General features: G+C 37.0%; 4 protein-coding genes across 4 annotated transcripts; 3 read left to right on the plus strand and 1 right to left on the minus strand.

Annotated features, from left to right (window-relative positions):
* Nucleotides 1–12457: 12457 nt before the first annotated feature.
* Plek (pleckstrin) lies at nt 12458–41021 on the plus strand. Its single transcript, XM_026387214.2, has 9 exons — nt 12458–12556; nt 24997–25152; nt 25360–25541; nt 27727–27818; nt 30971–31155; nt 32734–32841; nt 38059–38142; nt 38963–39032; nt 40627–41021. Exons 1-9 carry the CDS (start codon nt 12515–12517, stop codon nt 40761–40763), a joined length of 1056 nt encoding a protein of 351 aa, XP_026242999.2. The 5' UTR covers nt 12458–12514; the 3' UTR covers nt 40764–41021.
* Nucleotides 41022–81548: 40527 nt separating this feature from the next.
* On the minus strand, nt 81549–82474 carry Fbxo48 (F-box protein 48). The gene is made up of 2 exons (XM_026387160.1): nt 82169–82474; nt 81549–81710 (listed from the first exon to the last, which is right to left on the minus strand). The coding sequence occupies exons 1-2, from the start codon at nt 82472–82474 to the stop codon at nt 81549–81551; spliced, it is 468 nt and encodes a 155-aa protein (XP_026242945.1).
* A 2149-nt stretch (nt 82475–84623) lies between these two features.
* Aplf (aprataxin and PNKP like factor) lies at nt 84624–192384 on the plus strand. The gene is made up of 10 exons (XM_026387229.2): nt 84624–84865; nt 100788–100859; nt 116060–116232; nt 119635–119782; nt 120100–120232; nt 130170–130351; nt 136895–137250; nt 149413–149538; nt 178978–179024; nt 191942–192384. The coding sequence occupies exons 1-10, from the start codon at nt 84770–84772 to the stop codon at nt 192130–192132; spliced, it is 1524 nt and encodes a 507-aa protein (XP_026243014.2). The 5' UTR covers nt 84624–84769; the 3' UTR covers nt 192133–192384.
* A 44706-nt stretch (nt 192385–237090) lies between these two features.
* On the plus strand, nt 237091–244395 carry Prokr1 (prokineticin receptor 1). The gene is made up of 2 exons (XM_026387248.2): nt 237091–237575; nt 243699–244395. The coding sequence occupies exons 1-2, from the start codon at nt 237091–237093 to the stop codon at nt 244393–244395; spliced, it is 1182 nt and encodes a 393-aa protein (XP_026243033.1).
* Nucleotides 244396–276234: the final 31839 nt, after the last annotated feature.

Raw genomic sequence — 276234 nt, forward strand, 5'->3', positions numbered from 1 at the left:
GAAAGAGAGGGGAGAGGAAGAGGAAGGAAAGAAATACAATATACTTAGGAATGTCCCTGATAAAGACATTGAAGTAACCAATTTTGCCAAATCTTTGTTCTTCAGTACAGTCTTTTTAATATTCTGCAAGGAAAAAATATTTGTATGATTCTTGGAGTTGTGAGCTGAACTAGTCGCCTTTTTGAGGAAACATAATTTTTACTTGAAAGACAGATTGGCAAGCTATTTATTCAGATATGCATATTTGGCAGACATTTTCTTGTAGAATGATCACAACGACCCTGTCACTTCAGAGAAAGTGATATTTGTTGCCTATGACATAATCCAAAACTTTCAAGTGAAAATTGCAAAAAACTTGTAGCTGTGACTATTATCTTGACAGTTTCTCAACACTTTAGGACTATTTTGATGAGTTCAGTGACAGCATTTTAAAAATGCAATTTAAACGTGTTTTAGGATAAACTGTCACACTTGAAAAATCTGAATGTCTTGGTGAACCAATATTTTCCAAATCACCAATGCATTATGCTGTCAAATTGTGCAGGAGTAAAAAAGTCTACTCAAAATGCAAGTTAGACCAATAATTTCAATGTAATAGAGTATCAAAAGTTTATTGATATGGGGACTGGGGCTGTAGCTCAGTGGCAGAGTACTTGCCTAGCATGTGTGAGGCACTGGGTTCTATCCTTAGCACCACATAAAAATAAACAAATAAAATAAAGGCATGCTGTCCATACACAAGTACAAAAAGAATTTTTTAAAAGTTTATTGATATGACTTTAAATTTTACATTAAAACTAACTTTGAAGAAACTATGAGTTTTGGTGTTGTAAGAAAAATATATACAATTTTCTAAAAATACTCTTAAGACTGATCCTTTTTCCATATCTATGTGAAGTTGTATTTTCTTCAACTAAGTAATGTATCACAACAGTTTAAACACAGAAGCAGCATGAGAATATAATGCTGATTTTTTTTGCGGGGGGCGGGGTACTGGGGATTGAACTCAGGGATACTGGACCACTGGGCCACATCCCCAGCCCTATTTTGTATTTTATTTAGAGACAGGGTCTCACTGAGTTGCTTGATGCCTCACTTTTGCTGAGTCTGGCTTTGAACTTGAGATCCTCCTGCCTCAGCCTTCTGAGCTGCTGGGATTAGAGGTGTGAGCCATGGTGCCCGGCTTGGGATGCTGTTTTAATAAACTAGGTATTGAAGAGCTTGGAAAAAATATAAAATAGTATTTCTTATCATGGATTTTATTTTATTTTTATCAGTACTGAGGATTGAACCCAGGGCCTTGTGCATGTCAGGTACTGAGCCACACCTCCATCCCTGATGTTTGTCTTGGAAAACAAAACAGTTTTTATAGTTTAGTCTTGTAGCTCATTTGATAAAGATCACATATGAGGTAGAGTAGCTCCAAGATTAACAAATATTTTCTTAGGTCAGGCAATGGAAGAGTGCAGAAAAGATGTGTATCTACAACCTGAGATGTATTAGAGATGATGGCAAGAATTCTTAACCCAATGCCACTAATAAATACAAAATTAATATTTATCCATCACATATTATGTACCAGGCAGTATGAGCACATCATCTATATTATTTGCAAAACATTTTTCATTAAGAAATGTTATTTGTTAAGCCAATCCCCCCAAATCAAAGGCCGAATGTTTTTTTCTGATAAGCAGATTTTGATCCCTAGTGGGGGGCGGTAGGGAAGAATGGAGGAATTTGGATTGTTCAGAGGGTAGTGATGGGAGAGCTGGGGCTGTGGGGATGGGAAGGATGGTAGAATGAGACCGACATTATTACCCTACATACATGCATAATTACGCTACTGGTATGACTCTACACCATGTACAGCCAGAGGAATGAGAAGTTGTGCTCCATTTGTGTACAATGTGTCAAAATGCATTCTATTGTAATATATAACTAATTAGAACAAATTTTAAAAAAAGAAAAAAACAAAACAAAACAGAAGAGAGACCAGTAGAATGGAAGAAGGAGATCAGGGGGAGGGACAGGAGAGAAAGGGGAGGTACTGGGAAATGAAATTGATCAAATCATACTGATTTATTATGTGCACATTATGAATATATTATAACAAATCCAATTGTTTTATGTATAATTATAATGTGCCAATAAAAGGGAAAAAAGATGTTACTTGTGCTATCATATGATGGGGTTATTATTGTTATTTTTAATGAAATGAATAACTTTGATTTCTGTTTTTAATTTTCAGTTGGTAAATGTCAATATAGAGAACCCACATAAAACAAAGCTCTTTGGGGTCCTTGGTAACTTTTTTTTAGTTATGGATGGATACAATATCTTTATTTATTTATTTTTATATGGTTCTGAGGATCGAACCCAGTGCCTCACCCATGTGAGGCAAGTGCTCTACTACTGAGCCACAACCTCAGTCCCCTTAGTAACTTTTGAAGGTACAAAGGTGTGCTAAGACTAAAAGTATGTGAGAACCATTGCTCTCTGAAGTCAGCCTCTCAATCTCTACATGGTGGCAGTGAGGCAGTTACTGGGCTGTGCTGGCTGGGAGGGAGTGGGGCTGTACCTCGTCCATAAATACATTTATTTTTGGCTGCAGTCCACATTCTGGGTTTCAGGAAACAGGCTTCTCACTGACTTTACGTTCTACAACTAATTAGTTACTTTGATAAATTTTTTGGTAATAACATATATGTCAAGTCTCTCTCTCTCTCTCTCTCTCTCTCTCTCTCTCTCATGGGTATTTGCTTGCCAAATCCTCAAACACTTGAAAATGTCTTTTTGAATCTTCGAATATATATGATGAATTGACTGTGAGTCGGGGAAAATTTTTGTAGCTAGTTTTCTGATTCATCAATATGGCTTTCCACAACTTCCATCCATTCTTTTTTTGAACTATTATTGAACTTGTACATGTTAAATTGGATCTTGTAAATTTGCCAGAGGTTCCAAAGCCAGAAGGATCCCACTGGTGTCAAAAACTTATACATTCTGAGGAAGATTCTAGACCAGGGCCAGTACACATTTTCTGTAAAAGAAATGAGAATAAATATTTTAGGCTTTGTGAGTCATATGATCTCTGTCAAGACTACTTAATTCTTCCATTCTGGTGTGAAAATGGTCATAGACAATATGGCAATGAATGAGTGTGGCTGTCCTCCAAGAAAATTTTATTTATGGCACGAAAGTGTGAATTTCATGTAATTTTTGTGTGTCAAAATTTTTTTCCAAATTTTTGATTTGGAAAACCATTTCAAAAGACAGAACCATTCTTTAGTCATGGACCCTACCAAGACAGGTGAGGAGGGATATGTGACCTACAGTTTGGTGACCCCTGTGAGATCATCCACCATTCCCATAGGACTTGCATAACGAGGAAGCAGGTTCTACCAGCTTCAGTCAATCATAGGGCTCCTGCTGCATGCTGAAGTTGGGAAGGTAGGAAGAGGATTTCTTTGGAATCTGGTCCTTGTGTTTTCAACCCTCTACCTCTGCATGGCAGGGGGGGTGGGAGCACATGATGCACTCTCCTCACACCAAGTGAGACAGTTGTCAGGGAAAATTTTTAAGTGTTCCCAAACTGAAAGGTTTAAAGAAGGAAGACCTTGGACAGAGCTGTCCTCACTAGGACAGAATAATAATTTTAAAAATTACTGGAATAAATCCGCTCTTCCACTGCTGGAGGCTGAAAGCTTGGGTCTGGGACTGCATGCAGACCCTTTGAGGGAAGTCTGCCAGGGTAGGTTTTAAAAAAATCCTGTGCAAGCTGGGCATGGTGGTGCACACCTGTAAACCCAGGGACTTGGGAGGCTGAGGCAGGCGGATCATGAGTTCGAGGCCAGAGCCTTGACAACTTAGCAAGGCTCTCAGCAACTTTAGTGAGACCTTGCCTCACATTAAAAAAAAAAAAGGCTGGAAATGTAGCACATGGTAAAGCACTTCTGTGTTCATTTCCTAGTACCATTTTTTTTTTCTAAAAATAAAGGATCCTATCTAACAGGAGGGACTAACAGGAGGGATGAAGAACCCCTGACAGACAACTTGACTGCCAGAATGCACTCCAGAGGCTGAGGGTTAGAGACAGAAGGCTACCTTTCTACATCATGGGAATTGTTGTCCTCAGTGTGTGAGGGCAGCATGGAAGGAGCTGGCTATGGTCCATGTGCCATGCACAGGTGCAGAACCAGCCAGGCAAGACTTAATCTAGAGCTGGTCCAATGAACATAGGCATGGGGCAACTGAACAAGCAGAGCTACTCATGACAAGGTCACTTCAAAGGTGTCTGTGCTCTAGGGGATTATTTATGGCCCTTAGGTTATCATGAAATGAAGAATTTCCTGATGTATAGAAATGAAGAGTTAAGGCACAAAACCTAATAGATGCTCCTCTCTGCAGTCACTGGAACTGAAGCAGCTGTCCCAGATGTTATGCCCCAGAGACAGTCCTGATGGTGTGTCTTTCATCATATCCATCATCTTCCTGATACTCTGGACAGATCACCAAAAGGACCTAACAAGTGGGGCTGGAAAAGGAGCCAGGCTAGGGTGATGAAACCAATTGCAACCTCTGCCTCTCTACTTCAGGTTGCAAATGGGCGCAAGGAAATACTGAAATTAAAAAAAAAACAGTTTGCAATATTTTACATTATTATGGACTAGAACTATAAGATTATTATTTTAATTTGGATTTTTTAAAAGCTAAGTGATATTAAGAAATCTATGAGTCCTGCCCAAGATTCCATCCAAGGGGCAAAGGAAAAAAAAAAACTGTCAGTCTAGAGGGGTTAGGGGATTGAGAATAGGGGATTATTGATCACATTAGATAGGAGGAATAAGTTCTTGTGATTGTAAAATTTTTAAATAGTGAATCTTCTGTGACATGAATTATAATCCAATAAAAATATTGTAAATAAAAAACCTGTCGAAGTAAGAAGTGCTGAGGGAAGAAAAGTAGTTGCCCTCTGTGCTTGTGCTTTCCTGAATATGCTACATTCAGGGCTATTAAATCTTTTGGTGTCTGTTGATTTTGTTTGTTTGTTTGTTGTTCTTTAGGAAGGGGAATCTGTGTATTTTGGTGATAGAGTTATCATACGTTTTGTCCCTGTTCATGACATTCAATCCGAAACAAAACAAACAAAAAAAAGTAAGCAAAATTTTAGTCTCATTGTATCTGGGCAGGAGTGCTTCACTGAATGAGGGTCCTGTTGCATAAAAGGAAAAGATACCCCTTCTCCAGTGCCAGGTTCAACTTGTGCTGAAGGGCAGGGCTGGGGGGCCTCAGAGTGGATCTTGGCCTCCAGTTGCCCCCAGAGCTGGCCACCGTTGTGCAGTCAACAGAACTGCATAAGGGTTCTGTATTCCTGCAGCTCCCCCTAGCATAGCTTTCTTTAGAAAGATTGCCTTCAGTTCCAGGCAGAAGAGCCACTCTCCTCCTTCAGATGGCATGCAGATGGCATGCTCTCTGTGCCAGGTGTGAACTGGCAGGCATTTCCCAGAGGCACATCCTGTGCACTCCGTGTGCTGCACTCCTCCAAATATTCTAGCAGAACTGACCTTCAGCATGGAACCTCAGCAGTCCACACCTCCAGCAGGCACTGCTTTCCCACTTGTCTGTGTTAATGGAATTCTTCTAGAGGATCCATCCTCTTAGTTTTTGGTCGTTGTTGGTATCAAATCTTTATTTAATAATACTTTTAAAAAATCTGAACTCTGAATACAGTTGTCTGGATGGACTCCAGAAACCCAGAGAGTTATACTCTCCATTTAAATCTTGAACTTAACCAAGGCACCCCCTTTAACGGGCAATTGTCTATACATTGATAACTCTCAGGGGGAGAGGAAGAATGGACTAACATTCCCATTGAAAAATCTACTTTTACTTAAGTTACAGTCTTGCTGAACAAAGAGTTATGAACATAATAATATGGATTATGTTGTAATCATATCACAATCCTCAGTTTTATATGATAAAGCTTAAGAAGTTGAAGATGAATCAGAAATGCTCTCTTCTTATTAAAACAACTTTTTATTTTAGAATAGTTTATTTATTTATTTTCTTAGAATAGTTATATATTTGAGGGTAAATTAAAATAGCACAAAGTTCTCATGTACCTCATACCTTATAAGTAAAGAAAGTCTCTTTTTTTATATTTGCATAATAAACAATTGCCTTCAAAGATATAGCATCTCCTTCCAGAGAAAAGAGCAGATTCATTTACTCTTTAGTGTAATAAATATAACTTGTCCCTAAAAGACAGCAGTTGGGGGCAAGAGAACCAATACAAACATTTAACTTATCCTATTTACTGTGCTGGGAGTAACTAAATCCTTTGTCTCATTAACAATCCACAAGTCCCTGGGCATGGTGTGCACTCCTGTAATCCCAGTGGCTGAGAAGCTAAGGCAGGAAGTTCAAGAACTGAAATCCAACCTCAGCAATTTAGCAAGGCCCTAAGCAATTTAGTGAGACCCTGTGTCAAAACAAAAAAAAATAATAATTAACAAAGGAGCTGGGAGCATGTGATGAAGATTTTCTCCCATTCTGTAGTCTCTGCCTTCACATTATTGATTGTTTCCTCTGCTGAGAAGAAGCTTTTTAGTTTGAATCCATCCCATTTATTGATTCTTTTTTTTTTTTTTTTTTTTTTTTTAAAGAGAGTGAGAGAGGAGAGAGAGAGAGAATTTTTAATATTTATTTTTTTTTAGTTCTCGGCGGACACAACATCTTTGTTGGTATGTGGTGCTGAGGATCGAACCCGGGCCGCACGCATGCCAGGCGAGCGCGCTACCGCTGAGCCACATCTCCAGCCCCATTTATTGATTCTTGATTTTACTTCTTGAGCTTTAGGAGTCTTGTTAAGGAAATTAGTTCCTAAACTGACGCGATGAAGATTTGGGCCTACTTTTTCTTCTATTAGGTACAGGGTCTCTATTTGAGTGCCTAAGTCTTTGATGCACTTTGAGTTGAGTTTTGTGCATGGTGAGAAATAGGGGTTTAATTTCATTTTGCTACATATGGATTTCCAGTTTTCCAGCACCATTTGTTGAAGAGGCTATCTTTTCTCCAATGTATGTTTTTGATGCCTTTCTCTAGTATGAGATAATTGTATTTATGTGTGTTTGTCTCTGTGTCAGATAGAGTATTAATCTCCAGGGTATATAAAGAACTCAAACCCAACACCAAAAACAAACAAACCCACAAATAACCCAATCAATAAATGGGATAAGGAAATGAACAGACACTTCATGGAAGAAGATATACAATCAATTAACAAATATATGAAAAAATGGTCAACATCTCTAGCAATTAGAGAAATTCAAAATTACTCTAAGATTACATCTCACTCCAGTTAGAATGGCAATTATTAAGAATACAAGCAACAATAAGTGTTGGTGAAGATGTGGGGGAAAAGGTACACTCATACATTGCTGGCGACACTGTAAATTGGTGCAATAACTATGGAAAGTGGTATGGAGATTACTCAGAAAACTTGGAATGGAACCACCATTTGACCCAGCTCTCCCACTCCTCGGCTTATACCCAAAGGACTTAAAATCAGCATGCTATAATGACACAGCCACATCAATGTTTATAGCAGCTCAATTCACAATAGCTAAAATATGGAACCAACCTAGGTCCCTTTCAACAGAGAAATGTATAAAGAAAATGTGGTATATATACACAATGGAGCATTACCAGCCATAAAGAAGAATGAAATTATGGCATTTGCCAGTAAATGGATGGAGCTAGAGAATATCATACTAAGTAAAATAAGCCAATCCAAAGAATAAAGCTCAAATGTTTTGTCTGATATGCAGATGATAATTCACAATAAGTTGGGGGCGTGGCTAGGGAAGAAGAGAGTTACTTTGTATTAGACAGAGGAAGGGATATGAGAAGGGAAAGAGTATGGGGCTAAGAAGGATAGTAAAATGAATCAGACATTATGACCCTATGTGCATATATGATTACATGACTGTTATAATTCTACATGGTGTATGAAGAATGAGAAGTTATACTCCATTTATCTATAATGTGTCAAAATGCATTCTACTGTCATTTGTAACTATTTGGAATAAGTAAAAAAAATTAAAAAGGGGGGCTGGGATGTGGCTTAGTGGATAAGCACCCCTGGGTTCAATCCCCTGTACAAAACAATATCTACATCTATATCTGTATTTGTATCTATATCTTCACTTGTTTTGACAAAACTGGCAGGCTGACTTGTTAGCTTGCAGTTAGGTAAAATATCAGACTCTTCACAGGTTTGGACATCTTTCCCTTAATTTAGGATCAGTACTAGCACTGATATTTCTCAGCTAAATTTAAGGTCTTTTTTTGAGTTGCCAATGCTAAAGAATAAATTTTAAGAAGAGATACAACTGTGACTCTTACATATGAAAAATCAAAATTGATTGAAGTGTTAACTCCTGCATGGGATAAGGAACCAGCCAGATGTTACAACTCATTGAAAAGAGAGATCAAAGACAAATTTATATGGAGTAAAGAAATGTTGAAGTGAAATTCTAATTAGACACAAAACTGACTTTTTCCATGGGAGGGTACTGGGATGAGGAAAAGGGTAGAGGTGGTCTAGGGAAATGGAGTTTTCATTCTTGCAAGAATTATTTGCATTGCTGTCAGTTATCTGCAATTTAGAGTTGCAAAATGATTCCAAGACAAGGAAAATTACAAACACCATAGAATCAACCTTATGAAGGCTTACTGTAAATAACACAGAATTTTACATTGGAAACACATAGTAATCTTTTTTTTTTTCCAAAGTCTTACTTTTTCCTTACACCCATAAAATGTGCTACAAGAATGTTTCCAAGGTTATGGATCAAATGTGGGAGAATCAAAAGAATGACAGGATGAGGTTTAATAAAGTAAACCTGTCCAGGTACAGAGGAAAGATATTGGAAGAAGTTCTAATGACCAGGGCATGAGGTCTGACAAAAAAGAACACTTGCTGGAACTTACTCAAGTCCCAAATCCTATCGATTCAGGCAGTTCTCTCTACTGACCACAAGGTGTTGCTAAGCAGGCATGATGACCCAGGGCAGGAGGGGAAGGAGCCCAGTGGCAACATCTAATCCACCAGTTGTTCCATTGCTTCACACATTTGGGGAGTCCCAAGACGTTTATTCCTACATCTATTCCAAGGCCTCGCACATAGTAAAGTCTTATTCATGAATAAGACTCAGTCCAAGTTTCTTGAAATGAATTATTCAGAACACAGGGAGTACTTTTATACTGTAGGCATTTAAAAAAAAAAGTTTAAATAGCATGACATTTCTGTGTAAAGAACTTAAAAACCTAACGTTATGGTTTGTATCTTAAGTGTACACCAGAGGTCTCTGTGTTAAAGGCCTGGGTCCCAGCTGATAAAGTTATAGTTACCATTGAAACTTTAAGAGGTGAGGTGTGGTGCAAGGGAGTGAGGTCACTGGAGGTGTGCTCCTGGAGGGGATATCTGGAGCTCTGCCCCTTCTCTTTCTGCTCCCTGGCTGCCACAAGGTGAGCAGTGTTGTCTAGCACATGTTCCCTTGCCAAGGTGTTCTGCCTTGCCCCTGTTCCATAGTGATGAGACCAAGTGACCATGGATTGAAGCCCAGACAATCCTCTCTTCTTTTTAAGTTTTTCATCTCAGGCATTTTGTCAGAGCAATGGAAAACTGACTGATACATCTTCTGATCATGCTAGGACAAAGGTAGAAAGGATTCCAAATTAGAAATCAGTTGGTCAATGAAAAGAAGACAAATGTAGCCATGAATAAGACTTAGTTAAAGTATTGATGGTGGTTTCCATTGCCGGTACAGATACAGCAAAATACTTTTTTGAATGTAAACACAGCAAATCATTCCTTTAATTTTTTTGTTTTGCTCAGGTGTCATCAAATGTTAATTCCTCTACTTCTAACTCCAATGCTCTCTAATAATTTCTAATTAACTCTGGTGCAATGAGAAACGGATGGCAAGTTATCTACAATTTTATGTAATCTATATTAATAGGAAAAAATTGAAAAATAGAGGAATCATGACTGCTGATTAGAAACATAGTTGGAAAGAAGGAAGAGAATGAATCAGGAAGTTCTCAGAGAATCTCGAGCACTGAACTTCTTCCTTCCCCTAATGTTCCTGGCTCCTGGGACCTTCAAGGACATCTGTTGGTTTTCCCCGTCTAGGGACCTCTCACTCTTCTCCTACTTCTGCATCTTCCTTTTATTTTGGGGGAAAACCCCTGCCCCCATGGCGCATGGCCTACTAGGGCCATCAGTCCACATGCTACCCCTTGAGATTCCTGAGAGGGAAGCTTCAAGTTGAACTAGGTCACTCAGCGCCCTGATACCTGGAGATTGCCACAGGCCACAAAAACCACCAGAATACTTTCACCTTGATGCCCCAAAGAGATGGGCTGTTGGTTTTTACTTTCTGGAATCCTGCAGTGCCCTGGTTCTTGTCCCTCCAGAGACCCAAGTCTTCACTTTTCCTTCATGTCTGTGAGCCATCCTATTCTCCTCCAGTAAATTCCTATGTGCTTATAGTAGCCAACATTGGTTTTTGTCAATTACAGTCAAAGAACACTGACTGGTATAATAAGGAAAGGGAACTAGTTAGAAATCTAGTCCCATGATTACTTCTATGATCTCTGTTGAACTAATTATTGAAAAGGGCCAATTCTGGGATAAATGGAAACTTGCCTTGAAAATGAGGGATAACTAACATTTATGGATATTTACTGTGTTCCCAGACACTTCTGAAATTATGGGTATTGTTTCATTTAATCTTCAGAATGACCCCATTGGATAGGTGCTATTCATCCTTATTTTATAGAGGAGAAGACTGAGGCACAGAGTGATTAAATAACTTGCCCATCTTCAATGTTAGCTTTTCAAAGGTGCATTTGTTTTCTAGGGCCGCCATAACAAATCATCACATAGTGGGTGGTTGAAAACAGCATCATGTATTGTCTCAGAGTTCTGGAGGTTTTCAATTCAGCAGAGCAATGTTCTCCATGACACTCAAAGAGAGAACCCTTGCTTGCCTCTTCTAGCTTCTGGGGCTGCTGGCAATCCTTGGCATTGCTTGAGTTTTAAATTCATCACTGTAACCCTGCCTCTATCATCACATGACTGTTTTCTCTCTGTGTGGCTCTTTTTTTTTCCTTTTCTTATAAAGAGAACAGTCATATTGGATTAAGGGCCCCTCTGCTCCAGCATGACCTCATTTCAACTTAACTATTTACATCTATAGCCACCCTATTCCAAAAATGTCGCTTTCTGAAGTTCTTGAGGTTATGACTTCTTTTTTTGGGGGGGGGGAGACATAATTCAATCCATAACCAAATTGTCTATAGGAATAGTTCGAAAAAGATTTCTGTAGTCAAGCAAGTTTGGGAAGCTGTTATGGCAATCATTATGTGGTACTTGATGTTTAATTGGTTAATCTGTAAGCTCATTCACCAAGTTGGAACTATAAAAAACAGTTTCTCAAACATGTTTGATCGCAGACTTCTTTTTATAGGCCTGTTGTGGGGTGAGTGTCCACTGTGGGCACTGCTGTCATACCTCGTGGGAGGCAGGGGCACCCTGGTGTGGTTCCTCCCTTCTGTTCTTGTTTCACCTCTCACCTGCTGAGTCATCTTGAGAAAACCGCTTTCTTTATTCAAGCCTGAGTTTCCTTATTTCTAAGATAGGGGCAGCAATATACTTCCCCTCTGGGATTCTTTTTTTGTGGAGGGGGGTATTGGGGATTGAACTCAGGGACACTTGACCACCGAGCTGCATCCCCAGCCCTATTTTGTATTTTATTTAGAAACAGGGTCTCACTGATTGTCCTAGTACCTTTTGCTGAGGCTGGCTTTGAACTCACGATCCTCCTGCCTGCCTCCTGAGCCACTGGGATTACAGGTGTGCACCACCCTGCCTGGCTCCTATAGGGCTCCTAAGAAGACCAAATTAAATAAGGTAGGCTGACAAACACCTGGTACAGGGCCTGGGAGAGACGTAGATGTTCACTTAACAGCAGGTACCTCAGTTATGCTAATCAGATGGCTCTGGATTTCTTGGTATTGTTATTAAACATTTTCAGGGTCTCAAGAACAATTCCTAAGCAGGATGGTTTCTACCAATAAAGTTTTCTTGTTCATCTGCCTTTTCTTTTTATTGTTTTTTTTTTCTCTCTAGGAAAAAACTTTAAAAAGATAATGCTTTTCTTTATGGTAATAAAATTTTATCTTGGCAAATATTGCACCCAATTGTATTTTTAATGTTTCCAGTATGAGCAAAGCCTGGGCTGTTTGGCCCTACAGTTCCTTATTCTGCTCTTCCAGCCCACTGAGGGGAAGAGGATGTGATCATGCGATCACCAGCAGAAGGGAAATTGTGAAAGAGACCTCACTGTGAAAAAGACAGCCCACAACCGCCTGGGGTCTCAGAGGAAGGTGAGCTTCTGAGAGGACTTGTCTGAGAAGGGAACCGTCTGTCCTTCTGTCCATCGGCATGGAACCGAAGCAGATCAGGGAGGGCTACCTTGTGAAAAAGGTAAGTAGAAGAACCACTTACAAGGCTGTCACTCAAGACAGCGAGGGGAAGACTGGTGTCTAGCTTCGAACTCGACCCAGTTCCTTTCAGGAACGCATTCTGCTGCACCTGTTGGGATGCAAACAGGAGCTCACTGCAGCACTGGGGAAGGTTGGGGTGGAGGACTCAATATGTATTCTACTGCCTTCTGTCTCTTAAAGGGAAATTGATCCAGCTCAGACTTTAGCACAGTTTAATCTTGGGGACCTGAGAATTCCGAGCAGCAGGATCTGGAAGGAGGAGCCTAGATTAACTCCCTCACAATTTAGAATAAACTTTTTAAGAGTCACTCATGTGCGTCTGCCGAAAGAGCCAACTCTTCTACTGCAGAAGTTACTCGGAGAGACTGTTTCTTTTTAAATTTAAATCTACCCTCAGGGTTGTTTATTTGTGTTTTTTTTTTTGGGGGGGGGTGATTAAAAATAAGTTGAAAAATGATATAGTAATTATAGTTTATTTCTTGGGCCATCTTCCTAAAATTGATGTCTAAAAAACCCATTATCTTTTAAAAATTGTACTGAAATCTCTTCACTCACAACTCTTAATGAATTTGTTTAATAGGCCATCAAGGTGGCAAAAGCACAATTTTAAAGAGTAGGATATACAGAACTGAGTATACTTAAAAAATGCCTTGTCTCACTCGTTTGGTATCCGGAACACTAAATCTTGTTAAGGCCGTTCATCTTTCTTCTGATTCTGGCTGTGTGTTTTCTGAGTTGATGTGAAAAGCCCCCATGGTGAATTCACACATAGGGCTTATTGGCATCCTGTGGGCAACACCTATACACACAAGCATGCTCACACTAACCCACGTGAAACCAGAGATTCAGAAGTGAACGGAATTTTAGTACATCCCTTCCGCTGCCATTCTGCTGAACGAACACCTAACATGACCCTGTTTTAGGCTTTGTTTTACATGTTGGCCTAAAATGTTCTACTTCTAAGGGGACTGAACAGCATATATTGCTGCCTGCTCCCATTCTGAATTCAGTCTGAAATGGACCTGTAATCAGCTGGCCTCATCTCCTCATTTGCACAAGAGGAGATTGAGATCCATGGTCACATGGGTGTGACAGAGTTGGGACCAGAAACATACTCTGACTCCTGGCACTGACTCATGGCACTGAGCTCTGTTCAGAAACCCAGGATCTTGCAAAGCAAATTTAATCTAAGTGTTTGCAATGTATTTGTGTTGGGGAGTTATGAGTTGGTGCTGGAGGATAAATGTGCCTCTAGCTGGTACTGTCTCTGGCTAATCTGAATCATCCTTTGGAAGAGACACAGATTTGCACACAGAAGTGAATGTAGTGTTCTTGTGATAGGAACTGGTGCTTCCTCTGAAAACCAATAATAATCAATGTTGACCGATTTGCCTAATCCATTTGGGCTTCTTGAGAAAAGCAGGTGAATGGAAACATTTTCTGCCTGGTTTGTTTTCTGTTTGTTTGGTGTTTAGACAATGGAAAACATCTTGCAATGAAACTTGCTGTTATAAAGTTTGCATGCTTGTATTTAAACATCTCTCAACTACCAAATATGTATTCAATCTATAATAACTGAGATTGTTTCATTAGGAAAGGAGGATAATAGAGTCAGGGTTATGAAACATATGAACTTAAATTAGTAAATAACTTCTAATTAGTGAGAATCATTCTCTCAGATTATGGTCTGTAGATGCCCATTTAGAAAAGTGCCTAGAACCTAGTAAAATTTCATACTGATATTTTCACAATTTGTATCTTTAAAATTTTTGTTTTCAATTTACATCTTCCCTATGTTTTGCATTTTTATGTGGGGGGCCACTTGAATACTCTCCATATAAATTTTCTAATTTGGCATTTTGTTTTTATTTAAAAATCTTATTTCAGGGCCTCATGCTCTACCAGCAAGCTATGTCCTCTAACTTGACTTTTTTTTGGGTGGGATGCTTTAACACTGAGCCACAATCCCTGCCTCACCCTTTTTTTTTTTTTTTTGTGGTACCAAGGGGGTACTTAACTACTAAGCAATATCCCCAGCCCTTTTTAAAAAAAAATATTTTTTTTGAGACATGACCTTGATAAGTTACTGAGCCTGGTCTTGAACTTTCGATCCTCCTGACTCAAGCCTCCTGCATATCTGGGATTACAGATATGCACCACCATTTCTGGCTAATTTGACATTTTAAAGAAAAGTTTGGTTCATAAATATTCTCTTTGTCAGTTGTGAAACTAAACCTGGAGCCAGGGTTTCCCATAAGGTGTAAACGTTCCTAATTTTTTTAGATATTAAGTTTTTTTTCAGTCACTGGGTTGATGGCCAAGTTAATAATGAAGAAAGAGCCATGAAAATCTTTCTCTGATGAGACTATTAGGAGCCTTGACCGTGACTATTTGTGTTAAAACATGACAAGTAACATGAATCTCTCTCCATTCATCTTTTTCTCTTATGCACTTGGATAGTAATAAAGGACAACTTTCTCTTTCGTCTTGTTTTATAAATGCTTTTATTGGAATATTTTGGGTGGAAGAAATATGATATTCCTGTTCACAGAGGAATTTTGTCATTAGAAATCTTGGTCTTGACAGCCAATGGGCTAGTAACTACAAAATGTTTCTGTTTTTCTTCTGTTGAGAGATAATATTTCACAATTTATGTTTCCTCTTTGGCCTCCTAAGATCTTAAATACATAATTATCTTAAACTTATAATTATCTTAAACACATAATTCTGTCATTTTCCAACCTTTTCATTCCAAACACCCAGATCTCCTTGCCTCAAAGTCTTGTCACTTTTTAAATTTTTTTTTTTCCAAGAAGCATTTAGACTCAACTAGGTAGCAGCTGGCTGGTATACAAATGTGACCTCATTCAGTCTTTACCACTTTGTGATTCTCATCTTAGAGTTGAGAAAAATGAGGCTCAGGGAAAATAAGTGACTTGTTCCCTATCAAGCATTTGGTAAGAGGCTAACCTGGGATTCAGACCATCATCTCATGATGCCAGGCAGTGTTCTGAAAGGCAGGCTATGCAAGCCGGCAAAAGGGAGGTCAGATGAACTCAGCAGAAGCAGTGTGGGGTCTGGACAAATTGTATTGTGGGCAAGACTGGGTTTAGTAACCTCAGCCTCCTTTGCTCTCTGATTAGGTGTTTATTTTGCATGTGTTTGAATACATACTGCTGAAGGGAATATGTTCATATGCATGGCTTTAAAAAAGAGAAAGGAACAAATGAATATAATAAATAGACTACACTCCTCCAAGTCATTTCCCTCATTCCTAGAGGTTTATGGAGCAGACCATGGTTTCCACGACAACCCTCCCAGCAACCAGTAGGTACAACAGGACTGATTCAGCGGCTTTGGGACTTGGATGTCCTGTGAGACTGGGAGAAAGCACAGGAATTAGGGTGTTGGGAAATAGAAGGATATGGGGCTGAGGCAGGAAAGAAAAGGGCTGCAGAAAACTGTGGCAGAAAGGGAGAGTCTAGGACAAAAGAGAGAGCAGAGAATCTTGGGTCCTCGCCCAGGAACGCTTTCCTACAGCTGGCTTGTCTTCTGGACAGGATGAAATATCCCAGAGATTTGCAGCCATTGATTCGTCATCACGGTAATGACTAACACATGCAGTGTCTGCCAGGCAGCAGGGACAGTTCTAAGCATCACATGCATCAGTCCCTTCATGTGACATACTTAGAACAACCCTACACAATAGGTACAATTATCCTGACTTTATAGATAAGGAAAGGCAGAGCCTCACCCAAGATCCTCCAGATAAAAGTGGCACATCTGGTTTGGAACCCGGTAGTGTGGCCTCAGCTTTGCATAGAGCTGAGCTTAACCACTTTCTATCTGGCCATCTTGGGTTCATATTGCAGTGACTTTCTGTTCCAAAAGTACTCTTTGCTGTAGTAGGAGGGACTCAGAAGAACCTCAAGCCAGAATAACTCCACCCTTGCCTATACCACTGTACTTGTTTCCCTCACCTCCCAGTACTGGGGATTGAACCTGGGTTCTATCACTGAGTCATATCCCCTGTCCTTTACACTTTTTAAAATAGGGTCTTGACAAGTTGCAGAGGCTGGCCTCAATTTTTTTTAAACATTTATTTTTTTTTAGAAGTAGTTGGACACAATACCTTTATTTTATTTATTTATTTTTATGTGGTGCTGAGGATCAAACCCACGTGCTAGACGAGCACTCTATCACTGAGCCACAATCCCAGCCCCTGTCCGCAAATTTGTGATCCTCCCACCTGAGCCTCCTGAGTCTCAGGGTCTGTAGGCATATATGATGGTGCCTGGATACATATTTTTCAAACCCCTGCTCCCAGTTAGTTGCTTTGCTAAGCCCTTTATCATCTCCTTTAACCTTTACAATGAGAAGTAGGTAATTTGTTATCTTTATTTTATACATAAACACAAAAGTCCAATTGCCCCAACTGTCAGCCATGGGTTGTAGCTTTTTTTTTTTCTTCAGTTGCTGGGGATCAAACTTAGGGGTTATTACCTGCCAGGTTAAAACTCTACCATTGAGTTCCAGTTCCATCCCTTATTTTATTTAGAGACAGGGTTTTGCTTAGTTGTCCAGGCTGGCCTTGAACTTGTGACTTTCCTGCCTCAGTCTCCTGAGTAGCTGGAGTCACAGGCATACAACACCCCTCAGCTGAGCTGTGGCTTCTTTCAGTGGAGCTGGACATACACAGGAAGGCATGTTCTAATTTGTGCATTCATCACAATTAATTAGATGTTACTCTCTTCCCTGTTAAATTATAAACTGAGAGCAGAGACTGGATCTTGTTCATTTGTTACACCCAATACCAGGTTGTGTCTGAAGCAGACTCTTTTATCATTAGTTGGATGAACTTGAAAGAAATTTGCCTAAAATAGACTCACAGAGACCAAGGAATCAGGGTTCCATATTATAGCAACTTTTTAAGTATTTAAAAAAAATAATTTTAAACAGGATGTTCATTTTTAGATGACATGTAAAATGTGCTCCTAAGACTTATTGTTACTTTTTGCCTTGCTGATGAGGCCCAAAGATTAGAAATAGGAATTATAGAAATAAAAAGATAAAAGGAAATAAGGACAGCAGGCTCTTTGGGACAAATGCATAGAATCCCAGGGTAGAAAAGGATGTTAAATGTCCAATTGAACTTCTTCTCTGTAGCCTGCATTTCTTTTATTTTTCTATTAACAAGCATCTTGAATATTTCTTTTGTTAAGGAACTCACTAATTTAATTGTTTTCCTTTGAGTTGTGCATAAAACTGTATTTTGAAACCTCCATCTAGTGGGACTCCAGAATAATCCAAGTGTTTCACACCTTTAAAGACAATTCTCATCTGCTCTGCCTGTTCATAGACAGTTCCTTCAGCAATCTCCCAGGAGAGAAGGTGCCATCTTTGTATTCTGTTTTGAACTGGCTCCAATTTGATCTGAACCCAGCATAGTTCTCCAGGCACCTGATAAATATGGAATTAGAGGGAATAGGTAGTATTTAAAGAGTGCTCACTGTGTGCCAGATATTGATTTCAGCAATTTATGTGGATTGCTTCATTTAACCTCCCAACAACCCTGAGACATAGGGATTATTACTATCCTCATTTGCCAGATGTAGAAATTTGCTTAAAAGTCACACTGCTAGAAAGTGCTGGGGTTGGGATTTGAGCAGGAATTATCCAGTTCCAGGGCCCCTGGTCACTTCCTGGCTATGCCCATTTAAAGTTAGAATATTGCTTTCCTCTTTTAGATCCTATTCTATTTATACAACCCACAATGAGTGTAGTTTTTTTTTTTTTTTGACAGCCACATTAAACTGTTGAGTCATAGAGCTCTTCCCCTCCCAAATGCCCTTTCCCCAAATCTTGGCCCATACATTTTACTTTAAAATATTTTAAAAAATCTTATTAAATAAAAGGACTGTGTCTTACTTAATTTCAATTTGCATTTTTCTGTTGCTGTTGAAGTCATCCATTTTTATTTTTGTTGGACCACAGTAATTCTTCTTTTGAGAATTGCCTGTTTATATTATTTGCCCATTTGAAAACTGAGAGCATTTGTATATTTCTTATTGATTCTAGAATGTTTTTTAAAATACCTTAAGGTTCTTTACCTTTAATCATTTAGTGATATATTGTAAATACCCATGCATTTGCTTTTGCTTCCAGTTATTGCTTTATTTTTTAATGTACAGAGTTCATTTTAAAAATATGATCAGATGTCTCATGTTTTTTTTTTTTTTTTTTATACCAGAGATTGAATTCAGGGGCACTTGACCATTGAGTCACATCCCCAACCCTATTTTGTATTTTATTTAGAGACAAGGTCTCACTGAGTTGTTTAGCGCTTGGCTTTTGCTGAGGCTGGCTTTGAACTTTCGATCCTCCTGCCTTAGCCTCCTGAGCCACTGGGATTACAGGCGTGTGCCACTGTGCCTGGCAGATGTCTTATCCTTTTATGATTTCTTCTTTTGGTGTCATGTAATGTCAAACTCTGATATATCAGTCCCATTATGATGAATATATATATTTACCAGGAAATTTTAAATCTGACTTAGCATCTAAAACCCACCATTGTGGGCCTGTAATTGAATAGATTTTTGTTTGTAATGGGAGAAAACAGACATATGCTACACACATACACACACACACACACACACACAAGCGTGCATGTGTACACATGCAAACCATGCATACACAAACAAAATTGAACACCTTAATTCAAAAATAAAAAATCTGAAATGCTCTAAAACCTGAATCTTTTGAGCACTGGCTTGACACCACAAGTGGACAATTCCACACCATTTAACATGCACAAAATTATTTAATATATAGTACAAAATTACCTTTGGCTTTTTGTTTTGTTATTGTTTTGTTTGGTACAAGGGATTGAACCCAGGGGTCCTCTACCACTGAGCTACATCCCACCTCTTTTCTTTTTTTAATTTGAGACAGGGTCTCACCAAATTACCCACACTGGCCTCGAATTTGCCATTCTCCTGCCTTATCCTCCAAAGTTGCTGGAATCACAGGCATGTGCCACCATGCCTGACTACCTTTCGATTATGTATGTGAGGTAAAAATGAAACATAAATTTCATGCTTGGACTGTGTTCCATCCCCAAGTTATATCATTATGTATATGCAGATATGCTAAAATCAGAAAAAAAATCAAAATCTGCAACACATCTGGTTCCAAGCATCATTTTGGATAAGAAATATTCAACCTATATCTATCATATATCTGTCTATGTGTTTCTCCATTAAAGTGCAGTAGTTGGCTAAGTGTTATAAAAAAGAGATTGATCCAGATTTTAGAATTAGTTATCTAAGAACCAAAATGAAGATACCACCTGAGAGGAAGTGAAAGTGCATAAAACTGGGAATCAAGAGAACTTGGTTTCACATTAACTAGGCAGGTGTACAAGGCCTAGTCACCTAACAGGGGCCTCGGCTTTATCTCTATGGTAAAAGTGTCGATAGATGGTCCTAAATTCTTCTCTAGCTTGGTCAGTCTATAATCACACTTCCAGGTTTGCTTTTAGGTGAGCACCAAGAAGGTTGAGGCCAGACAGGGAAAAATATAAGAATGGCCAATAAGATCTATTGTCAGGTTACCAGAGAATTCCATCATCCTAACCTAACTCACCACTATCAGGCCTGGAAGAGAGTGCAAGCTTTATAAGTGGCCAGATTTCTCTTGATTTTCCAAGTATTAGGTTCCTTAATTTGCATAATGACCCCAAATCCCAAATGACACATCCCTCTAGGAGTTTGCTGACAGCCCCTAAAGCTATATTTGAATAAGGAAAGCAAAATTATATTAGAAATTTTAATACATAGAATGTCAAATGTTGTAAATTTATTTACTAACTTTCCCTAATTGTTTAAAAATATTCAAACCTATAGAAATTCGGAAAACCACTTCCACTAACCATATACTTTTTACCTAGATTCATCCATTGGTAAGGAAAGGATGCATTTGCTTTTTTTTCCCTTCTCGATATTTCTCTACAAATATGCCCACATATAATTTTATGTCAAGAAATTTGAGAGTAATTTGCAAACATCATGCTAACTCACTCCACTACTTCAACATATATCTAGTAAGAACAAGGATATTCTCCTATATAATCTCCTATGTAATCTTGAATGCCATTATTGCATCCAAGAAATTTAACCCTGATACAATGCCATTGTAACTAACATAACTTTTTATATTCAACCAATTCCAAATGACTCAATAATATGTACAACTGCTTTTAAAAACTTCATTATTCAGTCAAGGGCCCTATGTTGCATGAATATGCTGTTTTTCCAGTGATCAAATGAGAAAGGTAACTAAACTAGAATAGTGCTCTTTGATAGGATCAACCTGGCCAGGTATGGAGGTGCTTGTCTATAACCCCAGTGACTCAGGAGGCTGAGGCAGGAAGATCACAAGTTAAAAGCCAGCCTGGGCAACTTAATGTTCATTTGTTACACTCAATACCAGGTTGTGTCTGAAGCATACTCTTTTTATCATTAGTTGGATGATAAATCAAAATTAAAAAAATTGAAAGTGCTGGGTATGAAGCTCAGTGTTATAGCTCCTGGGTTCAATCCCCAGCACCACATAAAAAGCAACCTGAACAGAGCCATATTACTATAATCATTGTGTATGCCTTTCATGGAATTAATTCTCAGGACCTGTATACAGCTAAACAGAACATTGCTTTTTAACTTGAAGGAAAACATATATACAAAAAAGCATGTAAGGTATGCCATAATTTTTACACACACACACACACACACACACACACATAATGTACATCATACACAGAACAAGATGAGACATTGACAGTATCCCATAAAAATCATTGCTCTCCTTCCAACTCTATACTCCCATCATAGGTTACCATTAGTGTAACCTCTCACCAGTTATGCCTGTTCTTGAACTTCACATAAATGAATTCATACTCTAAGTACATTTTTTGCCTGTTCTTTTTTCATTTGATATAACGTCTATGAAATTGATCTGTGGTGTTGTAAGTACCAGTAGTTCACTTTTTTAAATCATTAAGTTGTATTCTGTAATGTGAATTCACTGTATTAATAATTTATATGTTTTCACTGTACAGTTTACTTATCCATTCTCCTGTTGATGGGTATTTGAGTTATTCTCCATTTTTGGCTATTATGAATGACGTTGCATGGATGCTATGAATATTCTAGTATCTAACCTTTTTGGCAGTATACACTCATTTCTCTCAGATCTGTGACCAGGTGTGGAATTGCTGTGCAAAGGGCACGTGTCTGTGTTTAGCTTTAGGGTAAAATTTCCAAATAGGATATAACATTTTGCATTTCTGCCAGCTATGTATAGAAATTTCAGTTATTCTTCTTTGTTGAAAAATCTTGCTCTTCTCTATCTTTATAAATATTGGGTACTTTTGTGGATGTGTCAAGGTATCTCATTGTGGTTTGAATCCATGTTTCCCTGATAAACAATGAGGGTGAACACTTTTTCATATATCTTCTTTGATTTCATGCCTGTTTATCATTTTTTTGGCCCGTGTAAAAATCATATTGTTTCTACTTTTCTTATAGATTTTAAGGAGTTCTTTATGTACTGGATATGAATCTAAGATGTAAAATAGGAAGGAATTTGATTAAAATTATTTAATGTGTTGGCATAGTATCTGACCTTGTCCATTTTTTGAAAAGGGAAATAGTGTAGTGTTGCTTTGGATTAATTATTCTGCCTGGGCAAAAAAGTGATAGTGTATTTTAGTTGGGGGTGGGGGACAACTCTTTTAGGAGCCAATCAAAGGAAATGTTTGGACAAGAAAAAGTGATTATCTTCTTTGTATAGTCTTCCTTTGGGGCAACTAGACCTTTATATAGAAGCTCTTTGTATTTGAGATAAGCAGCAGGATCTGCTGGGAGCTGGATGATAATTTTAATTTGTGGTGGTCATGACAGGGTGGTATTGTGGGTCAAGGAAGAGAGGCAAAGGAATTTACTTTATTCCTTTTCCAAAGCCCTCTCCCAAATTAAACCAGAAAAAGAAATTTTCTCAGTCTAGTCAGAATGGTTAATTTGTTGCTAAAGGAGCAGTTGGCATTACTCCAAACTGAATCTTTGTAAGTATTAATTTTCCTGTGAGCCACATTGACTCTGATAGCATCACTCATATTGTAGACCAATTCGCAAGTGATTTTCATAGAGCCTAGCCATGCCTGCACACAGGCTCTTGTCTGAGTTTCTTCTTGACATCCATATTCAGATAAAATCTGATTGAACCAAGGGATGGAAGCACTGCAGCACTTTAGGATCTCTGTGAGCATGGACACAGCTGTTGATCAAGATGCTTTTCTAGTTTGCCCAGATTCAGGCATACACTCCTATTTAGTTTAAGCTGGCACTTGAGATAGAATCTATTTACCATCCTTGAGTTGAATTAAACACAATCAGCAGGCTTGGGAGCAGAAAGTAAACCACAGAAAGTCAGCCTGGAATGCGCATGAAGGAGAGTGGAGATCCAAATTGTACTCCCTTGGTCATGGCCCATTAGAGGCTGATTATAGGGGTGTGTGTGTGTGTGTGTGTGTGTGTGTGTGTGTGTGTATAGATCTTAATTAAAAAAATAGTTCTATCCAGGCACAGTGGTGCATGCCTGTAATCCCAGTGGCTCAGGGGGCTGAGACAGGAGGATCTTGAGTTCAAAGCAAGCCTCAGAAACAGTGAGGTGCCAAGTGACTCAGGGAGACTTTGTCTCTAAATAAAAAATATAAGAAAGGGCTGGGAATGTGGCTCAGTAGTTAAGTGGCCCTGAGTTCAATCCCCAGTATCCAGCCCCCACCCAGCCAAAAAAAAAAAAAAAAACAAACAATTCTAACAAAATGAAACTTCCCTTCTCCAATGAAGGCTGCTTTCCTGAGCAAGCTGATCATACAAATATGGATCACTTCCCTCTATATTGATCAAAGCTGTGCTATTTATTAAGTCCTGCATGTGTCTGTAGGATAATTTCAGAAAACATTGTTATAATTTGTTTCTACTCTAGTGTTAATCATGTCTTCATATCTTCCTCATTTAGTCTTAAATACTCATTATCACATAATGTGATTTTAAATTACAACCATTCATGCCACAAATTATTTATTGAAGACCTGGTAATGTCATTCAGTGGTAGGTTCTTGACCTCCTGAAATTAACAGAGTTTGTTGGCAATTTTTAGCTGACAATGTTTTATATACTTTATGTTTTAAATGCACATATGAATATATATATATATATATATATATATATATGTATGTATGCATAAATATACATTGTATAATTCCTATATATATGTAAGTATAGATGTATTGTTCACATACATACATATTTTATTCATTATGTAAACCTAATTAGTACTTGCTAATATGATGTAAGATAGAATTATTATCTTCTCTTTAAAAAAAAACTGTGGCTCAGAAATTAAACACATTCCCCCTAGGATATGTACAACTAATAAACAGCACAAGGGTCAAATGCAGGTTTGAGGTCATCCTGTACTTTCAAGCACCCTAAATACACACATGCCAAATGATGACCTAGGAGGCATGCAAGTCCAGGGATGACCCCAAACCTTAATCTACCAAAAAAGAAACCAAAAGAGAGGTGACTTGTTTGCTCACAAATACATCCACAAATGGACTTCAGCTTTCCCATTCATTATTCTACAGTGCACCTGGCTCAATGTTCCAGGGTCTTCCTCATTCACCAGATGATAGTGCTACCAGTTCATTACCACTGAGAGAGGATGAAAGAGTAGCTGTTTATTGTGCTAGAAACTCAAACAGGCATACAAACATGACCATCTTTTAAGATATTTAATAATACAACCTCCTGTTTATAACCACAGTTGAACTTTAAAAGTCCTGTCCACATTATTTCCATTAATATGTGCTAGAATCCTCCGAGGCAATCGTTGTCACCCCCATTTTAGTACTGGGAACTGAAGCTCAGAAAGGCTGCTCAAGTTTGAGTAGCAAGGACACAGCAGAGCTTGAACTGGGTCGTTTGATATTCAGCAATCACGGAAGCAAGGTCTGGCCTTACAAGTGAAGGCAGAATTGAGGTGGGACCAGATTTTATTTTCAGCCATCTTCAGTGAATCAGATCAGATGGTCTGAAGATCATATTTTGAAAAGCTCTAGGAAAATTGCTTTCTATATTTTGACTCTATAATTCTGATAAACACCCCCAGGAATTAAAATTTTCTAAAAATTAAAAACCTTTTGACAAAATACCAGTGGTTGTCATTTTTCTATTTTTTCTCTTCTCATAACAGGCAGTTAAGAACTGAAAAGTACATGAAGACAAAGAAATATGAGCTGTACTCAAAACTGTACCCAAGGAACCCCGCCCATCTCAGATCTTTCTGTTGTCATTCCAGGGGAGCGTGTTTAACACCTGGAAAGCCATGTGGGTCGTATTGTTAGAAGATGGAATTGAATTCTACAAGAAGAAAAGTGACAACAGCCCCAAAGGGATGATCCCCCTGAAAGGAAGCACTCTGATGAGCTCTTGTCAGGACTTTGCCAAGAGGATGGTGAGTGGACATCGTGAGCTACAAATCTGGGTCAGGCACTGACCTTTAAGTCTGTGCATGGCCTGAAGTATAAGCAGTACCCCCTGGACCAGCCTCATTCACTATCAACCACACTTCACCATGGCATTTGGGTCAACTGTTCTCTTTATGATGGGCCTCGGTGCCTTAAACATGGTCATTTCTAATGGGATGTGTTTTGATTTTCAGTTTGTGTTTAAGATTACTACCACCAAACAGCAGGACCACTTCTTCCAGGCAAGCTTCCTGGAGGAGAGAGATGCTTGGGTTAAGGACATCAAGAGAGCCATTAAATGCATTGAAGGAGGCCAGAAGTTTGCAAGGAAATCCACAAGGAGGTCCATTCGTCTGCCAGAAACCATCGATTTAGGGTGATTTTCTGGGATTGCCTCTCTCTACCCTTCCTTTTTTCTCTCTGCTTTCTGAGGGGAAGAGCTCAACAGATCCTGCTCCAAGGCTTGCTTGGCCACCTCTGAAGTCTGTATCCACTCTGCCAAGCTCCACTGGCACTTGGTGGACCTAGATGTTTAACTGGGTCTGAGGCAAGAAGCTAATGGAATAGGAATGTATAATTTCCCTCACTGGGTAGCTTTGTGTATGTGGTGTATATCTGTGGGGATGGGGTGGGGAGAATGGATGGCTCATCATTTCATTTATGAAGTAGCCATAATAAGTTATTAATCTGGAAAGAAAACATCAGGATCTCTAGGCAGCAAGGAGGAAGCAGGAATTAAGTATATAAGCAAGTGAGATTACAAGTTTGAATTCATGCTTTTATTCTCATAGTCAGGAAGGGCCAGCCAGGATGAACACCCATCCTGCATGAAAGCCATTTGTTCCCTGCCCAAGTTTAATAGGCTGCGATACTGGCTAGCTTGGCATTGCAAGTGATAGTTATCATCTAAAGGGGGTCAGAGACCAACAGGTAAATATAGCCTCTTGGCAGAGATTGTGAATGGAGTTCTTTCCTGCATGCTTCATATCTTCTATGAGCACAGGAATCTCTTTCTTTCTTTCTTTTTTTTTTTTTTTTTTTTTTTTTTTTGAGTACCAGGGATTGAACTCAGGGGCACTTGACCACAGAGCCACATCCCCAGCCCTATTTTGTATTTTGTTTAGAAACAGGGTCTCACTGAATTGCTTAGTACCTCACTTTTCCTGAGGCTGGCTTTCAACTTGTGTGATTCTCCTGCCTCAGTGTCCTGAGCTGCTGGGATTACAGGCATGTGCCACCTCACCTGGCAGGAATATCTTTCTTTCTGGTAGTTTTGCTTTTCAATTGAGCATACTCTGAAACAGGAACCCTGTTGGGGGGAATATAAGCTAGTTGCTTAAAATGTCTAATAAGAATTCTCTTCACAAGGAGTGGGTAAGAGATGGGGCACATCTAAGAGGAGACACAGCTGCATGATTAATACAAGACTCCTGTCACAGGAGTCATGTTTAGGCATTGAGCTTAGTAAGACTCAGCAGCTTCCCTCACCATAGGAGCTTTTTGATAAAGACCCAAGAGGAGATGACACCTGGCTTTGGCTGCAGCTGCTGGTTGGGGATGTCAGGTGATCACATTCCTCAGTGACGTCAGGGAGGAAATGATGCTCAAACTACATGGAGCCACAATATACAAGAAAGTGGCCTGTGTTGGGCCTTAGATTCTCTGATAAGGCTATTTTTGGTTTATTGTTCCAAGGACAAGAAAAGTGAGAACTTCTATTTTGCCTTATCTCATCATTTTTAGAATAAAAAATAAGCTTAGTGGAAATGTTTGGTTTCTTCAAGGCAATAGTCTACAACATGGTCTCTTGAAGATCTTTAAATAATTGGGGGGACTGTGTTAATCAGCTTTTCATTATTGTAACAGATACCTGAGATAATCAACTTACAAAGAGAAAAGGTTCATTTTGGCTCATAGATTTGGATGTTTCAGTCAATGGTCAGTTGGATACATTTTGCTTTTAGGCCTTTGGTAATAGTGGTACATCAGGCAGAAGTGCATGGTATAGTGAAAACATTCACCTCCTTTTGGGTTGTGAAAGAGAGAGAGTCTGGGGTACCACAGTTCCCTTTGAGGGCAGGTCCCCAATGACTGAAAGACCTCTCACAAGGCCCCACCTCCTTAGTGTCCTCCACCTCTCAATAGGACCAAGCTTCGAACTAAGTCTTTAACTCATGAGCCTTTTGGGGGGATATTCCAGGGATCTTAAAGATCTACAATGTGAGTGAAAAATTGGCCCTCAAAACCTTTAATCTTTGGAACCTAACTCAGGGCAATTTCCACCTCAGGCACCAGGATTTAAATTTAAAAAGAGCTTAATGAATTTTGGAAACATTATGTATTTTTCTAGTGCATTTTACTAAATGCTCTGCAGGCCACAGCATTATGTAAATATGAGTATTTCTCTTATGGTCTGGTGGAGAAATAGGTTCACTGGTTACTCAAAGTGGCAAGGGAAGCTTGTGCTCATGGCCAGCCTCTCCAGGGTGGCAACTCCCAGAGAGAACCCACTATTCTGAAATGTTCCCTACTCACCATCTTTTTTTTTTATCTCTTTGCAGTGCCTTATATTTGTCCATGAAAGACACTGAAAGAGGAATAAAAGAGCTGAATCTAGAAAAGGACAAGAAGGTTTTTAACCACTGTTTCACAGGTAAAAGGATGTGCATGCCTGAAATGGGGTGAGAAGGGAGGGAATCGGGAGTTCTCCTTTTGCTGTCCCTCAGCTCTATGTGTCTGGTGGGGGCCTGGAGCATGGGGAATGAACAGTGTCACTAAATGCAGAGTGATGAACATAAGAATTGACTTTTCCCCATGTAGAATCAGAAAGAAGGGTGGAAAAAACGTTTGTGTCCAAGATAACATTTCAGAAGTTCTAGCTGCATCAATTAAAGGATCTTTCTCCCCCAATAAATGACATTAAATAATTGTTAGCCATACATACTCAATTAAATAAGATGCATACCTTGTTATGATAAACAGGGGTGGAGACATATAATGTTAGAATTAAGTGATAATATTAGGATGTCAGAGGCTGCACGGGGTAGAGTTTTAGGTGTTATGAGCTTAGGTAGTATGATGTAGTGATTGAAACATGTTCATTGGAACCAGACTATCTTAGTTCAAATTCTCCTGGGTCTTTAACTTACTAACTATAAAAGCTCAGGCCAATAACTTAGCCTCTCTGTCCCTCACTTTCCTTATAAAATGTGGGTGTCATAGCCTATGTACTTTATAGGCTTGCTGTTCTGTGTGTGGAACATTGTCTGACACACAGCGGTGCTAGTGGAGCAAGCACTCAAGTGACTATTATGACTGAGGAAGTCACATGTCTGCCTAAGTGAGTTCAGAAAAGAGAAAGAGTTCAGAGGGTTGTTGGGGGTGAATAGGAGGTGGTACCTAACTTTGACCCTGAAATATGGGTATATCATTCATGAGGAGGATGTCTGATGAGGAGGCTTGGCATAGGACAGTGAGAACAAAGTTATTGGGCAGAGATGCACAATATGTATCTAAGAAAAAGAAATTGACCTGCCCGGTAGGGCAGATGGTTCATTAAGGGGAACAAAATGAGATGTATAGTTTTGGACAAGATTTATCAGTTACCAGGCATGGGTTACTTATGATGACAAGAGGCATCAAAGGAAGTAAATTCTGAGAAAATATGAGAGATATTGAATCTGAGGTATAAGATCAACAGATAATCTTTTTTTTTTTTTCCTTTGGTACTGGGGATTGAACCCAGGGGCACTTAAACACTGAGCCACATCCCCAGCCCTTTTTAAAAATAATTTATTTAGAGACAGGGTCTCACTAAGTTGCTTAGGGCCTTGCTAAATTGCTGAGGCTGCCTTTGAACTCGTGATCCTCCTGCCTCAGCCTCCCAAACCGCTGGGATTACATGCATGTGCCACTGTGCCCAGCTCAACAGATAATCTATGACAGTGGTCCAGGTCAGGGTCAGGAAGGAGAAGGGGAAGAATGTGAGCTGTAGTATCAGGGGAGTATTTCATAGGAATGAGTCTCAGGAAGTTCAGGCAGCAGCCCGTTAGCATCAGACAAGTAAAGGATGAGATTTGAGACCAAGATACCTAGCTGTGGTTGTTGGTGAGGGAAACTGACAAGAGCAAGACAGCGACCTAACTCTACAGGACTGTGGTCAGGTCTACAGAACAAAGGGCAAAGGCAACAGGAAGAGGTTCCAATGTAGATCTGGTCACAAGATCCAGCTGACACTCATTTCTTGTGTTTATGTGCTCCTGAGTCCCAGGGTATTGGGTTACTACTTCATATGTCTTTTCTATTGAAGGTCATGGTGGGTTCTAGAAATTTCCATGGGTAGAGGCTTCAGGGGAGTCAAGTAGTCTCAGCTGGGAGATGAAGACTGAGGCAGAGACTGGGACCCAGATGTGCTGATGTGTGATGAAGGACCTTGAATATCAGGTGACAGGGACACTAGAGTGAGCTTATCTTTCAGGCTTCAGCACGCCTAGCTGAACAAGCATAAAATGTGAAGGCCCAGCATTGGGCAACCTAGGCCTAAGGACACTTAAACTCTCTGAGTCTAAATTCTCCCATCCTTCAAATAAGGTCTGTAATTACTACCCTACCTCTTTTATAGGGTTGCTGCAGGGATTAAAAACAGAGATTCAGTATTAATTTATCCTTCTAGAAAAAGTGGACTAAACTTCTCATATATGAAATTCACAGAAGGCTCCCTTACCGAAAGCTCTCACTGCTGTTGCAAGGGCGGCACGCCCCACTGCCCTTGCTTGGATGACCCAGGCCTGGCAGGGTTACATGGGCTCTGTCATTGTCATCTAAAAAAAATGCACTGTTATGGATGCAGCTCTTTACTTTCACCTGTTAGTAATCTAACCCTTGGGTCAATTTCATTTTATTCCCCTTGTTATCCTTTCTTGAGGCAAAAGTTTGATTAAATGACTTCTTGAGGGACCTGCAAGATCCTGCAGAGGTGTGATGATAAACAAATAAGGTCATCAAATTTTAATTTAGGACACACATCCCATCATGATGATATTTGCTGCTTAAAAACTTGCAATGGCTCCTTAGTGCCAAATGACTTAACATGCCATCAAAGTTCTTCCCAGTTATCTTGCATCTTCCTTCTCCTCCTCTCCTTTTGCCTGGTCTCACCACTCCTCCTCCTGCCCCCGCCCCCACTGCTGGGGCAGCTGCAGCTTGTGTGAATCTTCGCACCCCTTGCTCCTCGGCCTGTGCTGAACCCTCTCAGCCCTGTCTTACATGTTTGCAAACACCTACTGCTTTTTTTAGGTCTCAGCCCAGTGTCAATTTCTCTATGAATATTTTCCCCGGACAGTGCATGGCAGTCCCCTCCTCCTTCCCCTGCCCCTTCCACACCTTCAGATGTGACTCAGTAGATCTGCAGTATTGACTTGCTGGGTTCTAATACTTCTCATGCATCTCTGTCTTTTAGATTCCCTAAGTGAATCTGCCCAATACCCATCAGAGTACCTATTAGGTGCTCGATCTACTAGATGCTCAATAAATGTTAATTAATGAAAGAAATGAGTGGGCTAGGAAAAATGATTTCTTTGATGCAGATGTTGCTTCTTACACAGCATGTAGACATTTAAAAAAACTTCTTACATGATTCTTTTTGTTTTCACGTCTCTATCCCACTAATTTTATTTTTTCCTTCTTGGAATAGCAGGGAGGATGAGACAAGTTGGACATGCAGGTGTTCTGGAGCCCGTGCAAGAGTGATGGCCAGTGGCTTGCTCTTTGAGGAGGATTAACATTCCCTCTATTGGTCCTCTCTAGGTAGCTGTGTCATCGACTGGTTGGTATCCAACAAATCTATTCGGAATCGCCAGGAAGGCCTCATGATTGCCTCATCACTGCTCAATGAAGGCTATCTGCAGCCTGCTGGAGACCTGTCCAAGAACGCAGCGGATGGGATTGCTGAGAACCCTTTCCTGGACAACCCGGATGCCTTCTACTACTTTGTAAGTGAGAAAAGCTACCGATCTATTCTTCCCATTGGGGGACAGCCCAGGGCAAAGTCTCTGTTGATTTCAGTTCTTAGCCACATATGCCAAAGAAAGTGCCCAGACCCACAGAGAACTGTTAGCTGAGGTGGGGGAAGGGTGAGATCAACCGGGGAGAAAAAGGAACTACTCCAAGCCCCCAAGCCATGCAGCCTTGAGGCCCACGAAGCTTCTATTATGCCAGCAAGACCCAGACTTGACAGCTGTTCACTCCACAGCGCTGTCCCATCCAAGCGAAACAGTTTAAAGGAAATGGTGGACTACTTGAATAGTTTTTTTTAAAAAACTGACTTTTTTAACTCTACTCTTTTCATTCTTATACTAAGCAATAATTTACTTATACAAATTTATTAGGCTCTCCTACATAGCAAGCCCTTTCCTAGACAAAGGAGATAGAGCAGAAAAGAAAATGCAGGCACAGATGTACAAAAAAATCACAGAGCTGGTTGTAATTTTATTTTCAAATATACATTAAAATAGGTGGCTCTTCATACACAGTGTGTCTATGCATGTCACATCCTACACGTTGTGTACTACCCACGTCTAGTCTGCTTATTGCAGATTGGGAAATGCTGTATTACACAATGGGGACCCAATCTTGGGCTGTGTGATAATTCTGGCAACTGTGGATTTCTGGGGGAATTTTTGCAGTTTTGTTTCTATTTTGGATCAGAATATAGAAGTTAGGAAACTACTTAAGAGAAACATCCTTATTTCAAAAATGAAGTGAACATCCCAAATAGAGTTTCATTTCACTTTAGAGGAAGTTTCTCTGTCACTATTTTTTTTCTTCAAACTTTTTATTATTTATAGCTATTTAAATAAATAGGATCCTAAAAATACCCATCACAGTGACTGCTCCTCTGTATGATTTATCACTGAGCAATTTGTTACCGATTCCCTCTTGTTGTGAGGGGTTGGTGCTGGACCCTTGCTCTTTAGTGTTCTTAAAGTTGGAGAAGGGGTTGAGTGGTAAAGGTCCTGAGGAAGATAGTGTTGTAAAGTGTTTTAATGTCAATCACCCTGGCTTCAAGAATGTGGCTCTGAGGTTCCAGGAAAAGGAGGCCTCAAAGGAAGAAATACACAAGGTGAGGAAGATGGAGATAGACTTAGAATATAGTTTTGGGGGGGGGGCTGGGGTTGTAGCTCAGTGGTAGATTGCTTGCCTCCCTCCCTCCCTGGGTTCAAACCTCAGCGCCACATTAAAAAAAAATAAAAATATTGTGTTCATCTACAACTAAAAAAATTTTTTTAAAAGAATATAGCTTATGGAATCTTAGAAAATGAAAGGATGTTGTCAAGATAACATTTAAGTGGAGCTGAGAAAGGAATGGCATGTAGAAGCAAGAAAAATGGAGGAGAGGAGACTAGCTAACCAAGAACAGCCTTTAAAGTTCAGATGGGGATATGCCCAGTAGCTGGAAGGAAGAGGAGGAACCTGTCTCACTAGCTGGAAGGGAGAGGGAGGTGGGCATGGTGCACAGAGCAATATGCCTAAAACTGGTGAAGTCACTTTGCTGATTGTTTTCCCAATAGCCAGACAGTGGGTTCTTCTGTGAAGAGAATTCCAGTGATGATGATGATGTGATTCTGAAAGAAGAATTCAGAGGGATGATTATCAAGCAGGGATGTTTACTGAAGCAGGTGAGTGGCCACCCCTATTTCCTCCTAGCCTTTCCCCTTAGCAATTTCCCCCAAAGTTTTCCCTAAATGACTCAATGGCATTTAGTTTATTTGACCAATACTGAACCAGAAAATGAAATCCAGAGAATAAAAGTGAGAGGATTAGCTAAGTCGATGATCAAAGATTATCTTCCCAAACATTAGATTGGGAAGACTGAGGCAGACAGGGCACAAGACGCCCCTACAATAGAAAAAGATCTCCTTTATCAACATCACAGGGAGAAAAAGTTTTAAGAAAATATTTCCCCTTTCATTCTGGAGGAAATAAATTGGCTAAGAGATGTCATCCAAAAGACAAAGATGTTTTATGCTGAAGTACTGCCATTTTGCCTCTCTTCCTCCTTTCAAAGTCACCAGGAGATAGGTAAAGGCCACACCCAGGTAAGAACATTAGGCACTTTGTGGGCAAGGAGTACCATTCTAGATTGTGTGTAAGCATGGTGAAACCAAAAACTAGAACAAGCCCAAGGCCAGCTCCCCATAGAAACTGCAGGCAAAGGTCAAATCTAGTCTGAGGGCATGGACATAGCCCTGGGGGAAGTTATATGCAGTTACCAGGTGTCTACAAATATAGGACATCATCAATCTGGGAGGAAAGGACTGGGGTGAGCTGAATATCTCTAGTCAGTTTTTAGGGGCCAAGGCACATGATGCTTCGAGGTAGGAGAATAGAAGGGCTGGGGGTGAACAAAGAAGCCAGAGCCAGCACTTAGCAGAGGGATAAGTAGCAGGAAGACGTGGGAATATTCAGGGTGAAATGAACTGATACTAGCATAGGGTGGCAAAGAAGCCCAGGCCACTTCAGAGGACCAAAGTCTTGTCTTTCTGGCTGTACTGTGAGCTGTATTAATAGCACCATCCAGTTTCTTTATCCATTCATCTATTGAAGGGCATCTAGGTTGGTTCCACAGTTTGGCCTTTGTGAACTGTGCTGCTATAAACATTGAGGTGGCTGTGTCACTCTAGTATGCTGTTTTTAAATCCTTTGGGTATCGACTAAGGAGTGGGATAGTCAAATGGTGGTTCCATTCCAAGTTTTCTAAGGAATCTCCATACTGTTTTCCAGATAGGCTGCACCAATTTGCAGTCCCACCAGCAATATGTGAGTGTAGTACATATACACAATGGAATATTACTCAGCATTAAGAGAGGATAAAATTATGGCATTTGTAGGTAAATGGGTGGAGTTAGAGAATATCATGCTAAGCAAAGTAAACCAATCTCCCAAAGACAAAGGCCGAATGTTTTCTAGGATAAGTGGATGCTAATCCATAATGGGGGGACATAGAATGAGTGAAGGAACTTTGGATGGGCCAAACTGGGGAGGGGCCTGGAGGTAGGAAAAATGGTGGAATGAAACAGACATCATTACCTTAGGTACTCGTATGATTGCACGAATGGTATGACCATACTTTATGTATGACCAGAGAACTGAAAAATTGTGCTTCATTTGTGTATAATGAATTGAAGAGCTATCTTGTATAACTAATGAGAATGAATGAATGAATAAATAAATAAATAAATAAATAAATGCAAGCACCACTCAGTATATAATGGAGAAAGCCTGGTTGATGTAAAGAAATTTCTGTGTACTACCTATAGGTTCCATGAGACTAAGAGATTTTACTTCATATTATAGTCCTTCATGTCAGTGGTTAATGGAATGAACAAGGAGAAAAGAACCAAAACAGAGCATATATTTTTATTTTAAAATATAAGTCTCATTGGCTTTGTTGAGATTAGGTAATAAGGAGGATTTTGAATTATCCTGGGGAAGTGAAACATTAGTATTGAAAACTTGTCTTAGCTCCAAGTTTTAAAAGAACCAGGTCCTAAGAAATATACAGCAAGGATTTAGAAAGAATTCATGTCCTATTCCAATATCTTTTATGACAAGGTAAACAACTTGACTAGATTAAAGGAAAGGCAGTGGGGACAGGGCCAATTTTACATAGGAAAGACTCAGAGTTTGCCCCTCATTGGATTCCTCATTGATTCTAGAAAACATTCTTAGGTTCTAGGTTCTTTGATTTCAGATGCTGGAAGATGACTGTTAAGACAGGAGTAACTTGGAGGGAATTTCCTTTTCGAACCAAGGGCTTCATGTATGCTAGGCAAGCTTTCTACCACTGAGCTACATGGCCAGCCCCAGGCCCTAATCTTGAGAGGAGTTCTTAGAAAGCTAAGCAAGAAGGTATATAAAACACCTGGGCTGGACTGGAGCCATATCTAGGTGGAGCACCCAGTAGGAGATGGATGAATAGTCAAAAATTGGTTAAGGAATAGGTACCTGAATGTGTTTTGAAGATGATAGGGACTATGAGGAAATGGTGTGGGGTGGCAACTGTAGTAAACTTATATGTGTGTTTTCTTTACCTTTCCTTACCTAACCTTTGTTAGGTACAATTTAGTTGTAGCTAGCCCAGTTGATAAACAAATTTGACAGCTGAAGAGCTATAAAAACTGTACCCCGGCTGATCAAACCAGTCTTTGGAATTTTGTGGCTTCTAAGTGATTCTGATGTGTAGCCAGTGCTGAGAACCAATGAGCTAGCCTTTTTAGTCTTAAAAGATAATTTATTCTATTTTTAAAATACAACTATTTAAAATGTCATTCTATAAACTTCCTTTCTTCTTAGAGAAAACAGGAATCTGTATGCATTCAGGGATTTGGTTCTTTTACACTATTCTTTCTTCCAAATTGTTTTTGGTGGGGCAGGGTAGGGAGAAAACCAAAGACCTCTTCTATTTGAATTGGCATTTTTCTTTAATGTTTCCAACCTCTTACTTAGCCTCAGTGGTTAGTAACTGTGGTTCATGTCAGAATCACTTGAGGGAATTAAAAAAAAAATTTTAGTTCCTCAAAAAGTAAAGTACTTTTATATCCCTTGCTGGGAGCTAGCCAAGGCTAACCTGCCCACCAAGATTGTCATGAAAAAGGAACTGTGCTCCACACTTCAGAGGTGGGAAATAGCTTTGTCCAACTGGAAGACTGTGTCCCACTTTCACCTCAGAGGAAATAATTCTACTTTGCCAATGGAGAAAGTTTGAGGGTAAATGGTTGTGGATTAGATTCAGTATAATCCCTTCTTTGTATAATTTCTTCTGTTAAAACAATGAATGAAATATGTAGTTGTTTAATTCCCAACCAGATGTTATACAGGCATCTTGTTTCTACTGTGAAGTTCAGTGTCCCTCTTGGTCCATGATTGGCAGTAAACACTTGTGAAGTGAATTCAATTGAATATAATTAGATGACTTTGACAAGTTTAGCAATAATCTTGGAAAGCTCAGGCCTGCGTACATTACTTAAAAATCCCCCAGGAAACACTCCTAAAATGAAAGATGACCAGACACCCCCAATTACAGCAAACTCTGCAGTATACCATCCTGATGTCAGTGAGGACTTCAAGGGAATGAGGTGACTAGTCAGGGAAGGCTGGTTTCACCTTCCTCTTTCCTGTTACCTTCCTCTTCCACCAGCTCATGATCTGGTGATCACTCAGTAATTTTGTAAGACAGCATGACATGAGGGTGTGCAGATGAAGAGGAAATGGTGCGGGGTGGCAACTGTAGTGTTTGTATCTCATGGATGACGTTAGTTAAGGGAAAGAGTAGGAATCCATACCATAGAAGCTGCTGCATTGCAAATGCCAATGATGATATAGCAGACAGAACTATTTCCTGCCCTTCCATGTGACTCTGTAGGGTTCCTGGCTCTATCCCTTCAGGCAAGTAAAAGATTCTTTGGAAATGAGGTGTTTTTTTTTTTTTTTCATTTTTACCAAATTCTTGGCCATAAAACTTAGACCCCTTCTTGAAAGTGCTCTTTAAATTCCTCTGACCTGATTTTATGAAGGAGGCTCTGCTAAAACCACACATTATTCATTGTTTTGTACATCAGCAAAATGAAAAATGTTGGAAAATCCATCTTTATATATGCCTGTTGATATGTGGCACTTTAGATTATTCTTCATTTTGGGTACAGAGTATGTTATCTTCTAATTTAATACCATTTTAAGCTTGTGGAGGTATTTAAATCCTTTGAATTTTCTGTGGAAAAAAAATCAAGAATCAGGTTGACTGTGGTCATTAAACCTGCTCTTTAATGGCCATTACAAAGAGAGATGGAGCAGTTTCCATGATCCAGACAATATGGTGAGCACTGGGGAACAAAGAGAAAGTTCCTGTTCTTAAAATTCACAGACTAGATGATGCCAAGGGTTTAATTCTACTGAGGAAGACCAAGTTTTAATCTATTTTTATTATGTCTATTATAGCCAAATTCATTTTCATGGCTATTGCTGCTACCTAAAGTTAGTTCCTAATAATTTTATGTCTGGATTATTGCAATCATTCCCTAATGACCTCATTTTTACATTATTATCTTCTCCCTGGCTTTCCTTTATTCCATCTAGCTGGTCCATTCTGTACTTTGTCACCATATTAATTTTCCCCAAATTGTAATCTTTTCCCTACTCAAAAGTCTTAGTAATTATCTCCCATCTTCCTTTTCAAAAGTCATTTTATTTTGACCAAGGTCTGTGACTTTTCCAGCTTTGCTTCTGCTACTCCTCATGCACAGTGCATCTTAGCCAGACTGGTCTCATTCATCAGCTTCTGCTCATGCCCTGTGCATTTCCACCCATTTTTTTTTGTGTTGTCAATAATATTTATATCCATCTAAATCCTGTGTGTCCCACACAGACAAGTCCAGGCCTTTATGAGGCTTTGATTGACATCCAAAGCCCATAATTACATATTCCTCACTTAATTCCTTTCAAATCCATTATCTATACAAATTATTTTATTTGGGCTTTGGTATTTTATATTTCCACATAGTTCATAAACTCTTTGAAGATCAGGCCCACATCTTAAACTGATAATATCCCTAACATGGCATATAGTACACAGCATCGCTTTACATGATAATGAAACTGCAAACCAAGCTTGGAAATAATCTAGTTCATCCATTTAATATAATAACAACAAGTTATTAATTGCCCTCAGTGCTATCCCCTGAGAATGTCCTGGGTCAGAGCCTTGTTCTCCTAAAGTTAATGTTTCATCTTCTTTTTTCTGTTATCCAATTCAGAAAAGACTTATGATCTAGGCACTGAACATATCGAGTGATGCTAGGAACTCATCATTTCTTTTCTTTTCTTGTTCCTGGATTTAGGGGCATAGGAGGAAAAACTGGAAAGTGAGAAAATTTGTTCTTCGAGAAGACCCTGCCTACCTGCACTACTATGACCCTGCTGGGGTGAGATTCTGTGGTCAATAAACCCATTCAAATGGAAACCTCCACTCCATTTATGGGCTGGGCTTCTTATTCTCTGTGTTGTTCATATTTCCATTTTCTTTTCACCCTCCCACTTTTTTTTCACCCATCTTCCTTTACTTTTTCCTACCTACTCACACTGCAATGATCTGAATCCCTATGCCTTTAAGGCCAGTATAAACTGAGGGATGGAATATAATATCACTGTATTTTAATTTATTTGGTTAGCTCAATGTAATTTTTTTGTTTGCCCTAATCTAATATTTTCAGGGAAACTCAATCAGTCCAACACTCTGTAAAACAGTGATAATTCCTCTTCCAGGCCAACCTGGATGAATGCATTATTTAATTCCTGCAATTCAGGCTGTTGATTGTTGAAGAGAGCTTTTTCCTCAATAAAATGAGCCAACTCTGGAGAGTAAAAACTCATGTTAGGGTTGAGTCCTTGGTCTTTGTTTATGGTGCAGGGCTCTTTGATCTGCTCCTGGAGGGTGATACTACTGTGTCAGGTGCAGTAAACATGCATCTTTTCTTTAGAGGGGCATGGGGACCTCAGCATCTCCACTTCTGCCACTTTCCTCCAGAGTTGAAGTCTAGCTTGACTTGCATATTCTCATGAAACCTCTCTGGCTCCACTGAAAGTGGAGAATGGAGGATCTGGAATGAATTTCCTTTAAGGTCCTTCTGCTATTATTTATTTTAATCTCTTAATACTTACCAGAGTGAGTCTATGAGACTCTTGCACCATTAGGATACCGTGTATCCATACAGTGTATGGATGAACAATTTTTCTCTCCTCTAGGGGGAAGATCCCTTGGGAGCAGTTCACTTGAGAGGCTGTGTGGTGACTTCAGTGGAGAGTAACACAGATGGTAAGAATAGATTTCTATGAGAGATGTGTCTGCTTAGACTCTGTTTGTACTCCTGCATATCTGGTGCCAACATAATCAATCAATTAGGCATAAGCATGCATGAGCTTGCTATCTGAAAACCTTGGAGATACCAAGAGCTATTCTCTTCCCTGAGCTGCCTCTGCTTTCCAGGCCTGGAGGAACTGGAGTGGCTTTGTGGATGTCTTAAGTCCTTGAGCAATGCTGAGAAAATCCATCATCCAAATTGGCTTAGATAGAGAGCTTATTAGCACCTGATACGATGACATTCCTTAAAGGAATTTTTTTTTACCTATCCAGACCAGGAAATTCCCCACAACAAAAGGAGCATTTGTGCAACAAGGATTGTGGTGAGTGGATGGAGCACCAGGTTACTATTAGGTCTGTGCTACTCATTCAGCCACATGACCCTCAGTGAACCACCCCACTATGGTGAATCTCAGTTCTTCCTCTCAAAACGAGGGGCTACACTGGATGACCTTGGTCTCTTCCAGTCTACAAGCTTATGCTGAACATATGGATAGTTATGTGACTGTGCATTGACTTCGGAGGTGCAGAGGACAAATGGAATCACTGGGCGATGTGGTTTGGACAGCCCAACCCTGGTTTTATTTTGCCACTTTGGGTGTATGGTATTATAAAGGTGATAGAAAACCATATCCACAAAAGCCCAGATTTTCACTACCCTAGGTCTGCCCTCCTCCCTCTGCCATCTAGAGCGATGCTTTAGTTTTGGAGAGGATCATGTAGCTTTTTAATTTGAGATGGATGTTTTAAGTGGCTCTAACATAACCCTTGACAAAAATCAGTTCAAACTGCATGTAAAGCACTGATGGTAGGATTGGTTTTGTTTTCATATGCATGTATAAACATATATGTATATACAAATATGTATGCATATATATATATATGTGTGTGTGTGTGTGTGTGTGTGTATATATATATATATATATATATATATATATATATATATATATAACCATCAGCTCTTGGTTTATATTATAAGCAGAAAAAAGTCAGTCATTAGATACCATTAGAAATTATTGCCAGGTGCAGTGGCACATTCCTGTAATCCCAGCAGTTTGAGGGGCTGAGACAGAAGGATCACAAGTTCAAAGCCGACCTCAGCAATGCTGAGGTGCTAAGTACTCAGTGAGACCCCGTCTCTAAATAAAATACAAAATACGTCTGAGGATATAGCTCAGTGGTTGAGTGCCCCTGAGTTCAATCCCTGGTCCCCGCCCTCCTTAAAAAAGAAATTATTTGTGAAATATTATTGGAATGCAAAGGTGAAAATTTTACTTACAAACTATGAAATAAAATGTTTCTCCTTGAGTATTTTACTTGTTTCTTACAAATATACACATACATATAGGATCATATTATGTACCCATCCATATGAACACAACATTTATACTTATGTATAAATATACATAATCATACAATGTTTATATTTTGAAAACCACATACTTTCCTCGGAATTTTTTTAAAAAGTGTTTCATGACCTGTGAGCAGGAGGGCAGGCCAGGTGACTTTCTGGTGCTCATGTGTGCTGCCATTTGCTCTCTCCTCACAGGCAGGAAGAGTGATGAAGAGAACCTTTTCGAGATCATCACGGCTGATGAAGTTCATTATTTCTTGCAAGCGGCCACCCCCAAGGAACGCACAGAGTGGATCAAAGCCATCCAGGTGGCCTCTCGGACTGGGAAATGAAGACATGTCTGCAAGTCCTCATGCCCTCCAGAGAGAAGCCCTTGTATAAGCTTGGTCCAGGACCTGTCCACTTCTGTGACATTTCTACTGGAAAGGGTCAGGGGTGGGAAGTTTTTGCCAGAATGTAGCTAGCCATGTGCTACATGATGTTCACCTGCACTGCCTCTCTCCCTGCAGCCTCTGTCCCACTCCATGTCCCCGAGTCATATGACAAGCTGTGTGTCCTGGGTAGACTGTTTAACCTTTCCAGGCTTCAGGGCCTCTTTGGAAAAATGATGGAGGTAAACTAAGGTGTCTGAAGTCCTCCCTAGCTTACAAAACAAAACAAAATAACAAAAACAAACAACACGCAATAACAACAAAAGCAATGCCCTGTGATTTTAATCCCCATGAGAGTGAGAGTACTGCTAGTTATCCTGCTGGTGTCCTTCCTGGGCTGAGTCTTGGCCTCCAGTGGTCTTGAGATGAGCCAGAACCCGACAGCCCTTCCCTTCGAAACTGTTGCCAATTTGTACTGAGAGGACTAGGCACGGACCTCTTCATTTTCTTTAGCTGTCTTCCACTTATTTTTGCCTGTGAGAGCATGTCACAGAATGAAGGAGAGCACGCTTCTTTCTTCCTTCCCTTCCCCAACACTTCCTGAGAGCAGTGGTGGATTTTAGGATTAAGTCTTAGATTGCTTTTTACCATTTGGGAGGTTTTATCTTCAGAGAGAAAGACCTGAGGTAGTCAGGAGTAGCTGAGGGTCCTTTCCAGGCCCTGAGGCCACACACAGCTCTATTCTACTCCCACTTCAGTCTGATCTGAAGGAGGTCTCCTAGTGTTCCTTTCTGGAGCATTTCTCTACTACTTATTGTAATTAGAGGGGCCCCAATTATATGAATCTCTTTTGAGAGTTAGTGGGGGGAAAAGGGCATGTGGGTTCCCTGTATAAGTGAGGCCTGAGCAGCAGCCGGGCTAATATGCTCCCATCTGTAGAGAGTGGAGGAGCTGGACCCCAGGCTAGCTGATTAGATGGTGGCATATAATTGTCATCTCTGAAAGGACTCGGACCCTCAGAGCTTGTGGTGGTGCCTGTCACCATTGTGTAGTGCCTTCAGTTCTCCAGTTCATGATTGCTGTGCTTGAGCCTTAAACACAAGCAGTAAGTAGCTGCTCTGATGGGCTCTGAGGGTTTCATGGCGCTGTCATTAGCCAGAGTGATCTGACCTAGGTCGAAATGGAAACCAGTTTAGTTTTTCATTCTGATCTCTACATAGTTCATCTTCTCCCAAATTGAGAAAGATAGCTCCTATACAACCAGGTATGTATGTGAAGGTGTAGTTTGTAGTTTTCTAACTCTAGGCTATTTTTAATTTTATGGCCCCAGGAAGAAAAGGCAAGTAGAAAATTCTTCATGATTTGATAAATTCCTCTTTTGCCCTCCTCAATTCCCCTGCCTTATCCATGTGATTGTGCACCTCTCCCAGATTGTTTTATCAGTGGCCTAGCGGTGAAGGGCTACCTTTTTCTCTAATTCTTAGCACCGTGTCTTCATAGAATATGCACAATAGTCTTTTCTACTTTCAGTGTTAAACATATTTATTATTATGGAGTCAGCATTATGTTTTGAAATAAATCTGACTTTTGGGTGTGATGACTCTGTTTTGCTTCTTATTAACCATTCTCCTTTTCTATAACTCATTTTCATTTACTGAGTAATAATAACCATCTTTTAGCTCTAAGATCATTTCCATGGTCTTATGGTTTTTAAACAAATTATCAGTCTCTTGTTTTGGCAAGAATAGACCAAAGGTGAAGATAGGACTTAGAGAACAGAAAATACATGGACAGACTCTATCACTGATTTTTAACATATACAACCTTGATTATAATGTTCAGGCAAGCAAATGGATCCTTCAAGTATTTGCAAAAAAATTTTCCTTAATGGAAAAAAAGTTTCCAACTGAAGGGCTGCTATGTATGGTTGAACTGGATGGTTTGGTCTAGGTGACTAATGCTCCCTAGGACTTGCATTACACAATTGTATATTTGTACACTGTGACCTGTGGGCATTCACAGCATCACTAAGTCTTCCTAACATAGGTATTGGTTCTTCCTGGTGGGAAGAAAGTGTCCCTTGACAAAGTGGACATATATAGAGAATAGATATAGATGATATGTCAGAACTTCTTTGATTTACAAAGCTCAGATCCTATTACATGCTACAGTGGGCTAATCCACAAGGGTCTAAGCCCTGGTGTGATAGATAGTACCTTCAGTGACGTGGAAAAAGGAATGTACAAACTGTCAATTTCATTTGAAGAACATCTAAAGCCAGAAAGAAAAGGTGTCCAGCTTTGACTTGGAATTCCAGTTTAGAATGATAAGAAAACAGATTGTTTAAGAATTTACTGTGGAAGGATTAAGAAAGGAGATTAAGACAGGTGTGGTGGCACATGCCTATTATTCTAGCAAATCCGGAGGCTGAGGAAGAAGGATTGCAAGTTCAAGGTTAGCCTGGGCAATTTAGTGAGACCCTGTTTTTTAAAAAAAAAAAAAAATGGAGTGGGAGTTAGAGATGTAGCTAAGGGGCAAAGTATCCTGAGTTCAAACCCCTGGGGTGGGGGAAGGAGAAAGAAAGAAAAAGAAAAAAAAAAAGGAGGTTAATATCTTCTTGCTTTGTGTGACTGAGACTAAGTCAGAAAACAAAGTATCCAATTGGAAAAAATTAACACCCTTCAGAAGAAAAGAAGGAGACATGTTAGGTAAGGATCTTACACATAGGTATAGAACATACTAGTGATTTAAGAACAGATGCTGAGTTTCTCTTGTAAACACACACACACACACACACACACACTCTCTCTCTCTCTCTCTCTCTCTCTCTCTCTCTCTCTCGTTTAAATTCTACCACAGAGAATGGCTTTCAAGAATAGAATGAGGAACTTGCTTAGATTAAGACAAACGGTTTTTTAGCCCTAGCTGGTAGCCATTAAAGAAAGTTAAACAGAGAATCAACATCATTTCCTCTGGGTTTTGTGTGAAGCCTGATGTAGATATCCCTCAAAACCTATAGGGTAAAAGGAAAATCACAAAAGTATTTTTTTATATTTTGGATTGTATGTTCTGAATAAAAAGCTTCAAAACTATGCCTGCATATTAAGAGATGTTGTGGAAGAAAGGATAGTGAGAAAAGAAAGTTCTGAGAAAGTTAATTTAGTCTTCTTTAAAAAATAAACAGTGTGAAATTATAGCCCTCAGTGGTTTTTGGCCCAGTTTCAGAGCAAAGAGAAAATAAAATTTAGTTGTCACTGGAGGTGAGAAAAGAGGATGGGAGGAAACAACTTTTATGATACCACATTTGCTACTTTATTTAAGTTGTGGTAAGTTTCAAGCGGAGAATGCTCACAGATGTTTTTGGGGAGGTCCTTTGATATGGTGGGGAATCTGGTAGTCCTGGAGCTTGGAACCTGGGTTCAAATCCCTGGTCTATGACTGACTACATTTGCAACATCTCTAAGTATCTCTTACTGTAGCAAATCCTTGAGATGATCAACTTATATAGAAAAAAGGTTTTGGCTCACAGTTTTAGACGTTTCAGTCTGTAATTAGTGGGCCCTGTTGCTTTGGGGCCTGTGGTGAGGGAGCATATAATAGCAGGGAGCACATGGCAGAACATAGCTATTCACCTCATGGCTGGGAAAGAAAAAAAGAGGGAAAGGAGCCGGCTCTTTCAAGGTCACACTCCAATGACCGGAAGACCTCCCACTAGACCCTACCTCTTAAAGTTTCCATCACCTCCTGATAGAGACATACTGAGGACAAAGCATTTATCACATGGACTTTTGGGGGACATTCCCATGACAGCCATATACCATGTTGGCTGTCATCATCAACCATGTTTTCTGTTTTAGAGGTGTGTTCTTTGGTCAAAAAGGTGTCCATGCTTTACAGTTTTTTTTTTTTTTTGGTCTTTCCTAACAACTAGTTCAATGCTTATGCATAGGAGGTGCTCTATAAATAGCTTTTAGAACAAAACAATTACTAGTTATAGTAAGCAGGTCTTAATATACCCACTGGAGCTTGGGAAGATTACTGCAGCTCTAATAGCAAACACTTTCTGTTTGCTATCACCATTCTAGATAGTTTGCAAATAAGAATTCAGTGTTCAAAACAATCCTATGATATACCACATTATCCCTATTGGAAAATTGGGGCACAAAGGAAATTGTGGCACCAAGAGGTGAAACGGCAATTTGAAATTCAAGTTCACACAGCTAGGAATTGTCAGAGTCAGTGTTTTAGCCAAGTCTGGCTGGTCTCAAATTCATAATTCATGCTCTTAACCTTCTTGTTGAACTTCCTCTTCATAATAACAGAGTTTAATTAGAGCTGACTACAAGTGCTGGGAACTTTGCTGCATACCACACGATTTTCTTACTTAATTTGTATAACAATCAATGAGGAAACTTTATCTGCATTTTGGAAATAAAGAAAACAAGGTTAATCAACTTTCCCAAGAACCCTGAGCCAGTAGTTGAAGGAAATTCAAAACCTGGTCTGCCTGGCTTCTGGGTGTTCATTTAAGCATTCTGCTCTGTCATGGATGTACTTGGTTCTTACCACCTTTTTGCTATCTTGTTGCCTTGAGAAGATGCAGCTTACTGTGTCCACGCCTCCTATCCTATCAGCTGCAACAACATTTCCTGTTACACCACAGTCCATCATGACACTGGGTTTTAAGCTTTTCTTTGCTTAAAGGGGAACCTCTAGCGTTAGATACAGCCAAGCAAGTAGTTCTGCCCTGCTGATATTGGTTTTGAGGTTTCTGGGGATTGTATTTTCTATGATTATGTAACAAAACATTTTTGGGGTATGTATATTTGTGCACTTGTATATATACTTAAAACTTTTTTAAAAAAAATCCAATTCCACTGATGATAAGCACAGAGTACATACACAGGAACAACCTATTGTATGATCAAAAGCCATATTTTGCCAAAAATGAAAAAAAAAACAAAGAACATAATTTAAAAGGGGGGGGACTTTACCAAAGATATATAGATGACAAATAAACACATGAAAAGATGCTCAAAAAGGGAAATGCAAATTAAAACTATAATGAGATTTCACCGCATATTTATTAGAATGTCCAAAATTATAAAGATTGACTGTGCCAATTATCAATAAAGGTATGGGGATATAGACACTCTCATATACTGTTGGTGGGAAAGTAAAATGGTACAACCACTTTGGAGAACAACTTGACAGTTACTTAAAAAGCCAGACATACACATGTACTCCACTTGCAGCTGTATGTCCAAGAGAAATGAAAGCATATGTCCATACAAGACTCATACATGAATGTTCGTCATAGCTTTATTTGTAATAGCCCAAACCAGGAAGTGACCCTAATATCCAACAAAAGGTCAGTAGAGAAACCAATTGTGTGTATTCATACAATAAAATATTAAGAAATAAAGTGAACCATTGTTATTTGCAATATGGTTGAATCTCAAAATAACTATACTAAGTGGAAAAAGCCAGATATTAAAGAGTACATACTAGTTAATTCTACTCATATAAAATTCTAAAAATTATGCACTAATCTATGGTGACAGAAAACAGATGAGTGGATGCCTTCGGATGGGGAGGAGAGCCAAGAGGAATGTGTGGAAAAAATTACAAAGGGAAGAGGAAAGTTTTGAGAAGCATGCATTGGTTCATTTATCTGGATTCTGGCAATGGTTTCACAGGGAAAGAGGTATGTCAAAACTTGCCACAGCATACACGAATATATGCAATTTATTGCATGTCAGTTACACTTTGCAAGTAGGAGGCTATGTATCTGGGGTTTGGCAGACCATAGTGCTTTGCAGTGTATCAGCCCTTGACTCTCTTTGCCAAGATCCCTGCTATGTTCTTGGGGAGCTGGTCCAGGAGTAGTCTGCAGGATTTAAAGCATCATCTCTAATGTCTAAGTGAGGTGAACTGCATCTGAGAGTAAAATCTGTATTATCCCAAGATGCTTTAGGAATGTTATGTTTAGGTTAACTGAGATTTCTCATTGTTTGAATATTAAGCAGACATGTTCCTAAGATAAAATCTTCAGTTTGACAATCTCCCTAAAGTCTTAAGGCCAGGTTCCTGCCTTCTAAAGACCTGTCCCTTTAAAATCCCAATGACATTTTTCGTAGAACTAGAAAAAGCAATCATGAAATTAATTTGGAAAAATAAGGGATGAAGAATAGCCAAAGCAATCTTAAGCAAAAAGAGTGAAGCAGGAGGCATCACAACACCAGACCTTAAACTATACTACAAAGGCATAGTATGACATAGTATGGCATGGTATTGGCACCAAAACAGACATGTAGACTAATGGTACAGAATAGAAGATACAGAGACAAATTCACATAAATACAGTTATCTTAAACTAGACAAAGTCTCCATAAACACTCATTGGAGGAAAAGATAGCCTCTTCAACAAATGGTGCTGGGAAAACTGGAAGTCTGTATATAGCAAAATGAAATTAAACCCCTATCTCTCACCATGCACAAAACTCAACTCAAATTGGATCAAAGACTTAGGCTCTAGAACAGAAACCCTGCACCTAACAGAAGAAAAAGGAGGCCCAAATCTTCACCATGTCGGCTTAGGATCTGACTTCCTTTACAAGACTCCTAAAGCTCAAGAAGTAAAATCAAGAATCAATAAATGGAACAGCAAAGGAAACAGTCAAGAACACAGAGAGCCCATGTAATGGGAGAAAATCTTTACCACAGGCACCTCAGATAGAGCATTAATCTCCAGGGTATAAAAAGAGCTCAAAAACCCAACGCCAAAAACCAAAACCAAAACCAAAAAAGCAAACACCCAAATAACCCAATCAATGAGTGGGTGAAGGAACTGAACAGATACTTCAAGGAAGAAGAAATACAATTGGTCAACAAATATATGAAAAAAACAAAGTCAACATTTCCAGCAATTAGAGAAATGCAAATCAAAACCACTCTAAGATTTTATCTTGCTCCAGTCAGAATGGCAATTATCAAGAATACAAGCAACAATAAATGTCGGTGAAGATGTGGGGGAAAGGGGGAAAAGGTACACTCATATATTTCTGGTGGCACTGTAAATTGGTGCAATAACTATGGAAAGTGGTATGGAGATTATTCAGGAAACTTGGAATGGAACCACCATTTGACCCAGCTCTCCTCCTCCTTGGCTTATACCCAAAGGACTTAAAATCAACATACTATAGTGAAACAGCCACATCAATGTTTATAGCAGCTCAATTCACAATAGCTAAAATATGGAACAAATCTAGAGTCCCTTCAACAGAGAAATGTATACAGAAAATGTATACACAACTGAGTATACTACTCAGCCTTAAAGAAGAATGAAATTATGGCAATTGCAGGTAAATGGATGGAGCTGGAGAATATAATGCTAAGTAAAATAAGCCAATCCCAAAGAACCAAAGGCCAAATGTTTTCTCTGATATGTGGATGCTAATTCACAATAAAGGGGTGGGGCTAGGAAAGAACAGAGATACTTTGGACTAGGCAAAGGGGAGTGAAGAGAGGGAAAGGAGGTATGGAGGTGGAAAAGACAGTAGAGTGAATGGAACATTATTATCCTATGTTTATATATGATTACACAACATGTGTGATTTTACATCATGTACAATCAGAAGAATGAGAAGCTACACTCCATTTTATATGATGTGTCAAAATGCATTCTATTGTCACATATAAATAGTTAAAACAGTATCAAAGAAGACATTCACTCTTTGTCAGTGTTTCCCCAAAGTTGTTGTTTTCTTCTTGATTTTACCTATGACATTTTGATACATTAAATTTTGATACATTTTTGAGTCTGAAAAAAAAAAGAGCCATATGAAGCTGTCTGAGATTCTCTTTATTGACTGAGGAGCTTGCTATCTGGGAGATGATCTTTCTAATGGTATAGGGAGAACAGAGGAAATGAGAGAATGTGGGAGCAAGTGGGCTGCATCAGGGCCAAGTCAAGATACCACGAGGAAGCTGTTTGCAACCTCAAGTCTCTCATGTTGGCCTGCATTGTTGTGGCTTGCCTCTTTATTTCAAAATCGGAATGTGGAAATAAATTCCTATTACTTTTTAGAGTTCTGATTAGTTGGGTTTTGTTTAGTCTGAAGTTTTTTATAATTGGAGAAGTCCCCTCTGAATGACACAGGAAATAGACTCTGTGAGGTATGTAAATCCAGGCAGCTGAACAAGTTTGCCAAGAAAGGCTAGAATGATGTGCCGCTGGTGTGGGAGCTGGTGAGCTCACATGAAGATGAAGGTGTCTATAGTTCCTAGGAACAAGGTATCTCTAACAGAAGACCAATTCCCTGAAATGAATAAGTCTAATGATTCTGTATTTTTCTACCCCTATTATGGAAGGGAGTTCATAGCTCATATAAGCAAATCAGTTGAATCTCTCTGAGCCTTGCACACACAACTATAATATAAAGATACTGACACCTACCTTGCACCAGTAACCTGAGATTAAATGAAATAATATAAGGAAGATGACAGACAACAGCATGGATGTTAAATGTATGGTAGTTCAACAAGGTAATAAAGTCAGATTATTTTTGTCTCTGATCTGCTGAAGCTCTCAAAAGGACCAAAAGTAGCTGTCCAGTACACCCACATTAAAGCAATGTGAAACATGCTAAGGGGTGGCCAAAAATGAGTTCTGAGGTTTCTAGCTCTTCCCCCCATCTGGAAGATCTAAAAAGGCTGAAGAACTCGAAAGACCAGTAGAAAATTAGGGGGAAATTCTTTGGGTAAAACAATCGAAGTGCAGTGGCTTTTTCCTTTCCCCTGCAAGGGCATGATGTGAGGGGTGCTTTCTTTTATCCCAGGTAGACCAGAAGGGGCTCTAAGAAGCTCTTAACCTGTGTCTCTAGAATCTGTGTAGCCCAGAGACTGGTGGCATGACATGACTGGAAATAGCCTAAAAGACGGAGGTTGTGGCTGACTGGTGTCCTGGAAGAGAGTTAGCTATTCTGGAATCAGCCTGTGTGCCTACATGGTCAGGGCAAAGGATGCAGGAGTGAGTTTGGCAGCATGGGCCACAAAGAAGCCTCTCTGAACAGCAGGAGTATGATCTCAACAAAGGGGATGACCAGGGATCCTCAGAGATTGAAGGATAAACCTCTAGTAAGGAAAACATAAAATTAAATTTATTACAAAGAAAAAAAAAAGAAAAGAAAATGTTGGGAAACCAGCCACAGAACACATATAACCTGACTCATGGGAACTATATCTTAATGTTCTTGGGGTGAGAGTGAGTGAACAATGACTTGAAAGATCCATGAAAGCACTCTGAAGAGGCAGCTTTGAACATTTGCAGGCCAAGAGGAGACCAGCACAGGGTTAGGTCCCCAGCAATTGGTACTTTCCTGCTCCTTGCCTCCCCTCAGCCCCCGTGGCATTTCCTTTCTGAAAGCACTAAAAAGAGGAATGGAGGCATGGGCAGGACACAGGAAGGCCCTTGCCACATCAGTCACCCCGACCACCACAGGCTTCTCAGGCCTTGCAGCCTAATGCATAGAAGACAGACTTCTCAACTCTAAATGAGGCTTGGAGCACTGTGGGAAAAGTTATATTTTAATTGTTGAGGTAAGATGGGTTTTTGACTTGAAGCAACTAGAGGGCATTTAATTATCTAAAGGAGACTGGAAACTATGATGAAATCTGCCTGAGAGTCCACGCTGGGGTAGGGAAAGGTTTAATAATAGAGAACTGATTTGAATGTGCTATGAGAAAAAAAAAAAAAAAACATTGAATGCTTATTCTAGCTGTCTGCTATGAGTCTGGCTTGGTCAACATAGTGGTTATAGTGGCTATTCTTAGAACAGGAGATATTACTCATGAAGGCAAATGTGGCAGCCCTGAGGGCTGTCACTGTGTATTCCCAGCTCTGTCTTCTGGGCACATGCTAGGGCTACACTTCTCAGCCCCTTGGATTTGGGTAATGTCCTGTGACCAGTTCTGGGATGAGCATTTCATTGCTGGTATAGGATTCTGGAACTCTGTTTTCTCTACCAATGACAAGATCCATCCTGTAGTCTGAGTAGCCCCACGTAGCCACTGAGCTCTCAATTTGGTTATTCCAAATTGAGATGTGCTATAAGCATAGACATATCAAATTTCAAAGACTTGGTACAAAAACAGCATCTAAAATCCCTCACAAATGATTTTGTATTTATTACTTGTTGAAAAATTATTTTGAATATAGTGGGTTATATAAAATATCTTATTAAAATTTATTTCCACTACTTCTTTTGACTGTTTTAAATATGGCTATTAGAAATTTTAGAGTTATACACATGGCTCTCATTTGTGGTTGGCCTTATGTTTTTATTGGACAATGTAGTTCCCAGTAGTTATTTCTTCCTTGGACTGGCAGGTTCCTAAAGTATGGATATGGAAAGTGTGGAGCAGATCCCACGGCCAATCAACAACGGATGCAGAATGTGAGCAAGAAATGAATGTTTTCTGTTTCATGTCATTGTGATTTGGGGTTGTTTGCTACTATTGTATCACTAATACCCTCACTATCCTGATTTGTTCAGCTTGGAGGAGGAATGGCAGCAGAAGTGAACTTTCTAGCATATTCTCTGAAATCTCTATGAATGTCCTCATCTTCATGTCTGACCACTAGAAATAGAAGAATCTTCTACGGTTTTCTTTGTTTTTCTTATTGGCTCTTTGTTTAGTAGTCATTCAGGAGGAGAATGGCAAATTCTGTATCACTCTGTGGATTTTTCTTTGATTATAAATTTCTCAATACACAAGGAAGATAACTTCTTGGTTGTCTTATCTGCAGGTTCCAAATAAGGTAACCTAAGACCAGAAGACTCTTGTTTCAGTTTGGTCATTGGCTTCCTGTCACAGTGAGTGATCTGGTTGGATAGGCAGTGTACTTTTTCTGTTGGCCTCCTTGTCTGATTAGCCTTTCAACATTGTAAGGTTAACAGCAAATGTTAAATGTTAACTCCATCTGGGGAGATTCTGAGTCAAGATCTTTCTATCCTAATATTATATTTGAATTGGCTCATGTTTTCTTTGAGAACATTCACAGCTTTCTCTTGACTCTTAAGCCAATAATGTTTCAAAAGGGCAACAAACCACATTTGAAAGATATGAGGAATAGCAGCACATGACCTTCACTTTGCTGCTTTGCTGCTTGAGGCATTTGTTATAAACAGTTTTATAATTTTCAGACTCTACTTGAAAAATCTCTGGTGGGACAGTTATAGATGGGATGGCTGGGTTGTAGTCTCTGGTTTCACTGAAAGCTTGGCGACAGGCAAGTAGTACATTCTCCTATCACCATTAACCAGCTGGGTGATCTTGAGCAAGTCTCTTGCTCTCTGGGCCTCTCCGTTATTTATTCACACTAGGGCTTTATAAGCTCACTTCACATTGTGGCAGTTGTTTGCAGCTGGGCACTCCTGAAAGAATAACAGTGGTCACTCTTGTTGTCATAACCCAAGTAAGAGATGGTAAGGCTTCAATCTCAGCCACAAAGGTGAGGCAAGTGGGAGTTAGGTTCAGTTGAAAGCTCCACAAATATTTAAAGAGGGTTCCTGAGATGTCAGCAACTGTGCTAAGATGGGAGATAAGTCAGCCTTACTCTATGCCCTCCAGGACCCCTCCTTCTTGGGGAGAGGAAAACTTCCAAGCTGAAGACTACAACATCCTGTGACTGTTGAGTGCTGTGATGCCTAGAAGAAGGGGAGATGGGCTGTACAGAGAAGAATTCTTCCTAGAATTGATGGATAAATAGGATATACCAGGCAAAAGAGCAGGAGACAGATCTGAAAGCTACTTAGGAGGAATGAACAAGACAGGAAAGGCACTAAGATGATTGCCAGTATATGACTTAGTGACCTGGAAGTTGTTCATTTCATAAATGAGTGTAAGAAATAATCTACATGCATCATTCTTTCCCAGTTGATGGAAAGAATGATGCATGTAGATTGGGAAATACTGAATTTAAAGTTCCAGTTGGGAATCGAGGAGTAAATACCTAATTACTATTAGGCAGCTAGGGATCTACAAGACTTGAGCAAAGGAGAGAGGCCAAAGCCAAGTTTTAAATTTGGGAGTTATGAGCATGTCTGTGGGTATTTGAAGATGTAAGAATGGATGAGAACATTCAGGATGACAGGAAGGCAGGAAGGATCCATGTATTTATTCACTGACACGTTCATTACTTACTGAGAGTACACTATGTGGTGATTGAAGGTGAGATCAACATGATAAAGTGTACATTTCAAAGATAAACAGGCATGTTGACTCTACTTTCAAGACACCTAATGGTTCAGAGAAAGAGATAAGTGGGAAATAACTAGATGAGAGAGGAAACAAAGAACACTTATTAAGGATGAGATAGAATTGCTGGAGTTGAAAACTTACTTGTATTTCATCTATATTTAAAAAATAAATTTTTTTGCCAATGAGAGAAAATAACAAAAATTTCAGTTGATTGTACCCATAATTTAATATTGTTCAAATTTATAGGAATTTCATCATATTTATTAATATAATAATTTGATTCTCCTCTCTATTATATAATTTTTCTATTCTACAAGTGATAAATAATTATGCTTCAAAAGAAATTGATACAAAAAACTTTAATTTTGAGTTAGGTGGTATTTATGTGCCCAAATGACCCAAACATATCCTCTAGAACTTATATCTGCGGAGAGAAATTAATGCCAGTGAATCATACAGATGAATACTGTAATGAGTTTATAGGTCACCTCAAGAAAATACTTTAAAAATAGAAAATGGCCAGGCATGGTGGCACACACCTTTAAACCTAGTGGCTTGGAGGCTGAGACAGAAGGATCACAAGTTCAAAGCCAATATCAGAAGCTTAGTGAGGCCTAAGCAATTTAGTGAGACTCTGTCTCAAAATGAAAAACAAAAAGGTCTGAGGATGTGGGTAAGTGGTTGAGTGTCCCTGGGTTCAATCCCTTGTACTAAAAACAAAAACAAACAAACAAACAAAAGACTTAAGGAAGAGAGTCTAGAGAACTGAACTGGCTTGGGGTTTTATTTATGCTAAGTAAATAAATAAAGATTTTGAGTTTTGCCCTTTCCTCTTATAGGCAAGGGAGAGCCATTTGTTAAAGTGAACAAGGTAGCTATCTTGGAGGAAGTTGGCTGAAGAGATGGGCAGATCAACTAGGGGACTATTGTGGTTCATCTGAATGGGAGGTAATACAAATGTCAACAGTAGAAATAAAGGTGAACAGTGAACTGTTTCATATGAAGAATCTACAGATTAAATAATATGGTGACTGAATAAGATGGTGAGAGTTAAGAAGTACTCTTGAACCATTGAGACAATAGAAAAAGCAAATCGGAATGAGATTGGGTTTGGAATATAAGTTTGAAAATAAGAAGAGAGTGAGGACACAGGATAGGCTTAGACTCATGAACAAGGAAGTAAGAGCTGAAGTCCTAGGAGATGTGTTCATCAAAAGAGAATATGTAGAACTAAAAATCTGGTACAGCTGTCTGTCAGGACAATTGGGAGGACCCATGGATGGAAATCAGGATCAGGGAGAGGAGCCAGCAAGGGGTTGGTTGGTAGAGATATAATCAGGAGAAGAGTCTTAGAACCTGGGAAGAAGAGAGATTCTGCAAGAAAAGGGAAATGGTCAACAGTGTCAAATGCATAGAAATGAAAGAGGCTGAGACTTCAAAAATGCTGTTGGGTTTGGTCGTGAAAGCATCATGGTGATCTTCAAGGCTTCAATTAAAGAAGATGGTAAGGGGAGAAGTCAGTGCACAGAAAATGAGGAAGGATGAGTAGGGAAGCAGAGGTTGTAGACTATTCATTCTCCATGTTTGTTATAGTGAATTATAGCATGAAGAATTGACTTGTGGCTTTCAGGAGTTGTAGGGTAACTCATTCATTTATTTGCTCAGTAGGCCCAGATTTATTAGAACCCACTGGTTACCTTTTCACTGCTTGGTAAATAAGGCAAGCAAGATCCCCACTACTATGAACCTTGAAATCTAATATAGGAGAGATGATTCTATAAACAGTGAAGTAATCTTAGATATTAAAAAATGCTATGGTGAAAGTGAAACAAGGCATGAGATAAGTACATTCTAGATCCTGAGGCAAGACTGAGCACTGAATGTTCCAGGAAGAAAAGAAGGCAAGTGTGTCTGGTGCCTGGTAAAATGGGGAGAAAATGATGGGAGATATCAGAGAGGCTCAGGAGTGGGGTTTTATCCTAAATGCAAGAGGGACCATGGGAGGGTTTTAAACAAAGAAGTCACATGATCAAATCTCTTTGACTGATTTGTGAAAAATGGAAGGCAAGAGTTGAAGCTGGAAATACAATGGGAAACTTCTAAAGAATGCATTCAAGAAATAATGTGTATGGTAAGAAGGGGGTCAATTTTGGGATATATTGGGATAGAATCCTCAATGGGATGAGCTAAATGATGTGGGAATGAGTCAGAAGGCAAAAGACAAATGAATGTTGTCCTAGGTTTTGTTCCAAAGTGACTGGATAAATAGTGGAACTATTCACTGAGGTAGAAGCCTGGGAAAGGTGCAGATGTGGGCTGTGATAGGAACAGGAGCCAGAGGTTTTGCTTTGCTTATCTATCACATGCTTAGTAGAGGCAGAGTAGAGGAGCGGTGAAAACCAAGTGAAAGATGCTTCTTCTAGTGGAGAGCTGAACATTTCTAGATTTTAGATTAATGGCAGGACTATGCTGAAGAGAAGATAAGAGAAAACGAGGAGTGCTTGGGAGGAGGTGTAGAGGAATTGAATCAATGGCCCAGGCAGAGAGCTGACCATGGAGAGCAGCAGGGACACACTGATTTGAAAAAGGAAATAAAGACAGGTATAAAAATAGAGTTATTTAGAAGTCAAGAGGAAGAAAGAGGATAGATATCCTCTGATATCTCCCCAAGAGATGAGGTCATCTGCTTAAAATGATTGGGGTGAGAGGAATTGTTTGGTGCTTGAGGAGAAAGGAATTTTGGAACAGACCTTGTGGGAACTCAGTTGAGAGTAGAGAACAATGATTTCTATGGAGTACAAAGAGTAAGAAAAGCCCTTGATCTCTGTGTTAGTCTGTTTGTTGTTACCATAAATAAAATACTTGAGGAAGGCTACTTTCGAAGGAAAGAAGATTATTTAGCTCAACGTTTTGGAGATTTAAGGGAATAGTACTAGTTCTGTGGACGACCTCATGGCAGATCACCATGGCAAGATGAGTTTGAGAGGGAGGATCACGTGGCTAGGCAGGAAGCAAGAGAGATATTCAGGGGTCATGCTTATGTTTTTATAATAGCTGGCTCTCTCAAGAGCTCTGGGGTCCCACAAGAACTACTTTAATCGTTTCTGAGAGCAGCATGTCCAATGACTAAGGCCCCACCTCTTAAATGTTTCATACCATCTCCCAGAACCTTTGAGTACAATATCTAAACCACAGCAACCTCCTTCAGAAGTCCTTAGTGAAGACAAGAGTGAGGAATTCATTGGGAATGACATCAGTGCCCAGGTGAGTGTGAAGTCCCTAGAAGCAGGTTAAGAGTGTGTTGGAAGATTAGGTGAAGGGTATGTGCAACATCCAGGCAGGGAGTCTGGAGGAGCCAGAAGGGCCTCAGCATATTTAATGGGGCTTAGGGGTGACGTTCCTAGGGAAGGCAGAATGCTAGGTGTGTTTGCTGCTGTATAACGGTATAGAAGTGCTGCTAAAATTGTCATCCACAAACCAGCAGCAGTAGCTGCTTCCCTGGGAGTCTGTTGGAAATGCAGAAGCAGGCTGGGGATATAACTCGGTGGTAGAGTACTTGCCTAGTGGGCACTATGCCCTGGATTCAATCAACAAGACCTAGGGGTGGGGGAGAAAAGAAATGTAGAGGCTGGGGTTCCCACCAAATCTCAGTCAGACTGTGCATTTCAATCAGATGCCCCAGTGATGTGCTATTTTGTGATATGCTGCTCTAGGGATAGAGGCTTTCAAAATTTAAGTCCTTTTTGAAATAAGAACTGTATAGTTCTGCTGAAGAACAGATCTTGTGGAAATATTTGATAAATTTTACTTTCTAGTGTATCTTCATTTTTTTCTGATTAAAAAAATATCACTGACAGTGTTTTAAAAGTGGAAGATAAAGACATGTATGAAGAAGAGACTAATTAATGTTTCACCACATTCTTAGGGTTTGCTACTAGAAGAACAGAACCATGATTGTAAGAGTCCTCAGAAGTTTAAACTCTACCAGGACATTATCCCTGAGAAGCAGTTTAGCTATAGAGTAGCTCTTTCCTGCAGCCAGTTCCTCAACATATCTTCTGTTTATCAGCAAAATGGGTATTTAAATAATAGTGCTTAGGGTTAATAAAAGGATGACATCAAAATTTATGTAAATAACTTAAGAAACTTCCTGGCACATAATGAATGGTCAAAAATTACTATGGTTATATATTAGGATTGTATCAAGGTAAGGAAGCTTTAAGCAAGGCAAACTTTTAATACAATATAACAGCTGTCCCTGCTTGTAGGTCTTTGGGCCACTTCAGGTATAGACTATTGTCTTGAAAGTGCTCACCAGCCAGGAGAGTTTAGGGGAAGAACACTGAAGTACTGCAGGGACAAGATACAGCCCTGACTGGAAGTTGATGGTCAAGGAATGGAAGCCAAAGTCTAGGCAAAGGGGAACAAGACATGGAGACTTTGATGTGGATAATTAGAAGCAATAGGGCATAAGCCAGGTCCTGGGATGGAAGACTGTTCTCCTGGCACATGAATAAAGTGGCCACAGTGGCAGAGATGGAGGTTATGCATTGTGCCAACAGCATTGACTCCCACTTTCCAAGGCTTATCTAACTACTGCCACTTTTGAATGTCCAACCTGTCAGCAATGAAGACCAATGCTGAGCATCCAGAATGGCACCATTCTTCAAGGAAACCAACTAGCCACTTGGCAAGTTGACTATATTCCACTCTGAAAGGGCAAATGATTTCTTATCACAGGAATAAATGCTGATTCCAGGTATGGATTTCCCTTTCCTGTCCATAGAGTGCCAGCATCACTACCAATGGCTAACAGAGAGCTTACCTATAGACACAGATTTCACACAATACAGCATCCAATCACAGATACATTCCAGGCAGCAGGAGGAGATAGGAAGTAGACCTTCATTCTATGACTAGCATATCTCAATTACCTTTTCTCCTTCTTGAACTTCTCCTTACTCCATCAACTACCAAGTTCTTAATAAAATGTTGAAGCCATCCTTCTTTTTTCTGTCTCCACACTTTTGTGTTAAGATCTGAACCCCATAATTTCTTGCCTGAACTATTTCAAGAGCCTGGTTTTTCTGCCCCATGATTAGGCTGTAATCTACACACTTATTTAACTCTAAACTTCTCCACATAGGATGAAGAACACTTGTCTATTAAAAAAGAATCAATTCTGGATTCTCTTTTCATTTGATCCAAGTATTCAAGATTCAGAAGTTCTGCCTGCTTCCTGGGATAATGTCCAATTGTGAGGGATATGTGTGATGCTGGTGGAACATCACAGCAGGTGGGGAGAGGTTTTGGTCTAAACAGATATTTTAAGGAAACTTTTCTATATATATATCAAACAATGTCCTTATATCTTACCCTCATATACTTTCTGTTAGTTAACTTTTTAAATTAATTCCAATGCTTCAGCTTTGGCTCAACTGAACCCAGAAGTCCTTTCTGCAACCAATATAATCTTTCATAAGTATTTCTAAAATGAACATTAAGAGATTATTACTATTACTATTACTATAATTTTTGAGGCTGGGTTCTGCCCATTTCTCTGCAGAGGCTAAAAGAGCGTAAGTGTAAAAATTGTCTGGAATAAAAAGTACATCTGATCTCTTTCATATTACTATCTTAAATGGATTAATCACATTATCTTGGATTAAAAAAAACAGCCCCCAGAGAGTAACTACTGTACAAGTAGCTACAATACAACACCATTTATGCAAAATTTAAAATCAGGCAAAATTTATGAATGTTTATTAAAATCAGAAGTGGTTACTTTTAGGGGCTGTGATATTTGACATAATAAGAAACATGTATTTGGTCTTCATTCTTGGTTTCTGGTACAGGACTCCTAAAACCTTGAACCTTTTGAGTGACAGGGGTAAGAAGAGTGTCCTTCATTATTCATAGTAATATCCTTTCAACCATAACTGAATTTATGCTACTGAGATGATTTTTGGAGGATGTGGGATGGTTATCTGAGGAACCAGTCATGTGGTTAGAGTTGGAACTTTCAGTTCTTCTCCATCTTCAAGAGTAGAGAAGCAGGAGATTGAGTTCACTCACCACTGGCTAATGCCTTCTTAAAAAATACTAAATGATGTGGTTTGGAGAACTTTCTAGTTGGGGATGCAGGGAGGTGCTGAGAGGGTGATACATGCAGAGAGGGCAGCCCCTCTCTCATATCTTCCCCTATGCATCTCTTTATTTGCCTGTTTTTTAGTGATATCCTTTATAAACAAACAAACAGGTAATTATAAGGACAGTGCTTTCCTGAGTTCTGCAAAACATTCCAGCAAATTATCAAACATAAGGAGGAAATTGTGGGAACCCCCCAGAGTCAAAGTCCATATCACGAATTGGAATTTGTAACTGGTGTCTTAAATGACCCCAGACTTGTGAGCATAGTGAGCCCTTAAATTACAGGATCTGCACTAACTTCGGATAGCTGATGTTGTAAATGAATTGTAGGATATCCAGTATATGTCTGAAGAATTGCTTAATGTGTGGGGAAGTCCTGAAGTATCAAGAGTGAGTGAATTTTTTTTTTTCATTTTGGGGGTTGTAGTGCAGGAGCTGGGAATTTGCATGAGGGAATCTTATAGGATTCTAGAATGGTCTTTATGTATTAATATGTGAATACACTTAAAATTAGTGTATTTTTTTACATTTTCTTATATATATTCTTTATATAAAATTATCATATTGGTTTCCTATTACTGTTATAACAAATTACCACAAATTTAATGGCTTAAAAGAACACATATTTATTATCTTATAGTTCTGGAGGGTTTTTTTTTTTTTTTGGACAAAGGATTGAACCCAGGGCTTTGTACATGCTAGGCAATTATTCTACTACTGAGCTACATCCCCAGCCCAAGTCTGAAATAGGTCTCAAGGTGTGGACAGGCTGCATTTCTTAATGGACCTCTAGGGAAGAACCCATTTCTATACCTTTTTGAGCTTCTAGAGGCTGCCTACATTCCTTCCATTTCATAGTCAGAAATAGCCAGTTGAAAACATCTGTCTGGTTCTAAGTCTTCTAGCTCCTTTATCCCCACTTAAGAACACTTGTGATTAACTGTGGGCCCACCTGAATATCCAGGATAATCTCCCTATTTAAATCTACAAAGTAGGTACACAAAAGTCCTTTCCCTGCTCTGGTAAAAAGAAAATCCTTTTATTTCCCCACTAATTTTACGTATTCATTTAACCTTTCAACAGCTTGCTATTGATTGCCTCCTCTCAGCAAGGTTGAGAAAACAAAAGAAAAGTGAATCACTAACAGGCCCACTTAATGACAGGGAGACCTTCTGAGAAATCCATCTGTAAGTGACTTTGTCGTTGTATGAACATTACACAATGTACCTATACAAACTGAGATGGCTACTAGGTCACAAGGCAATATAATGTATGGGACCATTGTTATATATGAGGTCCATTGCTGACAAAAACATCATTATTTGGCAAACAACTATATGAGCTCTAAGCAAATCGACTTCCCTTCTGTTGTTCCCAAGCAGGTAAAAGACTAGGTTAGATTTTCATTATAAGGAAGGCAAAAAAATAGAGCACATTCAAATTGTAACACTTTCTTGTTACTTGTACATTTTACCCACACTCATTTGACTATCATTATACATTCATGCATCTGTTCTAGTCATGCTCCCTCTAGACATGTTTTCTTAGGACCTGCTGTTTTGTCAGAAATTGGAAAATACCTTCATGAACAATTCTCTCATTCTTTCCATCCCCTCTTCATTTACATTTGCCTATGAAATTCTTATCTTTGACAAATAAATCAACTAAGTTACAAATGTCCCCTTGTTTGGCTTGATTTATATTTTCTGAAGTCACACTGAAACAAAGGTGCCAGTGATGCTTTTCCAAAGTCCATGGTCTCTGTGCATATGGAATGCACATGTGAGGGTGTGTTGTTTATCTCCTCCAGGCCATCTGGCTACCTGCAGGATGGCCACAAATGCTACTTGGTCACGTGTACTCTCTTTCAAAGCCTAAGGGCTTTATAATACTGAAATGTCTAAAATCAATAAGAGTTTTAAAATGAAGCCAAAAAAAAATAAAATGAGATATACAACTTTAGGTGTGTGTGTGATTAACATAGACAAATTAAAATTTAAAATGGAAGAACATTTGTTTTATTTTTTGAGTAATGATGGGTCGAATCCAAGGCCTCATCATGCAAGGGAAGTGCTCTACCATTGAGCCACATTCCCAACCCCCTAAAATGGAAGAAAATTTGAAGTATATAGACATTATCATTAGCATGCAAAAAAATTTATACAGTACGAATATTTTAAATTCATTAAAGAAGAAGTTGGAAACTTCAGAAAGTTGTCACTGGAGATTCTTTAGAGAATAGGAAAAAAAGGAAAGTATCTATGCTCCTGTTATAGTGAGTACTAATTCTGGACTTGTTACAAAACTTAAATTTTAAGACAGAATATTTTGCAAAGATATAATATATACAAGTGCTTATCACAGAGTCACCAGGAATACTCTATCCTTAAAATTTTAAAAATGGAAAATACTATGGATGTATACTATAAACTAAATATGCCTCCAGTGCTTAATTCCCAGACAGTTCTATTCTCTGTTTATAGATTGGCTGCACAATTGCTGGGATAGCAATGGAATGAATTAGTTGCGCAAAATGTTCAAGAGGTTTTTTGAAATTTTAATTTTTTAAAAATCCAACTTGTTTTGTCATGAAAAAAAATCCCTGTTTTAGATAACCAGCAAAATTGAGCTAACGATGTGGTCTTATAATTGACATTTTAGTTTATCACAATTTAAATATATCCTCCTATGTGAGCATTCACAGGTGGTTACATAAACATATTATGTAATCTACTTATTCCTAGTGAAATTGTGTCTCAGGGATACTCAACTGACAAATAATAATCTAACCTACTTTGCTACAGTGAAGTCAGATTCCAAAAATAGAAATCATGGTATGAAGTATAAATGTGAAGCTAAGGACTAAATTTCAAAAAGTTCTCTGATTCCTAACTTTATGAAAATGAGCTTAGACTATTCTTTTCACCATCTAACTTGATAGTGTGGAAAAATTCCTATAAATAAAAGTACTATACTGAAGTACAACAAAATCATAAAAAATAACTTTATGGCTATTTTGGAAGAGCAGAATTTTATAAATATCTTGGATTGGTTAACCCAGATGTAAAAACCAATGTGCAAAGATTGTATCCATATTTGGAAACACCTATATTCATAATCAGCTGTTTCCATTATGATCAAAATAAATATCTATTCTACATAAAGCATTTAAAGCTAAATTATGTTGCAAACAATAACAAGAAATACAAGACCTGACAGTTACATATTAGCAAGAAAGAATGTGTGAGGTTTTAGTTCCAAATTAAAAAAGTAGCAAATCAAAAAAGGAAATGCAATTTAACACTAAAGTGTTATTATGCCTTTACAAGTTCAGATCACCTCCCTCAGCCTTGGGAGAGCTTTGAATCTGTTACAGAAGCTAGGTGAGAGTCAGAATAAGGTAATATTTCATTATTGACATTCTTTACACTGGCAACCAGACAATAGGCTTAAAATCCAGTTATGATAAGAGAGAGAGGGCCTATTCCTTTTTAGGCCTGGAAACTCAGACCATAGAGCTACTATAAAGAAGATATTCCTTCTGCTGGGATGCCTGAGTGTTGGAGTTAGAGCACAGAGAAGGTGGGGGTGATGGAAACACACCTATTCAATTTCTGAGGTTGTGGGAGAGTCAGGAAGAAAGAATCAGGAGGGATAGGAGAGAAGAATTAGATAAAAGGAAGCAGAGTAAATTTTCTTGCTCATTTTGAGTTCATGAAGGAGGCTATATAGAGGCTCCCTGCCCATGTGAGATGAGCTGGCACAGCCAGGAAGAGAGTAGCTCTAATATAGCCTCCTAGCCTCTGTTTCATATTGGAAGCTAGAGGGTTTACCATCATGTCTACTATTGGTGGGAATAGATTGCGTCACAGCAGCTACTGGAGGGAGATTGCCTAGTTATGAAACTGCAGTGTCTTGGAAGAGATTTGGGTCCACAGCAAGCCACCACTAAGGGTAGGCCTGATCAGCATGAGAACTCTCTCCCATTCACCACTGCTGTGCCCCAGAGAAGAGGCCACACTTACATCAGATGTAAGTCAGCAGCAGATGCCAGCAGAAAGTCCAGGGACAGATCAGTCAACTGTGCTTCAGAAGGTAGCCTAAGACACTGTCGCCTAAGATAAAACGGTCAAACAACAGATGTTGCATGAGTTTTTCTGGCACAAAATCATGTGAGTCCTTCTGCCCCCAGGTGCCATTTTGAATGGAAGTAGGCAAGAAGGCAGTGGCAATACAAGAATTTTCCTCAAAGGCATGATATTTATAATGCTTTGTTACTGGATTTTATCAAAGGTTTGAAAGGAATTGAATATTAAATCTCCTTTTCTCTGCGAAAACCCAGAGGTTAGGCCTTAGGAAGAATGCCTGATAACTTATATCAACTAACATTCCTTTCCTATGCATGTTTAAGTTGCGTAAGATAACCTATCATGATATTCAGGATAACTATTGATATTTATATTTTTCAATTTATGTACCAGTTCCTTTTCAAAATAAAATTTCCAAAGTTATACAAATGTGTATGAGATTATATGCTTATGCCACAGTTCAGTAAAAATAAGGCAAATTTGGTATGTCTTTCATCAGGTGAATTTTCTTACAGTCAGCCCACTTCATTCCTCCTACAGTGCTGCCTTGACACCTGAAGGCATTTGGAGTTTATGCATTTTTGTATTTAAAGAATCAAATGACTCTTCAGGATACAGAGGGAGGAGAGAAAAAGAAAAGTCACAAACTAAACTAATAAACCTCTCAATTCTTGTACTTCTCACATGCATCCCATGTGGGATATGAAATTTGGGTTTCCTTTGTGTGAAATGTGCTAGCTGAGAAATACAGCAAAAAAATCACACGACACGGAAATAATTTTGAAAAATGAGGGTGGGACGGCCCTGCGAACTTTAGGGGTCCTGCTTTCACACTGGAAGTAGAGAGAGAGCAGCCTGTGTTTTCTTTATTTATACAAGGGGGCTTCAAAGGATTTCAACGGAATGTTCTTTTGCCAAATAAGGTAGGAGGTGGGCTGTCCAAGTCTAATGGGTAATGCCCAAGTCCGGAGCTACAGAGCAGCCTCTCTAGCAGAGTGAAGACTGAGCTCATGTGTTTGCGTAAGAAGCCACAAAATGACTTGTAATGCCAGACCACAATCTCCTTGGCTCCAAGGCTGAGTAGAGGTTATTCAGATAGCTCAGGGTTGGCCCTCCACAAACACCAAAAGGATGTTTTAAGTCATTAAAAAAGATGGACATGGATCTACTTAAAAAAATATGCAGAAGTAGCTTGTGAAAAATTTGTCTGCCTCATTCTGTGGGCGATTGTAGAAGGCTAAACAGGATATAGTTCTTCAAAAAATTAAGCTTGAGTGTTACTTTAAGTGTATTCCCTCTTCTTTCTTTTCTCCTCTTATTTCTTTCTTCTTTTGTTTCAGTAAACTAGTGCCAGATCCAGTGCACATGACAAGCATGATGGCACCCCTGGGTGATACATTAGGGAAGGGGACAAGAAAAAACAAGTAGATACACATAGCAAAATAATTGCAGAGTGTAGAGTGTCCTCCCTATGAAGGCAAAGGGGATGAAATGAGGAATCATAAGGGCTCCAGTGGGAAATCTGCTTGGATCTAGCAGGCAAGGAAGCTTTGCTGAGGAAATGATACTTGAGCTAAGACTTGAAAGTAGATGATCCATTTGACACAAGTTTCTCAGAAACTTTCTTGGCTTTAAAACTCAAAGTCCTGCATCTATGGAATCCTCGTAGTCCCAGGCAAATCAAGATGGCTAGTCACCCTATTTGAAAGATTAGAAAGAGACAGCATTGCAAATGGGGGGGGGGGCTAGTACCCCAGAAAGAGAGGATGGCATATTCAAATGCTGTAAGTGGGAGAATTTGGTGTAGTTGAATTCCCAGTCTAGAAGGATAGGATGAGCAAGGGGATGCAAGGACAAGATGAACCAAAAGACAGGCAGGGACCAAGTCACACAGCTGGAGGCTCCAATTAATTTGAGGTACACTGGAAAGCTATTGATGGGTTTTATGTAGGAGTGACATGATCTGATAATTTAAAAGATCATGTTGGTTTCTGGATGGAAAATGGATAGAAGGGTCAAGATTGGAAGCAAAGATGGAATGACATGATACTAACCCAAGAAAGTAGTGACATTTTTGAGAAGGGTTAAATGTAGGACACATTTTGGAGGTACAATGGACAGAAATTGCATGGCTATCTTGTGTTGTCTAGTTTAGTCTGTGGGCTACACAGTTGACTATAGTGGGGAAAACTGAAGGAAGAAGAGGTACTTTATGCCTAAATCTTCATCCTTCATGTAAACTAGTTATATATGAAAGGCCATTAGTTTTAGAACAATGTAACTCCTTGAAAAGAGACACTCATTCCAGTGCTATTTCAAACATGCTGCCTGCCTGCATAAGGAGAAAGCTCAGAGCCCTGGGAAGGGGTAGTCATTCTTGAGTCTCAGGCATAACCAGTTATGTCAATTAACATTTAGACAACCAGTGGACATTTCTTCTTCAAGAAAAACAGTGAAGGAGATGAATAATGTGCTAAGCAGAGTCATCAAGGCAAGGGCATAGATTAAAAAAAAAAAAAAAAGCAAGGATCTAATGGACTTCAGCACAGCTATGCTACTTCTTGACACATAAATCCTGTCCACCATTACAGTGTGGGAGAAAAGAAGAAGGAGGTGGAAAATAAGAAGAAAATATTGTAAAAGACATTGTGGACAAAAGAAAACATAATTTATAAGGAAAATATATGAACAGAAATTCAAAAGAATAAAAAGGGAACTGTAAAAAATAGGAATTGAGATGAGAATGACTAAAAATTAAGTAATGGATTTGCTTAGAAGTAGAAAATAAATAGGGACATGACTAAAAATTTAAATAAATAGAGATTAAGGTTAAAAATTTGGGTTAAATTTAAAAGAAGGTAAAAAAGATTCAATATACAAGTCAAGAGCAGACAAAGTGAAAAGTAAAAACTCCAAAGTCCAACCTTAGAAAGCTTAAATCATCACAAAGCTAAGCTAAGCTGAAGGATAAACATAGAGAACAAAAATAGAGAGGCGACAAAAGACTAAAGGAGGAAGTGCATAAAATTAAAATGTTAAAATTTGCTAAAATTTAACTCTAAATCCCCAAGCATTTATGGAATGAAGGTCTGGAAAGACAAGCTGCCATTATTTAAAAAGAAATAAAGCTGTCAAGCTAAGTGGCTTACTAAAAGTGATCTCTGGGTTGGGCTCTCCATTTGAGCTTCTTAAGGGCAAGGCTGGCCTGAAGTGCCAGGCTCTGAGATCTCTGATATGTCTTTTTAATGCCAGTAGCAGTCCTACTGGTTAGCAGCAAGGAATCATCCTGGAGCATCAATACTAACCAGAGTTGACACTGTTTCTATTGCCATATCTTTGTTTCTATTTGTCACTGCATAAACCTATGCAATACAGAAAATACCAGAGGGGAAATGATTGTTGAGTGTGAAAATATTGCTAATGACTTCTGCTAATTTAGTGACTAGAGACATACTCCAGGATGAGACTGGCAGGGAAAATAGCACAATCACTCAAAAGTGTTTTCTTTTGGAACAGTGCTCTCCCTCTTCATTATGGAACACTCCTAAAGCCAAGCAAGATTAAAACAAAACAAACCTAACAACAACAAAAACAACCCTCTTGTGAGGCAGAATAGCTGAAACAATTTTAAAAAGAACAAATTTGGAAGACTCATCTTGCCCCATTTAAAACCTAAGACAGTGGAGTACTGGCATAAGGATAGACATACAGATCAATGGAATAGACTTAAGAATCTAGAAATGAACCCCACACATCTATTGGTCAATTGAGTTAATTTTTTATTTAATTTTTTTTGTAATTGCATATGGACAGAATGCCTTTATTTTGTTTACTTTTATGTAGTACTGAGGATCAAACCCAGTGCCTCATAATTGTGAGGCAAGTGTTTTGCCACTGAGCTATAGCCCCCGCCCTGGTTAATTGGTTTTTGACAAGGATAGTAAGACCATTCAATGGGGAAAGAATCTTTTTTTCCAATAAGTTGTGTTTGGGACAAAAAAATCCTATCAAACACCATATACAAAAATTTCTTGGAATGAAATGAAATGAAATGTCCAGAACAGGCAAATCTATAGAACATCAGCAGTGAGTGAGGTGATGGAACGGTGGGGCATGTGGAGATCGGGTATGATTGCTAATTCTCATGACAGTTCTAATAGTAGGATACGTTTGTTATCTTCATTTTACAGATGGAAATCTGAGGCACAGATAATTTAACCACATAGTTAATAAGGGGAAGTTGCAGGAATGCAATTCTTCTAAGGGTTATTGGGAGGAGAGCTTCTACATAGTAAGCACTCATCTCAGAGTTGCTATTATCATCTATGGCTATTAATCCTGAATGATGACTTTTGAACTACAAATATATGATTCTTTAGGCAGGGACAGGAAAGTAGAAACTAAAACTAAGAGTGAGATAAAATTATGTTTTATAGTTGGGCACATTTTGCTTTCCATTTTGAGAAGTAGATATTAGTGTGTGTGTGTGTGTGTAAACTTACCTGTGATAACTTTTTTATTTTTATTTTTGTACTGGGCATCTAATGCAAGGGTGTGACTTACCACTAAGTCACATCCCCAGCCCTTTTAATTTTTTTTTTTTATTTTTGAGGCAGGGTCTATCAAAATTGCTTAGGGCCTAAGTTGCTGAGGCTGACCTTGAATTTATGATCTTCTTACCTCAGCCTCCTGAGTCTCTTGGATTATAGGTGTATGCCATCACGCCCAGAGATAAATTTATTTTTAAATGAAATGGAATCTTGCACATGAATATTGATTACCTTGTTCAGTTCTCCCAAGGTCCCTGGCTTCTTCTGTCATATATATAAGTTTCAAAGGGAAAGAATAAAAACATAATTTTACAAGTGCTTCTACCTTTAGGTGAATTATTTTTATAATCCATATCATATATGAGATAAGAATTTATTTATAATGTTGGTAAGTATGAGAAATTTCTTTGTACTTAAAGACTGTTAAACCAAAAACGCTTGATTCTAGGCCCTTAGAACCAATGACATCAAAGCTGACATCTGTTAAGTCAATGAAATTAACTCACCGTTATAGCCCAACTTCATAGAACTAAAGAATCAGTGGAGATAGTGGGCTGAAGTTTTAGGCACCCATGGAATACGAAATAATACCCCTGTGGAAAAATAACTGCACAGAAAAATGACAGATTTTTTTTTGTGTGTGTGTGTGGGGGGAGGGTTATTAATTGTACCTTTGGAGATTAAAATAGAAAACTACTGGGTAGCTAGGCCAGGACTGAAGGGTGTAGTGGGATGAGAAATATCTCCATTGGTGTATTATGTCCCCTAGCATCTTAAATTTATAGCAGTAGTGGCTGTTTTTCATTTTGGGGGGTCATAACCCTGTGTTCTCTTCAAAAAAAAAAAAGACCCCACCCCACTATCAGTACAACCCTGCCACGTTGGATGGGCAAAACTGGTTTCAAGTATGTGATCTGGACAAATCTTGACTTCTGAAATTTTTCATCAGCAAACATGGCTGGAGGGAGGAACTCAAGTGCTTTCTTTGCATGGGTTTCAATAGAAATATTGCTCCCTCTGCTGGCAGGTGGTTAGCATTTACCACATCTCAAGGATGATGTGGAAAAAAGGGTCTTTCTCCTCCACCCACAAGCAATTTGACCTTGTTCAAGTTGCTTTACTTCTATTAATCTCCATTTTTGTATCTTTAAAATTTTAAAAACTGCCTTTCAAAATGTCATTAAGACTATCTGATTTATAAACAAACACATAAAAGATATTTAATGGGAGATACTGTCATTGTAAATTATGGGGAAGAAAGCTAGCCTATTTAAGTTTGTTAAGGTTATAAAATATGATATTCAGTATTATTTATTTTCTGAGTTTGAGAAACTTGTGTGTGCACTGTGTTAACCAAGAATCTACTATTATGAAGCATGTAGTAATAATGTAATATTTGTGAAGTTATTGATAATTCTCAAGAAATCTATAACTTAAGTCACAGATGCCCAAAAGCCTTTTTATAAAATTCCATACACATTCTTAATAAAAGTATTAGAGAAAATAGAAGTTAATAAATATCCCCTTAATATGAAAGTTGATAGGGGTGTACTTTTTAGAAAAAAACCTACCATATCCAAGTCAATAAACAAACTACAAACAGGAAGAAATATAACTGCAACATATATCATAAAGAATCTCCTTAATTTACAAAGAACTCAAAATTGAGAAAAAAACAGAGACTCATACACACCAAAACCCACAAGGGTTCCTTAAACATATTAACTTTATTCATGGCAAGAGAAACATGATGGAAAAGTTCTTTCAATTTTACTGAACATCTGAAAAAGTTCATGGTAAATCATTGGGGAAAAACTAAGATTACAACTTCTTACTATCAGGTTGGTTTGCAATCAGAGCTTGAAGATACACTTTTCCATGATCAATGGAGGGAATTTGAATTTGGCAGGATATTAGATGAAAGATAAATTTCTTTTTATGGTGTTATGGTAATAGGAAGGTGTTTATGTCCTTAAGAAATATATGCTTTGATATTCAGGGCTGAATTGCCAGGAGGTCTGTAATCCTTCTTTTAAATACTTCTACTCAAAGAAGTGTATAAGTGATGGTGGTGGTGGTGTGTGTGCACTTGTGTATCTGTGAAATGCAGATTACTAGTGGTTCTTTATGAGAGTGATTTTTTTTTTCCCCAAGGACAGTTGGCAAAGTCCAGAGATAATTTTGGTTGCTCTGGGAGGACATGCTACTGGAAAGCAGTTGGGGTTGCTGCTTGACATTCTATAATGTTCAGAACAACCCCACAAACAAAGAATTATCCAGTCCAAAATGTCAGTAGGTGAAAGTTTAGAAGTTGGACATAGATAAGAATGAAGCCAATATGGCTAAAGTCAACAATTGTATATCAGGTGATTATACTGTCATGTTTTAAATAAAACATTTAGGGGAAAAGCAAGTGTAAAAAGAGTAAAAGGAGTCTAAGAGAAAAAAAACTTCACTCTAAAACAACAGGGAAAACAGTGATAAAAACAGTCTTTTTTTTTTTTTTAATTTTCTTCTTCTTTTTAAAACAGTGAGAATATAGAAATTGTGCCCAGTCTATTCCCTAGGTGGTGGCAACAACAACAACAACAACAAAAACAGCCACAGCAAAGTTGAGAGATTTTCAAATGTAATTTTTAGAATGTTTCTTTTAAAATTTTATGTATTTTCTACCAGGCTTCCACTGTATAATGATCAGATTGTATCATTTTGTCATATTAAAACTAAATCAAAATGAGTAAACTGGGAAACCATTAGCTGGTTCCTTCCCTGAGGGCTCAGAAGACTTATAACTGAAAAATAGGCCTCAAAAATAGTTATTAAAATTTTTTTCCTTGACAAATTAATTTTTATTATAACACAGTAAATCGGCATGGTTTGTAAAACTCTGGGTTTATCTTATTTTAGCATTCATCCTGACCCAACTGGGCAAGGACTAGAAGGTACTGGAAAATGCAGAATGAGTTTACTAAAAAAGTGGGGTTTATTTATGGAAGAAATGGATACAAAGATGCTGATCTCTTATCAGTAATGTGACAGCAGGCCTTGCTTTGCTAATTACCTTTTTAATCTTAGCCTCTGCTGTTTTTCAGTTCTTTTTCTTCCTTTCTCAGGGTTATTTTATTGTGAAGAACAATAATAAAATGGATTGATATCTCTAAGTACTTTTCCACTGTATATTTCATCCCTAGTACTTATTTTCCTGTAGCCTTCCATCTGTGAGTTTTGTGGGGAAGGTGGATACAGATAAACATGGAGTCAGAGCTCAGATTTTAATTTCTAAAGACTTAAACCAAAACCCCCAAACCAAACACACACACACACACACACACACAAAAAAAAAAAAAAAAAACCAACCAAAAAACAAAAAACAAAAAACCACCCCACAAAAACAAAAAAACAAAAGCAGAGTAGAAACAGAAGAGTTCAGTCAGTCAGGCTACAAATGCAAAGATCCCAGGCATTTGAAAAAAGAAGAGGATCTCCTTAATTGCAAATAATTCATATTGAATAATGTAGGACATATATTTATTTAATTAATTATCAACAAATAGGAAATAGGAAAAAGATAAAATATGTCCAAAATCAGCATTCACACCTAGAGATTGAGATGTTTGCCAGATGAAAGAAAGAAGACAGATGGTCACAGGAGAATAAAGGAGGGTTATCTGAGGCATCTCTGGAAGGGTCCAGTTAGAAACCTCCAGACACATTTGAGGATTTCATGGCAGACTTCTGTTCCACATTTCTCCAGGAACTTGGGAGAAGGAAGACCTATACCAGTGCATCAAACTGGAAATTGGGTATTTTGTGATGTGTTTAGGCAGAATGGGTCTGAGGAGGGAAGGAGTTACTTTACAAAGTCACCACTTGGTCAGCTCCCATCTTCTGTTCCCTGAGGAATGTGGAGTTGGTGGGGGATGGGACACATTCTAAGATTTAATCTTGTCCCTGAAAAGTGCTCCTGCTATTTTTGTGTTAATTCAACGTCAGCACATTACTTGATCTTTGGGGGTTAGAATTGCCAGGTAAAATACAGATGTCCAGTTAAATGTGAATTTTGGATTTAAAAAAAGGAAAAACTTTTTAGTATAAATATGTCCCATACAACATTTGGGACATACTCATACAGACAAAATGATTTGTGGCTGACCTGAAATTCCTGTATTTAATTGATAAACCTGTCCACCCTATTTGGAATTCTTCTCTCCTTTTTTTCCTTCATTTCCTAGCATTTAGGAAGAGCAAGCAGCTTAAGTCACAGCACACTATCAGGAGTGAGGATGCTGTTTCCCATTCCAAATAGCCTTTCTGCACAGGCCTCTTTCCACTTTGGACAACAGTCTCTTCTCTCATTGTACCTTTTGTCTCTGTCATTTGCAATCTGTTGTCAGCACAATTAGTGCTCAGGGAATGGCAGGTGGGAAGCCCCAGAGGGTTCTCTCACAGTTGTCTCTGGGCTACCGCAAATCTCACTGATATTGCCATTGCTGAAAAGACCCTGTAGCCCTCTCATGAACCATGGGAACTTTTTGAGATACCCTCAGTGTCCCACTAAACTGAGGGAAATTTGAGAGCTACCTTTCTCTCTCCATGCCCTTTGGAACTCTAACATGAGTGTATCAAACCTTTATATTTGTTCCATAATCTCTAAATCCTTTTTTCTTAAAATTGTTTTTTTCTGTATGTGCTTTGGCCTAAGCATTTTTCTATTGTTCTATTTCTCAATTCACAAATGCTCTTTTTACAGTGTTCTAATCTGCTATCATACTTATATTATTTTGTTATTGTAGTTTTCAGTTGTAGTATTTCCATTTAGTTCTTTTTAATTCTCTAGTTTTCTGGCAAAAGTCTCCATTTTAATCTACTTCATTTTTCCCTCCATTTGCATGGGCATACTAGTCATAGTTATTTTTAAATTGTATATAGGCAATTTATAAACTCTACTAGTCTTTAAAAATTTTTTTTTAATTTGTTTTAATTAGTTACACATGACAGTACAATGATCTTGACATATCATACATTTGAATCAGATGGGGTATAATTTCTCATTTTTCTGAGTGTACAGGTTGCAGAATCACATTGGTCATACAGTCACGTATATACATACAGCAATAATAATGTCTATTTTATTCTGCTGTCCTTCCTTTCCCCCCTTCCCCCCCCCATCACTTCGCTCTACCCAATCTAATGTAACACACTTCTTTTTTTTTTCCTCACATCATCATACATGTATTCTGTATAACGATGAGGGTCTCCTTCCATCTTCCGTGTAATTCCCCTTCTCCCTCCCTTTCCCTCCTACCCCTCTTCCCTATTTAGTGGTAATCTTCTTCTCAGGCTCTTCCTCCCTACCCCATTTTGAGTCACCCCTTTATATCAGAGAAGACATTCGGCATTTTAAACTCCACTATTCTTGAGACTTGGTTCTATGGCCTGGTTTTTGCTCATCTTATTTTTAATGATTTAGTACTATCTTTGAGCATGCCTGATATTTTTTATAAATTTAATGTATACATTGCATATGGAAAACTAGAGACTCTAGGCCACATCATCTTCTTTGAGAGGATTCACCCTGTCCTCTGCTAGGCAGTGGGTTTTATTTAATCGAATCAAATCAGGGATCCAGTCAAATTGAGGATAGAGCCCTTTGAATGGAGTCCCCTAGGGGTTCTAACTGAAAACCTAGGTTGTTCACTAGATCCCTTGCCTCTACTGGATTTTCAATTGTAATCATTGTGTCTTCAGTATTGTGAGACTGCAAAATCTCTATTTTGTTTCTCACGGGTTTAGCTCTTTAGCTTTCAATCCTGTAGAGACTGAGAACTTAGCAAATGTCTTGGAAGAAACCAGTCATGTGTCAGGTAATGTCTACAAAGTACTTAGCACACAGTTAGCCACAGGAGAGTATCTAGAAAGGGATTATTAAAAAAGAAGCTGTGATTCTATGGACAAAAGTCTCTGAAGTGGAAAAATTTGGTTACTGCCTTAATCCAATGTCAGACTACCATCTCCTATAGTACAATTAGATGTTACATACTTCTTAGGTGATGAAATAAGAAGTATATTATATTGCCTTTGTAGTCTAACTGCTAAATATATTTTACCTGAATCAAGTCATGAAGAATCAGATGAATCAATTACAGAATATTCTATGAGATAATCAACTTCAGTTCTTAAAAAAATGTTAACATTTCGAAAAACAAAACCAAAGGCAGGAAGATGATTCTGGTTAAAAGGGATTAATGAGACAAAAACAAAACAAAACAAACAATAAATCCAACCTAACCCAACCAAAACAAAATAAAAAACTCTACATACATATATAAATCTTGTTTGAATCTGTAAGACATTTTGAGGGCCACTGGTGAACTTAAAATGAACTCTAAATCATATGATATTGACACTAAAACTTTCAGATGTGTAAATGATATTACATACAGAAAACTATATTCAAGAGATGACATGCTGAAGTACTTGGGGGTAAAATATTATCATGCCTACAATTTACTTTCAAATGTTTTAACAAAAATAAATATTAAATAAAACAAATGTAGAAACCTGTTAGCAGGGCTGGGGATGTGGCTCAAGCGGTAGCACACTTGCCTGGCATGCGCGAGGTGCTGGGTTCGATCCTCAGCACTACATAAAAATAAAATAAAGATGTTGTGTCCACCGAAAACTATAAAATAAATATTAAAAAATTCTCTCTCTCTCTGTCTTTAAAAAAAAAAAAAGAAACATGTTAGCAGCTGTTATATCTAACAATGGACATCATTACCCAAAGTACATGTATGAAGACACAAATGGTGTGAATATACTTTTTGTACAGAGATATGAAAAACTGTGCTCCATATGTGTAATATGATGGATATTGTTTGTCATATATTTTTACTTTTCTGTGGGTTTAAAATTTTTCAGAACAAAAACTTGTAGGAACATTCTTGACTTTTCCATTTGTTTTTCTTTCTCTTTCTTTTCCTTTTTTTCTTTTTGGTACTGGAGACTGAACCCAGGGGTGTTTTACCATTGAGCTACATTCCCAGACCTTTTTATTTTTTATTTTGAGACAGGGCCTTGCTAAATTGCTGAGGCTGGCCTCAAACTTGTGATCCTCTGCCTTCCACCTCCTCCAGAGTTGCTGGGGTTATAGACAGGCCCTACCAGCTTGGCTTTTCCATCTAAATTATTAGATACTCTTAGTTTTTAAATTCATTCAGTAAACATTTATTGGGAACCTACTATGTATTATATACTCTTACAGGTGCTGAGGAGTGGGAATGAACTAGATTTATAAGATCATTCTCTTTCAGGTTTCTTACCATAATATAGAGTAAGATGACCCCCACATAAGCATAGTGCTTTGCAGAGAGGAGGCACCCAATAAATTTTGGTTATTATAATTAATTAACTTTGCCCGTTGTTGATTTAATTTTATCCATTTGACATTTCTGGCTTTCCAACTCAAATCCAGATAAAAATACATCATTTCCCATCTTATGTATTTTTCTCAAAATTTCCTGATGTTACTACTCATTTTTGTTAATATTAGAGCATATGACGTCTTGGAGAAAAGATGATATAAAATCAAAGCAAAGATGAAATTAAAATGATTAGGAATGTTATATAATTCAAATTAGGTTTTCAAATATGAAAGTATCCTAAGGTCTAAAGTTTATAAAGATTTTATTGATAATTATGTCCTGGTCTAAGATTGGGTCATAAATTAGAAGAAATTTAAGAAAAGTTTCTAACCTAATGAAAGAGGCAGAAGACCTGTATAATGAAAACTACAGAACACTAAAGAAAGAAATCAAAGAAGACCTTAGAAGATGGAAAGATCTACCTTGCTCTTGGATAGGCAGAATTAATATTGTCAAAATGACCATACTACCAAAAGTACTATACAGATTTAATGCAATTCCAATCAAAATCCCAATGGCATTCCTCATAAAAATAGAAAAAGCAATCATGAAATTCATCTGGAAAAATAAGAGATCTAGAATAGCTAAAGCAATCCTTAGCAAGAACAGTGAAGCTGGTGGCATCACTATACCAGACTTTAAACTATACTATAGAGCAATAGTTAACAAAAACAGGATGGTATTGGCACTAAATAGACTGGTAGACCAATGGAACAGAATAGAGAACACAGAGACTAACCCCCATAATTACAGTTATCTTATATTAGACAAAGGCGCCAAAAACATACATTGGAGAAAAGATAGCCTCTTCAACAAATAGTGCTAGGAAAACTGGAAATCCATAGGCAACAAAATGAAATTAAACCCCCATTTCTCACCATGCACAAAACTCAAAATGGATCAAGGACCTAGGAATTAAACCAGAGACCCTGCATCTAATTAGAAGAAAAAGTAGGGCCAAGTCTCCATCATGTCAGATTAGGCCCCTCCTTCCTTAATAAGACTTCTATAGCGCAAGAAATAAAATTAAGATCAATAAATGGGATGAATTCAAACTAAAAAGCTTCTTCTCAGCAAAAGAAAAAATCAATGAGGTGAATAGAGAGCCTACAGCTTGGGAGCAAATTTTTACCACTTGCACATCAAATAGAGCACTAATCTCTAGGGTATATAAAGAACTCAAAAAGCTAAACATCAAAAAAAAAAAAACACCAAATAATCCAATCAATTAATGGGCCAAGGAACTGAACAGACACTTCTCAGAAGATGATATATAATCAATCAAGTAATATATGAAAAAATGTTCAACATCTCTAGCAATTAGAGAAATGCAAATCAAAACTAAGATTTCATCTTGCTTCAGTCTGAATGGCAATTACCAAGAATACAAGCAACAATAAGTGTTGGTGAGGATGTGAGGGAAAAGGTACACTCATACATTGCTGGTGGACTGCAAATTGGTGCAGCCAATATGGAAAGCAGTATGGAGATTCCTTGGAAAACTGGGAATAGAACCACCATTTGATCCAGCTATCCCACTCCTCGGCTTATACCCAAAGGACTTAAAAACAGCATACTACAGGGACATAGCCACATCGATGTTTACAGCTGCACAATTCACAATGGCTAAATTGTGGAACCAGACTAGATACCCTTCAGTAGATGAATGGATAAAGAAAATGTGGTATACACAATGGAATATTATTCAGCAATAAAAGAGAATAAAATCATGGCATTTGCAGGTAAATGGATGAAGTTAGAGAATATATTGCTGAGTGAAGTTAGCCAATCCCCAAAAACCAAATGCCAAATGGTTTCTCTGATATATAAGGAGGCTGATTCATAGTGAGGTTGGGAGAGGGAGCATGGGAGGATTAGACAAACTCTAGATAGAGTAAAGGGGTGAGAGGAAAAGGGAGTGTGCATGGGGGTAGAAAATACAGTGGAATGATATGGACATCATTACCCTAAGTACATGTATGAAGACACAAATGGTGTGAATATACTTTTTGTACAGAGATATGAAAAATTGTGCTCCATATGTGTAATATGAATTGTAATGCATCTGCTGTCATATTAAAAAAATAAAATACTGGGCTGGGGTTGTGGCTCAGAGGCAGAGCACTTGCCTCACACATGTGAGGGACTGGGTTCAATCAGCACCACATAAAAACAACAAAATAAAGATATTGTGTGCATGTATGACTAAAATAATATTAAAAAATAAAATACTGAATCTTTAACTGTAAAAATAAAAAACACTCGAAATTCCTTAACACTCTTTCCAATAATCTTACTTCTTTTACACACTGGGTAAACTTAACACATGACTTTATCTATGAGTACGAGTGCGCCTTCCTTGCATTCTGCTCCACCCACTCACATTCTCAGATGCTAATGGCTTGCTCTGATAAATGCAGGGTTTAAGTCCATAACATACAACTAATCAACAAGTTCCAAAGTTTTCCTTTTGGTATAAACTGTGATCATAGCTTATAACTTATTATACGAATTGTTTTAATGCAATAGTAGTATAAAAACCAAACTAAAGTTTATTCATTTAACTTGCAAAGTAATACATAAAATCGATTGAGGTGACCCAGTAACATAAAATGATAAGTGGTACTTTTGAGGCTCAGTTTATTTTCAAGTGTTTATTAAAAAAATAACAAAACACTTCTACTTTTCTCTTACATCTTTATAGAAGAATAGAACACTTATTCCTTTGGTAGCATTAATATCAAACATCTCCTATGTCTTGAGCATTGTACTTGCAATTCAATGCAATCTTGTCCATTAACAATATAGTAAATTTGTTACTATAACAATGTAGATTTTAAATTACTTACAATAAAGAATTTTATTATTTTGAATAGAATTAAAATAAATAAACTATAGAAATAATTTAACAAATCTATGGAGTACTACCTTGTGGAATACAAAAGAATAAATTAAAAATGGTCCCTGCCATTAAGAATCACAGTCTAAAGAGACAGAAAAAGAAAATATAAAATTTAGTACAGTATGACAGCTTTGAGTGTGGTATAAACAAAGAAATACAGAAGCCTTAAAAGGGTCACTTAAAAAAAAAAAAAAAAAAAAAGGGTCACTTAATCCAGAATGGTAGTAGGTAGGACGGTTTCCAGGCTAAGGTGATGAGTTCTACAAAAGATTTTGCCAAGAAAAGAATTCATGGAGGATGAAAGGAAGAAGTTTATAGATATATCAAACAGCCTGTGCAAAAGGCAGAAAATCTAGGGAATTTACATGTTCAGAGAACTGCATAGCTTGATGTCACTGAACTGAAAAGTTATGGGATGGAATAGTGATGTGATAAGAGGCTAGATACAGGTCAGACCACATCATTAGAAACTGTACAAACTTTGCCAGGGAATTTTGACCTTTACCTGAATGCATCAAAGTATTTAAGTTAGGTCATATTATAATTTGGGGACTTAGAAAGATTATACTGGTGAGGAAAGAACTGGAGGCAGGTACACCAGTTAAGAGGTTATTAAAGTAATCCCAACTTCAGATAAGGATCAGAATTAAGTAATGAAGCAGAGATAAATATGGTGAAGGATTGAAATGCCTAGTATTAGGATGATAATATCACTAAACCTTGACTTCTGCTTGAACATGGTGAATGTTGGAGAAGAGTAAAATATGGTAACTACTGAACAAAGCCCATCATTCACTGAGGTCTGGGCTGAAGAACAATTATTTCTGCGAGAGAATGAGTTCTGATTCAGGTGTCTGGAGCCTATCTGTGTCCTGGGTGTGAACATCATCAGCACCAATGATGGCCATAGTTGATGCTGGAGGAGTGGGTGGGATTATCTAGGATGTTCCTTAAGAAACATCAACATGTAGTAAGTAGCAGAAAGAAAGTAAGTCTTTGAAAGAAGACTGAAAAGACTGGTTAGAATAAGCAAAGAAAAAATCCAAGAGGTTCTAGCCCCAAACCTAGAAGTTATAAGAACTGAATGTTTATGGGTGTCAAATACTTGAACAACCAAAATGCATTCAATGAATTCATCAATTAAGTCATTTGTAACTTGGATAGTTTTAATCATGTGGAGTGAAGGTCAGTTTACAGCAGATTGAGCAATGAATGACTGATGAGGAAGTAAGAGTCAAAGAAGTGTTTTCAGGACATAAAATTAGAAGCACTATGGACAAATCAAGGTTTGATATCTTAAAAACAGACTTACGTAAACCACAACTATCACCCCCTAGACAAATAGACAAAGGAAATTACATCAGGTAAGGATTTTAGTGCAAAGGCTGAAACTCAATTTGTGTTAGTTTAGGTAAGCAGACAGGGAATGACTAAAACCAGGGTCCCAGATGCAAATACACCTCTCCTGTTTCTCTTTCCTGTTGTCTCCATATTCTCTTATGATAATCTGTTTTTGTGTGGCAGGGGACCATTTCAACAGTAAAGAGGAAATGGATTTTCTCCTCTGACTCATGGAAGAGCGTGGTTTGGGTTATGTTTCTATCCCTAGACTCACACAGAGGTAGGGGAGACAGGACACTGTAAATAATAGCATGGGGAAGAAGTGAGAAGGACAATTTCCCTAATTAGGGTGATCTCTATTAATAGAGGAAGGCAATAGATGGTGAAAGGGTTGGGCAAAGACAAGAGTTCACATCCATTACAAAAGATGATACTACTATATGTGTCCATATGCTATTGTACACAGATGCTATTCATAAAATGCTTTAAAGCTTTAATTTTTCCAATAATTTCAAAGTGCTTTCTTATTATCTCTTATTAAATAAAATTAGTAGGGTCTCTTCCTTTCCAATTACATGGGCAGAAGAGAAGACTGCTGGGTCTAGGAATTATGCTCTATGAATAGCATAAGTTGTGGAGAAGACATAGGAAGAGACAGGTTAGCAGTGGCAATCAAAGAATGATTGAACTAATATGCAAATGTTACAGAGAGGTGGTCTTCAGTTCAATGAGGACAAACTGATATTGATCAGAGTTATCCTAGCATACAATAGGACTGTTCTGTCACATAGTGGGGATCCTATAAGAAGTATTTGAACTTGGGTTTGCTGACTGACAGGGTTTGAAGGAGGAAATTATTGTACAGCCCTGGAAACTGAACTGCCTGATTTTCAAGGCCTTTTCCAACTCTAAAAAGATAAGTAGAAGATTATCACTTATTTTCTGCTTGATCCAACAATGGCAATTTGTATAGAGTGTATAGGCTTCTTTCTTATAGTTGCCTACTGGTTGAATTCTAGTTTTCTGGATTCTTATTTTTGTGCCATAGAGAACACTTAAAGAAGAAAACCCCACACCAACTAAAATGTTTTGTAAATACTTTTTAACATGGTGGTGACCCGATTCATAATGAACACTATGATGGAATATTATATCATCTGCTCTTGCAAAAAAGAGAAATAAAAGTTGAAATAAAGGTTCTTTGAAAGTTGTAAACTTTAACAAAGTCAAGTGTCAAGGATTCTTTAGAATAATTTAGATTTTCTTTTAAATATGGAGAAAACAAAAAGGAGCTGAAAGTCCTTTGTCTTTATACCAATGAATAATACACTAGATGGTGCTCTAAGGCCATCAGAAGTTTTACTAGACTATATATTATATAGCAGTTCTGATGGTATTTGTGCTTTGGAAACTTTCCACACATTTTCAGCCACTGAGAATAACCTCAGGTTTGTAGGAAAGTAATGGAAATCTTAATCTGATGAGCTTTAGCCCTAAAATCAGATTGATTTTAAACTAAACCATAGGTTTAACATTTAACAATTTGATAATTCAATTTGATTCCACTGGAATGGAAAATTTAAAGTTATTGAAATGTGAGTTTATTATTCATTTAAATATATTGCTATTATTTTCATGTAGTCCTCCAACAAGTTTATTTATGTCTATTGTTTAAGTTAGTTTTTCCAAGTTGCTTCCTAAATTTTTGAATTATCATTAAACAGAAAACACAAATACCAATCAAACTCTTATCATTTAAAGTCTTACTAAATACCAACACAAATACATTAAACAATACATTTGAAATCATTCTATCAGTATATTATTTCTTACATAAAATAGTTCATGATTTTTTCACATTACAATAAAAGCAAAAAATATTTTTTACTAAAGTGTAAAACAAAAATAAAGTTTTACTTTTAAATGTTAAATATTAAAAAGGTATATAAAAAATATCAACAGAACTTTTATAAGTACAGACATTTTGAAATGTCAAAGTCACAAGATCTGACTGTACTTTTTTCTACTTATCTTTCCAGTTCTGCTTCTAGAATTTCTCCCCATGTATCTGCATCCATCGGGCACATAATTTTTTCTGGGAGGCTAATGGGAGAACGTATGTTGCTGTATCTGCCACTTAGCCATTCATGCTTTACTTTACTCTTCTGGTAATTCCTCAGAAGTATTACCTGAAAGGGGTAAACCATCATCGTTCAAAAAGAATGTAGGAAGTGGTTGGTTAGTGAATTTGTTCAAACTAGAGAAGCTGACTCACAGGGCTGAGAATATTAGGTTCTTACATTGATATACATGTTAATACATTCATGTGTATGCACATGAATGTGTGCATGTGTTTATGTATATGTGTGTACACAGAGACTGAGCCACAGAGTTTACTGGACATTTTGGATAAGGAGACTGAAATGGCTAACAGGAAAGTTCCTGAATTTAGGAGCTGAAAATATGAAAGGGTGGGAGATAGTGTGGAGTCAGTGTATTTAGCAGGAAAATAATAATAACTCAACTTTAACTCATTTCCCCAAATCCTCACACTCTGTACATTATTCTGCATATGTAATCCTACCATTTCCAAACCTACCACCATAATACTGTCAAAAGCACTGTGAACAGGAAAGGGTAAACTTACCCTCCAGGAATAACCATTTTCTAGGTCGTCATCTATTTCTCTTTGGCACACAGCTCTTACAGTCAAGCAGTGGGGCTTCCATAAAGAGTCACTGTTTCTTATTGTGTAATTCCAGCTCCTACATGTCACAGAAGCTCTGCACAAACTCTGAATGTCCAGCTGACTGAAAATTTTAAAAGTGACTTCTAGAGGCAGCAGTTCAACAAAGTTATTTTGACTCTCGTTTATTGCCTTCTCAGCATCCACAGAGTTCAATTCTATGTCAGAAACTCTCAAATTATTGTTTCTCTTGGAATTTTTCTGCATAGCGTGATGTTTTATTAAATTATCTTCATTTGTAACCTAAAAGGCAAAGTTTAAACATATTCAGTCTCTTCAGATAAGACTACAAATCCTACTCAGAATGAGATAACTTTTGGGGTATGATTAAAGAATGTTAACTCTTCTTTACTTAAGCTTCTCAATCTGTAAAATAGGGCCAATGCTGCTTTTCATGTGGTTCACAAAGATTGACAGGGATAATTTATAAAATAGCCTCACATCTGAATCACACATGGGAGGCACTCAACATTTTGGTTACCTTCTTTATGGAATATTTTTAATAATGGGGTTGTTTCTAAATGTTTTGTTTTGTTTGTTTTTTTGTTTGTTGTTTTGTTCTCAAAGAACACTGTCCAAAAGGGGAAATGATTCTCCATGTCAGACCATATTTATTGAGTTTATAATTACTGAGAGAACACATTCAAGTATTTACTAAAAGTACTTTTAAAAATGAGTATGAGTCAATTCTATCAAACCCAAGTAATAATACTTGTTTGTAAGAACTGATGTCTTGCCATTAAGTTCTTCATCTATAATTTGTGACTTAATCATAAGAAAGATTCTTTTTAGTAATTCATATAAGAATTGTTTTTCTACTTGCACCTAGTGGGTAGGGGCTCATTTTGACACAAATACTAAAGGAAATGGACCAGAGAATGAGATCCTGGTCATAATGACACAAAGTCTCAAATATTTAATTCAAACTAGTGTTTTAGAGATGACCTCTTAAAGATATCCTACTGGTATAGTTAATTATGAGCGAAGTATAATAGTATCTAAAGCATCAAGCAAGTGAGCAATAACTATAAACAATGTTTATAATTCAGCCAGCTGGATTATGTGACTACAGATTTAAAGGTTCTGAAATTACTATTCTTGAGCTACCTTCACATATAAAGACAGCTTGTATTTACTTAAAATCAGTTTAGAACGTTTTGAACTTCATTTTAAAATGGGCTTTAGGGTATAGTAGAAGGGGTTCAAGATACAACTGAATGCTTCTTTTAGCTCAGCTAATAGCAATTGCCCTAGTGGCTCCCATACTTTAGGCTGTTTATGATACAAATTACTTGTAGTGGTTAGAATTGTAACCCCTGTGTTCAGGAAAGGACTTCGTCTTGAGGTTTTGGGGAAGTGAGAAAATTGACAAAACAAGACGATGAGTCATGAGCAATGAATCTTCGCATATTCTCCCCTTCTACCATCCATACAAACCAAAGCCAAACCATTTGTTTTTGAAAAGAATCTCATATTAGGAGGATGTTACACTGCATTTAAATGTTCTCACTGGGGAATAAAACGCTTCCTCCCATCAGAAGAATTCCACTGGAGGAGGAGGAAGGTTTTTGAAATTGACAGTCGGAAGTGCCTTGACCAGGTTCCTAAAATCTCTCTATGAATCTTTCTTCAAGTTCAGTTTTGACTAGTTGCCTGGAAAACTACTTCTTTTCTGTCTTTCATGAATCAAGCTTTTCAGTTTGGTAGGACGTCGGGCTCAGACTAGCTCTCGGAGAGCCTCCATCCTTCTGGAAACCACGGTCGGGACCTCGGGTCTCATCCCAGTCACCCTCCTGTGTGCTCTGGGTGAGCTGCAGCTGCCTGAAACCCAAGAACACCTGGCACTGACAAATGAACAACTGTCAAAACTGTCACCTCGGTTCCAAGCCACTGAAGGAAGGCTGGGTTTGCGCATGGGTCGCCCCAGAGCGTGCAAGCCTATAGGTCCGCGAAGGGAAGACCCTCCTACCTACTGGGCCGCGGTGGATTCTCCTCCAGCAATTTAAATCCTCCGGGATTCGAATCCTTCCCCATCGTCCTTCACATCCCGCCCACTCTAGCCCCGCCCTGCCGACTCAAATTCGCACAGGCGCAGAGGCGCGCGCATTGCCTCCTGGGATTGGTAGTTTTTCTATGTCGTCTCAGCTCTTGAACGAAGGCAATGGAAGGCGCCAAGGACTACAAGGCCCGGCGTCCTCCAAACCTGGTGGGCGGTGAGAATGGATGGGGGTGTAGGGAAGCCGGGGTTTTTAAACAATAATTCGAAAGACCTGAAGGGGGAATCCCTGATTGCGTCACTCATTCGGGTGGAGGGCGGAACTCCGGAAGTGGCGCTGGGGCCCCTGCCCCTCAAGGAGTGAGCTCTCCCGAGCTGAGTCTTTGCTCCCCCTCTCCCTCCCCCTCTGTTTTCCAGGGGCCTGGGCATGCCCCGCGCGTGTCTGTGGAAGGCGGAAACGGCTGCAGGGGCCCGTGTTCTTGCGAAGGGACCTAACTAAATCCGCCATGTCTGGGGGCTTCGAGCTGCAGCCGCTGGACGGCGGCCCCCGGGTGGCCCTGGCGCCCGGGGAGACGGTGATCGGTCGCGGGCCGCTGCTGGGAGTAAGTGTGGGCGGGGGCTTGGCGGACCTGGAGAGCCTTGTGAGGTTCTTGCTGGCTCTTGAGGCCTTAAGTCCTGGCTCCATTCCTCACAAGTCCTGCCTGACTGGATTTTGGAAGTTTGAGGCAACATGTTTTTCAATCAACTCACAAAAGCACGGACTGTATTAACCATCATTATCATTTTATCCAGGGGGTTGGCAAACCAGGACTGTGAGTTGTTGTAACGACCCATGAACTAAGAATACTTTTTCAGTTTAAAAATGTGAAATTGGCGAATAGTTACTCCAAGGGTTGAGGATATTGTATCTTGGCTTGCAAAGCCTAAAATACTTACAGTAGAATCTGGCCCTAAAAAGGATTGTCAACAGTGAAATTATCTCACCTGAGTTAATCCCTTTTCAGCTCTAGCTTTGTGGGTCTTTCTTTTATTATAATAACTTTTTTTAAAAAGTAATCTCAATAGCTAATTCTTAAGTAATATGTGTAGTGTTCCAGCCATTGACCTACAGAAACTTTATTTTTAATTTTTTAAATTGATACTGGAGGTTGAACCCAGCGGTGTGTAACCACTGAGCCACATCCCCAGCCCTTTTTTGTTTTTTTTAATATTGAGACAGGGTCTCACTAAATTGCTTAGGGACTCACTAAGTTGCCGAAGCTGACTTTAAACTTATGATCCTCCTGAGTCACTGGGATTACAGGATTGTGCCACCATGCCCGACTAGGAGACTTTATATATACCATTCGATTTAATCCTTTCAAGACCCTGTGAATCAGGTGGTTTTATTATCTTTATTATGAAATTTGAACAATAAATTGGTTATTTAAAGGTGATACATATTGCCACTAAGATATATGTTTATTCTCTTTGTTACAATAAAGAGAAAAGCTTCAAATTACATTATGGAATTCTATAAATGCCTTCCTGAGCACATATCTGCCCCCTCCCCGCCCGCATCCAACACTTCTTGTGTATTGCCCAGTTTGTGTAGAGCATTTTGCAGACCTTAGTACTGCTGGGGCAAACAAAGCTAAGTGGGGCATGGGTCCCTGCCTTGTAGGAGTTCTCTCTTGTATTGATATGTGGCAGCCAATACCAGCGAGTAAGGAATGTTGACTATTACCCTGGTTAACTTACAGTGTCTTAATGGACCATTGGTTACTTACAGCTCCTCTGGGAAAAAAAGGTTGTCTTGTGGAAGTTGGTTCCAGCGGTGTGTGTGTGTGTGTAATTGTAGTAAGGTTATTGAGTTCAGTACTATATATTTTTCCTGGGCAAGTAATTATTTAAATGTTACATAACACTTTGTTACTTTTCAACATAGTGTGTTAGCCTATTAAACATTTGAAGGTGGGACCTAGAAGTGTTTTTTTGGCTTTGCTTGTTTCTTTTAAATATCAAGGTTAGAAACTCAATATAGTATGTGCTTTTAGTAATCATATGTCTGGACTAACAAGTTTTTAACCTTGCTTAAGGAGTTGTGTCACCAATACAGAGTACTGTGGGACTGGTTAAAAGATGGATGGATTTTTGGCTTGTGTTTTATAAATATGGCAACAGGCTGCAGACCCTGGCACATTATAAGCCTTCAATACATGATCTTTTTATTTTTGTATCTCAGCTTCCTACTTTTTCTTGCCTTCAAAAAGAGTCCCAATGTGATACAGAATGTAAAAAGAATATCTTTGAATTTTGAAGTGAATTTGAACATTGTAAAGAAGCAGTGCTACCAATTACTAAAGCTTAAGTAGCAACATTTGTAATAATTATGTGTTAATTAGTTTTGCTGTTGTATTGGTTAATAATTTGCTAAATTCAGAAAATAGTTGATAAGTATAGAAGAAGGAGTGTAGAAACAAAAAGAAGGTGAAATAAATCATTGCTGTCAAGAAATTTCTAGGTTAGAGGTATGATACATAAGCAGATAAGCGGGGTAAATCCTTAAATGGGGACTGGAGCCAAGCATGCATTTTAAGTGAGTAAAGTGGGAAGAGTAAGAAAAGCAGTATAGGAACAATAATAAATGATAACACCTTGCCTCAGGGTTGAGGCCACAAAGAGAGGGATCTCATTGTAGTTCCTGCTTTTTGCCACAATCTGGTTATAGTGTGATATTGTTTTTACAGAGTAGTAAGCCATCTGGATTTTAGATATTATCCCCCCTAATTTTTAAAAGATCACCTTTAATTAATTTTTTTCAACACCATGAATCAAACAGAATTATGTTATTCCGTACAGAGAAGTATAGAAGATGCTTGTGGTTAAGATGAAGGATCAGGGTAAGCTTCCTGAACTCAGTGACATACTGAGTTGGACTTTGAAGTGTTAGAACAGTTGTAATTTGGTGTGTAGGAAGTGGTGGTAGGGATGGAAGGGCCCATCAGCCTGACTGAATATATGAGTTAAGGCTCTAAGATTTGAAAGTGTATGGCATATTGGATAATTGAGTAAATACTGACTAGACTCTCAGTATGTCAATGATTCTGTTTAACAAACATTACTTTTTTAAAATATTAGTTTTAGAAAAGAACTTTAAAAAATTTTTTTAGTTGTAGGTGGACACGATATCTTTATTTCATTTTTATGTGGTGCTGCTGAGGATTGAACCCAGTGCCTTGTGTGTACCAGTCCAGTGCACCCTACCACTGAGCCCCAGCCCCAGTTCTTAGAAAAGAACTTTTTATTGAATAGTTTTAGGTTCACAGCAAAACTGAATAAAAAGTACAGAATTCTCATATGGTCCCCCATCCTTTCCCTGCTATCAACAATCTCACACCAATGTGGTACATATTACAATTGTTCAATCTACATTGACACACCAGCATCTCCCAAAGTGCATAGTGTGCACTAGGATTTACTCTTGAGATTGTGTATTCGATGGGTTCTTACTAACGTGTAATGACATGTATTCATAATTGCAGTAATGGGCAGAAGAGTTGCAGTGCCCTAAAAATCCTCTGTGTTTCTGCCTATTTATTCCTCCTTCCCCTGAACTCCTGGCATCCACTGAACTTTCTACTGCTTCTACTACAGTTTTGCTTTTTCTTGAATGTCATATTGTTAGAATTGAATAGTATGTAGCTTTTTCAGATTTCACTTAATTACATGTATTTAAGTTTCCTCCATGTCTTTTTCAAAGCTTGATGACTCATTTCTTTTGAATGATGAATTATATTTTATTGTTTGAATGTATTACAGTTTATTCCTTCGCCTACCAAAGGACATCTTGGTTGCTTCTGAATTTTGCAATTAGGGATAAACCTGATATAAACATCCATGTAGAAGTTTTTGTATAGTCATGTTTTTAATTTATTTGGGTAGATACTAAGGAGCACAATTGCTAGATTATGTTGCAGGAGTGTATTAGGTTTTGTAAGGAATTGCTGAACTGTCTTTTTAAACTGGCTGTGTTGTTTGCATTCTTACCAGCAAAGAATGAGAGTTTCTATTGTTCCAGGTGTTTATGTTTTGGCCATTCTAACAGATGTATAAGGAATTGCTTTGCATAACATCAGTGACTCCAAATCTTCCCTTCCTGTTTCCTACTCACCTGGAATGTACTATCTGCTCAGATGTCTCTATACTTTTGTATGAATTTCTTTCTCTGGAAGTGTGATTTTGTAGATAGTGTCTTATGTCTGTATTTTTTAAAATTCTGAAGGTGATTCTGTTGCAAAGCTAGAGTTGAAAACTACTTCTAGACATGCTAAATAAAATGATTGACACAAATCTTTAAGAGGTCTCTGCTGAATTGAACTGAATAAGAAAAGTAATGTAACTTTTCAGAAGCATACATTTTCCTAAGCTCCAAGTGGGGATTTAAATCCAATTTCATCTTCCTAAGCTCTACTTATGTTTTCACTTACTATCACAATGTATTAATGATGAGGATGATGTTCTTATACTTGTATGGCATTCACTATGCAGGTAGCATCCTAAGGTAAATAGGTTGGGTGAGTAGAAATTTAATGATATCAAATCAGGCAGTTCTATTATATTGGTTAACAATTCAACAAGCTTGAAATAGTGTATCTCAAAAAGCATTGGATTTTAGTTTTTAAAATCAAAATTATCCACATTTGGTCACTGTTATGGATAAAATAATTGTTTATGAATTAGCCCGATAGTCTGCCATTTACACCATTATTCTTATAGGAAAGTACGTTCACAAGTCCAAAGAATATTTCACATCTAGTATATTAGTAACCTTTCAAGAGAGCTTGTTAACACCTTTGAATCTTTTTATGGAAAGCTTCAGGCCAAAATTGAGTCCATTTCTTTAAACTTTCCCTATCTTAACATCTTAAGATGTTATCTTAAATCGGGCTTTGGTACATTGTAAGAACAGTAATGTTAAACATAATCAACTAACTTGCTCTGCTGTGGAATAAGACCAACTTCTCATCAAATGTTATGGTAGAGTCTCAGTGGTAATGACTGAACTCTGTAGTGCATGCTGGGACTGATGCTAGGCAGCTCCATATATAAGAACATTGATTGGTATATAGAAAGACTTTTTTTGCAATAATTGGTCTGCATTCAATTTCAGTCTTAATTTTGCAGTTTTATTGCTGGAGACACAATAAACACGAAAGTATTGAGAAAACATCTTATGAAAATTATGCCTAAAATAGATCCCATATTTCTCCCTTAGTTTATGAATTTTCCCAAAATACTGGTTCAAATTTGATTTTATATGATTTTTAGTTTACTATAAAAATTTGAATTTGCCTATTGTTAAATTTGTCTATTGTGGATAGATTAAACTATATACCCTTAATTATAAAGTATTGTATAATATAATTTTTATTATCTTAGTCCTTAGTATATCATATGGTTCATACTGAAAAGAAACATATCTTGTCTATTTGGCTGTACTTATGTGTATAGGAACCATGCTAAATGGTAATGTTAGCTATTGGAATGGGCTTCTTTTGCTCAATTCAAGATAGAAATCAAAAATGCAAAGTATAGCTTTTTTTGTACCAAGCTCATTTTGATGTAAGCTCTTGGTATTAACACCTCCCTGCTCTTAGTGTTACATACAGGCCCATCCTGGGGTTCTTTTGCTTGGCTTGAGATAGAAACCATGAAGAGGCAAACATGAACATGGCTTTGCTGGTGCTTATGCTCCATCACAAAGAAGACTGTGTCCCCAAACTGCTTGCTGAGAATATTAGCAGAAAAGTTTATATAGACAAAGAAAAAAAAAATACCGGCTTACACAAGCTAATAGCTGTTACACACAGTTACAGGATTTCTTTACACATCTAGTCAGTTCTTTGTTGGCTACACCAGGGCTTGCACATGAACATGGTGATCAATGTGTGTGCCTTGTATTTGTCTGCACTTGCTTCACAAAAGATGATGTAGGTGCTTTCTACTGCTGCCCCAGGAAGATCAGATATTGGTCAAATTAAGGCATATTGTACTTGTAGGGCTGCTGGAAAGCTTTGGGAAGAAGTTAGCAGCTCGTGAACTTGGTCTGTTGTGGAAACAATTCTTGGATTCAGGGCTCTCCTTTCTCTGTCTCAGGAAATTGAAATCATGAAATATTTTTGCTTATGGTTTTTAGAAATTTTTCTAGGAAAATATTATAAGAAAAATGAACTGATGTTGGTTTTTTCGGTAAATATTATATTTATTTTCAGTAAATATAATATAAAAAGAAATGAAAGTTACCATTGTGTTCTATTTCATAATCCAGTAGTTTTCTGATTTTACTCCATCTAGGTTTGATTTTACTTTGAGAATTTTGAGATCAGTAATTAAAACAGGTCAGAGATGTGATTCTGAATACTTAGGCATTTCTATTAGTAGTATAAGAAAAATCTCCATTTTGTTTGACTTCATAAATGCTAAAAATAAATATTTGGCAACAACAAAATGACAATTCAATTTTTATGTTTTCATATTTTTATCTTTTCTTCTGGCACCATGTTTACATCTTAATAATAGAAAAAGAACTTGTACAAATACTATAATGAATAAAACATTCAATTCAAAACCAGGAAACAAAGGTCAGGTATCCATATGGTATCAATATTTTGTATTGATATAAAAGTGATATAAGAACAGAGAGCTTTGAATATGTTATTAGATATCTAGATCATTATAACAGTTGTTAGAGTAATGTGTATTAATCACAATTGCTTTTGACTGCAAGTACCAGAGATGTGAGAAACAGAATTTAAGCAAGCAAGATTAATTTTTCTTCTGTAATATATATGAGTGTATACATACTTAAAAAAATTTTTTTGTAGTTGTGTATGGACAGCATGCATTTATTTTATTTTTATGCGGTGCTGAGGATTGAACCCAGTGCCTCACACATGATTGGCAAGCACTCTGTCACTGAACTGTAGCCACAGCTTTGCATACATGCTTTTATTTCTTCTGAACACAAAGTACATTGCATACATGGTGGCACTTAATTGCTAAATACATCAACCTGTATCACTTAAGAATAAGGATATTTATAGATAACTATATATTGTAAGAATTTATTACTAAGCAGTACATTGTAATGTTTCATATTTAGTTCTGCCCAGTATTTCTAATAATATTCTTTTTAGCATTTCAAAAAATTCAAGATCCAGTTATTTAGTATGCCCTTTAATCTAGAATATTTCTCTTGCTTTTCTCCTTTTTAAAAATTTGTTCTTTTTAGTTATACATGACAATAGAATATATTTTGATATACATACATGGAGTGTAACCATTCTTGTGGTTGTACATGATGTGGAGTTACACTGGTTGTGTATTTGTATATATGAACATAAGAAAGTTATATCTGATTCATTCTACTGTCTTTCCCATTCCCATTCCTCTTCCCTTCCCCCAATTCCCCCTATCCAATCTGGTGAACCTCCACTCCCAGCCTATTGTGAGTTGTCATCCACATAACAGAGAGAACATTCAGTGTTTGTTTTTTGGGGGGGATTGACTTATTTCATTTAGCATGATAGTCTCCAGTTTACTGGCAGATGCTATAATTTCATTTTTTTTTTATGGCTGAGTGATAGTCCATTGTGTACATGTACCAGATTTTCTTTATTCATTCATCTGTTGAAGGGCACCTAGATTGGTTTCATAGCTTAACTATTGTGAATTGAGCTGCTATGAACACTGATGTGGCTGCATGACAATAGTATGCTGATTTTAAGTCCTTTGGGTATATGTCCAGGAGTTGAGTCAAATGGTGGTTCCATTCCAAGTTTTATGAGTAATCCCCATACTGCTTTCCATAGTCGTTATACCATTTTGCAGTCTCACCAGCAATGTATGAGTGTACCTTTTCCCCCCACATCCTTGCCAACATTTATTGTTACTTGTATTCTTGATAATTGCCATTCTCACTGGAAAAAGATGAAATCTCAGTGTGGTTTTAATTTGCATTTCTCTAATTGCTAGTGATGTTGAATATTTTTTCACATATTTGTTGACCATTCCTATTTCTTCTTCTGTGAAGTATCCAGTTCCTTGCCTATTTATTGATTGGATTATTATTATTATTATTATTATTTTGCTACTAAGTTTTTAAAATTCTTTATATATCTTGGAGATTAATGCTCTATCTGAGGTACAGGTGAAAGATTTTCTCCCATTCTGTAGTCTCTTGTTATGTTCTTTATTATTTCCTTTGCTGTGAAGAAGTTTGAATCCATCCCATTTATTGACTCTTGATTTTAATTTTTGTGCTTTAGGAGTCTTGTTGAGGAATTTGGTACCTAAACCAACATGGTGGAGATTTGGGCCTACCTTTTCTTCTAGTAGGTGCAGAGTTTCTGTTCTAGTGCCTAAGTCCACTAGACTTGATCAACTCTTAAGTTGAATTTTGTGCAAGGTAAGAAATGGTGGTTTAATTTCATTTTGTTACATATGGATTTCCAGTTTTTCCAGCACCATTTGTTGAAGAGGCGATCTTTTCTCCAATGAATGTTTATGGTGCCTTTTTCTAGTATGAGATAACTGTATTTATGTGGGTTTTTGTCTGTGTCTTCTATTCTGTACCAGTAGTCTGCACGTTTGTTTTGGTGCTAATACCATGCTCTACTATGTCTCTGTTAGTATAGTTTAATTTCTGGTATTGTGTGCCTCCTGCTTTACTTTTCTTGCTAAGGATTGCTTTAGCTATTTTGGGTCTCTTATTTTTCCAAAGGAATTTCATGACTGCTTTTTCTACTTCTATGAAGGATGTCATCGGAAACTTAATGGGAATTGCATTAAATCTGTATAGCACTTTTGTTAGTATGGCCATTTTGACAATATTAATTCTGTCTATCCAAGAACATGGAAGATCTTGTCATCTTCTAATGTCTTCTTCAATTTCTTTTTTTAGTGTTCTGTGGTTTTCATTGTAGAGGTCTTTTTGCCTCTTTTGTTAGATTGATTCCCAGATATTTTATTTTCTTTGAGGCTATTGTGAATGGGATAGTTTTCAGTTGATTTATCACTGATATGCAACTTATTTATGAGTGTCAATTTTATATCCATAGACTTTGCTGAATTTATGTATGAGTTCTAGAAGTTTTCTGGTAGAGTTTTTGGGTCTTCTAAATCTAGAACCATGTCATCAGCAAAAAGGGATGGTTTAGAGTTCTTCTTTTCCTATTCATATCCCTTTAATTTCTTTCTTCTAATTGCTCTGGCTAGAGTTTCTAGGATTGAATAGAAGTGGTGAAAGAGGGCATCCCTGTCTTGTTCCAGTTTTTAGAGGGAATATATTCAATTTGTCTCCATTTAGAATGATGTTGGCCTTGAGTTTATCATATGCATCTTTTACAATTTTGAGGTATATTCCTACTTTCCCTAGTTTTCTAGTGTTTTAACTGAATAGATGTGTATTTTGTCAAATGCTTTTTTTGCATCTATTAGATAATAATGTGATTATTATCTTTAAAATCTATTGATGTGATGAATTATGTTTATTGATTTTCATATGTTGAACCAACCTTGCCTCCCTGAAGTGAACCCCACTTGATTATGTTTAAATATGTTTTTGTATGTGATTTACCAGTATTTTATTAAGAATTTTTGCATCTATGTTCATCAGGGATATTGGTCTGAAATTTTCTTTTCTTGATGCATCCTGGTCTGGTTGTGGTATTAGGGTGATAATAGCTTTATAGAATGAGTTTGGCAGGTTTCTTTCCATTTATATTTTATGGAATAATTGAAGGAAGATTGGTGTTAGCTCTTCTTTGAAGGTCTAGTAGAACTCAATTGAGAGTCTGTCTGGTCCTGGATTTTTCTTTCTTGGTAAGCTTTTGATGGCATCTTCAATTTCATTGCTTAAAATTGATCTGTTTAAATTTTCTTTGTCCTCTTGATTCAATTTTGGTAGGTCATATGTGTCTAGAATTTGTCCATGTCTTCAAGATTTTCTATTTTATTAGAGTATAAATTTTCAAAATAGTTGGATTATCATCTGTATTTCAGTAGTGTCCCTTGTGATACTTCCTTTTGAAGGATATGGAAAATAGGCCCCAGGGAACTCCCCTTATCTATAACCGTTCCCCTGCCTACCCTGGTGCCATGTGTATGGAGAGATATCTGTGGTAAATTGGAGCTTTTCTCATTGCAGTGTTATAAAATAGAAGCCTAGGCCTCAGCTAGAGGGGAGAAAGGAAGGGAAAATAGGGAAGAGCACAGAAGGGACTTACACCTGTTTCCCACCTATAGCTGAACCAGCTGTCCCTAGTATAGTAGGCCCCATGAAACTTTCCTAATAGCTGTTTGCCTGCCTGTGCTCCTGCCCTTCCCCGAATGAGCCTACCATCAAAATTCCTTCATCACCTGACCCTGCTAAACCCTATAAAACTCAGACCCTTATTGTAACCATTTTCCCCTTGAAAATGAGGCCCTCCGTTGCTTAATAAAGCACCACTGATTCATGGAAGTCTGTCTTTGCTTCTTTTCTTTTGGTATTCTCTTTCATTTGCTTTCACCTTGTTTTTTTTTTTCATGAATTTTAGTAATTTGAGTCTTCTCTTTCTGTTTGTTAGGTTGGCTAAGGCTTATTAATTTTATTGATTTTTTTCCAAAGAAACCAACTTTCTGTTTTGTCGATTTTTTTGGATTGTTTCCTTTATTTCAATTTCATCTCTTAATTATTTCCTGTCTTCTGCTTTTCGTGTTGATTTCTTCTTTTTCTAGGGCTTTGAGAAGTACTATAAGATTATTTATTTGTTGAATTTCTATTCTTTTAATGAATGAGCTCAATGCAATGAAATTTCCTCTTAGAATTGCCTTCATAGTGTCCTAAAGATTTTGATATGTTGTATCGCTATTCTCATTTACCTCTAAGTCTTTTTTAATTTCATCCCTGATTTCTTCTGCTATCTATTTGTCATAAAATAGTATTTTATTTAGTCTCCAGTTAGAGTAGGTTCTATTTTTTATTTTATCATTGATTTCTAATTTCATTTCATTATGATCTGTTAGGATGCAAAGTATTATTTTTTTTGTATTTGATAAGAGTTTCTTTGTGGCCTAAGATATGGTCTGTTGTAGAGAAAGATCCATGTCTGTTGAGAAAAAAGTCTATTCAGTCATCGATGGATGAAATATTCTATGTGTTTGTTAAGTCTAAATTATTAATTGTATTTTTTAGTTCTCTAGCTTCTTTATTTAGTTTTTGTTTGGCGGATCTATCCAGTGGTGAGAGAGGTGTGGTAAAGTCACCCAGTATTATTGTGTTGTGATCTGTTTGCTTCATGAAATTGAGAAGGGTTTGTTTGATGTACATAGATGGTTTAGTGTTGGGGGCATAATATTTACGATTGTTATGTCTATTTGATGTATAATTCCCTCAAGCAGTATGAAATGTCCTTCTTTGTCTCTTCTGATTGACTTTGGCTTGGTGTCCACTTCATGTGATATGAGGATGGAAATCCCTGCTGTTTATGAGATCTGTGTGAATGATATGTTTTTTCCCATCCTTTTACCTTCAGTTTGTGGATGTCTTTGCATATGAGTCTCTTGGAGACAGCCTATTGTTGGGTCTCATTTTTTAATCCAATCTGCCATTCTATGTCTTTTGATTCATAAGTTTAGGTCATTTACATTCAATGTTATTGAGATACAATTAAAAAAATTTTTTTTGTTGTAGTTGGACACAATACCTTTATTTATTTATTTAAAAATATTTTTGTAGCTATAGATAAATAAATAAAATAAAGATATTGTATCTATCTTTATATGGTGCTGAGGATTGAACACAGGGCCTCACATGTGCTAGTTAAGTGCTATACCACTGAGCTATAACCCCAGCTCCTTATTTATTTATTTTTATGTGGTGCTGAGGATCATGTGGCTTGCTTGTGCTAGGCGAGTGCTCTACTGCTGAGCCACAATCCCAGTCCCCCCTCCCCCAGATACAATTTTTATTCCTTGTCATTTTGATTTATTTCTAGTTTTTCATTTGAATTAGTTTTTCCTTTGATTGATTATTATTCTAGTGTAGTTCTTCTCTTTGCTGGTTTTTACTTTTATTTTTTGTTTCTTCTTCATGAAGTATCTTATTGAGGCTGTTTTGTAGTGCAGATTTTCTAGTTCTGAATTCTTTTATCATGGAAGGTTTTTATTTCATTATCAATTCTGAAGCCTAATATTGCTGAGTATAGTATTCTTGGATGGCATCCATTTTCTTTCTGAGCTTGAATATATTATTCCAAGACTTAATAACTTTGGGGGTCTGGGTTGAGAGATCAGCTGACATCTGGATTGGTTTCCCTCTATATGTTACCGGTTGTTTTTCTATGGCAGTCTTTAAATTCTATCCTTATTCTGAATGTTATGCATTTTTATAATAATTAGTCTTGGTGTGGATCTGTTGTCATTTTATATATTTGGGGTCGTGTAAGCCTCCTGTAGTTTATTTTCCATTTTGTTCTTTAGGTTTGGGAAATTTTCTGATACTATTTCATTGAATAGATTGTGCAGTCCTTTTGTTTGTATCTCTGAGCCTTCATCGATTCCAATAAATCTTCTTTTGTTTGTTTGGTACCGGGGATTAAACCCAGAGACATTTAGCCACTGAGCCACATCCTCAGCTCTTTTGAATATTTTATTTAGAGATATGGTCTCACTGAATTGCTTAGGACCTCACTAAGTTGCTGGGGCTGGTTTGAATTCATGATCCTCCTACCTCAGCCTCCTGAGCTGCTGGGATTACAGGTGTGCATCACTGCACCTGACTCTCATAAATCTTAAATTTGTGCTTTTTAAGTTATCCCATATTTCTTGGAAGTTCTTTTCATGGTCTCTTAACATCTTTTGTCCATGGTCAACTTTATTTTCAAACTTATATACTTTGTTTTTATTGCTTGAAACCCAGTCTTCAGGTGATCTAGTCTGTTGTTGATGCTTTCAACTGATTTTTAAATTTAGTTTACTGATTCTTCCTTTTTAGGATTTCTTCTTGTTTTTTCTTTCAAAATCTATCTTTTTATTGAAATGATCTTTTACTTTCTATATTTTCTCTTTGATTCACTCTTTTTTTTTTTAAAGAGAGAGTGAGAGAGGGGAGAGAGAGAGAGAGAGAGAGAGAATTTTCAATATTTATTTATTTATTTAGCTCTCGGCGGACACAACATCTTTGTTGGTATGTGGTGCTGAGGATCGAACCCGGGCCGCACGCATGCCAGGCGAGCGCGCTACCGCTTGAGCCACATCCCCAGCCCCTTTGATTCACTCTTTATATGGTCCTTTACTTCACAGATCAGTGATGTAATAAGTGTAACCACTTAGGTCTGGTGGTGTCTGTCAGATGTTACAGTAAAGATACCGTTTCTTTTATAAGCAGTTTGTAGGATGATGACCTGAGACTGGTAGTTAACATATAGTGATTTTTGTGTTCTATGATTTCTTCTACTTTATCTGACATTCTTTTATAAAGAAAAAGCTTTACTTCCCAGTCCCATGCTATTTCTTCAGTTTGTTAATGTGTCATAATCTATTACTATCATTAGTCATTTTGATGGCTAAATTGTTCCAAGTTTGTTCAGCGAGAGTCTTTTCACACTGCTGTGTCTGTCCTGTTGACATGTGCTCAAGGTCTATATTATACTTTATTCTTTCCCCAGATATGGAATCAATCATTTTGCCAAAGATTTCTGGTTTCTCTAAGTGGGGGAGGGTATTTAAAAGTCAAGATCTGTGTAATTGGATGTATTCTTTCTTCCAGGAGTCCCCCCTTCTTCCTGAGATGTTTCTCTTTCTGAGTTTGCTATATCTTGTTCAACATATGCCACCTTCTTTTTTGGGGTTCCCCAGTAGCTGGGCCTCTGAATTACTAGGTTTGAGATGTGTTTTCAGTATTCCCCACTTGAGATGTGACTTACTTTTTCCTGGGAGAGATATCTCTGTTCCTGGATCCCTAGTTCTCCACTTCCTTATCTCATTCTTCCAGTTGCCACCTGATTTTTTCTGCTACATCATAAGATCTATAGCCTGATCTAGATTTGATATTTCATTTTCCCTCTTAGATGTAAATTAAATGATTTCCCAGTTATGCTTTAGATATGGAATACAGTAGTGTTATTTGCTCTATTTGTTGATTTTTTTTTTTTTTTTTTTTTTACTTCTTGGATAGTGTGTGGTATGATTAGAGTTTAGGTGTCTATACTTATTCTACAGGAGCTAAAATGCCTCAATTTTAACTATTTTTATGCCTTCCTAAAATATGACATGTCTAGTTTTCAGCTGAAATTTTTAAGTGTGGTGATTTTTTGGTTAATCAGTAAGTAAATTTGGGTATACCGTCAGTGTATTTTGAAGTTTGTAATGACATTTGTTCCTACCCTAAATGGCCTCTAGCCAGTGTACTCTTTTTTTTTTGGGGGGGGGGTACCACGGATTGAACTCAACTGCGCTTAACCACTGAGCCACATCCCTAGCCCTATTTTGTATTTTATTAGAGACAGGATCTCAAACTGAGTTGCTTAGCGCCTTGCTAAATTGCTAATACTGGCTTTGAGCTCTTGATTCTTCTGCTTCCACCTCCTGAGCTCTGGGATTACACGAATATGCCACTGTGCCCGGCCTAGTATATTCTTTTTGAGTCCTTGGATTTCTTTGCTTTTTAATATTCTTTCTCTTTTCACTTGCATACCAACATCAGACATTATTCTCCATTGTCAATGCTCTGACTCCTAAGCTTTATTTTATTATATGACATGAAAAGGGAATTAGGAATTTGGATGACATCTTTGGGTATGATATTAGAATAAACAGAATCAAATGGAAGCCTGAAGTTCTCTTGGAGCTTTATTTAGAGCCTGCATCTTCCAGTATATCTATTTGGTGATTAAGTAGCCATTATTCCCTTATTTCCAGTTCTTTACTATGTTCCAGTTTAGACAATTAACTGTGTAAATTGTTTTGAAAAATGAAATTTTATTTTATGTAATGATATTGAGGATATAAATAGTTTTATGTATGATATTGAGGGTGAGTAGTTGCTTAATATCTCTGCCTTTCCATTTTCTCACCTATACAATGAAGATAATAATACCTTCTCCATAATTTTTGTGAACACTAAAAAAGATGATACATGATAAGTATAGAATAGTGTCTTGGTCTTGATAAATAATTGCTATTATTTTTGGTATAGTAATGCATTGGATATGATGGGATCAAGGAATCTTTTAATTTATGTCCTGTTTTATTTGAAAGTTAATATAGACTATTCGTTTATATCTACTTCTCTGAAATAGCCATTGGAGCTAATACTAGATATTTTTTAAATGGGCTATCTTTAATAAATTTTATTGTAGAAAGTATTTTAAAAATTAACTTTTATGTGATACTCATTCTGTTGTGATACTTTGTTAATACTTGTATAACATCATGGCCTTAAGTATGGAATTGCTATCTGGTTTTGGAAAAAATGGGTACTGATTCCTGGCATTTTCACATTTTGCAAGGTCTTGCAGAGATAATGAATTTAATTGTAATTAGGCATTATTGTAATAGTCTGCTTTTAAAGGTAATTTTGGTCCTGCTGTGGATAATGCCAGAGTTACAGTGCTAGATAGTAAGGTAACTAAGAGATGAGCGAGATAATTATGGTGTTAAGTGAAGTTGGGGTTTAAAATGTTTTAATTATGTATCAATCTCAAATAATAAAAAGAGTAGTCTTAATTATTGAGTTTACAGTGAAGTGAGAAAGATTATCATTTTTAGCATTTAAAGTTCAAACAATATTTGAACTTGAGTATGCAGAAATGATTGTAAGCGCATTTAGAACATTATTGGATCTAAACAAGAAATATATATATATATATATATATATATATATATATATATATATATATGATATGCTTTTTTAAAAAAATGAAGATGTTAATTTCTTCTTCACTGTAAATACTTGGATTAAAAGTCTCATTATTGCCTATCTGTTTTCTTAACTACTATGATGGCCCCAGATCTTAAATACAGGACTGCCTAATCTGTATATTCCTGACCCCATAGCCTTTAGTTATACCATTTACTAAACTGCCTCTTAAAATTTTTGTCATTATAACATATATTTGTTGTATTTGAAATGATTCCTAATGAGTACATATTATATACATTTTGTTCTCATTTTATTAATTTTGTTGGTAAGATTCCCTACTAGGTGACCATCATGAACAGAACTATCATGTAAAGTTCTGGGATCTTTTAGATTCCAAGCTGATCTTGGTCTCCATCATTTACTCTTCCGTGTCTTTGGGCAGGTCTCTTAATTTCTGAGTTGTTTTGTTATCTGTTAAATGAGGATAATCATTTCAATTTAAAGTTGTTGGGTGAATGATATATTTCCTAGCTAGCCTACTGATTTCAGAAGCATTGCCAAGGGTTTTAATTGCTTAATTGTTTTGTGTTTTCTGAAGCATGTAGCTGTATTTGGACTTTTAATTTTTTCTCCTGTAGATAACTGACAAGAGAGTATCCAGAAGACATGCCATTCTTGAGGTAGTGGGTGGTCAGCTTCGAATCAAACCGGTAAATATGTCATTCACTATTTATTTCATTATTTTGTTCCTCACCCTTTCAGTGCCTGATTAGAAGTATTTATTTTCTGAGGTTATGGAAATAGGGAATTAATGTCAGAATATGTCCTTCTAATTGCCAGAAGTTCCTTGGGAGATTAAGATCTAAATTGTTAAACTATGATTTTTCTCACAGGACAAACCTACATTTGTATGGTTAGAATTTAATGAAAAAGTGACTGCCAGTTCATTTATATATTATGCTCTTGTTCATAACTGCATATTTCAAACAAGATTGTATAAGAAAGCCTGTAACTATGTAATGGTTGGTTTTTTGGGGTAGGAGTTGTATAGTGTCACAGGGTTGTATTTTAACAAATTTCTATACTTTATATAGAGTTGGATATTTCTAAAACTTTGAACTTATTCAACCTCAAGTTTTTTGTTTGTTTTTGCTGGGTCTTGAATTTAAGGCCTTTCTCGTGCTAGGCAAATGCTCCTCCTTTGAACTACATCCCTAGTCCCCTGAAATTTTAAAAATAATTTTTATTTGGAATTCCCTATTGAGGGCTCTAATTTTTATTATTTACTTTACAGTTTAAGCCCCAATGATTTGCAGGGTCAGCAATTCTGAGAGTATATTACATGATTATTCTCTTTCATTTGTAGAATCTGTTGTGTAGGAGAATGAAGTATTATTTGTATGAGGGTCCATTTATTTTGGATGAGGTGTGTGGTGATAAAATCATTATTATAGAATTAAATTAATTTATATTTTAAAACCAGTTTGTATTTTCATCTTTTATGTACAACTGCTTGTTGTTTCACTAGGTATTTCTTTTTACACAAGTGTTACTTTCTTTTATTCTTGTATTGAACTGTTTCTAAATTTGAAAAGTGTCTATTTTTTTAAATTAGAGCATTGTAACTATATGTAGTATTGGGGGTACATTGTGTCAAAATCATATATGCATGGAATTTGATTTACCTCATTTCAATACCTGTTCTCTACCTTTCCCTCCTCTCTTCCCTCTCCTCATTCTCCTTCTTCTACTCTATTGATCTTCCTTTTCCTTATTTATTTTTTATTGGTGCTTTCTACATATACATAAAGGTGAAATTCCCTCTGATATGTTTATATATGAATATGATGTGACTTTGTTAAATTAATTCCTCATTTTCCTCCCCTTTTCCATCTGTCCTCCCTCCTTCTTGATCCTCCTTCTACCCTACTAATCTTATCTATATCTTTATGATACTCAACCCTCCCACCTTCCCTTATCTTTCCCTCACTTCCACATATGAGAGAAAATATCCAATCCTTGATTTTCTGAATCTGGCTTATTTCATTTAGCATTATGCTCTTCATTTCCTTCCATTTACTGGCAAATGCTATAATGACATTCTTTATGGCTGACTAAAACTTGATTGTGTGTGTGTGTGTGTATGTGTGTGTATGTATCACATTTTCTTAATCCATGCATCTATTGATGGACATCTGTTCTGATTCTTTAATTTGGCTAATATGAATTGTGCTGCTATAAACATTGAAGTGTATGTATCACAGTAGTATACTGATATTAGATCTTTTGGATAAAAACCATTAAGAAGGATAGTCATATGGTGGTTCCATTCCTAGTTTTTAAAGAAATCTCCATACTGCTATCCAGAGTAGTTGTACTGATTTGTAGTTCCACCAACAATGTACGAATGAACCTTTACCCACATTCTTGCCGGCATTTATTAAAATTTGTAGTCTTGATAATTGTCATTTAGATTTGCAATTCCCTAATTGCTAGAGATGTCGAACGTTTTTTCGTATATTTGTTGGCCATTTGTGTTTCGTCTTTTGAGAAATGTCTGTTAGATTTTTTGACCATTTATTGATTGGGTTATTTGTTATTTTGGCATTGAATTTTTTGAGTTCTTTATATATTCTGGATATTAATCCCTGGTCAGAGGATCAGCTGGTAAAGCTGTTTCTGTAGAGTCTCTTAAACTCTTAGTCATTACTTTTGCTGTGTAGAATCTTTTTAATTTGATGGCATCCCACTTATTCTTTTTTTTTTGAGCCTTAGGGGACTTGTTAAAGAAGTCACTTCACGCACCAGTGTGGTGAAATGTTGACCCTATGTTTTATTCTAGCAGTTGCAAAGTTTTCCCAGCACCATTTATTAAGAGGGTTCTTTTCTGCAACATATATTTTTGGCACCTTTGTCAAGTATCAGATGGCTGTAAATATGAGGGTTTGTCTCTGCATCTTCTATTCTATTCCATTGGTTTTCATATCTATTTTGATCCAATATCATGTTTGTTTGTTTGTTTCTGTAGTTCTGTAGTATAATTCAAGGTCAGGTATTGTGATGCCTCCTTCATGGCTCTTCTTGCTGAGGACTGCTTTGGCTATTATGGATTTTATTATTCCAAATGAATTTTAGTACTTTTTTTTCTAGTTCTGTGAAGAATGTCATTGGTATTTTGATGGGGATTCAATTAAATCAATTGCTTTTAGTAGAATGGCCATTTTTATAACATTAATTCTGCCTATCCAAGAACATGGGATTTCTTTGTATCTTCTAAGTTGTCTTCAATTTCCTTCTTCTGTGTTCTATGATTTTCATTATAGACATCTTTCACCTGCTTGGTTAGATTAATTCCCAAGTATTTTATTTTATTTTTTTGAAGTTATTGTGAATGGTGTGGTTTCCCTGGTTTCTTTCTCAGTGGAATCACTATTGGAATATAGGAAAACTATTGATTTATAAGTGTTGATCTTGTATTCTGCTACTCTGCTGAACTCATTTATCAGATTTAAAAGTCTTCTGGTAGAGGTTTTCGGTCTTCTATATATGAGATCAAGTCATCAGCAAACACAGATAGTTTGAATTCTTCTTTTCCTGTTTGTATCACTTTAATTTACTTCTCTTGCTTGGTTGCTGTGGCTAGAGTTTAAAGAGCTAAATAGAGTAGAAGTGGTGGGAATGGACATCTTTGTCTTGTTTCTGATTTTAAAGGAAAGCTTTCAGTTTTTCTGTGTTCACTATAATGTTGACTTTGAGTTTGTCATGTATAACCTTCATAATGCTGAGGTAAGTTTCTTTTATCCCTAGTTTCTTTAGTGTTTTTAACATGAATGAAGCCTGGATTTTTATCAAGGGCCTTTTCTGCATCTATTGAGATAATCATATGTTTCTTGTCCTCAATTTTATTTAAGTGGTGAGTTAAATTTATTTATTTGCATATGTTGAACCAACCTTGCATCCCTAGGATGAAACCTATTTGATCATTCTATATTTCCTATACTCCTTCCCTTAGTGGGCTTTATTAACAACAAAAAACTTTAAGCAGGGCAGTTCATTACAAGGATGTTAGAAATTGGGGACTGGAAAACAACACAGTTTAAAAAAAAATCCATAATGTCCCCAATTCCCGGAAATGTCATATATAGTTCTTACTACAGCACTTATTCTGCATTAAATAATATTAATTAAGTACTACTATGTTGTAGGTATTATGCTAAATACTAGGAATTATATATATATATAGGTATATTATCTTCTCCATGTGTTTTTGAGTGTGGTTTGTTAATATTTTATTAAGAATTTTTAGAGAGAGGTGATGGGAGGGGAGCGGACGGGAGGGGGATAGGAAAGGCAGCAGAATACAACAGATACTAGTATTGCTGTATGTATAAACGTGGCTGTATAACCAATGTGACCCCTGCAATCTGTACACATGGAAAAATAAGAATTCACACCCCATTTGAATCAAATGTATGATATGTCAAGATCATTGTATTGTCTTGAGCAACTAATAAAAATTTTTTTTTTTTTGCATCTGTGGTCATCAGGAGTATTGGTCTATAGTTTTCTTTCCTTGATGTGACTTTTGTCTGATTTTGACATCAGGATTATACTGGATTCATAGAATATGTTTGGGAGTGTTTCCTTCCTTTCAATTTCATGGATTAATTTGAGAAAGATTGATGTTAGTTCTTCTTTAAAGGTCTGTTAGAAGTCAGCTGAGAATTCATCTGGTTCTGGACTTTTATTTGGTGGAAGACTTTTAATTGCTGTTTTAATTTCATTACTCAATATTGATTTGTTTAGGGTTTTTATATCTTCCTTTTCAATTTGAGTAGGTTATATATGTCTAAAAATTTGTCAGTGTCTTCTAGACTGAAAAGTATCTTTTTAATTCTCATACTGGGAAAATGTTTGAATAGAACTGAATTTACCCTATCTTAACCTGAGTACATAATTTTAAAAAAGTTATATCTCATTCTGCATTGTCTTAGTATTTCAGAAAAAGCGTTAATATTTGTAGTCAGTATCCCTTGATAGCTCCATTAATTACCATCAATTATTCATCCCTTGATTCCTGTTCAGCTATCTTATCTTAGATGAAACTTTCTGGATAATAAGCTCCTTTATGATAGGAATTCTGACTAATCTTTGGATTCCTAATATTTAGCATAATATCTATTTAGCATAATACCTACCACATAGTGCCGCAGTCTGGCTGGGCACAAATCAGGAGCCACTTGAAGATTCAAGCAGGAACGAACTTTATTTTTAGAACCCATGCCACGCGCCGCGCACACGTGAACTCTCCAGGAACTCCTGAGAGCTCCACAGGAACTTCGGGGGCTTTGCAAGCACTCAACTGGAACTCAACCTGCGAACTCCGCCCACGCGAACTCTCTAAGACCTCTGAGAGAGCCCAACCAGAACTCAGCCAACCCACTCGAACTCTATAGGAACTCCACGAGAGCTCAAAAATAGCAGGCACCCAAGGCAGCAGAAACCGCTCCTTCTGGAAAAATGACAGGCACCATCTTGACCTAGCTGGGGCTCTCAACATCTCCCCCCTTTTGTTTAATGACACAACAAGAATGTGGCTTAGGGACCGTGCCTGTCTTAGGTTGTCCAATAGTACATATGGTCCTCACCCATCATCAGATGAGCTGACCTTAAGGCGTCAGTCTCCTGTCTTAGGTTGGTACCATTGCAGTTGGATCTTACCCGTCATTAACTACTGGCCTAGCATTTAGCCATACTTGTGGGTAGTGGTTTTGACACAAACACCATGAACAACCTGCTACAAGCAGAAAGGGGAGGATATAAAACGCCACAACACCAAGCCAATTGGTGGCCCCTTTTGGAAAAATTGTACCACCGATGACATCATCAGCAAAGATACCCCGGCACTACTGCAATTCACTGCACCAACAGATAGTTCACAATGCATACAAGTGATACATAGTCCAGGCAAGTTCTGTAAGCAGTTCAAAGCAGAGGAATCCATTAATATGTCCTTTTCCTCCCAAAGTAAATTGACTCCTTGATTTCGCATCACTTGTTGAGTTACATTATTCATTGATGCATCAGTTTATACAGTTTGTTGTGATAGCTATCGAAGAAGCTGTAGTTTGGTTTTATCTTTGTCTTCACCGACACTGGGATGAAGATAGGAATTCTGGCAGTGTTGGCTAAAAAAATTTATGTAACATTCCAGCAGGCACTAAAAATAAGGCAATTTTCTAAACAATTTAGTATCCTGAATAGAATTAGATATAATGAAAAGGAAAGGTGAAAGTAAACAAACAGATCTGTTAACCTCCTTTTTTGTTCACATTTTAAAACAATCCTCAACAGCTGTTTACCCAATTTAAATTAAACCATTTAAATCACATGAATAATAAAAAAAAATTTGGATCCATTTTTTCATGAGTGCGCCTCATATATGATATATGGACACACGCACATACAGACATGCAACACAAAACACAATACATACATACATACAATAGTAAAGGCCTTGTAGCTTTTTACAGGTGAAATCCCCATTGCAATGCTCACAAACTCCACAGTCAAAAAATAAAACTGATCAGAAAAACATTAACCTAGGTCTATATGAGCTCAAAAAACAAAACAAAACTTCATGATGTGGGAAAGGGCAATAATAAAATAGATATTGAAAAAACCATCCTGGTTACCACCTGGGTTTGACTCTTTTTTTGATATCCCATCCTTTTTCCTGTAACTTGCATATGGATCTGAAGGTATTCCTATTAGCAAGCCCCAAGGTTTCTTACATTTGAAATAGGCCTTAATGGTGTTCATTATTCATTAGCCTCCAGGTGTGGAAGAACCATTGTTGCAGATGTAAGGATAGCCAAACTGGAGTTCTGGATATTGGCTGTTATGGATTTAAGCCAAATCATTTTCTTTTTGGTCTGTAGAAATCGATTTAGTTAGTCTCTCTGGAATCCAAATCGGCTGCTGTTCTCCCTGTGGAAACACACAAACAGACCCCCAACTCCAGACAATCACTGGGTCAGAACCTTTCCATTGTCCTGTGAGAATATCCTTCCAAAGTACCTTGGGCTTATGTACATTTTTTGGACACATATGCCTTTCCGCAGCACTAAGCCCTGATGAATCCAAATTTAAAAAGTTTAGAGTAAAAAGGGTTATTTTAAGTTTATCTTTGGGGGATATATATATATCCCTTCCCAATTCCCTCTTTTTGCTTTAATAAGTACATTTTAATGGTTTGATGAGCTCTTTCAACTATGCCTTGTCCCTGTGGATTGTATGGGATTCCTGTTACATGAGTAATGCCAAATGATGAACAAAATTGTTTAAAAGAGGTAGAAGTATAGCCAGGGCCATTATATGTTTTTAACTGTTTTGGAATGCCCACAGTGGCAAAATTTTGTAAGCAATGAGCTATAATATCTTTAGTTTTTTCTCCGGCATGAGGGGAGCCCATCAAAAATCCGGAAGAAGTATCAACTGTAACGTGCAAATATTTTAATTTTCCAAATTCTGGCAAGTGTGTGATGTCCATCTGCCAAATATGGTTAGGTATCAGTCCTCTAGGATTGACTCCAAGATTAACTTGTGGTAAAAAGGTCACACAATTTTGACATTGTTTTATTATTTGTCTAGCTTGTTCCTTAGTTATTTTAAAACGCTTTTTAAAAGTATTTGCATTGACATGGAAGGATTTATGAAAATTTGTAGCTTCTTCTAGGATAGAAAAAAATATGTATGTCATGTGTAGTTTTATCTGCTAAATCATTGCCCAAACTAAGGGCTCCAGGCAATCCTGTATGTGCCCTGATACGTTCTATAAAGAATGGATCTTTTCTGTCCCAGATTAGACTTTGTATAGTGGAAAACAAAGAGAAAACAGTAGAGGAAGAGGAAATCCTACCAGCATCTTCAAGGGATACCATAGCATTAACTATATACTGACTATTGGAAAATAAATTAAATATAGAATCTTTAAACATCACAAAAGCTTGTAATACTGCATTAAGCTCTAACTTTTGAGCTGATTGTTTGGGTACTAAAAATGTAAAAGTTTGATAGGGGTAACTACTGCTGCTATACCATTATTTGACCCATCAGTGAATATATTTGGAAAAACATTTTTGGAAAAACTACAGGATGAGAAGACCAAAAAGACAACAAAGGATTGGATGGTAAGTGGTTATCAAATGAAACATTAGATTTGCACATGATTATTGCCCACGTATTTAACTCATTAGCTAGCTCATCAATTTGATCCATTGTATATGGAGTAATAATTTTATTGGGAGAAATTCCAAACATTCCCTTTGCTGGTTTTATTCCTTTGAGTATTAATTGTCCTACAGCCTCAGGATATCTAGTAAGAATAGTGTTAGGAGAATAAGATAAATGTATCCATAATAATGGACCTTCTTGCCAAAATACTCCTGTAGGAATATTTTTTTGTTGGTAGTGTTATAAATAATAAAGGCAAACTTATCAATTCTACCCAAATGCATATTTTCCATATATGTTTCAATGATTTTTAATGTCTTTCTTGCTTCAGGCATTAATATTCGGGGTGAATTTGGATCTGATGGACCTTTTAAGATATCAAATAAAGGTCCTAACTCTCCTGTTGGTATGCCTAGATAAGGCCTTATCCAATTTATGTCTCCTAATAACTTCTGAAAGTCGTTAAGTGATTTGAGTTGATCTACTCGTATTTGAATTTTTGGTGGATGGACCATGGTCAAGGATAATAGAACTCCTAAATAATTAATTGGAAAATTTAATTGTACTTTATTTATTGCTGTCTCTAGATTATAATTTTTTAATAAATTTGTAAGTGTGGCATAACATTCTAGCAACGTGTTTTTATCTTTGTGTGCCAATAATACATCGTCCATATAGTGAAATATTTATAGTTCAGGATTTTGATTTCTAAGTGGCTGGATTGCTTTGTTAACATAAATTTGACACATAGTTGGGCTGTTAGCCATCCCTTGAGGGAGTACTTTCCATTCATATCTCTGATCAGGACCTTCATGATTCAGTGCAGGGATAGTAAATGCAAAACATGGACTATCCTCAGGATGAATTGGAATTGGAAAAAAACAATCTTCAATATCTGTAACTAAAACATACCAGGTTTTTGGCAAAGCAGACAATTGGAGAATCCCCGATTGAGCAGGTCCCATAATAACCATCTCATTATTAATGGCTCTTAAATCTTGCAATAATCTCCATTTACCAGATTTCTTTTTGATAACAAAAATGGGAGTATTATGGGGAGATATGGAAGGTTGTATATGTCCCTCCACTAATTGTTGTTTGACCAGGTCATGGGCTGCTTTTATCTTTTCTTTAGTCAGGGGCCACTGAGGAACCCATACTGGCCTTTCTGATTTCCAAGTAATTTTTATTGTCTCAGTGACCCCTCCCGAAAACCCAATCCATGTCTGTTTTTTTATCTATTTGTATTGGTGGCACTATACCTTGTCCTTGTTCTCCTAATCTTTTTTCTTTCTTAAAACCTTGTCTAGCCATAATAGTGGGCGCATTTAAATTGATGTTATTTGTTAATGTTAGACCTAATTGATCTAGAACAACTCGTCCCCATAAATTTATAGGAAGATGATCTAATACATATGGCTGTATAGTTCCTTCACATCCTTCAGGATCCTTCCAATCTAATACCATCGCACTTCTATGGGGATTAGTTGCCACTCCTAGGCCTTGAAGCTTTTGTGTGACTTGTTGTAACGGCCAATGTTTGGGCCATTCTTGACGAGGGATAATGCTAAGGTCTGCACCTGTATCCAGTAGCCCATTAAATTCATGTCCTTGAATATTTAGTTTTAGCATTGGGTGAGAATCTAAATTTAAAGAAAGCATAGCCCAATCTACACCTGTGGAGCCTAATCCCCTGGAACCTCTTTCTATAGTATGACTGGAAAATTTATCTTGTAGGCTGGGTATTATTAATAACTGTGCTATTCTATCTCCTGGTGAAATTACTGATATACTCCTTGGAGAACTGGCTAATTTTTATTTCACCTTCATAATCGGGATCAATTACCCCAGGACTTATCATAAGTCCTTTTAGTGTAGAAGAACTGCGTCCCAATAATAAGCCTACTGTTCCTTGGGGAAGAGGCCCTTTTACCCGCGTGGGAATGATTTGAACTTCCATCTCTGGAGTTAGTACTGCTCTGGCGGAGGCACAGATGTCCAATCCTGCGTTCCCTCTGGTTTGTATAGTGAAAATGTTTGGATAGAGCTGAATTTACCCTATCTTAATCTGAGTACATAATTTTAAAAAAGTTATATCTCATTCTGCATTGTCTTAGTATTTCAGAAAAAGCGTTAATATTTGTAGTCAGTATCCCTTGATAGCTCCATTAATTACCATCAATTATTCATCCCTTGATTCCTGTTCAGCTATCTTATCTTAGATGAAACTTTCTGGATAATAAGCTTCTTTATGATAGGAATTCTGACTAATCTTTGGATTCCTAATATTTAGCATAATACCTATTTATAATTCCTAATATTTAGCATAATACCTATTACCTTGTAGTACTTGATTAATATTATTTAATGCATAATAAGTGCTGTAGTAAAAACTATGTATGACATTTCTGGGAGTTGGGGATATTATAGATTATTTTAAAGTGTGTTGTTTTCCAATCCCCAATTTCTAACATCCTTGTAATGAACTTCCCTGCTTAAAATAAAGTTGTTTTTTGTTAATAAATCCCACTAAGGGAAGGAATATAGGAATTTCTTAATTTTATTTTGCCTTTTCTGATAGAATTTATTATTAGTTTAGATTTACTTTTTTCAAAATAGCAGTTATGGCTAATAATACAGCTGCTTCTCAAGTGAAAGATCCATATCTTATCGCTGACTTTCTACATGGTTTAGATTCACTCTTCTATAATTCATGTTAATGAAAGTAAGATTTTACACTGAGTACTTTTTTGGATAGGTATTATGTCTTTAAAAAGTTTTTATGGAACATTTATAACATAAAAGTATAAACATTTATAACATAAAAGTATAAAGAATAGTGATGCCAACTTACCAAACATTGGAAGACATAAAAAAAAATTCATTTTTAAGGAAATGTACAAGTTTAGTACTAGAATTTGAGTGCTGTTTTAGAAAAAAATATTAAATTTTGAGTTTTTTTCAAGAATTTTGTATTCACTTTATTTTACTTGAAGGAAATTTGCATTTTAGCTTGGCAATGTACTTATAGATCCTTTGTTGTATGAAATGCTTAATATAATATTAATTTGGTTTCAGTAAAATATCACCTTGAAATAGATTATTTATTTTTATAGCTAACCTTGCAAAGTGCGATATAGAGAAATTTACAGGAAGTCTAAAACGGACTAATTGTTAATAGAAGTTTTAAGATCTTACAAATAATGAAAACAAGATGAACAAGCCACTAATCCTTTATTCATTTTATCTGTGTTATATCTTATATGTGTTATATCTTATTTATTCTCTGTTCCCTAATCAGTCATAAATACTTTGACCATCTAAGGCATATTATATATGCAACTGTAATAAAATGTTGAAGGAAGTTTTAGTTAAAACTTTGTAGGGGCTGGGGCTGAGGCTCAGCGGTAGCGCACTTGCCTGGCATCTGTGAGGCACTGGGTTTAATTTTCAGCACCTCATATAAATAAATAAATAAAATTAAGGATCTATCAACAATTAAAAAAAAACTTTGTAAATTCATAATAGCTAAACTGTGGGACCAACCTAGATGCCCTTCAGAGGATGAACACGGCATATATACACAATGGAATATTACTCAATAAAAGAGAATAAAACCATGGCATTTGTAAGTAAATGGATGGTGTTGGAGAAGATAATGCTAAGTGGAGTTAGGCAATACCAAAAAACCAAATGCTGAACGTTTTCTCTGATATAAGGTGACTGACTTATAGTGGAGTATGGAGGGGAGCATGGGAGGAATAGACGAACTCTAGATAGGGCAGTGGGTTGGGAGGGCAAGGAAGGGGACAGGGAGTTAGCAAGGATGATGGAATGTGGTGGACATTATTATCCAAAGTACATGTATGAAGACACGAGACCACACTTTATATACAACCAGAGATATGAAAAATTGTGCTCTATATGTGTAACAAGAATTGTGATGCATTCCACTAGCATTTATTTAAAAAAAAGAAAAAATATTGTATAACTGAATATAGCAAATATTTTTATTATGATGATACATTCTATATGTTGTATGAATGTATGTTTAAATGATAAAATGCATTTTTATTTTCCTTTAATTTGAATATCCAAATCCTCTACCAAATAAGAAATAGTTTTGACAATGCTGTTGCATACAATAAAGGCAATTACTAGTTCAAACTTTTAAATTGGATGAATTTCTCCTTTTTTTCCCCCTGTGGTATTTCTCCTTTAAAATTTTTTTTGGCTTTACAGCAGTTCTTGGAAATAGTGCATGAGATGATGTTAGCTCATGAGGAGATGATATTAGCTTTTTTATGTCATTTAAATTTAATCTGCTGTCTAATATCAGCAGGGAGAAAATGCATTATAAAGGCAAACTGATGGTGTTCTCTGTAAATTACTGTATTATCAGTGGTTAGTTATATTTTCAGGGTGAATTCATAGCTGTCAGTGTTTTATTTAATTTTAATAAATCTTACTCATTTTGATTCTTGAATAGCTTAGGCAGTAGTTCTATAACTGTATATAAATTACAATTTTTTTTTTGCCTTTTGATGTTGATCCTCAGAACATATGTCTTTAGGTGATTGTGTTTTTTCTTTCACAAAATTCCTGAGTCATGATTGTTTTTCTCCCTAGTTCTGAATATACTGTAAAATATTTGTAAAATTCTATACTAGTCTTTCCTTAATTCATATTGTTAAAAAAATAGACTTTCTAAATTAAAGGGAAAAAAAAGCACTGAAAATAATAGAGCCTCTTTTTTGAGCAGTCTTTCTTTAATATTTAATGATAACTCCAAGATAAAGCTATAGAAAATTGATTTATATTTTAGTTCCATTTCTACAGGGTTAATGTATCCTTTGTAGCACTTCGTAAGTTATAGCATTATCTATTTAAATTTGCATTTATAATTTCTCAGATATGCTAAAAGGCATGCACCAACAATATGTCTCTCATATAGATAACTTGTATATTTTATTCACAGTGGGCTTGAGTTTGCTAATATTTTGTCTGCCCTTGTCTGCTTTTAGGATCAAAGTTAAATTCTTCTTACTGAAAGAATTGGGGATCCATTCATCTCTTTGGGCTTCAGGAAGAATTTGAAAATTCAGTGAAATCTTTAAATCTACTTTGTTCTGGTTTTGGGAGGGGTTCGAAAGCTTTTTTTTCCCCTTTGGTATTTATTTTTAGATATAGTTGGACCCAATACTTTTATTTTATTATTTAATTTTATGTGGTTCTCAGGATGGAACCTGGGGCCTCATATGTGCTAGGTGAGTGCTCTACCACTGAGCCCTAGCCCCAGCCCAAGATTTTTATTTAATTTTTGTGTTTTTAAAATATTATAGATCCAATTCAATCTACTTTTCCTTTCATAATGAAATACTTTAAAATAACCCAGGCATACACATAAATGTACTTTTATTATTTTTAGTCAGTTTAAGATTCAACTTCAGCCTTACTAACTTATTGGCATAAAGTGTTTACAGTATTATTTTTAAGTTTTGTCTTATATGTATTTATGTCGTTGTTTTTATTCCAGGCTTTTTTTGTGTGTGTATGTGTTTGTCTTTTTCCTGTTTGGTTATTAATATTGTTAAATATTTGCCTACTTTATAGCTTTTTAAAAACTGCCTTTTGGACCTTATGTTTGATGCCATTTTAGTTGGATTATAAATAGTTTGACAGATTTTTTTTATCTGACTCTCAGTGAGTATTATGGATTTAGGTTTAAGTTAAAGGATCAGACATTATACTTTCTTGGAATATTATTTTTCCTCTTAATTCTGGGATCTCTAATTTAAGAGAAAGGAAATGATGATCATAGAACATTGGTTCATTTTCTTCATGGGATTTACTAACTGCCTAATGGTTAATTACCTATATTTTAAAAGTAAAATGCTTTTAGCTGAGAAATATATTCAAACTTAATATTTCTTTGTCTTCAGGTTTGTGATAACTTTGTAAAGAAATATAGCTTCCTTTCTTAAGTGTTTTGCCTTTTCTACTCCTACAACTTTATGCCTTTGTATTTAATATCCTATTCTTTGTATGCATAGGACTTTGTTAATATTTAATGTTATTAGAGATTCATCTGAATTTTTATAATAGTTATGAATAAGATTATGGTTGTTTACTCTATAATAAGAAGGAAGCTCACTTAAAGAAGACGCAGGTTTCAAACAGAAGCTATTTCTGCTCAGACTCCTGCCTCTTTTATGAACCTAGAGTTGCTAACTCTGCTGACCATGGTATACTAAAGGAAAAGGAACTTCCCTTAATAGGGTGAGGAGTAAACAGGGAGTAATTCCCAAGTCCAGCAGTGTGTATAAGCTCAGAAACTGCTAATGTGTCCTGTGCTTGTTACACCCCAAAACTCTATCTGCCATGAGGCAGAGGACAACTTCAACAGAAATTAGGCATGACTATTAACATAGTGAAAGGTTCTTAAATATTAAGTTTAAATTATATCTTGATTTTTAACAAATCAGCCACTTCTGACTCTTTAGGAATACAGTGTTGCATGAAATACAGTGTATCTTATGCAGTCTTGTGTACATTTTTGTTAAAATGATTCTTATAATAAGAGTGACTCAATAAAATAATGGCCTCCCAAATTGGTATTGCCTCTGTTTTAATTTTTTACCTCTATCTTTTATCTCTAAGTTTTATTTTACTGTTTCTTATAACACAGATTTAAAGGGTAAAAATGTTTCTAATAGCAGATATACATAGGAATGGCATGTGACCAAATTCTCATGAAACTAAGTTGTCAGAATTAGGTAGATTATATTCATCTAACATCAGTTATATCTGTATTTTTGTTGTTCTTCAGCATATTTCCAATCCCAGGGTGGTAATTACTTTTCTCTACTGGAGATTGTTGATGTCTCCAGAAAAAGTCTCATTTAAATTGATGAAGTTACTCAGTATAAAATTCTATCAAAATCAAAGATCTGTATTACTTTAGATTGCTTTGTCCAACACTAAAACTTATTTATTTTAAAAACCCAATGAAATTGTTGACAGAAAGCTATCTGACCTATGGAAATGGCCCATTTAAACTTGACTGTAGTTGAAATTTTAAAAGTGCCTTTCAACATATTTTTTGTTGTTGTTGAGTCAACTCTCATTTTTGTTAACATGGAGATAATCAGTGGCAAAAATAATTTAAAATAGTAGATTATGTAATGGTTTTAACTGAGATATATTTACTACTTGTGACTTAAATATGGATGGTAATCTTTATAATTGCAGTTCATTCAAACAAAATAAGATTCCTTTTCAAGGGAACTAGAAAGAAAACTGTGTTGTTTGCTTGAGAGATTTGATAAAAATTTCCCTTTGCATAGTTTCTCATTTCTAAATTGAATTAAGATGTTCATGTTTCTTGTCCCAATGTCCAATTGTCTCTGCTAAGAAAAACAGAAGATGTTTTTTAATCAGTTAATTCATAACTTTGCTTTTTTATTTGATTTGTGGAGTAGTGGGAGGTAGTCTTTTTCTTACTTATGTAAAAGTAATTATCATGGAACTTATGAGAGCCAAGTTTATTAAACTTTTAAGTATAAATTGATAGGAAGTTGTTTTGATATCAAAATTCCCGGTCACTTCTTATTTAGTTGTATTTCTATTGTAGTTTCAAGTTACAAAATCTCTGTATTCTTTTTTTCTTTGATAGATACACACAAATCCATGTTTTTATCAGTCTTTTGAGAAAAGCCAACCCTTACCAATGAAGACAAATCTATGGCGCTGGTTGAATCCTGGAGATAGTTTTTCTTTGTTAGTTGACAAGTACGTTTTTCGTGTTTTTGCTGCACAATCGGAAACAGACGTGGAATGCACATTGCGGTAAGACTGCATGGTGAAATGAGAATAATAATAGTTGTAATTCTCAGTTATTGCAGAAGCCATTCTATGCTCTGATTTAGAGCTATAGTAGCTACATAATTGTGTGTGTGTGTGTGTGTGTGTGTGTGTGTGTATGTATGCATGTGCATTTCTAGAAAACATTTGACTTTAGAAACTGAGGAACTCATTATGCCTCAATAATGATTAATCCCATATGTGGTATCTTTCACCTTTATAATCAGAATGTATTTTCCATTCAGTAGTAACCAGGATAGTTAATTTGAAATTGACTATATTTTCCTCGTTTTTTTAGCTTTCTAAAATTTATTAAGGTATTAACCTTTTAGACATAGTTGTATCTGTTTTTATAAAAATAACAGAAAATACAGAATAGGGAAATGAGGTATTAGAATAAACATACTGATAATCTGGTATAAAGTTAAAATTCAAACACTAGTGTTTTTGAGCCAGTTATTGGAAGATTATTTGATTTTATTTTAGCTTCTATAAGCTAAACTTTATAAGCTAAACTTGTATAAGCTAAACTTAGACCTGTAGAAGTAAATGGACAAAATTATACAGAGTATATTCTTTAATTGCAATCTTAACTCAGAAATCAATAACAATAAGATATATAAAAATCTTCACATATTTAAAAATTTGCATATTTCTAAATAATTCCTGATCAAAGAAATAAGTCACAAAGGAAATCATAAAACATTTTGAACAGTGATAACTGGAAACAGTATAAAAACTTGTGAGATGCAGCTTAGTTCTTAGACAAGAAAGATATAAAACTTATACTTTAAAAAGGTAGAAGGAGCAAATTAATCCCAAAATAAGTAGAAAAAAAAGGAACTATACAAGATTGAAAATCAATGCAATAGAAAATAGACAAAGAGAAGACCACCAAAATCATAAGTATTAATTTAAAAAATTAATAAAATTGGTAAACTCTTAGTAGGGCTTACTAAGAAAAAAAAGTGAGAAAACACAAATTATCAATATCAGGGATAGAAGAGTATCATTATTAATACTGCAGACCTTAAAAAAAAGCAAAGAAATATTCAAAACTATGTCAATAAACTTGGCCATTTAAATGAATTGATATATTTCTTGAAAAATAAAACTTACCAAAATGGATACAGGAAGGAAAAAAATTCTGATAAATCCTAGACCATTAAAAAAATTGTTAATTTAAGGATTTCCCACAAGGAATATCACTAGCAAATTCTGTTAAACTTACAAGGAAGAAACAATGACAATATTACATCTTTTTTTTTCCCAAAAAATAGATTACACACTTCCTAACTTGCTTTTTGGAGCTTCCCTAATTCTTATACCATAATCAAACAAGACTTTACAAAGAAATAAAGCAAGAACTAAAGGCCAACATTTCTCATAACAAAATATTTACAAACCAAATCCAGAAATAAGTAAAAAGAATGATACACTATGACCTAAATACAAGAGCTAACACTATATAAGTCCTAGGAAAAACATAGATATAAATCTTTGCAGCCTTGGTGTCTTAGATATAATACCAAAAAGCACAAGCTTGTAAGGAAAAAGTAGATAATTGGACTTCATCATATTTAAAAACTTCTATTTCTAAGGACACCATCAAGAAAGTAAAAGGCACCAAACGAATGAGAGGAAATAACTGTAAATCATGTCTCACAATTTATTTATACTCAGAATAGCTAATTTTTTTATAATTCCACAACACAAAGACAACCCAATATAAAAATGCATATCTGATTTGAACAATATTTTTAAATAAGAATATGAAAAGATGTTCAATATCATGAGTTATAGGGTAATTCAATTAAAAACCACAGTGAGATACTACTTCATATCTACTAGGAAGGCCTTACTCAAAAAGATATTAACAAATGTGGAAAAACTAGGAACTCATATATTGTGATGGGATTGCAAAATGGTACATTTTCCTTGGAACATATTTTTGATAGTTCCTCAGCATTTTAAACACAGAATAACCTGTTCTAGGTTTGTAACTAAAAGAATTGAAAACAAGTCTATTCAAAGACTTTACATGGATGTTCATAGCAACATTATTCATAATAATCAAAAAGTGGGTAAAAACCCACATGTCTGTCAGCTGTTGAATTGATTTCAAATGCAGAATATTTATAGAGTGGAATGTTGTTTCTGCCATTGAATATGATTCCCGCCATTGAAATTCAAGTCTGTCCAGGTGCAGTGGTGCATGCCTGTAATCCCAGCAACTTGGGAGGCTGAGGCAGGAGGATCACAAGTTCAAAGCCAGTCTCAGCAAATTAGTGAGGCCCTGTCTCAAAATAAAAAATTTTTTAAAAAAAAGGGCTGTGGATGTGATATGACTCAGTGTTAAGTGCCCCTGGATTCAATCATCCCTGGTACCAAAAAAAAAAAAAAAAAAAAAGCAAGTCTGTTTTTAAAGATTATTCTTTTTGTAAGAAATACTAAAACAAACAAAGCAAACCAATTATTAATTGCATTCTTCTCAGCTAGACACATTTATAAAATCTTCCATCATTTTTTGGAGTTCACATTTATTGGTGCATAGTTTACATGCAGAATTGACTCTTTTAAAATGTACAATTCAGTGCACTTTGGCAAATATATATAGTCATGTTAAGTACCACTGCAAAAAGATAACACTCTTGTTCTCCCAAAAGGTCCATTATGCCTCTTGATAGTCCCTTCAGTCTACCTCCAGTCCCTGTCAACTGCTGATATGATTTGTGTACATGTAGCTTTATTTTATGATTTCCTTTGAATTGAAGCATACAATATGCTTTTTTAATAATAATTCAACAACTGTGGATGATCCTAATACACTTTGCAGAGAATATGAATTAAGTAGTTCAGTGAGTATGTTCCCCATGTGACTGTGGATACTCCTGTGTAAGGACATTTAGCTTCTAGTTGTACTATAAGTTTGAGGAGATTTCACAGGTGGTGATACTGGCCAGAATTCTGGTAGCAGTTGTGTAAACCCGAACTCAAGATTTTATTAATTATTTTTCTAGGAACCTATCTAGCTTAGCTGATGATCTTGCAGTTTACATTATCTCTGTAGATACAGGGTGGTGATCTTAACTTTTATCTGGGAAAATGCAAAGAATAAATAAATAGCTCTTAAGCCTGGAGAGAGATGATTGGCACACATTTCATAAATCACTATGGTTTTAAGGCCCATGATTTGGAAAGAATAATTTACTTCATGGCAATATGGATGGCAGAAGATAAAGAACATATTCTATGTATTTTATTCTATTATATTATAATCATTTTTTAAAATTTTTGCTATATTTGAGAAAAGAGCACAACAATGACATGGTCTCTGGCAGAAGTGTTTTAAATGATTAATAAACAAATTTCTATTTTACTTTATAGAAACAGCCAAATGCTTGAGGAAGATAATATATTGAATGAAGCACCAAAATCTCCTGTGACTAGTTTGCTTGATAAGACAACTGGCAGCTCACAGCTAGAAAGAAGCACAGAACTACCCAAGACCCAGACTACTACCATTAATAGTGTGGTAAGAAATTTCAAATAGCATCACTCATAATATGTTCTGTAAGTTATTTTGAGGAGACAAAAGACAACTAAAATTAGGCTTATTCTAACAGTCTTGCTAGCATTGATTTGTTTTGCTGTTACATTAAGCTTTAGAGAATGTCACACTATAATGACGTTTCTACTGATAGATATGACGAATTTCTGGAAGAAATTTAATGCAATCCACAGTTGTAGATGAATATTTTTATGGTAGTGTTTTTGCAAAGTAAATAATTTTACAAACTCTTAATGATGCATGATTGTCTTTAGGAGTTAATGGAATAGGTGTCTTTTTAGTCTTTCCTAGGTGAATGTAGAGACTTCAGTAAGCAACAGTCAAACCCTGCCCAGAGGAAAAGAGTTCTTCCAGCTTGGATGTTAGCAGAGAATTTAAGTGATCAAAACCTTTCAGCATCTGTCATGAGTGGAGGTAGGTTTTTGTTTCTGCTAATGCTGACTTTAAGGAAAATATCAAACAGTTTTAGAAAGTTTTTCTGAACAAATAGAGTAGTGGTTGTGTCAGTGTAACTTAACCTAAGAATTTTTTAGGTGTACATAGACTCTAATTTAAAACATAAGATATTATCTTATGCCATGTATCAAATATTATCCTAATGATTATTTATATTTCATCTAACAAGCAGTATTATGTGCCAGATTTAGGATATTAATATAGATTTTCAAATTAGCTTATTGGTGTCACATCTAAGATAAAATGTGAGTACAATAAAAAGCATTTAAAATTAGTGTCATTAGTTTTTTTTTTTTGTACCAGACATTGAACTCAGGGGTGCTTAACCACTGATCCACATTCCCAGCCTGTTTTTTATTTTTTATTTTGAGACAGGGTCTTGCTAAGTTGTTCAGGGCTTTGCGAAGAGACTGGCTTTGAATTTGTGATCCTCTGCCTCAGCCTCCCAAATTTCTGAGATTACATTAATTGAATTTTTAAAAAGCCAAATGCACAATGTCTTTGCCAGGAGATTTTAAAAAGGTGTGACCTCTCTTGTAGTATAGCTCATTGTCAAGATAGGTATCACAATAATGTATGTTTTCTGCTGAGTATTCCCATTGCTCCAGTTCTGTTTACCAGGAAATGCTGTGAAGTCATTCTTCTTCATGGCTGAGTAATACTCCATCATGTGAATATACCACATTTTCTTTATCCATTCATCTGTTGAAGGACACCTAGGTTGACTCCATAACTTGGCTGTTGTGCATTGACCTGCTATAAATGTTGATGTGGCTCTATCACTGAAGTATGCTGATTTTAAATCTTTTGGATTTATACTGAAGAGTGAGATAGCCAGGTCATATGGTGGTTCCATTCAAGTTTTCTGAAAACCTGACTCAGTACAAAATGAAAACACGGGGCCTGTTCAACTGTTTTGGGACTGGAGTGTATTTTAATGGTAGACTACATAGCCAAGTTTGCTCTCCAGACCACAAAAAGAAAAAAAGGATTTATTTCCTTTTTATTGTTGTATAATAATTAAACATAGTAGTGGGATTTGTGGTTACATAGTTATACACGCACATAATAGAATGGTATAGTTTGGTTAATGTCATTTCTCAGTACTTCTCATTTCTCTCCACTTCTCCATGATCCCCTTTCTCTGCCATATGGGCTCTCTTCTATTTTCATAAGATTCCTGCCCTACCTCAATATATGTGCACCTTTTTTTTTTTTTTTTTTTTTTTTACCCTTCTTTCTCTCTAGCTTCACATATGAGAAAAAACATTTGACCCTTGACTTTTTGAGTTTGGCTTATTTCACTTAGCATGATTTACTCCAGTTCCATTCATTTCCCATAAATGACATACTTTCATTCTTCTTTATAGCTGAATAAAATTCTATTGTGCTTCATGAGATCCTAGGTTACTTAGAGAGATCCTGTCTTTAAATAAAAAATTTTAAAAAGGCTGGGGATCATCCCTAGTATCTCAGTGGTTAAGTGCCCCTAGATTTAATCCCTGATATAAAAAAAATTCTATTGTGCATATATTCTTTATCTATTCTTCTGGTGATAGCTATTGTGCTACTGTAAATATGGGTATGTATGGATCACTATAGTATATTGACTTTAGGATAAGTACCAAGCAGTAGTATAGCTAGGTCACATGATGGTTCCGTTCCTAGTCTTTGAAGAACATCCATACTGTTTCCAAGTGTTTGTACTGATTTACAATCATCTTTTATAATGTCTTGACCATATTTCTAATAACTACATTAAAGTGTGTGTCTTTGTGCAACTTTTTGGTTATCTCAGTGCCGCAGTCCGGCTGCAGCAAAATAACCCGGGGGGTGACGAGGAACTTGTGTACATTGATACAGCAGGAGTGGGAGCTGTTTATTGTAGGACTGGAGGGGTATATATACATTCCACACAGCTTATCTTAATTAACATAAACTAGATACAGCAGTCAACCAATAAGGAATCTCCACACTCAATGGCTCGCTGGCGTTACTTCACAAACCACTCCCTCTGCAAAATGCCAGGCGCCATCTTGACTTGTTTACAGACTCTAACATCTCAGGTTAATTTTCTATTAACTACTTTTTAAATATTATATGGATCATATTTTTTTGTATATTCTGTAGCTAGTGATTTTCTGTTGGATATTGGTGATATGAATGATAGATTATCAAGGCTCTTGATTTCATTATGTTTTCCTAAGGAAGCAGTTCTAATAGGCAGTTAACTTGGCTGGATTCAGATCTTAGTCTCTTGTTTCCCCTGATGTGGACAGCAACTATAGTCTCTCTACTTAGTTCCTTTGGTTTCCAACTGTGACTTTTTCCCTGGATTCCTGGGGTTTCTTCCATGAACATTATAGTATAATAGTCAGCAAAGGATTTGGGTCATTTTTATTTGTAGAATTTTGTTCTTCCTGTTGCCGCCACTGCTGCTGCCTCCTCCTCCTCCTCCTCCTCCTCCTCCTCCTCCTCCCTCCTCCTCTTTCTCTCTCCTTCCATCTACTCCTTTCCCTCCTCCTTTGCTCTAGGGATTGAACCCATGGTACTGAGCTACATCTTGTCCTTGTTATTTTATTTTGAAACAGGGTCACATCCAGTCCTTGTTAATTTATTTCGAGGCAGTGTCTTGCTGGGTTGCTGAGACTGGCCTTGAACTTGCAATCCTCCTGCCTCAGCCTGCTGGGATTTTGGAGATGCACCATGACCCCTCTGGGCTCCCTTTCTTCTGGGATTTTATTCCTCACTTTCTGTCTTTTCTGCTAACCTCAAACCAGACTGAAGCTTTCTACATTACTTGTGAATTGGGAAATACCTTCAGGAAAACAGAAATTCATAAGCCTCAAAAGTTGTAGTTAATTTTTCAAAGTCAGATTCTTCTCTGCCTGTCTTTTTGTTCACTATCCAATGCCTTCATATAGTTGTTCCTTTTAATATTTTTGTCCTGAATTTATAATGTTTTATTTGATTTGATTAGTTCAATTAAGATATTCTGTCAATTTTATTTTGAACATTATCTTTTATAAATTATAGTAGAAATGAGTACCTTTTTAAAGAGGGAATATTACTGTCCTTAATGATTCTCATATTCAGTAGTCATGGAATTCTTTGAAAAATTTTGATCAAATGTACAATGTACAGAATATACCTTCTTCAGTGCTAGTTGGATTAGAGTAGGATCATAAGAGTAGGTTATACATTCTATGTTGAAGGAGATGTGGTTTAATCTGAAGAATTCTCAAAACTAAAGAGTTTCCTGATAAAGAGTTTTATTTTAATATAATGGTTATTATCCCCTCCATAGTCATTTCATGTGGAAAATATTTTTATCAGTAACATTACTTATTAAACATGATCCTCACTTTGTAGAAAGGAAAATGAGGGTTGGTAGTGGGAAGGAGCGGGTACTTTCCCTCAGTAGAACAATTTCTCTCCAATAGAAAGAGTAAGTTTTCTGGGGCTGGGGATGTGGCTCAGGTGGTAGCCCACTCGCCTGGCATGCGTGCGGCCCGGGTTCGATCCTCAGCACCACATACCAACAAAGATGTTGTGTCCACCGAGAACTAAAAAATAAATGTTAAAAATTCTCTCTCTCTCTCTCTCTCTCTCTCTCTCTCTCTCTCTCTCCTCTCTCTTAAAAAAAAAATCTCTGTAGGATGGAACTTGGACATCAATATTTAAAAAAAAAAAGAGTAAGTTTTCTTAACTAAAAGTTATATCAACGCAAACTACCTTCATGAGTACAAATCTTTTTATTTCAGAGTTGTTTGTACTATAATTGCTTTTATGTTATCACTTTTAGATTGCTTATAATAGTTCAAAATATATTTTGCTTCAAATAACCAGCTATTATATTAACTTTCATTTGACAGATACACCATATAAAATATGAATTGCCTTTTTGGGCACTTCACCTTGAAAATACAAATGACAGTTATCTGACATTGATCAGGACTGGAATATTACATGGCACACAGTGCACCAAAATGCTAAAGCTTCAAAATAAGATCTGAAAGTTTTTGGATTCAGGCCTATCTTCATATAAACTTAAATTTTGGTAAAAATACATACAAGAGCAAAGTTAGGTTCCTTAATACCTTTAATGGAGTTAAAAACTATACAAATTTAGAAGAGGAAAAATTAAGAAGTATAAAACAGTTGTGTACTTGAATTCTGATAATTAAAAATTAGTATAATTAGACATTTCTATTGCATAGCTTTTAAAATTGTTTTATTCAACTAAGTAACTAATGACCTGCATCAATAAACCATTGCTAGATATTTAAAAAATCATCTTCCAGGACACCTTTTAGGCTCATTAATATGTGCGCAACTTCTGTCTTTTGTACCTGTAGTACTGTACCATGGACATTGACATTTACTTAGATTGTCTAAAACCAACTTGATATTTTGAAATCTTTTGAACACTTAGGATCAGGACAGCTAATGTTAACTGATGATTAATGACTTATCCAAGATCAAGTAATAAATGCCAGAGCTGTAACTGAGACCTAGCTCTTTCTGACTGTAAAGCCCATGTTCTAAACATGTCACTGTATAACCACTTATGTTTACTTTCTGAATGTCCTGGTTTGGTTTGTTTGTTTTTGATATGTTCTTTAACTCTTGGTTGGTATTGATTCTGATAAACACTCATGCTATTCTTAGGTTGTTTTATTTTTACTTTTTTTCATGAATAACTTCAATTTTTTTGAAAAAAAAATTTGGCATAGAAATAATGGTGCATTTTTCATGTGTTAATATAATTAATGTTTGTGGGCAGCCAATCTGAATGATTTTGCATTCTCTTTCCCTGAGCTGGAGAGGCTCTGTCACTACATCTCGTAGTGACCTGGACATTGCCCCGGTCCCGGAGATTGAGGATGTGTCTTCACACATAGGCGTGTCGCTCCATGGATAGAGCCATGCTCACCTGTTCCTTTGTGATATTACCCCTTTACTCTGTTTGGGTTAGAATGTTCCATGAAAACGCTCTGTGTGTATTTCCTTCTCTTGCTCTGCTTTTGAGTGTGGCCTTGCTAGATATCAGTCAACCTGCTGATAGCAGATATCTCAAAGCTAGACTCACCCCCTGAAACCTGACCTCTTGTCTCATTTGAATGGCTTCTCCTCAGTAAAAGGGTTCAGTACACGCTTGTTTGCTCTCTTTCTTTCTGTGGACCCTTAAGGTCAGAGGAGCCATCACAGGACCCCCAAAGAAAAAGGTATCTCTGTCTCTTCTGTCTCTTGTATGGTTATTTTGCACAGCCCAGTTCTCCTGGAGTGACCCTGAGTGTTTTTGTCACTAGGAACGCGACAAATGTTGTTGGTAGATTTCTTAATATTATATCATGTCTATGTTTCCAGAGTAAATTCAACCTTGTCATGATGGCTTCTTATTTTTATACTCTGTTAGATTAAATTTGCTAATATCTGGTATAGGATATCTCTATATTTATAAATACATCAGTATTTTTCTTCATGCTATAAATGGCAAATTTTAACATTAGAGTCATGTCAGCTTTGTATAAAATGAATTAAGGGTTTTTTTTTTTTGTATTTTTGTAGGGGCACTTTGAATACCTTTTCCTTGGAATTCCCCTATATTGCTATCTGGGCTGAATACCTGCTTTTAGTAATTGTTAGTTATGACATAAGAATAGAAGTTAGACCACTAGAAAGAATGAAACACTCAGAGACAAATCAAAATAGATACATTTAATATAAAAATTATCTGCTAAAACTGGTGAGGAAGGGATACATTAATCAATAAATGCTTGGGGGAAATATCTATTTGGGACAAAGTAATATTAGATCCCTACTTATACCATATTCAGAGATAGTCTATTGAATTAATAATGTCAACATAAAACTTAAAATTGTTAATGTATTTGATGTAAATATGGGAAATATTTTTAATAGTTCTGAAGACTTTCAGAAGATGATAGGGAACCTAGAACCACAAAGGAAAAATTTACAGATTTTCCTAGATAAATATTTTAAAAATATTTGCATGCAAAAACTTACTCAGAGGCATATAATGGACTGGTAAACAATATACTGGGAGATATTACCTGTCATACTTAGAAAAGATTGAAGATTTAAAAAATTGTCTATAATTAAAAATATTATACTCAATAGAAATTTTGCATATTGTATGTGATGTATTACAGAATAATAAATACTAATTGTTAATAAACATATGACTCTACTATTAGGTAAGTATAAATAGAAACATACAATTGTAATTTCTTATTTATTAACTCATCAAAATCTATTGCTGGCAGAATGGGTATTATTGAACATTGTTAATAAAAGTATAAATTAGTATAGACTTTTAACATCATCTGCCAGTATCTCTTTCAGTTTTTAAATGTACCACACATTTTGACCCAGAAGTTGTAGTTCTAGGAATTTATATTACAAAAAGAACAGCACTTATACTTTTAGTCCTATATATGTATATATATTTGTATTTTTAAATATATTTGCTTAAACTTAAAAAAAAAGTTGAGAAGACTACTAATTACTAACAGGTTGTTATAACTGGTTTCTCTGGAGGGTAAGAGTGGATGGAAGTTTTTTTGGTACTGGGGATTGAACTAGAGTCACTTAATCACTGAGCCACAATCCCAACCCTTTTTTTTTTTTTTTTTTTTGAGATGGGGTCTTGTGAAGTTGCTCAGAGTCTTGCTAAGTTGCTGAGACTAGCCTCAAACTTCCATCTTCCTGCCTCAGTCTCCTAAGTCACTGGAATTACAGGCGTGCACACTGTGCCCAGCTCAGAAGAGATGTATTTTAATGGCACTTATGCATCTAGTTGAGCTACCACTCATATAGCTCATAAGTATAATTAGTAACAGTTAAAAATAACTTCATTAATAGTTAATTTCTTTTATATTTCTGTCATTCAAATGGACTTATCCTGGACATAGAGTAGTATTTGCTTTACCAAATTGTTATACAATTGCTATAACCCAATTAAGCTATTTGTTTTATATACTCTTTTTGAAGAACATTTTAACAATATTAAAATAATTCCTTCCCATATAAAAAGAAATTAGCTTTTGTTATTAAAGAAATATTTATAGTAGAGAATTTAGAATTTTAAATAATTGGCTATTTTAAATAGGTATATTTAATTTTAGAATTTTATGTACATGTGTAACATGTGGAATGTGGTCCACTATCATTTTGGTAGAAGGTGTGTCTTAATTTACATTTCATAGTTCTCAGTATAGTAAGCAAAACTGCTATACTATTATTAGTTTATTTGGTTTTATGAATTCATAACTGCTGTTGCATATGTTGCATCAAGCTGTATAGTTCTATTAAATCTCATTCTTCATAGTTTCCTAAAATGCTAGGAAATGCTTCCTAATATAGATTCATGATGAATATTTAAGTAATTTAGGCAAAGTTTAGTATTGACTAGTTTATGCATATGTTTTATTTAATAAATACAGTAGTTTCCCCCTTATCTGCAGGAGATTTATTCTGAGACCCCCAGTGGATACCTATAACCATTGATAGTACCAAAATCTATATGCTGTATTTCTTCCTATCCATCCATATCTATGATAAAGTTTAATTTCAAAGTTAAGCATGGTAAGAGATTAGCAATAATAAGTAATATTAAAATAGAACAATTTTGGTAATATACTATAATAATATAATAGTTATGTGAATATGGTCTCTTTTTTCTTCCTCTGAAAATATCTTTTATTATCAGACAAGTTGATCCATAGTTATAATCCCCACAACTCAGGAGTCTGAAATAGATTGCATGTTTAAAGCCAGCCTTAGAAATTTTGTGAGACCTTGTCTCAAAGTAAAAATTTAAAAAAGAGATAGGAGTGTCCTCAGTAATTAGAATGCCTCTGGGTTCAATCGATAGTACTTAAAAGAAAAAAAAAATGTTTTGTACTTTAACCTTTTCACTTAAAGAACAGTTTTTATGGCTTATCTTTGGCATATCTGAGTTGCCAACATTATTACTCTTGTGCTTTAGGGCCATTATTAAGCAAAATAAGGGTTAATTGAATGAGATACCACAACAATTGGTCTGATAACCAGGACAGCTATTAAGTGACTAACAATATACAGTGTGGATGTTGCTGGACAAAAGAATGATTTATGTTCAGGTGGGAGAGTGCTGGAAGGTACAAGATTTCACTATGCTACTCAGCATGGCATGCAATTTAAAATTTATGAATTGTTTATTTCTGGAAGTTTTCATGGGTGACATAGGTAAGTGAAACAGAGTGAAACTATGGTTAAAGGGGGACTACTGTACATTATCTTTATAATGATTCAATTCATATTCCTATTTGATAATATGAACAGCATTCCATTGCCCTTTTTTCCCTGAATTTAAGGAATATTATTTCAGGCCACTTCAATATCCTTCAGAATAATGCTAAGCAAACTATAGGCCATTTTTTTGCGAATAAAGTTTTATTGGAACACAACCATGATCATCCACATATGTCTTGTATGTGGCTGTTCTTTTGTTTCAAAGGTAGAGTGAAGTAGTTGTGACATACACTGTATGGCCTACAAAAGTTAAACTGCATTTTCTAGCTTTTTCCAGAATATAGAATAATGATTAAAGATCAAATATATCAGAATACCTATATTCGGGATCTCCAGGGAATTTGGAGGCAAATTCTGTTCATATTCACAATTCACTTAGTCAAAAATATTTGTTGAGCACCAGCTTTGTACTAGACCATTTGTAGGTACTGGAGACTCAAGGAAGAAATAAATAATTAACAAGGCGCATACAATCTTTTCCCTTTTGAAGGTATCGTTCTATTATAAAGGAGACAATTACCCATGAAATTTTTTGGAGGGCCGTATTGGGGATTGAACTCAGGGGCAAATCATCTTTCTTTTTTTTTTTTTAAGAGAAAGAGAGAGACAGAGAGAATTTTTTTTTTAATATTTATTTTTTAGTTTTCGGCGGACACAACATCTTTGTTTGTGTGTGGTGCTGAGGATCGCACCCGGGCTGCAAGCATGCCAGGCAAGCGTGCTACTGCTTGAGCCACATCCCCAGCCCAGGGGCAAATCAACCAGTAAGATACATCCCCAGCCCTATTTTGTGTTTTATTTAGAGACAGGGTCTCACTGAGTTGCTTAGTCCTCACTTTTGCTGAGGCTGGCTTTGAACTCATGATCCTTCTGTCTCAGCCTCCCAAATCTCTGGGATTACAGGCGTGCACCATCGTGCCTGGCCGGCCATGAATATTTTTCTCTTAAAAACAAGTAGGTCTTTTTGATTTTGTATTAGATCATTTATGACATTTAAATAAAATATACTCACTTAGGTTTACCAACTATATTGAAATTACATAGGATAAGATGTCCGTTGTTATTGAGTCTTAATGTCTTCCTTGACAAAGTCTGTAGAGGTCATTCTCCTTTTGGGTTATTTTGGGTTCTTATCTCTGTTTAGGACAAATTGTATTCTTCACTGTAGATGTTAAATATTTAGTAAGCATATGTAAGGTTCATTGAGTTGCTCTATGCAGGTTTTCTTTTAGAGAAATTCAGTTCTGCAATGAAAAATATATATAACTAACGTGTCAGGTGCTTTAGTAGATAGTTTACATATCAACACATTTACTTCTTCTGAAAACTCTGTGATTTATTAGAATTGCCACTTTGCAGATGAAAACAAAGTTCAGAGAAGTAAGGTGAAACAGTTAAGGCACAGAGCTCCCACTGGCACCTTGGCCTTGTGATTTGCAAATAAGTTTTTTTTTAATTGGCTTTACTGTAAATGGAACTTTAATTTTATTTGCTCTTTTATTCTCTTTTTTTGTATGGAATATTGACATGTGAAATATGGAATATAATTTTCTTTGTCTTTATGTATGTGTGTAAGATAATAATATAATCCAAGAATGTGGAAAAGAAGGAATCTCCAAAGATAAAACCCAAGTAAACATGACCCAGCAAAGAAAGCGAGTAATTTCATCAGGAAATTCAGAAAGTATATCAGCAGAAGATGATGCAGGAAAAAAGTGCAAAAATGCTGATCAAGAAGAGTCTGTCATTTCATCCAAGGTGATTTTTAAAAAATGTATTATTTGACTATTTACTTTCTTATGCCTCTTAGTGGAGCCTCTTTTCCTTCTGGAAAAATGTATCCAGTTCCTATGGACTCAACTTTGCTTACTTATAGAGTCAAGTTTTATAAGTGAAAGCAAAATAAATTATGGCTCATATATATTTGACATAAAAACTTATTAAAATTAAACTTTTCTTAGATAAACTTTGAGCCTTCACACATTCTACTCTTTGACCTCTTTGACCTCTGAACATATCAATTACCTTTGCCTTTTTTTTCAGAAGAGAAATTATTTTATTCAAAAGAACATCTACGGTATATATGTTTTACTGTGCTTATTCCAAGTCATAAAGTTTGATAACCATGAGAAAAACTTTATATCTTTTAAATTGATAAAGAATACTAAGCAAATCCAAGATATTCGAGGTATTTTGAAATTTTGATGATATCAAGGGAGTATTACAGACAAGTCCCAGAAAGAACTGAGCTCTGCTTGGCTAACTGTTCTTCCTCCCTTAAGGGTTCTGCAGGAGAGTTAACTCTCCTTTATGCAGAGCTTTCTGGTATAGCTGGGCCAGAGAACATGACTGAGACTGAAGGCCTGAGTAGGGCCTTTCCAGAGCCCACCTGCATCTCTGCCCACTTTCTTTCAGCTGGTCCTGTAGAAATGGCTATATTGCAGAACAGGTGAGAGAAAGTGAAAAATGAGAGAAAACAATAGGTTGGGCTCACCTGTCTAGTCAGATGGAGGGCAGTTGCCAATTATTAAGAATTCAGAGAACAGTTTTGGTGAGGCCTTCAGAGCAGAAGTGGGATTGTTTACTTGGGAAAAAATGAATTATATTCTCTTAAAGAAAAATAAAAAGAAGGGATAGAAATCACCTCCCCCCTGCCAGTCCTTGTTCCTAAGATTCTTACTCATTTGTTCTGTGTGGTCTGTTTATTAGTATGTTAGTATTTTAATGTGCCCTCAAAGTTGAAAGCTACTGATAAACCAGTAGCTTTCACAGAGGAAACTGAGTCCCAAGATCACATTGCTAGAAACCTCAACTCTCAAATAGATCCTTTCATTTGGGATACAATGGATTTTTCTCCTATATAGATTAGATTGTGTGAAAGGCTTTGTGACTGTAATCACTTTACTTCATGAATTAGTTCATATTTTTCACTTTGCTCTGATGTAGTTCACATTTTTCATCAGTTCTTTTGTCTTTCTGAAACTCTTAACAGTTATGTAATTGTCTATTTTAGAAGTGAAAATTAGAGTTCTTGAATTGATTAATGAAAAGAAAGGTTGCTATGGTTTGAATGTTTTTGTCCCCTCCAAAAATTTATGTTGAAACTTAATCCACAGTGCAACAGTTTTGGGGGTGGGTTTGCTCATGAGGTCCTTGCCCTCATGAATGGATTAAAAATGCTGTTACAGGGGCTGGGTTTATGGCTCAGTGGTATATTGCTCGCCTAGCACAGGTGGGGCGCTGGGTTCAATCCTCAGCACCACATAAAAATAAAATAAAGTTATTGTGTCCAACTACAACTAACACTCTTAAAAACCCTTGTTATAGCATTTTTAAAATATATTTTTTTGTTTTAGTTGTTTTGCTTTTCTGTCACCTCAGAAGACAACATTTGTTCTCTTTTGCCCTTCTATCTTCTACCCTATAAGGAGACTTCATCTTGGGCTTCCCAGACCCTAGAACTGGGAGAGAATAAATTTATTTCTTTATAAATTACTGCAATATTCTGTTACAACAGCACAAAACAGATGAAAACAATGGTATTTTTTTAAAACATAATTTTACATAAATCATGAACTTTGTCAGAAGTAATACTAGGAAGCCTGATCCAGTTTAAAGCACAATAGAATTGTAAGGTGTATCTGCTGTTTTTTTGCTGTGAAATAAGCAACCCCAACACTTAGTGGCTCACTACAACAAAGATTTATTATTTCTTATAATTCCATGAGTTGGCTGGGTCAATTTGAACAATTTTTTTAATGTCTGCTGGGCTGCATTTTAACTAGGGGCTGTGCTGAAGCTGGAGCATCTGAGATGGCTCCAGGAACATCAATGGTGCCTCATCAAGGGTGATGGATAACTAGGAACTGGCTGGGTCTCCCACCTTCCACTTACCATTAATTAGTCTAGACTGAACATCTTTATTGACAGCTGGATACTAAGAGGGTCAAAGAAGCTGCCAGATCTTTTAAGATGTAGAGCTAGAACTGTTACTGTGCCATTTCTACCACATTCTTTTCATCAGAATAAGTCATCAGGTCCCAGGTAGATGGGATAGGTGGTAAAAGAGCAAAAGAAATTTAAATATAAGTTGAGAATCCCTAACCTAAAAATCCAAAATCTGAAATACCTTGAAATTTGAAACTTTTTTGTACTATAAAGAACTCAAAAAGTTATGGATTTTTAAGTATTTCAGATTTGGGGTTTTCAGATTAGGGATGCTCAACCCAATAAAATCTACTCAAATATTCCCAAATCCAATAAATTAAAATCTAAAACATTTCTGGTCCTAAACATTTTGGTTAAGGGATACTCAACCTGTAGTAGGCGGGAAACTACTTTTCTTAGAAGTTTGATATAATGGAGGGCAGCAATGTGAGGTGGGAACTTTTGCAGAGGGAGGACCTTGAAATGTTTTCATCCACAGAAATAACCCTTTTAGCTCTTTAGAGGAGAGTTTAAAAGAGAACAAGTTGAAAGTCTCAGAGAGGGAAGAGATTATGGCATTAACATAGTCAGGAAATAAAGAGAATTAGAGGCAGGGCAGTGACTAAAAGGATAGTGAAGTGGCATTGAATTAGAAAAATATTTATGAAAGCAAAACTGCAGAACTTGTTGCTTAGATTTTGGGAAAGTACAGGAATAAAGGACTTTTAAATTTTTGGCTAAGATTAATGGATATGTTCTGTTGGCAGAAACTGGTAGAGAATACAGACAGGATTTCAGCTTTGGCATTTTGAGTTGAAGTGCATAGAATAATTGAGGCGGAAATGTTGAGCTAGTGTTAGAATATATGAATTTGAAGCTTAGGAATGAGGTTGTGGCCAGGAAGTTGGGTTTTTTCAGACATTAGCATGTGTATACTAATGGAATCGATGTAGGACTTATAAGGCAACTAACTAGCACAGACATTCATGCCAAGGAAAGCTTGGAAACAACAACAAATTATCTCATTGAATTCATTCTAGAAGGAAGTTCTTTTTCCTGTTCTTTGTAGTATATTAAACTTCAGATGGTTGAGGGGCAGGAGAGGACTTCTTGGGCAATTTAATAGACTATTTTAATAGCTTTAACAGTACATTCCAGCCACCTGCAAGCACCAATATTGCCTTCTACCAGCTTCATGCTCTTTGTTCTCTGAAATTTTAAACATGTATTTTCAGATTGTAGGGGATCTGGCCATTCTACCACGAATCTCCAGCTTTCTATACTTAATCCTTCACATTTGCATCAATTCTTAATAAATTAGCAATGTGAAATGCTTAGAAAAAAATGGAGCTCTCTGTTTTCCTCCTACCCTTCATATAGAGAGCCTTCCATCTTTTCTGTTCCCTCATTCACCAGTTGCTTTAGCTCATGACCTTTTAATTGGCATAGTACAGATTTATATCTCAGCAAACTTACAGAATACTTCAGGTAATGGATTTTGGGATCATTTATAAATAATTGAAACAATGTTAAATTCTTGAATGCCAAGGATCTACTGTATATCAATATTTCATGGAGTTCCATAAAGAGCATTATGAATTCTAACTTTTGTACCTCTTAAAATATATTTGAGAACTCCTGATCCATAGTATTGCTATTCCTTTCTTTTTTAGAGAGTAAATTGGCATGTCAATTAAACATACTCCCTGTGAAGCCTTAGGTTTTTTAAATAAAACAAATTCTTCTTTATATTTAATGAAATTAGAGAGTGTTGAACTATGATGCTATAGATTTCATTTCTTGTATTTCATTTTCTTTGGATTTTCAGGGTTTTTTATTCTTGCATACATCACAATAGAGGAGTGCATTACATTCATAATTTTTTTTTGCATTGCAATTCTTAATACACCTTTATACCACAATTTATCAGATCTCTATTTGTATATAAGGTATGTTGACACCAAATTCACATCTTCATACATTAATTTTGTATAATGATAACCGTCTCCTTCCACTATCCTTGCTATTCCCATACTCCTTCCCTTTCCCTTCCACCCCTGTTCCCTAATGGGGTTGGGAGAAAGAGCAAGGGAGGAAGATTACCTCTGGATTTTCAGTTTTTATGTAGCAAAATACTATATGCTTTTTGTTAAAAGCAGATTTGGAAGCATGTGGATTAAACACTTTGATTTGCCTCATCCTTGGACCTACTTTATGTATTCATTTTATGTATTCATTCAAGCTTTACATCTGATTTGCATAAGTAAATACACATATAAATACATGGGAAGTTTTTTTTAAGCTAAAGAGTATTATAGTATACATATTGCTCTTGTTAAAAACATCTTTAAATATGTCATTATTACTTTAATGTCCCATTCTATCCCCAGGCTTTACACAAAGAGAACCAAGATGCCAGAACCTTTTAAGGTCTAGGATAGTGCAGTGTTTGTGGGGAGAATTTACGTCCTTCCTTTCTAAAAGGCACTGTAAGATAATTAGTTATGGAGTTTAGAAATTCCAGCAGGAATAAGAGACTGACATTTTATTGGATATCTGCTTAGGTAATGGAATTGCTGATCTATCCCATTGCTGAAGGGGGAAAAAGAAAATTGGAAAGAGCTGACCAAGTGTGGGGAGGTAGGTCAGGATTGCCCCATTCCCATCCTAGAGTTTCAGTTGCTGGTAGATGATCCTGTAGTAGTGGTATGAGCCTGGGATGGAGCAGCTTAGAAGCAATGTATGTTGTTAGAGATGTGACATGAATGCTACCAGCCAAGGCTAAGCTACAAGACCTAGACAAATGATTGCTTTCCCCGTGGGTTATCTATTACTATACAGAACTACAGTAAGATCTAGGTTAGTTCCATTTGCAAGGTGAATAGTATTGAGTAGTATTTTGAAATTTACTGTATTTATTTGAAATATGCCATATTTCTTAAAAAAGAAAGAAAAATATTAAGACACTAAAGTAAATACTTCAGAAGAAGTCATATTAATAATAACTTAAGAAATTTGAACTATTGGATTCTAAGTAATATCAAACCAGCTTTTTCTAGCTGGCAGTAATATATATGAGAGTTCCTTACTTATATATGGAGGTGAGCATTTATGTGTAGCTGTTATGTAGTCATCACATCGTATGAATGGTTACCAGGATGGCTTGTATGTATCTGAGCAATGCTTCTACTTCACAGGAAGGATAAGTTATTAAGAGATCATTTAATAAGATAAGACTAGGATTATTCTTTGTGCTAGTGGTAAGTATAAATTTAAAAGCTTCTACAGTACTAATGAAAATGTTTATTTGTTTCAAAACATCTTTAAATTGGTTAAACTTTTATATGGAAAATGCTTTTTTTTCTGAATTTGTCATTGCATACCTTCTTGCAGAATTTTTTTTGATTGTGTGAGCTAGGAACAGTTTTACCATTCAGCTACAGAAAAACCATAATTATATTTAGAGGGTAGAAATAAAGTATTTCAGTAATTTTATAAGATCATAAGGACAGTATATGGGAACAGAATGACACATGTTTGAACAGAGACATTTAAGAGCTGTTTTTGAGAGATTATATTCAAATTAAGTTAAATATCTTTATGTTTCATTTGTATTTTTCTGATTATTTTTCATTGAACGTCTGACATAATTATAAAGGTTTAGTGCAACTTTAAATTTATTTACTAACAGTTGCAAATTGTTTTAAAGTTGCTAAACTAGAGATGTTATGGAAGAGATTCGTCCTATCCTTGGTTCTTATGTCTTTGCTGAGAAGAATTCAGAAACACACACACAAAACTTAGAAATATGAAACAGCTTTAAAAGTCTCCACTTCCCAGATCCACCTACTATTGGATTGACAGTTATTTGTCTCATATTTTGCTTTCCCAGGGACTCAGGGTCTTGTGACAGTCACAAGTTGCATTTTTTTTCTGGTCAGCATTGTTTGTGTATCTTGTTTAAGATATTTCAGCAATTTGGCCCTTTTGAGCAAACATGTCCTTACCCCTGGTTTTTACCCCCTGAGTACATCTGTCTTCCTCCTCTTATAAAAGGAGTAGTTTAGAGAGCTGAGATCAGGCCAGGGTCCGGGAAGGCTATCTTGTCGGACCTTGTGGTGCCACTGATGCAGGACTGTTGATTTACTGATTTGTTCTTCACTAAGTATTTCTTAAATCCCTGGCCCACTGCTCATGTCAAACTGCTACCTAACAGAGACAGAAAATAGTGATTTTTTTTAAGTAACTTTAAAATGTGAATCTTGAAAGTTTTCAAATTTTACATATTACATGGATATTGTAGTTTCATGCTTCTGTGCTTAAATTTCTTTCAAAAACATTTCACTTATTTCAGATTTTTTTATTTTTTAATAGGAAATGCCAGAATCATTTTCTACAGTTACTCTGAGTAGTACAGATATAAATACTATGAAGACAAATACACAGAGAAATGAAATTCCAGTAGAGGAGCTTGGTAATGTTTCTGAACATAAAATCATAACTAAAGGAACACCAAATAAAGAGGACAAGGCAGTGAGTTATTCTGAAAGTTATTCGAGTGTTCCAGGCAGGTCATCCTGTGGTGAGTCTCAAGGATCTCATCCCGAGTCTACCTCTGATTCCTTCAGTCCTGAAACTTTACATTCAAAAACAAGTGATTCAGTTCCAGGAGGTTCCGAAGAAAACAGAGTCAAGAGAACATCCTGCATGTATGGGGCAAACTGCTACAGGTAAAATGAAATTAGAGGTAGAATATAATTTCAGTATTTTAACAGTACGTAGCTACATAGATATATGCTGTAGTATATTAAAAACCTAATAAAACCCATTAGCCTAAAGTTAGGAGCTTTTCTACTGGTTTGCACTTTCTCTATATGCATTCTAGCAAATCCTGCCAGAAGCTCTTAAGATACAATGGGGCATTGAATGTTTTATATGTAGAAATGCTGACTAATGCAGGAATCTGAATACTGGCGAATCCAGACTTGAAAATGGAATCACCCAGACTTAAATACCTGCCTATTTAATGTCTTAATATTCTAGAGATGGCTTCATAAATAGTTGTTGGGTATAGTCTATTATGATAATTTTTAATTGTGTTTAGGCCTCTTATTGTATTGTGTATTTTTATTTATTTATTTTGGTACTATGGATTGAAGCTAGGGCTAGATAAGCACTCTATCCATTGACCTAACACCCCCAGTCTTCTAAAACAACTGAATATATATTTCCTGTGTTAATTGATTGTTCCTGTATTTATATCACTTAATCACAATGTACTGTATTTTCTAACTTCATATTTTGTGAATTCAAATTATATTCTTAGTTTTAGACTGTAGTTTCATCTGAAATGTTTATAGTAGCACGTAAATAATTGTACAGTTAAATTTCAAAAGGATTTCTTTGAGTGCCAACTTGTCAAACTAAATATCATAACAGTTCATTCCAGTAGAGTTTGTTGTCTTCTATGCAGATAGTATATTTACCCCATATATTCTGGTATTTTTACGTTTGTATTATTTCTTTTTAAAATTAGCATTCAAATAATTGCATTTTTCAATGTCAACAGTTCTAAGTTTTGCATTTATATACAATTTTGTCTATTTGCAGTGGCCTTATTGTATATCTAGAATGTAATATTAAAACTTATAGAATACATAAGCCTGATCTTGCTCTGGGTTTTGAATAATCCCATTTTGAATTTGTATTAGTTCCCTAGGCCTGCCATAACAAAATACCACAGACTTAGTGGCTTAAACAACAGAAATTTATATCTCAGAGTTCTGGAGACTAGAAGGCCTAAACCAAGGTGTTTGCAAATTTGTTTTTTTCTGAGACCTCTTCCCTTGGCTTAGAGATGGCCATTTTCTCATTTAGCCTTTTCACAGTACTGATACCTCTTTGATGTTTCTTCCTCGCTTCATAAAGATACCATTTATATTGGATTAGGGCCCTACTCTTATGACCTCATTTAACCTTAATTATCTCTTTCATAACCCTATCTACAAATGCAGTCATATGGGGGACTAGGACTTAAACACAGGAATTTTGAGGGGCACACAATTCAGTCCAGAAGATGTATTCAGCACTATCATTGTCTTTGTTAAAAGGTGATTGAATGTTTTATCAAGACCATAATTCACTTATTCACATTTGATAATGATACAAGTTAGTTTTAAGTTTTACCTTTAGTTACTTTATTTTTCACTAATTTTGATATGTATATATAATTAATAGGTAAAAATATTTAACATTCAAACCTTGAAAATAAAATGTTTATAATTATAACAAAGGGGAGAAAATGACATATTGAGTTTTTGCTATATATGTGCATTGTAGAAATCAATTAAATGCAGCTATCTTTAGCTGCATTGATACTGCTTTGTTTCATACCATGTCTCTCTCTAGGACAAGTGAATAATCTTCCTAAGTCTCCTTGCTTTCCCTCAAGATTATAAGAATAGAGTATACTGAATAGAATATTATTCTTGAATGTTAGTTTTACTCAATCCCTTGATGTCATGTTGTTGACTCCCAAATCTGTATCTCCCAAATAGATTTCTGTACTAAATTTTATTCCAGGAATATACCACTTACATCTGCAGGAACTTCAAATCCAGCATTTCTAAAACAATTAAATCTTATTTCAATCCTTTGAGAAACAAAACAACAACAGTAACATTTAACTTTATAGGAACTATTGCTTCCAAAAAATCTTCTTTGAAGACTTTATTCCTTTGGGGTCATATAGTTTTTCTGTTTAATATCATGTATTCCATGAATACATTACTTTAAAAAAATCAACAATAAATTGAGTTGTCTGTTATTAGCATATATGAAATTTATGTCTTAAGTATAATTTATAGCTTTTATCTATATAAACTCACATAAATCATTTAAGGTGATAGTATGTAACAATATTTTTACCTCTGGTAAATGTGAAGTAATCTTGTTGAAGACCAAACTTCCCATGAGACCAACTGGAAAAGCTAAACAGTCACATTTGAAACATCAGAGGCAGCCAAGACTTTGAGTCTCCTATTCTCCTTGTGAAAGCTGCCAAATTTTTAATGTTTCAGACTGAGGGTTGAGGGGCCAAGCAGAGTTTTGGGCAGTCTCTTGGGACAACAGTAATGGAGTTCAGGGTTTGCCAAGCAGGAGGGACCATGAATGTGGAAGCATAAATGTATTTCCTGGGAAGGAAAATATGAGTATAAGTATAAATGAATATTGACTATATAAAGAAATAATAATTTTTAAGATGTACAAAATATATTGAAGTGAATATAGCACTAAAGTGGTTGATGATTAAAGCAAGTAAAAGCATTCATAGCTTTGTAATAGCTCATAAATTATAAGAGTAATAATTTGTATTAGATATAAATTAAAAGTTAAATTTATAAATAACAATTATTTTTTAAAATTTATTTTTTAACAACATTATTTATTAAAAATTAATAAGAAATTTCTGAGTAATCATCCAAAAAGTACTTATATAATTAGAGGCTAATGAAAACATAGAAATGAACTCATTTAGAAATGTGATTAACTAGAAGAAAGCAAGAAAGGAGAAAAAAGGAAACAGTTGGATAAATGGAGAAAATAGTAAGATGGTAGAGTTAATGTTATCAGTTATTAGGAATTATACGCTCACTTAATAGAGAAAGATTGTCACCTGGATAAAAAGAAAAAAAAATTCTTCAGTCTATTTGTAAGACTCATACTTTAAATATAAGGACACATAAAAGTCAAAATTTTAAAGACAGAGGTTTCTCTGTCTTTAAACCCTTAAACTCTAAAGAAGATCTTGTGTATGCATTACTAATAAAAGATAAAGTAAGAACTGGGCTTGGCAGCACACGCTGTAATCCCAGAAGCTCGGGAGGCTAAGGCAGGAGGATCATGAGTTCAAAACTAGCCTCAGCAAGTTAGTGAAGTCCTAAGTAACTCAAATGGCTTGGGGATGTGGCTCAGTGGTTAAGTGCCTCTGAGTTCAATTCCCAGTACCAAAAAAAAAAAAAAATGTAAAAATTAAGGCAAGATATTACTGAAGATATCGAAGTTATTATGGTTTGAATATCTCCTAGAATTTTTGTGTTAGAAAATTAGTCCCCAGTGTGGCAGTGTTAGGAGGTGAGGCATAGGGGGAGGTATTTGGATCATGGGAATAAAACTGTCATGAATAGATTAATGTCTTTATTATGTGAATGAATTTTTGCTCTCATGGCATTGCAAGAGTGAGTTGTTATAAAACAGTGGTTTATTACATACTCACTTGTTTTTCCCTACCATGTTATGATGCAGAATGAAGTCCTTATGAGATGCAGCCCCTCAATCTAGAACTTCTTAGCCTCCAGAACAATGAGCTATATAAACTTTTCTTTATAAATTACCCAGTCTTAAGTAGTCTGGTATAATAACAGAAAATTAAAATAGAGAAGTCATTCATATTGATAAAATAATCTTTAATATGAAAATACTAAATTGTTATGCACCTAATACTGCAACTTGAAAACATACAGAGCAGAAGTTAAAAGGAGAAATACATTTACAATTATAATAGATTTTATTATTTTTGTCAGCCATAAGTCAATCAAATAAAATCATTAGTAAGACTATAGATTTGTACAAAACAGTGGATAAGCTTGCTTTAGGTATTTACTATACTTCACTGAAAAACTGATAAAAGTACTTTTGGAACACTTCCCAAAGTAAACCATCTCTTAGGACATTAAAAAAAATTTTTAAAGGTTTAAAATTGAACAAAAATAAGGGTATTTCTGAGTACAGTGTAACTAAGCTAAAAAATCAACAAAGTAGAATGAGAAAATCCCCTAGTATTTGGAAATTAAGAAATTTGCTTCTAAACGAAAAACCACATGATGTTAGAAAATATATTAACTAAATTATACTACAGCTGTGACTTATGAAAACTTTTATAATGTACTTAAATCTGGATTAGAGGAAAATTGATTGTCTTAGATGCATATATGAGAAAATAAGAAAGACCATCAGTGAACTGAACTTTCACCTTAGAAAAGGAATAACAAATTTAAAGAAAGTAGAAAGAAGAAAATAATAAAGGTAGAGAAGAAAATGATGAAAAAAATAAAGATATAAAATAGAGAAGCCAAAGGTTTCTTTTTTGAAATAACTAATAGCATTATTAACTCTCAGAATGACTGAAAAAGAGGAGACAAGTAGGGAGTAGGAGGAAGTGGGGATAGTGCAGAAGTGGAGGCCAAATTACTAATACTGTGAAGGAAATAGGGGCTTCACTGAAAATCTTATAGACATTGAAAAAATAATGAGTGAATATTACAAACAACTTTATGCCAATTTAAAATTTGAAAGAAATGAACAAATTCTTGTGAGGGGGACTCTTAGCCAAATGAATACAAGTAAAAATATGAAATCAACATAGTCCTATATCTATTGAAAATTAAATCCATAATTATATACTTTGATAAGGAAAGGTATGACCCCAGAGTACATTACTGGTGAATTACATTAATCATTTAAAGAAATGGTAATTATTATATAATATTTTCAGAGAATATATAGAAAGAAATCTCCCAATTCAATTTTTTGAAGCTATCATAAACTTGATAGCAAAATCCAATGAGAATATAGAGTAAAAATCTTAAACAAAATAACAGCAAATTGATTCTTGCTGTGTATTAAAAGAATACTCTGTCACTACAAAGAGTTATTTCAAATTCAGACTTGTGCAAAGTTGATTTGATATTTAAGAATCAACTAATGTAATTCATCATATTAATAGGTTGTATTTGTTTGCTAAGACTGTCATAACAGAATACCACAGACTTAGTGGTTTAAGCAATAGAAATTTATATTTCATTTCGTTCTGGAGGCTTGAAGGCCTCAGTCAAGCTGTTGGCAAATTTGTTTATTCCTGAAATCTCCAAAATTTGGTTTACCCTGAGATCTCTCTCCTTGGCTTGAAGATGGCTGCTTTCTCAGTGTGTCCTCACGTGGCTTTTTATCTGTATTAGTGCTTTCCAGGTGTCTCCTGCTTATTTTATAAAGAGTACCAGTTATATTGGATTCGGGCTTCATCCTTTTGACCTTATTTAACTATTTCTTTAAAGGCCCTATCTCCAAATATAGTCATATTAGGGATTAAGGCTTTGATATATGAATTTTTTGTTTTGGTACCAGGGATTGAACTCAGGAGCACTCAACCACTGAGCCACATCTCCACTCCTATTTTGTATTTTATTTAAAGACAGAATCTCACTGAGTTGCTTAGCACCTCACTGTTCCTGAGGCTGGCTTTGACTAATGATGCTCCTGCTTCAGCCTCCTGAGCTGCTGGGATTAACAGGCATGTGCCACCGTGCCTGGCTTTGATATATGAATTTTGAAGAGACGTAATTTAGTCTTTAGCACAGGTTAAAGGAGAAAAATCGTAGTGATCATCTCAATACAGAAAAATCATTTCATAAAATTTGTCATCTCATTTGTGAAAAAATTTTTAGCAACATAGGAATAAAAGATATTTTCAGTTTAATAAGGAACATCATACTTTTGGGTGAAATATAAAAGTCTTTTTTCATGATGGTGAAAACTAAACAAGTATGCCTGTCATCACTACTCTTATTCAACATTATAATAGAAATCATAGCCAGTACAATAAGGCATGAAAAAGAAATAGACAATATGATTGGAAAGGAAGCAATCAACCTATAATTATTTACAGATGACATGACCATGTAACTTGAAAATTCAGAATAAACTTCATATTCTTTGTATTAATAAATGAATTTAGCATAATCATTAGATTAATAATTCAAAAATAAATATATTTCTGTATCCCAGCAACAACTGTTAGGACTTTTAAAACTAGAAGATTTGTGACAGTATTAAAACCTTAACTAGCCAGGACTAAATTTAACAGAGGATGCAAAATATATGTGGTGATTATATTAAGAAATTAAATAAGGACTGTATTATGCACATATAAGAAGAATCAATATTATGAAGATATACATTTTATCAAAATTTATAAGTTAAAGGCATTCATCAAAGTCTTAGTAAAGTGTGCGTGCGTGTGTGTGTGTGTTTGTGTGTGTATAAACATATGTGTGCACAGGGTGTGTAAGTTGACAAACTGATTTTATAGTGGAATAGCAAAGGACCTAGAATACTGAATAAAATCCTCAAGCGCAAACATGAGTGACTAAATGCTACCAAATAATGAGTCTTATTATAAAACTGTAATATTGGTATAAGTTTAGATAAATAGTACAAAAGAATGCTGGGTCTCAAACCAAACCTATATGGCTAACTTTATGATAAAAGTGCAATTGCCAGTCCATGCATTAAGCATGAACTTTTGATCAGTGGTGTTTGGCAATTGGCTATCCATGAAAAATAATAGTCTTAATTTTTCCCCATACCTATCAATCCCCAAAAAAATTTCAGGTGGATTTAATTTTTTTTTAAATGTAAAATATATAACAATAAAGTTAGCAGAAGATAACATAGTGGAATACATTCATGGTATGGGCAAAGTTTCCTTAGCTTGATTAAAATATGATCATAATCAGGTAATTCAGGTGACCAATGGGATTATGTTAAAATTACCATTTTCACTAAATCAGAATATAATATTAAAAGAGTGAACAGGCAAGCCACTAAGAAGTTATGTGTATATCAAGGGACTTATGTAAAAAATAATTAACTAGCAAGCAATAAGAAAATGATTGCACATACCTGTGATCTCAGAGTCTTGAGAGGCTGAGGCAGGAGATTACAAGCTTGAGGCCAGCGTCAGCACTAAATAACAAGGTCCTAAGCAACTTGGCAAGACCCCATCTCAAAATAAAAAATAAAAAGAAATTGGGATGTAGCTCAGTAGTAAGGTCCTCTTGGGTTCAATCCTCACCCAGTACCACCCTGCTCAAAAAAAGAAAATGATTATCAGTTCAGGGGAAAAAAAAAAAGGAGCAGAAGGTACTTTGCAAAAAAGGATATCTAAATGGCCAATAAGCATATAAGAGGATTTTAAAGCTCATTAGTCATTGGGGGAACATATATTAAAACATAATAGTGCAGGTCAGTATTGTTGAACTTTTTAGAAGACCAGACAGTAAATATTTTCAACTTCTCCATCCATATGGTTTCTGTTGCAACTACTCATGTCTGTTGTTGTAGTGCACAAGCAAGCAACTGTAATAGCAAAGACAGTGCTGATGTCACTACTACCCAAAGTCATCTGTAGATTTAATGCAATCCCTATCAAAATCCCAGTCATATTTTTTTCACAAATAGAAAAATGAATCCTAATATTTGTATAGACTCTCAAGAGATTGTGAATAGTCAAAAGAGTCTTGGGGGAAAAAATTGGAGTTCTCACACTGCTCTTAGAAAAAAATGGAGAAAGTTCATATCATTGGATTTGACAAGATTTCCTGGATATGACACTAAAGCACAGATGATAAAACTAGAAGTAGATAAATAAGACTACATCAAAAACTTAAACTTCTATGCATCAAAAGATATAATCAACAAGATAAAAAGACAATGTGGAATGCTTGAAAATGATGAGATTGAAGCAGTAATAAAAAGCCTTCCAACAAAGAAAAGCCCAGGTCTATGTGGATTTGCAGCTGAATTCTGCCACACCTTTAAAGAATTATTGCCAATGCTCCTCAGATTATTTCATGAAAGAGAAAGGAAAGAAATGCTTAAAAACTCATCTTATAAAGCCTATATCAATCATCCTATAAAGTCAGTATCACCCTTATACTAAAACCCCACTGAGACACTTCACAGAAAGAAAACTATAGACCATATCCTTGGTGAACATGGACGCAAAAATTCTTAATAAAATATATTAAACAAATGTAACCAAGAGATGAAAGCCTTCTGCAAGGAAAATTGAAATGATATAAATTGAATGATGAAAAAAGAAATAAAAAAAGACACTAGAATTAATATTGTTAGCATGGTCATACTACCAGAAGTAATCTACAAATTCAGTGCAGTCCTCATCAAAATACCAGTGATAGTCTCAGAACTAGAAAAAAACAGTTATAAAATTCATATGGAACAATGAAAGACCTAGAATAGCCAAAGCAATTCTGAGCAAGAAAGAGTAACTGGAGGCATTACAATATCTGACTTCAAATTATACTACAGACCATAGTAACAAAACAGCTTGATACTAGCATAAAAATAAGATCCATGGAACAGAATAGAAGATACAGAGACTGACCTACACAACAAAAGTCATCTGGTTCTTGACAACGTTACCAAAAACTTAAATAGGAGAGAATACAACCACTTTAACAAAATATAGCCTTTTTAATAACCTCCTTAACAAACCAGTTCATATGTAAGATTGAAACTAGATTCTTACCTCTTACCCTATACAAAAGGCAATGTAAAATGGATCATGACATAGGAATAATATCAGAAACTGCAACTGCTAAAACAGGTGAAACACTTCCAACTATAGATATAGGCTACAACTTCCTCAATAGGACTCCTGTAGCTCTGGAAATAATACCAAGAATCAGTAAGTGGGATGACATCGAGCTAGAAAGCTTCTGCATAGCAACAGAAACATCAGCATGAAGAGAGAATCTACAGAATGGAAGAAAATGTTTGCCAGATACTCTTCAAACAGAAGATTCACATCTGGTATATATAAAGAATTACCTCCCCCATAAAACAAAAACAAAAAGACCTCATTTGATAAATTGGCAAATGAACTAAACAGACACTTCTCAAAAGAAGTCATATAAATGACCAATAATTGTATGAAAAATTTTCAACATCTCAAGCCAGCAGAGAAATGCAAGTCAAAACTATACTGAGATTCTCTCTCCAGTCAGAAAAGTAGTTATCAAGAACACAAGTAACAATAAATACTGGTGAGGATGTAGAGAAAAAGTAACCTTTTATACACTGTTTGTGGGAATGTATGGAATCAATAGGTATGATTTGAAAAATCTAAAATGGAACTCCCACAATGGTCCAGATATACCATGCCTTGGTATTTATCTAAAACAATTAAAGACAACACGCTTTAGAGATACATGCATTTACATGTTTATAGCAGCACAATTTACAGTAGCCAAATTATGGAACCAGCTTAGGTGTCCATCAGCAGATGAATGGATAAATAAAATGTAATATGTATCCACACTGTAGTTTTATTCAGACATAAAAAAGAGTGAAATTATGTGATTTGCAGGAAAATGGATAGAAGTAGAGAGCATTATGTTAAGCAAAACAAGCCAGACTCGGAAAGATAAGTGCTGTATGTTTTCTCTCATATATGGAAACTAGCAAGAAAAAATGGGAAAAAAAGAAAAAGGAAAAGGAAAAAGGAACTCGTGAAAATAAAAGGAGGGAGATCTTTAGGGTAGAGGAAGAAAGTCAGGGGACGGGAGGAAGAGCAGGGGAAGTTACTAGAGTGGAATTAGTCAAATTATGTTATATGCATGAATTAATATGCTACATTCTGTATAATTAATATACACCATCAAGAAAAGGAAAATATATGCTTACAAGTAGAAAAGGTTAACATCCAGAATGCATAATGAACTCATATAACTTGAAACAAAAAATAACCCAATTAAAAAATGAGGAAAGGTCTTGAGTGAACATCACTTAACACCTATTAGGGCAGCCACTATCAAAAACAACAAAGGAGAAAATAATAAATGTAGGTAAGGATGTGGAGAATTTGGAACCCTTGTATACCATTGGTGTGATTATTAAAGGGTGCAACCACTATGGAAAACAACTGAATTTCCTCAAAAAAATTAAAAATAGAAATATCATATGACAGAGCATTCTGCTTCTTGGTATATATTCCAAACAATTGAAAACAGGATCTCAAAGAATTGTCTGCACACCTGTATTGATAGCATTCATAATGGCCAAGAGGTGGAAGGAGCACAAATGTCTGTGAGTGGATGAACAGGTAAACAAAATGTGGTGTCTACACACATTAGAGTATTCAGCCTTAAAATGGAGGGAAATTCTGACATATGCTCCAGATGGATGAACTTTCAGAATATTATGCTAAGTGAAATAAATCAGTCACAAAAAGACACATACTGTATGATTCAACTGATATGAAATATCTAGAATAGTCACACTCATAAAAATAAATTAGAATGGTGGTTACTGAGGTCTGGGGTCAGGGCAAATGGGGAGCTGTTTTTTAATGGATATAAATTTTTAGTTTTGCAAGATGAAAACTTGGGGTGATTGACTGCACATAATGTGGATATAATGAAGTGTATACTTAGAATGGTTAAGATGGTAAATTTCATACTTTTTTTAGTAAAAAATTTAAAAGGCAGCAGGCCATATTTGGTCTGCTTCCCATAGTTTGTCAATTTATGCTATAAATTATGCATTCAGACAAAAAACAAAACAAAAAACTGAGAACAAATGTTGGTGAGGTTGTTGAAAACCTAGAACTCTAATAACTATTGGTGGAAGTGAAAATTCATACAATCATTTTAGAAACTTGGCATTTATCAAATTTATCAAATCTGATAAATTTATCAAATCTGAGCAAAAATATACACTATCATTGCTCCTAACTGTATGTTCAGGAAAATGCATTCTGTCTGCACCGAAAGGCTTATTTCAGAATACTTATTGCAGTCTTTTTTATAGATTAAATTAACCCGAAAGTTCATCAAGAGTAAAATGGATAAACTAACCGCTTTATAAATGGAATAATACTTAGTAGTGAAAATGCCTTCTAATTTTAATAATATGTTTTAATCATACAAATATTAAAAAGTTAGGCTATGTATTTCTTATTATGTGCATACTGTGTATTTCCATTTAAGTTCAAAATCAAATTACATTGGTCTATTGCTTTATAATATCACTATTCAAAGTATGATCCAGAAACCCATGGAAGTCCCCCAGAACACCTTTGGGAAATATGTTAAAGCTGTTTTAATAGTAGTACCAAAACTTTTTTTGTGTGTATTCTTTTTCACTGCCCTTCTCACAAGTATACCATAGACTTTGTCAGAGGCCATATAATGTGTTTTATTGTTAATGATTAAATGCGGAAAAGAACAGGAGAAGCCAGATGCCTTATTTTAAGACAGATGTTACATTTCTACAAAATTTTTTTCCTTAAGAATTATTTGTAAAAATGGGAGTTCATAACTCACTTGAATCAAATGTATGAAAGATGATATGTCATGAGCTTTGTAATGTTTTGAACAACCAATAAAATAAAAAAAGAGAATTATTTGTGTTAAGATGTGTTATTTGTGATAATTTGTAGAGGGTTTATTACTGTTATTTTAAAATAAATGTATTTTCTCATTTTTATTTCAAATAGGGTAAATAACTCACATAAACATGAGCTCTCTCAAATTTTAATAAATTTATTAAAGAGATCTGAGTTAGAAAAATGCTTTTAGAAGACAAGATAGTTAACCTTTGTGTAGTAAAATTGGTTTAATGATTGAAAGGGGACTTTGTAGAATGTTGGTAATATTCTGTTTTTTTAGCAGAAGGTACATAGATGTGTTCACTTTGTTAAGTCTTTAAATGCTATATATGCTTATGATATTTGTATACTTATTAATACATATGTATGCAATATGTTTGCAAATTGTCCTTTGATATTCATGATTTTTCACATGATCCCAGAAATTTATGTGTTTCTATGAGAGTTTTGAACTGACTACATGTCATCAATTTTATGTCATCAACATAAAATTGATGTCATCTATGTTTATGCCATTGGTTATCAAGTTGGTTCCTGTTCTGGAATAATGAGAGGTTTATTGCTTGATTTCCCGCTATATCCACTAAAAAATCTTCAATATCCTATTAATTTTTTTCTGATAGTATATTTATTACCCTCATAGGAAGAATCCTGTCCATTTTCAACACTTCAGCCACCCTGGTGATAGTGATTATGGAGGTGTACAAATCATAGATCAAGATGAAACTGATGACCGGCCTGAATGCCCCTATGGAGCATCTTGTTATAGGTATGTAAATTGAAATGCTTGGCTCTGTTTCCTCACTCTGTAAACTCTCTTATTTATTCAAGACAAACTGAGCATGAGTAGCCTCTCAAACCTTCAACTTTTAGTTTTTGAACTTCTATACATTATAGATTTTCATTTTGTTAATAGATAGGATTAGAATTATGTTTCTTTTTAGATTATTCTAAATAGTTATTAAAACCTTATACATACCTGAAAAATTCATTCATTTCTAACTTACTAAAATGCAAATCAGATACTTTAAAATCTCTCTTTGTACCTCCTACTTCACTCCTGTTTTCTGGAGTTGAATCCAGGGTGTCGTGTGCTAAGCATGTAGCAAGCGTTCTACCGCTGAGCTATACCCTTCAGGCCCTTTCCCTGCTTTCTTAACTTCTACCACTCCACTGTCCTTGCCAACACATAAAACTTAATTGGAAAAGAAGAGTAAGAGTACCTATCTTCTGTGCTTCTATAGCATCTTGGATCATACAGAGTAGAACTCATTTCTTAGATTATGCTTCTTTTTTTAAAAAAAAAAAAAAGATTGATGTGATTTTTTATACCTTTATTATTGTATTTATTTATTTAGTTAGTTATTCATTTTATGTGGGGCTGATGATTGAACCCAGTGCTTTGCACATGCTAGGCGAGTGCTCTACTGCTGAGCCCCAGCCCCAGTCCCTGGATTGTGCTTCTTTCCCAGAATGTCTCCCAAGTATCTTGAGAGCAGAGACCCTTATGCTTGGTATCTTGCAACTTTGTTCAATGAATGAGGGAACTTGAATTGAACCAAACTTCTACAGAAAGAAGTAGTGATTCCAATACAAGAGACCTTTAATGCCAGACAGCCATCTTTTATAGATAAATTTGAATATAGATTATTGAATTACTGGACACCCAGAAGTTGTTCCAATTTCGGTGATTGTGCTTTTCAGTAAGATGTCAAAACAGGCTTCTGAGTCTGGAAAGAATAACCAAAGGTTTATACTTTATCATATGAAAAATAAGTTCTCCCTTCCAGCAAAAACAAAGGCAAAGAGTAAGGGGATCTTATGATCAACCTTGCCAAGAAAGTTAAAATTTAGGAGAGATGAACAAATTCCTAGAAGAACAAAACTTAAGAAGCAGACATAAGAAAAAACATAAGAAAAAAAGGAAATTGAAATAATCCTATTGCATTAAAGAAACAATACGTAATTAAAATCCTTCCAAAGAACTGATATATCCATGTAGCTTTAAAGGCAAATTCTACCAAATATTTAAAGAAGAAAGTCAAGTTTTTACATAAACTATTCCAAAACAAGACAAAAGAGTATATTCCCCAGCTCATCTTAAGAGTTGCTACCAAAACCCAGTAAGAATAGTAAAAGAAGGACACATTACTTTTGAATGTAGCTCTAAGTATTCTAAAAAAATTGAGTCAAGCATTAAATCAAAAGGAAAATTTAATACAACCAAATGGGATTTGTCTTAGGAATAAATGTTTCATTTCACATTTAAAAATAATGTAATTTGCCATTGTCATTAAAATAAGTAGAAAAGTTATATGGTGATCCCAGTAATTATGTGATTTAAAAAAAATTCTGAAAAAATTCAGCATTCACTGGTGATCAAAATTCACTACAAAATAGGGACAAAAGGGAACATCTTTAATATAAAGAATATCTACAAAAAATTATAGCAAATATCATACTTAAAATTAAAATATTAAAAATTTCTTTTCTGAAATAAAAAATGTGACAAAAATGCCTATTTTTATTACTTTAATTCATCATTGTCCTGGAAATTCAAAGCAGTGTAGTAAGACAGGAAAATAAAAGTAGGTAAGAATTAGAAAGGAAGAAATAACACTGATATTCACAGATGGTATTATTGTAGACATAGGAAATACAAAATTGCCTACTGATGAGTTATAAATATTAATAATGGTTTAGGAAGGCTTTTGGATACAGAGAGCAATATTCAAGATCAATGTTATTTCTATTTACCAATGCCAACCAGTTAGAAAATTAAAAAAAATTTAAAGGTAAAATTTATGTGAACATCAAAAAATATTAAGTTCTTAGGAATAAATATAATACAAAGTTGAAAACCTCTTTGGAGAAAACTATAACACTTCAATGAGAAAAAATTTTCAGAAATACTCAAGCAATTATAAAGATGAAAGTGTTTGTGATTCAAAGATTCAGTATTGTTAAGATGAAAGTTTTCCTCAAATTGATTTCTATGCAGAGTCATTCAATATCACAGTGCTCTTTGTGTAAAAATGTATAATGTGATTCTAAAACTTTTACAGTTGTGTACAGGAATGAAAAATAGCCATGACAATCTTAAATAATGAAGAACAGTGGCAGGACTTGTTATACCTTATGGTGATTAAAACAGTGCAATGTGGGCACAAAGATGAAGTAATAAGACTGGAACAAAGAGAAAAAAAGCAATGGAACTTTAAGTATTGAGGGAATTGTTTCATGATATAGTTAATATATTTGCATTTTTTGTTCCAAATGGTTTTTTACAGCTCATGTCATAATTTATGACCCTACATTGATATGACTTTTCATTTTTAAAGAAATTTTTGTAATAGAGAATTTTTTATATGCACATAAATATAGAGAATGTAGAATAAATTCCAATGAATCTATCACACATTTTCAATAAGTGACGAACTGAAACTGGCAATTATTATTTCACCTCCCCTTACACATTACTTGCTAACTCCTGCCCTTATATTATTTTGAAGCAAATCTCTTGAGCTCATGTTTTTATTCCATTTTATCCATAGGTATCTTTGCATATATCTCTAAAAACATATAACACCATTATTAAGTAAATCTTTAAAATCATTTAATATCCTATCTAATATCTAAATTCCTTTATTAACATTTTAATATTTTAAAACTTTGTTTCTTTGAATCAGTGTCCAGTTAAGGTCCATATATGATAACAGTGACCATGTAATTGAATAGGTTCAATTTTTTTCCCTTGTAATCTATTTTTAAAGAAAGCTAGTCATTTTTCTTAGGAGTATCTCCTAGTTTAGATTTTAATTATTATATTAAAAGGATAACATTATGTTACCCCTGTATTTACTAATAACTTGTAGTTAGAGCTGGAGGTTTAACTAGATATCTGTTCTAAAACATGAAAATTGCTTGGCCCAATGACTATGTCTCTCTCAGTCTCCAAAATGATTTTATCTTAAAGACCACATTGTCTGATATTTACAAGTGCTTTGGGATTCCTCTAAAATCTAATTATTATTATTGATTTATGATTTAATTCTATGTCATTATATTATGTACTCTTTTGAATTTAAGTCTTTAGAAATTTATTAAGATTCATTTAGGCCTATCATATATCCTATCTTTGTTGAATATACCATGGGCATTTAAATGTATATTCTGCAATTACTGAAAGTAAGATTCCATAAATGTCAGTTTGGTCAAATGGTTATAGTTTTCTTCAGATTCTTTATATTCTTGCTGATTTCTTTTTGCGGGGGTGCGGGGTGCGCAGATATTTTGATAGTTACTAAGAGAGGAATGTTAAAATTTGTCCTTATTGGAAAAGCCATAAAAATGGAAAATTAACTCAGAGCTGTTTCTCTCGGCTACAAATTGACTTTTCAGTTTCTACCTGTTTTGGTAGCCAAACACTGTCTTCTAATTATTATCTTTTACATAATTTTAAAAGATAATTATTATCTTTTACATAGAGTGTAATTGTTACCTATGAGAGTGTTGGTCTGATAGGGCCTTCCCTTTCATAACTGGAAATGGATCTCCTGTTTTGTCTGTTTTGCACAGCTTTTATTGGTTATTTTTTTGTGATAACTTTTTTCATTCTGTTACTTTCAGTCTGTGTCCTTAATATTTAAAGCACATCTCTTATAAATAGTATGTAGTTGGCTCATTGGTTTTTATTTTTAATTCAGTCTGATAGTCTTTTTTAGATGGAGTATTTAGTCCAATTACATTTAATATAATTACTGTTTTTTAATTCAATTATTTATTCTAATTTGTTATACATGATGGCAGAATGCAGTTCATTTCATATTACACATATAAAGCACAATTTTTCAAGTCACTGATTGTACACAAAGTATTTTCACACCACTCATGTCTTTATACATGTACTTAGGGTAATGATGTCTAACTCATTCCACCATCATTCCTACCCCTTTGCCCTCTCCCTTCCCCTCCCTCCCACTCCCTCTCCTTTATCCTAACTAAAGTTCCTCCTTTCCTCCCATGTTTCCCCCATTGCCATTTTGAGTCAGCATCCTCATATCAAAGAAAACACTTGGCCTTTGGTTTTTTGGGATTGGCTTACTTCACTTAGCATTATATTCTCCAACTCCATCCATTTACCTGCAAATGCCATGATTTTATTCTCTTTTAATGCTGAGTAATGTTCCATTGTGCATATATACACCGAAGTTTCCCTATTCATTCATCTACTGAAAGGCATCTGGGTTGGTTCCACAATTTAGCTATTGTGAATTGTGCTGCTATAAACATTGATGTGGCTGTGTCCCTGGAGTATGCTGTTTTTAAGTCCTTTGGGTATAAGCCAAGGAGTGGAATAGCTGGGTCAAATGTTGGTTCCATTCTCAGGTTTCCAAGGAATCTCCATACTGCCTTTCATAGTTATTGCACCAATTTTCAGTCCCACCAGCAATGTAAAAGTGTGCCTTTTCCCCCACATCCTCGTTAACACTTATTATTGTTTGTATTCTTGATAGCTGCCATTCTGACTGGAGTGAGATGAAATCTTAGAGTAGTTTTGATCTGCATTTGCTAGAGATGCTGAACATTTTTTATATGCTTGTTGATTGATTGCAATTACTGATATTTTTGAGTATATTTTTTCTTTTTTGCTATTTGTTGCCTGTTTGTCCCACATATTCTGTGTTCCTTTATTCTTCTTTGCCTAACTGCTTTTGAGTTAACTATGTTTTTAATATTTTTTAGTTGTAGATGGACACAATATCTTTATTTATTTCTTTATGTATTTATTTATTTATTTTTATGTAGTGCTGAGAATTTACCACTGAGCTACTGACCTAGCCCTTGAGTTATCCATTTTTATTCCAGTTTTTTTTCCACTGTTGACTTTTTAGTTTTTTTTCTTTTTTAGCATTTACATAAGATTTCAATAGATGTCCATGATTTATTACATTCTATCTTACTACTGATATTTTAACCATTTTCCAGAGTGTGATAATCTTTTGTCACTTTAATTCATTTATTTACTCTTCTGCTTTTTTTCATTATTGTCATCATATATTTTTATATCTATACATTAACTCAAAAGACTGTTTTTTTAATTAATTTATTTATTTAGTAAGTAAGTAAGTACCAGGGATTGAACACAGTGGAGCTTAACTACTGAGCCACATCCCCAGCCCATTTCTTATTTTTTTCAAATTTTGAGACATGGTCTTGCTAAGTTGCTCAGGACCTCACTAAGTTGCTGAGGCTGGCTTTAAACTTGAATCCTCCTGCCACAGCCTCCTGAGCTGCTGGGATTACAGGTGTGTGCCACCACTCCTGGCTTTTTAATATTTTCAGCTGCAGATGGACACAATAACTTTGTTTATTTTTTTATGTGGTGCTGCAGATTGAACCCAGTGCCTCATGTGTGCTAGGCAAGTGCTCTAGCCCTAAGCCACAACCCTAGCCCTCTGCTATTATTTTAATATCAACATTCTTTTATATTTAGTTACATATTTATCCTTTTGTATTCCCCTATTTCTCCTTGGTTCTTTCATCTGTAATTATTTTCTTTTAATCTTAAGAACTTCTTTGTTATTTCTTAGAGTAGCAATCTGAAATTTTTCTTATTTTGGTTCTTTTTAAAGGCTCTTTCATTTGGGTATATAGAATATTAGCTTTTCAAAAAATTTTTTATTACTTTGAAGATATCATTCCATTGATTCTTGCATCCATAGGTGTAGTTGAAAGTTATTTGTCTCTCATTGTTGCTCCTTTGAAATTAATGTGGCTTTCTTTTTGGTCACTTTTAAGCCTTGTATGTTTGTTTTTTTGTTTCCAAAAACCTAATTAGTATGTGCCTCCCATATATTTCTCCTTGTATTCTTCCTATTTGGAGTTCCCTTACTTTTTTTCCACATTAATGTTTTCATTAGTTTCGGAAGATTTCATAGCTGTTATAGATATTGCTTCTGCCGCATATAATAATTTTGTCTTTTTCACAATCCAGTTAAACACACATTAAACCTTTTTATGAAGTCTCACATAGCATTTCTGCATTGCTTTGTTCTTTCCATTATTTTCTTAATCTGAAAAAGATTTGCTTCAGATTTGATATTTACTACTTTACTGGTCTTAGAGTTTACTAATGCTGTCTTCTCAATTTTGTCTATTCTGCTTTTGAACCCATTCAAAGAATTATTTTTGGGAGGGGTGGATACTGAGTGATCAGGGGCGCTTGATCACTCAGCCACACCCCCAGTCTTATTTTGTATTTTATTTAGAGACAGGGTCTCACTGAGTTGCTTAGCACCTCACTTTTGCTCAGGCTGGGTTTAAACTTGGGATCCTCCTGCCTCAGCCTCCTTAGTCCCTGCGATTATAGGCATGTGCCACTGCCCTGGCCAAAGAATTCTTAAGATAATGCATTTTCCAGTTCTATGATATAAATCTGATTCTTTTTTATAGGTTCTTATTTTGGTGAAATTATTCAGGTGTTCATTCATTTTCCTCATTTTTTAAATCTTTACCATATTTAGTCTTAATTTTAAAATGCTCATTTGCTAATTAGCATTTGTGGATCTGCTGCTTTTGCAGTTTTTTTCCTCTTGATTATTTATTCTATAATTTTACCTTTTCTTATCCAGTATTTTTTTTTTTTTTTTTGGTACTGTGAATTGAACCTAGGGGCACTTAACCACTGAGCCATATCTCTAGTCCTTTTTATTTTGTTTGTTTCTTGTTTTGGGGGTGCTGTGGTGGGGATTTAACCTAGGGGCAATTTACCATTGAGTTACACCCTCAGTCCTTTTTATTTTGTATTTTGAGACAGGGTTTCACAAAGTTGCTTAGGGCCTCATGAAGTTGCTGGCTTTGAACTTGTAATCCTCCTGCCTCAGCCTCCTGAGTTGCTGGAATTACAGGCATATGCCATCACATCAGCTCATATGTAGTATTTTTAAATTATAATTCTAACATTGTATATAAAAATAGCTGTAGGAATTCTAGATGTTATTAGATATTAGTGAAGCTACTTTTTGTACTTGGCAAATCCTAATCATCTCTTTCCAATCAGAGATTTAGATAAAAATAGCCAGGTTAAAGTTTTAGTGAAATTCAGTCTCTCTTTGGTTTGTCCTTATCCTTTTAGTACAGCTTTTCTAGATTTTTGTTTGAGAGGCAGGGCTCTTTCTTCTTAGCCCCAAAGCTTCCCTTTGTAGATTTTGATCTCCCATCACCTGTCACTTACACTTCCTAAATTCTGGCACAATTATTGGAGGGGACAATAGTTATATGTTTGTTACAGGTACCTACCCTTATTACAAGTCCCTATAGGGGGACTTGTCTCTGAAATGCTGCTTAAGTGGGAGATTTTACACTGCCTTTTTGAAATTTTAGACCTAGACCTTCTGCTTCTTATATCTCCCAGGAACTCAGCAAATTTTGCTCTAGGGAAAAAACAATTTGTGTTTGGAACTCCTTCAGTTTACAAACTGTTATGACAACCTCATGAGCTTATGGTAACTTCTATTAGTTTCTCATTCTTCAAATAGAGTTCCTATACTTGGCTCAAAATTTCATCCTTTACCACATCAAGAACTGGCAACTGGCTTTAGGGAAGAAACAAGCGGTGATTATCAGCTCACATAGGGAGAGTTTTTCATCTCTAAATGAACTTTTAAAATATCTTTTAGATATTCTAAAATTCTCATTGCTCTCAGAATCCTGTTATATAAGTAATTTTAACCATCTTTCAGGTTTATTTTAGTTGTAAAAATAAGGGTATTGGTTCACTGTGGTGTCCTATATCCTTTCCAGAAGCAAAATCTAAATGTGTTCATCTCTCTTTCTCTCTACCTTTCTACCCCTCTTCCTCCTATTCTTAACACATAACTTTGTCTTCTTGTTGTTTTGAGACAGGGTCTCGCCAAGTTACTAAGAATCTTGCCAAGTTGTTGAGACTAGCCTCAAACTTAAAATTGTCCTGCCTCAGCCTTCTAAGTTACTGGGATTATAGGTGTGTGCCACTATGCCCTGCCAAATATGCCTATTCTTTAGGAGAAAAAAAAATTAAAGCACAAAGAGTACTTAGAATACCGATGTTGAAAATGCTGTCTCTAGGTCATCGATCTCTTTAAAAAGATCAGGAAATGGTTAAGAGAAATTACTCCAATACTAGTAGCCTACTTGTGCTAATAAAAATGTTCATATCTATATCTAAGTATATTTATCTAGAGATATGGTGCTTTTTTTCATCTATTGATCTCCTTTGCATGCTGATTCTAGTTGTAGATAAAAACTTGAGGGTTTTTTTTTCTCTTGTTAATTTTTATTATAGTTCAGAGAGACCTTTAGAGAGTGTGAGATATGATAGCTTACTCTGCCTGAAGTTTTAAAAATAAGGAAATGAAAACTAAGAAAGATAAACTTGCCCAAAACCCAAAGCTTGTGAGATCAAAACCAAATCTTTCTCCTCCAGTCCAGAATTTTTCCATGATCTTGCGTGACTCCATGATTATTAGTCATGAATGGTAGTGTCTTTTTAACCAAATGACAAACTATTTCATAAAAAAAACAACATTAACAAAAGAAAACCCCCACTTAAGGCAATTTGAAGAAATCATGACTTTTCCAGGTCAAAAAATAATAGAAAAAAAATATATATAGTTACATACCTTCTCTTTATCACATTATCATTATTATTTAGGCAAAAAATATCTAATAGACTTATTTTATATCATTGCTAAACTAAACCAATGCCATATTATGATCAATTTACTATTCACCAATCTTTTGTGTATTTTATTAGCCATATACTATTTAGTGCTAGAAAATAAACCTACTGTATCAAAGTGATACAATGCTCTAAGTTAGTTTGCACATTTTCACGTAAGTGCACACCAGCTTTTTCCTACAACCACAAAAGAAAAATAATACAGTTTCACAAATTATAAAATAAGCAGCAGCCGCAACAACAAATTATTATGTTTAGAAAAGTAGAAAAACATATTCCAAAAGTAGAGTTGTGATAAACCTATTTTACATGGTCCATGGTGGATGACACATTTGAAAGGGAACTGAAATCATTTTGTGTGGTGTGTTTGTTTATTCCATTTTAACTTTATTTTTTGCTTCCTAATTTTATGAGTCAATTGCTGAAAAGTGTGCAAGTCAGTTTCTCATTTTGATATATACGTGTATTAGATATGATATTCCACGTTAAATAATCTAGTCTTTTTACTGCATGTCAATTAACTAAATTTATATGATATTTTATCATATTTCCAACTATTATAATTTTAAGGGCCAGTGTTTTGTCACTGTAGAGCAAATATGTAAACACAAAACAGTACACGCATGGGTATATTCCATTTTTTAGCTATTCCATTTCATGAGAACAACAGAGAAAAATAAATATGGATCGGATATGTAAATTCATATTTTAGTAAAAATATAGATTTCCATAGTTTGGTTTTTAGAAAAGAATATGTAATATTATCTTTTACTTTATTTTATACTACAAGTATTATTAACATTTTCTCTGACTTATGATATTTTTGAAATCTTACAAAATTATATTCCACTTGAAAATATCAGTTGGAAACACTAGAGAGGTGTTGTCATTTTAAGTATCTTGTTCATTTAACTAATTTATTTTTGCACTGTACTCTGCTATTTGGCAGAAAACTTAGTTTATTGGATTTGATTACTTTAAGGCACTTGTCTGAATTAGAACATTAGATACATAATGTCCAGCATAATCCAGTGATCACTGTCTCTGCCTGTGACTCATTCACTTCCTTTGGTGAGTAATAGGATTTTATGCAGATTGTTATTCCTATTCTTACTTGCTAAATTAAGACCTAAACTTAGCATACATACATGCAAAAATGAGTGAAATCCATGTTACACCAACTTAGTTTAAGAATGTGAAGTTAAACTGTGTAGCAGTTGCCTAAGATTAACAAATCTTAGGCTGACATGTATTTTGCAAATGAAAATGTTGGTGTCTTGATTTTTTTCAGAAGCTAGTGCCCTCCTTTTGTTAAAATTTTAATGTTCTTTAAGAGGGATGTCTAAGAGAGGTATGTCAATCATCAACTCTAAGTGCTCTTAGGTAATACTGAATCTTCAACATAGCCTGTATAGTGTGAAAGAACACAGTGTTTTGCTACAAACATAGTTCATTTATTCAAAACATATATTTAATAGAAAGAAAATTGACTTTTTTTTGTTATTTGATGATCCAGTTTCATAACTATGATACAAAGAGTTCTTTATTTTTTATTTTTAGGTGGACACAATATTTTATTTTTATTTGGTACTGAGGATCAAACTCAATGCCTGCATGTGTGCTAGGCAAGCACTCTACCACTGAGCCACAACACCATATACAAAGTTTTATATTATTTTCTTTTTAATTTTTGGAAAGTGTTCCAAGTTGATGCAGTATTGCCTTAATTGATCATATACAGATATATTTATCTCAAATTACAAGATAATATTTTTAGAAGCCTAATAAAAAGAATATGTGTATTTAATATAAATCTAGGTCATATTATTAAAGCAAAAATAACTAGATCTTTGTAAGGAGACTCTAGTCGTCAGGTAGTTGAGAATACCCAGAATTAATCTGTATGAAGCTGCCATGGTTTGGGTACGGCCCTAGGATTCAGTATTGGAAATTTACCAGTCAAAATCATATATTAATGGTATTTGCAAGCGGGCTTTAGGAAGTAATTAGGACTTTGATAAGGTCATTAGGGTGAAGCCTCCATGGTACCTGAAGTGACCTTATAAGAAGAGGAGGAGAGATTCCAACCTGTCTATTCTTAGATTTCCTAGCCTCCAGAACCATGAAATAAATAAACCTCTATTCTTTTCAAGAAACCTACTCTGTGATATTCAGTTATAGCAGCATAAAATGGACTAAGAGGTCATCACATTATTTATAGATAAGAATAATCAATGTTAGTAGGACCTTATTCCACCTTATAGATTTTACTTATAGAAGAAATAACCTCTTGTATCATTTTCATGCATGCAGTTCTTTAGTCATGTGTAAGAATATGATCCTCAAAGTATTTAGGCTAACTATTAATCACTTGGTATACAGTTTTACAAAAGACTTGGCTGTCATTTTTTTTTAAACTTCACTTAGAAATCACAGTAACAACATAAATTGTGTTCATGTAGCCTTGATAAGACACACTGGAATGTCTTATGTGTTTTGTTTTGTTTTTCTCATTTATTTAAATATGCATTCATTTTCATAAAAATAAATTTATTTTTCTTTGTTATATTTAGTGTTACATATATATGAGAATTTTCAGTTCTTTTGTAACACATGGTAAATTGTAGTGATTTTCAGTTAACAAATTGAATGCTTTCTATTATTTCATCCTACTTTACTCTTTTAATATTTAACAACAGACTATATTTGTTAATTATTTTCTTCAAAATTTTAAAACCTAGATATTAGATAATATGGAATTTGTGTTTTTGCTTCAGGTTTTAAAATAAGTGTTGAATTTTAAAGATCAAGATAAATTATTTTTTTGGATAAAATAAAAATATAGTGTGACTGTTAAATATTGAGCATAAAGGTGTGCTAGTCACTATTCTAGTACATGATGTAAAACCATTCTTTACATTCATTTTAAAATAATAGTATTGCTGGGCGTGATGGTGCATTTCTGTAATCTCATCTACTTAGCAAGACCCTAAACAACTTAGTAAGACCCTGTCTCAAAAGAAAAAGGGCTGGGTCTGGGGATGTAGCTCAGTGGTTAAGCACCTCTGGGTTCATTCCTGATACCAAAAAAAATCATTGTAAGTTATCAATGTTTGGAAAGTAAATGAAAATAAAAATTAGTATTCTGTTATACCATTATGTAGTTAAACTTTAGGTAGCTCTATGATGGAGAAAGAATGAGTTTTTAATCAGCTGACTTAGGTTCTAGTATTGGCTATGCTAATTTTCCAGCATAACTTTGCATAAGTCATTTGATATACATGGGTTTCAATTCCTCATTAAAACATGAAAAACGCAGATTGGATTGCTTATACTCTGGAGTCCTCTCAATATATTTATATTCATGAAGACACTAAGTTATATTCCTGGCTTCTCAAATTTAGCCTTCTTTGCTGTCTCCTCTACTTCCTTATTCATAGATATCACAGAGCTCAGTTTTTAGATTTCTTGCCCTTTCCAGGGGAAAGTTTTGGGATTTCTCAGTTTTTAGATTTCTTCCCCTTTCCATTCTATTCTTACTTCCGAGGTGAGTTAATTCATCAATTTAATGACTCTAGATTGATATGTTTAAATGCTTTCATCTGGTTGCATCTGAAATAGAACTGTTAATTTTTATTGTGAAACTCTTTTTAAAGTGTTTCTCATCTCTGTAGATGAATCCACCATTTACATGATGTTCAGGCCTACAACTAAAAGGCACTCTTGATTTTTCTCTTTCTTTCATATCATGCATTCAATACAGCCCTATAAAATACACTGGGCTCTGATCACTTCTTATTTCCTCAACCACTACCACCTCACATAACAACTGTTTTACCTGAAAGACTGAGTAGCTTCCTAAATGATATCCTTATTTTTTCTCTTGCCCTTCTATAGTTCATTTTCCCCATAGCAACTAGAGTAATTATTTACATGTAAGTGCTATCATATTCTTTTTTCACTCAAAACCTTCCAATGGTTTCACATAATGAACTCTTTATAAGTTCTTCACTGACTTCATTTCCTCCTTACTCATTTCCCTTGAGCCATAGGAATTTCTGGGTGCTTTTCCAAATACCCTACCTTGTTTCCACTAAAGGGCCTTATCTAATATGAACACATTTACTGTTTCCTTTTGCTGGAGTTTTCTTCCTTCAGATATGCATTTGATTTACCTCTTTGGAAAAGCCTTCTCTGATTTCTCTACCTAAAAACCTATCCCACATCTCCATGCTTATTTAATCTCTGTACCCTTTGCTTTATTTTTCTTAATAGCAATCACTTCCTGAAATTATAAATATGTATTTAGCTATCTTATGCCCTAGCACATAAACCCAATGAAATTAGAGATTGCTTGTTCACTATTGACTGTGCCTCTGCAACCTACAACAGTACTTGGCACATAGTAGGTATTTAATGAATTTTTTGACATAATAAATGAAATGGATAGTTGTAGAGTCTCTGTTATTCTTACGTAAACATTGTTTATAAGACATCATCAAGAAATATTAGAAAGGGTCAAATTTTCCATTTTTCTTATAGTTATAAAGATTTATAAGTGTCATAGTGGAAAAATTTATACAACACTGTGTTCTTATGTTTTAAATATATTTTTACCTAAACTTTTTGTTGTTGATGCACCTATGTTTTGAAAACCTGAATAATGTTTTAGGAAGTACATATTTTAAAATAAAATAACTTTATGTTTAAAACTCAAAAGATTATTGTTAATAATTAACATCAATAAAAATTATTTTGGAACATGCTGGATTACAGAAAATGACATTTGTGAAAGAATCTCTTGTTTTTTATCAATGAATTTTGATTAATTCCTTTTATTATTAAGAAAAAGATCTGGGTGGAGTTTGTCATTGCCCTCAAAAGTTATTTTGAAGTTTATATATCCAAAAAGAACTTCATTTACCACCTAGCCATGACCCAGAAATATATGAAAAAGACATTTTGTCTTATTTTGAAACCAACCGATTTTTTTAAATGGAATATACATAATTTTTTTTTTTATTGGTCGTTCATAACATTACATAGTTCTTAATACATTATATTACACGGTTTGATTCAAGTGGATTATGAACTCCCGCTTTTACCCCGTATACAAATTGCTGTATCACATCAGTTACCCTTCCATTGATTGACATATTGCCTTTCTAGTGTCTGATGTATTCTGCTGTCTGTCCTATTGTCTACTATCCCCCCTCCCCTCCCCTCCCCTCCCCTCCCCTTTTCTCTCTCTACCCCTTCTACTGTAAATCATGTCTTCCATTTGTATTCTCTTGACTTACCCCTCCTTACCTCTTATATGACATTTTGTATAACCCTGAGGATCGCCTTCCATTTCCATGCAATTTCCCTTCTCACTCCCTTTCCCTCCCACCTCTCATCCCTGTTTACTGTAAATATTCTTCTCAAGCTCTTCGTCCCTACCCTGTCCTTGTTTACACCCCTTATATCAAAGGAGTCATTTGGTATTTGTTTTTTAAAGATTGACTAGCTTCACTTAGCATAATCTGCTCTAATGCCATCCATTTCCCTCCAAATTCTATGATTTTGTCATTTTTTAATGCAGAGTAATACTCCATAGTGTATAAATGCCACATTTTTTTTATCCATTCATCTATTGAAGGGCATCTATGCTGGTTCCACAGTCTTGCTATCGTGAATTGAGCTGCTATGAACATCGATGTAGCAGTGTCCCTGTAGCATGCTCTTGTTAGGGCTTTAGGGAATAGACCGAGAAGGGGAATAGCTGGGTCAAATGGTGGTTCCATTCCCAGCTTTCCAAGAAATCTCCATACTGCTTTCCAAATTGGCTGCACCAATTTGCAGTCCCACCAGCAATGAACAAGAGTGCCCTTTTCCCCGCATCCTCTCCAGCACTTATTGTTGTTTGACTTCCTAATGGCTGCCAGTCTTACTGGAGTGAGATGGTATCTTAGGGTAGTTTTGATTTGCATTTCTCTGACTGCTAGCGATGGTGAGCATTTTTTCATGTACTTGTTGATTGATTGTATGTCCTCCTCTGAGAAGTGTCTGTTCAGGTCCTTGGCCCATTTATTGATTGGGTTATTTGTTATCTTATTGTCTAATTTTTTGAGTTCTTTGTATATTCTGGTTATTAGGGCTCTATCTGAAGTGTGTGGAGTAAAGATTTGTTCCCAGGATGTAGGCTCCCTATTTATCTCTCTTATTGTTTCTTCTGCTGAGAAAAAACTTTTTAGTTTGAGTAAGTCCCATTTGTTGATTCTATTTGTTAACTCTAGCGCTATGGGTGTCCTATTGAGGAATTTGGAGCCCGATCCCACAGCGTGTAGATCATAACCAACTTTTTCTTCTATCAGATGCCGTGTCTCTGATTTAATATCAAGCTCCTTGATCCATTTTGAGTTAACTTTTGTGCATGGCGAGAGATAGGGATTCAGATTCATTTTGGTGCAAATGGATTTCCAGTTTTCCCAGCACCATTTGTTGAAGATGCTATCCTTCCTCCATTGCATGCTTTTAGCCCCTTTATCAAAAATAAGATAGTTGTAGTTTTGTGGATTGGTTACTGTGTCCTCTATTCTGTACCATTGGTCCACCCGCCTGTTTTGGTACCAGTACCATGCTGTTTTTGTTACTATTGCTCTGTAGTATAGTTTGAAGTCTGGTATCGCTATACCGCCTGATTCACACTTCCTGCTTAGTATTGTTTTTGCTATTCTGGGTCTTTTATTATTCCATATGAATTTCATGATTCTTTTATCTATTTCTACAAGATATGCTGTTGGGATTTTGATTGGCATTGCATTGAACTTATAGAGAACTTTTGGTAATATCGCCATTTTGATGATGTTAGTTCTGCCTATCCATGAGCAGGGTATGTTTTTCCATCTTCTAAGGTCTTCTTCTATGTCTTTCTTTAGGGTTCTGTAATTTTCATTGTATAAATCTTTCACCTCTTTTGTTAGGTTGATTCCCAAGTATTTTATTTTTTGGGGGGATATTGTGAATGGAGTAGTTGTCCTCATTTCTGTTTCAGAGGATTTGTCGCTGATATACAGGAATGCCTTTGATTTATGCGTGTTGATCTTATATCCTGCCACTTTGCTGAATTCATTTATTAGCTCTAATAGCTTCTTTGTAGACCCTTTTGGGTCTGCTAGGTATAGAATCATATCATCTGCAAATAGTGATAATTTAAGTTCTTCTTTTCCTATTTTTATGCCTTTAATTTCTTTTGACTGTCTAATTGCTCTGGCCAGTGTTTCGAGGACTATGTTGAACAGAAGTGGTGAGAGAGGGCATCCCTGTCTTGTACCAGATCTTAGAGGGAATGCCTTCAATTTTTCTCCATTCAGAATGATGCTGGCCTGTGGCTTATCATAGATTGCTTTTACAATGTTGAGGTATGATCCTGTTATCCCTAATTTTTCTAGCGTTTTGAACATAAAGGGATGCTGTACTTTGTTGAATGCTTTTTCTGCATCTATTGAGATGATCATATGGTTCTTATTTTTAAGTCTATTGATGTGGTGAATAACATTTATTGATTTCCGTATATTAAACCAGCCTTGCATCCCAGGGATGAATCCTACTTGATCATGATGTATAATTTTTTTGATATGTATTTGAATCCGATTCGCCAGAATTTTATTGAGGATTTTTGCGTCAAGGTTCATTAGAGATATCGGTCTGTAGTTTTCCTTCTTTGATGTGTCTTTGTCTGGGTTCGGAATCAGGGTGATGTTGGCCTCGTAGAATGAATTTGGAAGTTCTCCCTCTTTTTCTATTTCCTGAAATAGCTTGAAAAGTATTGGTGTTAGTTCCTCTTTAAAGGTTTTGTAAAACTCTGCTGTATACCCATCCGGTCCTGGGCTTTTCTTAGTTGGTAGTCTTTTGATGGTTTCTTCTATTTCCTCTATTGTTATTGGTCTGTTTAGGTTGTCTATATCCTCCTGGCTCAATCTGGGCAGATCATAGGACTCAAGGAATTTATCTATGCCTTCACTATCTTCTATTTTATTGGAGTATAAGGATTCAAAGTAATTTCTGATTATCTTCTGTATTTCTGAAGTGTCTGTTGTGATATTGCCTTTTTCATCCTGTATGCTAGTAATTTGGGTTCTCTCTCTTCTTCTCTTCGTTAGCATGGCTAAGGGTCTGTCAATTTTATTTATTTTTTCAAAGAACCAGCTTTTAGTTTTGTCAATTTTTTCAATTGTTTCTTTTGTTTCAATTTCATTAATTTCAGCTCTGATTTTAATTATTTCTTGCCTTCTACTTCTTTTGCTGTTGTTTTGCTCTTCTTTTTCTAGGATTTTGAGATGAAGTATGAGATCATTTATTTGTTGGTTTTTTCTTTTTTTGAGGAATGAACTCCAAGCAATGAATTTTCCTCTTAGAACTGCTTTCAATGTGTCCCATAGATTCCGATATGTTGTGTCTGTGTTTTCATTTAACTCTAGGAATTTTTTAATTTCCTCCTTGATGTCTTCTAAAACCCATTGATCACTCAGCAACCTATTGTTCATTCTCCAGGTGATGCTTGCTTTTTCCTTTCTTCTTTTATCATTGATTTTCAGTTTCATTCCATTATGATCAGATAAGATGCATGGTATTATCTCTACCCCTTTGTATTGTCTAAGAGTTGCCCTGTGACATAGTATATGGTCTATTTTTGAGAAGGTTCCATGTGCTGCTGAGAAAAAAGTGTAGCTACTTGATGTTGGGTGGTATAGTCTATATATGTCAATTAAGTCTAGGTTGTTAATTGTGTTATTGAGTTCTATAGTTTCCTTATTTAACTTTTGTTTGGAAGATCTGTCCAGTGGTGAGAGAGGTGTGTTGAAGTCTCCCATGATTATTGTATGTTGGTCTATTAGACTCTTGAACTTGAGAAGAGTTTGCTTGATGAACACAGCTGCACCATTATTTGGGGCATATATATTTATGATTGTTATGTCTTGTTGGTGTATGGTTCCCTTGAGCAGTATGAAGTGTCCTTCTATATCCCTTTTGATTAGCTTTGGCTTGAAATCTATTTTATTAGATATGAGTATGGACACTCCTGCTTGTTTCCGCGGTCCATATGAGTGATATGATTTTTCCCAACCTTTCACCTTCAGTCTATGTATATCTTTTCCTATCAAATGCGTCTCCTGTAGACAGCATATTGTTGGGTCTTGTTTTTTGATCCATTCTACTAGCCTGTGTCTCTTAATTGGTGAGTTTAAGCCATTAACATTTAGGGTTATTATTGAGATATGGTTTGTTCTTCTATCCATATTTGTTTATTGATGTTACTAAACCTGATTTGTTATCCTCTTTGACTACTTTCCCCCCTTTACTGTCCTACCTCCCATTGTTGGTTTTCAATGTTATTTTCCATTTCCTCTTCCTGTAATGTTTTGCCAAGGATTTTTTGAAGAGATGGTTTTCTAGCTGCGAATATTTTTAACTTTTGTTTATTGTGGAAGGTTTTAATTTCATCTTCTAACCTGAAGCTTAATTTCGCCGGATACACGATTCTTGGTTGGAGCCCATTGTCTTTCAGTGTTTGAAATATGTTATTCCAGGATCTTCTAGCTTTCAGAGTCTGTGTTGAGAGATCAGCTGTTATCCTGATTGGTTTACCCCTAAATGTAATCTGCTTTCTTTCTCTTGCAGCTTTTAAAATTCTCTCCTTATTCTGTATGTTGGACATCTTCATTATAATGTGTCTAGGTGTGGATCTCTTATGATTTTGCACATTCGGCGTCCTGTAGGCTTCTAGGATTTGGGATTCTGTCTCAATCTTCAATTCTGGGAAGTTTTCTCGTATTATTTCACTGAATAGACTGTTTATTCCTTTGGAATGGAGCTCTGTGCCTTCCTGTATCCCAATGACTCTTAAATTTTGTCTTTTGATATTGTCCCATAATTCTTGGATGTTCTGCTCATGGTTTCTTAGCAGACTTGCTGAGCTGTCTATGTTCTTTTCCAGTTGAAATACTTTGTCTTCATTGTCTGATGTTCTCTCTTCTAAGTGATCTACTCTGCTGGTAGTATTCTCAATTGAGTTTTTAAGTTGGTTTATTGTTTCCTGCATTTCTAGAATTTCAATTTGTTTGTTTTTTATTACCTCTATCTCCCTGTGAAATTGATCTTTTACTTCCTGGATTTGTTTGTCAATGTGATCTTTCATTGTCTGATTTTGCTGTCTCATGTCTTCCTTGAGACTCCAGATCATCTGAAGCATATATATCCTGAACTCTTTATCTGATATTCCATCTGTTGCAGCTATTACCTCTTCTAAAGTTGAGTTGACCTGCATTGCTTGTGGTCCTTTCTTTCCTTGTCTTTTCATACTGCTCGCGTTTCTTTCTGCTTGGTGCAACTGTTGTGTTTTGAAATTTACCCCCTATTTATTTATGTTGCTCTTGTATACTTGAAAAGTCTCCCTTGCAGGTGCGGGCGGCGGCTGTGCCCCTACTCCAATTGGGGTGACGTGTCTACCACGCTGGCGGCTCTCTGGGCCTGTTCCGGGAGTGGAAGGCGGCTCTGCTCTGTCCCTATTCCAATTGGGGTGTCGTGACTACAATGCTGGCAGGTCGCTGGGCCTGTTCCGGGCGTGGGCGGTGGGCTTGGCTGGCGGGATTCCACCTAATGGCAGTCCCTAACCTCCCTGCTTGCTAATTAATGGCTTCTCTGAGGCGCCACGCCTTCTGTAGCTGCGGGGCAGGCCGCGCGAATCAGTTGGCCTGGATCTCCGGGGTCCTGCTGCTGGCTGTTTTGATGTTGCAAGCTGTTGGAGAGTGGTGGTGTATTCTTCAGCTTTCCCGGATGGTGGCCGCTGACTGCCTGGATGGAGTGTCCGCTGTTTTGATGTTGCACTCTGAAGGAGAGTGGCGGTGTATCCTTCAGCTTTCCCGGATGGTGGCCGCTGACTGCCTCGGTGGAGTGTCCACTGTGGGGGATGGGACTGTACCGCTTCCTTCCCCTTCTGAGATCCCGTGCTCGGCCCAAGGGTCCGTGTGGGCTTGGCTGGTGGGATTCCACCTAATGGCCTTCCCTAACCTCCCTGCTTGCCAATTAATGGCTTCACTGAGGCGCCACGCCTTCTGTAGCCGCAGGGCAGGCCACGCAAATCAGTTGGCCTGGATCTCCGGGGCCCTGCTGCAGGCTGCTGGGATCCCTGGCCTACATAATTAAATATTAGAAATTATTGTATAAATGAATGAAATATGATTGGGGAAATACACATCATAGAAGGAAAAATTCAGCCATTTGGTATTAATTGCCATTTACCTTTACAAACACATAGAATTTCCACCTATTAGAAATCTTAAAGTGAAATTGATTTTTATGTCATAAATAGCAAATATGTATAAAATGCTTAATAGCTTAAAAATGTGTGTGCATTACTTCAGCTTGGAACAACCCTCGGAACAACCCCAAGTAAGGTAGCTGGTGTTGTCCAGGCTTTTCAAGTGAAGAAAAAACTTGTGAGTCATACAACCAGTAAATGGCATTGTTTGAATTCAGGCTTCACTCTTCTCCAATTCTGAAACCTGACCCACTTCTATGTCATGATGCTAATGATCTAAAGTTAAAAACCCCAATGAGAACATTCAAAACACAGTGCTATTTCTATTAATGATTTGTGATAGACTCTTAGCATTCCTAGTTGACAAGTGATTGATTGACTACAGGTAAATGTTTTATAGTGCAGAACAATCTGTGTCTCAGGAATCTGATTGCAGTGGACTCTAAAATGATTGTCAGATTTTCATTGTTTTCTGAGAAAGTAATATGAATTTTTAAGTCTTTTTATTTATTTATAAATTGTTAATGGCAGGAAATTCTAACATTTTTGTCTTAGGTTTATGTAAAAAGATTCAATGAGCACGTTGACTATTAATTTTATAAGTGTGAATGCAAAGCAATTTCAGCACATCAACAATGTTTTCAATCTAATGAGAATAGGCATTCTCTGGGATAAGATATATAGAAAAACTGACTTTCAGAGGGTTAGTTTCTGAAAACATTGTGATCCATGGAGTAGAATTAATTGAAAAAACATAAGTATTAGCATTTACTTTAAAAAGTTCATTTTCAGTTCAGAAATTATTAGAAACTATTTTGTACTCCAACTGGGAAGAATTTATTCTGTTTATATTATAAAAGATTCTTTCAAGTGCTTTAAACAGCCATTTTTCTTTAGAAGTAGTAGAAGTAGGAAAAACAAGTGTCTTTTTTCTCTATATAATAAGAAAAATGTAGCAGATGACATAATCTTATATATAGAAAATCCTAAAGGTTTCATTAAAAAAAACCCATTAGAACTAATAAACAAATTCAGTAAATTTGCAGGATATAAAAATCAACCTACAAAAATCAGTAGCATTTGTATACACTAACAGTAGTATCTCATTTACAAGAGCTACAAAAAAAACCCAAAAACCCCACTTTAGGAACAAATTTAACCAAGGAGGTGAAAAACGTACACTGAAAACTATAAAACATTAATGAGAAAATTGAAGAAAACACAAATGCAAATGGAAATGCATTTTGTATTCATGAATCAGAAGAAGTAACATTGTTAAAATGATCATGTTACCCAGAGCTATGTACTGATTCAGACATTCTGCACAGAAAACAGTTCTAAAGTTAATATGGAATCAAAGCAAACCCCAAATAGATAAACAGTAAACAGTCTTGAGCAAAATGAACAAATCTGGAGGTATCATACTCCCTGACTTCAAAATATACTACAAAGCTGTAGTAATTAATGGCCATATTACCAAAAGCTATCTATAGACCATATATGATCCTATCAAAATACCAGTGACATTCTTCTCTGAACTTGAAAAATAGTCCTAAAATTTATTTTGAATAAGGAAAGATCCTTATCTCATATACTACAGAGCTTTTATAACAAATACAGCATGGTATTGGCATAAAAACAGTTGTGAAAACCAGTGGAAGAGAACAGAAGACACAGAGACAAATCCACATAGATACAGCCATCTGATCCTAGACAAAGTGTCAAACACATACTTTGGAGAAAAGACAGCCTTTTAAATAGATAGTGCTGGGAAAACTATATAACCACATGTAGAAGAATGAAACTGGCTTCTCTCTCTCACCCTGCACAAAAATCGACTCAGAAGTAGATCAGAGATCTAGGAATTAGATCAGAGACACTGCAACTGCTAAGAGAAACCAGGGTCATCACACCAACGTATTGACACAAGAACGGACTTCCTTAAGAAGATGTAGTAGAATGAAATAGACATTATTATTATTGTGTGTATATATGTGAATGCATGACCAATATGATTCTGCAACCTCTATACTCAGAAAAATGAGAAATTATATCCCATCTGATTCAAGTGTATGATATGTCAAGGTCTTTGTACTGTCATGTGTAAAAAAAAAAAAAAAAAAAAAAAGAAGAAGAAGGCTGAAATTATATAATTTGCTGGTAACTTGGAAAATACTCTACCAAGAGAAATAAACCAAACTTCCATAGTTAAAGGTCAAATGTTTTCTTGTTTGTGAAAGCTAGAGAAAAATAGGAATTTTTTAAAGGGAGGGATCTTACTAAAATAGAATGGAGAACAGTGAAGTAAAGGGAGGGAATTGGGGGAGGAATGGGAAGGGAAAGAACTACAGGATGAAATTGACCACATTATGCTATGTGCATATATGAATATATCACAATTAATTTCACTTTTGTGTATAACTATAATTTTGAAAAATAATAAATAGAAGGAAGACCATTAGAGTAGAATAAAGAGAGGGGAGAGAAGAGGGAAAGGAAAGGGAAAGCACTGGGAATTGCAATGGAGCAAATTATGTTTTTTGCATTTATGAATATGTCAAAATGAAACCTATTATTTATAACTATAGTGCACTAGTAAAAACATAAAAACAGCATGATACTGGCATAAAAATAGACCAGTGGCACAGAACAGAAAGTTCAGAAGTAAATCCACACTTTTACTGCCAGCTGACATTTAAGAAAAACATCAAGAAAACAATAAATCGTGGTGGGAAAATTGGATATCCACATGCAGCAGTATTAAATTAGGCCCTCATCTCATACCATGAACAAAAAATCAACTAAAAGTGGATTAAAGACCAAAATGTAAGAAAAGTTGTGTTTCATTTGTGTACAATGAATTGAAATGCATTCTGCTGTCATGTATAACTAATAACAACAAAATACAAAAATATAAGACTCAAAACTATAAAACTACTAGAGGATAAAGTAAAAAATTCTAAAGATATTGGTCTGACCAATGTATATTGGTTATGATCTTCAAAGCACAGGCAATGAAAGCAAAAGTGGATGAATGGATGAATTACATCAAACTAAAAAGTTTAAGAACAGCAAAAGAAATAACCAACAAAATGAAGAGCCAACCTAGAAAAAGGGAGAGAATGTTTACAAATCATACATAAGGGGTTACTATTCAAATTATTTAAGTTACTCAATAAAAAGAAAACTGATAACGTAAGTTAAAAATTTTTAAATATTCCGGGCAAAGAACCTGAATAGATAAAAATCTCAAAGGAAGACAGAAAAGCGGCTAACAAGTGTATGAAAAATGTTCAACATCATTAATCATCAAGAAAATGCAAATTAGAACTACAGTGAAATATTACCTCATACTTGTTACAATAGCTATTAAAATATGTAAAAATAGGGTTTGATCCTCAGCAGCACATAAAAAATATAAAGATATTGTGTCCATCTACAACTAAAATTTATATTTTTAAAAAATATGTAAAAATAAGTGTGGGTGGGCAAGGATGTGGAGAAGAGGGAACTCTTTCCTGTTGTTAGTGGGAATGTAAATTAGTATAGTCATATGGAAAACAATATGGAAGTTCCTAAAAAATTGAAAATAGAGCTTCCATATGATCCGGCAATCGTCCTACAGAGTATATACTATATATGTGAAATCATTAAAGAGGTAATGTTCACTCCTGTGTTCATTGCAGCATTATTCACAATAGCCAAGATAGGGAATCGGTTAGAGTGTCTATCATAGATGAGTGGATAATGTTATATATATGCAATGGTATACTAGTTAGCCTTAAAAAAGAAAGAAATCCTATCAGTACAGATGAATCTGGAGGACAGAATGCTAAGTGAAATAAGTCAAGATGAGAAAGAAAAATACTTCCATGATCTCAGTAACATATGGAATCTAAAAAGTCTTAACTCTCAGGAATAGACAGTAGAATGGTGGTTACCAGGTGCAAAAGGGAGTTGGGTTGGGGAGATGTTAACCAAAGGATACAAAGTTTCATCCACTTGAAGCAAATGTAAAACAGGGTAAATTCAAGACATCTATTGTATCATATTGTGACTATAGTTAATAACAATGTACTGTATATTTGGAAATCTCAGAGAGTCAATTTTACCTGGTCTACCACACAAAATGTGAAGAATGTTAGGTAGAACATTTGTTAATTAGTTCAATTTAGCCCTTCCATAATGTATATATATATGTTTCAAAACATCATTATAAAATTTTGACAAAAAATTAATTTAGAAAATAGAAAAACAAATATTACATCATTTTGAAAACTCTTATGAAAGTTAATCAAAATGTTTTTGAAGGCAAAAAGTTGATTGTATTTTAGTATGTAGATGAATCTATGAAAAGCATAGTTGGATACTACCTTGTAAAAGATAGTATTATAGGAACTATGAAAGGTATTAAAAATGTAAGAAAAATCAGCAACTCATTTGACAGATGATCAAAATAATACACATATATCACATATGCATATAAGGTATATATATAAAGTATATATTATAAAATTTCATGATAGATTTTCTGTTCTTCTGTTTTGGAATATGCAACTGTAAAACTGTTTTCTTCCTTCATTTTTTTTCCTAAATGGCTGGACTTCTTTTAGGTAATATGTAAGGTTGGAGTATTTAGATGGGATTTGTGAGTACAACTGTGAGTGTGTTCCAAGAGAATAGAAAATGGAGAGCCATCTGCTGAAACTCTAAACTGTACCCTCCCCTGTTTTCTGATACCATATCTTTGCTTTCCGTTTTTAAAAAGTTAATGTGACTTTTAAACATTCTAGTTTTACAACATATTTCAGCAGTCTTTTAACCCTCATTCAGTGAATAATCTGTACTTGAGTCTCAATGTTAAATTCGTTGGTTCCAGTTCTTCACTTGTAAGAGTCAGAGGTTTAGTCATTTGACAGTGTCTATAATATCTTTATTTTATTTATTTATTTTTATGTGGTGCTGAGGATCAAACCCAGTGCCTCAGGCATGTGAGGCAAGTGCTCTACCACTGAGCTACAACCCCAGATCCCAATTATCTTTTTTCTAAATTAAAGGTGAATACTTTTGGTATTAATATCTTTGCTTTTTTGTTCTTCCTTCCCTGATGCCCAGTATTAACTGTACTTAAAAAAACACTGAATTTAACAAGTCAGTGACTTGCACCAGCATGTACAGAAAGGAAAGATCTTCCTACAAATCATCACACAGCTTTGTTTATTTTCAGCTCTCTTCACATCTAAGTTGTCCAGTTCATTTTTCTCAAGTTTGAATTTCTTTTCATCAAAGGTCAGATTTAGGTTAATTATCCCAACCTCACAATCTTACATAGAATCTTTTTTTCCATTTCTCAAAACTGTTGAGTTATGACCCTAATTAATTACAGTTGTAGTCTTGCATTGTTTAATGTCACATTGTAGGAAAAGTTATTTTAACAAGAAAAGATATTATCAGTAAGGAAAGTCACTGTCACCTAATAAGGCCTGGCTTATAATAATTACTCTGAATATTTCTTGAAACTAATAAGGAATGAGTTGATAGCTAAGATCAATTATTTACCACCTTCTAAACTCTTAGACTGTAAACTTACTATGTTATGGAATCTCACAACAGCTTTGTATGGGTGCAAGTTCTATTGTTATCTTCTGTTTTACAAATGGGGAAACTGCAGCTTAGCCTGTAAGGTGGTGGTTGAGCCAGAATTCTAATTCGATCTTTCTGATTTTGATCTCTACCCTCTTTTAGTCATTACCCTCCCTCTTTGAATAACAGCGTTTCTATAGAATTTTTACTTTTTTTTTTTTTTTTGAGGGTCACTCTGAAAAGAAGATAATGTCTTGTGAGTTTTTTTGGTTAATTTTAAATTTATCTTTGCAGGGAATAGCTCATTTTTTAAATTAAATATGTATTGTTCAGTGTGATAAGCACATGTGGCTATTATATTTAATTGTACATTAATAAGAATAAAATTTAAAATTCAGTTTCTTGGCTCTATTACCCACATTTCAAGTGCTCAATAGCTGCATGTACTCAGTGTGCAGATAGCATAGACAGAGAAATTGCCCCTCATCACAGAAAGTTCTATTAGAGAGTATTGTGAAGATTTTCATCTTTCATTTGCATCTCTTGAAAGTAGTAGTATTTGTAGAAAACAGGTTCCATGTTACCACAGCTTTTAAGCAATAACTTTGTTTTTCTGGGTTTTATCAGTTCCTTTAAAGTTATGTTTTTATAATTACTTCCTATTATCTAAAAAGTTATGATGAGGATTTGAAGCAAATGTCATATTTGAAGCAAATGTAAGTACTAGGCACTGCTGGAAATAAGACACAACAATAAAGTGCATGGTTCTCAGACTGACTAGAATTTATTTATTTATTTACTTACTTACTTACATATATATATGACAGCAGAATTCATTACAATTCTTATTACACATATAGAGCACAATTTTTCATATCTCTGGTTGTATACAAAGTATATTCATACAAAGTATATTCACAATTTGTGCCTTTATACCTATACTTTGGATAATAATGATCATCACATTCCATCATCATTTATAACTCCATGACCTCTCCCTTACCCTCCCACCCCTCTGCCCTATCTAGAGTTCGTCTATTTTTCCCATGCTCCCTCTCTCCCTTATCCCATTATGAATCAGCCTCCTTATATCAAAGAAAACATTCGGCATTTGGTTTTTTGGGATTGGCTAACTTCACTTAGCATTATCTTCTTTAACTCCATCCATTTACCTGCAAATGCCATGATTTTATTCTCTTTTATTGCTGTGTATATATATATCCACACTTTTTTTTATCCATTCATCTATTGAAGGACATTTTGGTTGGTTCCACAGTTTAGCTGTTGTGAATTATGCTGCTATAAACATTGATATGGCTGTGTCCCTGTAGTATGCTGTTTTTAAGTCCTTTGGGTATAAGCCAAGGAGTGGGATAGCTGGGTCAAATGGTGGTTTAATTCCCAATTTTCCAAGAAATCTCCATACTGCTTTCCATATTGGCTATACCAATTTTCAGACCCACCAGCAGTGTATGAGTGTACTTTTTTCCCCACATCCTTGCCAACACTTATTGTTGTTTGTCTTCATAATAACTGCCATTCTGACTGGAGTGAGATGAAATCTTAGAGTGGTTTTGATTTGCATCACTCTAATTGCTAGTAATGGTGAACACTTTTTGCATATATTCCTTGATTGATTGTATATCCTTGTATATGGTCCTTGGCCCATTTATTGATTGGGTTATTTGGGGTTTTGTTTTGTTTTGTTTTTGTGTTTAGCTTTTTGAGTTCTTTATATATCCTAGCGATTAGTGCTCTATCTGATGTGTGAGGGGTAAAGATTTGCTCCCAAGATATATCCCAAGATATAGATTGTTTCTTTTGTTGAGAAGAAGCTTTTTAGTTTGAGTCCATCCCATTTATTTATTCTTGATTTTAATTCTTGTGCCACAGGAGTCTTATTAAGGAAGTTGGGGCCTAATCCGACATGATGGAGATTTGGGCCTACTTTTTCCTCTATTGGACACAGGGTCTCTGTTTTAATTCCTAAGTCCTTGATCTACTTTGAGTTGAGTTCTCTGCATGGTGAGAGGTAGGGGTTTAAATTTATTTTGTTGCATATGGATTTCCAGTTTTCCCAGCACCACTTGTTGAAGAGGCTATCTTTTCTCCAATGTATGATGCCTTTGTCTAATATAAGATAACTATAATTATGTGGGTTAGTCTCTGTGTCCTCTATTCACCTGATTATTACACAAGTTTTTTTAATCCAGTTCATAATTTGCCTGGACCTCTATCTTCTTATGGTCACTACTAAGTTGGAAAGTATAGCCTCTAGGCAAGAACTTTATCTCATTAGGCTCACATTCATTGAACATCTACCACCTGGCCATTTTTATCCATTGAACTATATATGGAAATATGAAGTTGAGTGGGAGGACTTATGGAAAAGTTTAAATCCTTACGTAACCTAAGTTCTTTAGCTTTTTAAAAATTGCCTTATTTTCTAATGGAAAAAAATTTTAATGAAGAACAAGGATTATTTAGTCTGAGAAAGAAGGTCTAAGGCTGAATTTATTACTTGTTTCCTAAAAAATATCATAAGGGGTACTTCCCATCTTCTCATTTTTCAATTTAAAAAAATGCTTATCAAATGTCTGTTTGGCCCCTGGGTCCCAGACTCTGTCTCCTCAAGGGTAAGAATGTATAACTTGCTATATATTTTAACTTCAGTGCCAGCTTAAAGCCAGAATACAATGAAAATTTCATCCAGTACTTAAAGAATTAATAAGCAAATGAAAATTCATCATGTAAAAATAATTATTTCTGTTACAGATATATTAGAAAGTTGTATATTTGAGCATGTATCTATTGCTAGTATACATGATCCTCCTTTTTGTCACCTCAGGAAGGAGTATCACCCATCAAATGGATTATGATTGACATCTGCTTTGGATTTTTGCTGCCAAAGTTTTACATTATCTGGAAAATATCTTATACACACAGGGTGCCAAATATTTGTTTAACTAGTAATAGAAGAAATGGGTCATAGATACATATAATTTTAAAATGCTGTTCCATTAGTAGTTTATGTTTGGCTTCAGAATATGTAATATGAATTTATCAACAATATTGACTTTCTTTTTTTTCCCTTATAACAAACAATTGACATTCTTTCGAGAGTCATTAGTTAAATGGTTTTTTTCTTAGGACTCAAGGAGAGCCTTACTAGTGTCTTTCTGGACAATATGTGCATGTGTATTTATCTAAATACATTCCGATATTTGTGTCATATGTTTTACTATTTTACATTATATTGTTGTGTGTGTGATAATGACATTTCAGAAATACAATATGTTATGTCTTACAAACATGACATACTATGTTTTGACTCATCCTATCTTTCTAGAGTATAAGTTCCTGAAATATGAACTTCATCTTTGTATACCTATGCATATCTTTGCATAACTCTTGTCTTTGCATTTAGAAATGTGCCTGGCATGGAATAGGTACTTAGTAAATACTGTAATTAAAAAGAATATTTTTCAATAAGAAGGCTTTTGGCCTAATTTTTTCTGTAAGTTACTTAGTATTCTAGTTTAAATAGTTTTATTAGTTTTTAGTAAAACTAGATCTTATTTTTGCTTTTTTTTTTTTTTCAGGAAGAATCCCCAGCACAAGATAGAATATAGACATAGTACTCTTACAGGTAAGTAATTTTACTTCAAGGAACTCAAAATGAAATCATTGGATGATTCTCCTCTTAAATCTAGATGCAGTTTTTAGGTATTATAAAAATTTATCTTTGCTTTTGTGAATGTGTTGAATTGCTGATTTTAATATTTATATTAAAAGTTGTGAACCTTTTAAACAGCAAATGTTTTCCCCAATCATTGTCTAACAACATATGATTTTCCTTGTATCTGTTAGGATTCTTTTGTTTACTAAGTACCTGAAAACAAAATTTCAAGCTGACCTAAGAGATAATGAAAACTCATTGACTCCTATAAATAAAAAGTGCCAAGGTAAAACTGGATTTAGACAAGATTTTTTGCTTTGGCTCATTATAATGTCCCCAAGGACCCAATTTCCTTCCCTCGTCTGTCTAGAAGAGTATTATCATCCGAAAGCATTCTGTCCCACCTCAAGGTCTGTAATACACTCTATTCATCTGGTCCAGTAAGCACCTGTGTTAACATTTGAGGAGAATGAGAATGAATAATCCTAACACTCATAGGGGGGAAAGTGAAATGCACTCTTTTTACTGGATTCAGTCATATTCTTACCCTTGAACCAAGCACTATGGCCTCTGCTTAGTTTAAACCAGGGTAGAGTCACCTTCTTCAGAACCCAGGGATCCCCAAGAGAAATTGAAGCTTTGGGGAGGAACGAAGGAGAGGGGACAGACATCAAATATCCATCTGTTCAGTTTACATTTTTTACCTTCTGTTTGTCCTATTTCTGAACTCTACTATTTTTCCCTTTAAAAAATTCTGCTTTTTATATATTATTTATAGACTAGTTCATCAAACAATATTTCTGCCCACAAAAGAAAAAATAAAATATATATATGGATGCTATGCTTGTCTGCACTTGTACAAGCATATACAAAACTAACTTGTAGCAAAGTGAGGAAAGTAATTTCACAGTAAAAGAATTCCATTTAGTATTTCTAATTGTAACACTTCAGTACTTCAGATATAATTATACTCCCTTTATCTCAGCTAACAGAAACTAGGGGTTATGTTATGCTTTCTTTATTAAGCTGTATATAATGATGTGCTTATGGTAAACAAAGTAGCTCTTTTCAAGTAATAATGTAGTAACATTTTGTTAGAGGTATATTAACAAGTCATGGCATTGTCTCCTGACATTTGTATATGTTTATAGAAATAGGATGTATTTACTTAAGTTATCATATGCATCATCTAGCATAGTTTAAAGTATCCAAATTTGTTATGCTTTCTACTATTTTGGTTACTTGTAGTAAACTTTTGCTGAAAAATTTAATGGAAAATATAGAAATAAATAATTCATAAGTTTTAAATAACATTATATTATTATAATCACATTTTATTACTTATTTATTTTTAGTTATATATGGATATATAGATATATATGGTTTATATATATGTATATATACACATCTATGTATCTATATATAGTATGTGTGTTTAGCCTGCAGCCAGCACAGGCTTCATAAATGAAGGTTCACCTATGTGAGAAATTCGAAGGGAGTTTTGAATTAAAGATTCAGGCTCTATTACCTTTAAACCAGCTCCAGGATGGCTTCTCCTACCTCCAGCCTCCAGCTACCTATTAGAGTAGCGAGGTTTACTGAAGAGGCTAGTGAGAGAGAGAGAATACACCAGGGAGTGGACTTTTATTGGAGAACAAAAAATTCTGGGGAAAATCCCATCCAATGAAGATTAAGGGGGGCAGTGTCCCAAAGTCAGGTGCGACGACTGGGTCTTCAGGCAGTGGCCAGACACGCCTCCACACGGACAAGCCCTCGGACCTGAGAAAAGCTCTGGACACAAGAATATGCCTCTCACCCAGCCAGGGAGGTAACTCAAAGTACGTGCAAGGATGGCCTCCCACATGTGTGTATGTATATTATATACACATACATCTATATATCCATACATATAAGTATATATCATAATACTGTTTGGGGCATCTAGTGGGGAGGTTGGAATATATCCCTCATAGTTAAGGGAGGACTACTTAATGTACTTTCAGGAGTCACTATGCACCAATACATTCAGAACATCTCTTCCCCTTTTAAACTTATAAATTGAGAATCTGGAGTATTTCAAATATTAAATTAAATTTTGAGGTGATTTTTTTTCATCTCCCAAATCCATAGTTTTAACATTACCCAAGATCTGAATCTCATATAAATGTTAATTCATTTACTCTTATACTATCTTATTATTTGTTATCTGTTTTCTATTTGTGCAAGGTCACAGAGACATGAGAACTAGTTTATAACTATGAGAAGTAGCTCTGGCTCTCAGTGTTTGTTGTGAGGTGCTCTGAAATCTTGGAGGAAATGAAAGGAACACTCTATGATGGGGCTTATCAAGGTAGACTTTTGAAGTTGATTTTCAAAATGGTAGGATTTCAGTTATCTTTGTTTCTTGACTTTGTGGTGAGTGGGTGTAGTACAACCCAGAGAAAGTGAATAACAGTCAAGGACAATAAAAAGAAATGTGTTCAGAAGCAGCAGGTAGTTTTAATTGATGAAGACTCCTAGTAATCACTATGGCTGATACAAAAGGGTATATCATGACCAGATTTGGCTCTTTAAAGCCAAAGATGTAGGCACTTTGGCAAATAATGGTGAGCCAGTATTTTGTGAAAATCAAGCTGGTAATGAACAGCAGTCTGAATTATATCCAGGGAAATCTTCTGGAGATTAGTGAAGTCTTCAAGTAAGGGACCAGAAAGAGGGTGGCCACCATGAGAGTGGAAAGATGGAATTGGATATGAGAGAGGTATTGAAGGAAGAATCAATAGGATTTGCCAACGGATGAGCCATGGTATTGGTCTGGGATGAGGTAAAGGAAATAGAGATGACTCTAGATTATAATTATATAATTATAATACTATCAGGAGACTGGAGATGACATTTACACATAATAGAGATTAGGAAGAAAAACTGGGTAGGTTTTTGTTTTGTTTTCAAATTACACATGTTGAATTTGAGGTGGGGGCATCATAACTATATAACAAGATAATAAGACTTACATGGTACCCACATAAGATTATCATATTAAACTTTTACTATTTAATCTCTGATATGTAACACTCCTAAAACACTTCAATCTACAAAGTTTTTCTATTCCTGTAACAGTTTATTTAGTTCATTGTTTTTTATAAGTTTGTTGTCATCTGTTGTTTCTTGTATATCTAATTGGCTTAATATTTTACCAACTTTCAACACATTTTCAGAGTGTTTTTGGCATAAGACACTGAATGCAAGAGTAAACAGTGCCAGGAAACTTTTATTTAATACATTCCCAGCTACCTTACCTGTTGACAGTATTTAAAATAAATTATCATCCGTGTCTTATCACCTGATCTTTGCAGTCATTTTCCTGGCCTCTGTTATTTTGGGGGATACATTATTCTAAGCAGTTGTTACCATTCATGGATGAAAATGTAGAATATTCTAGGATAACTACTTTAATATTTCTATAGTTCTGCAATGGTATACACATGTGTTTATATATACATTCTTTTTCTTCCTGAGAGTTGAAACCCGAAGATCTACAAAAGAAAAATATTAAGGAAAGTTAGTGGAATTTAAAGAGATTTTATAAACTGACTCTTAGTTTGGAGAAAGCTTAAAGAATATGGAATATCAGAAGGTCTGATGCAGTGGTATTTAAAGAAGAAATAAACTTTATGTATAATAAAGTATATCAGAAGTATAGAAAATGATTTCCCAAAATAAGAATACCTACTAGTAGCTAGATTGATGCATTAAAAAAAGTCTTGGTCTGGGCCTGTAGTTCAGTGCTAGAGCATTTGCCTAGAATTTACAAGGTGCTGTGTTCAATTCCACCCCTCCAAAAAAATATTTTCATAATAAACAGAAACATTATTAAAAATATTATTATAGTACATAGTGAATTTTCATCTTTAGGGATATTGGGTCAAATTATTTCTGTACCTAAAGAAAATCGGTCCTAAGATTTATAGGAAAGAAAAGGAAAATAAAGCTTTAAGAATCAAGTTGTTAAAAAAAAAAAAGGATCAAGTTGTTAATCTGCTATGAAGCAGTTGCCATCTTTTATTCTAATACTAGAAAGTTATTTGGAAAAATCAGCAAAGTAAAAATGTTCACTCCAGCATTTCTCCCATCATGGAGCTAACATGGCCTGCTCTTTGCTAACACTATAGACTTAGTTCTTGAAATGAGAATTGACAGTGAAATTTAAATAGTAAAGGAAATATTGAAAATAAAATTCAAATTGTTATATTACAAATTCCTGTGCAGAAGTAGAAAAATCAGAAATTATCATATACTAATATGAAAACATAGTTAATATCATGCTGTTTATTACTTTTTAAAGACTTTTTTCTTTAAAAGAACTTTTTCTATATTTGTTTGTTTGTCATCAGGTAGTCAAGTTTTAAAAAACCAACAGAAACTTATTTCTTTTGTTTTGCATGCAAATAGCCAAGCTGCCAGTCCATCTTCACATTTTATATTCACTGATTTGTGAATATAAATAGAAGATTATAGAGAAAGTGAATTTTCCTACTTTGGCCTTAAAATTACAATTTTGGAATCAGAAATGGTCTTTGAGATCATTTAATTATTTTCTTCATAGATTTAAAAGTTAAATTCCATTAGGTTAAGTGACTTGTTCATTGTCATTGCCTTTAAAAAAATATTTTTTAGTTATAGATGGACACAATACCATTATTTTATTTATTTATTTTTATGTGGTGCTGAGGATTGAATCCAGTGCTTTACACATGCTAGGCAAGTGCTCCACCATTGAGCCACAACCCCAGCCCTGTCATTGCCTTTTATATGACACTGATATTTGGATGTCTATCCTCAAGTCTAGTCCTCTTTCTTTCAAGCCATGCTATTTTTTTCAAAGTGATCTTTCACTGCCTGTATTTGTTCTCTAATGTCTTCTTTGAGATCCCAAAACATTTTAATCATGTATATCCTGAAATTTTTCACTGTCATATTTTCTGCTATAGCTGTCAGTTCTTCTAATGTGTTGTCTTGAATTGTTTGTGGTACTTTCTTCCCTTGGTCTTTTCATGTTGCTCGAATTTCTTTCTTTCCAGCTCTGTGGGACTGGTGTGTTATTGTTTTTACCCTATAGATTTGTAGTGCTCTTGTATGGTTCCAAGATCCCTCCTTTGTGGGGAAAGACAATGTTAACAGATCCCAATATCAACAATACATCACTTATGAACAAATTATTGTTATTAAGACATTTATAATTAGTCTCAATGTCCAGAAATGTTGGATTCAATTATTATTTAAAATATAATCAGTCGTTTCATAAAAGGTGTACAGTTTCTGATGGCGGACAGTGAACTGGGAGTCCGGTGTAGGACAGTATGCTAAGGGGGAAAGATGTGAGGGTATAGGATTAATATAACTTAGGAAATTTGGAAGAGATCTCTAATGAAGAGGGTTAGTAGCAGAAGAATAGACAGGAGGTAATTTAGGGTAGACAGGTACATGGGAGGACCGTAGAGTACATAAAAACAAACACACATATGTATTTAGAAAATTACAGGATATAAAAATAGTAAAATTTGGAGGTTAAGAGAAGAAGAAAAAAAGGGAAAGAAAGAAAAAAAGAAGGGGGGGGGGCTTATGCAATTCCTCTATATTATATTATTCTGGTGACTCAGTTCTCAGAGTTCTAATTCATGTAAAGTTCTTGGATTCACATAAGTTGCGGTTGTGAGGACCAGGGGATAGAAGGGTAGAGGAGAAAGAAAAGGGATAAGAAGGTGAAAAAAAAATACTCTTTTAGAATTCTGTTTCTTTCCTGCTTCTCTTCCAGTAGGTGGAGTTGTCTATTTTAAGCTTGAGTCTCTGCCCTCAGGGTAGTGTAAGTAACCTGAGTTCCAAGACTTGATCCCCTGGTATTGTCTCCCTCTCCCGCCTGGAGCTTCCCTAATCTTGGTCTCACTGTTTTTCTTTAGGTTTTAGACCCCTCCTCTCTCTTGCTTATCAGGTCCCAAATGCCTGACCTCTCACCCTCCAGTTGGCTCCAGGTGGGCGGCGCTCCTGTTCAACCTAGAGTGGTTTTGTATTGGGTAGTCACTGTTCCCGAGTTATCGCAGCTGGAGGGAGTTGGAAACACAGGTACCTGTTCAGTCAAAGATCTGTGCTGATAGCCACACCCACCAAAAAATGGTGAGAAAGGTTTTCCAAGATGGAGTCCATCTGCTTCCAGTGCCAGGGTGTCTGGTGAGGTTGGGGGAGCTGGGATGTCCTTGTGCTGTGGCTAGAATGCAGTCGGGTGACCTGCGTGGGAGCAGAGCACAGTCTAGAATTCTGCAGAGGTGCTGATTCTGCTACACCGCCTCAGAGGGGGGTGTGTGTGCAAGCGCACTTAAACTGCAGGCTTTGAGTCCCGAGTCTTACTGGAACACAGAGGCTCTGATTTCTGCACAGGTCTCAGGACTGGTGGTCCTGTCACATGCTCCGAGAATGTTGTATTCTGTCTAGGTGAGACCTTGTGGGGAAGCTGCCTGACTGCTTTCTTGGGTTCATGCACAGAGCAGCCAGAAACAGTACCTCCTCTACTGCACCATCTTGGATTCCTTCCTCCATAGTATTTTTTATTAGTATATTATAGTTATTAGTGTATTATAACATTGGGGTTCATTTGACATAATTATACAAGTTTGGAATATAATTTGCTCCAGTTCAGTCTCTCATACTTCCTTTTTTCCTTGCTTCCTCCCTTCCTCCATTCTCTTTTCTCCACTCTCCTGGTATTTCTTCTGTTTATTCATAGTTCTTTTGTAAATTAGCACCGTGTGTGTGTGTGTGTGTGTGTGTGTGTGTGTGTGTGTGTGTGTGTGAATGAAGGTGAAATTCACTGTTATATATTCATATATGTACATAGGATAGTTTGATCAGTTTCATTCCATAGTTACTCCGTTTTCCTGTCTCTCCTCTCCACCCCCAATCCCTTTACTTTACTTCACTGATCTTTCTTCTATTCTATAGGATTTTGTATCCCCCTTATTGCCCCTACTTCAGTCTAACTTCTGCATATGAGAGAAAACATTTGACCCTTGACTTTCTGAGTCTGGCTTATATCACTTAACATGACATTCTCCAGATCCATTCATTCATTAGCAAATGCCACAATTCATTCGTCTTTATGACCGAGTAAAACTTCATTGTGTATATGTGTGTGTGTGTAAAATATATATATATATCACATTTTCTCAATCTGTTTGTCTGTCTATAGGCTTCTGGATTGGTTCCATAACTTGGCTGTTGAGAATTGTGCTACTATAAATACTTCTATAAATACTGATGTGGCTATACTCCTATAGTATGCAGATATCAGTTCTTTTGGATAAGTAGTAAGAAGTGGGATAGCAGGATCATATGGTAGTTTCCATTCCTAGTTTTTTCATTTTTTTTAAGGACTTTCCATACTGCTTTCCAGAGTGATTATACTAATTTGCATTCTAAGTAATATATGAGTGTACCTTCTCTCTCACATCCTTACCAGCATTTATTATATTTGTATTCATGATTATTGCTATTCTGACTGAAGTAAGATGAAATCTCAATATAGTTTTGATTTACATTTTCCTGATTGCTAGAGATATTGAATATTTTTTTTCATATATTTGTTGGCCATTTGTATTTCTTCTTTTGAGAAGTGTCTCTTCAGTTCTTTCGCCCATTTATTGATTAGGTTATTTGTCAAGCCATGGAATTTTTTAGAAAATATTTTTTTAGTTATCAGTGGACCTTTGTTTTATTTATTTATATGTGGTGTTGAGAATCCTTACACATGCTAGGCAAGTGCTGAACCACTGCACCCCAAACCCAGCCCACAAACCATCATATTTTTAAGACATTTTTGTTGGGTAAGAGGATGGGCAATCAAATAAGAATAACAATAAAGAAACCTATAAGCCTACTAGATAAAAAGCAAGAATAACAAATAAAAGGAACACATTTCTTCCAGGCTCACTTGCTTTGGAAGAAACAAGCTCACTTCTGATTTTTCTGATATACTCAACAATTATATTTCAAATAAACAAAGTGTGCTATAAGAAAATGCTGTAGGCTGTTAATTTTTTCAAAAGTACATTATGCTATTTAATTTTGTGTACATCTACTGGAAATAATGACTATAAAAACAAAACTACAAAAAGTTATTGATTTTAAAAAATTAAACAGGTCTCCTGTTTTTATTTTTGTGCTTACATAAGTTTTTCATGAACAACAATGTAATACTGTGTAATACTGTATTACATCTCTATGTAATACTGGTGTGGTAGTTCAGGATTCTTCTATGATGTGACTCCTCAAGACTCAGCTGTCTTGTTCTCTAACTAAGAAGCTTTCTTTGATCTGTTTTATGGAAACTTTACTAGTTACATCACTTTAAATTCAGATGCCTACATTCCATGCTCTATGTTTCAGCTTGCACAGTTAGAGAATGTATTCACAGAGGTTGTGGGGTTTTTTCCCCCCTGCTTTCAGTGTTTTCTATACTCCTTTTGCATAAAAACATTCATTTTTATGTTAAAGGCAGATGTTTACTCGTGGTTAGGTGCTAGTCATATTATTTCTGAGCTGCTTCCTGAAATGGTTCCTTTTATTCAGGAAATCATATAATTATTTAGATCAACAAGTTCATTGAATCAGTGTATTTCCTAAGGACAGAAACTGACATTTCTCTGAAAATATCTTCAAAGATTACCAAAACAAAGAAACAAATATAATAAACCTTCCCATCTGAATGGCATTTGCATTGTATAATATCTTAAATTTTTGATTGAGTCTACTACTAAAATCCATTGATTATCTCCACATAGGAAATCACATGTCATCATTTAAAACCATGCTAAGTATTATCTGTATGATACCACTAATAAAGGGCATATTGCTGAATTACAGAACAGCCTTTGCCCTTATGTTATGACTTTGCCTTTTCTGGTGCTTCATTTGAAGCACCAAGTACCTGTTCTTCTTCTAAAATACAGTAAATGAAATTTGACTACCAGCCACAGTGAGTTCCATGAGTAATGGTTTGTTAATATTCTGGAGTTCCTCTTAAAGTAACATGAATGTGTAGACATAAAAAAAAAGTGTAAATGATAGATAAAAATAAATTTTGAGTAAATAAATGAAATTTTTCTGATTAATAAGCCTCACTGCTTCAACAAATGAGTCTGCTTAATAAATTGCTGAAGATTTTCAATGTTCATTGAGGCTTAAAATCAACTCATTTAGCCAGTCTCTTCCATAATTCATTACATTGACAGGCAGGCTAGTGATTTAAAAGTAAGAAGAATTCTGTAGAACTAATAATGTTAAGTAGTTGGTTTGCAAATAGTTCATTTATCCATTCACATTTTCAATAAATACATGTTAAGTGGCATTATAGAATCTGAGGATTCAACAGAAACAAAAGCCTGCCCCTGTAGGATTTTACAAAGTGGACAGTGTACATATAAACAATTGCATGATGTTACATGGTGATTGAAAGACACCACACTAAGAATGAAAGACATCACACAACACAAATCACCGGAGAGGTTCCACTTTATTACAAAAGGCTGTGGGCTTATATAGATCTAAGGAGAGGTGGCAGGGCTTAGGTAAATGACGGGTCACCTGTTTATTGGTAAGTTCTTCAGTTCTGGAACCCAAGAAGTTAATTCTTATTGGGGCTAAGGTTTCCCCGCCAGCGGGATGTGAATATTGGCACCGGCGGGAAAGGGAGAGACAGGAAGAGAAGCCCCTCAGGCGCCATGTTGGGGTTTTTGGGGTGTGGCTGCCATTAGAAGTTTTCCCAACAGTGCTAACTGCTAAGAAGAAAAAATACATCTGTGTAAAGAGAATGAATAGCAAAGAAACATGGTGATACTATTTCAGACCAGATGATAAAAGAAGCAGACTCTGATATTTTGACATTAAGCAAAGTCCTGAAAGAGGGAGCAAGGCAGGTAATTATGTGAAGTTTGCCAGGAAATGGGAATCGCAAGTTTCAAAGCCCTAGTGATGATCATGTTTGGACTCTTCTAGGAACAGCAAAGAATAGATGAAAATGTAACAAAGAGAGTATACTATGAAGAATGGCATGAAATGAGATTAGAAAAGCCAGTAGTGAGCTAGCCAGTTATGTAGTGTCTTAGAAACCAAAATCTACAAGTCGGAACTTCAGACTTTATTCAGAGTGATATACAAAGCTGTTGGAAAGTTTTCCGGCTTCCCTGTGGAAAATAAACTAGAATGGAAGCCAGAAAGCCAGTTAGGAGGATATTGCATTCAGGAAGAAAATAACAGTATTTGAAACAGGGTGTTACTATACAGTGGATATACTTCGAAGGTAGAGCCAACATGCTCTCTTGACATACTGGAGCTGCGTTTTCAGTGATGAGTATATTCAAGATGACTTGAGCTGGAAGGTAGAAGGGTTACAGGAGTCATGTATGCAACACTGATAAGACAGTGAGCAGATTTGGGTGTGGTGACTCAAGAATTGGGTTGTGCAACTGTTATGTTCCAAGTGTCTGTTAATTATCCAGTTGAACATAACATATATATAGTCAGAAAAATTTGTGGACTTAGGACCTAAGACTGGATGGAGTCATCTAAGTAGTAGGTTAAAGAAGAGGTCCCAACCTGAAACATGGGCACTCTAGGAAGAGCCAGCAAAAGAGACTAAGAAGGAGTAGCCAGCAAGATAAAAGGATAACTTAAAATTTGTTTTAGGCTTATATTGATTTTTTTTTAAATCCTCTAAGGTAGTTTCAGAACCTGAAGGGAAACAGCTTACTGGGATATCATTAGCACATTACTGTGTGATAAGTACATTTCCATCCTACTAAAAAAAGTTATATAGATAGGTACTTCTCAGAGGAAATTGGACAAGAACATAGATTAGTGTTCTTTCCTCATCATTTTATTCCCCAACTTCCAACTACCTTGGAGTCCCAAGTATTTCTTCAGTGTATGTTATCACTTTTAAAAATGAAGGAGTGAGATTAGCTAGACATAAAATATTCTCTCAATATATTTACCAGGAAGTATTTATATGTACAAATATAAGATTTTCCTTAAGTAACTGATATGTCATATAGTATAATATATTATGCCAGGAAGTGTTTATATGTACAAATATACCATAAGATTTTCCTTAAATAACTGATATGTCATATAGTATAATATATTATGCTAGTAAGAACAGAACAAGTTATCATGTAGCCTTTTTAGCTTTGGCTGCAAAGAAATTTGGAGATAAATTTGATGCTTGATGTATAACAATGTTAAATATTGAGGTTGGCTTTTTGTATACTGTTTTTATGTTCTTTATTTCTTTTATTTGCATTTTATTATTATGTTATTATTATTGATATAAGCTATCCCAGATCTTCTCTGAAATGAGTAGTGATATTAAGAAAAATGTAAACTCAATGGGCTATCAGAGCTGAAAGATAGATATATGATTATTTTGCAATTAATCTCATTTCCCCATCAAATTAAGTTTTAAATCCATATTGCATGCAAATATTTTAGGAAGACCAAAACATATACAAAAGCATAGAGATTAATATTTTTAAAATACTGTTTAATTTAAAGCATCATGACATTATTTTAAAAAGTAAGGAATTATCAGGCAAAAAGTAAAGGGAAGTCAAGAATTTAGAGAAGTAAGTAAGCCTGAAGCCACTTTTCCCTTGAAAGCACTAGGTAATCCCAGAAAATTAACTCTCCTTTCAGTAGTCTTTCAGGGTAGAGAAGGAGACAGAAAACAAAAACTGTTCATCCATATATAAATTGGGGAGTCTGACAGGAGATCTTCTTCTATAGCAGTCTGGAATCCAAGATCTCAGAGTGAAGGTGAAGACACATTGGAACAATCTGAAGAGAATTCAAATATGATAGGACTTTTCTGAGTTGTCCAGCAAACTTTAGTATTTTTAACCTATATATTTGCTGTTCATCAGGGATTGTCCTCTACACTGAGATTTCCAGATGAAATCTTACTAGTTGTTTCTTGGATGTTCCACATTATCCTAGAGTCTGCCACTACCCTGCTCTCAACCAACTCTGCTGCTCACTATTGAAAGAATATAAAGAGTTGGATAAGGGATAAATGAATCTGGAGACAAGAATTTTCTAGTGTTGTAATATTATTTAGAAATCTGAAAATTTTAGTGGCTGTTACCATAGCAATCCTAGCCTTTATTAAAACATGAACTCTAAGAATATTTTAGATCTATAAAATTAACTTTGCAATATACCTAACTTGTATCTTCTCATTTCATTATAGCCCTGATGTGTCAAATCAGATTTTGCTGTGTTTGCTCTGATAACAAACACTTCCAAATTTCAGTGTATCACAAAAATAAATAGGTGTATTTGTCCTTCATGGTGCAGCTGCAAGTTGGCTGTGTCTCTGTCCCATGTGTGTTCTCATCCTGGAATTCAGAGTAAAGGATTAGCCCTGATTAGGGATATGGCATTCATGTGGCAGAGGGAAAAATGACAATGACAGACCCACAGAAGAACTCCTAAAGCTTCTGTTCCCACTCATGTTTCTTTGGCCAGGTCAGTGGAGAATAGGAAGTCAGTGGAGGATGAGGATCCCAGGAAGGGGCAGTGAGTAACTGGGAAGGTAGGATTGCATGACTATAATCATGGTTTTTTAAGGAACCATTATTTTGACTCATGGCCATTTTAGTTCCAGGAACCTCAAAATAGGAAAAGTTAGAAAAATAAATAAAAAATGGTCATTTGAATGTGCTTTCTTAAAATGTGTAGTGGTTAGCTATGTATTAATAAAATAGAAGCAGAAAAATATTTTATCTCTAATCCCAGGTTGAATGGCAATTGATGTGTTATATATCAATACTCTGTTTTAGATGAAGATAATGATGATGTTGGACAACCCAATGAGTCTGACCTGAATGACAGCTTTATAGATGATGAAGAAGAAGAATATGAGCCAACAGATGAAGATTCTGACTGGGAACCAGGAAATGAAGACCAAGAGAAGGAAGATGTGGAAGAGCTTTTGAAGGAAGCAAAAAAGTTTATGAAAAGAAAAAAATAACTCTTTTCTGCAATAATATAGGGCTCAATTTCAGGAACTAAGGTGGTACTAGAGTGATCATTATTTTCTTTCTTTTGATAGCTACAACTTTTGCTATTGACTTTTTGCAAGTAAAATATTGAAATGTCAGCCATTAAGGTAGTAGATGGAATTTATTTTGTTGCCTTACTTAAGCACTTACTAGTAGAAAGCAGATAGAGGTTAAAGAGGAATCATATGTTCCCTGTACTTTGTATATTGATAATAAAAAGTAAAAGCCTTGGTTGTACAAAACTTTCCTCTTTTTTCTTTTCTTTTTTTTTTTTTTTTAGTCACTGTCTTTGTAGATTATTATGCAAGTATAACCAGGCAAATTACTTGATGGTTGAGAAAGCATGTGTCTTTCATTGTATAGAAGTGATTCTTCAAGCACAACCAAGCAAAGCCATCACATAATGGCTACTATTTTTCTAGTACTCTAGATGTGAGCTTTGTGATTTCATTTAGTAGTTATATCTTTTGTAACTTGGTGAAATTATTACCAACTGGATACTGAAATAGATTCATCTAAGCTATAGAAGAAAAATGTTCACTTTGCAGGGAATGTATGTTATTTTGTGTCACACAGCTGTAATTTACTGCAGGTCTGAATTTGACAGATTTTCAAACTAAAGTCCTAACTGATTATGTTAACTCTCATGGTTCTGCCTTTGCATTAAGAATATGAATATTTTCATATTCTTTTTTAATAGTTATTTTTTATATCTTTATTTATTTATTTTTTTGTGGTGCTGAGGATCTAACCTAGGGCCTCACACATGCTAGGTGAGTGCTGTACCGCTAAGCCACAACCCCAGCCCCATTTTCATATTATTTTAACCATAAATTTCTTAAATGATATTAGTTCTTTTGAGCTGAGAGCTCAGATGAAAGTAGCATGTTGTTTGCCAGTGTTTAAGTTTCTGGCTTCTTATATCAAACAAGGCACCTCTTATACTTCAGTTTGATGAAGTGTATCTCTATTTATATTTTAAAACTACTTTTTACCCAGAAATACTCTTCATTTTAAGTGACTCAGAATTTTTAAAATATAATGTAGAATTTTTAACAACAGTTGGATGTGTGTACCCAGGGCAGAAGGCATATTATTGAAATCATAAATTACTAAACCAAAAGCATCCATATGAAACACTAGTGTTATCTACTCTAAAGGAACTTCAAGATTTGTCTTAAAAGAGCTAAACAGATTTATTTTCAAATATCTCTCCAAGTAATTGCACAGTATTAAAATTCACTTAAACCACAGCAAGGATAAGATATTTCTCTAGACTATTACATATTATTCTATTATTATTTGGGAACTTTTTTTTTCCTCTGCTAATATCTCTTTAATTTGGGGCTTGACAAACATGAATAAAATCTTTGACATTATTCTTATCCTGGCACTGACTAAATCCTTAAGGGGTTCTTTAATTCACTCCTCAGTATATACCCAAAGATTGAAAGCATGTCCATATAAGAACTACACACAATGTCCATAGGAGCATTATTCTTAATATGTAAAAGGAAGCAATACCAAAATGTCCATCATCTGATGAATTGATAAACAAATGTGGTATTTCTGTGCAATAGAATATTATTTGGCCTTAAGAAGGAATGGCATACTGATACATGCTACAGCATGGAAAAACCTTGAAAATATTATGTTAAGTAAGAAACTAGACCCAAAAGGCCACATATTATATAAACTCATTCATATGAAATGTCCAAAATAGGCAAATTCATACAGAGAGAGAGAGAGAGTAACGGGTGCTAAGGACCTGGACAGTGGGAAGGAGAGAAAGATTGCTAATGGGCCTAAGATTTCTTTTTGAGTGATAAAAATGTTCTAAAATTAGATAGAGGTGATAATCACACAACTCTACAAATATACCAAAAACTAATGAATTATACACTTTCAACGGGTGAATGTTATGGAGTATTATATATCTCAGTAACCCTAGTATTTAAAAACAATGCAAAGAGTAACATCAGTCTTTTTTTTTACATTTTGTTTTATTTATATATGACAGCAGAATGCATTACAATTCTTATTACACATATAGAGCACAATTTTTCATGTCTCTGGTTGTATACTTAGTATATTCACACCAATTCGTGTCTACGTACCTGTACTTTGGATAATAATGGTCATCACATTCCACCATCATTAATAACCCCACACCCCCTCAGTCTTTTAAAAATAAAAAAGCATTTAAATTCAAAAGATATTCTTGATATAGTAGGGTAATATAATAGTTCCTGCTAGTTGCATTTTTTGTTGGTTTAGTTTGGTTTGGTTTGTTACTGGGAATTGAACCCAGGGTTACTGGGTCACATCCTCAGCTCTTTTTTTTTTTTTTTTTTTTTTTTTTTAATTTTGAGACAGGGTCTCATTAAATTGTTGAGGCTGGCCTCAAAGTTTGAATCATCGTACTTCAGCCTCCCAAGCTACTGGGATTACAAACTTGTGCTACCACACTGGGTGGTAGTTGCTTTTTAAGATAGTTTGATGCAGCTTTAAAAATCATCCTAAGGACACTTTATTTTTGTATATGCATGTGTGTGTGTGTGTGTGTGTGTGTGTGTGTGTGTGTGTAAAACAATTAATTACAATGTAATGAATATTTGCCACTTTTAATTAGGCAGTGTTTAAAATCTGTGATTTCTAGAATAGAGAGGAAAATTTCTGACATTAGGCTGTCAGTGGTTTCAACAGCAACATTAACAAAAACTTCATTCCTTAATTAATTGCTATTTTAAACTGCAGATAAGAACCAGTTCTCCCTGTAATGGTGTGTCCATGGAATTTAAATTATATCCCAGCTTTCTTCATCATAGTAGAAATTATGACTTAATACATTTCTTATCTCTATGCTTAATTCTAAAAACAAATATTTTTGGTTAATCTTTTGAGAGGAGGGTTTCCTAGTATTTTGGGAAACTGGAGACATGAAAATATTCTCTTCTTGTTTGTTTTATTTATTATTTTTAGAGACATGAAGATTCAGGGGGAATACTTGGGTATTAACTCTGCTTTTTCCCAGGTTGAGAACAGCCTTATTGATACCCAGTTTGTTTCTAAAACTGTAGGATCATTGTAATTAAAGCAGATGGATTGTAAGTATGATTTTTTGTAAGTATGATTTTTCCAGAATGGTGATGTCAAATTGAGAATAGAGGGATAGTAACTTTCTTGCAATTAATATGTGCAAAGTTCAGTGTCACTGATATTCCCTATGGAGGGCAAAGTTGCACACTGTCCTGCTATATCCATCCCTGCTCTGTGAGGTCACCTTATTCCCAATAAGTTGTCCTTGTTGGCTAGGCATCTATAATGGTGTGTGTGTAGTCTCTTTATACTCCCTCATTGATGCCTTCTACCAGTCTGCAAAACTAACCTACAAAGCTATACCTCTATAAAGCACATGGAAAGAAAAGAAATAATTGTTACTGATGTTATTATTTGCCATCCTATGTACACAAAATATTATTATCATAGTCAACCACAGTTGTACCCTTGTGTTCTAGACCCTGTCTTAGGTACTGGCAATTCAATATGCTTGCAATTTATTTGGGGTAATAGGATATTTACTCATCTCCTTTAAGAATTTGTCCAAATATCTAATGGCCACCTGGGCCACCCCATTTAACATTTCAGCTTTCCCTACCCGCAACATTTCTAGTCCCCTAACCCATCTTTGTTTTTCCCATTACATTCATTTCTTAATGTACTGTGAAATTTGTCTATGTTTATTTTTCTTTCTTCCTGCTTTAGATTGTAAACAAATGGATTTTTGTTCATTTCTTTCACTGCTAATCCCTAATGCCAAGAATAATGTCTTGAACATAATTGGTGTTCAATAAATATTTTTTAAATGGATATATGATTACTTGAACATTCAGAATCATGACAAAAAGAATATTGTATCATGGGCAGTGCAGCGTTTTCAGGATTAAATGGTAAGAATAAAAAGGTATTGTTGGCAATAACTCCAGAGAAGTTCAGATATCAATGAAAGCAGCAGAGGTTTGTATAGGAGTGCACTGTCATTGTAGTGAGAATCCAGACATGTTTTATGGGCAGGAAGAAGGAATTTGTATAGAGGCAAACTCAGAAAGCTGTGAATATGAAGGAATGGATATTTGTACTTCTGTTAACATTATTTAATTTAACTAAAAGTATTATAACAGTGATTCTCAACTTTGCTGTTCATTGGAAGGCCCTGTGAAACTCATACTGGACTTCATCATAAACTTACTGGTTCAGGATAGGGCACTAGTGTTAGTATTGAATAGACCCTATTTTAGTTAGCCTTTTTGCTGCTGTGACTAAAAGACCCCACCAGATCAATTTTAGAGGAGGAAAAGTTTCTTTGGGGGCTCATGGTTTCAGAGGTCTCAATCCATAGACAGCAGCCTCCATTCCTGGAGGCTCAAAGTGAGGCAGCACATCAAGACCTAAGAGTGTAGCAGAAGGAAGCAGCTCACATAAAGATCAAAGAGAGAGAAAGAGAGACTTCACTTGCCAAATACAAAATATATACCCCATAGTCTCACCCCCATTGAACCATTTCCTCTTGCCACACTCCAATTACCATTCTGTTAATTCCATGATCGATTAATTTGCTGATTAGGTTAAAGCCATAACCCAATCATTTCTCCTCCAAACCTTCTTGCATTGTCTCATGTGAGCTATCGGAGGCACCCCATATCCAAACCATAACAGACCCCCACCCTGGATAATGGGATGCTGTCGAAGAAGAGCTTTTGGAGAGCAGGTAGTGTGAGCCGACTTTCACGGATCCAATGACCAAGTCAGTCCAGCCCAAACAATGAGAATAAAGCACATTTGGAGGCATCTCGAAAGAAAATTAATCATTCCAAAGTTTGAGATTAGTTTTTGAGACTTTCACTTTTCATGATGCATAAAAGATGGAAAGCCATGAATAGAAGTAGTCAATACTTGGGGCTGAGGCTGTGGCTCAGTGGTAGAACGCTGGCCTGGTGCATGTGAGGCACTGGGTTCGATTCTCAGCACCGCATATAAATAAGTAAAAGTTTATCAACAATTTAAAAAACAACAACAACAAAGTAGCCAATACTCTTTGAAACCATAAAATTGTTAGTGCAAGACTTCTACCACTCCATCATAATTATTTTTGAGATTCTGAATTTCATTAAGTATAAGTTTAGCAGCTCACACTGGTGCCAACTACACCATCAGAGAGCTTCCTCAGACGTTGTGCCATGGGGAGCCCACAAATGAATACCTCCTATTGTGTAATGAAATTAGAAATGAACTGCCAAGGACAGGACAAATAAATCTAACCAATGGAAAATTTTAATCTAGCATTCTGAATAGATTAAAACAATTCTTGTGAAAAAGAACAAATGTGGTTGAAATTGTAAATTATTTAGGAATAAGAAACGAGCAGCATTATGTTAACTAAAAAGTAAGAAGAAGATTAAAAATAAATGAACTGAGCATTTTGCTCAAAACACTGGAGAAAAGTGACAAACCTAAGGAAAGTAGAGAAGAATTAACATGAGAAATAGAAAGGTGGCCCATTTTCAGAATATAGTATTTGGCTTTAATTGGAACCCATTGTAGCCATTTTAATCATAGTCCTTCCCTGTGATCACCCCAGTTTTAAAAATCAGCTAATCCTGTCGATGTAACCCCAGCTCCTCCACTCAGGACAATGGGGACCACTGCACTAGGGATAACAGCAGATGGACTGCAGCTCAGGGGTGCTTGCTAGCCAGGTTAGATAGCACTCCCTTCTGATAGGAGTAAAGCTTGCTTACCTAACACCCACTTCTGAGCACGTGTTTGATTTCTTGGAGCATCTCGGTATTTCTACATTAATAAAATAAAATCTTGAGATAATAGACTAAAATTAGAAAGCAGTAGACTTGATCAATAAGACAAAAAATAGAGATGTCTTTGAAATGCTCAATCAAATAATTATTAGCAAAAAAGGGACAAATACTAGAAATGAAAAGGGTTAAAACTACAAATATGGATGTTTTAAAATTCTGTAAAAGGATATGTACACCTTTATGTCAGTAAATTTATAAATCTTAATGAATACATGACTTACTAAAAAATATAATTTACTAAAATTTACTTTAAAAGATTTTTAAATCTAAATAGATCTATAGCTACAGGGAAATGGAAAGTATTCAAAGGTTCTATTCCTAATATAGTGCTAGATCCTAGGTATTACAAATGAATTCTACCAAACTTTTACTCAATAAATAACTCTCCTGTTAGAACTACTATAGTTGTAGGAAAACATAGCAACTCCCCAATTCTTCAGCTGAAGACAGCATTGAAAAACTTACTTAATCTCAGTATGAATGTACATAGGTATAAAAATTCTAAATAATTTCTCAGTTGACTCCAGCAAAGCTTTTAGACTCCTGACCTAAAAGGATTTGTGCTGAGAGTGCAAAGTTACTTCAGTATCAGTAAATCTACTAACACAGTTCATCATTAGCAAATTAAAGAAATGGCATGCTCTCACAAGAGGCCAGATAAGTTACTGATAACTCAATTTTGTTCCCTTTGAAAAACAAATAAAAAGAAAGCTCATGGTAAGCTAGCAGTGGAATAGTACTTATTTGCCTTGATGAAAGAATACATTTTAGTTTTCAGAATCTAAGCAAATGTCTGAGTTAACAGGGAAACCTTGGTAGCGTTCCTAAGGGAAACAAGATTGTCCACTATCACCTCCACTTTTTGTGTTCCGGGGAGTCTTCCTTAGGAAATAGAAATGAAAAGAAATGATAATTTTATGTACTCTATGCAACATTGCTACTTAGAAAACAAACAAAAATCCTAAAAAGTTATTAAAACAAGTTTTTTTTAAAGAAAGTAGCTAAATACACTATCACCAAAACGTGACACCTTCCCTGTACACCAGCAGTAACTAGTCAGAAACATAAGAAATAAGCACCTTATCTGGAAGAACAACAAAAAAACAAATGCCTAGTAATGAACCTGACACAATTGTGCAAGACCTAAACAATTAAAGCATTGAAACTGAACCCACAGGAAGGACTGACATAAATGAAGATGAACACATTTCTAGATAGGAAAATGCAGTGTTGAAAAATATAAATTTTCCCTAAGTTAATCTATCCATTTAGTTGCAGTATCACTCAAAATTTCAAATAGATTTTTTTTATGGTTTTAGACTCTGATTCTAAAGTCACTTTTTAAGGAAAAAAGCTAGGCAAATTAATAATTTTTGAACAAGAACAATGGGAAGATTTGCCTACCCTGTCAAATGTTTATATCTAAATAGTAGAGCTATATGCACTTTTTTAAAAAAGAGGTGTTGGTTCAACGAAAGACAAATGGATGAATAAAACAGAATAGAAACTCTGAAAACAGATCCAGGGGTGTTGTTTGTGTGTGTGTGTGTGGGGGGGTTGATTTATGAGAAAAATGCAATTTTAACTCAAAAGGGAGATTTTGAAAAATGATGACTTTTTGGCTTTAGATTCTCAGAAAAATAAAATTCAGGTAGATTAAAAAACAAACCTGCAGAAAAATATTAGAAGGAATTGTAAAACAATCTCTAATGTTGAGGAAAGCTCTTTTAAGTGAAAAAATCATATTTTAAAATCTATAAAGAAAATAATAGACATATTTCAGTCATAAAAATTAGGAAACCTTTGTTTCAATTCTGAAGCAATAGAATGAGAGAAAATATTTGCCGCACAGGTAGTATATACATGTGAAAAAAAACCTTACAAATGATGCAAAAGAAAAGTGGACAAGAGACTGATAGATGATATCAACAGTTTGCCAATGTGTATATGAAAACATATTCAGCCCTTCCAGTAGTTAAAATGATGAAATAGTTCTTGACCATCAGATTTTCAAACCTAAAGTATTTATAATTTTCAGTGATAACAAGGAAGTACTAATTGGTCAGGTCTTTCGGGAAGGCAATTTTGCCATACCTATTAACATTGAAGTACTTGACTCATCTGTTCCTATTTTAGAAAACTGTCCTGCAGAAACATTTGGATCTCAACATAAAGGTGAATACATTGGCTGGGCACTGTGGTGCATGCCTGCAATCCCAGGGACTCAGGAGGCTGAGATAGGAGGATTCCATGTTTGAGGCCAGCCTCAGCAACTTAGATCCTGACTCAAAATAAAAAGGATTTGGGGTATGGCATAGTGTTAAAACACCCCTGGATTAAATTATCAGTACCAAAAATAAACAAACAAACAAATAAATAAAAGAATACACCAGGAAATCCAGCTCTATATCTGTAGCAAGAGACAAAAGGAAAACAAGTAAGCAAACAAAAGACAAAAAAGAAACAACCTGAATATCTGTCAATAGGGAAGTGGTTATAAATTAAATAGTGTCCATACTATGGAATATTATGCCACCATTAAAAAAATTAGAGGTCGGAGTTGTGACTCAGTGGTAGAGTTCTTGCCTAGCACGTGTGGGGCACTGGGTTCGATCCTCAGCACCACATAAAAATAAGTAAAATAAAGGTATTGTGTCCATTTACAACTAAAAAAGTTTTAAAAAAAAAGGTTGACTTATGTACTAATACAGAAATATCTCCAAGAAATGGTGTTTTTTTTTTTTTTAAGGACATCATTGAATAATAAGCCCAGTGCGATTCTATGTAGAAATGAAGTATATTTGCCTATGAGTAGAAAAAATGACCAAGATGGTACATAGATAGCTGTTACAGTACTTAAGAATGAGAGTGGATATAAGGAGGGAAAGGTTGTAGGGATGGACTATCAACTTCTGCTGCAGGGACGAATAACTTGTGTACGTTGATACAGCAGGAGTAGGAGCCGTTTATTGTAGGACAACAGAGGTATTTATACATTTTGCACAGCTTACCTTAATTAGCATAAACTAGATACATTAGTCAACCAATAAAGAATCTCCACACTTAATGGCTCGCTTTTGTTACTTCTCAAACCACTCCCTCTGGCATTTTGCCAGGCACCATCCAGACTTGTTTACGAACTCTTAACATTCTCCTGGCAAAATGCCAGGTGTTATTTTGACTTGTTTACAGACCTTAACAAACTTCAATCTACATATTAATATATTGAATCTTATAACAACACTGAATTCAAGTGCCATTTGCCTTAGAAAGATGTGTGTATTCATATGTGTGTATATATGTACATGTATATTGCTGGGGATACCAACTGAGTCTGGAAGTGAGAGAGACCGCATGCAGTCTCAGAATGAAACCTATATTATTTCTGATGCTACAGTAACATTTCTATCAACAAAACTATTTTGGTGACCAGGAGTCATCTTCCTAAGCTGGCCCAAGGGATTTTATCAAAATATAAATTAAAACAAAAACTATTTTACTGGTTTAATCATGAGAGATCTTATAGATTCAAGGCATGCTCCATGTCATGTGTGTTAAGCAATGAATGTCCTAGTCCAAATCTGATGGCAGAACTTCCCCAGGATACTCCACATTACAGGCACTTAACAATATAACCCTGTAAGGCAATTTTGGGTGGGGGGTTTATATCATAAGTAAAATAGGAGCCAGCTTAGTGATGAATTCTCACCCTTTATCCCTAAAGGAGTCTCACCTTCTGGGATCTCCTGATGTTCTGGGTCCACTGTGAACAATGAATGACCTGGATTCTCCTGTACCTTAGTGCTTGGATTCTTCTTCTTGTCTGAATCCTTAGGTCAGCAGATGAATACCAGCATGTTTTCTATTCTACATATTATAACATGGAAAGGTATAGAACCAGGAGGCTAAGAAAATGCAAGTCAAAGAACTTGAGCTATTATGTCTCCAAACAACCCCATCCTGCCCCTGTGCATAAGTGGGGAACCTGGAATATTCCCTAATTGCTTTAATGCTAATTTAATGAAAGGATATCATTGGAATTCATCTCTTTAGCTTTAAAACAGAAATCTGATATTCCAAAACTGAAATCAAGCAAACTGTGTGCTCAGCACCCTCAGTTACATGCTGGAGAAATTTACCTTCTTTTGACAGCATTGACAGGAGATAATATCATGTTACTTGGTAGGTCTCATTAATAGCTGCCCAATCAATCTGTCTGGTTTTCTTCTTAGATACAGCACTTGTTATTTCTAAATAACGGTTGACATCCCAAGATGGTGCTAGTAATACCCATGCCTAAATATTAACCATGCCACCTTATTTTTTAAAAATGGTCCTTTCTTGACTTGGCAGGTTTAGTGATCTATGAAATAAACCATTATTTGGAATTAGCAGTCAATATTTATGTGAACATTCCCAATCCAAAGATGTAAGTTTATTTTTACCAAACTTTTTTTTTTTTAAACTGGCACGCTGATTATTGCCCCCTAAGGTGATAAAAATCATCAGCACTCTAAGGAATTTTGTTTTAACAAAACAGAAGTATCTATTTGTCCTATCAGAATGAATGTAAAGTTAATGTAATTTCCTGCATCTGTACTCTACACATCACCATGCCAATGATGGCTGCTGTTGGTTTGTTTTAAAGAAATTTTGAAGCCTCCCTGGGAGAGCCAGCCCTTCAGGGAAGCTGCCCCACTCCTTGGATCTGCCTCTCTGAGAACAACGCACAGGAGAGGACCTCAACATGGCTACATGATGTGACCTTTCTGGTCCCAGCAACTGGCCCCTGATTACAGCCAAACCAATAATGCTCTTTCCAGGGAATTTGTAGTGGGTGAGGAGAGAAACAAGGAGTCAGAACTGGAACACTTTACACTTCAGACTGTGGAAAAGCAGGTTCTAGAACCTCCATTGTGGAGTCTTTGGAGCTGACTCAGTTCCTTGGGTGATGAACGCTTCCTTTCTTTTTTCTTATTTTCCTTAGCTAGGAAGGAATGTCTGTTGCATTCAGCAAATGGAGGGGGACTTATAATTATTACATTGAAGCATAAATTATGATTAAGCTATATAACCAATACTATGATGATTATTTGAGAAAATTTTGGTCACAAATTGTTAATGATCTTTCTTTTCCTGTTCTTTCTCCAAAACTTAGTAATAGAGGACGCAGAGTGAAGTAGAACTGCTGAAGAGTTAATTTCTAGTATTGTCTGTTTAAACATCTGACATAATGCTGAACATGACATTCTGGTACTTTGCTGAGTAGTGAGTCTCATAGTTTATTCAGTTATACAGGTGCTTTGTCAGTGCTCCCTGAGCTCCAATATGTACAGGGTTTCTCAAAAGAAAGTTTCCTTGGCATTTCAGATCCCAGTGTGCAACACGTTGCAAAAACTTATATGTTTATTATTAGAGATTTATACACAGCTTTAAGCTACATCAGTTGGGAAGGAAGTTTCAGGTTAAGTAAGCAAAGTAGGTAAAGAGGAACTGGGTATTTGGGAGTTCTAGGTGTTAAGAGGACAGATCAGCCTGAGCCTGTTGAATTCATTCATTCATTTTCAGTACAGGAAGTTCTCTGTGCTTTTGTGAATTGTTGAGCACTAAATACTAATGCTCTGAAGTTGTACTGAACTCTGTAATTCATTCATTTATTCATTCATTCAATAGCTACTTACTGATCTCCCTTTAAGTGCCAATCTCAATTTGAGGCACTGGAGTGACAAAAATCCTGGCCATCTCAGAGCTGTCTCTCAAGTGTATGCACTTGCTCTATAACATGACATGCCTTGGTTGATTCTAAACTGGATCTAAAGTTGTGTTTGTGGGAGGGCAGACAGTTGTTTTTCTGCTGCCTGGCAACTCCTGTATTTCAGCCTTGCCACATATATAAATGCATTAACTAACCTCTTGGGAACTGAGCCCAGACTCAGAACACCAAATTTGGGCTTTCTCAGAGCAAACAGCTCAGAAGGAGAAATGAAGTTTCCAAGCAGTGGAGATAAATTAGCCATAGAAGAGAAGGTCAATATTCTCTTTGAGCAGGGGCCAGTTCTTGACATACCATATTTCTTCACCTTCCACAGCCTGATAATGCCTGGAACTGAACTTGGGAGTCTCCTCCGAACTATGGATGCTAGAAAAGACACCACTAGTTCCTCCTTGTTAAGATATATTTCTTTTAAAATAGCTAATGGCAAATGTCTCACACTCATATTTCTTCTTTTATCCTCCCCAACTTTAAACAAGTTCAAGGAAAGAACTCAATCCTTCTTCTCCTTTTTTTTTTTTTTAACTTTTTTGCAGTGCTGGGGGTCCAACCCAAGACCTGGCACATGTTAGCAGTGCTCTACCACTGAGCTATACCCCCAGCCCCAAGATCTCAATTCTTATGGGAATCTGCTCTCCCTTTCTGGAAGAACAAATTGAGGACTGGAAACCAGATGATTCAGGCAAAACTAAGCTCATGCTGAGAGTTCCAGTAAGAATACAGCAAACTCAAAACCTTAGCCACAACAGTGGCTACAGAACAGTGAAGTGCAATTTACCCTAAAATGCCTGTGGAAATGGCATTTAATTTCATGGTGCAGTGCTTCGTGACCTTCATCTTTGCTGACTACAACTTTGCAAATAGGCAAATATGTAAATACAAACCAGTCTCTTCCTCTGCCTACATGCATCCTGTAGCTCTTTGTGGGCTTTTGAAGATTCATATCTGGCCACATTTCATTAAGGACCCAAGGCAGCTTACAAAAATACATAAGGTGGGAAACAGAGGACAAAGGAAATGTAAAAGCAGGATAGAGAGCTGAAGCCAGGGTCAAGGTAATTCACAGGAAGTCACAGAATAAAGAAGAGAATGGACTGGGATAAGATTGGATACGGCCAGATGGATGTTCCTGTCATTTGTGTGAGACAAGCATGGGTGACACATGGCCATGAGGTTCTTTGGGTAACAGAATCTCCTAGGTGGCCACCAGGAGGTAGAGATTCTCTTAAGTATCCAGACTACTGAAAGTGAGGTTCTGTGCCTGGTCTAGAAAAGAAATTGGGAAATTGGTGGGGAGGAGGGAGGGAGGGATGGGAGCAGCAGATTGCTTGGGGGTCAGAAGTTGTCATTCCCCTCCCAAACTATCCTCAGTGGATTTCCATAGTCAACAGCAGTGTTTCCCAAATGGATTTTTGATTCTTTAGGAGGCTTATAGGTGAGGCTCAAAAAAGCAATTCAATGATGAAATAAATTTGAGAAATGGTCAATGTAAATCAAGTTCTCACTTTGAGATGTCATTGTCTAGCATAAGCAAAATTTTATTGTGAATCTTTAAAATTGGATTTATTGTATATTCTGTGTCCAAAACTTATATAACCTTGCTTCCTCCTCCCAAAAAGACTTGTTGAGTAGCTAGAACTATGGCAAAATTATTCTTGGCACTGAAGATGAAGAGATGAATAAAACAATGCTCTTTCCTTGATGGAGGTTACAGTTTAGGGGGATGACAGTTTGGATCTGGAGAGTTCCCCAAAGGCCATGTGTTAAAGGCTTGGTCCCCAGCCTCTGGTGCTATGGAGAGGTGGTAGAACCTAGTGGGAGGTGGGGTCTGGTGAAGGGTTTTATGTCATTAGGGTTTGACCTCAAAGGGGACTGTGGGGTCCCAGTCTCTTCCTCTCTCTTTTTGCTTCCTAGCCACCATGAAGTGAGCAGCTTGTGTCTCACTGCGCTCCAACCACAGGCTCAAAATCAATGGGGCCACACTACCATGAACTGGAACCTTCAAATCTGTGAGCCACAATAAATCTTTTCTCCTCATTAGCTGATCAATCAGGTATTTGTTACACTAATCAAAAGCGGAGTAGCACAATAAGCCAACAAAACAGAGACTATGTTAGTCGCAATAAATGCTATGAAGATAAAGCAGAGGAAGAGAGATGCAGAATGGGGGGAGGGGGCCAGTGGGGGTGACTAATTAAGATGAGTGGTCAAAGAAGGCTCCCTGAGGAGTGATATTTGATTAGAGACCAGAGTAAAACAAGGCAAGGGCCGTATGAAGATGTAGTGGAAGAGGATCAGGACCAGGGATGGGAAGGAGTGGGAAGGAATGAGAAACTTAGTTGGTTTGTTGTGTACCTGTTCAACAGAGAAATATAAGATACCAGGTGAAAAAATGAGTAATCTGGAATCTTAGATTCTGGGAGTGACTAAGCCTACAGGGTCGAGAGTATAAATCCTGATGGATGGTGTCAGCTCTAATTGCCATTGGTCTGTGGGTAACTGAGGTTGTATTGTCCTGTAGAAGAGGAAGAGGGAGTATTACCAGGGGCATTCACAGCTCTGTGAAGCTCCCTTATTTCTGGTTGAGGGTGCTGTCCCCAGAGGGAAAGGACCGGTCATGCTGAAAGTGTCATTAAGAGTCTAGTTTTCTTGAGGGTGAGGGCTGTGTTTTCTTTTTCTCACATAGTACTTAGCTCAGTGCTGCATACAAAGACATAGCTTATTCTCTGTGTTTGTTCCAGTGAATTGAATTTACATCTTGTGATTTCTGAGAAATGAATACTCTAGAAGAAAAAGTGAGACTCTAGCCAACAAAATCCAAGTCCATATCAGCTGTCAGACAGATCAATTCATAATATAGGAGAAATTTAAACATTTCTATCATCACCGTTAAAAGCACCCAAATTATAAATGTTAAACTTCAAAAGGAAATAATGAAGAACTTGTATGCATATTAATGATTATGTATTATATATTCTGGTATTTAGATAACAGGGAGATACTAAAATAAAAAATTAGGCTTTTATGGGTGTTAAGTATGCATTTGAGTCTTAGTTTCCATTTTTAAAGTCCTATCATTTTTATCTGATTCAATCTAATAAAGTAATTTCTTCTCTGTGTTCATCATTGTATTGAAAAAAAAATGAAAAACCATTGAAAATTGTAATTAATCATGCACTTTAAGTAATGTAGTTTCTCAAATTGATGACAAGTTGGCTCACATCCCTGAAATTCTCTGTGCAGCTCTTGGTCAGACATATAACCTCAGAAAGGATTTGTTTCATCATTATGACTGAAAAACAATTTATTGGATGAAAGTAGTAAAAGATTCATTATCGTTTAATTTTATTGCCGGAAGACGCCTTTACTGAGGAGTGATGTTGACTGTAAAAGCATGTTGACTGTAACTGGAGTCAGTGACGTTATGCCCTCATGTATCAAGTGCCATCAAAAAATACAGAAGAATATTTATCAGTTTAAATTTTTATCATTTAAATTTTTTCTTCATTTCTGTTAAGGTTTTTGTTCTTTGTAAATCTTTAGGAAACTATGATGTATCAAAGAATGCTGAAATATTGTGATATGCTTACAGTTTCACATCAGAGAAAACAGACAAGCAGAACAAATACAAAAACCACCCCCAAATCACCACTACCTTCCGTTCATCACTAGTAATTCCCTTTTGGGGTACACTATTTCCATTCTGCAATTGATAAATTAAAAATTAGAAATGTTAAGTGAGTTTACCAAAGCAACAGAGAGAAAATAGTAGAAGAGGTGGTTCTAAGAGGGAATGGTTGGTGACTTAGGTCTCTTTCTCATTTGCTCTATAGCAATAGTTCAAGTGGCCTCATCTAATCTGCCAAACTTGACCATTCCCTGTAAACTGCTTTTAACTTTTGAAGCTACCCATAATTAGTAGTGATGGGTTCATACATAGAACCAGTCTTCCTGCCTCAACCAGCCTCCCTCATGCCTAAACATATAAATAAAATGAAATGCCATGAGGTTCAATTCTTATCATATGCTTTGCTTTTGCTTCAGGGCCCCACTTTAGAATACAGACAGATAATGACATATCAGTACAATTATTGGTTCTACTGAAATCCATCATCTTAGTGATCTAAGGTCTTGCTTGCTAGATTTGCTACTTAAAAGCCCAAGACACAATAAAGGAATAAAATAGATGCCAAATTGGCATTATTCTTTTGCTGATAAATGAAGTGTTTCTGAAAGAGGAGATCCTGATTAGAGATGTTAAGGATCCCAAGCTGCTAATTGCAGTTGACTTCCTGCCTTCAAATGTCTTCCTGTCTCTGTCATTGGCAGTAACTGACAGCTGGCTTAATAATCAAATTTAAGCACTGTTTGCTTTTCATGACCTTTACTGAGAAACGAATTTTCGAGCTCTGGACATGAATAGAGCATTTTAATTTGGGAAGAATAATGTGTTTGCATCATTCCCAGCAGCCCGTGGATCTGATTACCTGTGTTTTTTCTGCAATCCACTTCAGAGTGGACTTCTGGTGGATGGCTGATAGTTGAAGCCATTTCATAATTAATCTCCAGCTTTGTCTCACCACACACACAGTCATCCCAAAAAAGGGCATATTTGGTTTTGGTTGAATTAATGTGGGCTCTAGCAGACTACTGCTTTCGTGTGCCTCCAAAACCTGTTTATTTTGATCACTTAATTTTTTTCTTCATATTCTGTTAAGATCTTTGTTCATGCTGGTTGATAGAACAAGTTAAGTTTTTCTAGCATAGCCATGATTTTACCCTTCCTCATCTTATGCTTTTCCTTTCCTCGGTACTCTCCACTGCCCTCTACCGGCGAAGATCTTGTAGTGCAGCAGCACTGAGCTACCATACCCCGGTGACCTTTGGGTTTACTTCGGTAAAACGGGCCTAGCAAACTGGCCACCTACAATTGTTGAAAGGAAGAGCAGCAAAGATGTATATAATGTGCCCAGCATGTACTGGGTAGGCACATGTAACTGTGCAGTTATTTCTTATGTATCCAAAGTTCTCTCTGTGGTCCTGATATGTGCTCTTTGCAGATCACCCCCGCCCTTTGTTTTTTAATCCCCAAATACTTTCTCAAATACTTCATAGAGAATTCGTTTTCTAAGAGAAAATTTCCCCTCCTCATCAGGATCAGTTTGGTTGTTGCAGAACATGCTGGGTTGTTTCTTTCTGGTTGATATCTACCTTGGAACTTCTCCAGTGGTCTTAGGTCATTAGGTGCATGCAGCCTTTAAAGACCTCAGGGGCTACTGGAGGCAGCATCTGTAAACAAAGCCTACATACAGGCTTCAGAAGCCTATGTTCAGGAGTTCAGGATGGCCAAAGATGTATAGCCAGGGGTGACTACATAAATTAGCACAACACTGGGACATTTCTGAAAGTGAATACTAATTTTTTTTAGAATTCAGTGATTTTTTTTTTTTTTTGCTTTTATTTTTTATTTGTTCTTTTTGGATATACATGACAGTGGAGTGTGTTTTGACATATTATACATACATGGAATGTAACTTATTCTAATTAGGATCCCATTTTTGAGGTTGTGTATGGTGTGGAGTTTTACTGGTTGTTTATTCATGTATGTACATAGGAAAGTTATGTCCAGTTTATTCTACTGTCTTTCCTATTCCCTCCCCCTTTCCCTTCATTCCCCTTTGTCTAATCCAATGAACTTTTATTCTTCCCTCCCCAGCTTTAAAAATAACCAGTGAATTAGTTTTATTGTATTTACTGACCTACAAAATTGGTTTATTCAAATAATTTTTTGAAAATGAATTCTTTTTAGAAACTTAAACATATGAGTATACAATTAATCAAATTAAGATTTTGTTATAAGTTATTTAAGTATCAAAAATTGCATAAGTACAATATTTATTCAAAGTACATATTCCTGTAGTTTAGTCAATGTCATAGCCATATCTGTCTCTTATTCTGTGACATCAATATTTTACTGAAGAATATGGCTTTTCAGTATGGTCTTATTTTAATTTTTTTCATTAAATTACCTGAAGTCTTCAAAGTTGCGTTGTTTAGGTAATCAATTTGAAATTATTTGACTTCATTTTTCTCTTCTCTGCAGAACATAACATTGTTAGTAGAGAAAATACTTTTGCCTTAGATTCTGAGGTACCCACTAAGTAAGATTAGAGAAAATTCTGCTAAATGGAGACTATTCCCAAGTCTATTTTGTTTAGCATTAATATGGAACAATGTGTCGACACAAATATTTTCAGAGGTACTGTCTTTTATCTCTATTCAGAGTATTCCCAAGGATTTTTACAAAATAGACTCATTAAAAAATGTTCAGTAAAGAGTTTTAGATGTTGTAAAGTCTTAGGTCTACTCAATTTCATTTCTTTCCAGTGTAGGATATAAAGGTACCAAATTACAAATAGCAACTCCATCAAAAAATTCTACTCTGAGGAACCAGAAAGCCATAAGACATATAGAAAACAATAAAATGGCAACATAAGTTCTTCCCTACCCATAGCTACATTAAATGTAAATAGATTAAACTACTTCCTAATCAAGATTCACTTTAGATCCAAGGACATACAAAGATTAAAAGTGAATGAATGAGGGCTGGGGCTGGGACTCAGTGGTTGAGTGCTTGCCTCATGAAACACCAGCCTCTATCTCAGAGCAAAGCCTGTCCAAGGAAGGGACAGGCTTTGTCCTTGGAAAGACCACAGAGCACTCCTAGGCACATTCCCACCCTGCTAAGTTGTTTATCTACAAATAACAGGAGAGATCTGCTTCGCCAGGTGTCCCTGACTCAGTCAGGCTAGGTGAGGACCCATAGCAACCCCCTAGCAGCCACCAATCAGCATGAGACAGGGAAATACCTGGGATGCCAGATGACCCTCCCAGTAGCTTATGGTGGTTGATAACATATTGGGAAACCATGTAGTTCAGCATGAACACCCCTCTTGGCTCAAACCAATCAGTTCAAACCAATACCCCTTTTGTTCTGACCAATCACCCCTACCCAACTTGTTCCCGCCAGTGAATGTGCTAATCATGTTTTGGAGTTGTTATTTGATTTTCCCGCGGTGTGTGATGATTTGCTATGATGTATGTGAAGTCCCTGCCCTCTCCAAAAAATGTATAAAAATGCTGCAAACCCTGGGCTTGGGGCCTCTCAGCGTCACCAGTTGCTGTGTGTGTGTTCCGAGGACCGAGCTAGCTCGCAATAAACACCTCTTTGCTTCTTACATCGATCTTGGGTCTCTGGTGGTCTTTGGGGGTCTTGAATTCGAGCATAACACCTCACACATGTGAGACACGGGGTTTGCTCCTCCGCACCATGTAAAAAATAAATGAATAAATAAAGATACTGTTTCCATTTAAAGCTAAAATTTTTTTTAAAAAAGTGAATGATTGAAAAAAGATACTTCATGCAAATAGTAACAAAAAGAGCATAAGAGTGGTTATACTAATATCAGACAAAATGGATATTAAGTCAAGGACTATTATAAGAGACAAAGGATGATATTATATAGTGATTAAAACATTAATTCATCAAGAATATTAAGAATTATACATGTATGTATACTAAACATGAATGCTACTAAATAATAAAACAAACATTAACAGAATTAAAGGGAAAAACTGATCTACAAAAATGAGAGGTTACTTATACCCCCTTCAATAATCAATAGAACAACCTGATAGAAAATCAATAAGCAAACTAAGGACACAAATACCATCCATGATCAACTAGACCTAGACGGAACATCCACCCAACAAGAGTAAAATGTACATTATTATCAGGTACATGTGGAACATTCTTCATGATAGACCATATATTAGGCCACAAAACAAGTCAATAAATTTAGGAAATTTGAAAGGGGACATAATAGATGAGGATGGTGGAAACATGAGGTTAAGAGAATAATTCTATAAAATGAGGCCCTTGTTCTGACTTCCCACATGCTTTCTTTGCCAAAAAGCCTGGCCTGAGGGAACAGGAAATGTCACATTCCTCAACAAACTGAGGCAGGGGGCAGAAGGCAAAAGACCTGACACTCCCTGCAGATAATGGATGGTGGGGGTGGAGAGAGGATGGTGGCTGGTTATCACTGGGTTGCTAATAGTTAACCTCCTGGATCACACTTCCCAGCTCAAGAGTTTGAAATTCCCATCACAAGTGATTACCCTCTGTGGTTCTGCTCCTACCTGTCCTTAGGCACCTAGAGAAGAAAGAGAAGGTGGGGGGATTTGTGTGGGGTCTATAAAAGAGCAAGACACAACAACTCCTGTGGGTACCCAGCTCTGGGCCCCCTTCTCCCTGAAGAAATCTCTGTCCATTTCTGAAATAAAACTTGCTTTCTACTCTTGCCTCAGTGCTTCTCCAGTGTTAATCTTCAACACCGGGGGACCTGTTTCTGATCTACAAGAACAATATCAAAACCATACAATTTAGCATTAAAAAAATGGACCCCCCCCCACAAATATATGGAAAAAGAAAACACAAGGGAAATTAGAAAATATCTTAAGACCAATGAAACCAAAACACAACATACCAAAAATTATGGGATGTAACAAAAGCAGTATTAAGAGGGAAATTTATAGCTATTAACACATTACAAGGTTTAAATCAGCAAACAAAATTTACTGAGAGTAAACATAAAGCTAGCAAAAAGAAAAAGAGATAATAAGATTAGATCAAGATAATAAGAGAATAAAAAACCACCAAGAATCAATCATGCAAGAGTTGGTTCTTTGGAAAATACAATAAATTTTACAAAACTTTAACTCGATGATAAAAAAGAGAAAACTCAAAAAACTAAAATCAGAAATGAAACAGGTGTGCTGTTGCAGCCAGTGTTACATGAATAATAAGGATTATAAAATAATACTCTGACAGTGTATACCAACAAGTTTTGTAACCTACTGGTGAAGCCAGATTTGAAGATAGGTAGTTAGTGTAGTTAGGTACATGGGTCTAATATCGAGTAAAATGAAGATGGAGCCCATCTCAAGAAAATGTTAATGAAGCAGCTCCCAGCAAACGTGGAAACACTAATCCAAAAGCCCTTCCTGCCCAGATTACTCCTTCAGCTCACCTGTCCCCAAACCCTCGGGCCTTCCCACCTACATTCCACCCCTTCAAGATAACAGAACAAAGGACAGGAATGTGACAGGAAAGCGGGAAAGCTGAAAGAAGACCTTAGCTATAAAAGAGGGAAGAGCTCCCCCTTCCATGGATTCCACCTCTTGGGTCCCCTTCTTCCTGTGGGGAGAAGTCTTTTCTGCTGTCCTTTAATAAAGCTTCTACTTTCCACTCTAAACTTGCCTCAGCTTGCTTCTCTGCTGTTATACTTCAGCATCGGGGAAGTAAGGACTCCTCACTGTAACAGTGTTACATCAGTAACACTGGGAATGGATAAATTCCTAGAAACACAAACCTATCAAGACTGAACCTGAAAAATTCTGAATAAGCATAATTAGCACAAAGATTGAGCCCTATCAAAACTTACCCATTACCAAAAGCCAGGACTTGATGACTTTACTGGTGAATTCTACCAAACATTTAAAGAAGAATTAATACCAATCTTCCTCAGAAATCTTTCCAAAAATCAAAGAGGAGGGAATACTTTCAAACTCATTGTGACACCAAAGACACACAAAGATGCTACAAGAAAAGGAAACTTTCATATTCGAAATCTGCAGTGAAGACTGATGCAGAAAAAGCATCTGAGAAAACTTAACACCCTACCATGAACAAAACATTCAACAAATGAGGAACAGAAAGAAATTACCTCAACATCATAATGCCCACCTGTGAAAAACACAGTTACCATCATACTCAATGATGAAAACCTGAAATCTTTTCCTCTAAGATCAGGAATGAGACAAGAATGCAAGGTTTTACCACTTCTATTCAAAAGAACACTGAAAGTTCCAGTAAGAATAATCAGGCAAGAAAAATAAAAGGCAGAAAAATTGGAAAGAAAGAATTATCTCTGTTTGTAGATAACATGATCTTACATGTAAAAATCCCTAAAGATGCTACCAAAAAAAACCCCAAAACGAAACAAAACAGAAACCCTTTTGGAACTACTAATGAAGTCAGCAAAGTTGCAAGATAAAAATTGAACACACAAAAATAAATTGTATTTCTATACACTAACATCAAATAATCTGAGAAGGAAATTAAGAAAATAATTCCGATTACCATAACATCCAAAAGAATAAATTTAAATAATGAAGTGAAAACCTTACACAGTAAAAATATAAACACTGCTAAAAGAAATTAAAGAGAATAAAAATAAGCAAAAAGACATTTTGTTTTCATGAATTGGAAGACGACATGCCAATACTACCCAAAAGGATCTACAGATTTAATGTAATCTCTATCAAAATTCCATTGACATTTTTTGAAGAAATAGAAAATGTATCCTAACATTCATACAGAATTTCAAGAGATCCTGAGTAGACAGAACAGTCTTGAAACAGAACAAACTTGGAGGTATTACACTTCCTGATCTCAAAACTTACCACAAAACTACAGAATTCAAAACAGTGGAACTGAGAACATAGCTCAGTGGCAAAATGCTTGTCTAGCATGTGAAAGGCCCTGGGTTCAATTCCTGGTATCATAAACAGACAAACAAAAACAGTATAGTGCTGGCATAAAGACAGACATATAGACCTATAGAAAAGAATAGAGAGCCCAGAAATAAACCTTCATTTATATGGTCAAATAATTTTCAATGACAGTAACAAGACAATCCAATGGGGGAAGGACCTATTGTTGTTCTTGTTGCTTTCCAACAAATGATACTGGGAAAATTGGATTTCCTAATGCAAAAGAATTCAATGTAATTCTTATGTCATATTAAAAAGTTACCTTAACATATACCAAGACCTAAGGCTAAGGATATAGCTCAGTTGGTAGAGTGCTTGCCTTGCATATACAAGGCCCTAGGTTCGATTCTCATGCAAGCCCCCCAAAACACCAAAAAAAAAAAAAAAGACCTAAAAAATTACAAAACTCTTAGAAGAAAACATAGGGAAAAACTTCATGACCTTGGATTTGACAAAGCTTTCTTGGATATGACACCAAAGCACAGACAACAAAAGTAAAAATAAATAAGACTACATCAAAATTTCAAACTTTTACACATCAAAGGATATAATCAAAGAAAAAAAGGCAACCTAAAAAATGATAGAAAGTATTTGAAAATATTTGCATATTGTCTATTTGATAAGAGACTAATATTGACTATATATATATATAATCTTTAAACTCTTATACCCTAGTGAGTAAAAATCACATGAGCTAACTCAGAAATGGGGTAAGGACTGGAATAGAAATTTCCCCAAAGAAGATATATGAATAAACCTGTAATCCCAGTGACTTGGGAGGTCAAGACAGGAGGATTGCAAGTTTGAGGCTAGCCTGAGCAATTTACTAACACCCTCAACTACTTTGTGAGATCCTGTCTCAAAATAAAAATAAAAAGGACTGAGATTATGGCTCAGTGGTAAAGCACCTCTGGGTTCAATCCCATGTACTAAAAGTAGTTAGATAGATAGATAATAGCCAACACTTATAAAAATATGTTCAACATTACCAGTCAGGGAAAAAAAATCAAAATCACAATCACATGTATTAAGGTGACTAACATCAAAAACAAAATGTAAAAAATAAGTGTTTGTGAGGATGTGGGAAAAAAATTGGAAGCTTGTTTCCCTTTGTGGGTATTTAAATAGTGTGTTAAACATTATGACAGTTCTCCCCAAAATTAAAAACAGAATTACTACATGATTTACCAATGCCACTTCTGGGTATATAGTCGGAAAGTATGATCTCAAATATTGAAATCTCAAACAGATATTTATATACTCAGGTTCATGGCGGCACTATTCACAATAGCCAAAAGGTAGAATAAGCAACCACATCCATAGACAGATGATTGAATAACAACCCAATCCATACATCTATTCAATATAGAGTATTACCCAGCCTTAATAAAGGAGATTTTGACACAAGCTATGGATGAAACTTGAAGACATTATCCTCAGTGAAATAAACTAGTCACAAAAGACAAATGTTGTTTGATTCCACTTCTATGAAGTAGCTAGAGGAGTCAAATTCACAGAGGCAGAACATAGAATAATGGTTCCAGGGAGTGGGACAGAGGAAATGCAGAATTGTTTAATGGGTATGAAGTTCCAGTTTTGCAAGCTGAAGATGTTCTGGAGATCAGTTGCTAAACAATGTGAATATAGCTAACATTATTGAACTTCACAGTTAAAATGCTCAAGATAATAAATTTTATGTTATATGTTTTACCACATTTTGTTAAAAAAATTATTTTCACAAGTGGAGATATTCCAAAGCACTATCAGAGTTTAAAATCATTTGATTTTTTTCAGTCCCTGTAGCTTTTATAGGAATAAGTGTCAATGCTTCTGTTTAGAAGTTTTGCTTTCAATAATTGCTATTTTTTAAAGCTTCAAATTTTAAGTTGCTTTGTTGTTACAGTCATTGAATCCTTTAATTGAATATTTAAAATTGTTTATGCTCAAAAAGCAAACAAAATTTAGAGGAACTATACAATTTTAATACAATTAGAAGAGACACTGATTGACAAAACTGTTCTCCAAAAGCACAAACATTTCTAAATCTGACAACAGAAAGCACAAAACAAGTAATTTTATCTCCAACATTCAACAACGTATTACTTGAATGGCAATACCATTTACAATGTCAAATGCTTCCCTTTGTTAGAATCAACTACCAAAAACTTAATTATGCCTCTGAGTGTCGGGAAAAGGATCAAATCTTTTTTGCAATCAGCTCAATTGACTTTCAATAAGAATTATTTGATAATTTTTCTTTTATATGTAGAGTCAATACATTAATAACTATCACTTCATTTATTTGCACACATCAAAAAGTGGTGAATTAAGGTAGAGTTTAACTCAAAAGGATGGTTATTTAGCCTAAATCACAAGTCACATGTTACAGGCATAGCTTAGTGGCACAGCGATTGTGTGGCAGCCATGAGGCCTTGGGTTAGATATCAGCACTAAACAACAGCAGAAGAGTCATAGGCCATGGAGTGATACATAAACACATCGTCTACAGCTGGACGTGAGAAACTGGGCATAGCCTTCTTAAAATAACTTTTATAGCAGACTGTTATCATCTTGTTTTCATGTGGTCAGTGATGTCACTATGGCCCCCCCCAGTGGACAATTATTATCAAATTCTCTAGGTTGCTTGAAGCATCTTGCAGGCCACAGCATGGGCCATGGCACAAATGGCCAGTTTCCCCAGCAGCCAGCAGAGACACCACCAGCAAAGACTTTTTCTACCCTTGCCCACAGACATGTGTATTTGGGATCCCTGGTTCTAATTTTTTTTTTCTCATCTAGCCTTGTTAAAGTGGATTTCTGTGTCTGATCCTTGGCTTTCTCTAGGCACTTTCAAATATCTTTTATATGTACCCACTTACTTTCTCAACCACCTGTGTCAAGCAAAGTGCTGCTTCCCTTCCTCCAGCAGAAGTGGAAAGTACAACTAATAAAAGGCAGCAAAGGACTTTGAACCTAGATTGGCCTGATGATAAGATTCATGATCTGTCCAAGGCTCCATGCCGGTCTCCTCTTATAACTAAGCCATGATGGGAACACAGATGATGGATGATAATAAGAAATGCTGTTGCTTGAGAGCTGCCAGGTCTTATAGTAAGCATTTTAGGATCTGAAGCTCTTCAAAGTTTACAAGTTGCTGTTTCAAGCTGCAAAGCTTCCATAATTTTTATGCAGCAATGGACAATTAATACCTATAAACATTCCTTCAACCAACCCCTCAAACCCATTGCTGCCTAAAAACCTACATGGTTCAAGAACAGATTGGATCTGTGATGCTCTTTGACCCTACTGGGCTGTACTGGATTTGACTCCAGGTCTGCTCCCTGGGTCTTCCCATTTAGGGACCAACAGCCACTTCTGAAACATGTTGTTCTCAAGCAGAAGACAGGAACTCAGAAGGTTGAGCCAAACCATCTAAGTGGTCACAGAGAGTATGCTTACCGGCTTTCCGTTGACCAAGGTGAGTCACGTGACCAAGCCCAAAGTCCACCAAGGTGAGACATGGTACCAGGCCCAAAGAGACATGGAGTCAGGAAAGCATTCTCTACCTGCAGACAAGTGTGAACACAGAATTACTAACAAATAATACAATCTACTCACTGACCCTGAGCTTGAAAGAAGAGTGTGTGGGGTGTGTGTGTGTGGGGGGGGAGTGTTTACAAGATACATACACATTGAGTGAATCATTAATCACATTTAAAATAATCAAAATCTAGCAAAAAACAATTTTGCTATTTTGTATATTAGATAAACAAATCTTTTTTTTCTGAAATACCCTCCCAATTTCTGTCTCCCTATTCCTCCCCTTAAGACTACCATTGTCCAACATGGGACTTTAAATATAAGTCATCCCACAGGGGATACCATTGTTTCCGGGACTTCCCACTTTCCTTTTCAAGGATGCCAAAATCTGTGGATGCTCAACTCCCTTATATAAGATGGCATAGTATTTGCATATAACTTATGCATATCCTCCCCTACAATTTAAATCATCTCCAGATTACTTATAATATCTAGTACAAGGTAAATGTGATATAAATAGTTGGCATATGATATTTTTTAGAAAATAATGATTAGAGAAATATCTGTACACTCAGTTTATAAAATACTTTTGATCCACAGTTGGTTGAATCCACCGATGGCATTACTCATAGATATGGAGGGCCAATTATATTAAAAAGCCAATAAATGTTAATATGTTAATTTTTCTTGTTGATTTAACTTTTCTTCTTGAGGTGATTTTTTAAATGTAGTCTTTCAGATAGCAGGCAGTCAAAAGAGGGAGTGAGTTGAATTGAAGATAGGAAAAAAGAACAGGAGTTTGAAGGTGGTTGTTGATAAAGAATATCTTTATCAGGCCACCTTTCCTGATTCAAGGGATCACAAACAAGATAACACTCTTCTTTCAAGCTCAGGGTCAGTGAGTAGATTGTATTATTTGTTAGTAATTCTGTGTTCACAAATAAAATAACACCTTACTGAGATTTCCTCAAAACTTTAAGAGCTAATAACAGCCCCAGATTAATTAAGGCCTATGTTTTTTATTCAATACAATCATTTTGAGTTCAATTAATCTTGCTACTTTTATTCTTCTTGTTGTTTTTGTTTGGAAATTAAAGAAAAACTTAACATTTTATTTTCTTCCTAACCAGTTCTTCCTGGAGGCAAATCCTAAGCATGTATATAAGGAAAATATTTCTCAGCTGATTCTGATGCACAATTCTTATTTTTAAACCATGTTAATACAGGTAACAAAACAAAACCTCAGGAAGACTCAACATTCTCCCCAAACAAAACTGAGAGCTGGGAAGCCAGTGCTGTATCTTCTTCTGTTCTCCAAATCCCTGCTTTATTTACCTCACCAAAACAGAATGGGCATGTTTCTAGTATGAAAAACTTAAGTTCGAATTCTGGCACTGCTGTTTACTGTGTGTGAAAATGGGAATTTTTTTTTCTTTGTTCTGGGGATTGAACCCAGGAACACTTAACCACTGAGCCATATCCCCAGCCCTTTCTCTGTTTTATTTAGAGATGGGGTCTTGCTGAGTTGCTTAGAGCCTCGCTGAGTTGCTGAGACTGGCTTTGAACTCATGATCCTCCTGTCTCAGCTTCCCAAGTCACTGGGGGGACTTTATTCTTTTTATTTTTAATTATAAAATGGAGCTGATGGGAGGACCCACCTCATAAAGTGCTTGTGATGATTAAATGGATGATGTGTGCATGGCGTCAGTGTATATGGGAAGTGCTCAATGAATGTCTGCTCTCTTCCATGGGAGGGAAAAGTTCTAGACCCAGTGTCTCTTCCTCTGGCTCCATGGAGGAGAAGAACCCTGGAGAAGAACCTGGGCTCTTCCTCTTGGGAGTCAAGCTTCTTCAGACCCAGAAATAACTTGTACACCTCTGGCAAAGCCACTGTGCACAGGGAAGTCTTGCCTGTGTTTGATCCTGGCTTGATGAGGACCATTTAATGTAAACGTTTTTAGAATCTGATACGTCTGTGACATTGAGTGTATGGCACTGAATAAATAAGAATATAGGGGATTTTTCTTTAGGTCTACTGAATACTCTCGCTGAAGCCTTTTTTCTACTAATAACTCAAATTGCTAAACTTTGGGCCTCACTCCTTTCCACAGAGTCCAAAATGTAGGTCATAAGGGTACGGGTCTCATGAATGGACTTTGTGCCTTTATAAGAAGAACAGAAGGGGGGGGCTGCTGTTGAGGGCAGTGGTAGAGCACTGGCCTAGCATGTGTGAGGCCCAGCTGGGTTCAATCCTCAGCTCTGCATATAAGTAAATAAATAAAATAAAGGTATAAAAAATGTTAGACTTACACACACACACACACACACACACACACACACACACACACACGGGAGTCATACATAGTAGAGGCAGAACCAGAATTCAAGCTCATGTTTAAATTCAAACTCTACCACCTCAGGATACCACAAGAAGAGAGCCGTCTGCAACTGAAGAAGGAGGTCCTCACCAGACACCAAATTGGCCACATCTTTATTTAGGATTTCCAAACCTCCCAAACCATGAGAAATAAAATGTTTGTTGTTTAAGCCACCTGGTCTATCTTAATTTGCTATGGCAATCGATAGTGATGAAGATAGGGCCCCACCTGCAATCCCTTACATAATCTAATGACATTCCCAAAGTTCGACCTCCAAATACCAAAACACTGGTTAGGTATTCAACATATGGATTTGTGGGTGGACATGAACATTCAGTGCATAACAGTCATTCCTCATTCTCCCCTACAACCAGCCCCTGGCAACCCTCATTTTGTTTTTTTTTTTTTTGGCTCTATATGTATTTATCCTTGCTTGCCATTTAATTTGAAAAGAAGCCCGGAATTAGTTGCATTTTGTTTCTGCATAATATTTTCAAGGCTTATACACATTATAGCATGTGTCAGCAGTTTATTCCTTTTTATCTGAATTATATTCCACTGTATGGATATACCATAGTTTTTGCCCCATCATCTTAAGTTGATACACAGTTGCATATTTATGGCCATTTGAATAATGCTGCTATGAAAGTCATGTACAAGTTCATGAATGGAAATATATTTTCAATTATCTTGGGTATATATGTAGGAAAGCAAGTTCTGTGTCGTGTCACTCTGTTGAACTTTTGGAGGAACTGCCAGACTATTTTCCACAGTAACTGCACCATTATACATTCTCACCAGCAAGGCATGGTGAAGGTTACAATTTCTCCACATCCTCACCTATAGTTATTATTTTCTTTTTATTACAGCTATCCTAATGTGTAGGAAGTGGTATCTCATGGAAATTTTGATTTGCATTTTCCTGTGACTAATGGCATTAAGCATCTTTTCCTGTTGACTCTTTATATATCTTCTTTGGAGAAATGTCTGTTCAAATCAATCATTTATTTTTAAATTGAGTTATTTGTCTTTCTGTTGTGGAAGACTTCTTTATATATTTTAGATATTAGGCCCTTAGCAAAAATGTGATTTGCAAATATTTCCTTCCACTCTGTTGGATGTTTTTTTTTTTTTCATTTTCTCGATGACACCTTAACACCTTAGATGAACAAAGCTTTTATTTTGATGAAGTCCAATCTAGTTTTGTTGTTGTTCTTGCCTTGTACTTTCGGTGTCATCTAAGAAAACCTTGTCTAATCCAAACTAACAAAGATTCAAACCTGTGTTTCCTTCTAAGAGTTATATAATTTTAGCTCTTATATTTAGGTCTTTGAATCATTTTTAGTTAATTTTAAAATGCATTATTAATAGTCCAAATTAACTCTTTTGTATGTAAATATCAGGTTGTTCTAGTATGACTTATTGACAAGACTATCCTTCCAACTAAAAGTGTTAGTACCCTTGTCAAAGTCCAACTGACCACAGATGTATGGGCTTATTTTTGGACTCTTTGTTCCATTGATCATATCTATCCTATGCCAATTCCACACTGTCTTGATGATCATAGATTTATAGTAAACTTGTAAATCAAGTGGGTGAGGAAATTGAGACCCAGAAATGTGAAATAGCATTTTCAAGGCTACACAGAGAGTTAGTAGAAGAGCCAGAGCCAGATCTATTTTTAGTTCATTTTCTGCTTCTTTACCCCGTCAGTCAAATAGAATTGAAAACAGATCCAAATAATTTTACCATTAGTGTGAGTTGCTTATTTCCTGTTACTGAGTCCAAGTATAATCTAGTCACACAATCTTACAACTGAGACATTTTAGATGAGTACTTATTGTTTCATTCATGAACACATTATTGTTTCACTGAGTTAAAGCAAAAGGTTTTGGGATGATGGTCAGCATCAAAGATATACTGTTTCGTAAAGAACGGGAGGACGTGTTGACAATGGAATGGAGGGGTTCAACCAATGGTATGGTGTTCTGTGTTGGGGAAGGGTAGTTTGGTTGTGACCTTCATTAATAAAAGGAGGAGAGATAAAGAGAAAATTGTCAAGGTTGAAAATGCCACATATAGAGGCCAGAGAGCAGAGCAGACATAGCAAGGGACACACACTCTCTAGAGTGACCCACTTGTTTTGGAGAACGTTAGTTAATGTGATTAGCCGAGGATTAAAACATCTCTTCCACGGAAGTGGAGGAGATCAACAGAACCTTCACATAATGTGCAGCAAATTCAGGCAGATCCAGAACCTGAAATGAATCTAAAAAGGAAAAATATGTGCATTGGCCAGGCACAGTGGTGCACACCTGTAATCCCAGCAATTTGGGAGGCGGAGGCAATAGGATCTGGAGTTCAAAGCCAGCAATATACAAGGCCCTGAGCAACTCAGCAAGACCCTATCTCTAATATGATACAAAAAGGGGTTGGGGATGTGGCTCAGTTTGTTAAGTGCCCCTGGGTTCAATTTCTGGTAACTATCCCCACCCCCCAAAAAATGTGAACTAAAATTAGTGTGTCCCCACCCATCCCTTACTTGTGAATCAAGCCCACTAGGAAATCTGAGTACCACCCAAGATGATGGGAGGGGCAAGCTTTCAGAACAGTAGGGAAAGCCACAAAATTTGGGAAGTCCCCAAATCACTTGTATATCTGGCAGGAAATGGCAGATGTTATGTAAAGAGGCCAGCCCAGGTTCATTACATAACATGACTGATGCTCCTATCAACTGTGTGGATACATCCCAACCATAATCAATGCTGCTGTATGTCAATCATGAGAGGAAACAACTGCAGAACAGATGGAGTCGTTGGAAGTAAGCAGTCTTGCTCAGACCTCCAGTGCAGTGGCCACTAGCACGTGTGGTAGCATCCACATGGATGCCCAGGCAGGCGGAACACCAGGCCCTCTGAACAAAGGCTGCTACTACTCCCACAAAAGAATATCCTGAAGCATGCACATCAGATCAGGATTGGACAAACAGCCCAGATGATGATGTTGACAAGTACTTGCAGCTTACCAAGAGATCAGGCAAGCAGCAGGCTTCCCACATCACACAGATCTCCCAGAAGAGGTACCAGAAATCTGCCAAACCCTCTTTCAGTTATAAAAGAACTTGAGTGACACTATTGGAAGTTTGGGGAAGTGGAACAGAATGGGAACTTGCAGCAACCAAGTGACATTTCTAGTGACATGGACCAGGGTGGAAAGGATGTCGGCACAAAGGTGGCTGGATTTGGTGAGAGTGTGGTCATAGTGTCAAAAGTGGTCTTTCCACCTTCTCCCAGGCCCCTCATCCATGGCAGGTCTGTGGTCTCAAAGCCCAGAGAGATCATCTCATAGGTTAGGAACAAATTGGGCAGTGCATATATCTCTACCCTTAACTCCAGAAGGAATCATGTTAGAGCTGGAAGAGAATTTTGAAGTTCTAACAAAGCTGAATCCCAGACAGAGAAGGTAAGCAAATCCTACACCATCTCACAGATAGTGGCAGAATAGAAATGTGAATCCTGCACTCTAGGCTTCCAGCCTGGTACTGGATCCTCCTCACCCAACTGAGTGTAGAATTGTGGAATGTGAAGTTCAATGCAGATATTCATCAACTGGCATGCTGAATTGATATGCAAAGACTTTAAGGACCAAGGATTGAGCTTAAGTAGACAGAATCTGGGCCATTGTTAGCGCTTAGTATACATTTGTACAAATTAGAAAAAAAAAAATACTCTTTCTCCTGGGTGCTCTTAGGCCCAGAAAGACTATCAATTTGGCCTGAGGTACCTGGTCCTAGCTTCAGCCGCCCCCGCCATGTGCCTTCCTATATGGATGTTTTGTGCAGCTCACTGTTTTGTGCAGTTCTGCAGAATAGGGAGAAGTTTCAGGGAAGCTCAAGCATACAGTTGTCTAGTACAGGGAGGTTCCTACTAGCAGGAATTGACTAATTTTCAGTTTTCTGTGGTTCTAGAATGGCCAGTCCACACCCCAAATGCTTCTCACACTCACCATCTATTTTCTACAATTCTACTATAGAGGGTCAATTCTGAAGCTCATAGCTTTATTGCCATAATAAATTGCAAATATCCTTTGTGAGATGACTAGTAATAGCTAATGTTAGAAAAGTGAGGTGTGGAGGCAGTTTATAGTAGTGAAAACTGGAAACAACATAAATATCTATCCATAGGTCTGTACATTGAAATTGTGGTATGTCTCCACAGTGGAACATAATTCAGCCACTAAAAAAGGGTGAGGTAAATCTTTTATATGTACACACATGTATACACACAAATGGCATAAAAAGGTAAACCACACGGATATGAGGATAAAGCAAACTGCAGAACAAAACATAAGTTAGATTTTTGTTCAATAAAAGTATGTACATAGGGGCTGGGCTCAGAGGTAGAGTGCTCACCTAGCATGCATGAGGCACTGGGTTCAATCCTCAGCACCACATAAAAATAAATAAATAAAATAAAGGCATCATGTCCACCTACTTTTTTTTTAAAAAAAAGTATGTACATAAATTCTGTATGGTCTCCCTGATTTTTTCATGTCATTAGATAGAAGTACAAAATGAGTTCATATTACTTTTACTATCAAGAGTAAATGCCAATGAACCTACATGTTAACCCCTTAGGAGAATTTCCTTCTTATTTTCCCACTACCTCCCAGAAAAAAATCCATGGTTTCCAAAGACACTTTTGTATCCCAAGTCTTGTTTGCTCACATGTAGCTAATGGAGTCAAAACTCAAATATACCTCCTTGAACCTGGACGACACCACATCTGCTATGTGACCTGTTTTCTCCATAATGTGTAGTTGAGCCCTGAGCTTAAACCATGAAACCCAGAGACTCACAGAAGCCTTTCTTCTTTACTGTTGTTTCCAACACCACAATGCATTTCTGCCTGATACTGCATGCAAAGGGCCAGCTCTGGTTGTTTTTCTGGCTAGAGATGGAACTGAGGATTCTTCCTGACATCAGGGCTCCAACACGTTACCAAGACTTTTGTTACTGCCTCCACCATCATCCACAAGTCAGGAAAAAGGTTGGGTCTTGCCACCATCTTCCTCTCTAGGCCCAGGCAGTTCCAGTTCCAGGCCTCCAGTCACATGGCCAAAGAAGGTCTTCCCTCTTGCAGACCCAAGACTCACCCATTTCCTGACTGTCTGGGTATGACAGAGACTCATAATTATCACTGTCTTGTCCTAATGGACTTCAACAGATCATCTCTGCAGGGAAAATAATCTGAGCTTGGACTCTTCCCAAGGCACGTATTGTTCCATCTTCTTCCTGGTCTCTTTGATACACGTATATAAAGATTCTAACAAGCCATGCTCACCATTAGGATGTTATACTAATGCTCTTGCATTGAGGTAGGTATTTTAAACATTGTCACTTTATAGTCTATCCTCTGAATTGGTTAAAATATACATTAATGTGTGCAAATATCACATTAACTAGTTCTGTATAGGTTGTTGTTGTTGTTGTTATACTGGGGATTGAACCCAGGCATGTTTTGCCACTGAACTATATCCCCAGTACTTTTTTTATTTTTTATTTTGAGACAGAGTCTCACTAAGTTGCTGAGGGTCTCTCTCATTGGCTGAAGATGGCCTTGAACTTGCAATCCTCCTGCCTAATCCTCCCCGGTTGCTGGGATTACAGGCATATACCACCACACTTGGCTGTATAAATTTGTTTCAAGACACTCCGTGTTTAAGAAAATATCTATACCCAACTGCTAATAGGGATAGGGATAAAGGTAGGTGTGAGATTCTTTGTTTTTTATACTTTGTATGATTAGAATTTATTTTTGTACAACATGTAATTTTTGTGACTACAGACAATATTTTTAAACATTGAAAATATATGCTTGGTGTACTATGCCTCATTAAACATTGTGTGTGTGTGTGTGTGTATAAAAATCCTTGTTTCTAAGGATAATATTTGCAGGCACACGTGAGCAGAAGCTCTGGACACACCTGAGAAAGAGTCAGGTGACCTTATCAACAGGAAAAATTCTGGTAAAGAGGCCATGGAGTCAACGACAAGGTGCTCCTCTATGCAAAGGCATTTCTGTCTTGGCAACTTCAACTCTTTTGAAACACCCACTTGCTAAATGGAGGCTTCCACTCTACTTGACCCACTTTGTAGACAGTCCTAGTCTTTTTATCTCAATAGTTCTTGTCCTTACATTTTTCCCAATTGCTCTTTAATTACTTTTTAATTAACTTTGAAATTGGTTTCATTGAATCAACTCTATCATCACTTCCTGGCTTTTGGCCAGTGATAAAAGTGCTTCTGTGTTGTCCGATTCTAAAAAAAAAAAAAAAAAAAAAAGCCAATTAAGACTTTTTAAAATAGTGTTTCTGGAACATTTTCATATACAACTCTCTCCACTTCCCTATATACGCACTTACACACGCATACACACATAAACACACCACTTGAAAATCATCTGAATAGTAGGCAGTTTTGTAACTTCCAAACCAGACAAAAGATTCATGATATATTTTAAACTAAAATTTCCCTAAGTGTAATTTGAGTTCAACCTCGTCCTGTGTATTTCTTTGTAAGTACAGGGAGCAGTTGGTCAGCACAGAGCTCTGATGCTTGATGTGACTTTGAATGATGTCACCTTTCTGGCCTGGCGCCTTTGGCTGTTCTGCTGGTGGCAGCTGAAACAAATGTCAGACAGACCTAAAATCCAGAGAGGGAAATGGTTGAGTGGAATCCACCGAATCAGTGTATATTTATTATAAAGCAATTTTGGACAGAATGCAGTAAAGACTGAGAGAATCTGAGGAGGAAGTTCAGGCCAAGATATTTCCAATGTTAGACTGTTTATTTGAATTCTTAAACTACTAATCCAACTTCCATTTTTACAGTTTATGTTTTTGGCTAATTTAATAGACAAAATGGTTCCTTATTGTTTGTAGATGTCATATTTTGGGTTACTGGTGAGGATAAGCATTTTTGAATACGTTTTATTGTTATTTTCATTTCTCCTCAATTGCCTATTTGTGTATTTGCCTGTTTTATTTTGTGACACTAGTATTTTCTTTAGTAAAATGCAATAGTACTTCATATATTAGGGATCTTGCCCTTTTGTTTCAATATTCAACATAAATATTTTTCCTGGTTTGACATTTACTCTAATTTTATTTATGATTTTTCTTACTTTCAAAGGCTTAAAATTTTTTAAATATTTATTTCTTTTAGTTGGACACAATGCCTTTATTTTTATTTATTTATTTTTATGTGGTGCTGAGAATCAAACCCAAGGCCTTGCATGCACCAGGTGAGCATCTACCGCTGAGTCATAACACCAACCCCACAAATGCTTAAACTTTAATGTAGAAAAATTTATCAATCTTCTCTTTTGGGATATCATATACTGCTTTTTTTTTTCCAGTAAAAACCTCTACTAAGTTTTCACCAATGTTCTTTTCAGTTTTTAACTTTAAACTTTTTATACTTCCATAATATAGTGTGGAATGTAATGTGAGAGAAAGACCTAAATAAATGTTTTTCCCTAATAGTTGAGTCTCCTGCTCATTGATTTTTAAATTACTTCACCCTTTTCTCCTTTATGATATTTAAAGCATTACACAAATAATATGGGTTCATTTTAAAATCAGAAAATGCAAATAAATGAGCCGAAGGGAAAAACACTTGCATTTTCTTTCCACTCTGAGCAGAGTGTTAGCAGTTTACTTTTGTCCCTGCAGACATTTTCTTCTGGGGATGTAGGCAGCATACATTTCCTCTCCAAATGGAATCATGCTGCAATACAGTTTTGTTAACCTAATGTTTTTTTTTTTTCCATTCAGTAATAGATCATTTTTCCTTGTCAATCAATGTACTTTTATAGCATCACATCCTAAATAACTTTTTAGAAATATACTATACATTCAGAAAAGCACACATTCTGTAAATATAAAGCTGCATAATTTTTTGCCAACCAAAGATACTCATGTTAGCAGCTACCAGATCAAGAGACAAAATGTGACTAGTACCCCAAAGTGCTCCCAAATGATTCTTTTCAATCACCTCCCTCACTGTCCTTCTATCCTGATTTCTAACAGCTAGAGATTTACTTCACAGCCCCCCACTTTTTAATAGCTACATAGTATTCTGTCACACATACACGTGTCAGAACATATTTGTTACAGGCTAAATTGTGTTCCTGTGAAAGACATCTTGAAATTCTAAGCCCTGTTATTTGTGATTATAACCTGACCTGGAAATAGGATATTTGCAGATGTGATCAGGTTACGATCAGGTGTAGAGTGGATTCTGATCTGCTATGACTGGTGGCATTGTAAAAAGAAGACACCATGTGAAGACACCACACACAGAGGAAGGCCATGCAATGACAGAGGCCAGAATTGGAGTGATGTAGCCCTGAGCCAAGAAACACCACGGGTGAATGGAAGGTGGAAGACAAGGAAGTATTCCACCGAGTATCTCAGAGGACTCAGAAGGAGCATGCCTTTCATGATACCCTGACTTTGGACTTCGGCTTCCAAAATTTCTGTTGTTTGTGATACTTTGTTATGGCTGCCCTAGAAAACTGACACAAGAACTCAATTTGGAATAATTTTTTTCTAACATTTTATTATCCCTTGTAGGGTTATGTGTAAATTGTTATTTAATATTTTTCCCTCAAAACTATAAATCTGAATCAAAAGTATTAGTGGAAAATATTAAGACAGTGGATATGAACCACCAAACTGCTTTCCTTTAGGCTTGTACTCTGGATGTAGGTGTTACGGGCTGCTTGCTTTGTAATGCATTCTCAGGTAACTCCAGCGTCCCCAGCCTGTAACAACAATGGGCCCACATAAAGATAGAACTGCCTCCTACCTCTACCTACCTAATGCAAAACCTCCCAGACCCTTATCTCTGGGAGCCTGTGGGGGCTTATATTTGGGTTTTTGAATATTCCCCTCCTGCCCAATCTCTCAACACATCCTCTTAAAAGATGTTTGGGGGCTGCTTCCTATAGGATGGCTACTTCCCCTAGGATGACTCCAGATCAATGTAAAGTTTCCATAGGGTGGCTTGAGAAGCTGTAGCTTAGGTGCCAGGGCACTGCTGCCTTACATGTGGCCCTGGTTGCATTAAAAGCAGCCTACATTATTCTAACAAGGAGAGAAGGTCTTTCTTCTTAACTGTGTACTGGAGTCCAATAGTGGTATTACCTGTGTTCTCCTATCTCCAGGAGTCCTGCCGCCTATATAGCCTTGTCACAATGGAACTAAGTCAGAAAGGCTTGACTCTGAGGCAGATACCATGGGGTAGTGGGTGGTCTGTCCCTGTCCTTCCCTCTCCCTTTCACTCTCCCCATATAAAATATTCCAGAGGGTGACTGCACCAAGTCTGCAGGCATTATGCCTACGCACGTCCCAGTGGGTGCCCTTGTGCTCAAGCTCATTATCTTCTCACTGTCTTCTTAAACCTTCATAATATTTTGATATTAATGGGACATTAATGTTCTTATTACTTTTTCAAAAAATTCTTCTATGCTATTTCCTATTTGTGCTTCCAAATAGGAAAAACTATTCATATGTATTGAATAGTTTTTCTCACTTCCAAAATAATTTCGTTAAAAATTGGTTTAGGGCCATAATAAGACACTTAGCTGGGTGTGATGGCACACAGCTATAATCCCAGCGGCTGGGGAGGCTGAGTTAGGGGGATCTTGAGTTCAAAGACAATCTCAGCAAAAATGAGGAGTTAAGCAATTCAGTGAGACCCTGTTTTTAAATAAAATACAAAATAGGGCTGGGGATGTGGCTCAGTGGTTGAGTGTCCCTGAGTTCAATCCTAAGTACCTACCCCCCCCCCCCAAAAAAAAAGCCAGTTAAGAATAATGAAAGAATTACAATTTTTGTTTAGGCTCTTTTTCAGAAACAGGGCCTGTCTGTGTACCTATCCAAATGTTCCTTCATATCCCCTCCAGCAGGCCTTAGGGGATGGCAGAGGGCAGCCCGAGCAACCTGCTGAGTGGGCTTTGGGAAGCTAGTCAAACATGGCTGGCTCGGATGCTGGAGAGGTAATTGGAACAGGAGGCAGGATGAGCTCTGAGCCAGTTCTGGCATCTTCCAGGAATCCTTGATTTTTTCATGGCACTGGATGAGGGTGTGCTAAGAGAACAAATCTGATGAAAGCAGAATATAAGCTGATTTAGTAAATTTTCCAGACAGGCGAAATTGTGACTGGGCCCTGGAGCCAAGGATCATGGAGAGAAGGTCAAAATGAGAACAGGTAGATAGTGTTGTGAATTTAGCTGGCCAGAGAAGTGGGTGGAGGGATGTGCTAAACATCAGGAGACTGGGACTTGAATATGGGCTCTGAAATCAGCTGGCTTTTATATTGGATGAAAGGCTTTTCCTTTTGAACATCTGTTAGCTCCTTTTTCAATGAATAGTACTCACCAAATGAACTTGAAGGTCCTCCTAGAGCCAGATTTATATGTGGTATTCATTATATCACAGGAGTTGCATGGTTGACAAAAGCCCTAAGATGTTCAAAACTTCTGTGTCTAAACCCAAAGGGATATAACTATGGGATAAAATAAATAAATGAGAATTATTCTTGGAATTATACCTGTGAGTGGAATAGGAAAGGAATAAATAAATAAAAGCATCCAAGAACATTATTTGGGAGTAGGTGGACATCTCCAAAGAAAGTGCTTCCTCAAAAGGTTCTTTGGATCTTGTTTGTCAAGACTCCTGAGGAGGCAAATTTTCTAAGATATTGTGGATCATTGTAGGCAAGATGAGCCAACGTACTTCTGCCCTTCATGGCAGTGAACTAATCACAGGCCACTTTTTCAGTTGTTGGTGTCCTTGGGGCTTTACATTTTTGGGAATAATTATCAATGGAGTTCTACATTTTGTTTTTTAAACTCATTTCCTTTTCATCCATTAAAAAATTAGTTTGAGTTACAGTTATTTCTTTAAGCCAAGGTAGTCCTAGTTTAGTTCTGTCACAGAGACAGACTATCAAAATTCTAAATGGATTCTACTTGGATACTCAGAGAGTCTCAGCTGAAGAGAGGGCTGGGAAAGAAAACAGAAAATAACATACAGGCTCCCAAACCCTTCAAAGGAGCCCCAATAGGACCTGCAGCACACAGAGCCTGCCAGACCACACCGACTCCCGATATTCCATTTTCCCTAAACGAGTCCAATGAATCATCCCAATTATGTCCTTATGTCCTCCTGACTTATTTACCATGGCATATCCATTTATCCAGAAGTCACCCACAGCCTGTCCAGCCTCAGGTCAGACAGAAATGTCTCCATTGTGGCTACCCTCATTATTGGCCTTAACTACCATTTCCTACCAGGACTGTAAAGGGGAAAGGGGAAATCTGGAGTTCTACTTGGTACCAGCCTCCAAGATGTCTTCCCTGTTAGTCACCAGTGGTCCTCACCTTCTGGTGTTCATGCATTTGTGTGGTCTCCCTTCCCTACTTCCCTTTACTAGGGTTTGTCTGATGGTATAAGACATGGTAGAAGTGGGGGAGGTCAGATGCCATGCTGTGAGGTCACTCAAGTAGACCCCCCTGATGAGGCCCCACAATAACCACATGAGTAAACTCAAGGGCACATTTCTCTCTCGGTTAAACCTTCAAATGAGAATGCAGCCCTGGATGACAGCTTGATTCCAATCTCATGGCAGGCCTTGGGCCAGGAATCACCTGGCTCGGCCTCTCTGACATTCCTAGCCCTCAGAAACTGGGAGATAATACATGTTCGCTTTAACTGCTAGGTTGGGATGATTTGATGAGCAGCGATAAATCAATAGTGAAATTGTGGTTTTTTTTTTTTTTTTTTTACTTCCAGGAAAAGATAAACAGAGTCAAGAAAACATATGCTATGTCTACACTGACAAATCAATGTCTACCTGGTGCCAGGTTCTGGTCTATGTCACCATATTCTCAAACACATTTGGCAATAAGAATGACCTGGGGTGTTGGCTAAACCTACAGATTTCTAAGCCCCATTCCTAGGTTTACAGTCAGACCAGGAATTAGTAAGATCTACTAGCACCCCAGATAATTTTTATCACCAGGAAAGTTTAAGAAACAACTGCAGAATATGATGCAAAACTGAAGGTGATCTAGTCCTTCCTCAGGGGACAGTACAATATGGAGAACAAATTGATACACAAAAGTGCATTTAAAGAAAAATTCTAAGTGAGAAGGAAGAAATAAAAGTAAGTAGGAGAAATAAGGCATATTTCCCACAAGAAATGGCATGTAAGCAGGGTCTCTTAGATTGGTTAGTATCTCACAGAGCAAGATAGGGAAAGAATCAGTTACAGTAATAGCTGGCATTTCTCAGAAACCTGGCTAAATGCCAAACACAGAGCTAAGCACTTTACCTGCCTTACTTTGTTTAATAATCACAACAAGTTTATGCTGTAGGAGCTATTGTCAACCCTAATTTACAAATGAAGAAAGTGGGCTTTGGTTACCACACTGCCCAAGATCACACAGGTGATGTGTGTAGAGCTAGACAGAAAGCAGGCAGGTGAGTCTGAATCCCAAGCTCTTTACCACTGTCCTGTTCCATGTCTCAGGAAACTTGAGATTCAGACTTGAAAGTAGTATGACATTTTTTTTTTTTTTTTTTTTTTGCAAATGACAGGAGTTTTGCAGGAATGATAGAACTTGTCCAGAGTGGGATGCAGGACCCAAGAAGATACTGCATGAACTATTGGAATCTGGTTGTGATTTCTTAATGCAAGCACAACTCATCCATTTTATTAGTAAGAAAATGGAACCCCAGAGAGGTTATGTGACTTGCCTAAAGTCACACAGTTCAACAGTGGCAAAGTGAAATAACAGTCCGGATCCTAGGCAGCATCTTTTCCATTATGGACAGCTGGAGGCCAATCATGGATAGACACTGGATGTACGTCTTGCTAAAGAGATCTGAGCTGTTCTAAGGGACAGGTATTTTTGCAAAATACACATAAAACTCACCAATTTATACTTTTTCATCATCTCAAACAGAAAGTCTGAACCTATTAAACAAACCCCATTGTGCCTCCCTGCAGCCTCTTGAAACCACCATACTTACTTCTGACTCTGAATTTGTCTGATCTAGATGTGGAATCATACAAAATTTGTCTTTTGGTGACTGGCTTATTCACTTAATATAATGTCCTTAAGGTACACCCATGATATAGCATATATCAGAATTTCCTTCTTTTTTGAGGCTGAATTTTATTACATATTTACATTTACATATATCACATTTTGTTTGCCCATTTGTCCACTTCTATTGCTTCCATAATTTGGCTACTGTGAATAATATTGATAATGTACAAATACCTCATACATTTTTTAGATATACACCCAAAAGTAGAAATGTTGAATCATATGGTAAGTCTATTCTTTAAAATTTTGAGGAAATACTATTTTCCAAAGTGATCACATTATTTAATATTCCCTCCAATGGTACACTAGAATTCTGATTCTCCACATCCTCACCAACATTGTTATATTTCACTCCTTTTAAAGGCTTCTATTACTCTACCGTATGTATACATCATGTATTTTGTTTAAACGTTCATCAGCTGGACATTTGGGTTGTTTCCGCCTTTGGACCATTGTGAATAGTGAACATTGGTGCACAGACATCTGAATTCCTGCTTTCAATTTTTTTCTAGTTATATCCCTTGGTGTGGAATTGCTGATCATATGGAAATTCTATGTTCAAGGTTTTGAGAAATCTATAGGATTTTGAAGGAGATCTGTGTTCTGGAAGTCAGTTCTGGTCCTCCCCAACCTTCTTCTGGGCAGACCTCCCTGGGGCACTGAGGAGACCTTTCCTTTCTCCGTGGTGCTTTGCTCTCTAGAAAGTAGATCTCAGGCATCTGACGATGAAGAGGACCCTGGCGCTCCGCTGGGCTCCCTGGAGAGGATGAGGTTTGGGCCAGTCCTCGCACGTCCTGTGAGGGTCATGTTGTGGGCAGCAGGGGAGGCTCCTCCCGGTCCTTTGAAAGCTCCAGGCTCAGCCGGGGCCCTGTCCGCCCGCCCACTCTGGTGGCCGCGCTGGGTGGTTGGGTCAGGTGAAGCGGCGTGGAGCCGGGTGCCCTGGGGCGGGCACACCCCCGACAGGCCGCGCGCAGAGCCCTGATGGGAGCGTGGCACCCTCCTTCCCGCCCCAGGCGGCCGTTCGGGAGGCTGAGCCCGGGGAACGCACCGCCCGCCAGGGCTGGCTCCCTCCAGCGCGTCCCCGCCGCGAGCTGCCGCCTCTGCGTCCCTGGCACAACGGCCGAAGGACGACCCCCGGCTCCCGAGCCCCGCGCGTGCCCGAGCGACCCCCGACGTACCCCTACTTCGAGAGGGGACCCTGCCACCTCCCGTAGCCTGGCGCCCGGGTCCGGAGCTCACCTTTCGGAGCCCCCGCCGCCCCGCGACCACCGGGGGCGGGGACAGAGAGTGCGGGGCGGGTTCCAGAGGGGGTGGCCTCGCTGCGGCTGGCTCTCCCCGTCTGCCGCGCTAGAGACTGCGCTACTCCCTCCCTATCCGGGAGAGATCCTCCAGAGGAGAAGGAGAGAGGGGACTTGTCCCCGCCAGCGGGTCTCTGAAAGCCTGTACGGTCCCCGGCCCTAGAATGAAGAAACCTGACCCTCGTCCGCTGGGCGCCGAGATGCCGCAGGTACTGAGCGCGCTCTCCGGGGAGATGCTCCAAAGACCCCAAGTGGTACCAGCCCGCAGAGGCCAGCGTAGTGGGGGTGATGAAGCCGGAGCTTTTGAATGGGGAGGGGACTTTTCCAGGGAGTGGACTGCGTACGTTTCTTCGGGGAGCCAATCTGTCCCCTCCTTCTTTCTTTAGGCATAGCCACCTAGGCTCCTAGGAGAAAGTTGGGATCAGGAGAGAGTTTATCAGCAAGCGCTGCAAAGGGACGCTTCCAGCGATCCAGAGGACAGCGGAGGGTGGGAACTGGGGTCCTCCTTGAGGGCTGAGAATACAGGGGAAAGAATCCCTGAGCAATTTCTCTTCCAGTCCTTAATCTCCTAATGCCTTAGTCTCGCCCCCCCCCCCCGCCCCCTTTAGAAGTTTCCGCTATTCTTTGTTCTAAATCCTGACTTTGAGCCTTCCTGGTAGGTGATAGTAGGGTACCTCTCTGAAGGTGGAATGCCTCAAAGACACACAGAGCTTGCAAGCGGTGAGATGTGTCCCAGGTTATTGCAGCCCTGCCTTCCTGGCTTCCAAGCCTGACTCTTTTGGCTTTTCATCTCTGGGTTCTGCCTCACACCCGACAGAGACAGAGAACAGGGATGAGATGGACCGAAGTGATAACTCAGAGAAAAGGCCAACTCAGGGTGAAGAACAGGGAGGGGGAGGCAGCAGTGGGTCTAAACTTCAGTGAGGTGCAGAGGGAATTTAACCCTCCATAAAGACATGCTCCTGATGTCTTGTCTTTGAGGAATAAGGCAGCAGGCTTTTCTGGGGATCTTCTTTATGTCCTCCTTTTCTAGGAGTTTAGATTTGCTATTCTTCTCCCTCCTGTTCTCCTGAGCTTTAGGATGCTCTCCAAACCTAGCCCTTCTCTTACATCCAGCTCCCTGGTCTGATGTCTTTGGCTGTGGAAGGGACTGCCCGAAGAAGGGACAGGGAACTCTGGCTTCTTCTCTTTCCCCAATCCAACCCCGGTATGTGGTGTGGGGTCTCTGCAGCAGGATTTCCCTCCCCATATTTGCAGCTAGCTGGGAGGCCTGAGTGCTCAATAGTAATTCCTTGCAGTTCTGGGGTGTAACACTCTCCCTCTCCAGGGAGCTCCATGCTTTACAGACGATATTGATCTCCTGCCTGGAGGATGTTGAAACTCTGAGTGTTTAAGCTATTTACCTCAGGACACGCAACCAGCCAAGGGAGGAATTTGTTTTCAGGTTCTCTTTATAACCCACTCATTTAGTGACAGGCTGTGACTTCCACCTGCAAGCCTCTGCCTGGGGACATGTCTGGAGAAACATGGTATCCAGCTTCTAGGGTCACAACAGATTTTGATGTGGGAACAGGAAGCCCAGGGAGGAGAGAGCTCTGTGATTTTTACAGCTGTGTTTTGCCAGAAGAACAGCTCAGAAGAGCTGACGGGGTTGTCTCAGAGTGTTCACTATTCAATGGCATACAGAGGAGTTTTTTTTGAGCCACTGGAAAGGAACTGTGGTTACCACAGAACAGGACTATTGTTCAGGCTTTTAGGATAGTGAGTGGACTTTGGAATAGGTCACTTCTATTCCATTCAGCTGCCCCACACTCCCAACTTTGGTCCTTGAGAAAGAATGCATCTTTTTTTTTTTTTTTTTTGAGTGGAATGGAAATAAATGGAAGCACAGCCTCATTATCTCTACAGCCATCCAGCATCCTCTAATTGAGTGAAGATGTGGTTTTCATTCATTTGTTTTCTCTCACTGGTTCCTTTATTTCCACTCCATCACCCTATCTATGTTCACTCGGAGCAGGTGGCTAATGGGTCTGCTTAGGTTACAGAATGATTTTAAATCCAGCCAGGTTCACTTCAACACGCAGCCAACTATTTGTATGTTTTTCAAAGGCTTAGAATGGAGCTCGGATACTGCACCCCAAGGATGCTGGCAGGGACACTGACTCATTAAGGGAGAGCAGAGCATCAGCAGAGAGAGGGGACATCAGCCTGCAGACATTTCTCCGGAATTCCCAGCAGTATCACTCAGAGCTCCACAGGGACAGATGGAGATCACTACGGGGGTCGTGGATGGGAATGTCACCAACTCCTCCACCAGTTTCCTCTCTGTACTCAACCCCTATGGAGCCCACACTGCTTCCTTTCCATTCAACTTCAGCTATGGTGACTATGACATGCCCTTGGATGAGGATGAGGATGTGACGAACTCCCGGACATTCTTTGCTGCCAAGATTGTCATCGGCATGGCCCTGGTGGGCATCATGCTGGTCTGTGGCATTGGCAACTTCATCTTTATTGCCGCCTTGGCCCGCTCTAAGAAGCTGCGTAACCTCACTAACCTGCTCATCGCCAACCTGGCCATCTCTGACTTCCTGGTGGCTGTTGTCTGCTGCCCCTTTGAGATGGACTACTATGTGGTGCGCCAGCTCTCCTGGGAACATGGCCATGTCCTGTGTGCCTCTGTCAACTACTTGCGCACCGTCTCTCTCTATGTCTCCACCAATGCCCTGCTGGCCATCGCCATTGACAGGTGAGTGCAGGGTAGTTGGGGCATCGTAGGTAGTCAGGGAAGAGGGGTCATTGGAATGATCCCTTCTTTTATTGCAGTTGCAGGCATGAGGCACTCAAAAGTTTCCCCATTGACTGGACAGTTGGAAGATTTCCAGTTTTCCAGCTTTGGTGAGACAGGAGGCAGAGTTGGGCACTTTGGAGCTGAGCAGTAAGAAAGCATCTGGTCTGCCTGCTGTGGACCTGCTCCTAGATGTTGTACCAGTTCAAGGTTAAGAGTAGCCATAAGAGATGTTCAGGGACAAGTTTAAGTTCCAAGTAATTATTTAAATATCTTGGGAGAAGTTTCTATCTCCTCAAGACTTCCTCTTCTAACGTATGACCTCCTAGCACTAATTGATGGCTCATTGATTGAGGGAATTGTTTGGAAAAGAAACAAGGCAACCTATGCTTCCTTATTTTGTTTGTTGTGGTTACATGAATGGCTTTGTGCCTTCAAACCCATTTGCATGCAGCTCGGCAAGAGCCCCATTTTTAGAACTGGTAAATAAAATCAATAAGAGCAATCCTGGCAAACCTTTCTTATATTTAGTTGTTTCATTGGTATAAACTTGTGCTAAATGGGCCAGAGTGGTCCTTGTTTCCTGGGGAGGTCTTTGCAAGCTCCTCTGCCCACTTTGACTTTCATTACAAAGCACCTTGTTACATCTAAGACAGTAACCCTGAGGGTCAAATCAAGACTCTGTGTACTTGGAGCTGAACAATCTGCCTCCCTTTATATCCAGAGAACCTAAAGCACCCACGCTTGTCCTGTCCCATTGCCTCAGGGCTCCGGGGTGTTCCCTCTGCCTCTCACAGTTCAGGCACCCCAGATCAGTGATCAAGCGAGAAGCACAGCTAATAGAGCATGCTTCCTGAAGCTAGGGACAAGGTAATCAAAGTGGAATAACCTGGAAAAAGTCTGTTCCTAAGGAAAGAGGCTACAGAGGAGCCTGGCTTTAAAACCACTGAGTGGGCAGCCTCTGGAAGAATGTCAGGGAGTTAGTAGCTGAAATGGCTTTTGGTCTGTCACCTGGAGCAGGTGCTTGGAGGTATCATTCTTTCAGATGGCAGCCTCACCTTGGTCATGGTCTTATAACACAAGTGGCAGAGCCCCACAACATTTATCTACTTAGGTAAGGTCTCTACAGCAGGAGGGTAGCGATCAAGCACAGTATTCACCTCCTAAGTTTCCTTTCAGAGCTACTGAGGAAGAGCTCCAGGAACTTCTAACCTTTTCTGAAAATGGAAACTGTTCTCTTTACTTCTAAAGACAAAGAATATGGGGTTGTTTCCTGAACTTTCATGCTAGCAAGACATATTTGCCCCTGGGTTTCTCTGAGCTACAAAAAGGAGTGTAAGTAGGTACCTGCTGTGGAGTGGGGCCTTGTTCCCTGGGTGAGATCCATCTCACCACGGAAGGCCCACTTGTCAACAGATCTGACAACCATAGGAGGCTTCATGGGGGAAAGAAGTTAGGATAAACTGAAGGGCACTGGGTTATCTTTAACATGTGGAGGTATTATCTTTGACAATCAATCAACCTCAATCCACTGAACTCCTCCAAGCTCATATCCTAATTTCATACCAAACTCAGCTTGTCTGAAATACTGTGAGCATCTCTCTTGCACCGTGAGTTGACATAATACAGATTAGATGTAATAAGAAAGAGGAATTGAAGAGCATACTTTGCACTGAGCGCACTGCTATTGTTCAGAGTGGGGTGATTGGAAACCTGCATCCAGACATTGGTGGAAAACAAGGTGTATTGATACTGCCATCCAAGGCCTGGCCTGACTGACTAGTTGCCTAAGGCGTTAAGTTTTTTTAATTGATATTTTTTATTTTTTATTCAAATTATGTTTTTGTAAAAATGCTGCTATCATGTAGTTTAAATTTTGTGGCCTAGGAATCACTGATTTTTGTCTGTTCCTTTGTGATGTTCAAAAATCCTATGAGTAATCTTCAGGTTTAATTTGGTTAGCTTAAGGTAGCTAAATTCTTATCCTGGTGTAACACATACCTTGACAGTTGTAAAAATGCCTTTATTTTTGTTTAATGGAATTTCTGTAGGAATAGTTTTAGCCGTTACTCTGGGTTAGAATCCCTGCTGTACCACCTATTTGTTGTAAGGCCTTGGTTTTTTGACTGATATCTCCCTCAGTTTTCTCATCTACAAAATGGGGACAATAAGAAAATCTAATGTATTGCATTTCTTTGAGGATTAAATGGAGTAATCTCTGTAACTGCTTAGGACAATGTTTAAGATAGAGTAAGCATTAAATGAAGAGTGGATCAGATAATTCTTATATTAATCTCCTTTCAAAGAACAAGAACAACAAAACCAGGTAAATTAATGAATATTTTCAATTGGCTAACCTTTTTGGTCTTCACTGAAACAATTGTTTCCATGTGCTTTACACAAAATAATAATATAAGAATTTTAAAATATAGGTAACTCTCAAATATGGCAGAACAGAACTATGTGTTTTCTACCTGTTTGGATTTCTGTTTTAACTTTTTATTTTTTGGTACCAGGGATTGAACTCAGGGGTGCTTAACTACTGAGCCACATCCCCAGCCCTATTTAATATTTTATTTAGACACAGGGCTTCCTTGATTTGATTAGAGCCTCACTAAATTGCTGAGGCTGGCTTTCAACTCTTGATCCTCCTGCCTCAGCCTCCCAAGCTGCTGGGATTATAGATGTGTGCCATTGCACCTGGCTCTGTTTCTACTCTCGAGTCTGTTGTTCAAACTAGAAGGCTCCTTTATCCTTGTCCCTCTGTTCTCCAACTTCCAGGTCCTGGTAAAACTTACTCCTGCCCCCTACCATGCTCATGTAGGTTGGACCATCCTAGTCTCACCTTGGCCTTCCTGACTTCAGTGTCTCTTGACTCTGCCTGTCTTTCAGCCCCTCCATTCATAATCCATCCTAAACATTCATTCCCTCATGCAGGCATTCATTCAAACAATGCATTTTTCTACAGTGATTGCCACGTGACAAGTACGATTCCAAGGATTGAGGATATGATTAAAAACAAAAAGTTTGCTGTCATGGAGTTTATGTCCAAGAGACACAGGGATGGAGAGAAATGACTGTGATAGGCAAAGCCTTAGGAAGCACAGACTGTTATAGTCCAGCCTTAGGAAGCACAGATGCCCCCTGGACCATTAATCAGCTGGGGACAGCTACCCCAGGAAGCAGGTGGTACACTCTGCCCATCCCATGACCAGGCCAGTAGCTGCTGCAACCATTACCATGGCTGCATGAGGTTGAGTCCAGGGGACAGAAAGGGAGCCAAATCTTGTGCTTGATCACCCTGCCCACTATCTCACAGACTACTTCCTGGGCATTACTTTGTCCAACAGGCTTTATTCCTTATTCTCCTGGAACTGTTGGCTTTGGGTGGATCCTGGACCTAAGCCATTGAGGTTGGAGATGCAGAGGGCAAGCAAGGCCATGCTCATAAGTTGAGAAAAGTAGTTGTCAATTATTTGCTTTCTGGAACATCAGTGGGTAAAACTCAACCATGATGGAGGGAAAGGTCAAGGGCTGCTGAGCTGCTGGGAAGGTGGAGGAAAGGGCACTGTTTGTCCTTACTGAAAAGTAAAGGAACAAATGGCATATTGAAGAGGCCTCCAGATTTGTAGCAATATGTGGGTCATGGCTCTTGTCAGTTTCTAGCTGTGTGGCTTTTAGCAATTTATTTCACTTCCCCAAGCCTTAGCTTACTCATCCATAAAATGGGTATCTTTGCTCTCTTACCCTTCTAATTGGGTTGGGCTTGCCTGATGAAAATGTAGATTTGAAAAGTCTCTATAAATTGTAAACTTCTTTATAAACAGAAGCAAGAATTACTAATACCACAGTCATTTCTGACCTTCACCCAGCCAAGGCTGATGGGAATCCCTGAAACCCTTTTCTGCAACCTGCCAGGTAGTAAGTGTATGAGGAATGTCCTTTTTTTTTTTAACATCAGAAATTTATTAGTTGCTCAAAACATTACATTGATCTTGAGAAGAATGTCCTTTGCACAGCTCATGACACTGACCCTTTAGGGATGGATTTGGGATGATGTCAGAGACAGGATAAAATAACCCTGAAGGTTTGTTTTGAAGTGAAGGATTGGGTTCAGTAAAGTAGAAAGTTGTCGAGGACTTGCAAAAGCAAAATTTGCCAAGAACATTGCTTGTAATCAGAGTAACTTTGAAAATAAAAGTAATTTTAAGGTACTAATAGTTTCTTGTATATTAATAGCTTATTGTTGTTTAGATGCAGTAGCTCATTGGAACCTTACAATATCAGGGTGATATCTCCATTTTACAGATGAGAAAATTAAACCAACAGTGCTATGAAAAAAGACTGAAATTGATATAGCAAGTTGGGACTAGATACTTGGTCTTTTGAGGTTCTAGATGGGGTTCTGGCTTGCGTATTTATTAAAAAACATTGAATTTGATTCATCATAAAGAGTTAGGAAGCTACTATTGGGAGAAGAAAGAGAAAAAAGTCATATTGTGAACAAATACGAAGATAGAAATTTTCTGTGACAACCAGCAGAACCCTGTGAGGTAAATAGAAAGCAAATGCACCAATGAGAGTAAAAGCTCCACACTCAGTTTTCATGACAAATCCAAGCACATTTGATGTTCCTGTAATATTGGGAGCTTTGTGGCCTTTGATGAAAGGCCACATGCATGTGCAACGGTCAAAATGTTGCCAATATTCTGTGGTTATTTTCATTCCATTTTCAGTACTAAGGAGCTGGCTAGAGTGCCGGGGATGGATGCGGGTGGCCAGGGCAGCCAGCTGGGTGTCCAACGGGTAGACTCAACCTATCCAGCATCATTTAACATCTTCTGGGAGCTGGGAGAGAGCAGGCATCTCACTCCAGTGACCTCTCAAATATACTCAATGGCTTTGGCTGCCTATGTCACGTGGGGAGGGATGGAAGTAACAGTACTGCAATCAGGGGAAAAAATTTAAAAAAAAATTAAGCTCTCTTTAGTTTACAATCCCAAGAAACATGACCTCAAAGGGATCGGTTTCAAAGGAAACAGAACTGGTTTGGCCTTCCTTCAATCCCCTGTCACATTTGCACTCCATTCTACCTGGGATAAGCTGTGGACACATGAGAACATGTTTATTTCCAGCATTGATTTGTCCTTCCCTCCCACTTCACTTCCCATTTTTCTCCTTCTCCAACTTCCACTCCCTACCAGGCACAGAAAGCCTTCCAGGAAACCAGAGCTCTTTGCAGAAGTGTGTGCACCCTCTGGAAAGGCTACTGTCATACCACACAAATGACTAACGGCCCCCAGAAAGTGCTCTCTCCTTCCTGGACCACTCTGGTAACTGCAATGTGGGTTCTTTGGGAAAGAACAAAAAGCAATATCTTTTATTGTCTGATGCTTTGTGGTTAAAAAAAAAAAAAACATTCGTGTACATTCTCAATTGATTTTCACATCAACCCTGTGAGGTAGGGTTAAATGTTTTCTATCAAGGGTCTTGTGTAGATGACCTTGAGAAGTCACTCATCTCTCAATAGACTGCATTTTCCATCTGGAAAATGAGATAAATGGCCATGTGCATTTCCTCCACCCCTGCATGCAGATATATATATATATATATATATATATATATATATATATATATATATATATATATTTAAAATGTGGAATGAAGACAAAGCTAAGCTTGCTGCTTCTACTGGAAAGGGTGAGTTCTCCCAGCAACTCTTTGGAGTTATCAGGCCTATTGTCTCTTAACCTCTTGATAATTTGGATGCATGTCCTGAAAACCGGAAAGACCTGGGAATAGTGCCAGGCTAGAAAATTGTGGCCATTTTTTTTCATTATATACCAAGTTTAAAACGTCTTCCAGGAACGGGTATACATTATCACATCTAATCTTTAAAAACAAATACTTTTGCAGGAAAGGAAACTGAGGTTAAGAGATTAAACAAAACCGACTTGAGGCTGCCCAGCTAATTAGAGGTGGAGCCAGGGCTTGCTATGGAGTCTGCCTTTCCCCTGCAAAAATTAAATGGTACCCCAGCACTGGCTTCTCACAGGGCATGACTCTGTTTGTGTTTTGCCCCAGGTATCTGGCCATTGTTCACCCGCTGAGACCACGGATGAAGTGTCAAACAGCCACCGGCCTGATTGCCCTGGTGTGGACAGTGTCCATCCTCGTGGCCATCCCATCTGCGTATTTCACCACGGAGACGGTCCTCATCATTGTCAAGAGCCAGGAGAAGATCTTCTGTGGTCAGATCTGGCCGGTGGACCAGCAGCTCTACTACAAGTCCTACTTCCTCTTCATCTTTGGCATTGAGTTCTTGGGCCCGGTGGTCATCATGGCCCTGTGCTATGCCAGGGTCTCCCGGGAGCTCTGGTTCAAGGCGGTCCCCGGATTCCAGACAGAGCAGATCCGCAAGCGGCTGCGCTGCCGTCGGAAGACCGTGCTGGTTCTCATGTGCATCCTCACCGCCTACGTGCTGTGCTGGGCGCCCTTCTACGGCTTCACCATCGTGCGTGACTTCTTCCCCGCCGTGTTTGTGAAGGAGAAGCACTATCTCACCGCCTTCTACATCGTGGAGTGCATCGCCATGAGCAACAGCATCATCAACACCCTGTGCTTCGTGACCGTCAAGAACAACACCATCAAGTACTTCAAGAAGATCATGCTGCTCCACTGGAAGGCTTCCTATACTGGAAGTAAGTCGAGCGCTGACCTTGATCTCAAAACCGTGGGGATGCCTGCCACTGAAGAGGTGGACTGCATCAGACTGAAATAACCTAAAGGACCTTGCCAAAGTTTAAACCCAAGACAAGATCTTTGGGTCAGGGATCAGTGTGCTTGGATATACACATGGACCACAGACTCTTGGTTTTCTGCCGAGGACAAATTAAATGTGTCACGGGGACACTGTGTTCAAGGAGCTCAGGGTTTCTAAAGCTGATGTGACAAGAGACTGTCATGAGTAGTCGACATTCATTAAATGCCTAATTTGTGTGATGAGTAGGCACTAGTGAAAACTAATATGTTGATGATATTTCATTGACAAAATGAAATAGGGATTAAACCAAGGAGAATGTGATATAGACTCGGGAATAAAGAGGGAGCTGGAGCAGGTATCTAGGAGCACAGTACATGTGTGGACAGAATGAAGATCTCTCTAGGTCATTGCAGCTGCTCATCATATACTGGTCCAGCTCATCTCTAAGAGTACTCTTTGTCTTGAGTTCAGTCCTGTCCTAACATTTCAAGGCTGAGAAAATAATGCAATGGAAGGTCCCATCTCATCTCATCCCTGGTTCAGACCCTCACTGGGAGCAGCCATGCATGCCTGCACATAGGAACCTGACGATTCATGGCCAAGTTCATGCAAACTCTCCCTTCTCCTGCCACACAATGCCTCATGTATGGATATGCATAGACATAGGCTTATCATCAAGAGGATGGACATGAGGAAGAAGCCACAAGACCCTGGACACCATTTGGACAGTGAATTGTAGAGTTTTGAATCTTTGGGGCAATTCTGGAGAAGGGAAGCCTGGGCTCAGGGTGGGAGTGGCTCCCTGGACTATTCACCCCTGGGTGAAGGGAAATACAGAGGGAAGAATCAAAACAGGACTTCTAAAAGCATTTGGGGATCAGGGCAGGGGCTTCAGTTCTTTGGGTATAAGGATACTGCATCTTTGCCTCTCAGTTATTCTGGCCTAAACCTATTTAGGCTTCTCATTCAACCCTTTCCTTCTTTCTTATGTTTCCATACCTGTGTAGCATGGAAGCTTTGAAAGTTGACACAACACCTCATGGATGTGGCCAACAGCCTATGTGAGAAAATGCTTCCGACCATACAAGAACACCAAGAAAAAAACAAAAAAAGAATAATAATTCTGGGTAATGTGCTTGGACAAAGAAAACCCTGTTATATTGTCATCTCCTTCTTTCAGTATTCTTTCTGTGAATTATTCCCCTACTTTTTTTTTTTTTAAAGCAGAGCCTCATGCATTCTGTTCCTAAAAACATGGTACAAGCACAGATGTGGGACTTGGAAGCAAAAACTTGAGGGGAATGGTGATGGGCCTCTAGTCAGGAGCTGGGCGCAGGGTGTTGGAAACTCCAAAATCAAAGCATCTTCATGATTCTGGAAGTAATGACCATCTTCCCCTGTGTGTTCCCAGTCAGCATGAATCCGTGTGATATAGTAATGTTTCTCCATCTGCTTTTATTCTCATGAGTGTGTAGACCTACAGAGTGGACGTGTCTTGTCCTTCTTGTTGAATTCTAGAGCAGAACATTTTTGAGGCTGGGATTCCTGGGTCATGTTTCCTCTCTAAGTATGGTCAACTCTTTGTTTTAGGCAGCAAAGTTTATTTTTTCTTTATTTCCATGGAAAACACATCTCAAAGACCTACATATTCTCATTCATCATCCAACCAAATTAACCTACAGTTTAGTTAGAATTTTCTAAGAAAATAAAAATTAATTAAATTATTAGCCTAAAACAAGCACACATTGGAAAGAAAATCTTATTTTTCTAATAGAATCACATATTACATTCTAAAAATCACTAGCTAGCTTTTGGATTAAAAAATAATAAGATGATGCAATTTATGGACATTATGGTTACCATGACTTTTAAGAATACTAAACAAGAGTTGACTGTATTAAATAGAAAGGTTTTTTTTTTTTTTAAAAATATGACAACAAAATTCCTTTCTGCTTTTCAGCCTAAAATGTATCAAATTTTTCAGTTGTTTAACTGTCTGTGATATTTCTGGGTATTAGTGTCTGCTTGTGATTTTATAGTGAATGAAAGTGTTACTATTCAGTGAAATAAAAATAGATGTATATATATGATGATTGACTATACTGTTCCTGTAATTTCTCTCTCCTGCCATTCTTTTTTCTAGCTGTGGTAGAATGGTCTTTGAGTGAATATTGAGTCAATTCCATGATCATATGAGCTGGGAGAACAGTGCTACCTCATGCTCTTATTGCCTACAAACTTCCCCTTGCCATCCTGAAGAGATTGAACTGATTTAATGTATCCGCTTCCGTTAATTCTGCTCTGGTAAAAATATGAATGCTTTTTAGCATCTAGGGGCCAAGACTTGAAATCTGAGGACCAGTTGATGCTGATTGAACAGGCTCCATGCCCACACACGAAAAGTGAACAAGAGAGGAACATACGAAACCTGCTGTGTTCAGATTCATCCAACTGGCTACTCAGCTGCTGGCTTCTCCAGAAAATGGTGGTGAGCCCAGCAAGGTGACACGTAGGATTATGTATTTCTTTTCAATTCTCGAAATATTTTAATATTTACATATTCACATGGTCCTATACAGAAGCATAAAGACATGATTTTGTAAAATTAAACGATTTTCATAGCTAAAAGTAAAAGATAAGGACAGATTTACAGTAAAAGCTTTTGCCTGCTTAGTGCCTATTTTCAAAACAGTTTCTTAAAGACACTAAAACAAGGCAACGCGGTGGTCACTACAGCAAGCTCTGAAGCGTGACACAAGTTCCATGCTCATTATGGAAAATAATGCTAAGGAATTGGCGAGACGGCCAAGAAATTATAAATAGGAGTCCTGTTTCCTTGAAAAATAAGATAAATTTTGGGATGCATCCACAAAGAAGGAATCCAATTCTCCTTCCTAGAGTGTAAGGGAGAATATCAAATTCAAAACATTTGTTTCATGGTCAATGAAACTGAACTCTAGAATGGGGAAGAGAGATGTTCAGGGTCACACAGCTGGTCACCGTGAGAGCCAGAGATAGAGCCCAAGGCTCCTGAAGCTTAGTGCAGGATTCTTCTACATGCCTGCCTATCATTTCATGCAAGAGCATCAAAATCTTAGAAAGGAAGGATCCTTGCCAAGAATCCTTGAGGTGAGTGTTCCACCCCAGTCTGGCCCTCTCTGGAGACCCTTAAGCAGTTTAGCAGAGACATTCCTGGCTCCTTTGCAAGCCAGGTTTAGCTCATTCTACCCCTGGGAACTCAGCACAGACATGGAGGATGGGAGGGTTTAGGGGGAAAGAAAAATGCTTAGATGTGTTCATAGCTGCTCTTTCTCTAAGTTACCTAGTTGGGGGTCCCTAGGAATATCAAAGAAAGATACTAAACAGCTGTGTGCCTTGGGGAGCAGAGGGAAGGGATGAAGAAGCCATGCTTGGTGGCATGTCTAGACTGGCAGGCAGGTCCTATGTGCCAGGGTTCAGAGGCTTCAGATGCCAAGTTACCTCCTGCCCCAGCCATTGAGGATGAGCAAGGCGGGGGAGGTTTTTGGATGATGTAGAACTTCAACTGGACAAGTGAGAACTAGAAGCAAAAACGAAAGCATTCACTTGGGAAGAGAAACGTTTCTTTTTTATGCTCCTGGAATCTGAAATTGCTTTTCACCAGGGAAAGATTTCTTATACAATGATGGATTGTCATCCCTGGAGAGGTGACCCAAACCCCAAAACACACAACTAAACAAGGGTTATCCAAGCCTCATCGGAGAGTGGGTTTTGCTAAGAGGAGAGATGGATAGGGGAGAGAGAGAAACTGGCCTTAGGAAGCAGACCTGTATGATGGGGTGAGGGAAGCGTCCATCTCCAGAGGGAAACAAAAGAAGGAGTGTACGGAGGAGGTTACTCAAAACAAGAGTGGCTGCAGGGAGGATCATCGGGCTGAGCTGTATGTGTCATAGGACTCCTCTGTCTAAGTCTTCACCCAGCCTCCTAGCCCTTTGTACAGAAGAGAAGGTCGAGTCTCAATGCAGAGTGGTTTCTTGAGGTCACACAGGCATTGAATGGCGGGCAGAGATCTGAAGCTAGGCAGCTTGACTCTAGACTCCAGAGCTTGTCATTCTGCTACAGCCTTTAGCTGAGTTTTCTGGGCCTTCCTTGAACTTTTTTTTTTTTTTTTTTTTTTTTTTTTTTTGGTATCAGGGATTGAACCCAGGGGCACTCTATCACATAGCCACTTCCCCAACCCTTTTATTTTTTTATTCTGAAACATGCTCTTGCTAAGTTGCTTAGGGTCTTGCTAAGTTCCTACAGCTGACCTCCATTTTGTAATCCTCCTGCCTAAACCTCTGAAGTTGCTGGAATTACAGGCATGCACCAACCTGCCTAGCTTTCCTTGGACTTTCTAGCAAACTAAATACATGCATCTCTCTGAATTCCAATCAATAAATGGTAAGTCAGCTCCTAAATTAACCATATTTTCTCCAAACCAGTATAGCACAACTCCCTCTTTCTCTTTTTCTTTTTTGGGAAGTTTTATTTCTTACCTTGTGAGAATTCCTCTGCTAATAAGGATAGAAGTGGATCGCAGACTACCTGCCTTAACACTTTCCTTCTTTCAGTAATTGGAATCCTTGGAAGGGAGGAGAAATTGAAAGGATAAAATTTATAGAAAAGATTAGTATAACCATTTGAGAAACAGAAGGAGAAAGAGAAACCAGGAGTGGAGAGGGAGGCAGAATATTTAAAAAAAAAAATAAGAATGAATTTAGAGTGCCTGGGAAATTTGGCTTTCTTCCACTTCCTCAATACATGCCCCTAAGGCAGATGTCCTTAATTTCTGAGTTCTTTGGGTTTTTTTTTTTTTTTTGGCATTTAGTGATGTTTCTAGCCCCTTTTAAAAATAATATTTTCAAATTTATACAATAAAATACATAGAGCTACAAAAGAAATCAATTTTATTGAAATTCAGTTATCAAAATATTTTGAAAGTTTGTGATAAAATTACATAAATATTTATTCATATTATATCTCTTTATAGTATATCTTTAATGCCTTAAGTAAGATTCAACATCAAGACTATTAGCTACCATAGGTTTTTTTTTTTTTTTTTTTTTTTTTTTGCTGGGGTGGGGAGGTTTCTGGGGATTGAACTCAGGGGCATTTGACCACTGAGCCACATCCTCAGCCCTATTTTATATTTTATTTAGAGACAGGGTCTCATTGAGTTGCTTAGTGCCTTGCTTTTGTTGAGGTTGGCTTTGAACTCGTGATTCTCCTTCCTCAGCCTCCTGAGTGCTAGGATTACAGGCGTGCACCACTGTGCCCAGCTACTACCATGATTTTGAGGTAACAGTGAATGTGAATGATACCTTGAGATTGTTCACCAAACTGTAATGTGATGTGATTCCTCTGGGCAACGGTCTCAGGGACTACTAGTCCTAGAGTGGTTGTTGCCTACTCTATAATGGCAGAAAATGCTAGAGTTCAGCTATGGGTTAGTGAGAAGAATGATACTTTTTTCTCCCCCATCCAAGTTCATGTCCTTCTGAACTGCTTCAGAACACCTGCCTCAGAGAGAGGCCCAGACAAGCACACTGGGGTGGGCACTGCTAGAGATGGAGACTACAGGAAGGAGGAGGCACACACATTTAAGTGGAATTAAACTGACAAATCTTCATGGGACCCTTTTCTTTGAGGAAACCTCAGTGGGCCTATGGTTCCCCAACTTTCTATTCCGGTGCCCTCTTTCTGATCTACGTGGCAAAGACTCATCTGAGCAGTCCGGAAAACTCTTCTTGTAACAAGGATTCCAGAACTCTCTCACACAGGTATTTAACAACTTGTAGGTTATGAAACAGCTCTCTCTTTCTTTTTAAACAGATCCCTATAGGAATTTTATGACTTATTTATGGAGGTCATAACTTATACATCTATAGATTCTGGTTTTAAGTAATATAAGGGGTAAGCATATCCTGCTAAAAGAATTCAACAGATGAGGATTCTTCTCATATCAAACCAAGATTCTGTTCTAGAAGATCCAGTGATCAATCAATTTGCAAGATTAGACTGGGTCACCTACCTTCTTACCTTGAGAGAATTCCTCTGCTAATAAGGATAGAAGTGGATTGCAGACGACCTGCCTTAACACTTTCCTTCCTTCAGTAATTGGAATCCTTGGAAGGGAGGAGAAGTTGAAAGGATAAAATTTATAGAAAAGATTAGTATAATCATTTGAGAAATAGAAGAAGAGAAACCAGGAGTGGAAAGGGAGGCAGCATATTAAAAAAAAAAAAAAAAGAATGAATTTAGAGTGCCTGGGAAATTTAGCTTTCTTCCACTACTCAGTATCCTCTTTTTCTTAGTGAAAGAATCATGTTTTTTTGGGGTAGAAATGGGAGTTCAAAACCCAATAGAGTCAAATGTATGAAAGATGATTTATCAAGAGCTCTGTAATATTTGGAACAATCAATTAAAAAAAAGGAAAAAAAAAAGAATCATGTTTTTAGTTCAGAGTAAAGATTTTATTTCCCAGGCTCCTTTTCTGCTAAGGATGTTCCTATGACCAAGTATCTACTGGTAAAACCTAAGAGGAAACTTAAGAAAGTATGTTCCTTTACTTCCCCACCAAGAAGAGAAGTTCCTTTCTCTTTATCTTCTAAAATCTTGTAGTTTGAGATAAAAGATGTATTGGTAGGAGCTCTAGCAGCCATCTTGGATAATGAGAATAAGTTTTGCACCATAGTGATGGTAGGCAAGAGAGTGGGAAGGAAAGTGAGCCACTCTGTGGTATCCTAATCAACACTGGACCGACTGTCTCTGGACTTCTCCTAAGTGAGATAAAAACAAATTTCCATTTTGTTTAAATCACTTTTTGAGGAGTTCTTTTTCTAGATGCCACTCTAGGGAAAATGTCTTAATTAAATGTTAAGGCTCAGACACTGTTAGTTCTAACTACACTTTGTCTTTCACACAATTTTCAACCAGAGTTACATTGTCACACCACATGAGTGGGATATCAATGTTCTCCAGAATATTTAGTACCTTAATAAAAATCCAATCTGAAGAATTGTATATTAATTGTTACCACACCTATGAGGAGTGTGTGTATGTATATATGTATATGTATGTGTATATATATTTTAACCTGATCTCCAGGTGCATCTCCTTTATCATGGGAATGCTTTTCTTTTGAAGGATAGAGATTATCTGTTATTTTTTGGCTTTTGTGATATGGGATCTAATAATGTACTATACTATAAAACTATATTATTAATTCTAGTTAATCAAATGCTTTGTACTGTAATAAGTAATTTACAAGCATGATTTTATTTAATCCTCATAACCCTATGAGATTGGTGGTAATGGTGTGCCTGAAGGTAACTTGTCTAGTAAGTGGTTACCTTAGAGTTCCAAACCAGGTCATTTTGATTTTAGAACATGAGGTTACTAGGATATAGTGTTTGTAAATTTCTAGGTTTTCTTCCACTTTTTATTTAAAGACACAAGGCCAAGGAGTGGAAAGGATACCTTTGAATGACATCAAGTTGGAAACACCCTATCTGGTCTTTCTTTTATTCTACCAGTGTACAGAGGAGTATTTGAGGATGAAGGTCCCATAGTAGAAATTCAATCTAAGTACACAATTTTTTTTTCTGTTTGTTTTTTCTCTTGTCTCAAAGGCTAAAAGGCAGTAGGTAAGACAGATGGTTCCAGGGAGCTGTCAGCTTCCACATACCAATAATTAGAAAAGACCCCCAAACTGGTCACCTAAATGGGAGTTCAGAGGCTCTGAATAGTTCTGAATAGTAGAGAACTGTGCACCTGAGGCTGTTTCAGACTGAGTTCTCTGAAACGTTTCCAGAATGCTAAAATGAATAGATGGTTTGTAGGAAATACTTGTTGCAACCCAGAGTCAGAGCAGTTTCAATATGAAGCATTAAAATTATTCCTATGGTTTTTTGGACCTTTTTATTTAGGAAGTGGGCCAACCAAAGACTTCCATGAATTTCTAGGAAGAACATTTTGAACACCAAAAAATAGTAAACAATTTTGCTGGACGAAAAAGGATTGACTACTGGGTGTGGTGACACATGCCCATGATCCCAGTGAATCAGGAGGCTGAGACAGGAGGATTGCAAGATCAAGGCCAGCCTAATCAACTTAGCAAGAACCTCCACATCTTAGTGAGAACCTGTCTCAAAAAATAAAAAGGGCTGTGACTGTAGCTCAGTATAAAGTGGGTGCAATCCCCAGTACCAAAAGAAAAAAAAAATAGTGACAAAGTTAATAAGTCCATTTTGTAGTTGAAGAGCATTGAAAAGTTGGGGACAGAGAAGGCGCTCTTCTTTGGCATATACACAGCAACCTGTGAAATCCCTGAATTAAAAGAGGCATTTGAATGTTAGTGTCATTAGTTTTAGGATTTACCAAGAAAAATATGTTTCAAAATTCAAAATATCAGTTTGCAAAACAAACTGTCCCTCATTCCAAGTGGTCCTTCCAACATTTAAAAGAACTTTTGACCACAGGGAGAAGGTCGGGTCTTCAGATAAAATGTTTTCACAAGTCAATCAGTGTTTACATGACAACGCATCACCAAACCAAGTAGGTACACCATCTCCATTCCCACCTCATGCTCAATAGAGGCTAGTGATACCACATTTGTTTACATCCCACCAGCCCATCACATGGCAGAGGTCTCAATGCATGATCCTCCTTCCAAGTATTATTGGCCTCCCCATGAAAATTTAGGTTTAACAGATGTCTTCTTGGTCCTTGTCATCACTGAGACAGGCTGTTCACTTTCTCAGGCTCCAACAACTGTTGCTGGATTCTGTGGGCTGTGCCCCTCACCAGCTGACCTAAATGGTAGGGGTTTTTCTGCCTCTTTCAAAGTCTCCCAATGCAGGGAGAGAGGGAAAAAAAAAACTTCCTTCTTTCAGTCTAAGACCATACTGCATGCATTTGTTTTGGCAGAATTCCCTCATCTTTTCCACATTTGTGGTAGTTTGCTAATCTTTCTCGAAACTTGAACATATTTGATCTTTAATGAGTAGGAAGTCCACTCAGGTAGACTTGTGCCCAGGAAGCCTAAAACTTTCATCTAACATGAGGTAAGGAGCAGCTGGCCCTAATGAAAGACCTTGGTGATATGAGCTTCAGTGAGTAAAATACACACATATCTACTCAAAATAAACCTGTTTTTAGGAATTATTCACAGTCCAATTTGGGGTATATCTGTGATGGGGGGAAGGGTTTCCTTCTGCAAGGACACAGTATCGCCAAGGATCTAACCAAATACAATAAGAAAGTCAAATCAAGCTTTTTTTTTTTTTTTTTTTTTGTACTGGGGATTGAACTCAGGGCACTCAACCACTGAGCTACATCCCCTGCCTTATTTTGTATTTTATTTAGAGACAGGGTCTCACTGAGTTGCTTAGTGCCGTGTTTTTTTGCCAAGGCTGGCTTTGGACTCACGATCCTACTGCCTCAGTCTTCAGAACCTCTGGGATTACAGGCATGTACCACCACACCTGGCCTCAAATCAATCTTGATCTGAAGAAGAATCGGCATTCAAGTAATAGTATTTTCCCCATGAACAATGAACAGTTAGTGGGTAATATATATATATATACATACACACACACATACACACACATGTACATACATGCATACACATAAATATAATTTACTTTATATTTTATGATGGGATCATAACAGAGCTCCTCTCAACTCCCCTAATTTCCTGATAAATTATTGTTCTGAAACTGAATTTCCTCGTGCTGAGAGTGGAAACTAAGGAAATGGCCCTAAAGTTTGGGTAGGTGCCAGCAAGGGTTGAAAAACTGGAATTGTAACATATTTTCTGGCTAGCAAAGCATGGCAAAATGTATATATGAGGATTTCTTGGCTTTTGTTCCTATAAATTGGAATGTTCCTATAGGACAAGGAGATAAATTAGCTACCTACCCTATTTTTGGCCAAACTAAGATTAAATTAAAATTTCCTTTTTATATTGTTTTCTCCTATTTCTGATGTGGGTGGGTGACTTCATTCAATCTGTTGAAACCAGCAGGGCTTGTGGCTTAGGTTAGCAGAATCAATAATGGCCTGAGGATATCTAGTTCCTAACACCTGGAACCTGTGAATCTTGCCTTCATGGATCTGATTAAGTCAAGGATACTGAGGTTGTGAGTTGGGAAGATGATCCAATGGGCCTGCAGGTATATAGAAGGGTTCCTGAAGGTAGAAGGCAGGGCTAGATTTGGTGACAGAGAGGAGGTGGTGATATTGACAGGTGACAGACAGACGTGAGTGGTGGGAACATGAGGCTGGGAAAATGGATCTATAGACTGGACCCACTGTACTGACCCCCACGTGCTTTCACTTTTGAGGAGCAGGGGTGACTTTTGTGACCCTGATGCAGACCAGATTCTGCAGCTCAGGGAGAGAAGAATAATTCCCTCCCAACAATAAAATCAGTAAGAACAGGTTCCAATCAGAGCTGGTCAGTAGGATCCAAAGTGATCTGGAATTGTCATGGCAGTGGGGACTTGAAAGTCTGAGATCACTGTATTTTTAGTCAAAAGTCAAGAAGTGAACCTGAACGGGACTCTCTGGAAACTTCTCTGGAACACCCCCCCCCCCCCGCCCAATAAAACTGGAGTGTCCCTTTTCTCTCTGAGAGGACCCACTCCCTTGAGAGTGTCCCCCTTTTCTCTCTTTCAATCTCTTCCAATAAATAAATGCCTGTCACTTTGAGTAACATGTTGAAATCTTTCTGGCTTGTTTGCAAAAACTGGGCAGAAGGAAGGCCTTCGCTGATGCTTCAGTTTCCTGGAAGGACCCAGCAGAGATTGGAGTGGTACACTTTGAAAATGTAGATAGTGGTCACAAACCAAGGCCATCCTGGGTTCTCCTCTCAGAGCCTTCTGAGGGAACCAGCCCAGCCAACGCCTTGACTTAAGTCCTGTGAAGCTGTACGTCTGATCTCCAGAAGTATCCAAAGACTACAAACTCTCCTTAGGATTGCTATCTTGGAACCCACTTGGGAGACTTTAAGTTTCTATGACCCCCCCTTCCTCCCACCCAGATCCGCTTGCAGAATCAGCTGGTAGGCTTTGCTACCTCTCAGTTCCTGGCTTTTGACTCTGGCCTCCTGCTGTTGCTGGATTGCAGTTGGATTCCAATTGCCAACATTGCACTGTCACGCTGAAGACACCTGCCAAGTCCTTCCTTGGGGGACAAGGCATTGTGGGGAGGGAGGTTATGATTTGTGGTAAGATGAGATATTTGGATCACCACTGGATTTCTCCTTGTTCTCTTGACATCCCCCATGACAATGAAGATATTCCAGAAGAGTTGACAGTCTAAATGCTCCTTTCAGAAAAAAACTTCCTTCATGGATTAAAGAAAACCTATGCTCAGAACTTGGAGCTGAGAGAAATCCGAATAGTTTTGAAAAAACAGAACAGCATTGCTAGATCTTTCCTTCCCCAAAGCATTCTCTTTAAGCCCTTGGTCAGGAATTACTTTCCTGGAGATTTTAGCTCATTTGGAACTAAGCATGCTGTCTCCTGTTGGGTTGCCCCAGAGGCAGAATTATATTCATGCAAACACCAAGCAGGAGCTCCTGCTGGCTTGTTGACATGCTTAGTCAATACAATGCTGTGTTGTGCCCTTTCTGTGCTTGAAGCTCTGCCAGAAGAGAGCTATCTCTAGGGCTCAGAGAAGAAATGTCAGAGCATACCGTTAAGACCAGATATTATATTTGTCAGTATTCCCATCTGGGTCTATGGGTATAACAAAAATGAAACCAATTTCTTTTGTTTTGTGAAAACTTTTATTATTTCACAGATTAAAAATTTAGGAATTCTATTAAAACAGTCATTGCTGCTGGTATTATTGGTTTTCCCATCCAAAATTACTCATTCATTATTTCTTTAACAACTATTTATTTAATGCTTACTATGTATTAAGACCACGTAGGTGTTGGGGATTCAGTAATGAATAAGATAAATTAGTCTTCACGAATCTTATGGTTTAGGTCAATCAATCAAACACAAAAAACGGAATGCATTCATAAACATATAACTTCTGATAGTGATAATCTCTATGAAGAAAGAAGAGAAGAATAAATTGCTAGGAAGTGACAACTGAAGGAATGAGATAGAGAGGAGTTGGAGGTGGTTTAGATGGAGAGGTCAGGAGCAGCTTGGTTTCAGGAGGTTGAGATGAAGACTCCAGCCCTGCAAAGACCTGGGAGATCTTTCTAAACAGTAGAACTTACTAGAGCCCTGGGGGCAGGTGATGCTTGGTGAAGTAAAGAACAGCAAGAGGCTAGTATACCCGGAGTAAGGAGAAAATGGGCATGAGAGGAGGCTGCACCCTAGGTCACCCAGGACCTCACAGGCCGTGGTGAAGAGTGTAAAATTTTTTTCCCTACCTATGAGAGGAATGGTTTGGAGCATTTAAATCAAGGAATTGATTTGACTGTAAAATAATCGCTTAAAACTAAGCATTATTGCAATGAGAACAGTCAGGGAGTGTGGGAGAAGCTGGGAGACAGGTTAGGAAGTTGACTTGCTCTGTTGCTGGACGACTTCCATTCCATTGAGTTTTCCACTTATGTTTCCCTATTTTTAATTGCAATAAGTCCTTAAATTTACTGAATATTCCATTTTCACAGCATTTTTCTTATTTCTTAAGTATGATTTCTTCCTTTATCTTAGTACAACTTTTTGATATACTGCTTTCTCCAAATTGTCTCTATGGGAAACATGTATGTTTTATTTAATTATTTATTATTTTTTCAAAGCTGAGCGGTTAAAATCATAGTCTCAAGGTAGATTGTCTGGTGGCCAAATGCTCTTCTTCAGTTTTTCACCCTGAGTCTTATGGCCTCAGGAGACCTGATCTGATAAAGCTGAACAGATTTTGTGTGTGGGTGTGTGTATATGTGTGATCTTAATGTCCAAGAGCAAATAGTCCACTCTGACATCCAATAGGCCACTGCAGCCCTAGGGAGCTCATCATGTTGTGATTCTTCATCTTCTCCAGATCCTCATCCAAGAAGCTGTCATCTCTACTGGGAGAACATCTAGACTTTTTAATTTTCCCTCACAGGAGGCTAACATCTGGTAGAGGCTCTGCCTTCTAATAAATGAATTCTCACATGGTGAAATTCCTGTGAATTTTTGAGTAACATGGTGGATAGTTCTTCTTGGGAAAACCTCAACTAAACTATGAGATTACAAAGTAGTGTGATGAAATATACGGGATGAGTTGGAGGAAATGACATCAATGACAACCTAAGGATGAACAGGATCAAGAAACGCTAATTAAGAGGAAAAGATGGATGCTATCCTGGGACAGGTCGAGAGAAAGTATTGGGGAGGTTTTATCTTCCTTAAGCTTTTATGATATTTAGTTGTGAATATCTTAACTATGAAAGAGATAGAAATGTTTGCAATGGTACGTGTCAGAAGCTTAACTCTTGATTTTTCGGCAATTCAAAACAATAGATGGCTACAAAGCTTGACCCTGGTTAATCCTGGTAGATGATAAACTGTAAGAAAAACAACTCTCTACTGGACCTGCCCCTCCATTTCAGCAATTTTTATTGAGACTCCTTAAACTCAGATTCTACCCTTGTTAGCCAGTCTAGTATGGATACTTCCAGTTAAAAACACTTCCGTTAAACAGCATTTCTGTAGAACTTTTCAGGCCATATTCAAGACCATATTCAAACTGAAAGAAAAGATTAATCAAAAGATTCTGTTTCATAGAAAAGGAGGTTTTGCCTTAGGAATTTGCTTAACATTGCAGAAACAATTGGTAGTAGACTTTTAGAAAAATTTTATTCCCTTTCAGACAAGGTTGCAATGGAGGATCAAAGTCATTAATTCATGCAATCCTTCAACAAATATTTAGTAGAGGCCTACCGTTTGGCAGACAGTGCTCCAACCCCTTGAGATCTAGGGTAAATAATCACACAAAACTTTACTTTATCATAGAGTTTATATTCTGGTGGGGGTAGGGACCTTTTCTTTCTAAATACATATTTGAAGAAATGCATGCCTTCATGAATGGATATTTATACATAGCTTCCAATATAACTGAAACAAACAAGTAAATGAATATATAATATAGAACATGAAGAAAAACAAAAAAGACTGGCAACAATCAGGAATAATAATTATTTTAGATTGATGGTCAGGGAAATTTTCTTTGAAAAGGTGACACATGAATAGGCATCTTAATATTACAGTGCAGCCAGGTGCACACCTGTAACCCCAGAGATTCAGGAGGTTGAGACAGGAGGATCACAAGTTCAAAGCCAGCCTCAGAAACTTATTGAGGCACTGTCTCAAAGTAAAAACTAAAAAGGGCTTGGAGTATGGCTCAGTGGTTAAGCACACCTGGGTTCAAGCCCCAGGACTTGGACACATTTCTGACAAGCTTTTGAATTCAGAATATTTAAAGAATCCCTGAAAATTAACAACAAAAATAGCATTGGACATTTCACAAAATAAAATATACTGAAAGCTAATTCCCACCAACTGGAATGGTTAAAATTGAAAAGCAACAACAACAACAAAATAGTGGCAATACTACACATTAACAAGAATGTGGAGACTGCAACTGTCACACATTACTAGGAGAAATACAGAACTCCTCTCATTAAATGCTGACTTCTATGTTTCTTCTTTATGATTTCCAATGGAAATGATATCCCCTAAATGCGTCCAACATCCCATCCAGGTCACCGAACATGTATGAGCACACCCCTGTGCATGTGTGTTTTGTCCTTACCCCACCATACACAGGAAAGTGCATCTTAGTTTCTGTGCATAGGCTGGAAAATCTGAAACCTCCTTTAACACATAATTAAATTTATGGTAGCAAGTCTGAATTAAAGCTCAATGTGACTACATTACCCTTCACTATTTAGTCTATCTTCTCTCTTTCAACCTATATTATAATATCTTTCTGTACCTGCAGAAGCTAGTTAGTATTTTAGTTCCTGGACTACAATGAGGCATAATAATTGGGCTTGGTCACTTTCATGTAAAACTCACATAAATGGTAGGAAATAAATCAGTTAGACAAAGTTATATATACTCAATATTATATATGCTATATAATAATATATATCACTCATTTATTCCAAAGCATTTTTGAGCTCTTATTTTTTTACTTATTTCATAAAAACCCAGGCTTTTGGAAGAAAGATCACATATCCATTTATCTCTTAGCTACTGGGCATAACAGAAATCAAAATTAGGAGAAATTAAAAAATTTTATACACAAATTCAACATTGTGACTGCAGTGGAAATTATCATCTCATTCTAAATAAGGAAACAAGTTAATTTTGTCGGAAATACATCTGGTATGAAAATTAAGTGCTTACCAATAACATTCCCAGGAAGCCGTTTCTACCCAAAGAGTTGTTTGCTTTATTTACTGCATCCCCTGCTGACTTCAAAGTTTAGGAATTTTAGATTATAGAAATTCCTTTATCCTAAAAGAGTTGCAATGTCCTTCTTCAACAGGAAAGGAACTGAGAAATTACCTTGTCCAATCCCCTCATTTTATGAAGTCTTATGCAAAGACCACACCGATGGTAGAGATGTGGGATAAAAATCTGGTCTTTGAATCTCTTGGTCATTGTTCTTTACTAGAAGACAAATCATGGGTGTGGCTTATTGTGAGGGTTGTGTGGGGAAGGAGTGTCAGTTCTGGGCAGAGTAGACTAATCTCAGAACTTTCTAGAGGCTCTCTTCCTGGGAAAACAAACTGTGCGTCTTCTTCCCACCTGCCATCCACCACAGCCTCCTTGTGCAGGTTTACGGCAGGCAGATGGCCACTGGGCACTAAGCTCTAGAGAAAATACAGTTCAGAAATTCCTTTCATAGGAGAGGAAATGAAACCAGAGGGGTTAGGCAATCTTCATCTTCCTCCTGTTGAAAGAGGCAAACAGTCTCAGAAGCTTGGCTCTGTTGCAATTGGTGTTGAATATTGCATTTAATCGTGGTCCCTGGGCTGTGGGCCTTATTGACATGAGCCTCTCATTTTGCTGACTGATAAAGCAGAAAAACAGAGAAGTAGTGTAGTGGGATGAAAAAGTGCTGGCAGGAAATGAGTGCCATTACCACCCATGGCTCCCAGCTTCTCTTTGTAAGGCTTCTCTGGAAATCTTGCTTTGCTGGTCTCATTTTGAGTAGTTTTGCAGGGCTTCATTTAAATCATGCTTACTTGCATTAAATTTCATGATGAAGAAGTGAATCCTCAACTGGACTAGAACAAAGCCTGTGGTTACTTTGTGCCTCTGCACTGTCTCCATTGTCTGGGGCCTGAACCTATCCCGGTGAGAGAGAGGCTAGAGTGAGAGGGGAACAGGCCATGGTTCAGATGAAATAATGTAGAATGCGCCCCCAACACAGACAGTATTCAGGGGTGGTCAGCTCCCGGAATTGTTGCAATATTCTTAGGGAATAAAATATAGCATATCCTTTGGTTCAAAGGTGACATAAAATCTTATAGTGAATAATCAATTTCATGAGTTAATGTTTTAGTTTGATCTTTACACTTGCTATTTAATCCATCAAGTCCCAAGTTTTCAATTCTTTGAATATTTCCACAACACCGGGGTATTAAAATAGGTTAATATTTGTTGTTCAATTTGAGTTTTTATAGGTGTTTTACATCTGGGGCAATGAAACAAAATGGGTTAAAATCTGAATATTGCATGTTAACCCCAAAGAGATACTTGATCATTTGTAAGTGTGTTTAGGAGTAGAACTTGTCTGGACTTTTTTTTTTTTTTGTCTACAATGAAAAAGCCTTTGTGGTCTTGTATCCCAGCACACAGCGCTTACTGGCTGACTGTCAAGAAAATGTGCTTCTCTCCTGCAGATGGAGGGGTGATGAAGTGCTGGGCAGGGGACTATGTTTTCCCAGGACTGGGCTCCAGGTTCTGCTGTGCAGGGAAAGGTTTACTCATCGTACTGAGACCCCAAGGGTTAGAGCGTTTGGGGAGACAATTCAGTTCTCCAATGTCACAGGTTTTTGCATTTGGAGAGGGTCTCTAATCATCAGGTGCTCAGCTGGGTAGGAAGCTTTCCAGGAAGTGCACTGCTTAGGGAAATGTTCCCTTTGCATGGGGACTGTGAAACTTTAGCAAGGCTCTAACCATTGGGAATAAATTAATAACGCTGACTTCCTGCCAACAGCTGGGGCAGGAGGGCCATACTCTCAATTTTCACAGGAACCTGGTCTGGAAAATTCCTATCCAGGTGGGGATGATTGCTTTGGACAGTTAGATAAATCATACTACCAAATTTGAGGGGCAGAAAGCAAAATGATAAAAGAGGCTAGAGTCTCCCTGGGGTCATCAGTATGGATGAGTCAGGCCACTCAAGGACTTGGACAACTTGCTCTGCGATTTCATGTTAGTCCTTATACTTCCAAGAATTCTCTTGCTCTTGCTTCAGGCTTTCATCACATGGTCTTTTCTGGTAGAAAGAGCCTGCTCAAGTGGCTCTAATAGAGTCCATGGACATCTGTCACTGTCAACTTCAGAAAATTCGACCTAAGCTTTTATTGTTTTTCTTTTTTCAGTGAAGTCTCTTACCCAGGTATGAAAGCCGTAGACATGTTTCTTCCCTATCAAACACACACACACACACACACACACACACACACACACATACACACATACACACACAGACATACACCCCTTGATTCTTTCCAAGAGGCCTTATTGTCCTTGTATGATATAGACAAAATAAAATAGGCATAAGTACTCTTAATCACTGACCCTTCCCCTTGCCCATAGTCACATTCTGGAAAATGGACCATTGTTGACATGGTGTTTTCCTTTGATCATATGACCCTCCCTACCCTCCTTATCCCTCTGCTACTCTTCTCCCTAAGGGTTATTTTTATCACTATGAGGTCTAGTTTGTGAGAGAATGGGAGAAATGTTAGCTAGAGAAATTGAAAAAAAAAAGTACAATAAATCTAGGAATGAGATAAAAGAGCCTGGTAGGATGGGTTTCAGGAAGTTTTAGGTTGAGAGTTGAGGATAGGAGGGAGAACTTTCCCAGGGAGTAACTTCCATTCAATATGGAAGATACTGAGAAGAAAGACCTGAGAAAAAGATGCTTAAGATATCTCACTATAGGTTTAGAAGGTGGATCCATGAAACCTATTCACATTACCTTGAATTGTTTCTCATGGCTCTGATTGCCTGACAGTTTTTCTTTAAATCAGGAGACATTAATTTAGAGTTTGGGCCATGGGATGGAGGCAGTTATATTCATGTTCTTCCAACAGTGAAAACATAGTGAAGCCGTCTTTGCACCATATGTAGGAAACCTGCCTGCAGAGAGAACCAGCGTTTCTTCCAATAAAACATTTTAAGTGTGGCTGGTGCCAGTGTGTACTGACTTCACCTCATTCCCCAAACTTATTTTCTTGGGATGTGGGTAAATTATTTATTTTTGTTGCTCCCCTCTGCTGCAGGAACACTATCCTCAATTCTTGCTGATAATGCTAAATGTATAAGGGCAATCCCTTTCCAGGAACTACTCTCTATCATTGCTTCTGATATCCCCTCTCCTGGTCATGCTCCAAAGATGGCTGGAAGCATAGTCATTCACTCAACTCCTAAAGTTGGTTGTCTTCCAGCGGCCTGCCCAGCTGCTGTTCAGATCAAAGAAAAAAAGAAGGTAGAATGGAGTATATGGAATGGTACAGGGATGTGCACTATGGAGTGTAACACGGAGTCCACGCTGGTACATGACAGAGACAGCACATATAGAGCCATTGGCAGAAAATCTCAAGAGGATTTTCTGAGGATTTTACAAGAATCATCAGGAAGGTTTGAAGACTTTGCATTTCAAGGTTGTGGAATTGGGAGTTTTAAATTAACTTTGCATATATTCCCTGGGACAACTGATATTGGATTTTCATTTAAAATAAGATTTTTTTTTCAGGACATGCTTGGAGATAAAGCTTTAGAATTCAAGTATCCCTGAAGGAGATGACTCATTGGCATAAAAGCACACTAAAGTATAAAGATCTGATGTCATTCAAAAGTACACGTAGGAGGGGAATAGGAAGCTGAAGTAGAAGAAGAGAGAAAGAGAAGAGATACTGGTATGGGAGGGAACGTGGGAAGAAGGAGGATGTATCTACACTGGGCTAATTAAAATGGCCACATGTATAAGAAGTGGTATAATCAAATGACAAACAAGCATTTTTTTTTGTATTGCTATAAAAATTGTCAATTTAATGTAGAAAATTCAAAAGGGTCTCAATTCTGTTCTCAAATCTCAGTGGCATGAAATAATATCTACACATCACTTTTAAAAAATACCTTTATAAATCAGGTATGAGAACCTGATATTTTGTGATTACAGTACATAATTCAGAAGTTGAATTTTCACTTTTAAGTGTCTTTGATGTTTATTTTTTCATTGTTGATATGAGATCCATCAAAAATGAGCATGTTTTTGTTGTTAAAATGTTTTTAATTTTCTCTTCAGCTTCACTAACTTGCTTCCAAAAAAATGATTTCTTAGTTGAATTATTTGACCTTTTCTCTTCTTGAGATTAGACACGTGCCTCTTCACCATCTCACCACTCCTGAGGATAAAACCTTATAAATGTCAATTAAAATGCAGTGATTCCAATTGCATTATGAACATCCAAAGCTGCTTTGCATTTTTCTAAGTTCCTTTGGGGAAAAGCACCTCTGTTAATGAAAAACACATTTTCAGTATGGAAATTGCAACTGAAGGTTCAGCCTCCTGTAAAGAGTTCAGACATATTTGGTTAATTGATGAAGAGCTTTGGCAGATTGCTGATTGTGCTGGGGACAGAAGTTTCTATCTGCACATCTTGCTGGGGTTCAGACAAAAGTGGGTATTTCTTGTAAACTGGTGGGATGGTCTGAAAGAACCCTGCGATGGGGGGGTCATAGTTTGAGGGAAGAAGAAGCCACACATAAGGAATTTGAACCAGTACTAAAGATGCAGTTCCCTGTGGAAGAGGATATAATGGCTGTTGCTGAAATCTACCATTTGCTTAGATGCCCAAATGACTTGGGGGAAGGGATAGGATTGAAGAAAAAACTGGAAATTCAAGCAATCCTGCTTTGGGACCCCTCATCCATCATACAACACAACATGGAGGGAACCATTCTCTTTTGATGGTTCTTTAGAACAATGCATAGTCTGGTGCCCCATGCCTATTACTTGCAGCAGAGCAGCCCAGCACAGCAGTACTGGATGAGTTGCACTGAGCAGGGGCAGAATCTGTTTTGCAGAGTGATGGTGACCACAAGTCAGGAAACTACTGCGCAGTGGAGATTTGAAGCAAAACCCTGGTGCTCAGCCAATGGCAGTGCTCATTGAGCCATGCAGACATGTGAGAGTGAGATTTCCCTATGCACACAGCCCATGGGGACAACCAGAAATACATGGGGTAGAGTAACAGTATAGGCAGATCAGAGCCAGGTTATTTGTTTTCTAATTATCATTTAACTGCAATTAATAATATAATGCTTAGAGCTAAAATGTGAAGTATAAATGACATTAAACTTATGAATAGAATTGAAATATGTGTTTTAGGATATTGTTTACTGACTTTTATTTTAGGTAGCAGGACAACTTGATTGAAGTCCATGGAATCCAGGATCTAATAATGATAAAAGATGATCTTTGTCTGGCCAAGATCAGGGACATAGCCTAGAGTCTTGTAACCATTCTTTTTTTTTTTTCTTTTTAAGTGTATATAGTGCTCTGGCCAGTGAGAACCCATCTCTTAGTTGCTGAGCTGACAAAGCAAGGTCTCTTGTCTTGCCAGGAATAGGTTTGATTTACAGACCTCAAGACTATGGGTGTGGTGTGCTACACAGGTCATTTAGCACGGTGCCCTGACATCCTTGCCTTCATGCACAATGCATAACTGTAAGCAGGTCAAATGTTGTGATCCTTCTGCTACTGGTGGCTGTGTGGTTGTGGCTTACCACAAAGAGAATGCAATGACACTAGCAAAACCCGTAAGAAAACATGAGAAAAACCCAGGATCAGAAAGCAACAAGGCCTTTGGAAACTCAGATGCTGAACATCTCTCTGAATTGCTACCACTGGCACCTGAGAATCTCTTAGGAGGACAGGAATTGTGAAGAAAGGGTAATGGGATTAAGTGAATTGAAGTTCTAGCCTTAAGAAGCAAGGTTATAGAGGCTGCCATGGTTGAGATGTGAGGTGTCCCACAAAAGCTCATGTCTGAGATAGTACAAGAATTTTCAGAGGATTGTGAGAGGTGTGACATAATCTGCGGATTAATTCACTGATATGGATTAACTGGGTAGTAACTGTAGATAGGTAGGGTGTGGCTGGAGGAAGTAGATTACTGGGGGGTGTGACTTGGGGGCTTATATTTTTTCCTGGTGAGCAGAACTCTCTCTGCTTCCTGGTTGCAGTGTCTAGAGCTACTTTCCTCTGCCACACCCTTCTGCCATGATGTTCTGCCTCATCTTGGGCCCAGAGCTATGGAGTTGACTGACCATGGACTGAGCCTCTGAAACTGTGAACCTAAATAAACTTTTCCCTCTCAAAATTGTTCTTATCAGGTATTTTGGTCCCAGTGATGAACAGCTGACTAAATGCAGGCCATTTATATAACCAAGCATATTGAGGCAGGTTAGCAATTAGCTATTCTCCCCATTAGCTATTTCCCCCCAGAACCTCCCCTGCAAAAGGGGTTTAAGTTTAAACTGGTAATGGGAATTTGCATTAAACATAAACACAACTTCAGAACTTGTGGGTACGTAGACTCTTTCGGAATAAACATGCCTGGATCTCTTTATATCTTTGTGGGATGAAAATCTGTATTTTAATGCAGATTCAACATTGGAAAAGCTCCACTTCCATTTTTGTCTTTTGGAACACTGGGCTCCTTGAGAAACTAAAGTCTGTTTTTCCTAGTTGTTATAAATCTGGCTTCCCTATCACCTCAAGTTTGGCAGGAAGTTGGTCCTCCAACACATGCAAAACCCAGTATCAAGTAGGAGGAAGGAGGACAAATGATTTTCTGAAAGTCCAGCAGAGGGAGCTAAGAAACAAGATTTTTTTTTTTCCCTCCTTGCTAAATATTTTCAACAGTAATGGATGTGGAAAAAGAGAAAACATTTCTCTCCCAGGTTATAATTTGAAACAGATTAAACCAAGATCTGAATATCCTTAATAATTTGGCAAGTGAATGTGCCTTTTTATCAGAGTCCCACTTTGCCTCCCAGAGCCAGCCTTAGATTACTTGTCCCTCAGGGTTAGGAGAACAAATGAAACACAGACCAGCCAATGTGGACGTCTGCCCTATGACCCTTCTTGGAGTGGAGACAAAGAAAGAGAGTCCAATTGAGTTTGGATTATAAGACTAAATGGTTAATATATTTCCCACCCCCCCTAATAAGTTAAAGAATGACTTTCCCTAAGGTAATAAAGTTATCCTTTCTGAAAGATGCTTTATTGAGGAATATTATGACAAGCCCATCCATCTGATCCATACAGGAAACAGTCAATTACCTAAGACAGAAGAGCATGAGGTTAATTTTATGTTAGGCAAATGGGTCAAATAGATAATTTGGAAATGAATAGGAGAATTGGCCATAGAAAGGAAGGAAAAATAATAATGCAACCTAGTGTTACAATTGTGAAGAGAAATGAAGTGCCTTTAAAAAAAAAGACACAAACTTGAATTCCAAAAGAACATTAAAAGAAAAGAAATTGATGAACAGAATCCATTAAGTTCCCGAGCAAATGGAATAATAACAATAATTTTGTGCTAATGGCAGAACTTCAGATTATTTCCTGAGTATTAAAGGGGAATGAGGACCAGAATCTAATGGAACATAAGTATCATTTGAATCCATTTCTATTCTTCAGATGATGAATGAAATAATGATTATGGGGTGAATTACGTTAAAAATAACAGTAGAGTTTTTATTTATTTACTCAGAGAGTGCTCTGCAATGGATCAGATTTGGCTTTTCTGGAGTCTTCCACAGATGAACTCCAGCCTAGAAGCTCTCGGAGTTGTCCATCTAAAGGACATGGTCAGCTTCTGGTCTACAGTCATTTCCAGACCAGGTGGCTCTGGAATCTGATGGATCAACCCCACCCAAGCGTGCTTCTAGAAAGATGTCTCTGCAGCAGGTGAGTGACAGCTCCTTCTTGGGAGGTCGGAGTATGCAGTCCTCTGACAATTTCAACGGACTGAAATGTTTGCTCCCTGATATCAACTTGTTGGCCTTTTCTAGTTCTTCTATCACTAGGAGTCATCTGGGGACTGACTTGCCTCTTGAGATTGAGGTGGAAATGTTCAACTCTCTAATAACTGGGACTATGAAAGTAAACAACAAGATCTCGGCTCTCTCTTTAGGGCTGACAAACTTTAGGTACTTCTTAAGCTATCTCAGCCTCCTTGGCCTTCTGTTTCCTCCTGTGTCATCTGGGTTCATCTGATCTTGCCCTCGAAACTTGGCCTCTTTGGTTTCCATCGCCAAAAAAAAAAAAAAAAAAAAAAAATTCACACAGAATAGAGCACCCTCCCTCTCAAAGGCACCCATTCTATCTCCTTCCCTTTTCTGCTCTCTGCAAGATTTCCTGAAGAAGTCCAGTGGTTTTTCCCTTTATTGGCTGGACACCAAGTTCATTTTTCTTGGACCTTGGTGTAGTCCTTCATGGAGGTCTATGGTGCTGGTGATGGTAGCTTGGGGAGGAGTGGAGGTGATCTGCTCCTCTAGGCCCTTGTCAAAATATCTTTTGCAACGGGGGAAGAGTGCCTTCCTAAGATAAATTTTGGTGCAAGTCATAGGTCAAGATTTTGTGAACCTCATGATGATTTTTTAACTCAATTATTGGTACCTTTGAAAGAAAAGCTCCTTCCACATACATTAAGTTTCATTCACAACATGGATCTCGAGACACAGATATGCCTGGTTGAAGAAAGGAAGATGAGAAAATTCTTTAGTAGAAAAGCATTCAGTACAAAAGTATTTTTAGAAAAGCAATCATAGAGTTGAAAAAAAAAATCCCTTCGGATGTGCATACAACAATAATAAAATGTCTGACCACTTTTCCTATCTCCCCCTCTTCTCTCAGCCACTCCATAGAGGTGGCCACTTTTGAACATTTCTGCTTTCAGTTCTTCTGATGGTTACAATCATAACTTCCCCGCCTGAGAGGGATGACTAAGCTCTGAGCATGACAGCGGGACATGTGCGCCGGAAGACTTAACTTGAAACTTGTGGGCAGGAAGTCAGCACTCTGCAAATGCATAGAGACCTTGGGTCCTTTCTCTGTCCTTGCCTTCTCAAATCTGTTTCTCCATCCAGCACCATCAGCAGCACTTGAGAACTCAGTTAAAACTGCAAATCCTCCGGCCCTACCCCAGGCTTACTCAAGTGGCACTTCTGGAAGTAGAACCCAGCAATCTATGTGGTGTTTTTACAAGTTCCCCACGTGATTTTGTTGTGTGCTCAAGTCTGAGAAACACGGCTCCAACATAACTGCCCCCTCCCCCCTACCTTTTCCCTTGCCAGGGATTGGGCATGTGACCCTGTTCTGGCAAATGAGGTGGCAGAAGCTTTGTTTCAGGGAGCTCCCGGGTAAAGAGTTCTTGCTCTTGGAAGAGATGTGTGGGAATAACAGGAGCACTGCTCAGTCCTTCCTCTGTGTGTTTTCCAGTCTCGATGACAGGGTGGACCTGCTGGGGCTATCTTGGGGCAATGGTGTGAGCTGACATACAGAGCAGGGTGTTGCTGGGAGTGCAAAGACTCTGGAGGTTCAGTGAAATCTCAGAGCCCCCAATCTGTCATGCTGGAGTCCTCCCCCTTGGACTTCCTGTTGTGTGATATGTGTATCTGTAAGCTAAAAACAACTAAAATCCAACTCAGGATTTAGCAGCCCAAGTACTTACTCTGAAACTCTTGCTCCTCCTAGACATAAGGATAAGTGGCTTGCAAAGGCCAGCTCTCTGACTCTTCGTTGGTGCATAAAGATCAACGTTAATCAAATGGCTGAGGGGAAATAGGAGAATGAGCCTACTCAGGGTTTACTCCTTAGGTCTCTGTTGAGTTTTTTTTTCCCTACCTGCCATTTCTGAGTCCAGGGCCTTTCCAGGCTCCTTGCTCTGTGGCAGCCTTCTCTGGGCCCCAGTCTGAGTGGTTGTTTCTTCTGTTAATGTTGATCCTTTTGTGTAATTCCACCCGTTCACTGGTTTCCAGAAATTAGGAAAATCCTTGGCATGCAGAGACTCTCCCATACCCTTCATTCTTCCTTGAGCTTCTTTACTTCCATTTAGATGGGACTTGGGAGGGGTGGGGGCATAAAGAGAAAGGAGTGTGTTTGGTTTGCCAAATTGAATCAGAAGGACTGAATAATTTGCTTTTATTGAGTGTTAGTATCCATTGTTCCATGTAACCCATTTCCAAAGGAGGAGGAAAGATGGTCAGTGAATATCCATGGCACCCTTGTAGGACATACTCTGATGCTGCGGAAGGGATTCGTAACTCTTATGTGCTATGTAAAACCCTCCAAGATAGACAGGAACATTGCCAGGTGTCAGCTTGACAGGGGAGAGACTCTCAGGCTCCTGAGTTGCCCTGGGTGATCTTTATCCTCCCCTGGAGCTTAGGTGGATCTCTCTAAAGGTAACTTAGAAAATGTGAAGTATGGGTCCCTTTGCCTTCATAATTTTGTGAAAAGGAGGTTTCCATTGTCTAGCACAAACAGATTAAGAATGTGTGTGTGTGTGTGTGTGTGTGTGTGTGTGTGTGTGTGTGTGTGTAGTTCTATTCAAACCCTCATTCACATGATGTTATCTTTAGGTAGCACTTGCATTGGTGAGAAACCACTGTGGGGTCTCTAGGGCCATCTCAAATAGGCATCCTTATTCTCCTTGATAGAGTTCTCTGGCCCAAACTTCCTTCAATCTGATATGATTTTCCACAGCCAATCTTTCTTTGTATTCCTTGATCCTAGCCATACAATACACACAGACCCCTCCTACTGTCAGAACATGACAGTCTTCTTTGTGTCTAGCAGTATTTCTTGATATTTCTGGTATAGTTAAACACATGTTGAACCCTAGGTCCTCTGCTATATCTAACCAGGAGCCCCTTTCATAAAGAACGAGTTATCACGATCTGGCCCAGGGCCAAGGTGACTTTTTACTGATTCTAGAACTGAGTCAATTCACTGCTTCCTTTTGGACTTCAGACCCTTCCTCTACAACAGACCAGAGTTTAATCACAGTCTAACAGGCCTGGGGTGCTGAGGCTTGACAGGGACATTAGGTATAGTGTTGGAAATGTGAAGTCAAAGATGTGAAATATAGATAAGCACACCTTGACCTCACTGGGAATGAGGATGATTGCTTGACTTCTTTTTACATTTTAACTTACAAAGTAGATGCATATTCCTTTGTCTTTTCTTGCATAAATTTTATCCACTAGACAAAGGTGGTTTCCTTACAATGGAAGTGAAACTGAGATGTATTGTTAAGGCATTCTAGGTACAGAATTTTTTTATTTTTTTATTTTATTTTTTTTAATGATTTCTCCTTCCACTTACCCTCGGGTGAATTGACATATTTTAGAGTTACATGTAATTATTCTGTCTTGCCAAAGCCATTAGCTTAGTTTTCGTTGAAGAGCTCTGTATTCTTCTTTGCACTTATCTCTCATTGATTTCATCTGCTTCATATAGTAAGAATGCTATTATTATTAGAACAGTAAGTGAGGATCCTATTGCCTTGGGATGTATTCGCTGGGGAAAATAATACAATTGAATCAATCTATACAATTTACCTGGTGGAAATAGAAGTGAATGGCCTGCTACTAGCTGTGAGTACGACTCAACACTATCAAGGAGTTGGACAAAGGACTGTAGAGAATTTGGAATTTAGTTAAGGGAAGATCCATTAAAGGGGATGTCTTCAGTGCCAGTTAAATGTGTTCCCTCAGAGCGGTCCTCGAGAGCCTGGCTGTTCAAAGTGTGATCTGAGGACCAGCAGCAGCATGACATCATTTAGGAGTGTGTTAGAAATGCTGAGTCTTAGGCCTTACTACAGGTTTCTTAAATCAGAATCTTCATTTTACGAAGATCCCAAGGGATTCCAATGCACAAAGACTGGTGTAGGGTCTGCTTTACGGCCTCAGTTTTTCTCACTCCATGCATTCTCCTTTGAAAGGCTGGCCTACTTTTGAACTTGGTACAAAATAGTTGTGTCATATATATGTGATAATCTTGTTCGGAAAAAATAGAGACGATGATTTTGTTGGAAATTGCCTCCAAAGCCAATTCAGGGGCCACTCAAGCAAATGGATTTTATAATCTCTGTATGAGTTTTCTTTTTCTGCTATCACAAAACTCAGCGACTTAAGAAAACAGATTTTTTCCCCCAGATAGTTCTGGAGGAAAATTGTCCTAAAGTGGTCTCAGTAGCCCAGTCAAGGTGTCAGCAGGGATGGTTACTTATGGAGAATCTGAGGGGAGAATCTGTTTACTTACTTTTTCAGCTTCTAGAGGCTGTCTGCATTCTCTGCCTTGTGGCCCTTCCTTGCATCCCTCTGACCTCTCCCTCTGGACTCACATCTCTGTAGTCCAATCTCCTGCCTGCCTCCCACGAGGACCCTTGTGATTATAATTAAGGCTCAACTAGATAATCCAAGGATGGGGTTCCCACCTCAAGATCCTTGACTTAACCACATCTGCAAAGCCACTTTACCGTGCTGTGGAATAATATTTGCTCTCTGCCCTGGTCATTAATTTGACCCTCTTAAGACCCTTGTAATTTCCTAAGGGGCAGGGAACTAGGGGCATCTTTGGTTCTGATATTTGGCATTGGCTCTGGTTCCTGACGGTGTTCTTTAATTTCTTGGAAGTTCCTGGGTCATAGGAGTGTCTTTTGTTCTAATGAGGCAACTCTAGAAGGGCTCCTGGGTAACTTCAGGATGTGGCCTGATCATCAGAAAGATCATACCATGATTAGAAGCTTGGAACCCAAACCTCAGCCCTCATCCTCTGGGGAGGGGAGAGGAGCTAGAAATTGAGTTAATAATCAACCATATCTACATGGTGAACCATTAAAAAAAATCCTTCTGAGAGCTTCCAGGTTGGTGAGTATATATGCATGTGACAAGAGGGTGATGCACCCCAACCTTGTATGGACAGAAGTTCCTGCACTTGGGACCCTTTCAGACCTCACCCTGTATATTTCTTTGTCTGGCTACTTATCTTTATCATTCAGCAGATCCTTTATTATAAAATGAACCAGGAAACAGTGTTTTCCTGAGTTCTGTGACTCATTTCTAACACATTATGGAACCTGAGGAGGGGATCATGGGAACTCTGATTTATAGCTGGCCAATCAGAAGTACAGGCGACAACCTTGGAGTTGAGATTGGTGTCTGAAGTGGAGTCAATTTTGTGGAAGTGAGCCCTTAACCTGTTGGATTGTTGCCAACTCCAGGTAGATAATGTCAGAATGGAATTAAATTGTAGGACACCCAGTTAGCATGGGAGAATTGGTAAGTGAGGGAGAAAAACTCCATATATTGACCAGAAGTAAAGTGAAATATTAAGAATATATACTGAAAAAATATATACTGAAAATATATACTGTTTTTGTTTTTTCCTACACACATATAAAATAACACATTCTCAAATTCTAGAAATGGATATGAAGTTCATAGATGTCTTTAGGGGCATTATCGATTATGCACAATCTATTGTCAGATACTATTTTAAGGTGATTTAACAATTATCTTTATTAGTTAATACCCGTATGCTATAAACCATGTACTTTACACATACACAGTCCTAATTCCCACAATAGATTTTCTCATTCTGTCCTTGTAGATTTGAAGTCTGGAGTTCAGAAATCTTAGGGCCAGGTGTGGTGGAGCAAAACTATAACTCCAGTGACTTAGGAGACTGGGGAAGGACTGCAACTTCAAGGCCAGGTTGGGCAATTTAGTGAGACATTGTCTCAAAAATAAAAAGGGCTGGGGTGGAGCTCAGAGATACAGTGCTTATTACCTAGTAGGTGTGAGGCCCTGGGTGGTTCAAGAGAGAGAGAAGAGAAGAGAAGAGAAAGAAAAAACAACCACAAATTAGAATAGAGCAGGGATCAGCACCCAGAGCCCAAGGCGGCATGCTACTGAATTTCTACCTAACTCATGTTAGTATCATAATCATCTGCCTTACTCCCCAAACAGCAAGAGTGACCTCTGACTGTCCAAGGGTTGTCTAGTGACCTATATTCACTGATCTAAAGTCTGTGTGTATTTTGAGAAGGAACCTTGAAATGTGATGCAAAGACTAAATGAATGGTTTTCGTGAAAATCTTTAGCAGCTTCCTGTGCTCTATCAGCTGACTGATTGGGGCCCTTTTCTGGAAATCACACACCCAGACAGGGACAATCCCTACCTTTAAAATCACAGGACTCAGGTATTAATGCTGCCTCTTGGTAGTTCTTTAGGCCTGAGAGATGTCATCCTAAAGAACTTGCATGACACACTGTGGCTCTGTCCTTACTTGTTGTGCTTTTTGTTGTTGTTGTTTTTTCTTCTCCCTTAAAAAAAAATTTTTTTTTTTGTTGCAATGGAGCAGAGAAATGAAGTTGGGACAGAGCAGAAATCACACACATGGAAACATTTCAAATAGTCTTTTAAAAAATAATATCTCCTATTCTTACCCTAAAAGCTTCATTCTGTGCAAAGATCAAACTCTTCTTAATTATGTGGCTCTAATCACTTTGTTCTTGGTATTCTCAGAAAAGGGCAAGTTCTTCGTCCATAAAGACCACAGTCGGCTTTGAGTCTTTTCCTGCCTCACAGATTCAAAAGTATTATATTGAGGTGAGCAAAATCTATGGGATTTGAAAACTTAGTGACAATTTTCTGATACACCTCTCCCATCCCAGATGTTTTGGAACATTTGAAGGTGACCCAATAGACTTTTCCTGCTTGACCAATATTATCATTCAAAACTGAAATAAGTTTTTATAGAAATCCATCCATGCTCATGGAATGCCTCACTTACAGCACCCCCAGACTCCAGGGTCTTTTTTTGTGAATTAACCTCCACTTTGTTTTCCTGCCTCTTGCACATGTATCTGATCAGCTCCTGAAACTTCTTGGTGCAACTTTAATGCCAACTCTAGATTAACATTAGGGATACTTAACATTAGAGATAGTTTCAAACGGAAATGAACACAAGTTTACTTGAACTGGCCACTTCAAATTTCACAAGTTTTTTTTTTTTGCATATCAGATAAGGCACGATGATTCCTTTTATGAAACTGGGCAAAAACTCACCTCTTCTTGTTACCATCAGAATTTACACTCGGAAAAATAATTCCTTTTTTATATTGAATTTTCATATTCTATATTTTGATTTTTTAAGGATCGCTTTATATATTTTTAGAGTTTGCAACAACTCATGGACACAATGTGGATTTCCGACCTGATCTTTAGATAAACTCTCACTCTATTGCCTGCCTTTCTGTAAAATGAGATGAATATAGTATCAGCTCTACTCACGAGGGCATGATGTAAGTCATGAGGGAGAAACGAAATGGCTATGAAAGCCAAAAGGTCATCTTTGCCAATGTGTGGACCTGGTTTAAAGTTGTACCCCACCCCCCACCCCCAGTCCTCCCTTCCCCCAGCAGGTCTGGGTGTTCTTCGTGTAATTACTCAGTGAGAACCTTGAGTTTCATATCAGCTGTGGAATCAGCTGCCTTTGTCACTTCCTGTTCTGGCAGTGCCCTGCTGAGCATCTCGTGATCCCAGGACAGTAAGCTGGCTGGTGCTGAGCACTGCAGGTTTGTCTTAGAAAAGAAGCTCTCGGGCTGGGGCATTGGATTTCCTCCCCGTGAAACCCCAGTTGTCAGATCCAAGTTGCCTTGGATCTCATTCCCTTCTCTGTGTCAGGGTAATGACTCTCTCCTTTCCTACCCACCCCTCCCCAGCTCACCACTTCCTCTCACCCAATAAGTCCAAGCTAAACAAGTTGGGTGTGTCATTGTTTGCCCACGTGCTGGGCCACTGGGCAGGCAAGAAGGGGCCTTAAACCGCACCAATGGTTTTGTGGTCCAAAATTAGCCACCACCTCCAGCCTTGCAACCCTGCAGTGCTTTGTGGGCCGAGACAACCCTTCCTTTCTCCTTTACTTGCCTCTCTGCATCTGGCCCAAGTTGGCTTTGCAGCTGGATGGAATTTTTACACAAGGAAAAGCAGGTTTCCTCTGTTCCCCAAGTTGGAGCAGGGATAGCACATTTCCTCTTGCTAGCCATCCAGCTTCCTTTCTTAATACACCACATAAAATGAAGCTTGAAGGCTCTTTGGGACTTCTAATTTCATCCATGGAAATTATTTTCTTGTCTATCATGTATGAAGAATTTGTCAGCTGTCAGGCACCATTGATGACCTCACTTGATCTTCTCATCAGCTTTAGGAGATAGATATGATTTGCCTATGAGAAAAGCAAAGCTTAGAAAGGCTAATCAACATGCCCATGGTCACACAGATAGGAGGCCAAGGAAGTACACTTTGAACCCAGGGAGTCTGGCTCAAAGGCCTCTCCACTCTTATCCCCTCTGCCTTCTTATCCCCTAAATCAGGTTCCTGAACTCTCCAACCTTCCATTACACTTAAGGGCTCATGGATGCCCATGGACAGCTTTGTAAAGCACTGTGCAAACGTGAGCAACTGACACTTGATCAGACATCCTTAGACAGAAGATCCATAGTCACTTCTCCAAGAAGACTCCCTGCTCCCCAAGCTAGTGAGAGGCATGCT

The sequence above is a fragment of the Urocitellus parryii genome, chromosome 12, assembly GCF_045843805.1.
Source record: "Urocitellus parryii isolate mUroPar1 chromosome 12, mUroPar1.hap1, whole genome shotgun sequence".
In the NCBI taxonomy this organism is placed as follows: domain Eukaryota; kingdom Metazoa; phylum Chordata; class Mammalia; order Rodentia; family Sciuridae; genus Urocitellus; species Urocitellus parryii.

What these genes read in the sequence shown, in the direction of transcription:
- Plek (XM_026387214.2), top strand. Translation starts at nt 12,515, where the DNA reads ATGGAACCGAAGCAGATCAGGGAGGGCTACCTTGTGAAAAAG. An exon ending in CGGATGCCTTCTACTACTTT is followed by an intron (nt 31,156 to 32,733) that starts GTAAGTGAGAAA and finishes TTTTCCCAATAG; the next exon opens with CCAGACAGTGGGTTCTTCTG. An exon ending in AGTGGAGAGTAACACAGATG is followed by an intron (nt 39,033 to 40,626) that starts GTAAGAATAGAT and finishes CTCTCCTCACAG; the next exon opens with GCAGGAAGAGTGATGAAGAG.
- Fbxo48 (XM_026387160.1), bottom strand. Translation starts at nt 82,474, where the DNA reads ATGCAGAAAAATTCCAAGAGAAACAATAATTTGAGAGTTTCTGACATA. An exon ending in AAAATGGTTATTCCTGGAGG is followed by an intron (nt 81,711 to 82,168) that starts GTAAGTTTACCC and finishes TACCCCTTTCAG; the next exon opens with GTAATACTTCTGAGGAATTA.
- Aplf (XM_026387229.2), top strand. Translation starts at nt 84,770, where the DNA reads ATGTCTGGGGGCTTCGAGCTGCAGCCGCTGGACGGCGGCCCCCGGGTG. An exon ending in TATGGGGCAAACTGCTACAG is followed by an intron (nt 137,251 to 149,412) that starts GTAAAATGAAAT and finishes TTACCCTCATAG; the next exon opens with GAAGAATCCTGTCCATTTTC. An exon ending in TAGACATAGTACTCTTACAG is followed by an intron (nt 179,025 to 191,941) that starts GTAAGTAATTTT and finishes ACTCTGTTTTAG; the next exon opens with ATGAAGATAATGATGATGTT.
- Prokr1 (XM_026387248.2), top strand. Translation starts at nt 237,091, where the DNA reads ATGGAGATCACTACGGGGGTCGTGGATGGGAATGTCACCAACTCCTCC. An exon ending in CTGGCCATCGCCATTGACAG is followed by an intron (nt 237,576 to 243,698) that starts GTGAGTGCAGGG and finishes GTTTTGCCCCAG; the next exon opens with GTATCTGGCCATTGTTCACC.